A 288,358-nucleotide genomic window follows, 5' to 3' on the forward strand; every position below is an offset into this window, starting at 1 on the left:
CTTGTAGTTGAGCCCTCTAGGGAAAAGACTAGTCTGGATTGGGTGTTGTGTAATGAACCTGATTTGATTAAGGAGTTTAAGGTAAAGGAACCCTTAAGAGACAGTGATCATAAGATGATAGACTTCACCCTGCAGTTAGAGAGGGAAAAACTAAAGTCAGATGTATCAATATTACAGTGGAGTAAAGGGAATTACAGAGGCATGAGAGAGGGGCTGGCTAAAGTTGATTGGAAGGAGACACTAGCAGTGATGATGACAGAACAGCAATGGCTGGAGTTTCAGGGAGCAATTTGGAAGATGTGAGATAGATACATACCAAAGAAAAGAAAGTATCCAAAAGGGATAATGAAGCATCCATGGCTGACAAAGGAAGTAGAAAACAACATAAAAGCAAAAGAGAGGGCATATATATATATATAGCAAAAATGAGAGAGAAGTTAGAGGATTGAGAAGCTTTTAAAAACCAACAAAAGGCAACAAAAAGCCATAAGGGGAGAAAAGATGAAATATGAAGGTAAGCTAGTCAATAATATGAAATATTTTTCAAATATATAAACGAGGTAGGGTTCTGAAAGCAGTACATAGCTGAAGAGATTGTGGAGGCACTTTTAGTGATCTTTCAAGAATCACTAGATTGGTTCTGGAAACTTGGAACATTATAAATGTCATTCCACTCTTCAATAAGGGAGGGAGACAGGAGAAAGTATATTATAGGCCAGTTAGCTTGACCACTGGTTGAAAAGATGTTGAAATGTTGAAAGGCCTAGACAGAGCAGATTTGGAAAGGATTTTTCCAATGGTGGGGGAGTCTAGGACAAAAGGGCATAGCCTCAGGATAGAGCGACGTCCATTTAAAACAGAGATACAGAGAAATTTCTTCAATCAAAGGCTGGTGAATTTGTGGAATTTGCTGCCATGGGCAGCTGTGGAGGCCAGGTCGTTGGGAGTATAAAAGGCAGAGATTGAGAGGTTCTTGACTGGTCATGGCATCAAAGGTTATGGGGAGAAGGCTGGGGAGTGGGGCTGAGGAGGGGGAAAGGATCAGACTCAATGAGCCAAACAGCCTAATTCTGCTCCTATGCCTTATGGTCTTATTATTAAAGATGAGGTTTTAAGGTACTTCGAGGTACATGATAAAATAGGCCGAAGTCAGCATGGTTTCCTTAAGGGGAAATTTTGCCTGACAAATCTTTTGGAATTTTTTGAGAAAATAACAAGCAGGATAGACAAAGAAGAGTCAGTGGATGTTGTTTACTTGGATTTTTAGAAGACCTTTGACATGATGCTGCTAAACAAGATAAGAGCTCATGGTATTTGAGGAAAGATACTAACATGTATAGAGCAATGGCTGATTTGCAGGAGGCAAAGCATGGGAATAAAGGGAGCTTTTTCTGGTTGGCTGCCAGTGACTAGTGGTTTTCCACAGGGGTCTGTGTTGGGACTGCTTCTTATCACATTATATGTCAATGATTTGGATGATGGAATTGATGGCTTTGTGGCCAAATTTGTGAATGAAACAAAGAAAGGTGGAGGGGCAGGGAGCATTGAGGAAGCAGGGAGTCTGCAGAAGGACTTAGACAGGTTGGGAGAATTAGCAAAAAAGTGGCAAATGGAACATAATGTAGGAAAGTTTATGGTCATGCACTTTGGTAAAGGAATAAAGGTGTAAACTATTTTCCAAATGGGAAGAAAATTCAAAAAACCAAGGTGCAAAGAGAGTGGGGAGTCCTGGTGCAGGATTCCTGAAAAGTTAACTTGCAGGTTGGGTCAGTAGTGAGAAAGACAAATGCAATGTTAGCATTCATTTTAAGAGGATTAGAATACAAGCTGGGTGGTGGGGTGGATACCAGAGGAGGTGTAAGGCGCTCCTTCCCTCTGCTAGCCTGCAGGTCACCCTTGGGCAAGGTGTAGCACCTGCTTAGCTCCCCGTTCAGGGTCATGTGGAGCCATGAGAACAGGTGTATGAGCAGTTGGTCGTATGAGCAGCTGGTGCATATCACAAGTAATGATTCTGTGACCACTGGTGCAAGGCAGGCAATCTCTGAAGAGTATTGATAATGGTTGGAGTCACCAATCTTGTAAAGCTACTGCCCAGAAGAAGGCAATAGCAAACCATTTCTGTAGAAAAATTTGCCAATAACAACTGTGGTCATAGAACCATAATCATCCATGTCTTATGACACGGAACATAATGATGATGATGATAATAATATAAAAGTAAGGATGTAATGCTGAGAATTTATAAAGCATTGGTCAGACCACACTTGGAGTATTGTGAGCAGTTTTGGGCCCCTTATCTAATAAAAGATGTTCTGACATTAGAGAGAGTCTGGAGTAGGTTCATGAGAATGATCTGGGAATGAATGAAAAGGACAACACAAGTTGTTTTGATGGCTCTGGGCCTATACTCATTGAACTTTAGAAGAATGAGGGGTGATCTCATTGAAATATATTGAATATTGAAAGGCCTAGATAGAGTAGATATGGAGAGAATATTTCCAATAATGGAGGAGCCTAGGACCAGAGGGCACAGACTCAGAATAGAGAGATGTCCATTTAGTACAGAGATGAGGAGGGATTTCTTTAACCACAGAGTGGTGAATCTGTGGAATTCATTGCCACAGATGGCTGTGGAGGCCAAGTCACTGGATATACTTAAAGCAGAGGTTGACCAGTTCTTGGTTAGTCATGGCATCAAAGGTTATGGGGAGAAGTCAGGAGACTGGGTTTGAGAGGGAAAATAAATCAGCCATGACAGAATGGCGGGGGGGGACACAATGGTTTGAATGGCTTAATTATTCTCCTATGCCTTATGGTTGTATGGTCTTAAAAGGCATATGGTCTTGTGGTCTTAAAGTTCATGCTATTGGAAACTGTAGGTTTGTACTGGCTGACCCTCTTTCCATGTAGTTTGACTGATTCTGTGAATAAGAGTGCCAAATCTAGAAAAGGTGCTTAAAATAACCATCAGCAGTGCTGTGGAACACACAGTAACAAACATGATGAAAAAAAATCAATATTAATTTTAAAGCTTTATCTGCTATAAAAGGTTTTTTTTCCATTAGAGATTCACTGCTTGTTAGAAAAAAGATCATTCTTATAGGTCATGATTTGTCACCAGATTAACAGCAGGATAAATGCCACTTTGTGAAAATCTGAAACTACAGATGTTGAAAATCTGAAATCGAAACAGAAACTGTTGGAGAGACAGAATCGGTATTTCTGGTTGAAGGCTCTTTATCAGAACAAAAATATTGAGAAAACAAGTTAGTTCAAAGTCGCAGAGTGTGTGAGGGAGGAATGGAAGGGACATAGGGAATATCTCTGATAGGCTGAGGCCAAGGTTGCCATGGCGACATGTTGTTTAGGAAACAGTATGGTTGATAGAATAATGAGGATTGTATGAGAGAAAAAAAACACAAAGGGGCATGTAAGAGCTCTGAAATGCAGGCCAGATCATTGCACAAAACAGAAAAAAAAATCCAAGTGTTGGAAATGCTCTGAGGATCAGGCTGCATCTCTGAAAACACAAGGAACTAAGTTAGTTGGGAAGATTTAAACTTCTTCAGGGTAGCATCCCTGGAAGAGACTTAAATCTGCAGATGCTGGAAATCCGAGCAATGCATAAAATCTCGGCCCGAAACGTCGACTGTACACTTTTCCATAGATGCTGCCCGGTCTGCTGAGTTCCTCAGCATTTTGTGTGTGTTGCTTGGATTTCCAGCATCTGTAGATTTTCTCTTGTTTCTGATTGGAAACTAAGTTACTTAGAGATTAATAACTTTACAGCCAAATTGGTCAATTCTAATAGAAACAGAGAAAGTAGGTTGCTATAATAGATGCTGCCTGATCTGCTGAGTTCCTCCAGCATTTTGTGTCTGTTGCTCAGGATTTCCAGCATCTGCAGGATCTCTTTTGTTTGTGGGTTGCTGTAATAGTTTAATTTGATATTGAATCAGAATCAGAAGCATTATTGCTGACTTATAAAATGTGAAATTTGTTGTTTTGTGCCTGCCATTCAGTGCAAAGACCTAAAATTACTATAAATTACTAAAAATTACAAAAAAAAAAATAAATAGTGCAAAAGAAAAGGAATAACAAGGTAGTGTTCATGGACCTTCTTGAAGACTTCACGTACTGGATGGAAGATGAGATGCTGTTCCTGAAATATTAGAGGCCACAGACAGTTAAGTCAGAGTGGGAGTGGGATGGAGAATTAGTGACAGAAAATCAGAAACCCAGGGTTGTTCCTATTGATTGGGTGAAGGTACTCCACAATATGGGCACCAAATCTGTCTTTGGTTTCCCCAACATAGAGGAGTTCACATCATGAGCACCAAATGCAACACACAAGATTGGAAGAAGGACAGATGAACTGAAGAGCAGCTGGATGGTGGGAAGGGAAGAGATAAAAGGAAATGAGTTTTCGTGGGAAACTTCCATGAAGTAGGGAGTTCTTGGGGCAAACAAAAAGCAGTATTGGGAATCAGGATGGAACCAAACCCTTTGGAATGTTGAATAAGAGGCAAGGGGAAGATGTGACTGGTACTGGAATCTGTTATGCTAGTGGAAGTTGAGAAGGATGGTTTATTGAATATAGAGGCTAGTGAGATGGAAAGTGAGAAGCAGGGTAGCTCTGTTCTTGCTCTGACCAGGTGGAGAGTGGACAACAGCAATGGTATGGAAAATACATGAAATGCTGTCAAGGGCTCTATTTCTTATGTAAAATTGGAATCCGTGGGGTTCAGGAGGAAGGAGATCCTCTGACGACGATGGAGGAACTGGGAGAATGGAATGACATCTCTACAGGAGGCAAGTGTAGTTTCATGTAAACAACTTGCCTGTGTAGACATAGCACAGAAAGTTCCAGTAAGAACAGGTGGACAGGTAACCTTGGCTGTCCAAAGGTCGCTGTCCAAACTGTACCACCTTCCATCTGTGTAAAACTGGCATCTTACTACTCTTTTATATTGCAAATTTGTTTCTATATTTACTTTCTCTTTCTCACTTCCTGCAATCAAACCTTTCAAAGTTCTTTCAAAGTCAAAGTTCTTTATATGGGATAAACGTAGACAGTCCAGAAAATTGCTTAGTTTATTTCAGTCCATATCCATTTTAAATACCGCCTGCCAGCTCCCTGGCATTCAAATTAATTGTTATGCCACTTCAGTCACACCCCTCAAGAACATAATTATTGTTAGATATTTTTAAAAAATGTTAACTTTAAAATGTTTCTTTTTAACTTAACTTTTCTGTCTGCTTTCTTTTTCTCTCTTAATCCACACTCTTCATTTATTTTTTCTTGATGTATCTCTTTTAACATTGAATTCACTTGCTCTATTTCAGACTTCTTTTCCAATCCTTACAATGTTAATTTCGCAATGCCAGTGGCTAAGGAACTAGTAGCTTGTCTTGTCCATACAATTCAGATATTCTGATTCACCTACTGTGCTGTTACCCATATACACTTAGTGGTGACTTTATTAAGTACCTCCTATACCTGATAAAGTGGCCACTGAGTGTATGTTCCTGGTCTTCTGCTGCTGTAGGCCATCAACGTCAAAGTTCAACATGTTGTGCATTCAGAGATGCTCTTCTGCACATCACTGTTGTAACACATGGTTATTTGAGTTACTGTCACCTTCCTGTCAGCTTGAACCAGTCTGGCCATTCTCCTCTGACCTCTCTGGCTCTCAAGATGTTTTCACTCACCGAATTGTTGCTTACTGGATGTATTTTTACATTTTTCACACCATTCTCTATAAACTCTAGAGACTGTTGTGCATGAAAATTCTAGGAGATCAGCAGCTTCTGAGATACTCAAACCACCCCATTTGGCACCAACAATCATTCCTCGGTCAAAGTTACTTAGATCATATTTCTTCCCCTTTTTGATATTTGGTTTAATCAACAACTGAACCTCCTGACCATGTCTGCATGCTTTTAGACATTGAGTATCCTCCATGTGATTGGCTGAATAGATTTTTGCATTAATGAGCTGGTGTATAGGTGTACATAATAAAGTGGCCACTGAGAATATATCCATTCAAAGGATGTGGACTTTGCCCGGTGAGCCAGAATTCAGATGCCTAACCCTTGTTGCCCTTGAGAGGTTGTCGGGAATTGCTTTCTTGAACTGCTGCATTCCCTGAGGGGTGGGTATACCCACAATGCTGTTAGGGAAAGAGTTCCAGGATTTTGACCCAGTGAAGGTGAAGGAATGTCGATTTCCAAGTCAGGATGGTGTGTGACTTGTACAACAGCCTCTATATGGTGGTGTTCCCATGCTTTTGCTTTTGCTGGCCTTGACCCTCTAACTTGTATGTAAAGAGTCACATAAAACCTGTAAAAACTGAAATGTGCAAGTCTAACTAGATAGATAGATAGATAGATAGATACTTTATTCATCCCCATGGGGAAATTCAACTTTTTTCCAATGTCCCATACACTTGTTGTAGCAAAACTAATTACATACAATACTTAACTCAGTAAAAAATATGATATGCATCTAAATCACTATCTCAAAAAGCATTAATAATAGCTTTTAAAAAGTTCTTAAGTCCTGGCGGTAGAATTGTAAAGCCTAATGGCATTGGGGAGTATTGACCTCTTCATCCTGTCTGAGGAGCATTGCATCGATAGTAACCTGTCGCTGAAACTGCTTCTCTGTCTCTGGATGGTGCTATGTAGAGGATGTTCAGAGTTATCCATAATTGACCGTAGCCTACTCAGCGCCCTTCGCTCAGCTACCGATGTTAAACTCTCCAGTACTTTGCCCCCGACAGAGCCCGCCTTCCTTACCAGCTTATTAAGACGTGAGGCGTCCCTCTTCTTAATGCTTCCTCCCCAACACGCCACCACAAAGAAGAGGGCGCTCTCCACAACTGACCTATAGAACATCTTCAGCATCTCACTACAGACATTGAATGACGCCAACCTTCTAAGGAAGTACAGTCGACTCTGTGCCTTCCTGCACAAGGCATCTGTGTTGGCAGTCCAGTCTAGCTTCTCGTCTAACTGTATAGGCAGATGCCATCAGATCTCCTGCTGGAAGTAAAATATGCTCAGATCTTCTGTAATGTTGCTAAAATCTTAACTGAATTCTTGATTATTTCATTCATTTATACTTTCTGTTTATTGTTGCAAGAGATTCTGCAGATGCTGGAAATCTTGAGCACCTACGCAAAATGCTGGAGGAACTCAGCAAGTCAGGCAACACCTATAGAGGGGAATGAACAGTCACTGTTTCGGGCCAAGACCCTTCATCAGGACTCAGAAGAAAAGGGGCAAAAGTCAATGTAAAAAAAGAGGCCATCCATATCAATTCCCACATCCATGGTCTGCTGCCACGATGAGGCCAAATGCACACCTCATATTCCATCTGAGTAGTCTCCAACCTGATGATATGAACATTGATTTATCTAACTTCTGGTAACCACTCCCATGTTCCCTGACCCCCTTTTTGTTGCCTCCATTCTGGTTGTCCTCTCAACCCTTCTCTTCTCTTCCCTTGCACTTGTGACCTGTCCACCATCTCCCTCAGGTTCCTACCTCCTTCCCTTTATTTCTAACTCTCTTATCAGACTTGTTCTTATTTCGCTTTTCCACCTATCACCTTACTTCACCCACCCCTTCCAAACCCACCCACCTTGCCCCTCACCTGGTCTCACCTATCACCTGCCAGCTTACCCCCACCTTCTTATTCTTGCTTCTGCCCCCTTCCTTTCCAGACGTGATGAAAGATCTCTCAGCTTGAAACATCAACTGTTTTTCCACCTCGCCATAGATGCTCCCTGTTTTGCCGAGTTCCTCCAGCACTTCGTGTGGATAGATTAGATTTATTTGTCAGGTGTGTATCAAAATATCGAAACATTGAAACATACAGTGAAATGTGTCATTGGCGTCAATGGCAAACACAGTGTGAGGATGTGCTGAGGGCACACTGAAGATGTTGCTGTGCTTCAGGTGCCAACGTAGTATGTCCACAACTTACTAATCCTTATTAACCCATAAATCTTTGGAATATAGGAGGAAACTGGAGCACCCAGAGGAAACCCACGTAGTCACGGGGAGATTGTCCAGTGGTGGGAATTGAACCCCAATTTCTGGCGCTGTAAATTGATACACTAGCTGCTACGCTACTATGCTGCTAAACTGTGGTGACTGGAGCTTTGCTAGTTGGGTCAAGTACCGTATGGTTGAAGGAAAGTAGTTGTTCTTGAACCTGGTGGTGTGGGGCTCTCCCAGATAAAACTAGGAATGGTAATAATTGAAGAGCATAAAAAACTTCAGAAGCTGAAAATGTGAAAGAGAAGCAGAAAATGCTGTAAATACTCAGCAAGTCAGGCAGCATCTGTGCAGGGAGAAGCAAGTTAAAATTTCATGTCAGTGCTGCAATTGTAAGATGCAAAACAGAACAGTTGCTAGAAATTTGAAGAAAATATAATGTTGGAAATACACACACAGCAGACTCTTTTTGCATTTGTAGAGAAGGAGAAGTGGATTTAACATTACAGATTGTTAGGTTAGCACCATACAGTACTTCACCTGTTTCCATGACAACTAGAGCTTCAAGAAGCAGAGGCAAAGGTGTGCAGTTGGTAACTTGAGCGTATAGAAGGGAAATGAGAGGAAGTTCCAAAGGACAATACTGGCAGAAGTCAACCAAGGAGATAAGCTCAACACAAGAAGGGGAAGCAGGGTCCAGGGAATGTACCCAGCAGACACATTATTTGCAGAATATAATAAATTTGTCAAACATAGGCATTTGGAAGACAGTGAGTTTCTTGGTGACAGTGTGCTGACTGTCAGGGATAAAGTAATATCTTTAGCCTGAACTTTATAGTCATTGGGAGAAGTCAGTCAGAAGCTCATGCACAGAAGATCTGTAAGATTGGGCTCTCTTCCTGGGAGCTCTGGTTTTAGACCCAAATACCTTTGCAGGGGCATGTATTCAGCAACATAAGACCATAAGCCCATTAAACATAGGAACAGAATTAGGCCTTTCAGCCCGCCAAGTCTCATCTGCCATTCCTTTATGGCTGATCCCAGATCCCATTCAATCCCATACACCTGCCTTCTCGATGTGGAGATTGATGACCTTTCATCAGAAGTATCCAATTTTGACTCAGATTGGAATTAAATACCCAATGAATGTGAAGTACCTGGAGCCTACATTGGATTTCACTTCAATTTCACAGAAATCCAAGTGGCATGGGATGGAGAATTAAAATGTTAGACACCTGGAAGCATGGAATCAGATAAGCCATTCATCACTGACAGCAAACTCATCCAAAGATTCTGATGAAGGGTCTTCAACCTGAAACATTTCCACAGCTGCTGCTTGATGGGCTGAGTTCTTCCAGCATTTTTCTTTTTGTTTCAAAGATTTCACTGATCCTCTAGAAATATGAGAGCATCATTTAGACTGACAATTAAGAGGAATTCTGATGGAGTTATATGGTGATGGAAGTGCATTTTTCAAATCCAATATTAAACTGCAGCACTGCCTTCTCTCTCAGAAGGGGAAAAAAACAGTGCAAAGCGAGTAATATGTCCATTAGACCATAAGATATAAGACATAGGAGCAGAATTACCCCATTCTCCAGCCTTCTCCCCAAAGCCTTCAACAACCTTACTAATCAAGAACCTACCAACCTCTACCTTAAATATACCCAATGATTTACCCTCCTCAGCTGCCTGTGGCAATGAATTCCAGAGATTCACTGCCGTCTGGCTAAATAAATTCTTCATTTCTGTTCTAAAGGGAGTTCCTTCTATTCTGAAGCTGTGCCCTCTGTTCCTAGATTCTCCCACTGTTAGAAACATTATGGTAAACACAAGAGATTCTACAGATGCTGGAAATCCAGAGTAACACACACACAATGCTGGAGGAACTCAGCAGATCAGGCAGCATCTATGATGGAAAGAAATAAACAGTCAACAGGTTTTGGGCCGGAAATGTTCATGTCATTTATGGCATTGCTAAATGTGGAAGCTTGGTATGCATGAAATTGGCTGTTTTTTCTGGATTTGTTACATTCTAATATCTCTTGCAGTTGCTGGTAAATGTTTCCTGACTCCTCTCTTCCTTCCATTCTCCACTCACCCCTATTTCCCCACAAGCCGAACAAGTAAGAAACCGTCTCATTCAAGGCAGAAAGAATTATGCCATCCGTCCCGTTTGAATGATTGCTCTGGGATTGCAGCAGCTGGCTACAGCTTGGATATTGACTGTTCATGACAGGAATTCGCCCTAGTTTGCTACCAAATATCACCGAACAAGCCGTGGTTCGTTGCTATTCTTGTTTCTCAATCCTTCTTCAGACATCGATACTGCCGGTGCGGCTCTGACTGATCAGAACATAGAACATTACAGCACAGTAGTCCTTTCGGCCCACGATGTTGTACCGACCTTTTAACATACTCTAAGATCAATCTAATCGTTCCCTCTTACATAACCCTCCAATTTCTGTCATCCTTGAGCCTATCTAAGAGTTTCTTAAATGTCCCTAATGTATCTACCTCACCAGCACACCAGGCAGGGCAATTCTATTTTGAAATCAAATTTCCAACATTTCCCCCTTCTTTTCTTCTTTACCGTCCATTTTAAAGCTCCGGTTTTGAAATTATGTCAAACAACAGGTGTTTAAACTACAAATTCCTAAACACGAAAAGCACACGCGCCGGTAAACTCACAGCTCCTGTCGTCGTGAATGGAACTACTCTAATAATCTGCTGTGAGCGAAGAGGGAAGGTACTTGGAACGACGAATCTTTCTCAGTGCAGTGAGGTCAATCAAACACCACAACACGTTTAAAATGTATTTATTTTAACCGACAGAGAAGTATTTCAAAAATATACCAATTCTCCCACTCGAATTTTCGTTAACACTGCGGTAAAAAACCCAAAACAAAATGAACAGACGATTTTTCTAAATGAACTGCTTTTTTAAAAAAACATCCCAACAGTGACAATGCCTCTCGTTGTTTTTTAAAGGGCCACGGTCCTTGCCGACAAAGTGATGAGCTGCATTTTTTTTGGCAAGTGGACAAAGATTAATTTTCTGACGATAAAATATGCAAAGAACCCATAATATATTAACAGTTTTGACAAGCGACCTAAATCCGTACATGAATGTGGTTTTAATGCTCTACTCTTTATTTAACAGTAATTGGTTCAGGAAAATTATGATTTAAAATAAATTCTTTAAATCGGAAATGCTTCTTTAAAAGAGGGATTGCTATCCAGAACAGTCTTGGAAATCCCTGATGTAAACAAACCGCCCACTTGTAATCAGGATGCCGAAGATGGCAGCGCGCTGCCCAAATGATCTGTACAAAGCAGAGCTTTTGCCAGAACACTGGTGTTCAAGCAACTCGCTGAGTTAATATTTCACCTGCCGATCTGAGTAGCCACTGGGACTGTCATCATCAGCGAGGTACATTTTAAAGGTAAATTACTATCAGGAGAAAATAATGTTGCCAGTGTGGAACTGGGATGGAAAGGATACAAAGAGAACCTCTTGGTAACATGTCATGAATTGATACTGTAGTGTAGAGGTTTGCGCCACCACGTGGTGCTTCTGCGGGGAGTGAAATTGCAACATTGTTCAGTTTGGTGTAAGTTACAAAGAGAACAGCCTGGGTAGAAGTGAGACAACCACAACCAGATGGGGTCCCAGGATCGACCAACAACACGTGAGTGCAACCTTTCGCACACACACCCACACAGACACGAACAGCGGGTTAGAACAACAATCAATCTCTCTTTCTATCTTTCGTCCTTCACACTTATGGCACAAACACTCAGCCATATTTTTTTCGTCTCCCTCTCCCGTTTGGACCCCGATTTAATTATTGCTCCGGCTGCTTAAACGGTGCTTTCTGACATTTACTTTGCTAGTCATTACGTTTACTTGACAATCGTGTTTTAAAAATCAGCAACATTTTTTCTTGCCTTGTCTTACTGTTCGAAGCGAGATGCTGGGCTGGACGGGGACAAGTGCGCAGGCGTTTACATACGCCGAGAAAATCAGGCTGATTCCGTGCAGTGGCGAGCAGCCAGCTTTAATATTTTCTCAAGTCTGGTTTAGTATAGATTACTCTGCGGGATTTCTCGATTTGGAAATCCAAATATTTAAAGGAGCAATTTAGTGTTTTTAAAGATCGGTTGTTAATGTAAGTCATTTCTTTTCAACAATTAAGAAACTTTAGATAGATTCGAGCTTTACGGTTTTTTTATTTTTAACGTCGCAATGATAAAAAAAATTGGCAAACAGTGCGGCTTTATATAAATGTACTTTGTAAAAGTTCCAAGATCATAAACATGCATGCTTTAATAATGAGCTCCCCACACTATTGTAATCCTGAAGAAAATGTTTACATTTTAAATTTGAAGAACATACCCTATTGATCTTGCATCTAATGGCTGAAATGATCGATAGAACGCAGAGCGCAATTGATGTCAATAAATGCCATAAACACTAGTCGGCCCCGCGGGGTTTATCCTGGAGTTGTTTTCTTGACTTGCATCCAATTCCACATTCAATATCGTTATGAGTATGAATTTACTACCTTATCTGATTATTAAAGAATGTTCCAGATTTGAGCTCTGATCTACTGTGTTGAAGAAAGATTTACATTTAGCTAGCACCTTCAATGCACCTCTCAGGATTGAAGCAAGTTTACACCCATGAGTAAGGTTATTAATACAAAGAGCACACCAGTCAATTTATGAACAACAGGTTCTCATAGATTATAATGTTATAATGATAAAAATAATCTATCTTTCAGTAATGTCTAATGACAGATCACTGCCTCCCTTCTGTGTTCTCTTGTGTGAACAGTGAAATAACACTGCTCTTTTGAACTAATGCAATAGGGTTGCTTACTACATTCAAACTGAGAGTAAATCTGACCTTGATCTTGCATCTTGTCCAGAAGGCATTACCTCAGTCCTGCATGAATGATGGCCTAGAACTTTGTGCTTGGGCCTCCAAGGTGGGGCTGCATTTTAGAACTCTGATTCTCATGGAGCCTCAGCTAATAATGGATCTCCTTGAGGGTTAGGAGTGCTGTCATTTGCCTTGGTACCATGGTGTGTAGTATTTCCGAGTTCTGATTGCTGTCAAAGTTCAAAGTTAAAAATAAATTTTATTATCAAAGTACATATATGTCACCATATGCAACCCTGAGATCCATTTTCCTGTGGGCATACTCAGCAAATCTATAGAAGAGTACAGGATCAATGAAAGATCAACCAGAGTGCAGAAGACAACAAACTGTGCAAATGGAAACATAAATAAATAATGAGATAATGAGATAAAGAGTCCTCAAAGTGAGATAATTGGTTGTGGGAATATCTCAACAGATGGGCAAGTGAGTGTAGTTAACCCCTTTTATTCAGGAGCCTGATGGTTGAAGGGTAGTAACTGTTCTCGAACCTGGTGGTGTGAGTTCTGGGGCTCTTATACCTTTTACCTGATGACAGCAGCGAGAAAAGGGCATGGCCTGGGTGGTGAGGATCTCTGATGCTGCTTTCTTATGGCAGTGTTTCATATAGATGTGCTCAATAGTTGGGAGGCGCTCTGCCCTGCTAACTGTGCTTGTGAGCGTATATGTTCAACTCTCCACACTCTTCACTTAGGCTCAATATTCACTGTGATGACCCCTCTGTAAGGTGGGCAGCTGCTGGTAGGAAGCTACCCATTCAGCTATGTCTCACTATAGGTCAGCCACGAAGGAATGGAGAGGGAGAAATGGCTTGTTTTCCATTGTTTAGTTGGTATGTTGTTGTTTCTTGTGTTGTTCTGCTAAACATTGTGGAATGTTATGTTGGTGCCGGAATTTCCTTAGCACATCCTTTGTGTTGGTTGTTAAGTCAAATGACACATTTCACTCTATGTTTCAATGTACTGTACATGTGATAAATTAATGAATCTAAACCTGAAAAAAATTGCAAGAGTGTATTGAGATTTTAAAAAAGAGCTGAGCTTTTGTGATGTAAGCTTCACTGGGAAAACAAGCACTTGTCTTTAATTGCTCCTGAGAAAGTGTTGGTGAGCTGCCCTCTTGGACCGTTATGATGTATGACACAAGAGATTCTGTAACTGCTGGAAATCTTGAAAGCACACACACAAAATGCTGGAGGAACTCAGCAGGTCAGGCAGCATCAATGGACGGATAGAAGCAGTTGATGTTTTGGGCCAAGACCCCTCTTCAGTGCTTTATCTTGGCTCGAAATGTTGACAGTTTATTCCTCTCCATAGATGCTGGTGACCTGCTGAGTTCCTCCAGCATTTTGTGTGTTCTGCTGTAATCTATATAGTGAGGGGACTTGTACTGTGCTGTTGGGGATGGAGTTCTGTGATTTAGACCTACCTGTGAAAAAGTTTACCTATATTTTCCAATTAGGATGGTGTGTAGCTTGGACATATCACTGGTTGTTGGTGAGATTTCCAGCTGTCTATTCTCCTCTTCCTTCTGGGAGATAATTTCAAAGAAATCTTATTGAGTTCCATTTTGTAGATGGTTTACATGTTGCTATTGGTGCAGAAGATGTGCAACTTTAGAATAGACTGGGTACTAAACTGCTTTGTCCCAGATGGTGATGCGTTTTGCTTTAGAGTTTTTGGAGCTGCACTCCATTCTTATCTTGTTTCTTTTAGCTATTGGAAAGACTTTGTAGAGTCAGGAAGTGAGTCATTCATTGCAGGACTCTCAGTGCTTGTCCTGCTGTCATAGCTGCATTATTTATGTAACGTCCAATTAAGTTTCTAGTCAGTGATGAACATACATTGGAAAATAAACCCTTTGTCTCCAATCCTGCAACCAGAGACCAGCTGCCAATCCAGCAGTATATGCTCTAGAGTTGTAGAAACGGGCTCTTTGACCCATTTAGTTGACACCAACCATCAACCACTGATTTGCACTAATCCTACATCTTTTTTTTGGCTTCTCTCTGTATTTGCATAAACACTCCCCCCCTTATTCTACCACCCAACTACACACCAGGGACAATTTACAGTGGCCAAATGTCTTGCACCTTTGGGATTTTGGAGAGATCTATGCCACAGGGAGAAGGTGCAAACCCCAAACAGACAGCGCATCAAGTCAGGATTGAACCTGAATCTCCAAAGCTGAGAAGCAGTGGCTCTATTATCTGTGCCTTGGATGGGGATTGGCAGTTAAGCACCTTAAGTTTACTTAATAATATACATTTAATGGCTACTTGATTAGTTACTTCCTGTACCTAACAAAGCAGCCGCTGAGTGCATGTTCGTTGTCTTCTGCTGCTGTAGTCCATCCACTTCAAGGTTCAATGTGTTGTGCATTCAGATGCTCTTCTACGCACCACTGAGGTAACGCGGGGTTATTTGAGTTACTGTCACCTTCCCGTCAGCTGGAACCAGTCTGACCATTCTCCTCCAACCTCTCTCATTAACAAGGCATTTTCACCCACAGAACTGCAGCTCACTGGATGTTTATTGTTTCTCGCATCCTTCTCTGTAAACTCGTGCATGAAAATCCCAGGAGATCAACAGTTTCTGAGATACTCAAACCCACCCTGTCTGGCACCAACAATTATTCCTCGGTCAAAGTCACTTCGATCACATTTCTTCCCCATGCTGATGTTTGGTGTGAACAACAACTGAACCTCTATATATAAAAAAACAACTGAGCCTCTTGTCCATTCTATATGCTTTTATGCATTGAGTTGCTGTCACATGATTGGCTGATTAGATATTTACAGGTGTACCTGATAACGTGGTCACTGAATGTAATTTGTAACTTATAATTTGCAGAGTTCGTATGGCTAATGTGCAACTGAGAATGAGACGAGTATCATAACTACACTTAGAGCAGTAAATTTACCAATTAATATTCACTACAAAGGAGACTAATTGATTCAGCCACTGAGTAGTGAGGAACTTTTGCATTGTCAGAGTTGCTGTTGTCTTTTGCGTGAAGCTCTAAATGGAGGGCTCTGTCTCCCCTCTCAGATATATATTAAAGGATAATTCTGCTGGTGTCCTAGATGATATTCCTCGATCAGTGCCATGAAAATGGATGATCTGGTCATTTATCTCAGTTATGTTCTGTCTCTTTAATGGGCTGATAATGTGCCTGCAGAGCATAGAGTGCACTTCAGAAAGATCTACCTGTCTGTGACAACTTGGCATGTTGTAGAACATGAACAATCTGTAAAAAAAAAATAATAATAGTTCATTAGATCTCTTATAGCAGTGCCTGCTAGCTCAGTTTTTTTTGTGCGTATGTCTTTGAATAATTCTTGTCTTAGGTGAATAAGACCATAATACCATAAATCATAGGAGCAGAATTAGACCATTTGGCCTGACAAGTCTGTTCTGTCTTCCGATCATGGCTGGTTTATTATCCCTCTCAACCCCATTCTCCTGCCGTCTCCCCATAACCTTTGACACCCTGACTAATCAAGAACCTATCAAACTCTGCTTTAAATATACCCATTGACTTGGTGTCCACAGCTACCTATGGCAATGAATTCCACAGATTCATCACCCTCTGGCTAAAGAAATTTCTCCTCATCTCTGTTCTAAAGGTACTCTGAGGCTATGCCCTCTGGTCTTAAACTCCCCCACTATCGGAAACATTCTCTCCACATCCATGCTATCTAGACCTTTCATTATTTAAATAAGGAAGTGTTGAATGATTCTCATCTTCGGCAAAAAGGGACATGTTGAATAATTTTCATCAGATCAATGGGGAAGTGTAGAAAAATTCTAAGGTTATCTCGAAGTATAATTTATATTTCTCTTGAACTTGCACGAGAATTGCTTATCTTGTTTACTTTGCACACATGTATATTATATTTAATTTATGTTTATGTGAACTTATGTTTGTCCTTGCCTTGTAACGTATTGTGATGCTGCTGCAAAGAGCTTATTTTTATGGTGTTTATACTCTGTGCATGTATCTTTAATGAGAATATTTAACCCGAACTTAGAATAATTCTGATATTAGGCAAAAGGTGGAGGTTTCAGTGGTCGATTGCAGCACATTCCATGCACGGTAATTGCATTCCATAAGCAATTAATTAGCTGTAAGGTGTTTTGAGAATGAACTGAAGCCGTCTAAAACCTTCCTCATTCACCTAACATGAAATTACATTCAGTGGCCACTTTATTAGGTACCTCCTGTAACCAATAACCCCACTCACCTCAACACTGAACTGATTTTACAAGCTACTGTATGTACTCACTTCCAAGGGCTCTACAACTAATGCTCTCAGTATTATTTATTTGAAAGTGAGTCTGTAGGATGTGGAATCAGTTCAGATTTGAGTTGAGTGAGGTTATCCCTGTATGCTTCCTGACTGCTGAGTTCCTCCAGCATTTTGTGTGTGTTGCTAAAGAAAGTTCAATACTGGTTTATTTACAATGCCTTTTATGGTTGAAGGTGTCATTCAGCACAAGAGATTCTGCGGAGTCCTGGAAATCCAGAGCAGCACAAACAAAATGCTGGAGAAACTTAGTAGCTCAGGCAGCACCTATGGAGGGGAATAAACAGGTGATGTTTTGGGCTGAGACCCTTCATCAAGCCGTGCACTCAGTGGCCACTTTATTAGGTATACCTGTACACCTGCCCGTTTATGCAAATAAGACCATAAGATATAGGAGCAAAAGTAGGCCATTGGCCCATCAAGTCTGCTCCGCCGTTCAATCATGGGCTGATCCAATTCTTCCAGTCATCTGCACTCCCCTGCCTTCTTCCCATACCCTTTGATGCTCCGACTAATCAAGAACCTATCTATCTCTGCCTTAAATACACCAAATGACTTGGCCCCCGCAGCCGCTCGTGGCAACAAATTCCACAGATTTATCACCCTCTGATTAAAGTAATTTCTCCACATCTCTGTTCTAAATGGACATCTTTCAATCCTGAAGTCGTGCCCTCTTGTCCTAGACTCCCCTACCGTGGGAAATAACTTTGCCATATCTAATCTGTTCAGGCCTTTTAACATTCGGAATGTTTCTAAGAGATTCCCCCTCATTCTCCTGAACTCCAGGGAATACAGCCCAAGAGCTGCCAGACGTTCCTCATATGGTAACCCTTTCATTCCTGGAATCATTCTTGTGAATCTTCTTTGAACCCTCTCCAATGTCAGTATATCCTTTCTAAAATAAGGAGCCCAAAACTGCACACAAGTGTGATCTCCCAATCATGTGGCAGCAACTCAATGCATAAAAGCATGCAGACATTGTCAAGAGGTTCAATGTTGTTCAGACCAAATATCAAAATGAGGAAGAAATGTGATCTAGGTACTTTCACCATAGAATGATTGATGGTGCCAGACAGGTTGGTTTGAGTATCTCAGAAACTGCTGATCTCCTGGGATTTTCATACACAACAGTCTCTAGAGTTCACAGAGAATGGTGCAAAAAACAACAAAAAAGAAAAAAATCGAGTGAACGGCAGCTCTGTGGGTTGAAATGCCTTGTTAATGAGAGAGGTCAGAGGAGAATGGCCAGACTGGTTCAAGCTGACAGGAAGGCGACAGTAACTCAAATAGCCATGCATTACAGCAGTGGTGTGCAAAAGAACATCTCTAAACGCACAACACATCGAACCTTGAAGTGGATGGGCTACAGTAGCTAAAAGCCATAAGCATGCATTCTATTAGGTACAAGAGGAGCCATTTGTTCAGGTTCCTGATGGTTGAAGGGTAATAACTGTTCCAGAAGTTTAAGGCACTTGTACCTCCTTCCCAGTGGCAGCAGCGAGATGAGAGAATGGCCTGGATGGTGGGGGTTCTTGAAGATGGATGCTGCTTTCCTGTGGCAGTGTTCTTTGTAGATGTGCTCAGTTATGGAGAGGGCTTTTCCTGTGATGGACTGGGTTGTGTTCACCACTTTTTGTAGTCTTTTCCATTCTTGGGCATGGAGTTTCCATACTAGGCCATGATGCAACCAGTCAAGATACTTTTCTCTATGCATCTATAGCAGTTTGGGAGAATTTTAGATGACATGCCAAATCTGCACACGCTTCTGAGAAAGTAAAGGTGTTGCTGTGACTTCTTTGCGGTGACACTTACATGCCTGATCCCAGGACAGATCCTCTGATATGATAACGCCAAGGAATTTAAAGTTACTGACCCTCTCCACTTCCAATTCCCTAATGAGGACTGGCTCATGGGCCTCTAGTTTCTTCCTTCTGTAGTCAGTAAGCAATTCTTTACACGTGTACCACACCACTGCCCTTCCTCCCTCACACTATCTTCCATCATTAACTCCAAAAGATATTGTAGGTTAGTTACAGTGTAACTTGTTGGGCAGCAATCCCACTAGATAGGGTAAAACATCAGCTTTTAATTTCACCTATGCAGAATATGATTGGACAAAGTAGCAAATTAGCTGTTAAACCAATGCTGTTGAATTATCAATGTGCAGGCTGGGTTAAATTGCTTGAAGGTGTGAATGTAACTCTTCAGCTGTGACTTTGCATACCTCTTCAGTTGCTTGTTCCATGCAGTGAGCTCTATTTTTATACAGTAGTTAGTCCTGGATAGATGCCCTAATCCTGATATTGTTGGTTAAAGGCATATAACATTTTTATTATTGCTCTTTATATTTGGCAGATTTCAACTATAACTCTATTTGAAATTCATAGGGCTTTTGAGCAAATCATCTAATCCACTAGGACCATTTAGTAGTCACTGGTGCAAACTGGTGTCCAGGGATTATGATTCTGAATTTATTTACATTAAAACTTTGATTAAATAATTCAGCTTTTTAATGAAGTTTTTAGGCAGTTTTTTCCAGTTGTGTTATACATCTTGGGGTGTAGTGTCCCAGTAAGCACTCTTGACTGGGATGTAATGCTGAGGCTTTAGAAGGCATTGGTCAAACCACACTTGCCTTTGGGAGCAGTTTTGGGCCCTTGGAGAGGGTCCAGGGGAGATCCATGAGAATGATTTCAGGAACAAAAGGGTTGAATGCATGAGGAATGTTTGATGGTTCTTGGCCTCAAGAAGAATAATGGTGGATCTCATTGAAACCTTTTGAATATCGAAAAGCCTAGTGGCCTTGGAGGGAATGTTTCCTATAGTGCGGGAGTCTTGAACCAGACAGCTCAGCCTCAGAATGCAGGGACATCCCTTAAGAACAGAGATCATGAGGAATTTCTTTAGCCAGATGGTGGTGAATTTGTGGAATTCATTGCCACAGATGATTATGGAGGCCAAATCATTAGGTATATTTAAAGCGGAGGTTGATAGGTTCTTTAAAGCGGAGGTTGATAGGTTCTTGATTTTTAAAGGTTACAAGGAGAAGGCAGGAGAATGAGGTTGAGAAGGATAATAATCAGCCGTGATGGAATGGTGGAGCAGACTCGATGGGCTGAATGGCCTAATTCTGCTCTTGTGTTTTATGGTCTTGTGGTCTTGACAAATTTCACACCAGTGAAAACAGTCTTTACTTCTGCAGTCGGATTTATCATCAGCAAGTATTTGCTGCACACTTCATTAAAATCGAAGACTGATATCGAGTTTAAAGACATGTGAAGGAAAAGATGAGAATTCAGGCTAGTAGGGATTCATATGGGATGGGAAGGTTTGAGGGTCAGCATGACACAGGAAAAGGGAAATGTTAATCTTGTTTGCAGTTCAGTCACCAGATGGGCAGCTGAGGAGAAGAAAAGGGTGAAAGTGTAACCAAAGTGTTGGAGAACTGTGATCTGGAAATGAATATCCCTCAGCTGGTTGTTCACCTGCCCTATCCCTCTCTCCCCACCTGTCAATCATCCTCTCCACGACAGGTTCCACCTAACACTGACAGTGACAGTCCGATAATCTCTGCTTGAATCTCTGCATGGTCTGCACCTGGCTACATTCTGACAGGCTGCATCTCTGTCTGGTGTGTGGGGTGGGGGGTGGGGGGCTACTGCACAGGATTGAAAAAAGCTGCAGAAACTTGTAGCTTCTGCAAGTTGGCTCCATCTTGGGTACCAGCCCCTGTAGTATCCAAGACATCTTCAAGGAGCGGTGCCTCAGAAAGGCAGCATCCATTATTAAGGACCTCCAGCACCCAGGACATGCCCTTTTCTCACTGTTACCATCAGGTAGGAGGTACAGAAGCCTGAAGGCACACACTCAGCGATTCAGGAACAGCTTCTTCCCCTCTGCCATCCAATTCCAAAATGGACATTGGACCCGTGAACACTACCTCACTTATTTTATTATTTCTGGTTTTGCAATATTTGAATATAACTTTAATGTATATACTTACTGTAATTCATTTTTTCTATATTTACCATGTATTGCATTGTACTGCTGCTGCTAAGTTAACAAATTTCACAATATATGCTGGCGATATTAACCTGATTCTGAAATATTGACTTACACTATTTGACCCAGTGTTCTGTATTTGGTTTCAGTGTCTAGCATCTGCAGTCTCTTTGGTCTTCCCTCAAATAGTGATTTCTACTTCAGACGGCTAGTGAGGCAAAGAGTGGAGAGAAACAGACAAAGTGCATTCAACAAAGCAATAGGATGTCTTTGACGATGCTGAATTTTACTTTCAAACATATTGGCTGAACGTGGGGCAGGAGGAGACCATTTGGCCCCTCAAGTCTGTGCAGTTAATCAATTAGATTACAGACAATCCTGTGCTTAGCTTCGTCTGAAAGTTTTGGTTCTTCACCTAACAACACACACAAAATGCTGAAGGAACTCAGCAGGTCATTCAGCATCTATGGAGAAGAATAAAGAGTCAATGTTTCAGGCTGAGGCCCTTCATCAGGGCAGTAAAGGAAGGGGGCAGAAGAAAGTTGGGGGGAGGGGAAGGAGTACAAGCTGGCAGGTGATAGGTGAGGCCAGCTGAGGGGGGAGGTGGGTTGGGATGGAACAGGAAGAAGTATAAAGCTAGAAGGGGATAGATAGAAGAGCTAAAGGACCAGAGAAGAAGGAATCTGACCGGAGAAGGCATGGGATAAAGGGAAGGAGGAGGGGCACCAAAGGGAGGAGATGGATAGCTGAGGAGGTGAGAGGGTAACCAGCATGGGGAATGGTAAAAGAGAGAAGAGAGGAGTTGGGGTAGGAAGTACGGGGGAGACATTACGGAAGTTTGAGAAATCGATGTTCATGCCATCAAGTTGGAGGCAATCCAGGTGGAATGTGAAGTGTTACTCCTCCAGCCTGAGTTTGGCCTCAGTGTGGCAGTAGAGGAGGCCATGGACAGATATGTTGTTACAGGAAGAGGAAGTCAAATTGAAATGAGTGGGCACCAGGAGATCCTGGCTGTTGTGAAGTTCTTTACCTCGCCTTGTTGTTAACTGACAGTAACTTAGTAGCCTATAATTACAATTGTTCTTCAGAACTGTACTGCAATAACCAGTTTTTGGAGGCATCCCACAGACAGTCATTGGTTCTACTACACTGCAAACCATATGAAGGAAATATGGTTTATTAGAATAAAACCACAAATTTAATGGGGTGACATTGTCTTAAGTCACCGGGCAGTGTGCCAATGGTATCTTGTCAAGCAATGGTCTGCCTTTGAGTGATCGGTTTACAGTAAAACTGAACGAGCTATAAAACAACATTTTTTAAAAATCCAGTCAGACAGGCAGGTTGAGTTAAAAATTCTTGGAATTATTATCTATGATTCAGTATGTGACTTTATAACTTTGGGTACTTTTTGCTTGACGTTCCTGCACCCTGTTTATAGAATAACCCCACACTAACAGATGTGGAGAGTTCTTTGTATAGCATTTGGTTCAGTGTCTTTTTTTATTCAGACATGGAATATGGATGTTGGGAATGCTGGCATTTATTTGTCCATCCCTTATTGACCCTGAAGTTAAAAGTCAACCGCTACTCTCTCTCGTAGGCCTGACTGGCACGGTCTCAAGAAGGTAATGTTGATCATCAAAAGATCCCCACCATCCAGGCAGCTATCATCAGGCAGGAGATACCGAAGCCTAAAGTCCAACACCAGCAAGTTTAAGGACAGCAACATCCACTCAGTTTTTGAACTGACTGGCATAAACCTAATCATAGGTTTAGCTACACTATGGCCACTTTGATCACCTTGCACTAAAATGGGCTTTTACTGAATTATGTTTTTCTCTTGTAAAGATTGTGCATGATTTTGGGAGATGGCGCTCAACGCAGGTAAGTGTGAAGTGGTTCATTTTGGTAGATCAAATTTGAAAACAGAATATAATATAAATGGTAAGACTCTTGGCAGTGTGGAGGATCTGAGAGATCTCGGGGTCCGTGTCCATAGGACACTCAAAGCTGCTGTGCAGGTTGACAGTGTTGTTAAGAAGGCGTATGGTGTGTTGGCATTCATCAACTGGGGAATTGAGTTGAAGAGCTGTGAGGTAATGTTACAGTTATATAAAACCTTGGTTGGACCCCACTTGGAGTACTGTGCTCAGTTCTGGTCACCTCATTACAGAAAGGATGTGGATACTATAGAGAGAGTGCAGAGGAGATTTACAAGGATGTTGCCTGGATTGGAGGGCGTACCTTATGAGAATATGATGAGTGAACTTGGCCTTTTCTCCTTGGAGTTTCGGAGGATGAGAGGTGGCCTGATAGAGGTGTATAAGATGATGAGAGGCATTGATCGTGTGGATAGCCAGAGGCTTTTTCCCAGGGCTGAAATGGCTAACACAAGGGGGCACAGTTTTAAGGTGCTTAGAAATGGGTACTGAGGGGACGTCAGGGGTAAGTTTTTTTACACAGAAAGTGGTGGGTGCATGGAATGGACTGTCAGCGGCAGTGGTGGAAGTGGGTACAATAGGGTCTTTTAAGAGCCTCTTAGATTGGTACATGGAGCTTAGAAAAATAGAGGGCTATGCAGTAGGCAAATTCTAGAGTTGTTTACATTGTCAGCACAACATTGTGGGCTGAAGGGCCTGCAATGTGCTGTAAATTTCTATTGGGGTCTATGTTAATGTATGTTTTTCTTGTTTATATGATGCTTGTATGATTCTATGTGCCTGTGATGAAGCTGCTGTCAGTTTTTCATTGCACCTGTGCAAACATGAACTTGTGCATCCGACAGTGAACTCAACTTTGACTTTGACTGGGTAAGAACAGACTTCCTCCAGGAGGAAGTAAACCAGATGGGTTTTTATGACAATTATGTAGATTCATGAGTATTGATATCGAGGTGAGGTTTAGGGAGCTGTTGCTCCAGTAAACTGTAGATCAAAGTCAAAAGTAAATTTATTATCAAAGTACATATATGTCACCATATGCTACATTGCAACTCATTTATGAAAAACTATCCACAACAAAAACTGGCAAGCAGCCAATAAGCAAAATAAGAAAAATTGTGCAATTAACAAAAAAAGTTAAAGTGAGAGCATGTGTTGTAGAGTCCTTGAAAGTGACTCTATAGGTTATGGAGTCAGTTCAGCGTTGAGGTGAGCGGAATTGTTCACGTTCGTTCAGGAGCTTGATGGTTGTCGGGTAATAACTGTTCCTGAATCTGGTGGTGTGGGACCCAAGGCTTCTTTCTCTACATCCTGCCCAATTATTATACTGAATGAGAGCATGGCCTGGATGACTGGGGTCCTTGATAATGGGTGCAGCACTTTTTGTAACTGTGCTCAGTGACTGGGAGGGCTTTGCACGTGATAGACTGTGCTGTAGCCACTGTATGCCAGTGGGGGTGGGAAGGAAGGCTTGGGTGGTTGACAGGCTGTCAGATTTGCCTGGAAGTCTTGACGACTGGTGGCTTTGCACTTGTCTTACTTTAGCAGTGAATCACCTCTTGCACTACCATGGACTTGTCTTTTTTTGGCACAGATGTCTATTTGTACACTTTTTTCCACTTCACTTTCTGATACAGGGCCTTGTAAAAGTATTTAGCCCCCAACCCTTTGTTCGCACAAATGTGTATTACAACCAGGGATTTTGATCAACTTAACTGAGAATTTTTATTTGTGAATCACATGCACTTTATTTCATAGGAGAGCCCCCCCAAAAACAGGGAAAATTGGAAAGCATGAAAAAAGATTAAAAACTGTACTGTCAGCAGACTTCCAGTCCCTGCTTGTAATACTCATTTATATGAACAAAGGGTTGTGGGCCGAATACTGTTTCAAGGCATTGGATAAATGATATATATTTAAGCTCCGTGTGTTGTCTGGAAGCAAATTTTTTGTTGTATCTGCATCTCACTGTACTTGTGCGCATGACAATTGATCCAGGCAAGTGGAGAATTCTCCACTGTGCTCTTGATTCCACTGCAGGCTCAGGATACTCGATCTCTGACCTGTGTTGCTATTGATGTAGTCCCCACCATTTATACTGGGATATTAATGGTGGGGACTTAGTGATGATGGTGCCATTGCTGAGGTAAGGTATAAATAGTTAGAAACTCTGTTGCTGGAGATAATCATTACCTGGCACTTTAATGGAGCTAAAAGAACATAAACATTACAGTACAGTCCAGGCCCTGTGGCCCACAGTGCACCGATCTTAATAACCTACTCTAGATCAATCTAACCCTTCCCTCCTACATAGCAATCCATTTTTCATCATCCATGTGTCCCTTAAATGCCCCTAATGTATCTGCCTCTGCAACGTTACTTGTCACTTACCAGTCTGTGCCTGACTTTGGTCCAGGTCTTGCTATGTGCAGGCACGGGCTACCTCATTTGCTGGGAAGCTGTTAGTTTAATTAGTTATTGTGCGATAATCAGTGAACATCCCTACTTCATTAGTCGGGGGATTCAGTTCTTAAGCTGCAAGGTAATGTTATAGCTCTGTAAGGCTCTGGTGAGACCACACTTGGAGTATTGTGTTCAGTTCTGGTCACCTCATTATAGGAAAGATGTGGAAGCTTCAGAGATAGCACCAAGGAGATTTACCAGGACGTACAACACGCTGGAGGAACTCAGCAGGTCAGGCAGCATCCGTGGATTTACCAGGATGGTGCCTGGATTAGAGAGCATATCTTATGAGGACAGGTTGAATGAGCTAGGACTTTTCTTTTTAGAGCAAAGGAGGATGAGTGGTGACTTGATAGAGATGTACAAGATAAGAAGGAATAGATTGAGTGGACAGCCATAGATTTCCCCCCAGGGCAGAAATAGTTAATACAAGGGGGCATAACTAAGGTGTTGGAGGAAAGTATGGGGGGGATCTCAAGTAGGTTTGTTATAAGCAGGGGTGTCAAACTCATTTTAGGTCACGGGCCGGATTGAGCAAAATGCAGCTTCATGCGGGCCGGATCAGTCGGACGCGTGCGAACGCAGCTTTCGTTGCCTCCGTTTTTTCAGCCTGCTCTCATGTGTCTCAGTCTCTGCTATAACTACAAAGTGTTTCACTTTACAAATTCCGTTTCTTATGAAGAAGACTGCCGAATAAACACTAAAAACCCTGAAAACCTGGTACCTGAATAAACTCAGCATTAGCCATATCATACGCCATAGGCGCTTCGATTACTGGGGCCAGCTTTAATAGTAATTAGATATTATCTCGCGGGCCAAAGATAATTCCACCACGGGCCGGATTTGGCCCGCGGGCCTCGAGTTTGACATATATGTTATACAGAGTGATTGGTGCGTGGAATCATTAAACTCTTAGATTGGCACATAGATGAAAGAAAAATGGAGGGCTATGCGGGAGGAAAGGGTTAGATTGATCTTGGAGCAGGTTAAAAGGTCGGCACAACATCATGGGCCCAAGGGCCTGTGCTGTGTTATACTGTACAATGTTCTGTGTTCTGACTTTGTGATAGAAGAAAGGTCATTCAGCTGCTGCTTCTCCTCAGCACCTGAAGATGGCTGTGCCTAGGACACTGTCTTAAGTAATTTCTGTAGAGATGTTCTGGCTTTGAACTGACAAACTTCTGACAATAACAACTGTCAATGCCATTTACAGTCCAAACACTCAAAGCCCCACCTTACTGAGCAGCAAGAACTCAAAGGCAGCAGGGCTTTCAGAGCCCGCTGAAGGACACCGCGAATCCTTGTATGATAACAGTGAGCTGGCTGTAATTTGGAAGAGTCACAAAGGCACTAAACCAGAGATCTTTAATATTCTGACTAAATGGAAGGTGGCGGTTTGCAGATGTTTGATAATCTGCATACAATCTAGTTGCTGGGAAGGCAAGTAGTTTCTGGTGCTCAATCTGTGCTACTCCAATTTGCAAATGGAAATGTTTCAAAGAGAAGAAATAACTTGGCTCATCATAGCTCTGCCCAGTCTTTGAACTATGTATCCAATTAGTCACACACCCTGCCGTTTCTCCTCAGTGTTCCAATGTTTTCCTTTTCAAGTTTAACAACTAACCTTGACATCTCAGTCGTGATGAGCAGATGAATTCCTAAACTGTACACTGGAAAGAGAAAGAACAAGCATCTCTCACTTCCAGTCCTTCAGGGCTTTGAAATTTTAAATTAAATGCAATTAATTTGCCACTTCTGAGCACTGCAGAATTCTGTCATTTGCTGATCAATAAAATAATTATTTATAATTTACTATTGAAAAACCCTAAATCAACAATAGGTAGATAATAGCACTGGAAAAAAATGTGGGTGTTTTTCCTTTCTCTACAACTCAGACGCCTGGGAACCCAATTATTGCCCCATTTAAGGGCAAGTAACAAGGTTAAGTTCTCTTTCTGAATCTGAGTCTCATTTGTTCTTGTATTATCTATTAGCCCATCAATGGTAAGAGCATAGAAACTATTCAACTTCTCAGGCCTCATATCAGATCAGGGATTGGGAGAACTGTTCATTGTACAGTAGACATCCTTTAAATAGTTCAAATTCTCTGTGAATTGGCTGCTTTAGAAAAGAATCTGGTCAACATTCTACAGAAGAGACTGAGAGAAAAAGAGACAAAGACAAGCACTCCACTCGAATTCAATCCCAATAGGAATACGTAAATATTCTCACTGCATTGGGTTCGAGTAGGACAGGTTAATAGCGACCATAGGTGACTGCAAGACCCTGTTGGACATAGGTAATATAACATTCTGCAAGTCTGGTGCATCGGTTCATTGGCAAGACTGATGGTGGGGGGAGCTGCCTGGACCAGGCCCCCATGCCACGGCGTCGCCTGTTACAGCCACCCAGGGGAGGAGATGCAGGAGGCGGTGTGGGAGAGGTCAGAGGTGTGGTGGGAGTGCTGGGATCCGTGCTGGTCCCTGCAGGCTGCTCTCCTGTTGGTGCTGCTCTGCAGTGTTCACTCCCTGGAAGACAAGCAGGATTGCCTTCATCCGTGACTGACCCGGCAAGAGATGAGGAACTGCTACGCGCATGTTCTTGCAGAAACATGGCTCCAGGCCAACATCCCATCCACCATCAATCTTCAGTCCATGTCACTCAGGGACTTGTGCGAATATTATATGTGTGACTGCATGTGCTATCATAACTATACGTGCTGTGTGTGACTGAATGTACTGTATTTTGCACCTTAGATCCAGAGGAACATTGTTTCATTTGACTGTATTTTTGTGTATGGTTAAATGGCAATTAAACTTGAACTTGAGCAGTTTGATTATGGGGTCAGTGCAAGCTCCTATTTCCTTTCTACCACCCCCCCCCCCCCCCCCCCCACCGGCCATCACCGCCACTACAACACTTCCATCAGATTCAATGCATTGGCACCCTTATCTTTGCTTTTATTACATGTAGGCCTGTTTAAATTAATACAAAATGCTGGAAGAATGTCATGAGGGTGTAGATGGATTGATGTTCACAGTCTTTTACCCAGGGTTGGGGAATCAAGAACTAGAGGGCATAAGTTTAAGGTGAGAAGGAAGAGGTTTTATCAGAATGTATGGGGCAATGTTTTTTTTTGCCCGTGGGGTGGTCTATGAATGGAATGAGCTGCCAGAGAAAGTGGTATTTAAAAGGCACCAGGATGGGTATATGGCCTCCAAGAGGCCCACAATCTTGTTGTAGGGTTTGGAGGCTTGTGTGTCTCAATGACTCGGAGGGCTATGTTGGCTGGAGTCAGGGATTTATGCTTTGGCTCTTGGTAGGGTTGCTTGTGCAAAACAGGTCAAAGGGTAGAGGCCAGACTAAGAGTGGTCCACCAAGCCTCCAGGTTTGGAGGTTCAACTCGGGGCTAACAACCCTGACTGGTCAAACAGAATTGCTACGGAAACGGCAGTGAAGAATCCTGAGTGCGACGGTATTCCTGAGTCTCCACCCGGGACTCGCACAATTGACAGTAAGCCAAAAGGAGGCTACCGACACGATGAAGGAAGCCGTGAACGTCACCAGAGATGGAGGACCTTCATTGCTGCCCTAAACAGGCAAAAGAAGAAGACAAATATATGGATAGGAAAGGTTCAGAGGGATTTGGACCAAATAAGGGCAAACAAGACTAGCTAAGATGTGAACCCTGGTCAGCCTGCAGCACTTTAGGGTGAGTTTATTTCAATGCTGCATGAGTCTGAATCTATAACTAATGCATTATCTGTGGAAAGCAAAAGCAGTTAATATTTAGTGTCCAAAGACTGGACTATCTGCATTACTTTATCTTCAGTTTTATTATTTCCCATTGTTTAAATGAATAGCAGGCTTTGATATATAAGCTACGAGAAACTGATTTCATTGGCAGAAGGGTTGGTAATCAGAGGGTAGAATTTAAGACAACAGAATCAATGTGCTGAATTACTATGATCTAGAATATGAAGAAAGGTGGAAGATTTAATGGAGATCAGAAACTACAGATGCCAGAGATCAAAAAGTAATAACTGAAAATGCTGGAAACACTCAGCAGGTCAGGGAACATCGGTGGAAAGAGAAACTGAGTTAATGTTTCAGGTTGAGGAAGACCAATCATATCTGGGTAACAGAGAAAATGTTAGGTTAAAATTGCAGAGAGGGTGGGGGAGGGCTGGTTTGTGAAAAGGGAACATCTAAATCTAATGAGCACTTGTATGTTCCTTTGTTGATTTTTGTTCTTTCTCCCTCTCTCTCATCAACACCTTATCACCATGGCAACTCCAGACTCATGCTACCAGGGATGGATCCTTTTTGATGGATGTGCTAATCTTATTCAAACATATAAGATCCTAGAGGTCCACAGCAGTGTAGATTTTGAGAGGTTTCGACACGTAGGAGTGTCTCGAACAAGGGGCACAACTGCAAGATGGGGGACAGAGATGGTTATTTAAAACTGTGGTGTGTAGAAATTTCTTCCTGCAAAGGACGGTGAATCTCTGGAGCTTTCTATGCTGGCTGGTTGTGGTGGCTTGATCTGTGGAAGGATTTAAAGAGGAGGTGGATACATTTTTGGAAGATCAGTGATTCCACTGGTGGACCAGGCTAGAGGGACCAAGTGGCCTACTCCTGCTCCAGGTTAGTTGTGTTCTTATGATATTGAACTACATTTGTATGGGGTGCCACTGTAGCGTAGGGGTTACAGTGCCAGCGTCTCTGGTTCAATTCCCGCTGCTGCCTGTAGAAGTTTGTACGTTCTCCCTGTGACTGCATGGGTTTCAACTGGCTTCTCCAGTTTTCTCCCAGATCCCAAAGATGAATTGGTTCCATGGTGTAATTGGATGGCACAGGCTCATTGAGCCAGAAGAGCCTGATATCATGCTGTATCTCTAAATTTAAAAAAAATTAAAAACTGGCTAGTTCTGACACAGAAAAAAAGTTACCTGAAAATATTGAATTTATTATTGTATCTGGAAGGCTACAAAGTGCTCAGATGGAAAATGAGATGCTGTTCTATATTTACATTGGGTCTTGTTATATAAGGGGAACACAAGAGATTTTGGAAATCTTGAGCTCCCTTTTCCATTCATCCCTCCCAACTGATCTTCCTCCTGGTGCTTATCCTTGCAAGCATCTGCATCTGCCCCTGCACCTCCTCCCTCACCACCATTCAGAGTCCTAAACAGTCCTTCCAGGCGAGGTGACACTCCACCTCCTCCATTGGGGTTGTCTATGGTATCTGGTGCTCCTGGTGCAGCATCTTCTACATCAGTGAGACCTGGTGCAGATTGGGGCACTGTTTTGTCGAGTACCCTCACTCTGTCCGCCACAAAAGAGAGGATCTCCAGTGGCTACCCATTTCAATTAAAATTTCTATTCCATCCTGACATATTCTCCAAGCTGATGGCGCGAACAGCGATTTCTCTAACTTCTGATAGTTTCTCCCCCTCCCCCTTTCTCCCTTTTTCCATTCCCCATTCTGGTTACCTTCTCAGCCCTTCTCTTTTCCTCACCTACCCATCACCTCCTTCCCTTTCTTCCATGGTCCACCATCCTCTCCTATTAGATTCCTTTTTCTTCAGCCTTTTATCTTTTTCGTTTATTCTTTCCCAGCTTCCCATATCATCCCTCCTCCCCCACACAGCCACCTTTTCCCCTCTCACCTGATCACATCTATCACCTGGGAGCCTGTATCCTCCAACCCCACCCCCACCTAGCTTCCGCCTCCTCGCTTTCTAGTCCAGCCTGAAACGCCACATGTTTATTCCCCTCCTTAGATTCTGCCTGACATGCTGAGTTCCTTCAGTATTTTGTGTTGTATGAGGGGAGCTGTTGATTTATTGGAAGAGCTAGGGAGTTGCAAAGGAAATGTTCCCTTTAGAAGGCTGAAAGGGGAAGGGAGGGGAGGATGGGATGTGCCCATTCTAACAATGACTTCCTTTCTTGTTTAATCCTTCACAAACTCTCAAGCGCAGCTGGTTACATTGACTCTGCCACCCTCTTCCCACTCCTTCCTTATGATAGCAGAGAATTCGATTCCCGTCTCTGACACTCCCTCGTAGCTTCACTTCCTTATCCTTGTCTCCTTCAGCATCCGATTTCTCAGGCTCTACTTGGCTCTCTTCCATCTAGATCAGTGTATGTGTAAAATTACTAACTATGTGCAGTCACTTCAGTGTTCTGGAGTTTCAGTGTGCGAGGAATGACTCATTTTAAATTTCTAACTGGGAAGTGAAAGTGCAGTAGGAATGTATTCATAGCGACTGAAACCACAGTCAATATCAAAGCCTGAGCCAGGCCTTCTGCCGTGAATAACATTTGCTTATTTTTATACTAAAGCACACAAAATGTCTGAAAATCTTGAACATAAACATTCCACAGTTTTTGTACAGATTGATCACCAAGTTAAGGTTAACTACAAATAGTTTGAGTTCTAGGATTAGGTCTTAATGTCAGAATGGGAAATTAGTAGAAAGGTTCGTTTTTAATCATCACAAAGAGAAAGGGAAACTGTCAGCGAGGTCAAACAAAAGTTGAATCTCTGCCGGTCATGGTTAACCCTTTTATTACCAAAGGATTTTACTTTTAGCTTCAGAAACCTCGATCTTGTGCAAAATTTTGGTTATGCAGAGTAAGGGAGTAAATCAGACAAGGTAATGTATGGTTAATAAGTAAGCCGAATTGTAAAGGATCTTGTTCTGATTAGTAATTGTTCATAGAAGTAAGGGAGGTGTGGAGGTAGGTTGGAGAGTAGGAGGAAGAAAAGAGGAATCAATTAGAACATACAGTACGGCATAGTACAGGCCCTTTGATCCATGATGTTGTGCCAACCTTCTAACCTACTCTAAGATCAATCTAACTCTTCCATCCTACAGAGCCCTCCATTTGTCTATCATCCATGTGCCTATCTAAGAGTTTCTTAAAAGTCCCCTGCCTCTACCTCAACCCCTGGCAGGGCTCATCCACACACTCAGTACTCTCTGTGTTTAAAAACTTAACCTTTGACATCCCCTTCTATATTTTCCTCCAATCGCCTTAAAATTGTGCCCCTCACATTATCCATTTCCACCCTGGGGGAAAAAGTCTCTGGCTGTCTACTCTATTCCTCTTATCATCTTGTACACCTTTATCAAGTCACCTCTCATCATCCTCTGCTCCAAAGAGAAAAGGTCTAGCTCACTCAACCTATTAAGACATGCTCTCTAATCCAGGCAGCATCCTGGTAAAACTCCCCTGCATCTCCTCTAAAGCTTCCGCGTCCTTCCTATAATGAAGCAGCAGGGTAAACTCCACCAGGATAACATCATAGGCTCATTGGGAGGATATTTAATATGTCCCTTCTCTCATTTGAAGATAGATATATGAAGATGTTGAAATGCTTCCTGGAGCACATCGCTAGGTTGTGGAAGGATAGGATGAGAGTGAACCAAATAAAGCAGATGTACACTTTTCACCCTGGAAAGGAAAGAGTTAAAAGCAGCAGGCTGCTTTATGAGCCTTGCTTTCAATTTGAATCCAGAGAGAATAGCACATTAATGAGGGGAAGCTCCACCATTAGGTCTCCCAGTCTTAAAATGGGATGCTGCTGTCCCATAGCTCACGTGACTCTGGTCCGATCCTGTCTCTTTTTCCCTGTGGCTGCGTGCATTTCCCTTGGCTGATCCGGTTTTCACCCACATCCCAAAGACACGCGGACTGGTAGGTTAATTGGCCACTGTCATTTGCCTCTAGTGTCTGGGTGAGCGGTAGAGTCTGGAGAAGTTGGTGGGAAATGTGGGGAAAATAAAATGGGATTAATGCGCTTGATAATCAGGATTGACTCAATGTGCTGAAGAGCCTGCTTCCATCTCATAGGACTTTATACCCCTAAAATGAGCCTCCATCTCCCTATCTGGCACAAGGGGAAGATCTGAAGCCACAAGCGAGTGCAGATGCTGGAATCTGGAAAAAGCTCCAACAGATTTTTTGTTGCTAAGGGAAGATCTCATTGTCTAGGTTTGTAGCAGGGAAGGACAAAGAGAAGTATCCTGGTCAACATACTTCCCTCAATGAGCCACATCCTAAGTTTGAAAGTAGTTCATTCTAGTTATGGAAGCTTGCTGTGTATAAATATGGTGCTGTATTTCCATTGAGGATAGGTTGGACAGACTAGCCTTGTATCCATGGAGTTTAGAAGGTTGAATACTGAACTGTATAAAATTTTGAGGGGTCTTGATAGACTTCATGTAGACAAGATATTTCTTGTAGGGGAGTCTAAGATTAGCTTTATTTGTTACATGGACATTGAAGCATGCAATGAAATGCGTCTAGAGTTAGAGGTCACTTTCAAAATGAAGATTTGTCGATTTAAGGCGGTGGTGGCCTTCTCAGTCAATAGACTGTGAGGCTTTGGAAGTCTGTCCTTAAATGGAAGCAAGGTATTTGAATATATATAAGGTGGTGGCAATTAGATTCTTGATAAACAATGAATGAAACATCACTGGGTTTGAGCGTTGAGATCACAGTTGGATCAGCCAAGAACATTAATTTGCGGAGGATCCCAGAGGAGGGAGGGGGTAATCTGGGAGGAGGGGAAGGAGGTTCTGTGGCTCGTATAACAACTGCAACGATGCTTCAAAGTCACATCATTGAGTGACTCTCAATGTCAGCATGAACATTGATTGCTAACTTCTGATAATTTCTCCCTCCTCCCCTTCTCTTTTTTTTCTATTCCCCATTCTGGCTCCCTTCTCACCCCTTCTCCACACTGCCCATCAATTTCCTCTGGTGCCCCTCTTCCTTCCCTTTCTCCAGCGGTCCACGGTCCTCTCCTTTAGCCCTTTACGTCATCCACCTGTCACCTTCCAGCTTCTCACTTCATCACCCCTCCCTCAGCCACCCTTTTTCCCTCTCATCTGGTCTCACCTATCACCTGCCAGCCCTGTACTCCTTCCCATCCCCTTCCCTCACTTTATTATTTTGGCTTCTTCCCCATTCCTTTTCTGTCCTGATGAAGGGCTTCAGTCCAAAATGTTAACTGTTTTATTCCCCTCCAAGACCTGCCGAGTTCCTTCAGCATTTTGTGTGTGTTACTCTGAATTTCCAGCACCTGCAGACTCTCTTGTGTACATCAATGAGTGAGACACTAATTGTGTGAAGTTTGTGTGAATGTCCTCTGTTATATATGATACTTACTTTCTGCTTGAATAAATGGGCACTGATACATTTTTATCTCACTTGTAACAGTTTCCCAATGACTGCCTACTATGGATTCCTACAACTTCGAAGAAGATATCAGTATACTGACACAAGAAGGGCTGCATGATGAGGAGGACTGGGTTGACACCCCCAATACAGACCTGACCGGAGAGGAGCACTCCGCCTCCCACTTTGCCCTGATCACGGCCTACAACGATATCAAACAGAGGTTGATTGGGATGGAAAGGGACAACTCCACTTTGAAGAGGAAACTCAGGCAGTATGATCTCAAGGTAAAACTTGGCATCAAATTTCATTCCTGGTAAAGCTGCGATGTGCCCTAGTCCTACCTTGGAAAGTGACTCTGACTGGAAATATCTCTGTGGAGTGGATGTTTCATACAGTGGGGGAGTCTAGGACCAGAGGACACAGCCTCAGAATAGAAGGACGTCCCTTTAGAGCAGAGATGAGGAGGAATTTCTTTAGCCAGAGGGTGGTGAAACTGTGGAATTCATTGTCACAGACGGCTGTGGAGGCCAGGTCATTGGGTATATTTAAAGTGGAGGTTGATTGGTTCTTGATTAGTCAGGGCGTCAAGGAGAAGGCAGGAGAATGGGGTTGAGAGGGATAATAAATCAGCCACGATTGAATGGCGGGGCAGACTCAATGGACCAAATGCCCTAATTCTATTCCTATGTATTATGGTCAAAATAAAGTATGGCGTTCCCCTATGGTTCTGTGTGAGGCTGCAGGGTGGTGATGCCCTAAGATGCTAGGTGTGTAGAGAAGTGTTAAATGGACGAATTGCATATCCCAGCAGCCGAGAGTTGTGATATCCCTCCAGAGGAGGAGAACTTAAAGTGGCTGTGCTGCTTCAAGTAGTGAAACCGGCTTGGGCAGGTTTGTTCCTGAGTAAAGGATGCGAATGGGTTCCACATGTGCCTTCCAGTCACTGGGAAATGGTTAGGAGTCCCCTAGCAATAAAGAGCAAAGAATCCACCCTTTAAAGAGGCGATACCGGGCTGTGCAGCCTGCTTCTGTGCTGTAGTGCTCTCTGCAGTGTGCGGTGATGATGTTACAGGGCCAGCAGTCAGAGTTCAGCTCGCTGATTCAATTACTAGTGAAATTAAGTCCAAATAACAATAAATAAAGGACAACAAATAGCAGCAACCACAAATGGACTGATTAAAGAACAAATGCCACTGATCCAAATAAAGAAGGAATGCCATTACGGGATGTAACAACCTCAAAGACATGAAATTGATGAATTACTGATTTCTGTGCAAGTACAAAAATGGTTTGTTTTGAGCTGTAAGATTGAAGCTCCTTACCAGCAACTTAACATATGGAGGCAGACTTTCCCTTGCAAGTAATAAATATGCATATAATTTGATCCACCCTGAACTGGTTGTAGTTTGTTACTGTTAGAAGATCTAGCTGAATGGTAGATTACAGGTAAACTGGTTTATTATCGTTGGGTGTAACTGAGATGTAGTGAAAAACTTTTGCATGCCAACCATATCTTGATGCATGTGCAAATACATGGTTTTAACCCAGAATATTGACAAATAATCTCCTCACTCAGATGCTGCTTGACCTGCTGAGTTCCTCCTTCTGATTGTCAGTAGATTGGATGGGCATCGTGATCAGCATGAACAAGATGAGCCGAAGGGCTGTTTCCATGCGGTATTACTAGTAGGATCTTGACGATTGTAGGGATGACTTACAGCAGACTGAAAAGCTTGAGCTTGTAGGTATTAAGATAGAGGATGTGCTGGAGCTTTTGGAAAGCATCAAGTTGGATAAGTTGCCAGGACCGGATAAGATGTACCCCAGGCTACTGTGGGAAGCGAGGGAGGAGATTGCTGAGCCTCTGGCGATGATCTTTGCATCATCAGTGAGGACAGGAGAGGTTCCAGAGGATTGGAAGGTTGCGGATGTTGTTCCTGTATTCAAAAAAGGGAGTAGTGATAGCCCAGAAAATTATAGACCAGTGAGTCTTACTTCAGTGGTTGGTAAGCTGATGGAGAAGATCCTGAGAGTCAGGATTTATGAACATTTGGTGAGGCATAATATAATTAGGAATAGTCAGCATGGCTTTGTCAAAGGCAAATCGTGCCTTATGAGCCTGATTGAATTTTTTTGAGGATGTTACTAAACACATTGATGAAGGTAGAGCAGTAGACATAGTGTTTATGGATTTTAGTAAGGCATTTGATAAGGTACCCCATGCAAGACTTATTGAGAAAGTAAGGAGGCATGGGATCCAAGGGGTCATTGCTTTGTGGATCCAGAATTGACTTGCCCACAGAAGACAAAGAGTGGTTGTAGACAATTCATATTCTGCATGGAGATCGGTCACCAGTGGAGTGCCTCAGGGATCTGTTCTGGGACCCCTACTCTTCATGATTTTTATAAATGACCTGGATGAGGAAGTGGAGGGATGGGTTAGTAAATTTGCTGATGGCACAAAGATTGTGGGTGTTGTGGATAGTGTGGAGGGCTGTCAGAGGTTATAGCACGACATCGATAGGATGCAAAACTGGGCTGAGAAGTGGCAGATGGAGTTCAACCCAGATAAGTGCGAGGTGGCTCATTTTGGTAGGTCAAATATGATGGCAGAATATAATATAAATGGTAAGACTCTTGGCAGTGTGGAGCATCAGAGGGATCTTGGGGTCTGAGTCCATAGGACACTCAAATCTCCTACGCAGGTTGACTGTGTGGTTAAGAAGGCATATGGTGCATTGGCCTTCATCAATCGTGGGATTGAGTTTAAGAGCCAAGAGGTAATGTTGCAGCTATATAGGACCCTGGTCAGACCCCACTTGGAGTACTGTGCTCAGATCTGGTTGCCTCACTATAGGAAGGATGTGGAAACCATAGAAAGGGTGCAGAGGAGATTTACAAGGATGTTGCCTGGATTGGGGAGCATGCCTGATGAGGATAGGTTGAGTGAACTTGGCCTTTTCTCCTTGGAGTGACGGAGGATGAGAGGTGACCTGATAGAGGTGTACAAGATGATGAGAGGCATTGATCATGTGGATAGTCAGAGGCTTTTCCCAGGGCTGAAATGGCTAACACAAGAGGGCAAAGTTTTAAGGTGCTTGGAAGTGGGTACAGAGGAGATGTCAGGGGTAAGTTTTTTACTCAGAGAGTGGTGAGTGCATGGAATGGGCTTCCGGTGGTGGTGGTGGAGGCGGAAATGATAGGGTCTTTTAAGAGACTCTTGGATGGATACATGAAGCTTGGAAGAATAGAGGGCTATGGATAAGCCTAGGTAGTTCTAAGGTAAGGACATGTTCGGCACAGCTTTGTGGGCCGAAGGGCCTGTATTGTGCTGTAGGTTTTCTATGTTTCTATGACTCTATCTTCACTCTCCTTTCCTCTCAGTTCCATAGCAGTTAATAAATAAGGGGGTACAAGATACGATAAATTTGATGGAAAGATGCATTGCTTTTAAGAGAAAATATTTTAAAGTCCATTGTGCACGTTGATTTATATTGAATTGATTTGATCTGGTTTCAAGGTTTAAACGTCTGGGAAAAATTGGTAATAGGACAGTAAAATTAATGGAGTGAATCAGCAGCTCCACTTAGTGCATGTGTGGTGTATTCACACGTCTGTCTTCCATGTGGTGCTGCTTAACACAAGAACAACCTTCCTGCTTCATCAAAAAGTTCCTTTAATAAAATTGGAATCCACTGAGCTACAACTGAAGCAGTGAGCAAGCAGGGGAGTTCATCTAAATATAGCACAGTGTGAGAGAATAGGTTACGGTGAGAGCGTGTGAAAGTGGGTCAGTTCTTGTACTCTTCAATCATCTCAGACATGAGGGAAGCCCAGTAAATGTGGGCAGTCAGCCAAACTGGGAAATTTAGGTTGAAGTAGGTAAGGTAAGAAAGAATTAGCAAAGAGGTTTTTGAGACTGGGATAACAATAAAACCACCCAAACAAAAATATTTTAATTTACAGGTATCTTCTTGTGTGAACAGCCAAAATGCTGGTGCACATGGTGCTTATGGCTACCTGTTAATGTTGCTTCAGATTATAACATTAAAATTGTCAAAGTCTATTTTCAAACTGTGTCTGCTTATTAATCAATAACAAACTTTGCAGCGGAATCACCAATACCTGCCTTATCTTCTTATCTCCTAATTGATATCCATATCTCTCATTAAATAGGGCTTTTGGTATCTCTGTATCCTCCTTCAGCTCGCTAGCCTTTCCAAATGCTCTCCGTTTCTCAATCCTGGACTTTTGTATGACCCTACTCATTTGTCTGAACGTTGCTGTCTGTTCCTTCATCTGTCCAGGACTTAAACTCACGAATTGCAACTTTAAAGCATTCATACGGTATCTGTCAGATTGTACTTGGAGTATTGTGAACAGTTTGGGTCTTTCTTTTTAAGAAAAGGTGTGCTGGCATTGGAGAGGGTCCAGAGAAGGTTCATGAGAATGATCCCAGGAATGAAAGGGTTAATGTGTGAGGAATGGTTGACTGCTCTGGGCTTGTACTTGCTGGAGTTTAGGAGAATTAGAGGGATCTCACTGAAACAATCAAGATGGCGCTGGCGATGCGGTGATGTTGTGTGGACAGCTAACAAAACTAACAATTCTACTAAATATACTTTTTCTGGACTCTGGTCACTATAATCTACAAGCTGTAATTTCCCTTTGGGGTTTGTGCTTTTAAACTCTGTATAGCCCCGGCGGTTTTTTTTGTGGTAACCTGAAGGATTTGGCGAACTGGTCTCTCAAGAATGCAGGTACCACTGTGGCACCCATTGCTGGAGCGTCCTTGGAGCTGGATTGAAGCTTTGGGCTAGATTGATGCAGTGGGGCCCAGACCTGAGAGTGAAAATGAACTGATTTTTAGCCAATTTAAGCACTAAGACAGAATAAGAGACTTAAGGCATGAAGGCCGAGGGTGAAGGACGAGCCAGAATTCACCTCACTACTCTGTGGCCTCAGCATTGAACTGGTTCCGTGGCTGGGGGCTCACTTTCGCCAACTCTGTGATTCATGTTCTGTGTATTATTTGTTTACTTTTTTATTGTTTGCACGATTTGTTCTTTCTTTGTTCGCACATTAGATGTTTGACAGTAATGTTATGTGGGAACTTTCATGAATTCTATTGGGTCTCTTTGTTTTGCGGCTGCTGTAAAAGGAGATGAATCTCAAGGTTGTAAAAGGTAAAAGGTTGTACTTTGAACTTTGAACTATAAAATATTGAAAGGCCTAGATAGAGTGGATGTGGAGAGGATGTTTCTATAGTGGAGGAGTCTAGGATGTGAGGCCCTTTAGAACTGAGGTGCTCTTTAGAACCCTTACAAATGCCAGCACCTCTTTTCTTAGTTAAGGGGGCCAAAACTGCTCATAATAAACCAGATGCAGTCTGATCAATGCCTTATAAAGCCTCAGTATTATATCCTTGCTTTTATAGTCCAGTCTCTCAAAATGCATGATAACTTTGTATTTGCCTTCCTTATCACTGACTCAACCTGCAAGTTACCCTTTAGGGAATCCTGCATTGGGACTCCCAAGGTCCCTTTGCACCTCTGATTTCTCCCCATTTATAAAATAGTCTACACTATTCCTTTTACCAAAGTGAATGACAATATACTATATTCCATCTGCCACTTCTTTGTCCATTCTCTTAAGTCCCTCTGCAGACTCTCTGCTTCCTCAACCGTACCTGCCCCTCCACCTATCTGTAGACACGGCCACAAAGCCATCAATTCCATCATCCAAATTATTGACATATAACGTGAAAAGGAGCGGTCTCTGCACCAAACCCTGCGGGACACCACTAGCCATGGCAGCCAATCAGAAAAAGCCTCCTTTATTCCCACTGTGCGCCTCCTGCCAGTCAGCTGATCTTTTATCGACACTGATACCTTTTCTGTAAAACCATGGGCTCTTAACGTGTTAAGCAGCATCATGTGTGGGACCTTGTCAAAGGCCTTCTGACAATCCAAATAAACAACATCCACTGACTCTCCCTTGTCTATCCTGCCTTTTGTTTCCTCAAAGAATTCCAACAGATTTGTCAGGCAGGATTTCCCCTTTAGACAACCATGCTGAATTTGGCCTCCAAGTACCCGAAACTTCATCACTAATAACAGATCTCCAACACCTTCCCAACCCCTGAAGTCAGGCTAGCTGGCCTATAATTTCCTTTCTTCTGCCTCCCTTCCTTTTTAAAGAGTGGAGTGACATTTGTGATTTTCCAGTCCTTCCAGAACGATTCCAGAATCTAGTGATTCTTGAAAGGTCATTACTAATGCCTCCACAATCTCTTCAGCACCTCTTTCAGAACCCTGGGGTGTGCACCATCTGATCCGGGTGACTTATCTTCATTCCGACCTTTCAGTTTCCCAAGCACCTTCTCCCTCGTCATAGCAAAAGTAATAGCAACTTCTGCCCCCTGACACTGTGGAATTTCTGGCAAACTGCTAGTGTCTTCCACAGGGGAGACTAATGCAAAATACACTTTGTACTTAAGTTTGTCTGCCATTTCTTTTTCTCCCATTACTACCTTTCCAGCATTGCTTTCCAGAAGTTCTATATCCACTTTCACCTTTCTTTTTCTCTCTCTCTCTCTATATCATCCCACTGACTGCAATTTTGCCCTGTCATCTATCTGTCCTTTCTCACTATCTCACTACACACTGCATATCCTCATGTACCAACTGCCCCATCCTCAGCCTATCACTCTGGTTCCTACTCCCCTGCCAAATTAGTTTAAACACTTCCTAGCAGCTCTAGCAAACCTGCCCGCGAGGATATTGGTCCCCCTGAAGTTTAGGTGTAACCCATCCTTTTTGTACAAGTCGTATCTTCCCCAGAAGAGATCCCAATGATCCAGAAAGCTGAAGCCCTGCCCCCTGCACCAATTCCTCAGCCACACACTCATCCTATTCTTCACTGGAACGTGGCACAGGCAGTAACCCAGAGATTACTGCTCTTGAACTCCTGCTTTTCAGCTTTCTACCTATAATCTCTCTTCAGGACCTAATTTCTCTACCTATATCATTGGTATCAAATGTACCGCAATTTCTGGCTGTTCACTTTCCCCAATGCCATGGACCCGATCTGAGACCTCCCTGACCCTGGCACCTGGGAAGCAACATACCATCTGGGTGTCTCTTACATCTACAACATCTCCTGTCTGCTTTTCTAACTATGGAATTATAGCAATGTGCTACACACAGCGCTGAAATAACGACACGCAGTCGGTAAGTCGTTTCGAGACTAGTTTATTCAAACTTCGCGGTGCTGGTATTTAATCCCTAGCGCCCGCCCTCTCCAGGCGGGAATGACGTCAGAGGTGCATTACCAAAGTCTCTCCCCGCGCGCTGGCTGTTTGTGAGCCGGTTCGCCTGCGCAGAAAGTGGGTCGCCACATAACCCCCCCCCCCCCAAGAACCGGTGATACACCCCCCAATGTCCACAGTCTGGATCAGCCTCTGTTTGGGAGGTCTGCCTCTGCGCCGTGGTGCCTGAACCTCGACCGGCTGCGCCAAGTCCACATGGGCTGGTTTGAGTCGGTCCACCGTGAAAACCTCCTCTCTTCCACCCAATGTCCAGCACGAATGTGGACCCGTTGTTGTTGATCACCTTGAACGGCCGCTGTAGCGGTGCCCGGTGTCCGCCCCTTTGTACAAACACAAACTTACAGTCCTGCAGGTCTTTGGGTACATGGGTCGGAGTCCGTCCGTGCTGTGAAGCTGGTACGGGGGCCAGGTTGCCGAGTCTATCGCGTAGCCTGTCCAGGACTGCTGCGGGTTCTTCCTCTTGCCCCCTTGGGGCTGATATGAACTCTCCCGGGACGGCCAGGGGCGCGCCGTATACCAACTGGGCCGATGAGGCGTGCAGATCCTCCTTGGGCACTGTGCAAATTCCAAGCAGGACCCAGGGAAGCTCGTCCACCCAGTTAGGTTCTCTCAGGCGGGCCATGAGAGCCGACTTCAAGTGACGGTGGAAGCGTTCCACTAGTCCGTTCGACTGTGGGTGGTAGGCAGTTGTGTGGTGCAGCTGTGTCCCCAACAGGCTGGCCACAGCCGACCACAGGCTGGAGGTGAACTGGGCACCTCTGTCGGAGGTAATGTGGGCCGGTACCCCGAAGCGTGCTACCCAGGTTGCAATCACTGCTCGGGCGCAGGAATCCGCAGATGTGTCGGTGAGCGGGACCGCCTCTGGCCACCTTGTGAACCGGTCTACCATAGTTAGGAGGTACCGCGCTCCTCGGGACACTGGTAGGGGGCCCACGATATCCACATGAATGTGGTTGAACCTCCGGTGGGTGGGTTCGAACTGCTGCAGCAGGGCTTTAGTGTGCCACTGCACCTTGGCTGTTTGGCACTGTGCGCACGTTCTGGCCCATTCACTGACCTGCTTGCGAAGTCCGTGACACGCGAACTTGCTGGAGACCAGCCGGACGGTTGTCCTGATAGATGGGTGCGCCAAACCGTGTATGGAGTCGAAAACTCGCCGCCTCCAGGCTGCCGGGACGATGGGGCGAGGTTGGCCGGTAGCCACGTCGCACAGGAGGGTCCTCTCACCTGGGCCTACGAGAAAGTCCTGCAGCTGCAAACCCGAGACTGCGGTCCTTTAGCTGGGCATCTCGTCGTCTGCCTGCTGCGCCTCTGCCAGTGCTGCATAGTCCACCCCCAGGGACAGGGCCTGGACAGCTGGTCTGGAGAATGCGTCCGCCACGACGTTGTCCTTTCCCGAGACATGCTGGATGTCCTTCGTGTACTCGGAGATGCAGAACAGATGTCACTGCTGGCGAGCTGACCAGGGATCGGACACCTTCGTGAACGTGAAGGTCAACGGTTTGTGGTCCGTGAACGCGGTGAACGGCCTGCCTTCTAAGAAGTACCTGAAATGCCGGATTACCAGATACAGTGCCAACAGCTCCCGGTCGGAAACACTGTACTTGAGTTCGGGTGGTCGTAGGTGCTTGCTGAAGAACGTCAGGGGTTGCCAGCGCCCCTCGATGAGCTGCTCCAGCACCCCACCGACTGCTGTGTCGGATGCGTCCACCGTAAGGGCGGTCGGAACGTCCGATCTGGGGTGCACCAGCATCGCGGCATCTGCCAAGGCTTCCTTGGCTTTAACGAAAGCGGCTGCGACCTCCTCGTCCCAAGTAATGTCCTTGCCTTTACCCGACATCAGGGTGTACAAAGGGCGCATGATACGGGCTGCTGAGGGGAGGAAACGGTGGTAGAAGTTCTCCATGCCAACGAACTCCTGTAGGCCTTTGACCGTGTTGGGCCGGGCAAAGTGGCGGATCGCGTCTACCTTGGCGGGCAGAGGTGTTGCCCCGTCTTTGGTAATCCTGTGGCCCTGGAAGTCGATGGTATTGAGACCGAACTGGCATTTGGCCGGGTTGATCGTGAGGCCGAAATCACTCAGGCGGGAGTAGAGCTGGCGGAGGTGGGACAGATGCTCCTGACGACTACTGCTGGCTGTAAGGATGTCGTCCAAATAGATGAATGCAAAGTCCAGGTCGCCTCCCACCGCATCTATTAGCCACTAGAACGTCTGTGCGGCATTCTTCAGGCCGAACGGCATTCGGAGGAACTCGAACAGGCCGAACGGGGTGATGAATGCTGTTTTGGGGATGTCTTCAGGGTGCATCGGGATTTGATGATATCCCTGGATGAGGTCTACTTTGGAAAACATTCTTGCCCTGTGCAGGTTTGCTGCAAAGTCCTGAACGTGCGGCACGGGGTAGTGGTCTGGAGTTGTAGCCTCGTTCAGTCTGCGGTAGTCGCCGCATGGTCTCCAACCCCCGGCTGCTTTGGGCACCATGTGCAGGGGGGAGGCCCATGGGCTGTCGGACCGCCGTATGATCCCCAATTCCTCCATCCTCTCGAACTCCTCCTTCGCCAGGCGGAGCTTTTCCGGGGGGAGCCTTCGTGCGCGGGCATGGAGGGGTGGTCCCTGGGTCGGAATGTGGTGCTGAACCCCATGTCTAGGCATGGCTGCCGTGAACTGCGGTGCCAGAATCGATGGAAAGTCTGCCAGGATTCTGGTGAATTCGTTGTCCGACAGTGTGATGGAGTCCAGGTGTGGGGCCGGCAACCTGGCCTCAGCTGCACTGTGCGGGTGCCATAGGTCCTTATCGTGCTGCCGTTTGCGGCCCTCGGGGTGGGTCCTGGCTTCCTGTTGCGGGTGTCGTACCCCGTCGGGGGCAAGATGCTGATTTCTGCTCCGGTGTCGACAGAAGCGGCATCCCGACTGTTTGTCCCAGACGTACAAGAGGCTGTCCTGGTGACCAGCTGCCATAGTCATTAGCGGCAGCTGGCCCTGGCCCTGGCCCTTGCAGGGCGGGCGACAACGGCAGGCTTTTGTGCCCCACTGCTGGTGGTAGAAACACCACTGTTCACTGGCCTCCTCACTCCTGCCTCTGTGTTGTGTGCACCCCACTGCTGGGCCTGGTCTGGTCTGCTGTTGGGCGCGTGGCCTGGTAATCTGACGGACGGACGCCACGCTCTCCCTCTTGGCTTTCCACAGCACGTCTGCCCGGGCCGCCACCTTCTGGGGGTCGCTGAAATCTGCATCGGCCAGCAGCAGATGTATGTCCTCGGGCAGCTGCTCTAGGAACGCTTGCTTGAACATGAGGCAGGGCTTGTGTCCGTCAGCCAGGGCCAGCATCTCGTTCATCAATGCTGATGGCAGTCTGTCTCCCAAACCGTCCAGGTGAAGCAGGCGGGCACCCCGCTCACGCCGTGAGAGGCCAAAGGTCTCAATGAGCAGCACTTTGAATGCTTCATATTTGCCTTCTTCCGGGGGCGACTGTATGAAATCCGCAACCTGGGCGACCATCTCCTGGTCAAGGGCGCTCACCACGTGGTAGTAACGCGTGGAATCAGAGGATATCTGCCGAAACTGGAACTGGGCTTCTGCTTGGCTAAACCACACGCATGGTCGCAGCGTCCAGAAAGTCGGCAGTTTTAGCGAAACTGCGTGAACAGATGAAGAGTCGGTCATCTTTGGTCCAAATCCCGTTTGGACCGTCGGGGTCACCAATGTAGCGATGTACTACATACAGCGCTGAAATAACGACACGCAGTTGGTAAGTCGTTTCGAGACTAGTTTATTCAAACTTCGCGGCGCTGGCATTTAATCCCTAGCGCCCGCCCTCTCCAGCCGGAAATGACATCAGAGATGCATTACCAATGTCTCCCCCCGCGCGCTGGCTATTTGTGAGCCGGTTCGCCTGTGGAGAAAGTGGGTCGCTACAGTATCCCCTATTACTACTGCACACCTCTTCTCCCCCACTTCCCTTTGGGTGGCTGACTACCAGAGACCTAGTCGCATGTAGGTTGACACCCTCCCCCCAACAGTATCCAAAGTGGTATACAGTGGACTCCGGTTAATTGGGACACATCAGGACCAGTACATTTTGGCCCAATTAAACAGTTGCCCAATTAGCTAAAGTTCATGAAGACAGTTAAAAAGGACGAATTACTTTACTTTTATTGTCACCAAACAATTGATACCAGAGTGTACAATCATCACAGCGATATTTGATTCTGCGCTTCGCGCTTCCTGAAGTACAAATCGAAGTAAATATAATAAAAATATAAATTATAAATCATAACTAGAAAATAGAAAAGGGAAAGTAAGGTAATGCAAGTCAGGTCCGGATATTTGGAAGGTACGGCCCAGATCCGGGTCAGGATCTGTTCAGCAGTCTTATCACAGTTGGAAAGAAGCTGTTCCCAAATCGAGCCGTACAAATCTTCATGCTCCTGAACCTTCTTCCGGAGGGAAGTGGGACAAAAGGTGTGTTGGCTGGGTGGGTCGTGTCCTTGATTATCCTGGCAGCACTGCTCCGACAGCGTGTGGTGTAAAGTGAGTCCAAGGACGGAAGATTGGTTTGTGTGATGTGCTGGGCTGTGTTCACAATCTTCTGCAGCTTCTTCCGGTCTTGGACAGGACAACTTCCATACCAGGTTGTGATGCACCCTAGAAGAATGCTTTCTCTAGTGCACCTATAAAAATTAGTGAGGGTTTTAGGGGACAGGCCAAATTTCTTCAGGTTTCTCAGGAAGTAAAGGCGCTGATGGGCCTTCTTGGCAGTGGACTCTGCTTGGATAGACCAAGTCAGGTCATTCCACATACAGCTGTGAAGGCCCAATCATTGAGGGTGTTTAAGGAGGCGATTGATAGGTATCTGATTAGTCAGGGTATCAAGGGATATGGGAAAAAAAGCTGGAAATTGGAACTAGACAGAAGAATAGTTTAGCTCATTGGTGGAGTGGCGGAGCAGACTCGATGGGCTGAATGGCCTACTTCTGCTCCCTTGTCTTGTGATCTTGTGATATTCACCCCGAGGAACTTAAAGCTTTTGACCTGTTCCACCTGCGCACCACCGATGTAGATGGGGTCGTGCAGTCCGCTGCTCCTTCTGAAGTCAACAACCAATTCCTTCGTCTTGCTGACATTGAGGGATGTCATTGAGGGGTGTCTTCGCACCATGCCACCAGGTTCTTAATTTCCTCTCTGTACTCAGACTCATCATTACCCAAGATACGGCCTACAATTGTGGTGTCATCAGCAAACTTATATATTGAGTTTGATGGAAACTTGGCTATACAATCATGGGAGTTTACTGTTTAACTGAGCAACATATTACATATTTAAATGAAATACAGAATAAGTTAGAACACTACCAATACCACTACAGTACTATAAAACTGTGCATTAGTTCTTAATAATTATTGACGGAGGAATTCATACAGTGTACACTAGAGCATTCTTTAGATTGACTGTTCTTCTTCTTCATGTGCCTCGTGCATTACACGCTTGGACAATCATGGCTTTCCATATCGAGCGATCCCACGCAGCGTCAATGATATCTCGCACACTTAGATCTGTTAGTACTTTCACAGTGTCCATATATTTTCTTCTTTGGCTTCCTCTTCCGCGTATCCCAGGCATAAGGCCTTGTAATGTAAGGCATTCTATTTCTCCCTTTCTGATGACATGGTCCAGAAATTTAAGTTTCCTCTCATTTAATATTCTCATTAAAGATCTTTTTGTTTGGGCACGTTGGAGTACTGTCTCATTAGTTACCTTATCTCTATATGATATTTTCAGCATTCTTCTAAGAAACCACATTTCTGTTGCTTCTAAGTTTTCTTTGGAGTTCTGGTGTTATAGTCCATGTTTCAGAAGCATGCAGCAAGATTGACCAGATGTAACATTTTAGTAGCCTAAGCCTTGTTGTCATAGAAATGTGTCTGTTGGTAAAAATGGGTTTCATTTTTTGGAAGTTGGTTTTGGCAATGGCAATTCTTCTTTTTATTTCTACTTCTAGCATCTTGTGATATAAAGCTACCAAGGTAATTAAAGCTGGTCTTTTGTTCAATCTCTTGGTTACCGATGTACAGTTGGCATTTGGGAGTATCCTGCTGTTTTGATATTACCATACATTTGGGGTTTTTTTTGCAGTTGATTGTTAGACCAAAATCTGCACTTGTTTGTACTACTTTGTCCAGGAGGATTTGTAGGTCTTCTGCAGCACTTGCTATTAGGGTGCTATCGTCTGCATATCTTATATTGTTGATGTTAACACCTCCAATTTTTATCCCATCTAGGTCTTCTATTTCTCTGAAAATCATTACACTATAGATATTAAATAATTCCGGTGAGGCAACGCATCCCTGTCTAACTCCTGTTTGAATTTTAGTCCAACTGCTTATATTATCATCAATTTTCACCGCCACTGTTTGGTTCCAATATAAATTTTGAAGCAGTTGTTGGCCCCTTCCGTCAATGTTTAGTTTAGCGAGAATTTGAAATAGTTTTTCATGTTGCATTTCGTTGAATGCTTCAGTGAAATCAATAAAACATAAAAAGACATCATTTTGATATTCAATTGCCCTTTCTGAAATCATTCATAGTATGAAAATTGCGTTCCTAGTTCCTCTGTCTTCAATAAACCCATACTGCAGTTTAGAAGTTTCTGGCCTTAACTTGTTTTTAATTTGACTCAGAACAATTCTCAACAAAATCTTTATTATGTGACTTATAAGCCTGATTGTTCTATAATATTCGCAGTCAATAGTTCCAGGAATTTTCGGCAGAGTTATAAATGATGATTTCAAGAGATTGCCAGGCAATAACACCAGACTCATATATGCCATTAAACAAGAATTTCTATGCCCAAATCTTCTAGGGCTTGTATCATTTCGAACTGAAAATTTCATCAGGTCCAGTGGCTTTACCGTGTTTCATGCTTTTCATTGCTTTAGTTATTTCTTCTTTGGTAATACGTGGGCCAGAATTAGGGTGTTTAATATCTGGGGATTGCCTCTATTATCTTCAAAAAGCTGCTCTATATCTCACACATACTTTTATCTGGATCTGTAGAATGGATCTGTCTGCTGATTTTATGCATCCTGTAGAGAGGTTTTCTTAATTCCAGTAATTTCCTTAATTTTCTTGTGAGTTTCTTTGCTGTTGTTAATGTGACCTTCTGCTTCATTGCATTTTTGATTCAGCCATTCCTCCTTTGCAAAATTGCACAATTGTCTGGTCTGTCTGTCTAGCTCTCTGTATTGCACTTCATTATTCTTCATTAACCTTCTTTGTTCCATCAGATCTAGAATTTATTGGGTTATCCACCCCTTGTTGGTGTGTTGGATTTCTTGTACTGGGATTATCTCCTCTGCTGATTGCTGTACAGCATATTAAATCTGTCCCAAATGGGTGTTGTTTGGTTTTCGTTGAGGTGTTCTTCTACAGCTGTTTTGAATTGTTGCTTAAGTATGCTATCTTTTTTAAGTTCTCCCAACATATACTTCTTTCTCTTTTTTCCACGTTTCAGTTTCTTTAATTTTGTTTTAATGGTAGCTATTACTGGATGGTGATCTGAACCACAGTCTGCTCCTGGGCAGGCTTTAGAATTTGTGAAATTATTTCTAAAGTGTTCATTGATGGTAATGAAATCTATTTGATTCATTGTTCTCTCTCCAGGGCTAATCTAAGTACACAATCTACGTGGATGGCTTTTATACCAAGTATTGGTGATCACTTGGTTATTTCTGACACACCAATCCCTAAACCTTTCTCCGTTTTCATTTTTCTCCCCTAATCTAGAAGGTCCTGCGATGTTATCAACCCTTTCCTGTCCAACTTTGGAGTTAAAATCTCCCATGACTAGTTTTATATCTTGAGATTTACATTGCTCATAAGCACTGTCGAGATCTTCATAAAATTGTTGATATCCTCTTTATCCGCATCGTTTGTTGGCACATAGGCTTGGATTATGCTAATGTTAAAACGGTTACCCCTTAATTTAACTAAAAGCAGCCAGTCGGATATCGCCCAATATCCCATAAGACATTTTGATACTTGTTTGTTTAAAATAATTCCAACTCCATACATGTGCTGTTAACCTCCAGAATACATTATCAGAGAACTATTCTTAGTGAATTTGCCACTGTCGGTCCATCTAATTTCTGACAGGCCTAAGATATCAACTCCCAACCTTGACTGTAAATGAACAAAATCAGCGCAGACACCTAATGCAGATAATTGACTGCCTTCGTACAATGCTATCAACAACTGCATCCTCCAAATCTTCATTTTCATTGTAATATTCAAGATGTTTGTCAATGTCTTCCAATTCTTCATAATTCCTAACTTGCTGAAGTAGTGAAATTGCTTTATTTTTACTCTCAGTCATTTCCGGCCTCTCTAAACCTGAATGCTTGAAACCCCAGTGAGCGGAACATTTCTGAGATGTCTTATCGCTTATTTCTTTCCAACATATCAGTGGTAAAAATCACTGCTTTTTGAACACAAACACACGCAAGTAATGCTATTTAAAAACAGTTTGCTCTAAGCACAGTCTGACGCTGGTTAGAAACTGTTTGTCACCAGTCTCCTGCTTCAATTAAGCGGCATAGAGTCCTAAATAAACTAAGAGAATCCCGGCTATTTTCTCAATTTGTTTTTGTTCTTAAAGAGTTGTCCCAAATAGGCGGCTTATCCAATTAGCCAATGGCTTAATTTGCCGGCATTCACTGTACTTATTATTGAGGGGAATTGCCTCAGGGGTAATCTGCATTGGCTGCCTATTCCCTTTCCCTTGTCTGAAAGTCACCCAGCTACCTGCCCCCGAAACTTAGGGATGCCTACCTCCTGTACCTCCTATCTATCACCTGCTCATTTTCCCACATGAGCCGAAGGTTATTGAGCTACAGCTCCAGTTCCTTTATCTGGTGTCCAAAGAACTCCAGCCTGATGCACCTCATGCAGCTGTAATTATCAGGGAGACCAGAGGTCTCCCAGTGTTCCCACAGCTGACGTGAAGTACATACTACTAACCCTGGACCCATTCTTCCTGCACTACCTATGCACTAATACACAAAGCAAAAAAAAATTTACTAGAAACTTACAGCTTTCATCCTCTTCTCACCCAAGCCTCTTGAGGTAAAGTCTGACCGCTCTAACACTGGCCCACTCCAACAATAGCTATTCCAGCAATGGCTGTTCCTCTTATACCTAACGTTTTTTTAAAGTTGGCCTGAAAAGTCCCGAGAGGCCCTGAGCTCTTTTTAAACCTCGTGCTGTCTCTCCCACAAGTGAGTGCTCATGATGATTGAAGGCCGCCGAAAAAGAGAACAGAGTTGAGGAGGAACTTCCTTAGCCTGAGGATGGTGACCTGTGGAATCCATTGCCACCCAGGGAGTCCGGGTCACTGGGTATATTTAGAGTGGAGTTTGATCAGTTGCTGATTAGTAAAGGTGTCAAGGGTCACGGGGAGAAGGCAGGAGAATGGGGCTGAGAGGGATAATAAATCAGCTATGATAGTATGGTGGAGAAGGCTCGATGGGCTGAATGGCCTTATTATGCTCCCTTGTCTTATAGTTTATGGCTTTATGACCCCACCTGTGTCTTATCATCTGGGATCCTTGAAACTTAAGAGAATCTAATCATCTGTCCTAAGAAGATCAGGGATGTTGGCCTCAATGTTCTGCTCAGCAGTTGTTCCTCAAATCGCATTTCCACACAGGTGGTTATTGCATTGCTTCTTGTGTGAGCGTGATATGTGTAAATTGGCATTTCATACATTATAATAATGACTACCTTTCAAATGGCCATGAAACAATTTGACATGTTCTGAAAAAGGGGTCAGAATGGCATGTAAATGTAGTTCTTAACATGTTCTTGTGTCAGACCTTGATTGAAAGGGGTGGGTTTTAGAGGGGAGTGTAAAATTTGGAAGAGAAGGTGAAGAGGTGGAGAAGTTGGGGGATGGGTTCCTCAGCTGATGGTGGGATGAATGATGTGTAAGGGAATTAGATGGTGGAGGAGGAGTTTTGTAGGCCTGACAGAGCAGCTTACTTTAGTAGAAGGAATACTAATATAGGACTGAACTGCATGGCTTAGGAAGGAAGTGACTAGATCTTCTATCTTTGCCTGATTGTTGGGCAAAATGTGACACTGGGCGATAGTTGAGATGTTTTTGCTGAAGTTTCCTGAGTGTGATTTTAAACCTACAACTCCCCCCTACAGGCATAGAACTGTTCCTAGCTAAGCCACACTTTAGTAACGCAGCTCAGCTAAATCTGGGTGACAGAGGGGAACAAAGAAGGAGGGTGGACAGTGTGTGAAGAATTCTCTTTCAGAGGTTTGTGAATGTTCAATAAACCAACCAAAAGTATTTTGGACAACAAGACATTGGGGTTGAGCACTATAGCAACCAAGATCTTATTGAATAATGGATCTAGCCTGAGGACCTGATTGGCTGATGGACTCTATTCCTTTATTTCATTTATTTCCCAGTTCTCCTTCTCCAATGAGTGTGGGGATGATCGGAAATCGCCCCAAGGCCTACTTGACATCATTCTGCTGCGCAATGAGAACAGACGTCTGAGGGAACAGCTGGACCATCTCAGGAATCAGGTTTGTGCTTTATTTCTGCTTTCTTTTCTCTTCAACCAAATGGCGCAGGTTTAAGTTGAGGAGGAAGAGGTGTGGAGGGGATCTAAGGAAGAATATTTACACCAAGAGAATGGTTGGAATCACTGCAGGTTTATGCAAAGACTGGTGGAGGTGCAGGTAGTGTTCCGTTTTCTCTGTAGCACGTACAAAATGCTAGAGGAGCTCAGTAGGTCAGTCAGCATTTATGGAGAGAAATAAACAGTTGACATTTTGGGCTGGGACTGCTTCCTTCTATAGATTGTATCTAACCTGATGAGTTCCTCTAGCGTTTTGTGTGTGTGTGTTGCTTTTCTTTCAGGAGCTTGTATTTTATGTGGAACCCTGCAATTAAATTGACCTCTGCTGCTGTTTCTCCTGGAGGGGCAGTCCAGATCCTGACCAAAAACTCTGCCGCGAATATTTTCCTCAATGCGCTGTTCAACCAGAATCGCAGAGCCATAGGTGTACCTTTCGCACTCGAGCTGCTGCGGTTGATGATGCTGGCTCACTGCTGTTTCAGTGATGGGCAAAAAATGTTGGCCACATCCAGAGGAATACACACAAACTGCTGCAGGAACTCAGTAGGTCAGCCAGCATCTATGGAGAGGGATAAATAGTTGATGTTTTGGGCTGAGAGCCTTCGTTGGGACTGGAAAGGAAGGGGGAAGAAACCAGAATAAGAAGGTGGGGGGAGGGGAATGAGCAGATAGGTGAGGAAGAAGAGAGTGGTTTGGGGAGGGAGGATGAAGTGAGAAGCTGGGAGGTGATAGGTAGAAGGGCTGAAGAAAAAGGAATCTGATAGGAGAGGACAGAGGAACATGGAAGGAGGAGGGGCATCAGGGAGAGGTGGTGAGCAGGTGAGAAGAAGAGAAAGGGTGTGAGGGTAATCAGAATGCGGACCAGAAAAAGACTGAAGGGGGTAGGAAGGAGAGATTGCCAGAAGTTGGAGAAATTAATGTTCATGCCATCAGGTTGGAGGCTACCCAGATGGAATGTGAGGTGTTGCCACACCAGCCTGAGTTTGGCCTCATCAGAGTCGTAGACCATTTATCATGAGTGCTGATGAAAGGTCTCAGTCTGAATCATCGACTGTTTATTCCTCTTCATAGATGCTGCCTGACCTGCTGAGTTACTCCAGCATTTTGTGTGTTACTCTAAAATAGTGTGGCACGGTAGCATAGTAGTTAGCACAATGCTTTACAGTACAGGCGAGCCGGGTTCAGTTACTGCCGCTGCCTGAAAGGTTCTCCCTGTGACCACGTGGGTTTCCTCTGGGTGCTTGAGTTTCTGCCCACGGTCCAAAGACGCACCAGTTGCTAGGTTAATTGATCATCGTAAAATGTCATGTGATTAGGCTAGGGTTAAATGGGGGGTTGCTGGGCCGTGCAGCTCGAAGGGCTGGAAGGGCCTACTCTGCGCTGAATCTCAATAAATAAATAAAAATCAATAAATAAATCTTGTGCTTCAATATTATAATAATAAGGGAAATATTAGATTCAGTACTGTACTAGGTAACTGGCCCACTCCTCTTGTGTAGGTAGATTCCCTTGTGTATTTCATCAATTACACAATGACTTTTAATGAATTTTCAGCTTCAAGACAGCAAAGAGAGGGAGGGTCACCTGGACGAGGTCATTCAAGCCTATGAAAAGATACGTTTGGAGAAAGAAGACCTGAATCACCAGCTGGAAGAAATGGTACATCAAACCCTCTGTAATTCAATGTAGCGACTGATTCATGACTTTGCATCTCAGTGAGTTACTTTCTGATTGGGTCAATTGGCAGCAGGCCTCCAGAGAGCTGCCACTGTCTACTTAAGTAACAATTATCCGTTGCTATCGAAATAAAGGATAACTGGTGTGGCATTATATTACTGTACAGTGAGTCCAATCGACTTGTTGGAGTTATTTTGAAGTAACTTAGAGGAACACAGAACTGATTCCACAACCAATGGACTCACTTTCAAGGACTCTACAACTCATGTTCTCCATTTATTTCTCATTCATTTAATTTTATTTATTATTATTAATTTTTTTTGTATTTGCACTGTTTGTCTTTTGCATATTGGTTCTTTATTTGTCTTTGTGTGTAGTTTTTCATTGAGCCTATTGTTTTTCTTTGTATCTACTGTGAATGCCCACAAGAAAATGAATCTCAGGGCTGGATATGGTGGTATATAGGTATTTGATAATAAATTTACTTTGAATGGGGTCATGCACTATAATTAGAGGCTGCATAAAAGATTATACGGGAAAATAAAAGTTCTTCTAGGAGGTGGAAAATTGGCTGGCTAATACTAAGCACATTTGGCATAAATGATTTTTTTTCTCTGGTTGGCAAGATGTAACGAGTGGTGTACCCCAGGGATTAGTGCTTGGACCTCAACTATTACTGGTTCCTTCATTATGTGCCGTGTTATTATGTGGGTGATCATGGTCTTTCCATGACCATGATTGTTCTTGGAAAATTTTTCAACAGAAGTGGTTTGCCATTGCCTTCTTCTGGGGCAGTGACTTTCCAAGACGGGTGACCCCAGCCATTATCAATGCTCTTCAAAGCTTGTGTGCCTGGTGTCAGTGTTTGCATAACCAGTACTTGTGATATGCGTCAGCTGCTCATTTGACCATCACCACCTGGTCCCATGGCTTCACATGATCCTGATCGGGGTGGGGGGGACCTAAGCCAGTGTTACACCTTTCCCAAAGGTGACCTGCAGGCTAGCAGCAATTTTTATTATTAATATCAATAACTCAGATGAAGGTGCCAAAAGTTGTTGAATTTGCTGATGGTACAAAGCTAGCTAGGAAAATAAATCGTGAAGAAATGGGAGGCTACAGAGGGATAATGATAGGTTAAATGACTTGATAAAGCTCTGACAAGTGTAAACGAAATGTGCAAAAAGCAAAATTGTTCATTTTGGCACACAAAATTGAGAAAAAGAATATATAAAAGATTGAGAGACTGAAGAGCTCCAAGATACTGAGCAATCTGGGTAACCAAGAGTATGGTTCTAAAAAAGCAATAAATAATTAGCACCAAAATCCAAAGTTCAAAGTAAATTTATTATCAAAATATATCACCATATACAACTCTGAGATTCATTTTCGTTCGGGCATACTCAATAAATCCATAGAGTAATAACCATAACAGAATCAATGGAAGATCACACCAACTTGGGTGTTTAACCAGTGTGCAAAAGACAACAAACTGTGCAAATACAAAAAGAAAGAAATAATATAATAAATAAATAAGCAGTAAATATTGAGAACACTAGTGACCCAGATTAAATTCTGCAACTGTCTGTCAGGAGTTTGTAAGTTCTCTCTGTGACCGTGTGGGTTTCCTCTGGGTGCTCTGGTTTCCTCCCACATGCCAAAGATGTACGGGTTAGGGTTAGTAAGCTGTGGGCATGCTATATTGCGGGCTGCCTCCAGCACAGCCTCGGACTGTGTTCCAAAGATGCAGGTGTTAGTAGGTTAATTGGTCCCATTGGTGTAACTGGACGGTGTGGGCGCATTGGTTCTGAACGGCCTGTTACTGTGCTGTACCTCTAAATAAATAAAATAAGTACTCAACAGAACGTCATTTATTGCTGAAGGAAATGAATGCAAAGGCTAAGAGGTTCCGCTTCCGTTATCGAACACATTGATGAAACCACATCTGGAGTACTGTCATCATCTCGTTTAAGGAATGCTATGAATGTCTTGGAAGTAATCCGGAGGAGCTGCACTAGACTCGTACCTAGAATGGCTGGGTTGTCTGACAGGCTGGTTTTGTATCATCAGAAGATTTGAATTACAGAACAGTGCAGAAATATTATCTTGCTGACATGATGTCTATCTATGTTAATCACATTTACCCACATAGGCCTCTTCTATCCAAGTACCTGTCAAATACCTTTGAACTGTTGTAGTTGAATCTGCCTCCACTGCTTCCTTCCGTAGCTCTTCCCAACTATTCACCTTCCTCTGTGTGGAAAAACCTACTCTACAGATCTTCTTTAAACTTCTACCCTCTCACTTTAACCCTGTGCCTTCTAGTTCTAGACTTCCTTGCCCTGAACAAAGATTCCACCAATCTAGGCCCCTTATAAATTTATAAACGCCGACATGGTCACTCCATAGCCTCCTGCATCTGATTGAGAATAAACCCAGCCAATCCAATTTTGCCTTGTAACTACATCCCTCCATTCCAGACAGCTTTCTGGTGAAACTCTTCTGCATTCTCTTTACTGCTAACACATTCTTTCTATAGTGCGATGACCAGAACTATACACAATACTCCAGTGGTCTAATCGATGTTTTTTATACAGTGACTGCAACATGAATTTTTTTATTAGCTCTTCGTCGCATGTACATCAAAACAGAGTGAAATGTATTGGGTTTTTTTTCAACGACTGACACAATGTGCTGGGGGCAGTCCACAAGTATTGCAATGCTTCTGGCAGCAACACAACCTAACCCATACGTTTTCAGAGTGTGGAGGAAACCGAGCACCCAGATACGGGGAGACTGTACAAACTCCTTTCAGACAGTGGCCGGAATTAAAACCTGATTGCTGGTGCTGTACATTATTACACTAACTGCTGTGTCCCAAGCCTTGTACTAAATGCCTCATTTTATGAAGGCAAGCGCATTGAAAGCCTTCTTTACTACCGTGCCCACCTGTGTGGCCACATTCATGGACTTGCACGCCAATGCCTCTCTGTATATCAATGCACCTACAGTGCCTGCCATTTGCTTTGCGCATCCTAGCGGAATGGGGAGGGGCATTAGATGAATGTGAAGGGTCGTTGCTGAAACGTGCCTGATGCTAAGCAGTCTTAACAGGCCAGTGTAAAAGAACATGTTTTCTTTGTAGAAGAATCTAGAACCAGGAACTGTTTATAAATAAATCCTGGTCCATTTAAGACGATGATGACACAATACCTTGGAGGGTGTGAGACTTTGGGAATTCCTCTCCTCAAAAGACAGTTGTCGGACGTAGAGTCTTTGAATACTTTTAAGGCAGACGAGATAGACTTATAATATGTGTTATCTTACAGAGGTGTATAAAATCACGAGGGGCATAAATAAAGTGAAGTCACACTGCCTTTTTCCCCCAGAGGTGGGAATGAGAAATAAAGGGCTTAGATTTAAGGTGTGAAGGGAATGATTTAATAGGAACCTGAGGGGCAAACTTTTCACCCAGAAGGTGATCAGTATATGGAATAAGCTGCTCAAATAAAGTGACTGAGGCAGGTACATTAACATTCAAAAGGCACCGGGTCACGGGTCAGGTACGTGGATAGGAAAAGTCCAGAGGGACGTAGGCAAGTGGGATTAGCTTAGATGGGAATGTTGTTTGTCATGGACCAGCTGGGCTGAAGAGTATGTTTCTGTGCTGTATGACTCTGTGATTTTATAAGCAAGAGAATGAAAAACACTGTGGGTGGATGGAAATGCAGAATAAAATCAGATCAGCCACAATCTTATTGAATGGCTCAACAATCTGAATGGTCATGTGGTCTACTCTTGACTTCGTTTGTCTCTAGTCAGTGTCCCTCTTTTTTTATATAGTCACTACAGCACAGAACTAGGCTCTGTGGCCTATCTACTCTGTGCTGACCTGATCTTCTGCCTAGTCCCATCTACCTGCACCCAGAACATAGCCTTCCATACCTCTCTCATCCATGTACCTATCCAAACTTCTCTTCAATGTTGAAATCGGACCCACATGCACCACTTAAGCTGGCAGCTCGTTCCACACTCACACCATCCTCTGAGTGAAGAAGTTCACCCTCAGGTTCCCCTTAAATATTTCACCTTTCACCCTTAACCTCTAACCTCTACTTCTAGTCTCACCCAACTTCAGTGGAAAAGCCTACTTGTATTTACCCTATCTATAATTTTGTGTACTTCTATCAAATTTCCCTATTCTCCAGGGAATACAGTCCCAACCTATTCAACCTTCCTCTGTAACTCAAGTCCTCGAGTCCTGGCAACATCCTTGAAAATTTTCTCTACACACTTTCGATCTTGGTGATATCTTTCCTGTAGATAGGTGACCAGAACTGCAAATGGTATTCCAAATTAGGCCTCACCAATGTCTTGTATAACTTCAACATAACATCCTAACTCCTGTACTCAATACTTTGAATTATTTCAGTCACAATACATAGGTATTGCTAGCAAGGTCTAATTTATTGCCCAGTCCTCGTTGTTCTGGACCTATAGAGCCAGATGACCATTTTAAAGTTCTGTATACAGCCAGACTTGGTAAGAACAGCAGATTTTCTTTCCAGAATGATATTAGTGATGTGGGTTGAGTTTTCTCAGGAGCCTGGTAATTTCATTATTATTATTATTTTAATAATAAAACGTAACTATCATTGCCAAGTTGTTATTTCAGAAGTTATTTGAATAATTCAGATTACATGTAAATTTTGAATTGCATTGCCTGCTAATCTAATGTCATCTCAATGCCACCATATCCCACGAAGGAGATGGTTAACACGTTGAGATAAAGATCTTGAGCAGCTGGCACTCTTTCCTCTATTTTTAATTTATTTGCGGTATTCATAGTTTATCAAGGATCAACTACAACTCATGTTTTCAATATTATTATTATTATTACTGTTATTTTTTTCTCAGCTCAAGCTGGTAAAACCGGAGGTACGGGCATAGCCAAGCACATTCATTTGTTAATTGATAAGAACTTTCGGACTATTCTAGTAGTGTTTAGTATTGTGGCTCTCTGAAGATTTGCATAAATATTACTGTGTAGGCCTAATTGTTTAATGCTATTGTGTAGTGACATTGGGATGATACCAGTTGTAGATATTAGTATTGGAGCAATGTATACTCTGTTCATATTCCAAAGTCTTTCAATTTCCTCCTTTAAAATTCAGCATATTTCTGGTGTTTTTCACTTATTGATTTCTGTATCTTGTGTGTGTTTGGAATGGCTATATCGGTTAAATAAGCTGTTCTTGCTTGTTTATCCTGCATTATTATATCTGGATGGTTATTATGGAGTAATAACAAATCGGTCGTTATATATTTGTGGGACTCTGACTCTAAAACTGGATCAGGCTTGTATTTACAGTAAAGTGTGGTTCCTTTTATGAGTTTGTATTTTAAAGCAAGATTCTGGTGAATGATGTTTGCCACTCGATTGTGCCTGTGTTAAATCGTCAGACTGAGTTAAACTGCTGCAGGATCCTGTAATGTGGTGGATTTCTTCTGGTTTCTCTCGGCATTTCCTGCCTTTATCGTCTTGAATTTGTTGGCCTTTTATTATGTAGCTTTGATAATTTTTTGTGATAATACAAATATTATTTATTTTTGTACTTGCGCAGTTTATCTTGCGCACATTGGTTGGTTGTGTATGGTTTTTCATTAATTCTATTGTGTTTCTTTGTTCTACTGTGAATGCCTGCAAGAAAATGAATTTCTGGGTTGTATATGGTGACATATATGTACTTTCATCTTTATTCGGCACATTTAATAGGAAATTGACGTGGTGTGTTGGCGCTGCACGCACCCAAAAACAACAGCCTTCAACAATTACACAGAATGAAGGATTACATAAAAATAAAGTTAGGAGTACAGACATGGAATAAAATGTGCATAAATACATTAATACCAGCGTGCATTTACAATGTCACCAGCATTATAAAAAGTGGTTTAATGTACATAGTGTTATCATGTGTTTATAATGCAGTACAGTGATGGGAGGGGTGTAAATTTATTATCAAAGTAAATAAATGTCACCATAGCTTCATTTTGTTGCTGACGTACACAATAGAAAAAAGAAATACAATAGAATCAACGAAAAACCATACACAAAGATGGAAAACAACTAATGTGTAAAAGAAGACAAATGGTGCAAGTGCAACAACGATAATAAAAATCATAAATAAGTAATAAATAATACTGAGAGCATGAGTCCTTGAAAGTGAGTAGACTGAGGGGGGGTGTTATATTGTTGATTCCAATCCCTGACACCAGTGCATGTGAAAAACTGTTTTCTCTTTTCTCTGGGTCTATTTTTAGTATTCGATGCCCAGAGGGTGTTTCTGAGCAATAGTTTCAAAGTATAACACATGCTTCCTGTGATCACAGGGCACGCTGGGATTTTAAATTAACCTGCTTCAACGGTTCAGCCCATGAGCCTGTCAGAGCTATTGTGCTGAATCTAGCTGACCCTGAGGCAACAGAGGATGTGAAAATAATGCATCTGCTGTCAAGCCGAAGTCAGTTTCTCTGCTTACCGGCCTGTAATTTCCATTTAGACCTTTTCAACTGACTGTGTTAAGGGGTCTGTACAACACTCTGATTGTTGATTTCTTTTGAGATGACACAGTTTAAGGGTACAGTGGAAGTTATTCTTGAAATCCTAAGGGATGTTTAAAAAGGTTCCAGTCTCCAACATATCCTCTGCTAAGAGACAAAGTTTACTTTAATATGAAGCTTTTCCTTAGAGAAGAAGACATAGTTTTTTGACACTAGTCTATACTGTGTGAAATGCTGACTGTATTTTTTTTGTGTGTGACACAGTTTGACTTCCCCTGACAGCTTAGTGAGTACGCAGAAGGTATGTGTTTCTCCTTTGCCTCTGTGGCTTCTCAAATAGTGGATGAGTCCACCGCGGGCCAGGTAGAACTCACAGGATGGGCGTGGGGGTCATTTATGCACACCTGCTAGAGTATTAAAATATTCAGTGTCTTCTTTGCTGGGGTAGTGGTGGAGGCAGATACGACAGAGGCATTACAGAAAGTGAGAATGAGGCAGAAGGGATTAGTTTAAATAAGCATTTAATTATTGCTTTCATTCATTTGACAGAACATCGTGGAGGGGAGGGACCTGTTCCTCTGCTCTGTTCTATGTTCTATTTTTGTATTTGTTTAGAGCACAGTAACAGGCCCTTCGTGTCCATTTAACTTGTGCCACCCAATTTCACCCTTGTGACCAATTAACCTACTAACCTGTATGTTTTTGGAAAGTGGGAGGAAACTAGAGCCTGACAGACAGCGGCGGGAATTCAACCTGGGTCAATAGCACTGTAAAAGCATTACACTAACTGGTGTGCTACCATACCACCTCTATGTTCTCAGGTGCTTCTTGGGCTGCCCTTTGCTGGTATTTTAATGAGTCAGGAAGGATGTTATGTCCTTTCTGAGGACTTTCTCAAACCCTCTGAACTTTTTCTTTCTTGCCAAAATGGAACTTGGAGTAGAGTGCTTTCTTCAGAGATCTAGTGTCTAGTGTGCAGGCAATGCGGCCTGTCTGTTGGAACAGATTGAGGGTGATCAGAGCTTCAGTGTTGTGGTTGTTGGTCTGAGAGTAGGTGCTGGCTTTGGTTTGCCTACACTATTTAAAGACATTTCCAGAGCAACTTTTGTGGAATTCTACCAGTCAGTTGTAAAACATCTTATAGTGATAGAATTGTACTGCATTGAGACAGGTCCTTTGGCCAACTGGTCCTTGCCAACCATGATGTCCCATTTAATTTACACCCAGTGGCCATTTTTTGAGGTACTTCCTATACCTAGTAAAGTGGCCACTGAGTGTATGTTTGTGGTCTGCTACTGCTGCAGCCCTTCCACTTCAAAGTTCAACATGTTGAGCATTCAGAGATGTTCTTCTGCACACCACTGTTGTAACGTGTGATTACTGTCGCCTTCCTGTCAGCTTGAACCGGTCTGGTCATTCTCCTCTGACCTCTCTCATTATCAAGGCATTTTCGCCCAGAGAACTGTTGTTCACTGGATTTTTATTTTTGTTTTTCTTAACCATTCTCTGTAAACTCTAGGGGTTGATGTGTGTGGAAATTCCAGGAGATCAGCAGTTTCTGAGATACTCAAACCACAGTGTACCCAGAGTGGTTGGTCCCACCGAAGTGCAGCACCTCACACTTGTCTGCACTAAATTCCATCTGCCATTTTTCCAGCTGGTCCAGATCCCGCTGCAAGCCGTGATAGCCTTCCTCGCTGTCCACTACGCCCCAAACTTGATGTCAACTATAAATTTACTGAGCCAGTTAACCACATTATCATCTAGATCGTTGATAGAGATGACAAACAACAATGGACCCAGCACCGATCCCTGTGGCACTCCACTAGTCACAGGCCTCCAGTCAGAGAGGCAACCATCTACTACCTCGCTCTGGCTTCTCCCACAAAGCCAATGTTTAATCAAATTTACTATTTCATCTTGACTGCCGAGTGACTGAACCTTCTTGACCAACCTCCCAAGCGAAACCTTGTCAAATGCCTTTCTAAATCCATGTAGACATCCACTGTCTTACCTTCATCAACTTTCTTAATAACTTCCTCAAAAAACTCTACAGGATTGGTTAGACATGACCTACCACGTACAAAGCCACGCTATCTTTAATCAGTCCATGTCTATCCAAGTACTCATATACCTTCAAACTCATACCTTCCAATAACTTTCCCCACTACTGATGTCAGGCTCAGTGGCCAACAATTCCCTGGCTTATTTTTAGAGCCTTCCTTGAACAACATTGGCTATCCTCCAATTGTCTGGTACCTCACCTGTCACTAATGATGATCTAAATATCTCTGCTAAGGGCCCAGCAATTTTTGCATTTGCATTTTGCAAGGTCCAAGGGAACACCTTGTTAGGCCCTGGGGATTATCTGCTCTAATCTGTACAGGGTCCATGAAGTTGCTGTCACTTTGCCTCACTTCTATAGACTCTGAGTCCATCTCTTGAGTAAATACTGATGTAAAAAAAAAGTACAAGATCTTCCCCCATCTTTCTTGGCTCTGCGTATGGATTACCATTCTGGTCTTCCAGAGGACCAATTTTGTCCTTGCAATCTTTTGCTCTCAACATACAGTATCTGTAGAATCTCTTAGGATTCTCCTTCACCTTGACTGCTCGGCAACCTCTTTCCACCTTTTAGCCCTCCAGATTTCTTTCTAAAGTGTTCTCTTGCATTTCTTAGACAGCTCAAGCACCTGATTTGTTCTTAGCTGCCTATACCTGCTATGCACCTCTTTTTTTCTTAACCAGGGCCTCAATATCTCTTGTAAAACAAAGTTCCCTACAGCTGTTATCTTTACCTTTTTATTCTGACAGGCACATGCAAGTTTTGTACTCTCAAAATTTCACTTTTGAAGGCCTCCCACTTACCAAGTGCACTTTTGCCAGATCCTTTCTGATATTATCAAAATTGACCTTTCTCCGATTTAGATTCTCAACCCACTGACCAGACCTTTCTTTTTGCATATTTACTTTGAAACTAATGGCATTGTGGTCACTGGATGCAGAGTGTTCCCCTACACAAGCTTCTGTCACCTGCCCCGTCTCATTCCCTGATAGTAGATCCAGTATCGCACTTTCTCTCATTGGGACTTCTACATACTGATGAAGGAAATTTTCCTGATCACATTTGACAAACTCTGTTTCATCTAGTCCTTTTAAGTATGGGATTACTAGTCAATATTTGGAAAGTTAAAATTACCTGCTATAACAACTGTATGTTTCATGCAACGGTTTGTGATCTCTCTGCAAATTTGTTCCTCTAAATCCCTGGGACTGTTGGGTGGTCTGTAATACAGCCCCATTAATGTGGTCATACCTTTCTTATTTTTCAGTTCCACCCATAATGCCTCACTGGATGGGATCTCCAGTCTGTCCTGACTGAGGACTGCTGTGACATTTTCCCTGACTAGTATCACTGCCCTTCTTCCTTTAATCCCTCTCTCTCTGTTGCATCCAAAACAACTGAAACCCGGAATATTGAGCTGCCAGTCCTGCCCCTCTTGCAACTAAGTCTCACTAGTAGTTACAATATCATAATTCCATGTGTTGACCCATGCCCTGAGCTCATCTGCCTTTCCTACAGTACTCCTTGCATTGAAATATATGCAACTCAGGGCATTAGTCCCACCACACTATACCATTTGATTCCTGTTTTTGTCCAAGGTCTTAACAACATCTGTCTCCACAACCTCTCCACTGTCTGTTCTGCTGCTGTGGTCCCCAGTCCCCTGCAGCTCTAGTTTAAAGCCCACCGTGCAGCATTAGCAAACTTTCCTGCTAGGATATTTGACACCCTCCAGTTCAGGTGCAAGCTGTCTCTTCTGTGCAGGTCCCACCTTCCCTGGAGGAGAGCCCAATGATCCAAAAATCTTGTGCCCTCCCTCCAACACGAACTCCTCAGCCATGTGTTAAACTGTGTAATCTTCCTAGTTCTGGCCTCACTAGCACGTGGCACGGGTAGCAATCCTGGGATCACAACCCTTGTGGTCCTGAACTTTAACTTAGCACCTAACGCCCTGAACTCACTTTGGAAGACCTCATCACCTTTCTGACCCATGTCATTGGTACCAACGTGGACCACAACCTCTGGCTGTTCATCCCCACCCCCCCCCCCCCACTTGAGAATGCTGAAGACTTGATCTGAGATGTCCCGGACCCTGGCACCCAGAGGCAACATATTATCTGGGAGTCTTGTGCTCATCCACAAAACCTCCTTTCCCTGTCCCTTACCACCACAACTTGCCTCTTCTCCCCCCTTTCCTTCTGAGTCGCAGAGTCAGACTCGGTGCTAGAGGCTTTCCTCTGTTAGGCCAAACCCCCCCTCCCCCTAACAGTATCCAAAGTAGTATACCTGTTGTTGATGGGGGTGACCACAGGGGTACTCTGCACTGGGGCTTCAACCCCGTTCTCCTGCCTGACTGTCACCCAGTCTCTTGTGTCCTGCACCTCTCTGTATGTTCTGTCTATCACCTGCTCAGCCTCCTGAATGATCCGGAGTTCATCCAGTTCCAGCTCCAACTCCTTAGTGTTAGGAGCTGTAGCTGATCGTCAGGGGCATTGGAGGCCTCCCTGCTTTCCCACATCCCGCAAAAAGAGTATTCCACCATCTTGCCCGACATTCTCACTGTTCTAACTGAGCAACTATAAAGAAGGAAAAACAATAAACTGTGGGAGGGGAAAAACTCTACCTACTGCTTTTTTGCCTTCCCTCACTGAAGCCTCTCCTTGCTGAAGCCTCAAAGAGCTCAAGCCTAAAAACTCCTCACTCTAACTCTGGCCGCTCTGTTTGCTCCTGCCTTATTTTAATCTGTTCTTGCCAATCAATCCTGAAAGCTGATTGGCTGCTGCTGAAAGCTCCAAGCTGCCTTTACTACTCGATTGGCGAACCCGGGTGAGCTATGTTTCCTCAGGCTTCCCATCTCCGATTGGCCAGCTGCTCAAAGCTCCAAACTGCCGCAAGTCACTGCTTTTTCTACTCAATCGGCGAACCTGAGTGAGTTACATCTTCTCAGGTTTCTGATCTCCAATTTGCTGCTGCTCAAAGCTCCAAACTGCCGTGGGTCGCTGCCTTTTCTACGCAATCAGTGAACCTGAGTGAATTACGTTCTCTTGGGCTTCTGGTCTCTCCAATGGGCGCTGCTCAAGTGATTATTTTACTATCATTATTATTATTATCATTTGATGGTGGTGGGGTGGAGATACATCTCTAACAAAGGAGGTGTAAGGCGCTCCTTCCCTCCACTAGCCCACAGATCGCCCTTGGGCAAGGTGTAGCTCCTGCTTGGCTCCCAGATCAAGGTCACGTGAAGCCATGGGAGAAGGTGGTGGAAGGTTGTCTAAGCAACTGGTGCACATCACTGACACCAGGTAGACAATGTCTGAAGAGTGTTGATAACGACTGGGGTCCCCCATCTTGTAAAGACGCTGCCCAAAAGAAGGCAATAGAAAACCACTTATGTCAAAACTTTCACCAAGAGCAATCTATCATACAGATGGAAGACCATAATCACCCACATCATACGACATGGCACATAATGAAATTATTGTTTGATTTTTTTTGTATTTGCAGTTTTGTATTTTGCTTGTCCATCTTTGCTTGGAGTTTTTCATTGATTCTGTTGTAGTTCTTTGGTTTACTGTGAATGCCCACAAGAATATAAATCTCGGGGTCGGTATATATGATGATATATACATACTTTGATCATAAATTTAGAGTCCTGATGAAAGGTCCCAGCCCAAAACGTCGACTGTTTACACTTTTCCATAGATGCTGCCTGACCTACTGAGCTCCTCCAGCATTTTCTGTGCGTTGTTTGGATTTCCAGCATCTGCAGATTTTCTTGTGTTTATAATAAATTTTTTTGAACTTTGAAATTTGGACAATATTGTAAATAAACAAGGGTGTTATGCAACCAAGATGCAGCATCATTTTCCTGATGGTTTTCTCCCCCCACAGTCAGTCCTGGTGGAAGATCACGTCTCGACAATTCGGAGGCTGGAACAGGCTCTGAGACTGAGGGACAGTTCCGTCCAGATCCTCAGCGACCAGCTCCAGGAGAAGGACGAGCAGATTATACAGCTGAGCCCACTGCCTGGTGGCCCTCATGGTGAGCGCCATCGTCTGTCCATTTATGGAGACACAGGGATCCAGCTCCAAGGTCTATCGGGAAGAACAGTCAGCAGTTGTGAGGGGTGATGAGCACTGACTGACAGCTGGGGTTCTAAGGGAGTCAGTACCCACTTGGAACTTGCTCTTTGTTTAGAGAATGCGTAGACTGAGAGTTGGCTTAATAACTGTGAATTTTAAGTTTCTACTTGTAAGAGGAGTCATTCAAAAATCCATTGGGGAATTCAGAACTCACCTCCACAGGCAGTGCATGGTGTGAATAAGGGGAAAGCTGAACAATATATGAGTAAAACATAATGCAATTAGATGGGGAAGGATGGGAGAAGGCTAGAGCAGAGTATGTATGGACTGCTTCAACACTTTCTGTGCAATATTTTCCATTTAATTCATTACCAGACCATCACTTGGAACAAACGTCAGGGATAAGTGATAAGACAGAGGAGCAGAATTAGGCCATTCAACCCAATGAATCTGCTCGGCCATTTCATCATGGCTGATTTATCATCGCTCTCAACTCTTTTCTCCTGCATTCTCCCCGTAACCTTTGACACCCTGACTAATCAAGAACCTATCAAAGTCTGCTTTAAATATACTCAGCGATTTGGCCTCTACAACCATCATGGCAATAAATTCCACAGATTCACCAGCCTTTAGCTAAAGAAATTCTTCCTCACCTCTGTTCTAAATGGGCATCCTTCTATTCTGAATCTGTGCTCCCTGGTCCTAGACTCACCCACCATAGGTGAGTCTAGGCCTTTCCACGTCCACTCTGTCTAGGCCTTTCAGTATTTGATAGCTTTCGAAGAGATCTCCCCTCATTCCTCTAAACTCCAGTGAGTACAGGCCCAGAGCCATCAAATATTCCTCATACGTTAACCCACTCCTCATACGTTAACCCTTTCATTCCTGAACTAATTTTCACAAGCCTCCTCTTGATCCTCTCCAATGCCAGCATATCCTCTTTTAGATAAGGAGCCCAAAACCCCAAGTGTGGTCTGACCAATACCTTATAAAGCCTCAGCATCACATCCTTGCTCTTGTATTCTAGACCTTTTGAAATGAATGCCAACATTGCATTTGCCTTCCTCACCACCGACTCAACCTGCAAATTAACCTTTAGGGAATCCTGCACAAGGGCTCCCAAGTCCCTTTGCATCTCTGATATTTGAACTTTCTCCCTGTTTAGAAAATAATCTAAGCCTTTATTCCTTCCACCAAAGTACAGGATCATAAACTTATACTGTATTCCATCTGCCGCTTTGCCCATTCTCCCAGTCAGTCTAAGTCCTTCTGCAGACTTGCAGCTTTGCAAACACTACCTGCCCCTCCACCTAACTTTGTATCATCTGCAAAGTTGGCCACAAAGCTGTCAGTTCCATCATCCAAATCATTGGCTGTTTGTGTCTTCCACAGTGAAGATAGATGCAAAATACTCATTATATTCATTTGCTATTTCTTTGTCCCTCATTACTACCTCTCCAGCGTCATTTTCCAACAGTCCAATATCCACTCTCTCCTTTTTTAATTCTTGATATATCTGAAGAAGCTTTTGGTATCCTCTTTTATATTATTAGTTAGCATACCTTCATATTTCATCTTTTCTCTCCATGTGGTTTTTAGTTGCCTTCTGTTGATTTTTGCTTTTTCACTCTCTTTGACTTCCCTTGTCAGCCATGGTTGCCCTGTCCTCCTTTTAAAATACTTTTTCATCTTTGGGATGTACAGTGTCTACCCTACATCTTCCAAATTGCCCCCTGAAACTCCAGCCATCGCTGTTCTGCCATCATCCCTGATAGTGTTCCCTTCAAGTCAGTTTTGGCCAGCTTCTCTCTCGTGCCTCTGTAATTCCCTTTACTCTACTGTGATACTAATACATCTGACTTTAGTTTCTCCCTCTCAAATTGCAGGGTGAATTCTATCATATTATGATCACTGTCTCCTAAGGCTTCCTTTACCTTAAGTTCTCTAATCAAATCTAATTCATTACACAACACCCAATCTAGAATTGCCTTTCTCCTGGTGGGCACAACCACAAGTTGCTCTAAAAAGCCATCTTATAAGCATTGTACAAATTTCCTCTCTTGGGATCCAGCACCAACCTGATTTTCTCCATGTACCTGTAAACTGAAATCCCCCATGACTATTACAATATTACCATATTGCATGCCTCTTCTATCTCCCATTGTAATTTATGTCCCACATCCTGGCGACTGTTCAGAGGCCTGTATATAACACCCATCGTCGTCTTCTTACCCTTTCAGTTTCTCAACTCTACCCAAAGGTTTCTTCGTCTTCTGATCCTATGTCACCTCTTTCTAAGGATTTGATTTCATTTTTTTATCAACAGAACCACACCAACCCCTCTGTCCTTTCGATATAATGTTTATCCTTAGATGTTAAGCTCCCAACTACGATGTTCTTTCAGCCACGACTCACTGATGCCCACAATATTATTCCTGCTGATCTCTAACTGTGCTACAAGATCATCAACCTTATTCTGTACACTGTGTACATTCAAATATAACACCTTCAGTCCTATATTCATCACCCTTTCCAATTTTGTCCTCATGTTACACTTCAACTCATCCCACTGACGGCAATTTTGCCCTATCATCCGCCTGTCCTTCCTCACAGTCTCACTACACATAGCGTCTATTTGTATATCAACTGCCCCTTCCTCAGCCCAATCACTGTGGTTCCCATCCCGCTACCAAATTACTTTAAACCCTCCCCAACAGCTCTAACAAATTTGCCTGCAAGTATATTGGTCCCTCTTGGGTTCAGCTGTAACCCATCCTTTTAGTACAGGGCATACCTTCCCCAGAAGAGATCTGTGTTTGCTCCATATTGTTCATTTTCCAGGATTGGGGTGGGGAGCATATTAGTTGCCTGCGATGTGAACAATTTGCATGAGTAGAACTAACCGCTGCCATGCAGTGGTTGAGCTCCGTTCGTGTTTTTTAATAGTATCTGGCTCACTCCGATACTCCCCATATAGTTATGTTCCAGCACATACAGTCACAAAGTAATATTAGCGCAAATCCCTGAGTGGCCTGGCCTGAGGATGGATGGTGCGCGGAATGTTGTCCTAGAGCCATGTTTCTGCAAGAACAAGCATGCAGCAGTTCTTCATCTCACTCTTCTCCCCTCTGACCTTAAACTTGTCTCCTCTATATCTAGAGTCCCAGGTCCTGGGAAACAGATTCTGTCTATTTGTCCTACCTCTGCCTCCTATGCTCTTTTAAGAATACAGCAAGTTTGTTCAATCTCTCCTCATAACTACAGCCCATATTCAAGGAAACATCCTGATGAATCTTTTCTGCAGTCTTTCTATTGCTGCCCTATGACTTCCTTTCTGTAGTATGGTGACTGGTACAAGGCTCTATAGTGTGTTCAACTGCCGTGCTTCTGGCGCCAACATAGCATGCGCACAACTTACTAACCTTAACCGTACATCTTTGGAATTTGGGAGGAAACCGAAGCACGTGGAGGAAACCCACACCGTCACGTACAAACTCCTTATGGACTGCACCGGGAATTGAACCCGGATCGCTTGCGCTAATCGCTATGTTACTGTGCCGAACGGTACTTGTCAAGATGTTTAATTGTTGTTACCATTCCTGCCTCCATCACCTCCTCTCGTGGCTCTTTATGCACCAACAACTCCTTAACACTAAGTGGCCACTTTATGAGTTACCTCCTGTGCCTAATAAAGTGGCCACTGAGTGTACGTTTGTAGTCTTCTGCTGCTGTAGCCCTTCCACTTCAAGGTTCAATATATTGTGTGTTCAGAGATACTCTTCTGTACCCCACTGTTGTAACACGTGATTATTTGAGTTACTGTCGCCTTCCTGTCAGCTTGAACCAGACTGGCCATTATCCTCTAACCTCTCTCATTAACAAGGCATTTTGGCCCATTCACCAGATATGTTATTGTTTTTCACACCATTCTCTGTAAACTCTAGAGATTGTTGTGCATGAAAATCCCAGGAGATCAGCAGTTTCTGAGATACTCAAACCACCCCCATCTGGCACCAACAATCATTCCACGGTCAAAGTCACTTAGATCACATTTCTTCCCCATGCTGATGTCTGGTCTGAACAACTGAACCTCTTGACCATGCCTGCGTGCTTTTTTGCATTGAGGTGCTGCCATATGATTGGTTAATTAGCTACTGTATTTGCATTAACGAGCTGGTGTGCAGGTGTACCCAGTAATATGGCCACTGAGTGTAGATTCCATTTGTAACTAGCTTCACCAGCTGTGTGTGGTGTTTAGGAACTGGGTTGTTTTGGACACTAAAGGTCTGCCTTTGCACTGCAGTACTGGAGAGCCCACGGCGTCAGCAGAGCTTGCGGGACCCAGGCCGACAGCTGGATGAGCAGCAGGTTCAGCTTCTGCAGGACGAGCTGGACGAGCTGCAGAGGAAGCTGCGTAATTGCCAGTGGAGGGAGGGGCAGTACAAGGAGGAATGTGACCGTCTCCAGTCGCAGCTGAGCCAGCGCAGTCTGCAGGAGAGCTGTGCACAGGTCAGTAGATCCTTTCACAGAGCCGAGTAGTACGTAACGGGACGGCAGCGGTTTCAGCCCAGTCCCTGTTGCGTTAACCTTCTCCCGTGAAAGACCTTCACCAGCATCTGGGGCTTTCAGATCAGAGAACGAGTCCACAGGTTAAACGGCTTCCGAGCAGGAATGTGGTTGCTGATTCTTTTCTCTAATGGGTCCAGTACTGAATCCGAATCAGAATCAGATTTATTATCACTGATAAAAACTAAAATAGTGAAGTAATGTTCATGGGTTCATGGGCCGTTCAGAAATCTGATGGCAGAGGGGGAAGAAGCTGTTCCTAAAACATTGAGTGTTTGTCTTCAGGATCCTGTATCTCCTCTCCAATGGTAGTAATAATAAGAGAGCACGTCCTGGTTGTGGGGATCCCTAATGATGGATGCCACCTTTTTGAGGCATCGCCTTTTGATCCTACCACCAAACATATCTTTACCTTCATCCTCTCTCCGCTTTCTGCAGGGATCTCTCCCTTCATGTTTCCTTTGTCCGGTCATCCCTCCTTACTAACCTCCCTTCTGGCTCTTATCCCTGTACATAGAACATAGAATAGTACAGCACATTACAGGCCCTTCAGCCCACAATGTTGTGCCGACCCTCAAACCCTGCCTCCCATATAACCCCCCACCTTAAATTCCTCCATATACCTGTCTAGTAGTCTCTTAAACTTCACTAGTGTATCTGCCTCCACCACTGACTCAGGCAGTGCATTCCACGCACCAGCCACTCTCTGAGTAAAAAACCTTCCTCTAATATCCCCCTTGAACTTCCCTCCCCTTATCTTAAAGCCATGTCCTCTTGTACTGAGCAGTGGTGCCCTGGGGAAGAGGCGCTGGCTGTCCACTCTGTCTATTCCTCTTAATATCTTGTACACCTCTATCATGTCTCCTCTCATCCTCCTTCTCTCCAAAGAGTAAAGCCCTAGCTCCCATAATCTCTGATCATAATGCATACTCTCTAAACCAGGCAGCATCCTGGTAAATCTCCTCTGTACCCTTTCCAATGCTTCCACATCCTTCCTATAGTGAGGCGACCAGAACTGGACACAGTACTCCAAATGTGGCCTAATTAGAGTTTTATAGAGCTGCATCATTACATCGCGTCTCTTAAACTCTATCCCTCGACTTATGAAAGCTAACACCCCATAAGCTTTCTTAACTACCCTATCTACCTGTGAGGCAACTTTCAGGGATCTGTGGACATGTACCCCCAGATTCCTCTGCTCCTCCACACTACCAAATATCCTGCCATTTACCTTGTACTCTGCCTTGGAGTTTGTCCTTCCAAAGTGTACCACTGATGCACCATCAATAACTCACGCCGAGACTTAGGAAGTGAGATATCGGCTTTTATTGACTGAAGGACAACACTACATCCTGGGGAAAATGAGGGAGAGCAGCAGGCCACAGTCGCCTTTATACAGGGGTCTGTGGGAGGAGCCACAGGGGTAGTCAGCAGGGTCTTGGGAGGAGCCACAGGAGCAGTCAGACAGGTATATCTAGTTCACCACAACCACCTCACACTTCTCCGGGTTGAACTCCATCTGCCACTTCTCAGCCCACTTCTGCATCCTATCAATGTCTCTCTGCAATCTTCGACAATCCTCTACACTATCTACAACACCACCAACCTTTGTGTCTGCAAACTTGCCAACCCACCCTTCTACCCCCACATCCAGGTCGTTAATAAAAATCACGAAAAGTAGGGGTCCCAGAACCGATCCTTGTGGAACACCACTAATCACAACCGTCCAATCTGAATGTACTCCCTCCACCACGACCCTCTGCCTTCTGCAGGCAAGCCAATTCTGAATCCACCTGGCCAAACATCCCTGGATCCCATGCTTTCTGACTTTCTGAATAAGCCTACTGTGTGGAACCTTATCAAATGCCTTACTAAAATCCATGGAGATCACATCCACTACACTACCCTCATCTATATGCCTGGTCACCTCCTCAAAGAACTCTATCAGGCTTGTTAGACACAATCTGCTCTTCACAAAGCCATGCTGACTGTCCCTGATCAGACCATGATTCTGTAAATGCCCATAGATCCTATCTCTAAGAATCTTTTCCAACAGCTTTCCCACCACAGACGTAAGGCTCACTGGTCTATAATTACCTGGACTATCCCTACTACCTTTTTTGAACAAGGGGACAATATTCGCCTCCCTCCAATCCTCCAGTACCATTCCCGTGGACAACGAGGACATAAAGATCCTAGCCAGAGGTTCAGCAATCTCTTCCCTCACCTCGTGGAGCAGCCTAGGGAATATTCCATCAAGCCAAAGTGCTACACCTGCCCATCCACCTCCTCCCTCATCTTCATTCAGGGTCCAGTGCTTCCGATGCGTCCTCCTCTACATTGGTGAGACCCGTTGTAAACTGGGGGACCATTTTGTCGAGCATCTCCGCTCCATCTGAACTTCCTGGTGGCCAAACACTTTAATTCCCATTCCCATTCCCATTCCGAAATGTTGGTCAATGGCCTTGTCTTGTGCCACGATGAGGTCACTCTCAGTGTGCAGGAGCAATACTTCATGTTCTGTCTGGGGAGCCTCCAAACTGATGGCATGAATATCGATTTCACCTTCCAGTAAAAAAAATTCCTTCCCCCACCTCTCTTCTTGTCTTGCTCACCTGCACCCCCTCCCCGGTCCCCTCCTCCTTTCCTTCCTTCCATGGTCCATTCTCCTCCCCTCCCATTCTGTCCTCTCCAGTCCTGTACCTTTCGTACCCACCTGGCTTCACCATCACTTCCTAGCTATCCTCCTCCCCTCCCCCACCTTTTTATTCTGTCATGTTCCCCCTTCCTTTCCTGTCCTGAGGAAGGGTCTCGGCCCAAAACCTCAATTGTTTTTCATTTCCATAGATGCTGGCTGACCCACTGAGTTCCTCCAGTATTTTGTGTGTTTGACCTTTTAAAGATGTCCCCAGTGGCGAGGAGGCAGGTGCCCATGAAGCAGCGGGCTTAGTCTATGACCCTCTGTGGCTTTTTCCGATCATGAGAAGTGGCCCCTCCATACCAGATGGAGGTGCAACCAGTTAGAAATTTGCTAGAGACTTTGGTGACAAGCCAAATCTTCTCAAACTCCTAATTGAATATAGCTGCTGGCATGCCTTCATTGTAATTACATCAAAATGTTGGACACAGAAACCAGCCTCAGTCCCTGTTGCATTAAGCTTTTTCCGTGAGAGACTTTCACCGACATTTGGGGTTGTTAGTTGAGAGAGCAAGTCTACAGACTGGGCAGCTCCTGTAAGCAGTTCCCAGCAGGAACCTGGAGATTGGTCCTTTTCACTCATTGATTCAGTACTGGTTAAATTATTGGACAGAAATTCAAAGGTCTGCCCCACTAATCTGTAGATACGAGTTTGATTCCTAATGTAGAAGCTGAGGAGATTATATTGAAATGATAATCTGGAATGAAATAATAAATTATGGTGACCCCCGTACCTGTTGAATTGTTATTAAAATCCATCCCTACTTTCCTTCCGGAAAAGAAATCTGCCTTAACGGTATATGAGTTCAGAGCCCTGGTCATGCCTTGACACGGACATGTACGGGACCTAAACAGCCACTTGGGTTTAGGAGCAATCAGAAATGGATTACAATATTAGTCATCGAAGTGACAATTACATTTAATGAATAAGTAAAGATACAGCTTGCATATTGTAGATGTAACCACACCTCTGGATGTTGCTTTTTCTATGTGTTGAAATCTTTAGTAAATCTCTAAGAGACTGAGATATTTTGTTGTCTCCCAGAATATACGCCCGTGGCTGAATCTCGGGTCAAAGGAACAGAAGTGGGCTAAAATGTGCAGGCTTTTGATGCTGTTGCAAGGGAGCAGGAATAAATTTCTACCCTGGGATAATCAGCGCAATAATGGGAGATGAGTATCGCAGTTCAGCTACAGCGAAAGTTGTGGACCTCGTGAGCAGCCTTCAAAACAGGGTGGTGCTGATCTGTCCCAAGAACTGCCTGTCGTAATTGTCACACCCAGAAATTGGAAAGAGGAATCAGACTGACCAAACAGGGATCGGTTGTTTTATGAAGAATTGTCTTTCCATCAGTTTGTTTAAAAAAAATGATGGTCCTCCTTCTCCCCTGCAGGAGCTGAACTGTGACCTCAATGACACAGAATGGATAAACGGTACAGAAGAAGAGCAGTAAGTATTCCGTCAGACAGCCTGCGTGAATTCCTGTTTTACCACACGTTGAGTTTTTTAGTTCCTCTCTGTAGTGTCCTGCAGTTCAATGTCTAGAAGCTAAAGCGAGCCTTGGTTTTAAGTTTAATTTTTCTTTTAAAATCCCTCCACTGACATCCCCCTTCCCTTAATCCATCAGCATACGATCTGCTCATCTGTTCTGGTCCATTGACCACCCTTGGGTTTGGTCACTCCACCACCAGTAACTGTATCTCCAGCTACCGCAGCGATTTCAAAGTTCAAAGAAAATTTATTCTCAAAGTGTACATACGTTCCCATATGCTACCCTGAGATTCATTTTCTTGCAGACATTTGCAGGAACAAAATACAACAGGATTTACAGAAAGCTACACGTGAACAAAGACTGACAAACAACCAACGTGCAAAATAAGACAACCTGCAAATAATTTTTTAAAACGTTTGGGAGCACAGTACTGTAACGGTTAGCGCAATGCTATTACAGCACCAGTAATCCAGATTCAATTATCGCCACCGTCTGTTAAGAGCTTGTATGTTCTTCCCTGACCATGTGGGTTTCTTCCCATATTCCAAAGATGTACGGGTTAGTAAGTTAATTGGTCACATGGGTGCAATCGGGCAGCACAGGTTTGATGGGCTGAAGGGGCCTATTACCATATGTGTCTCTAATTAAACTTGAAAGTGAGTCTGTTGGTCCTTGAAGTTGCCCAGGCCAGTTTAGGAACACTGGTTTTCTGGATACTGAGTAGAGACAAAACCCTAATAGCCTCCTGCTTCCTCCTGAACCTCTCCAGGCCTTGTCTCATGGTCCTCCAGCAACATCAGCTATCTCCTGTTGCTATGGTGGTGCAGTGGAGCCTCCATGTTGACCTGTGAGGTACTACAGAGCACCCTCAGACTGAGCAAGACCCTGAGCCTCACCTTCAGGATGCCACTGGGTTTGCCACTTCTCCCCTGCTGGTTTGTCGGCTGTGGTATCAGTGCTGAGCAGCTGTGGTTGGAGAGCCCACTGGAGCAAGGTGCTAGGGAAGTGTTGGGTAGCCAGTGTCTCACAGGATCGATCCCACAAATGAGGCAGCTGCCAAAAATACCCATCAGTGCAGACTCCTTTATAGTGCATGAGTTGTCTGTGATAATGAACAGAGCAAATTCTCCTGCAAGAGGAAGGAATGGAAACCTTTGTTGTGGTTGGAAAAGTACCAGTTGTTAACTGGAACCTCTCTGAACATAGAACATGACAGCACAGTACAGGCCCTTTGGTCCATGACGCTGTGCCAACCTTTTAACCTACTATAAGATCAATTTAACCCTTCCCTCCCACATAGTTCTTCATTTCTCTTTCATCCATGTGCTCATCTAAGTGTCTTAAATGTATCTGCCTCTACCACCACCTCCAGCGGCACATTTGGCACTTCCTGTGTAAAAGAACCTACCTTTGTCATCCCCCCCCCCCCCCCCACCATACTTTCCTCCAAACACCTTAAAATTCTGCCAACACGAGGAAATCTGCAGATGCTGGAAATTCAAGCAACACACACACAAAATGCCGGTGGAACACAGCAGGCCGGGCAGCATCTATAAGGAGAAGTACTGTCGACGTTTCGGGCCGAGACCCTTCGTCAGGACGAAGTGTGTCCTGTGTCCCGATGAAGGGTCTCGGCCTGAAACGTCGACAGTGCTTCTCCTTCTCGATGCTGCCTGGCCTGCTGTGTTCCACCAGCATTTTGTGTGTGTTACCTTAAAATTATGCCCTCTTTTTTCAGCCATCTCTGCTCGGGGGAAAAGGTGCTGGCTATCTACTATATCAATGCCCCTTATTGCCTTATACACCTCTGTCATGTCACTTTTCATCCTCCTTCACTCCAAAGAGAAAGGCTTGCTCAACCTTTCCTCCAGATCACTCCTTATTTTTCTTCCTTTAGGCTGCTTGCTTTATTCTGCTTTCTAGTGGATGCAGGACTTTGATATAGCTGTGTTATTTGGTGTGAAATGCCTTGGGATGTTTTGCTGTCAGTGAATTCAGAATCTGCTTTTTTGTCACTGACATGTGTTATGAAATGCGCTGTATTGTGGCAGCAGTACGGTGCAGTACATAAAAAATTACTGTAAGTTACAATAAGAAATACATAAATGTAAACTAAAAGAGATCAAAAAAGTGGATGATGTTCATGGTACAATCTCGATCACTACAGTTTAGCAACATCTTGACTACTTTGAACAGCCTGCACTAAAATGGATACTTCTTTTCTAGTTGTGTTTGTTCTTGTGAAAATTGTGTATAATTTATGGTTAACCTGTTTTTCTTGTGAATGTTTTCAATTGCATAAGCAGGGCAGCACTGTGAGAATCATGTTTTTTGATTTCTCAAGTGCCTTCAATACCATACAGGCCTCATTGCTGGGGGAAAAGCTCCGTTCAACGCAGGTTGGCACTTCCATTGTATCCTGGATAATGGACTACCTGACTGTCAGACCACAGTTTGTGCAGCTTCAGAGCTGTGTGTCAGACTTGGCTATAAGCAGCACTGGGGCCCCACAGGGGACTGTACTGGTTCCCTTCCTGTTTACCCTGTATACCTCAGACTTTAGATACAACACTGAGTCATGTCATCTGCAGAAATTCTCTGATGACTCAGCAATCGTTGGGTGTATAAAGGGAGGACGGGAGGATGAATACAGGGTCTGGTGGAGGACTTTGTCAAATGGTGCAAACTGAATCATCTGCAGCTCAATGTCAGTAAGACAAAGGAGATGGTGATGGACTTTAGGAAGACTTAGCCTGCACTGCTCCCTGTTACTATTGATGGTGAGGACACAGGTGTGATGAGGACCTACAAGTACCTGGGGGTGCACCTGGACAACAGACTTGGGTGAAGCACCAACACAGAGGCTGTGTACAAGAAGGGCCTGAGTCGCCTCTACTTCCTGAGGAGACTGAGGTCCTTTGGAGTGTGCAGGCCTCTCCTTCACATGTTCTACCAGTCTGTTGTTGCCAGTACAGTCTCCTATGTGGTGGTGTGCTGGGGCAATGACATCAACATGGGTGATGCCAACAGGATCAATAAACTGATTAGAAAGGCTGGCTCTGTCACAGGAGTCAAACACTGGACACACTGGAGGCTGTAGTAGAACAAAGGACCCTACGGAAAATCCTGGCAGTTCTGGACAATGTTTCTCACCCTCTGCATGCCACCCTGGCTGAACAGAGGAGCACGTTCAGTAATAGACTAAGACAACCGCGCTGCTCCAAAGAGCATTATATGAGGTCATTCTTACCCTCGGCCATTAGACTCTATAGTGAGTCAACCTATAGCTGGGGAAGTGATGACCCCCTCCGGTTAGACTGTTTGAGGTAACATATTTTTATTCTTTCTTCTCTAATATTTGTATATCTATGTGTTTGTAATGCTACTGTGGCACTGTAATTTCCTTTGGGATCAAAGAAGTGTCTATCTATCTATCTATTTGTATGATGTCATGTGTCTGTGATGCTGCTGTAAATAAGTTTTTCATTGCACTTGTGCATGTCAGAATTCGATTTAATATCACTGGCATATGTCATGAAATTTGTCATTTTGCTGCAGCAGTACAATGCAATGCATAGTAAAGCTAACTATAAATTACAATCAGAAACGTATAGCGCAAATAGAGAGCAAAGGTAGTGTTCATAGGTTCATTGTCCATTTAGAAATCTGATGACGGAGGCAAAGAAGCTGTTCCTAAAATATTGAGTGTGTGTCTTCAGGCTCCTGAACCTCCTCTCTGATGGTAGCATTGAGAAGGAATGTCCTGAACAGTGAGGGTCTTTAATGATGGATAAATCCAAGTTGTTGGATCTGTTGCTTGAGATTCCAGCATGTGCAGTATTGTGGTGTCTCCTTTAATTTGTTGCTTGAGGGTGTGATTGGCAGTTTGTGGCGCCAGGGCACACCGGGAGGTGCAGTGGGTCTCTGGGCACAGAGAGAGGCACACGCACTGCCAACACCAGTGAGGGAGAGGGCATAACACTGAGCGGAGCAGCAAGTGTGGCTGTGGCAGGGTGCAGAGGAGATTGACCAGGATCAGAGAGCTACTGATTTTATGAAGGCAGGCTGAGCGAGCTACGGATTTCCTCCTTGGAGCATTATAGGATGAGAGATGATTTGATGGAGGTGTACAATATGATAAGGGTAATAGATCAAATGAACAGCCAAAGACTTTTTCCCAGGGTGGAAATAGGCAGTATGAGGGGGCATATTTTAAGATGATTGGAAGAAAGCATAGGGGGGAATGTCAGATGTAAGTGTTTTGTTTTACACAGAGAGTGGTGAGTGCATGTCATGGGGAGGTGGTAGAGGCAGATATGTGAGGGACGTTTAAGGCACTCTTAGATAGGCACATGGGTGAAAGAAAAATGGAAGGGAATAATTAGATTGATCTTAGAGTAGGTTAAAAGATCACCACAACGTTGTGGGCCAAAAGGCCTGCTCTGTATTCTACTGTTCTGTTTCTATGAGTGATCTGTTCATCAGTGTCTAGTGCCCCCTTGTGACGACATTGTTTTACTGCAGCCCATCCCAATATTATTTTCTTCTTTATTTAGAGATACAGTAGTCACAGGACCTTCCGACCCAACAAGCCTGCGCTGTCCTATTGCCACATGTGACCCACTAACCCATATGACTTTGGATTGCGGGAGGAAACCGGAGCACCTGGTGGAAACCCACGCAGTCACGGGGAGAATGTACAAACTCCTTACAGACACGGGCAGAAATGAGCCCAGGTCACTGGCATTGAAATGGCGTTACGCTAACTGCTATGCTATGGTGCCGCCCTGAATGATGTAATCAATTCTCTGAGGCGGGTTAAATAATACAATATTAACACCACAGTGCGCAAATTCAGCGCTACTGAGTTATCTGATAGCTTCAATCAGACAATTCAAAATTAAGAACCTTTGTGAATACTTGGCACTAAATTGCTGCAATTTATGCATTATCTTGCTGATACTAGGATCCTAGAGAGATTTTGTTTAAAGACTGATTGGGACTTCCATGTAAAGAAGTCAGACAGTTTTTTTCTGAGTGCGGCCCTGTAAATTATAAAGCAGATGTGGTCCTGTCTTAAATAGTGGTTCTGAATTTAAAGCTGGTATTAAAATTAGTCCCACTACAGAGATTTGATAACAAAAGGTCGGGTTGATACTGAGGGACCTTTCAGATTCTATGATAGGTTGAGGACACAGTGAGTATAAAAGGTGGTACTATTTTGAGGTAGAGCTTCCCATTTTTAAGAGCTTCCCAATTTTAAGAGACCTTCCCATTATTTGGGCCAGTGTTATTCCTCAGTCTGATATCACTGATAAACAGGTGACTTAAAGATTAAAGATTAGCTTTATTTGTCACAAGTACATCAAAATATCAAACCATGCAGTGAACTGTGTCGTTTGCGTCAATGACCAACAGTCTGAGCATGTGCAACTGTGTCCTCGTGTGTCTGGCGCCAACATGTGAGAGGAAACAAAACCACACGGTCACAGGGAGAGCGTGCAAACTCTTCACAGACAGTGGCGGGAAGATATTGTTACGCTAACCACTACGCCAGCATGCTACCTTGTTCACTGCCCCTTAGGAGCCTGCAGTGTGGAAACTGCTTGCCCTTTTGACTCATTACTCTCTCGTGGATGGTCATCAGGCAAGGAGTTATGGGGGTGAAGTTGGCAGCCAAGGCCAGTGCCGACCTCCGACTGTCCACACAAGCCAGCAACATCCCAGAATGAGAGAGGCACACTGAGTGTACCTGGAAGCTAGCCACACCTGCTGACTGCTCCTGGCACACCAGGGAGGGAGAGAGCACATGGTGAATGTGGTCATGCGTTAATGAAGGAGTAATTGTACCCAAGATGTACAGTGTCAATTGAGTGATAAGTAGTGGCCCAGACACTGAAGTGACTTCTAGTACTGTTTCTCACAAAAGTGCCATCAAAGCTTTGAAACCCAACTAAATTGTGTGCCCTTAGCTTAACATCCCATCGAAAAGTCACCCCCAATGCTACTCAGCATCAACAGAAGTTTTTGTGATCAGAGCTCATTATAATACCAACTTTAAATTCAGAATTGCGAGTTGTCCATTATGGGTGCAGCATTATAGTTGGGTTAACAGACCCTGGCTGGTGAGCCCACACACATATCATCACCGATCTGTCACTGGGGAACTGCCCAGCACTGCCAACGCCCAGGCTGCACCAGTCCAAGATGGCAGCTCCCTGCCACCTTCTCCAGGCTGAGTTCACAGGCTGTAAATGCTGGCAATGCTGATGACAATTTTTTTTAAAATTCCTTCCCCCCCCCCACCGCTCCCGTTTGCTCCGCACAGTCCTTGTCAACTAAATATTTAGAGTAACACGCACAAAACGCTGAAGGAACTCAACGGGTCAGGTAGAGTCGATGGAAAGGAATAAACAGTCAATATTTCGGCTGCCTGACCTGTTGAGTTCCTCCAGCATTTTGTGTTCATCTGAAGTTCCAGCATCTGTAGAACCTTTTGTATTTTTGAATGAAATATTTGGTTGTTCAACCCCTGGTTGCCTTTGAGAAAGCAATGATGAGTCTCCTTAAATCATTTCAGTTCTTTTTTAATATATAAAGGTTTATTCAAAGGATTACAATGTCAATCAGAATCAGGTTTATTATCACTGACATACCGTATGTTATGAAATGTGTTGTTTTATGGCAGCAGTACAGTGCCGTACATAAAAAATGACTATAAGATACAATATGAAATATAAAACAAATCAGTAGTGCAAAAGAAGAGCAAAATAGTGAGGTAGTGTTTATCAGTTCATGGAGCATTCAGAAATTTGAATGGAAGAAGCAGTTCCTAAAGCATTGAGTGAGTGTCTTCAGGCTCCTGTACCTCCTCCCTGATGGTAGCAACGAGGCGGGCATATACTGGATAGTGAGGGCCCTTAATGATGAATGCCACCTTTTTAATGCATAGTAACACTAAATGCTGCAAGTCAGTCAGCATCTATGGAGAGGAATAAACAGTCAACATATCGAGCCACGATCCTGCATCAGGACTGGAAAAGGAGCGGGAAGAAACCAGAATAAGGAGGTGGGGGAGGGGAGGAGTACAAGCTGGAAGGTGATAGGCAGAAAAGGTAAAAGACAGAAAAAGAAGGAATCTGATAGGAGAGGAGAGTGAACCACAAATTAAAATGTGGTTATCACTGTTCACAAAACACTTGAGCCCTGAGGGGCCATCACTTCCCAGTTCTTTAGCTGAAAGTTCTCTGACCAGGCTGTAGCAGAGGGAGCTCTACGTTTTATACTACATAAACGCAGGGCAGGCATTCCCAAGGCACTGTTGGATCTGGAGATCTTAATTCAAAGGTTCTTCGCAAATCGAGAATGAGGATTAAAACTGGGTGGTTACAGTCATTTTGTTAAGGTTACAAGAACAAAGAACAAATAAAGAAAAGGCACAAAAGTCATGGTTGTCTCATACTTAGTCTAGAGATAAAAGCACATTCCATGTAACCTATGAAATAGCCAGGTTCAAGTGGCGTGACACTTGCTGTAGAAACACTGAGAAGCTTCTAGAAATTACAGAGGCAGCTATACTACGATTACGAGGGTGCATAATTTTAAGGTGATTGGAGGAAATTATAGGAGGATGCTAGAGGTTTTTTACACCGAGAGGGGTGGGTGCATGGAACGTGCTGCCAGGAGAGGCAGATACATTAGGGACTTTTAAGAAACACTCATTGAGGCACATGAATCGTGGAAAAATAGAGGGCTTTATCGGAGGGAAGGGTTAGGTTGATCTTAGAGAAGGTTAATTGGTTGGCGTAACATCCTGTGCTGAAGGGCCTACACTGAGCATTAATGTTCTATTTGTTAGAAAATGTACTGAACAAATGTGTGTGTGTGTGTGTATATATAGGTGATTACATTATAAACAAGTATAGGAAAGTTGAACTACAAGAAAAATATTAGAAAAATAATAACAATTGCACATTCTAATCTACAATTGCGCACTTAAAAGGGGAACTCGCAAGTGATGGTTTTCCCATGTGCCTCTGTTGTTGGTCTTGGTGGAGCCTGTGACCAAGTTGGAAATAACCACTGTTGTGATGACTGGACATTGCGGGCAAGAAGTGATAGACTGGAGGTGTTGGGATTGTGCTTTTTCTACTTCTTCTGAGACTGGTGGGTGGCTGAGAGATTTTTGAAATGAAATGGCTTGTGGGGAGAGGGGGTTCAGGAGAGGGAGCTTTGCACTCTAACAAGTCTGTGATCTTTCAGTTCTCTACTCACTCATACTCTTCCTCTTGTGGTGAAAGTTGCTGTAAGGGTTTTAAGATGACAGATGAAAACCTTGTGGCTGTTTTCAGGATTAGTGATTGCTCCCCCAATAAACTCGGCAAAAATTTTGTTTTGGGCAACCCAGGAGGAGCAGTCTGTGATATTAGTGTTGAAAAGTGGAGGGGCAGTGGGAGAGAAAGACCAATACCTTTAACAAACTTTTAAAAAAAACAAACCCTTCCAGTGGTGTGAGGAAGAAGGGAGGAGCTGTGATTGTAGAGAGCTTGTGCTAAATTTGTAAAGCTCTGCCCTGCTCTTTTCTGATTCTGACCCAGTCCAGGCGGCAACGGGCTCAGGTAGGTCAGTGCTGTCATTCAGGGCATTTTAGGGACGGGGCAAGAGTCAGGATCCGCCCTGAAATGGGGGAGGGTGTATTAAATGGGAGAAACCACAAAGAAAGGTGGCAGCTTGCCAGACTGAGGTTGACTGGAGCAGCCAATGATGTTGCTGTTAATGAGCATCCGCTGTGGCCATCTAGTACAGTGTCAAGTTTGATCCATTCTCTGCCGGAGTTGTGGAAGGCAGAGATCGAGATGCACTGATTCCAAGTGGGAATGAGTGGATAAACTGCTGCTGGTGCATCTCATCTGTGAAGTGAAAATTGAGCTTTTGATCATTGGTTTTGACTGGTGGTTTGACTTATCTGTGATATTAGTGATGAACAATGATTCTTTGAAAGATGTGTCAGGCTTTCCCACTCTCACTACAGACCCTCACTCACTTTCCTCTAGATCTTTGCTTGCATTCCTGCCAAACTCTCCCACACATTTTCTTCAGGCTCTCTTCCATTCCCAAGACAGGTCCTTCCTGTCCCCCTCTCTCTCCAGATCTACCTAGCCAATACAAACCCTATGCCAGCCCACTCCAGACCCCTACCCACATCTTTGCCCTTGAACATCATTGCACTTCCCCTGCAGATCAACCTCACCCTCTCTCCAGACCCTTCCACCCCTCTTTCAGATCCCTCGCCCACGACCAACTGACTGTCCTTTAAAACCCTCCCCCACTGTTTCTATAGATTCTTACCCTCACTCTCACTCTCTCACACTCCTTCAAATTGTCCCTTGTACTTTTCACACATCTCAATCTCCTTCAGTGATTGGATGCTTTCCCTCAATGACTGGATGCTCCTCAGTGATTGGCTACTTTCCCTCAGTGATTAGATGTTCCTCAGTGGTTGGATGCTCCTCAGTGATTGGATGCTGTCCCTCAGTGACTGGATGTTCCTCAGTGATTGGCTACTTTCCCTCAGTGATTGGATGTTCTTCAGTGGTTGTCATGAGATGCCTTCATGTATGAATGTGCTTCTGTGGACCAGAAGCCTTATTCTGATTGGTTGAATTGCTGGATATTTCGGGAAATCTGATCACTTGGCTGCCCTTCTCCTACTTGTATACAGGCAGAGGCTAAAGAGCAAGGCTCTAGAGATAAGGACAATGAAGAGGTGGTTGTGGGAGGCAGAGGAGTGGATAAGGGATTGCTTCAAATTGGTGGACTGGGCTGTGTTCGGGAATCATCAGTTGTACAAACGTAGATGAGTGTGTCCCCACAAAATCATTCCGAGTCTTCCCCAACCAGAATCCCTGGATGAACCAGGAGATCCGTAGTCTGCTGAGAACCAGATCAGCAGTGTTCAAGTCTTGTGACCAAATAAGACAAAAGAGGTCCTGGTACGATCACAGGAAAGCCGTCTCACAGGTGAAATGGCAATCTTCCTCTCCAATTTGCCTACTGGCACAACAGGCCCATAGTTGATGACATCTCATTGGCTCTTCACTCAACCCTGGAGCATCTGGACAGCAAAGATTTATACATCAGGATGTTCTTTATTGACTACAGACTCTTCAATACTATCATCCCTTAAAACCAATCAATAAACTTCAAGACTACAGTTCAGGATTCAATACTAGCATCCCCTAAAAACTAATCAATAAGCTCCAAGACCTTGGCCTCAATACCTCCTTGTGCAACTGGATCCTGGATTTCCTCACTTGGAGACCCCAGTCAGTTCAGATTGGCAACAACATTTCCTCCTCAATCTCGATCTGCACAGGTACACCACAGGGCTGTGTGCTTAGCCCCCTGCCCTACTCACTTTACACTTATGACTGTGTGGCTAAGCACAGCTCCAGTGCCATATTTAAGTTTGCTGATGACATCAGTCATTGGCTGAATCTAAGGTGGTGACGAATCAGCATATAGGAGGGAGATTGAAAATCTGGCTGAGTGGTGCCACAACAACAACCTCTCACTCAAAGTCAGCAAAACCAAGGAGTTGATTGTTGACTACTGGAGGAGGACATCGGAGCTCCACGAGCCAGTTCTCATCAATGGAACAAAGGTGGAGGGGGTCAGCAACTTTAAATTCCTCAGCATTGTGATTTCAGAGGACCTGTCCTGGGCCCAGCACGTAAGTGCCATTATGGAAGAAGCACAGCAGCGCCTCTACTTCCTTAGGAGTTTGCGAAGACTTGGCATGCCATCTAAAACTTTGACAAAAATCTCTATATTGACTGGCTGCATGCCCTTGAATGGAAAACCCTACAAAAAGTAGTGGACATGGCCCAGTTCAACACAGGTGAGGCCCTCCCCACCATTGAGCACATCTACATGGAGCGCTGTCGCAGGAAAGCTGCATCCATCATCAGGGACCCCCACCACCCAGTCCATGCTCTCTTCTTGCTGCTGCCATCAGGAAGAAGGTACAGGGGCCTCAGGGCTCACACCACCAGGTTCAGTACTGGTTAGGCACAGGAGTACATTCAGCCAGAGACTCATTCCACCGAGATGTAACACTGAGCGTCATAGAAAGTCATTCCTACCTGTGGCCATCAAACTTTACAACTCCTCCCTCGAAGTGTCAGACACCCTGAGCCAATAGGCTGATCCTGGACTTATTTCCACTGGGCATGATTAGCTTAATATTATTTAATTACTTATGGTTTTATATTGCTATATTTCTTCACTATTCTTGGTTGGTGTGACTGTAACGAAACCCAATTTCCCTCGGGATTAATAAAGTATGTCTGTCTGTCAGGAACAGTTACTACCCCTCAACCATCAGGCTCTTGAGCCAGTAGATATAATCTCACTCAACTTCACTCGCCCCATCACTGAACTGTTCCCACAACCAATGCACTCACTTGCAAGGACTCTTCATCTCATGTTCTCAATATTTATTGCTTATTTATTTACTATTAGTATTTTCTCTTTTGTATTTGCACAGCTTGTTGTCACTTGCACATTAGGTGTCTTGAAGAAGGTTCTCGTTTTGAAATGTTGACTGTTTATTCATTTCCATAAATGCTGCAGGAGTTCCTCCAGTGTTTTGTGTGTGTTACTCTGGTTGTTTGTCTGCTTTGTTGGTGCGGTCTTTCATTGATTCGATTATGGCTCTTGTATTCACTGTGTATGCGCACAAGAAAACGGAATCTCAGTTGTATATGTACTTTGATAATAAATTTACTTCGAACTTTCAACATCTCTTACACTGTCCCAGGTACCTTCCACATTGTGATTTGACTTAGTCACTCAGAGCTTTATAATTAATTAGCAGACAAAATAAAAAAAATAGGGAGGGATGCCAGAGGTAGGTGTTTTACACAGAGAGAGTAGAATGCACTGCCGGGGGTGTTGGAGGCAGATGCATTAGGGACATTTATGTGACTCTTATTTAGGCATATGGATGAAAGAAAAATGGAGGGCCATGCAGGAGAGAAGAGTTAAATTGATCTTGGAGAGGGTTAAAGGTTTGGCCATTATCATGAGCCGAAGGGCCGGTACTGTTCTATGTTCTAAAGCATGGACAACAGCAAATCCTGTTGTAACATCAGAGTCAGGTTTATTATCACTAAGGTTTGTCATGAAATTTGTGGCAGCAGTACAGTCAAACACATAAAGTATGCTATAAATTATAAAAGAAATATATAAAAATAGCAAAAAGTGAGCAAAAATAGTGAGGTAGTGTTTATGGGTTCATTGTTCTTTCAGAAATCTGATGGTGGAGGGAAAGAAGCCCTTTGTGTGTGTTTCTTCAGGCTCCTGTACCTCCTCCCTGATGGTAGCAATGAGAAGAGGGCATGTCCTGGGTGGTGGTGGCAACAGCAAATCAGAGAGAAGTCCTGAGAAAGGTCTCAGTTCACAACATTGACTATTTATTCATTTCCATAGATGCTGCCTGACCTGCTGAGTTCCTCCAGCGTTTTGTGTGTGTTGCTCTGGATTTCCAGCATCTGCAGAACCTCTTGTGTTTATGACAACAGCAAACTCCTGCATACTCTGCTTTGTGCCTACCTTCTGCAAGGTTCACTTGTTTATGCCAAATATCTGACACAAAGGAAGTTATGACCGATGATAATGCGTGGAGTGTAATATCTATTAACAGAGCATTTCAATTTGAGTCATTACGGCTGAAAAACATGAATTTCTCAAAGAACTGCAGAAGCTGGAAATTTAAGTTATAAGTAGAAAATGCCAGAAACAATATGCAGGTTGGGCCACATCTGTAGAAAGTGAAACAAAGTTAGTGCTTCAGGATAAAGACTCCTCGTCAGAACTGGGATGGAGACAGAAAAATCCTGTTACGTTGCATGAAAGGTGGGAGAAGAAATGATGTCTCTGATGGGGTAAAAGCTGGGGTGACCGTGAAGGTAAAGTGTAAGCAAGGTTATCTGGTCAGCCAATGTGTGTGAGCAGTTATAGAGTGTGAGCGTAGACAAAAGAATGTAAGAGCTGTGAAATGCAGAGCAGGAAGACATGCCCAGCAGGTCAGTGGAATCTTTTTGAAGGTGGCACAAAGTGAAGAGAGTGATCCGTTGGCACATTCTTCCCTCCCTTCCTCTTTCAGCGTTTTGCAGGTTGAGCTCCCTCCGCAATTCCCTGCTCCATTCCCACCAGCCACTTCCTTCCTACAGCACCTTCGCTTGCAGTCGCAGGTAATGCAACATTTGCCCCTTTACCTCTTCCCTTCTCACCATTAGGTTATCCACGATCTATTTGGTGGGCCAGGCCTGAGAAGCTTTGTGTTTGACTTCTCCTTCTTGCATTCTTAGGCATGCGTGGCAAGTTGGTAACCCAAAGTTGATTTGATCTGTTCAATCAGTTGTCTTCTATTTTAAGAGTATGTACCTGTTTTTTCTGACCTTGTGCTATATTAATGCACGATACCACGGATTTAACTGCCACAGTTTGCATTTATTGTCCAACCCTAGTTCCCTTTGAATAGAGAAGCTTGATGGTCTATTTTCAAGATAAAACTCAACCACACCAGTTAGATCGGACTCGGAATGAATTGGGTATTTCCCTCTGAGGTCAACTTTGTTCCAGCAAACTGGATTCGACCCTGACTTTGGACGCTGTGTGTGTGTGGTGTATGCAATGGGCGGCATGGTAACGCCACCAATTGAGGTTTGGTTCCCGCTGGAATTTGTGAGGTGTTTTTACGTTCTCCCCGTGACCACATGGGTTTCCACCGGATGCTCTGGTTTCCTCCCACAAGTACAAGTTAGAGTTAGTAAGTTATGGTCATAGTATGCTGGCACCAACGTTGGCTATGTTTCTGAATTTTGTTGTTTACTTTTATGTTTACTGTAGGCTGTGGTGAGGTGTATAATTTAAAATTGTTTCTCTGTTTATTGCAATTGCATCCTAATAACACTTGAAGGAGCCAATGAGCTTGAATTACATACAGCAGGAAGCTTCAACATCCTGTAATCGCTGATCGAGTCAGAATGCACTCAGAAAGAGGTCGCAGCTTTCTGTTCCTACAGTTAATAGTGACCATCCTTAACGACTCAGAACATGTACAGGAATAACAGAGCACAAAACAGGCCATTTGGCCCAGCCTCTTCATGCCAGCCTTTTTACTCCAGTTAGGGGCATTACAGTAGTGTAGTAGTTAGCAGAACGCTTTACAGCGCTAGCAATCGGGATTCAATTCCTGCCACTCACTGTAAGGAATTGTACGTTGCCTCCATGACTATGTGGGTTTCCTCTTGGTTCTCCAGCTTCCTTCCAGATCCCAAAGAGGTACGGGTTAGGGTTAATGAGTTGTGGGCATGCTATGTTGGGCGCTGGAAGTGTGGCGACACTTGTGCACCCCCCCCCCCCCCCGCAGAACATTCTTGAACTGTGTTGGTATTTGAAACAAGTAACACATTTCACTGTATGTTTTGATGTTTTGATATATATATAAAACAAATAAAGTTAATCTTTATCTTCAGTTTCCCAGCTTTCCTCATTTAAATGGCCCTCCATTCCCAGCTCCCTTATATTCTTATCCAGTGTCCCATAATATACCTCTACAGTCAGTGGCCACTTTATTGAGTACACCCATTCATCATTAATGCAAATATCTAGTCAGCCAATCATGTGGCAGCATCTCAGTGCATAAGAACATACAGGCATGGTCAAGAGGTTCAATTGCAGTTCAGATCAAACATCAGAATGAGGGAGAAATGTGATCTAAGTGACTTCCACCGCGGAATGATTGTTGGTGCCAGACGGGGTGGTTTGAGTATCTCAGAAACTGCTGATCTCCTGGGATTTTCACACACAACAGTCTCTAGAGTTTACAGAGAATAGGTGTGATAAACTTAAAAACAACATCCAGTAGGGGGCAGTTCTGTGGGTAAAAATGCCTTGTTAATGAAGGAGGTCAGAGGAGAATGGCCCGACAGTAGGTGACAGTAACATTACTTAGTGATGTGCAGAAGGGCATCTCTGAATGCACAACACGTCAAATCTTGAAGTGGATGGGCTACAGCAGCAGAAGACCATGAAAATACACTCAGTGGCCACTGTATTTGGTATAAGAGGTAAAGTGGCCACTGAGTGTATATTAAATACTTCACCCACTTCCTGTAACAGTTGGTTCCACATAGAAGAGGCATGGAGTCAGTGAAAAGTGCAGCACAGAAACAAACCCTTTGGCCCATCTAGAACCATTTAAACTGCCTACTCCCATCAACCTGCACTGGGACCATAGCCCTCTTTTCCCTTACCATCCATGTACCTATCCCAACTTCTCTTAAACCACTTGTGCGGGCAGCTTGTTCTACACTCTCACGGCCCTCTGAGTGAGGAAGCTTCCCCTCATGTTCCCCTTAAACATTTCACCTTTCACCCTTAACCCATGATGTCTAGTTGTAGTCCCACCCAACCTCAGTGGAAGAAGCCTGCTTGCATTGACCTGTCTATACCCCTCAATTTACTATACCGCTATCAAATCTCCTCTCAATCTTCTACGTTCTAAAGAATACAGTCTTAACCTATTCATTCTTTCTGCATAACTCAGGTCGTCCAGACCTGGTAACATTCTTGTAAATTTTCTTTGTACTCTTTCAACCTTATTTACATCTTTCTTGAAGGTAGGTGACCAAAACTGCACACAATACTCCAAATTAGGCCTCATTGGTGTCTTATAAACTTCAACATGACCTCTCCCAATGTGCCAGAAGCTCTCTTTCAACCCTATCTCCCTGTGATGCCACTTTCAATGAATTAAGAACTGGTATTCCCAGATCCCTTTCTTCTCCAGCACTCTTCGGTGCCCTACCATTCATTGTGTAAGACATATCCTGGTTGGTCCTATTGAAGAGCAACACCTTGCACTTGTCTGCATTAAATTCCATCTTCCAGCTTTCATCCCATGTTTCCAGCTGGTCCAGATGCCACTGCAAACCGTGATAGCCTTCCTCGCTGTCCAATACACCCCCCAATCTTGGCGTCATCCACAACTTTGCGCATCCTCCTAACTCTTTGGTTGGCAAAGATTCTTCTGATTTCTACAGATTTCTTGGTGAATATTTTATAATGAGACAGTCCATTTGTGCTTTTCCCTACAAGTGGAAACATTCCTTTGGTTTCCACTTGTATCAAAATCTTTAGTAGTTTCAATAAACACTCAACTTTCTATTACCTGAAGAAAGGAGGACCCTGCTGTTGCACTTAAGATGAGAAGATCTAGTTTCTTTAACAAGCCTGTGATGTGCAATGTTCACTTGATCCACATTTATTTTACTCACACCCTTGATGAAATGTACAGACTGGGGAAGTGCCTCTGCCTTCAGTTACCCTGATCCTGAGCTCTGGAGTTCCTTCGAGAGCCTCTCCACCTCACTAAATTGTCTATTTTCCCTCTTTGACCACTCTTTAGGTTATCTTTCTTCTGTTGCCTGAATATCAAGTATTATTTATGATAACTTGAAGCATTTTGTCATTAATATGTTAAGTGTTTCATGTACTGTAAATCTTGGTTACTGTTGCATGTGCAATGTGCAGGCAAAAGGAAACATCGAGTGTTTACTTCCCTCCATAGGTGCTGCCTGACCTGCTGAGTTCCTCTAGCATTTTGTGTGTGTAGCTCAAGATTTGAAGCATATGCAGAATCTCTTGTGTCTAAGATTTCCTTTAATTGTTATTCAGATTCCAGTGGGAAGTCTGGGGAACCTGCGTGGAACTTTAAATTCCTGTTTGCCTAAAATTAAGAGTTTGACATTGAGTCTTGAGGTAATTTTTTCTTGTTGGCAACTCCCTGTTCATGGGCTTTGGTATGCAGAGAGGCAGTGGTGGACATTAAGCAACTTAGCCAATGTTACAACCCTTTCATTGATATTAAAAGATGCAAGTGGTCTGACTTACCAATATACATTCCATGCTGAAAACGTTCAGTGCATATAATCATTCATCATTTCTAGTATATTGTAATTTTTTGCATAGTTAGAGACTGCTACACTTTTGACAAGGGTCAGAGTGCTCATCCAGTGACTAGTAATGATATATCTTTCTTAATGTTTCAGATCTTTTTAATATACTATGGGGAGGCACATTAAGGTGTCAGTTGGCATTCTGCCAGCTGCACCATCTGGGTTTGATTCCCGTTGCTGTCTGTAAGGAGATAGTATGTTCTTCTCGCTACCACATGGGTTTCCTCTGGGTGCTCTGGTTTCCTCCCACGGTCCAAAGAAGTACGATTAGGGTGAGTTGTGGGCATGCTATGTTGGCGTGGTGACATTTGCAAGCATCCCAGCATAATCCTCACTGATTTGATTTGATGCAAGTGATGCATCCCACTGTATGTTTTGATGTGCATGGGCAAATAAAGCTAATCTTTAATTGTTGTTGCTGTGTAACTGGGGGAAAGTCAGTAGCCAAACTACCACAACAATATGATAGGGAACAGTTAGTCTCTTTGTGCAATATTGATTGAAATCTTTGCCCGAGATGCTGATGAGAATGACACTCGGCTTTCAAAGGGTTCCCAAGGAGCATCTGAAAGAGTGGAGAGTGACTGAGTTTGACATCTCAGCTGAAGCCTGGTGTATCTCTCAGTGCAGCAGTGATATGGTAGCATGGAGGATAAAGATTAAAGGTGAGTTTTGTTTCTCTCATGTGCATCAGAACATGGAAACATGCAGTTTGTGTCAACAACCAGTACACTCCATGGGTGTGCTGAGGGAAGCTGCAAATGTCGCCACACTTCTAGCGCCAACGTAGCTTACTATGTGCTTGGAATGTGGGAGGAACCCACGCGTTCGTGGGAAGAATGTACGAGCTTGTACAAATGTACAGCAGCAGGAATTAGTTTTACTTGCCACGTGTATTGAAGACTCGAAACAATCCTAGGCTGGCACTGCAGTGTAACGGTTAGCATAACGCTATTGTTTCTGCCTGGTTTTGAACCAGAGATTTTCACATGTTAGGTGAATTGCTAACCACTACTCTATAGAAATGCTGAGGAAAAGAGGGTTTGAGGATCAATACATCAAACCAAGCCCAAAATGTATGGTCAATCATCTGTTCCTATGCTGCTTAGGGTGATAAGGTATCCCTATCTCTGTCTGTCTCCATAAAATCTGTTGAATTTATTAGTAAGATAAACAAACCATTTTCACCAACATAAACCTTCACACTCACCTCCCACCATCTTGCTCCATCTGCCTCTCATTTTAAATGTTTTATTTTCACTGTCTGCCTCGATCTCTCATCCAGCTGCCGCTGTCTACCAACATTCCCCGACCTAGCGTGGCCTGCCTGTCATCTTTCACCCCCTCATCAGTCCACCAATCTCCTGGAAGCCCAGCGTGAACTGGAAAAGAAGCACACTAGTCCCAAGCTATCCACCTCCTGCCCCCACTGTCAGCAGATCCCACATTTGGTCGATCAGCTACTTCAGACAGAACTGGAGGGAAAGTAAATCTTCCTTGTATTAAGAGCCACCTCTCAATGAAAGCAGGTGTTACTGAAAGGTCGACCAAAGAAACTGTTACTGGAGTAATATCAAAGGAGTGGGTTTGTGATGGTTGTTTAAACTCTCTCAGGTTTGGTAGAATCAGAATCATGTCTATTATCACTGAGGTATGTGATGAAGTTTTGTGGCTGCAGTACAATGCAAGACATACAAACTGCTGTAAACAACAATAAGAAAGTATAAAATATTGCAAATAGAGAGCAAAACAGTGAAGTAGTGTTTATGGGTTTGTGGACCGTTCAGAAATCTGATGGCGGAGGGGAAGAAGCTGTTACTAAAATGTTGTGTCTGTGTCTTCAGGCTCCTGTAGCCCCTCCCTAGTGGCAGTAATGAGAAGAGGGTAGTGATGAGAAGTAATGAGAGGGTAGTAATGAGAAGAGGGTAGTGATGAGAAGAGGGTAGTGATGAGAAGAGGGTAGTGATGAGAAGTAATGAGAGGGTAGTAATGAGAAGAGGGTAGTGATGAGAAGTAATGAGAGGGTAGTGATGAGAAGAGGGTAGTGATGAGAGGGTAGTAATGAGAGGGTAGTAATGAGAAGAGGGTAGTGATGAGAGGGTAGTAATGAGAGGGTAGTGATGAGAAGAGGGTAGTGATGAGAGGGTAGTAATGAGAGGGTAGTGATGAGAAGAGGGTAGTGATGAGAGGGTAGTAATGAGAGGGTAGTGATGAGAAGAGGGTAGTGATGAGAGGGTAGTAATGAGAGGGTAGTGATGAGAAGAGGGTAGTGATGAGAGGGTAGTAATGAGAGGGTAGTGATGAGAAGAGGGTAGTGATGAGAGGGTAGTAATGAGAGGGTAGTGATGAGAAGAGGGTAGTGATGAGAGGGTAGTAATGAGAGGGTAGTGATGAGAAGAGGGTAGTGATGAGAAGAGGGTAGTGATGAGAAGAGGGTAGTGATGAGAGGGTAGTAATGAGAGGGTAGTGATGAGAAGAGGGTAGTGATGAGAAGTAATGAGAGGGTAGTGATGAGAAGAGGGTAGTGATGAGAAGAGGGTAGTAATGAGAAGAGGGTAGTGATGAGAAGAGGGTAGTGATGAGAAGAGGGTAGTGATGAGAATGTGACGATACTATGTGGTGCGGAAAGAAATGCACCACCTTTATTTGATTTGTCCCATAGTGATGGCGACAAGGCACTTGATGCAAGGCCATCAAAGATGGACAACATATGTCAGGGGCACTTTTCCCTCTGAGCAAATAATCGTTGTGCTCAAGACTGTGCTGTTGGGGCCCCAAGTGTGCTTGGAGTCGAAGACACCATAGACTAAACCAGGGCTGATGCAGGTGGAAGGCTGTGTTACGCAAGGCAGCTCTGATCACACACTGCAGGTCATTGCCAGTTTTCATGGCTGGCTGTGTACGGAGAGTTGCTTCATGTGGTAATCAGGCCGCTGGCCACGTCCTTTGCTCTCCACACCCAACTCAGCGGGGCAAGTAACTTGTGGCACCGGTCTGTGGTCAGTCGCTGTGTGTGTTGCAGCATGGGTCAGGGTACACTCAGTGAGCAGCTGTAGCTCGAGAGCGAGGATTTGAGAAGCGATGAAGAAAGTTCAGTGAAAACACCAGCTTTAGTTTGACCACAAATGCAATGAAACCTTCTGGCGGAAGAGCACACAGCAAGGTAGACTGGAAGCAAATGCAATGTATTGCCTGCTGTGGTATGTGTCAAACTGATTTACTTTCTTCTCAGCTACATTTTAAAGAGACAGTAAATAGTCAATTACTGGTGCCAAAGCTCAGTGGGTAACAATGTCTCCTCTCGTAGTGAGAGGGTTGAAGAGTGGTTTAAGTCCTTTGCAAAGAATCCAGGCAAATAACACTGGACAACAAATTTTTTCAAAAGTGTGGCTTCCTCAGAATTTTTTATTTGTTTATGATAGACCACTTGAAGCTGAACACAAATATTAATTTCAGACTACTAGTATCACGTAGGAATTTGGAGAAACAAGAAATTAACTTTATTGAATATAATGTGTTTAATTTCATAACAGTGCTGATGCTTTGCAATAGCTTAACTAAGCTAAAACATTTTGTTGATGATTTTCATTTGTACTCAGTGTCTGAGGCTTCTTACTTTAGTGTCCAACAATAATCAGCCAGCATTGATGGATTCCAGTTGCCCTAGTACCATTTCTCCATGACCGCAATGTCCTGCTGAAACCTTTCACCATGTTCGTCACTGACAGCGCCAAGATTTACAGGGAAGAAGTCTAAATCGGAGTGCAGAGAACAAATCTTTAGTGACATGTTGCACTTCATGGTTTTGTATGCTTGAAGCATGTTGTCAACCAGCTGCATGTAGTTTGGTGCTCTGTAGTTGCCGAGGAAATTTTCAACAACATCTTGAATGCCTTCCATGTGATTTTCTCCAGTCCCACTAGAAGTTCTTCAAATGGCCTGACATTGATGACCTGTTTGATTTGTGGGCCAACAACAATGCTTTCCTTAATCTTGGCATCAGTTATTCTGACTTGAATTATGAATTGAAACAAAAACTATAGGCATTTTTTAAAAAGGTGTATGATACAGAAATTTCATGGTGATTTTTATGATCAGCAGCCCAAAATCTATAAGGTACACCCAAAAGTATTCAGGAAGCAAAATCTTTGTTGTCCAGAGTAGTTAGACGCTTGCTTCTTGTTCTCAACCAAGGTGCTGCCTGCCTTCTTAGAAAGAAAGATTAGCTTTATTTATCACACGCACATCAAAACATACAGTGAAATGCATTGTTTGCGTCAAGTCAAATCAGCGAGGATTGTGCTGCGGGCAGCCCGCAAGTGGCACCATGCTCCCAGCACCAACAGAACATGATCACAACTCACCCGACGTCTTTGGAATGTGGGAGGAAACCAGAGCACCTAGAGGAAACCCACATGGTCACGGGGAATAACGTATAAACACTTTACAGAGTGGTGGGAATCTTATAGCTGGCACTGTAAAGTGATAGGTAGCTGTAAATAAAAATTAAAATTCTCAAGTGGTAGCTTGAAGATTGCCAAGGGTGTTCTCTGCGGCCTGACCAGAAGTGGGAGCTGACATCGCTAAAGCAAGGTATTTGTCACTATCATCACTGCTCATGGTGTCTTGCTGTGTAAAAAATTCCTATGTTAAATACATCTGGCTATGGAACCCTTTGGTATGTGCTGAGGCGGTAAACAGACAAGGGCAAGTCCTTCTTGACGACCTGGTACGGTGTGAGTGCCTCGCGCAGCTGCAGTTGTGCACACCACTTCCGTTGGTGCCCTCAATGCCACTGCAAGTGTTTGGATGAAGTCAGTGGGCTTCAGTCCACCCAACATAGGGCATATCACTTAGAAAGTTAATGGTGGGGGAGTCACGTGGATCGAGTGAGTTCAGATCTAAAGCTGCGAAAGGTCCAAGAGATAATGATCTTTGTGTGGGTTTATTTACTCTCTCCTCCAGCTAAGTACGTGTTTGGAATGAGCTGGCTCCCAGGCAGCACTGGGTGAGCTACAGTTACTCACCGGAGCACACCACAGGCCAATCCCGCCCGCTGCTTGCGGGGTAGATTTGAGTGCAGAGAGCAAATGTCAAAGCTTCAGCTTTTGTTCCCTTCTCGCTGACTCCATCCCACACCCCAGTGCTACCATTGAAAACAGATTTTCCCACAGCTGTGATATCATCATGTTCCACCCATTATCTGGTGAAAACCCCACTGACACTTTGACACCTCTACACTTGTCTACCCCCACATACCCAGCCTCTTTTGCTTGGCTCTCTATAACCTTGCCAGCCAAAATTCTGCTACCTGTATCTTATAAGCTCCATCTCCTCTTGCTGTGGTGTCCACTCACCTTCTTTGGCTTCTGGTTAAGCAGCAGCTTTCTTCTTTATTTTCAAATTTGTCCACAATCTTACCTCCTCCATGATCTCTAATCTCCTCTGGATCTGTAACACTCTAAGGCATCTGTGTTTTTCCTACTTCTGGCCTCTTGATTATCCAACCTTAAGCTCCAGGATTCATAGAACATAGAACAGTGCAGCACAGTATGGGTTCCTTGGCCCACAATGTTGTTCGAAGTTCAAAGTAAAATTTATTATCAGAGCACATACATGTCACCACATACAACCCTGAGATTCTTTTTCTGCGGGCATACTCAACAAATCTATAGAACGGTAACTGTAAACAGGATCAATGAACAACAAACAACAAATAAATAGCAATAAATAACAAGATAAAGAATCCTTAAAGTGAGACTATCGGTTGTGGGAACACCGGAAGTAGAATGAATGTAGTTATCCACTCTTGTTCAAGAGCTTGATGGTTGAGGGGCAGTAGCTGTTCTTGAACCTGATGGTGCGAGTCCTGAGGCTCTTGTACCTTCTACCTGATGGCAGCAACGAGAAAAGAGCATGGCCTGGGTGGTGAGGATCTCTGATGATGGATGCTGCTTTTCTACGGCAATGCTTCATGTAGATGTGCTCAATGGTTGGGAGGGTTTTACCCTTGATGTACTGGGCCGAATCCACTACCTTTTCCACTCAAAGGCATTGGTGATCCCGGACCAGGCTGTGATGCAACCAGTCAATACATCTATAGAAACTTGCCAAGGTTTTTGATGACATGTAGCAACCTATATCAACCTACTCCACTTCCTTCTTTGTCTCTCCACCTTTCTATTGTCCTTTGTTATCATCCATCCTAGCATCTCCTAGTGTGGCTTGTTTAACGATGCTCTTCTGAAGGGTTTTGGAACTGCAATGATATATTGTGTGTGTTTCTATTGGCCTCCTTGATGTTTAGGAGTGATTCAGTGAAGGAGAGTCTTTCTGTGTGGTATGCCTCACAAAATTCCAAGCACAGGAAGTAAGGGAGGAATAACCTCTTAAAGTACATTCCCCACAACATATTCACATCTGTTTCAACAAGAGGCGATGAAAATATATTGAAGTGAAAGCTCACTTTATCAGTGATGGATGTGAAACTTCAGAGCGTCTGATAATAGATGTGAACAAAAAAAAACCAATTCATTTATGAAGATTTGCACTGTGATCATTCAGCAGTAGATATGCTGCTCAGAAGTATCAGTTTAGCAGAAGCAAAATGCCAAGTAAGTGTTCCAATGCCCCATTTACAGAGGTGTGACATTCATGTCCTGATTGTGTAATGTTTTAATGGCGCTTTATATTCTTGCCATGTTTAGAGAGCAAGGAACTGCATTTCAAACCAATTCATTGCACATGAAGTCGTTTGGAGCAATTGTAAGGAACATACATTTTTTTTAAAAATCTACAGAATTGAATATTTAAAAAGTGCTCCTTTTTCCTGACTCTGAGGTGTAATCAGCTGGTGTTTAATGTAGTTAGTTCATCTAAAAAGTCAGAATGCTGGGCAAGACAAAAATTGGCTTATAGTCTCTCAGGCACTGACCAGCGTATGCACAAGTTCAGTCAACTGCAGGGGCTCAAGACCACACCCCGAGCAAAGCAGGGGCACATTTCCTCATCTCAGCTCAGCCTGCAGGGTCCGTTCCACACTCATCTTTATTCACTTCGATTCAAATACCTTCTGTTTACCAAGTCCCTGTAGAACTGAGCACTTATTTATTTTAAGTTGCGCTGCGGTATTCATATTGAAAGAAGAAAAAAAACTTGTACTTTCAATAACCTTCAGGGGCTTGAGCAAAGACTGCTTGTGAAGAGGTACTTTAAACATGCAAGTATGTGGTCTTTAATGTGCTTAATGGCAGTAGTTGGATCTGAGGCCAGAACTCTGTTAATAGCCATAAACACAAGAGATTCTGCAGAGGTTGGAAATCCAAAGCAACACATAAGCAAAATGCTGGAGGAGCTCAGCAGGTCAGGCAGCATCTACGGAGAGGAATAAACTGTTGACGTTTTAGGTTGAGACCCTTCTCAGCCTGAAACATCAACTATTTATTCTTCTCCATAGATGCTGCCTTGACCGGCTGAGTTCCTGCAGCATTTTGTGTGTGCTACTCTGTCGATAGCTACATCTCCATTCTGCACAGCCCTGCCATCTGCAGAGTGTGTTTTATACCAGGGATGTTTTGCACTGTAAATGCTTTCTGACAGTACATTTTGCGAAATGAGTTTGTCTTTCTACTTGCTAAGTTTACACTTACAAAACATATATTTATTTACAAAATAAAAATGTTAAAAAATATGGCAGGTGTATTTGCATAGCAAGCTCCAGAAAGCAAAGCTATTTGCTGATAGCCAAGCAACACACACAAAATGCTGGAGGAACTCAGCAGGCCAGGCAACAGTAAACAGTTGATGTTTCAGCTTGAGACCTCGCATCAGGTCTTTTCCATAGATGCTGCCTGGCCTGCTGAGGTTCTCCAGCATTTTGTGTGTGTTGCTTGGATTTCCAGCACCTGCAGATTTTCTCTTGCTGCTGATCGCCATGTAATCAGTTTTTACTGACTTTTATCAGGAATAAATATTGACCGGAATTCTTCTGCCTGTCTTTGAATGAATGCCACAATAACCCAAAGGCCATTTGGTCTAACAGCTCCTTCAGAAATGCCAAATAGGACACTCCCAATGTAACGGCGCAGGCTGGATCTGGTTCCTGAGGCCCATCTCTTCACAGCTGTGAAGGTCCAGAGGGCATTGATCCTGCAAGACCTGCTGAGCTCCTCCAGAATTTCTTGTGTTGCCCTGGATTTCCAGCCTCTGCAGAATCTCTTGTGTAAGTATTGATAGGCCTAGATAGAGTGGACTTGGAGAGGAAGTTACCACTAGTGAGAGAGTCTAGGACCAGAGGCATGGCCTCAGAATGCAAGGACATCCCTTTGGAAAAGAAACAAGGAGAGCAGACTCGATGGGCTGAATGGTCTCTCCTGCTCCTGTGTCTTATGGTTATATGGCAACTGGCAAAGGGTGTGCCTTGCTGGAGCTTACTACAGGGCCACTGCTGGGGACGTGGGCATTAAATCACAGAATCTTGGGGACTGACAGCACAGATGGGAACCATTGTGCTTCACCCAATCCCTCTCTGCAGCTTCTGGTCTGAAGCTTTGTAACTCCACTCCAGAAAGCAGCCCCAAGGCAGAGGCAGTCAGGTGAGCTTTCACACGTCTGTCAATCACTTTCAACTCTCACTGCTGAGACTTATCACCTTCCATGAGTGTGAATATCAACAACACCTGCAGTTGTCTAGAAAGCATCCCATTCTGTTGCTTAAACCGCCTCTGTGCTTTTCTATTGTGATGAACTTTTATCTTGGATAAAACACCGCAAGAACTTCGGAATACATCAAACCTTCATCAACAAGGACTGGATGGCTTTGTGATTGGTCTGTACACTACATCCTTGGCAATTTTCCTTTCTGTCGCCTTTATCAGAGACAGTCTTGTGTTAATTATGTGACAGTTATCCATTTTGGGTATGTGGTCTCATTAGTAAGAAGCAGCATTTACTTCACACTGCTAGTCGTGCCCGCGGAGATGGTGTTAATCTGTTAATGTGGGCACCATGGTTTGCATTCCAGAGATTGGTGTTCAATTGCGGTGCGGTCTGTAAGAAGCTTGTACATTCTCCCGTGAGTCACATGGGTCCAAAGTAGGTTAATTGGTCATTATAAATTGTCCTGTCATTAGGCTGTTGTTAAATAGGTGGGCTGCTGGGGCCTATTCTGTGCTGCATCTCGAAATAAATAAATTGTACTGGCTAGCTCCTGCCTGTGTCATGTGATATTAAAGAGTGCTTTTTAAAAAATGCAACTCAATCCAAAAAATGAAAGGAGCAAAAAATTACAGAAGCAGATCTTTCACTTCAACAGAGTCTGGAAATCCAGTCTTCTCTGTGACCCTGACCTATCCTGCACCACTGTGCTCGCTTCTTAACTGCCTCCTCAGTTCTGTTAAGGGTGGGCAATAAATGCCAGCTGCACCTCATGCACGAGCAATAAAAATTAATTCAGGTTATTCTGCAATTTACTTCTTTTGTTGCAAGATGAACCGATCTCTTTCTGGCTCAAATTAAGAAGCGACAGGTTTATTTCATTTGCTCGTACAGATTAGTGGCCATGTTGAGAGCAGGGTGAGGGTGTGGAGAGAGAGGGGTTCCACAAGCCCAGCACTGATCTAGGTAAAGCAGAATGAGCCTGTGACAGAGGAAGTTTCCATTTTGCAGCCTTTCACACAATCTGCTCACAATTCATGCAATCTAATCGTCAGAAGCACAGCAACAGCCTGTGGATCTAGAATAATCTTTTTTATCGATAAATAGTGACGGGAAAATTGCTCTGCAAGACGCAGTTACATGCCCAAGAGAAGATTTTACCAGCTTTGCAAAGAGAGGGGGGAGGGAAGAAGAATTAAAAATGCATTTGTCTCTAAAACGGCATCCCCCCCTCCTCCTCCCCCCCCCATGAAATTTCATATTGCGCTTTAGATGGTGTTACTGACAAGGGCAAGTCAAGTCATACGGTGCTTGCCTTCATAGATATACTGTAACATTCTTCTAACTAAAACCTATCCTTTTACGCAACATCCAGCACCAGTATTTTAGAAAGAATGAAATCGGCCTGAATGAACACTTCAGCGAGAGTCTTTTCAAGGCGTTCTAAAGCACTGAATGCTTAAGGCTTAATCAGGATTCAAGATCCTCTCTAAATAAATAAAAATTCTTCAGTGCATGACTGTAAAGGAGAACAAGGTGATTGTTACTCTGCATCCGATTCAGTATAAGAAAACACAATAAGCATCAAACGCGAAATAAGTATAACTACAACATCAATCCTATAAAACACAAGTAAAGTGGCAGTGCATAGGAGGGGGAGATGAAGCTGCTGAAGAGGAGTGGCTGATGTATATGTAGTGGTGATGGGGTGGGTTAATGGAGGGATTGATAAGCCTGACGGCAACTGTTTTTTGAGTCTGGTGGTCCTGGTGAGGATGGTGCATAGCTTCTTCCTCGATGGGAGTGGGACAAACAGTCCGTGAGCAGGGTGGGTGTAGTCCTTCATGATATTGCTGGCATGCTTACAATGGCCTACTAACCTGCTAACTTGCATGCCTTTGGGATGAGGGAGAAGCAGGAGCATCCAGAGGAAGCCTGCGTAGTCACAGAGTGAGCTGCGCACAGACCAGGTTTGAACCTGGATCTCTGACACTGTGAGGAAGCACCAGCCATTCTGAGCTGACTACAGTAGCACTATGAGAGGTTGTAAATCGTGCTCCAAGTGCACAAACTTGCAATTTTAAACATTAATGGCTCTCAGGCTATGCATCAAAACTAGTTGAAAGAAAGATTTGGATCAACACCATGGCACACTGCCACGTCTGGTAAATTTGCTGCCTCACGGTTGTCAGGGAACTGGGGTCAATCCTGACCTTGGGTGCTCTCTCCTTGTAACCATGTGGGTTTCCCCTGGGTGCTCCACTTCCCTCCCACATGCCCAAAGATATGCAGGTTGAAGGGTTAATTGGCCACTGTAAACTCTGTCTTGTGTGTAGCCCCGTAGGTAAGTGGCAGAATCTGGGGACCGAAGGGAACGTGCAGAGAATAAAATGGGTTCAGTGTAGGATTAATATCTAAGTCAAAAGTCAAAGAAATTTTATTATCAGAGTGTGTATATGTTACCATATACAATCCTGAGATTCACTTTCTTTCAGGCATTTACAGGGGGAAACGAAATTTATGAAAACTAGACATAAAGAAAGTCTGACAAATGATCAATGTGCAGGCAAAAACAAATCGTGCAAGTAGAACCAAATAGAACATGGAAGAGTACAGCACAGGACAGGCCCAATAGCCCTCAATATTGTGCCAAACCAATTAAATTAGGAACTAAACAGCCCAGTAAACTAATCTCTGCCAACAGTGTCCATATCCTTCCATGTGCCTATCTAAACGTCTCTTAAAAGACCCTAAAGAGTCTCTTAAAAATTAAAAAAAATGTATAGTACCGAGAACATGAGTTGCAGAGCCCTTTTAAGTGAGTCTGTAGGTTGTGGAATCAGTTCAGAGTTGTGGTGCTTGAAGTTATCCACGTGGTTCAGGAGCCCAATGGTTGTAGGGTAATAACTGTTCCTGAGCCTGGTGATGTGGGATCTAAGGCTTTTATACTTCCTGCCTGATGGTAGTAGACAGACATTGCTTTCCTGTCACATTTTTCCCAAAAAGTGGAAACTCCCAACAGTCCCTCATTGGAAGAATTAGCCCGAATTTTACACTGACTTCTGGGCTCGCTCACGTTTTTGTGCCTGATGAACCAGATTCAATTTCTGATTTCAAGAATCTGGTGTTTAAAATTTGAAAGGTGCCTGCAGCTATCCTAGAAAACCTTAGACTGCATCACAATGAAATTTACAGTAATGCCTTGTAAGTCAATGGTTATTATGAGTTTGAGAGGGAGGTGAGAAAGTTAAAATTCAAAGAAAAATTCTTACAAATATTACCTTATAAAGTCCTGGTCATTATTAAAAGTTATTTGTTTTGGTAGTTATTGACTAAGCCAATTGAATAATTTTATTAACCTAACTTTGGGAGAATGGTCCTGTGCTTTTCAAGCTACTGCACTTTGAGATGTTGGGTTTGCAACAATATGCACTGACGGTGCATTCTGTCCCATTAAACCGAGGATGTTAATTTCCTCAGAGGGCGTATTTTGTGCAATGTGAGAAACTCCTAATACCCACTATTGCACGGCCTTTGAAGATTCAACACTTCACAAAGTAGCCACCATTTTTTGTGCTTGTAGAAAAATGTACATAAGCGATTTGTATTAAAAACACAATCCTGCCCATTCAACTTGTATTAAAAACACAAACCTGCACACGTCAGCCATAGCTTCAGTCGGAACGCCATCAGCTGTCAGTTAAGAGTTTCTGGGTTTGAGTGCCTCCGCAAAAGGCTGAGAACAAAAAAAAAGTCAAGAAGTAGTATCTTAGTGCTCCAGTGTCTTGCCTGCTGTTCTTCACTTGTTAAGCCAAAGTTCTGACATCTCATGCAAATGTAAAAAATTCCAAATGGATTTCAAAGAAAGCACGAGACCCCTTTCTCAACTTTACAGTAAAGGAGAATATCACAATGCCGTTGGTCGAAATTTGGCGCATTTTCTACATTACAGCCGCTCTTAGGTAGTACTTCACAAGCTGTGAAGTCCTTTGTAATGATGCTAAAGTTGCTATTTAAATGCAAGATGTAGCCTGTAGAAATTCACTTCTTTGAAAATACAAACCCACCTTTCTGTAGCTGTGAGAATGAAATAGGTGTGAATTACAATCCACATACACATCTTGCTTGAAAACTTTATGAACATTAAAATATTATTTAAACATTAAAAACTGCTAGGCTTAGTTTAAAGCTTCATTACCTAATTACTAAAATCTCAGTTTCATGAATCCAAGACACAATATAAAACACTAAATGGCTTATTTATTGCTCTATTATTCTATGGTTTTAACCAATTTAGTGTGGGAGTATTTTTTTTAAATAAAATGTTCTCGCTTTTATTTTTGCAACGAGTATGCAAGCTGCCCCGCTTTAGGTGTTAGTTGGCTCTTCCTGTATCACTGTGTTGGTCTTTGTGGTTATCAAGACCATCTCAAATAATGAGATAGATATCAGAAACATTTCCCTTAATTTACACCTTTTAATATAGGATTAGACCGAGGCGCCGTCCCTGTTATGAGAATTCATCATAAAATATTTTATCTTTTCAAGTCCCACTTTCAGTGCTTTCTGCATGTGTGAGGGAGTCTGTGTGTGAATGAATTTATATGCCAACACTTTTTACGCTTAACATGCTTACATCGTCTTCAGCATAAACTCTAGGAAGATGCATCTTCAGTGTTGACTCTCTGCAGATGAGACACTTAACCAGAACTTTACCTGCCCTCTCAAGTGTATGTAAAAAGATCCCAAAATTCTATTCACAGGAGGGCAGATTTATCCATTTTTTAAAAAATAATCAGCGTATCTGGCCAATAACTTTAGATAGACACATGAATGTGAGGGAAATCGAAGGATAAGGACATTGTGTAGGTAGAAGGGATTAGTTTAGTTAGCTATTTGATTACTAATTTAATTGGTTTAACACAACATTATGGGCTGAAGGGCCTGTTCCTGTGCTGTATTGCTCTCTGTTCTATAACTTGTAGCTATTGTTAGACTTTGGATGATTAAAAAAAAAACAGCCCATAGTATAATCCATAATCATAAATCCATACAACTCCATAAGCTTGGTCATCTGATCAATAAAACCATGTCCACTTCTATACCCAATCCCCATATTTCCTTATTGTCTAAACATCCATAGTTTTCAGCTATGAATATACCCAACGCTTCTCTGTGGATTGTCACCTTGTCATGGTGGAGAAGCTCGTGTGGTCCTGAGATCCCGAGAGCAATGCCGTCTGGAGCTATGCTCCTGGTAGGGTCACCCATGGCGGTAAGGTCGAGGGTGAGGTCCCTGACAAAGAACAATCCAACCAAGACCTCAGCGGTGGAACAGGCGGACGAAGTTACTTCGAACTCAACGGCTGTGAAGGCGAGTGAAGGCTGCAACAAATCCATCAGCTCCAATCGTCGTGGTTTCCATGCCATTGGAATCACTTGGTTGATTTGCGAAGTGTCGTGTGCTTCTTGGAGTGCAACATCAGGTACATGTTAAACCAATACATGCACAGGCATCTTCGCTCTATGGCAGGGGTGTCAAACTCATTTTAGGTCACGGGCCGGATTGAGCAAAATGCAGCTTCATGCGGGCCGGATCAGTCGGACGCGTGCGAACACAGCTTTCGTTGCCTCCGTTTTTTCAGCCTGCTCTCATGTGTCTCAGTCTCTGCTATAACTACAAAGTGTTTCACTTTACAAATTCCGTTTCTTATGAAGAAGACTGCCGAATAAACACTAAAAACCCTGAAAACCTGGTACCTGAATAAACTCAGCATTAGCCATATCATACGCCATAGGCGCTTCGATTACTGGGGCCAGCTTTAATAGTAATTAGATATTATCTCGCGGGCCAAAGATAATTCCACCGCGGGCCGGATTTGGCCCGCGGGCCTTGAGTTTGACATATATGCTCTATGGAAACGGAACGAAGACCATCATCCTTGACCTCGAGAGATAGCCACGACAGTGCCCAACTTCTCTTAGAGACAGGGAATTTCACAGATTCATCACATTCTGTTTCCTCATGCATGAATCTCCAGCCAGTGGAAGTTACTTAGCGTGTACACGCTCAATCCTCATAGGAATCTTGTATGTTCTAATCAAGTTACTTCTTATTCTTCTAAATCCTGTGAAAGTTGATCAATTTTACTCTGTCTTGTTCAGCATTGGACTTGGGTCTCACACCAAGAATCAGCCTTGTGAACGTAACTGCCTTTCAAGCTGGAGCAAGACTCCTGCATCTTCTGAGAATCTGAATCAATATGTTTAATGTCACTTTCTGTACACACGAGGAAAGGAGAACAAAATGATTATTACTCTGGATCTGGTGCAGCAGAGAAAAACACAAGAGATAAAGAACATGATAATATTATTTAAAAATGCAACAAATATAATTACATAAGATAACTTATATACACAGATTGATTGTCTGTCCATAAAGTGACGGTAGGCACAGGAGTGTCTGTACACAAGGTGACTCTGACAAGAAATGATAAAGTAGTGGTGGTGGCGGTGTGAAGGGTGGTTACTGGGTGGAGGTGTTGATCAGCCTCACTGCTTGGGGAAAATAACTGTTTTTGAGTCTGGTGGTCCTGGTGTGGATACTATGTAGCCGCCTCCCTGACGGGAGTGGGACAGACAGTCCGTGAGCAGGGTGAGTGGGATCCTTCATGATGTTACTGCCCTTTTCCGGCACCTTTCTGTGTATACGTCCTTGATGGCGGGTAGGCTGGTACCGGTGATGCGTTGGGCAGTTTTGGCTACCCGTTGTAGAGGCTTCCTGTCTGCCGCAGAGCAGTTTCCATACTATGCAGTGATGCAGCTTGTCAGGATGCTCTCCACTGCACATCTGGAGAATGACGTGAGTATGGACAGTTTGCATATCTTTGGGCACGTGGGAGGAAAGTGGAGCACCCAGGGGAAACCCACATGGTTACAAGGAGAGAGCACCCAAGGTCAGGATTGACCCCAGTTCCCTGACAACCGTGAGGCAGCAAATTTACCAGACGTGGCAGTGTGCCATGGTGTTGATCCAAATCTTTCTTTCAACTAGTTTTGATGCATAGCCTGAGAGCCATTAATGGAAATCCTCAGGAAGCAGAGGTGTTGGTGAGCTTTCCTGACTCAGTGGGCTGATTTCTGGGACCATGTTGTGTGTGATGTGCACTCGCAGGTGTTTGAAACTGCTGGCAGCTCCCACTGCTTTGCCACCTATTTAAAGAGAGTGGTAGGAGTTCCGAAGTCGATAACCATCTCCCTTGTCTTCACAATCACAATCGAGTTTATTAGCACTTACATATGTTGTGAAATTACATATTTTGTGGCAGCAGTACAGTGCAAGACATAAAATAATACTGTGAGCTACCATTAAAAAATAAATGAACAATGCAAAAGAGGAATAGTATTCTGGGTAACTTGAATTGCTGCTGATTGAATTTCCTGCTTTTCAAGAACCAGCCCACTAAGACTCCACTATGTATTAACATTTGCTAGTTTCTTCCCACCAACGTGGATAACCTCACCGTTTCCCTCTAACCTTTCTTAACGTACTTTGCACGGTCTTGTACGGGCAGTAATCATGGATAATTATAGACTGTGCTTTCATCTGAGCTGACAACATTGGAATTGGTTTATTATTGTTACATGTACTGAGATACAGTGAAAAGCTTGTATACTGGTCATACAGATCAGATCATTACACTGTGTATTGAAGTGGAACAAGGTAGAACAATGACAACGCAGAATAAAGTGCAACAGCTACAAAGAAAGTGCAGTGCAGGATAAGTGCAAGGTCATAACAAGGTAGATTGTGAGGTCAAGAGTCCATCTTATTTCAATAATGGACTGTTCAGTAGTCTTATAACAGCGGGGTAGAAGGTGTCCTTGAGCCTGGGGCTTTCAGGCTTTTGTATCTTCTGCCCGATAGGAAAGGGGAGAAGAGGGAGTGTACAGGGTGGACGTGGTTTTTCATTATGCTGGCTACTTTACCGAGGCAGTGAGAGGTATAGGCAGTCCATGGAGGGGAGGCTGGTTTCTATGATGTGCTGAGCTGTGACCACAACTCTCTGTAGTTTCTAGCGGTCACGGGCGGAGCGGTTGCCGTACCAATCTGTGGTGCATCTGGATTGGCTGTTTTTTTTGTGGTACATTGATACGTGTTACATGTTATTTGGAGCATAGAAGGTTGAGGGGGGGACTTGATAGAGGTATTTAAAATTATGAGGGGGATAGATAGAGTTGACGTGGATAGGCTTTTTCCATTGAGAGTAGGAGAGATTCAAACAAGAGGACATGAGTTGAGAGTTAGGGGGCAAAAGTTTAAGGGTAACACGAGGGGGAACTTCTTTACTCAGAGAGTGGTAGCTGTGTGGAACAAACTTCCAGTAGAAGTGGTAGAGGCAGGTTCGATATTGTCACTTAAAGTAAAATTGGATAGGTATGTGGACAGGAAAGGAATGGAGGGTTATGGGCTGAGTGCAGGTCAGTGGGACTAGGTGAGAGTAAGCGTTCGGCACGGACTAGAAGGGCCGAGATGGCCTGTTTCCGTGCTGTAATTGTTATTTGGTTATATGGTTATACATTGATTACAAAGAAATTGGTAAGGGTCAAAGGGGACATGTCAAATTTCTTTAGCCTCATGAGGAAGCGGCGGCGTTGTGAGCTTTCTCGACCATGGCATCTATATCGTTGAACATTATTAGTGATGTTCACTCCTGGGAACTTGAAACTCTCAAGCCTCTCAATCTCAGCACCACTGACATAGACAGGAACATGTGCACTGCCCCCCTTCCTGAAGTCAATGACCAGCTCTCTTGTTTTGCTGACATTGATGGAAAGATGCCACTAATCTATCGCCTTTATAATCCAACTCATCAATATTTATGGCTCACTTACGTGGCGTCATCTGCAAATTTTTAGATGGAGCTGGAGCAGAATCCGGTGACACCATCAGAGAATAGAATGGGGGGGGGGGGTTGAGGACACGACCTTGCAGAGCACCAGAATAATTGTGATGGAGCTGTTGCTGCCTTTCCTTACTGATTGCAGTAGGTTAGTCAGTAAGTCCAGAAACCAGCTGCAGGAACTATGGTATTGAAGGTGGAGCAGTAGTCAATAAAAAATTGTAGTCAAGAAGCATTGATTGTTTCTAGGTTCTTAAACAGATATTGTGAGCTGATTGACTGCTACACTACCTATAGTGTAACATTGATTACACTTCAAAATGCACTTCAGTGAAAAGATTCTTAGGGTGTGCTAATACTGTGAAGGACGCTTGATTCATGTAAGTCTTTGATGGTCTCAGCTAGAGTAGTGCTGTCCCCAGATCCTCATGTGTTCCAGGTTTGGAGTTGGGTGCTGAATCCACAAAAGCAAGGGTGCTACTATTGACTTAAAGCTGCATGCGCGTTGTAGAACAACTCATACGGAAAGGCTTAAGCAGCATTCATGGAGGTAAAGGAATATTGCAGGTCATCGACTTGAAATTAGGAGAATTCCTTTCCCACCGCAGATGTTCCGAGGCCGCTGACTCCGCCAACGGATTCCAGCACCTTCAGTTACTTGCATCAACAATTCAGACATGTTTAATTCGTTGCAATCAAGTAACCCCTTAGAATCATAGAGCGTGGAGACAGGCCTTTGTCCCTTCAAGTTAATGTTTACCATCAACTGCCCATTTGCACTAACTTGACATTGGTCCATAAGACCATAAAATTTAGGAGCAGAAGTAGGCCATTCAGCCCATCAAGTCCGCTCTGCCATTCAATCATAGACTGATCCAATTCTTCCAGACATCCCCATTTCCCTGCTTTCACCCCATACCCTTTGATGCCCTGGCTAATCAAGAACCTATCTACTTCTGCCTTAAATGTACCCAATGACTTGGCCTCCACAGCCACTCGTGGCAACAAATTCCACAGATTTACCACCCTCTGACTAAAGTAATTTCTCCGCATCTCAGTTCTAAAAGGACGTCTTTCAATCCTGAAGTCGCGCCCTCTTGTCTTAGAATCCCCTACCATGGGAAATAACTTTGCCATATCTAATCTGTTCAGGCTTTTAACATTTGGAATGTTTCTATGAGATCCCCCATTTCATGCTCTCCATGTTCCCATTTACTCCCAGATTCTACCACTCACCCAGAGGCAACTTAAAGTGCCCAGTTGAATTTACCAACTTGATAATCATTGGGATTTGGGAGGAATCCCACACAGTAACAGGGAGAATGTGCAAAATCAGCAGTGGAGGTCAGGATTGAACCTAGGTTACTTGAGTTATTAGAAGGCAGTTCTACTAACCAAGCCATGGTTCTGTTATTTCTGACATTCAAAAGGCCTTGGAAGGCCTTGCCTTAAGAGGGATTAAAGAGACATTTCCTCTATATATTTGCTATTCCTTGGTGCCATCCAGTATTCCCAGAATTGAAGCAGCCAGGTTTGGGTGAGGGCATGAACTGGGTGAACAGGGAATGCCTCTACAACTGCCCTAATGTCAGACCGACACACACAGGAGAACACATAGGGGTCAGTGGTGGAAAGAGTGAGCGGTATTAAATTCCGGAGCATCAACATCTCAGAGGATCTATGGTGGGCCCAACATGTTGATACGATCATGAAGAAGGCACGCCAATGGCTATACTTCATCAGGAGTTGAGGAGACTTGGCATGTCACCAAAGACGCTAACACATTTTTACAGATGTACCGTGGAGAGCATTCGGACTGGTTGCATCACACCTGGTATGAAGGCTCCACTGCACGGCATCGAAAGAAGCTGCAGAGGGTTGTAGACTCAGCCAACTCAATTTTTGGCATAGCCTCTCAAACATCAAGGACATATTCAGAAAGGCACCATTAAGGCTCACCATCTGGGACTTGCCTTCTTTTCATTACTAAAGGCTGATTTATACTTGTGCGTACGGGCTACGCCGTAGCCCTGATTTTCACTTCTGCGTCGGTTCTACGCCGCAGCGAGCATGCGTTGGTGTGCGCCAAAACGCTAGTGGCGGTGGGGTTTCTATGCCACTGTGTTGAGATTCTTCGTGAGAGACATGGGCGAGGAAATGCATTTCAAACATTTTCACATGTCGGCAGGTAGATTTCACGATTTGTTTCATCTATTTCGCGACATGGCGGACAAGAAGCAACCGGAAAAGTGTAGGAGGAAATGCGATGCTACCAAGTGGACCAATCACTGTTGTTGCGATCTGCGTCGCGTGAGTTACTTTTTTCGGGAGGTGCATGTCACCCTACGGCGTAGGGTACGCGGTACCTACGGCGTAGATGCGGCACACAAGTATAAATCAGCCTTAAAGAGCTACAGAGGCCTGAAGACGCACACTCAGCACTTTAGGAACAGCTTCTTTCCCTCTGTCATCAGATTTCTGAATGCTCCATAAACTCATGAGCACGACCTCACTATCCTTCTTCTGCACTATTTAATTTTTATTGTATCATAGTAATTTTCATGTTTTGCACTGTACTGCTGCCACAAAATAACAAATTTCAAGACGTACCGTATACCAATGATAATAAACCTGATTCTGACTGGCTGGCTTGTCAATGGAGAGCTCCAGCTTTCTGAAATATCTAAGTGTAGCTGTAGCTGGTGGACCTGTCATCAGGAAATACTGAAAATGTTCAGCAGATCAGGCAGCATCTGTGAAAAATGAAATAGGGTTAATATTTCAGTCATTTCATTGTTTCTATCATCAGTCCTGATGAAAGGTCATTAGATAGATAGATAGATAGATAGATAGATAGATACTTTATTCATCGTGAAACATCAACCCTGCTTCTCTCTGCACAGATGTTGCCAAAAATGCTGAGTATTTCTAGCATTTTCAGTTTTTATTTCAGATTTTCAGTCTCTACAGGATTTTGATTTTGGATAAAAATTGTTGTTTGTCTCAGCTAAAAGTTCAATATAAGCCTGCCGATGGTGTAGTATCATCCACACCAGACTTTGAGGCGAGTGGTCCCTGGTTCGAATCCAGCCAGTCCCATGCACGCTTTCCATCCATGCTAGGTTGAACGTTGAGCTAGCAACTCAGCCTTGTAAAATACAGACAAAAGTACAACGAAAAGGCAAAATTGCCACCCAAGGCGTGGAAAGGAACAAACAACAACAAAAGTTCAATATGGTGCTTTATCAAAATCTGTTCCACTGATTTCAATTTCAGAAGTGGAGTACAATATGCATTTGATATTCAATGCAGGCAGTTGAAGATGAATTTAAATTGTAATGCTCTCGAGAAAGATTTGACCAAAATGAGAAATGAAATAAATGCTTTTGATGCCCATGGGAACAAATCAGTTTGCAGGACCTAGTGACCCAGCAATGAGAGAAAATCAGGTATTTATCAGCCGAAATACAGTTGTTAACAGCAATCATAATCCAAGTGGTCCTTTGGGTTCAAGTCAAAAACATCCAATAAAATAACATGTTGGTATTTTTTATTATCATATGTTCCAAGATACAGTGAAAAGCTTGTCTTGCATACTGTTCATTCAGATCAAATCATTACACCGTACGTTCATCTAGAATAAGATAAAACACTAACAATGCAGGATAAAATTATCGAAAAGTTCAGTGCAAGATCATAACGTAGATCGTGAGGCCAAGAGTCCATCTTGTGGTATTATGAGGTTGGTTCAAGATAACTAGCATAGCAGCTGCTGGTACGTGCTTTCAGGCGTTTGTATCTTCTGCCTAATGGAGGAGGAGACAAGAGAGAACGTCTTGAGTGGCTGGGGTCTGTGATTCTGCTGGCTGCTTTTCCAAGGCAGTGAGAACTATCAACAGAGTCCACAGAGGGGAGGCTGGTTCCTGTGATGGCCTATATGCACCTGTATGTTTAAGATAACAGTTCAAAGTATGTATATATTACCATATACTACCTTGAGATTAATTTTTTGTAGGAATTGATAGGAAATTAAAGAAATACAATAGAATTATATAAAAAACTATACATAAACAGACAAGTCAAGTCAAGTCACTTTTTATTGTCATTTCGACCATAACTGCTGGTACAGTACATAGTAGAAATGAGACAACATTTTTTCAGGACCATGGTGTTACGTGACACAGTACAAAAACTCGACTGAACTATGTAAAAAACAACACAGAAAAAAACTACACTAGACCACAGACCAACCCAGGACTGGATAAAGTGCACAAAACAGTGCAGGCATTACAATAAATAATAAACAAGACAATAGGACAGTAAGTTGGTGTCAGTCCAGGCTTCGGGTATTGAGGAGTCTGATAGCTTGGGGGAAGAAACTGTTACATAGTCTGGTCGTGAGAGCCCAAATGCTTCGAAGCCTTTTTCCCAGACGGCAGGAGGGAGAAGAGTTTGTATGAGGGGTGCGTGGGGTCCTTCATAACGCTGTTTGCTTTGCAGATGCAGCGTGTAGTGTAAACGTCCTTAATGGCGGGAAGAGAGACCCCGATGATCTTCTCAGCTGAACTCACTATCCGCTGCAGGGTCTTGCGATCCGAGATGGTGCAATTTCCGAACCAGGCAGTGATGCAGCTGCTCAGGATGCTCTCAATACAATCCCTGTAGAATGTGATGAGGATGGGGGGTGGGAGATGGACTTTCCTCAGCCTTCGCAGAAAGTAGAGACGCTGCTGGGCTTTCTTTGCTATGGGGCTGGTGTTGAGGGACCAGGTGAGATTCTCTGTCAGGTGAACACCAAGAAATTTGGTGTTCTTAATGATCTCTACCGAGAAGCCGTCAATGTTCAGCGGGGAGCGGTCGCTCCGCGCCCTCCTGAAGTCAACAACCATCTCTTTTGTTTTGTTCACATTCAGAGACAGGTTGTTGGCTCTGCACCAGTCCGTTAGCCGCTGCACCTCCTCTCTGTAAGCTGACTCGTCGTTCTTGCTGATGAGACCAATGTGCAAAAGAAGACAAACTGCAAATAAAACTAATGCTGAGAGCATGAAAAGAACCCTTGTAAATGAGTCTGTAGATCATGGAATCAGTTCACAGTAGTGGTGATTGCTTTTATTCATGTTGGTTTAGGCACCTGATGGTTGTAGGTTAATAACTGTTCCTGAATGTGGTGGTTTGGGACCTAAGGATTCTCTACAGAAGATTATCTCTGGATGTACAGCATGTCAAATCTGGATGTAGATGGGCTATGGCAACAGAAAACCACATCGGGTTCTTCTGTACCTAATAAAGTGGCCACTGAGTGTATATTGCTGCAGTCAGCATGAGTAGAAAGCAGTGTGTAAGTCAGAAGCCTTTTTTTGCATTAAGCTTCAATGGTTATGATGTACTTATGGGCTTCATTTGTCAATTCATATAGAATCATAGAACAACATATAGCACAAAAATGGGCTATTTCAGCCCACATCATCTTTGCGAACCATGATGCTAATCCCATTTACAACCAGTAAGCCAATTTTCACAAGAAACATTGTCACAAGAAAGCAGCATCTATCATCGAGGACCCATACTATCCAGACCATGCCCTCTTCTCGCTATTACCATTGGGTAGGAGGTACAGGACCCATTGGTCCCACACCACCAGTTTCACAAATAGTAACAACCTTACAACCATCAGTCTCCTGAAACAGTGTAGATAACGTCCCTCACCTCAATACTGAACTGATTCCCCAACCTATGGACTCACTTTCAAGGATTCTACAACTCATGTTCTCACTATTATTTATTTATTTATTTTAATTTGTTTATGGAATCACAGTGTCATGGAACACTAGAGCGTTGAAACAGGCCTTTCAGCATATCTAGTCCATGCTGAACTATTATTCTGCCTCGTCCCATCGACTTGTAGCTGGACCATAGCCCTCCATGCTCTTCCCATCCAAGCTCCTCTTAAATTTTGCAGTCGGATCCACATCTGCTGGCAACTCATTCGACATTCTTGCCACCCTCCAGTTGAGGAAGTCCCTCCTCAGGTTCCCCTCAAATATTTTACCTTTCACTCTTTGCCCATGACCTCCAGTTGTAGACTCGCCCAACCTCAGTGAGAAAAGCCTGCTTGCATTAACCCTACCTATAGCTCTCATTAATTTTAGTTTTTCATAAATTCTATTGTGTTTCTTTATTTTCCTGTAATTGCCTGCAAGAAAATGAATCTCAGGGTTGTATATGAAGACATATACATACTATGATAGTAAGTTTACCCTGGCTTTTGACGTTGATTTGCCTGCACTAAGCATGTATCCAAGTACCTGTCTAAATACTTCTTGAACATTGCAATTCTACCTGCCCTTATCACGTCCTCTGGCAACTCATTGCTGATAACCAGCACCTGTTGGGTGAAAAACTTACTCAGCAGGTTATTTGTGAACTTTTCTGAGTATGCTTGAACACTAAAGTTAGTAACTCAGACAGTTAGTAAATAGGGGAACTGAGGAAAATATGCCCTCATTTAATAACACAGAACTATCTACTGGATTGGTGACTTTCCTTAAGCATGATAATGCAAGTCCGATTCATTGGTGAGACCAGTGGCAGGAGAGTCGTGTGGACAAGGCCCACATGACGCAGCATTGACTGTTACAGCCACCCAGGGGAGGAGATGCAGGAGGCGGTGTGGGAGAGGTCAGAGGTGTGGTGGGAGTGCTGGGATCCGTGCTGGTCCCTGCAGGCTGCTCTCCTGTTGGTGCTGCTCTGCAGTGTTCACTCCCTGGAAGACAAGCAGGATTGCCTTCATCCGTGACTGACCCGGCGAGAGATGAGGAACTGCTACCCGCATGTTCTTGCAGAAACGTGGCTCCAGGCCAACATCCCATCCACCATCAATCTTCAGTCCATGTCACTCAGGGACTTGTGCGAATATTATATGTATGACTGCATGTGCTATCATAACTATACGTGCTGTGTGTGACTGTGTATGTACAGTGTCTTGTACCTTGACCCTAGAGGAACAATGTTCTGTTTAGCTGTGTAGATATGTATGGTTGAATGGCAATTAAACTTAACCTTGAACTAGTTAGAGGACTTCCGGGTAAGCCATGAAATAGAGGGGCTTTCTGTCAGTTCAGGTTGATGTTCTTCCAGTGGAACTTAAGAAATCTTTTAAAATCTTTTAAAATCTGTAGGTCTTCCTGTGGAGAAAGAATGACATTATTTTCTACTTCACCCAGAATGTTTGAGTTATTTCTGAACAGATGCACTAATCTTCTGACAGATATTTCCTTGCTATCCTGTGTAGCATGCAATGAAAGTGTGAGTTTGTCGGTCTTCTTCCTTCCTTCTTTCTTATCAGATGCTCTACAAAAGGCAACTCTTTCTGTCATGAATGTTTCTTCTGTGCAGTGTTTCCAAAAAGAAACATGGACATTTTCACTCTTAATCAAAGCAGTGAACAGGGAGATCCTTGTAAACAGATTTAAAATGTGAGGATTTCTGTTTGGTTACTACATCTCTTTGGCTGGGCTTCACCAAATGGTCCTGCATTTGTGTAACATTTCTAGTTTTCATACAACACTTGGTGGGGTTACTAATTTTGTGCCAATTTATAACATACTACATGTATAGGAGCAACCACTTGAAAGTTAACAGACACGTTCTTTGTTCCTTCACTGTAAGATTTAATTTCACACCTAGTTTTTTTTAGTGTGAAATACACTTTCCTAGCCGTGCTATTGAACTTCCTGTCTACTTTGGCTATTCTAGAGATTAATGGGGGAAATCTACTGGAAAATACCCAATGTGACAATGAGATGTACAATTGCATTATCTAGAATGTTTGTCTGGGCAACTCCCAGAGAAGTCGCAGGCCATTATTTCTATAGACAAGATGGAAATAAGAAGACTTCTGAGATATATCAACAAAGATTTGAAAAAGGAGCTAACATCGGTAAAATCTGTTGAAATTGAAATCAAATTTACTTGATAGAAGCCTTTGTTGGGACTTCATGCCGGAATGAATGAAAAGCAACTTTACATGTGTACAACTTGTGCTGTAGGTGATTAGAAAGTGTTGGGACTTTGTGTGGGTAACTTTACATTCTGGATAACTTTATCTGATTCATGAACCATTATTGTTAACACATTGAGGCATTATTTTGAACACATTTGCTTGCAGCAAATCAATCAGCTCTGTGTTTGTTCTTCTTTGCTCCAGAAATTCAACTACCGGCCATCAATTGCAATAGGAATGAATTTCTGAAGTGGATTGCAGCATTCACCTGCATTCTGATATTCTTTTACTTGGGACAATCAAAGAAGAACTTTTACATGTTACTATGTAGCAGTTTCTTCCCCCAAGCTATCAGACTCCTCAATACCCAGAGCCTGGACTGGCACCAACTTACTGCCCTATTGTCTTGTTTATTATTTATTGTAATGCCTGCACTGTCTTGTGCACTTTATGCAGTCCTGGGTAGGTTTGTAGTCTAGTGTAGTTTTCCTCTGTGTTGTTTTTAACGTAGTTCAGTCTAGTTTTTTGTACTGTGTCATGTAACACCATGGTCCTGAAAAACGTTGTCTCGTTTTTACCGTGTACTGTACCAGCAGTTATGGTCGAAATGGCAATAAAAAGTGACTTGACTTGACATTGGCTTTATTTGCTTGGATAATGCCAGTTCCAATGAATCATTTCCTCGCCAGCCTAGAGGCTGGACTGGTGGAAGTTCCAGCATTAATGAAACATCAAAAGTCACAAAAGAAATTTCAAACATGGGACATCCTTTCTTTAAGAAATCATGACTGTGGTTTTCTTCTCATTCAGGGTGTTAACACTGGTTCACAGATGCAGCTGCTCATTCGGCAGGCGGCTGCCACGTCACTGAGCACTACCCATGAGCTGGCATGGAGATGAGGGAGGTGGTGGGGGCCACTATCACAGTAAGTGGGGCCTGGTGGGCTACAGGGGGCACTGGAACATTTAAGTGACTTAACGTGCATGGAAAATTTATTGGAATACATCCAATGTGCAGACAGGCAGTTGAGCAAGTCAGTCTGATCGTACCAGCACTAAGAAGTCTTCCTCACTTTAATAGAGATCTTCATCTCTACCAAGCATGCCATTAGATTGGAGTTAATGGACAGTATGTAAATACTGGTTCACAGAAGCCTTGATCTTTGCACTGGTTACCTGCAAGAATTGATTTTCCCAATAATAATTTCATGGCCAGATTTTTTTTACGTATTTCAGGGGCAGACACTTCCACCTCTTCTAACTGTGAGTTAATTAAGAAGGTCATGACCTTTTGATTTCGGTAACTTGCACACCGTTTTTCAGTTGTTGGTTTTGAATACCCCTTTGCTCAGTTGGGCAAAGGCTGTGGTAGCACACTGTCAGGGCTGAGAACTTTGTGCTAGTGTTAATTATCACGAGTTGACTCTTGAGCTGTGGAAAGCAATCCACGTTTTCCCAAGTCTTCTTGTGCATATGGTGTTGTGAAGCCAAGGCAGGTCGCTAGATCGTTTATCTTTTGGATATTTAATGTCAGGCCCATCCTTGCTTGTCGTTCACTGAAGGAGTTAACGATGATTTGAAATTGAGCCTACAAAGGTGCACAGATACAGACTGTAAGCCAGTGACTGAGGTTGTTCGTTGAGTAGAGTCAATGACATTTGAACATAATTTGAATCTAATGCTTGTTAAAATGTTAAGCTACGATAAGATAAAACTTTATTTATCCCAAAGGAAATTATTGTTGCAAGGTTGCTCAGTCAGAAATATATATGTACTTTGAAATACAAAATGTAAGCATTGAGGTATGAAAGTAAAATACAAAATGTGCATTAAAAAGTAAAAGTGCAAAATACAGATGTGCAATGAAACCGTGTACTTGAGGAGGAGGAGTTGTAGAGTTTTGTAGCCACAGGGAGAAAGGATCTCTGTGCTGTTCAGTGGAATCAGTCTGTTACGAAAGCTGCTCCTCTGTTTGTCCAGAAGGTCATGGAGGGGGTGAGAGGGATTGTCCATAATGCTCTGTACTTCTGCAGCATCCTCCTCCCAGACACAACCACAGATTCAGATTCATTTATTTATCATTTGTACATCAAAACATGCACTGAAATGTGTCTTTTGCATTTTCAATCAACACAGCGAAAGAAGTGCTGACGGCAGCTTATCTTGAAGACTGACAGCATTTTAGAAATGACCAGGAAAGTAAATTTAAGAAAAATTTAAAAAATAGATTTTGGTAATATAAAACACAAATAGAAAACACTGGAAGTACGCAGCAAGGCTGGCAACATCTGTGGACAGAGAAGCAAGGAGTCAAGGACTTACTTATCCAACCTAGGGACTTACAGAACTTTATATTTTACCATTGCTAACTTTCCTTGTTCAGCTAATCTTCCCTTCTAACTGCTGCAGTCCTGGCATCATCCTTGCAAAGCTCCTCTGTATCTACTCGGAGGACAGTTCCTTAACATTTTGGGCAGCATTCCTGCTATGGCCTTACAAGATAAGATTAGCTTTACTTGTCACATGTACAAGGTGTGAAGTGCATCGTTTGTGTCAAATCAAATCAATGAGGATGTGCTGGAGGCAGCCCACAAGTGTCGCTGAGCTTCTGGCCACAATTTTACTAACCCTAATCTGTACATTCTTGGAATGTGGGGGGACATGGGAACATCCGGTAGAAATCCTATTATTTGCTTTAAATCCCCAGATAGGTTAATTCACCTAAAATACAAGTTGCTATGTGATGACTTAGGCTGATTAGGAACATGGGAGTATTTTTTCTTCAAAATGGTCAGTATTGCACTCTTCAACATATCACATTGGTTCGTGATTATTCAGGGTGTCAGTGGTTACGGGGGGAAGGCAAGAGAATGGGGTTGAGAGGCATAATATATCAGCCATGATGGAATGGTGGAGCAGACTCGATGGGCCAAATGGCCTAATTCTGCTCCTCTGTCATGGTCTTATAGCCTTTTGATCTTATGATCTTTAGAAAACTCACAAAAACAGGTAGGAAATAAATCACGTGTTATAGATGAAAATTATTGTAGCATGGATCTGCCTTTATAAATATCTGCAAGCACAAATGGTTGAGCTTTCAGGTCACCATGATCTTTTGCAAAATCACCAATACTATTATCTTACATTGTGCTGACAGCATGTGAAATTCTATTTGCCGTCTTAACCAATGAAAAATAACTTATGCAAAGAATGTAATATACAAATTAATGTTATTCCTCACTGTCAACATCCTGCAAGACCTCTACTTGCTTCATTGTACTAAGTATGGCCAGGTTAAACATGATTTATTTTCACAACTTGTTTCTGTGTAACAGCTGTCAGTAATGGCTGTGGTTTCAAAAGAATGTACTCAGCAATTTTGCTTGCAAATTGCAATTGTGTTTGATTTCTGAAGGAAATAACCTGACCGGTATCCGGTTATGTTTCAAGCCATTTCTTCCCTTGAAGAGCACCTATACATAAAAATCTATTTGTTTTCTTCTCCCCATCCCATCCTTGTTTAAGATGACGGTGAGGGCAGGGATTGAGATTGGAAAATATTCATTCACAGATTAGCTGAGCTTTAAGAGCAGGGAAGATTAGGGAGTCAAGTAGGATGGGGGTTTAACAACGACTTCTTACATTTACATAGCGCCATTATGAAACATTCCAAGAGGATTCACAAAAGAGATGTTTAGTAAAGGACTTTAAGACTATAAGAAATGGGAGCAGAATTAGGCCATTTGGCCCGTATAGTCTGCTCCACCATTCCATCATGGCTGATGTATTATCCCTCTCAACCCGATTCTCCTGCCTTCTCCCCGTAACCTTTGATGCCCTGACTAATCAAGGACCTATCAACCTCTGCTTTGAATATTCCCAACGATTTGACCTCCACAGACATCTGTGGCAATGAATTCCACAGATTAACCTCCCTCTAGCTAAATGAATTCCTCCTTTTCTCTGTTCTAAAGTCACGTTCTTCTATTCTGAGACTGTGTCCTCTGGTCCTAGACTCCCCCACTATAGAAAATTAGATGGTGAGTCAGAGATGCAGATATTTGGATTGATATCCTAAACTTGAATGACAGGAATAAATTTTTTGAGAAGCCAGCAGCTGGTGGGAGAGAGAGGTGGGGAGAAGGTAGGGAAGTACAACCTAACCACCAAAGATGGGTGGAAAGAGTATAAAAGAGGTATGGTCGTGTGTTGTGTCACACGGGTGTGCAATCTGTGTGATGTCGGATGTGCTGGATTATTTTTTCGGTTTAGTGCATTATTAAGAACTTGCAGGCTGGACAGTTACCAATTCCTAGATATTCATTCCAGGTTGCTGGGTCTGGATCCCTATACTCTGAAATCTAATGGCATCAAAAGTTAATAAAACCATTCAGAATACTCACCACCACTTGCAGAAATAGAAGTGTATACCACAGCAACAAACGGTGATATCCAGCTGATCTGTGCCATTGAGTTACTGCACACACAGTCTTTGCCCTTTCCGCTTCTTCCTTCTGCATCAATCTGGTTTCCTCTTAAATACATCCATGTCCCTGCTACCAGTGCAGCGAGTTCTTAGTGCTCTCTGGTTGAAGAGATTTAATCTGAATTCTTTCATGGCTTCATTGGGGATTATCTTCTTAATTTTGGATTTACTCACATCTCGATGAAAACTGTGGCTTGTGGGTTTGAGGTAGTGCTGAGCGAGTGTTGCTTTGGCAGAAGTGCCATGTTACAGATGAGATGGTAAACCAAGCCTGATGTTTCAACTTGAGGTTTTAAGATTCTATTACAGTATGCAAAATGGAGCGGAATTGTCTGGTGCGTGACCGATTGTTCTTCATTGACAATCATCATTAAAGATGTTAACTGCATTCAATATTAGGTACATCACTCTGGTTTGTGTGCAAAAGCACCTTGGGAACCCTGCTCTTCGAGGAGAATGCAACCGAGATTTTAGATTGTTGTGTTTTAGTTAATGGAGTAATGAGGCAGCACGGTGATGTAGCAGTTGGTGTAACGCTTCACAGCGCCAGCAACATGGGTTCAATTCCCACTGCTGTCTTACTTACTGCCTATTACACCACTGGCGTTTAGGGCAGCAATGAAGTTCCTCCATCCCTGGCGGTGTTCAGGGCTTCCTTCATCGTGTCAGTAGCTTCCTCTTGGTTTTGACTACTATCAGTCATGCAGGTCCCAGGTGGAGACCCAGGAATACCGTCACACTCAGACGCAGAAGGATTCTTCATTGCTGTTTCCATAATAATTTTGTTTTACCAATCGAGGCCGTTAGCCCTGAGCTGAGCCCCCGAATCCGGAGAACCGGTTAGTCTGGCCTCTGATCTGTTTGGGCATGGGTGGCCCTACCAAGAGCCAATGCATAAAGTCCTGCCAACGTTGCCCTCCAGGTCATAGAGGCACGCAAGCCTCCAAACCCAATGACAGGGTTGTGGTCCTCTTGGAAGCGACTGCTGTCTGTATGTTCTTCCCATGACTGCGTGGGTTTCCTCCAAGTGCTCCGGTTTCCTCCCACTTTCCAAAGGTGTACGGGTTAGTAGGTTAGTTGGCCACACGGGTGTAATTGGACGGTGTTGTCTTGTTGGGCTGGACAAGCCTGTTGCCATGCTGTATCTCTAAATAAAAAAACTTAAAATCATGACTTCTTGAGAATTCAGTGAGAGGTTTGAGTGTAAACCCAGTTTGAAAATTATTTGTTTCTTCGTCTAAGGCACCCCCTCAGGGATGAGGATGGCTTGCTGCCATTCCACGTCTGCGGGCTCTAATACAGCTAGGGAGTCTGATGTGCAATCTATTGACTCTTCTACAGGTGACTTTTGATGGGATGGAAGGTTTGATCCATCCGCTCTTCGTGTATCACAGAGACTCGAGATGCTCAATGTCCTCAGAGACAATCCTCTTCCATTTTGATTTATTGGTAATTGCTTTATTATTGTCACATGCAGTGAAAAAGCTTTGTTTTACACGCCAACATACAGGCCATTCCAGAACATTAGTACATTGAGATAGCGCGAAGGGAGGAGCATTAACAGAATATTGAATAGAATGTTAGGGTTACAGAGAAACTGAAGTGCAGGTAGATGACGAAGTGCAAAGGCCAAGCCAAGCTAGGCTGTGAGGCCTAGAGTTTGTGTTTATCATACACGAGGTCCATGCAATAGCTTGTAATAGCAGTATAGGAGCTAGCTTTGAGCTTGTTGGTGCACATTTTCAGGTTTTTGTATCTTTTGCCCGATGAGAGAGGGGAGAGGAGAGAATCACCAGTGTGAGGGGTCTTTGATTATGTTGGCTGCTTTCCTGAGACAGCAAGAAGTGTAAACAGACTCCATGGATGCTAGCTGGCCCTTGACCAAGGGTTCCCACAAGCTGATGATGTCACAATTTTCCTGGAACATCTGCTGCTCAAGTATTGCCGGGCAGTAGCCATCTCCATCTACTGAGGGAGTTTTCTGCCATTATCCCGGTCGCAGTGCACATTCCAACCCAGCAGAAGTCAGTCTGGCACTGGAGGTTCTGAGCACTGTGATCAACAGTCACAAGACAGCACAACCTGATCATCAGAGGCGATTTCGACCAGGCTAACTTGAAGGAGGTCTCTGTCCGAGCTACTACCAACGTAACACCAGAGGAGTTTGATCACTGTAACATCACCATCAAGAATGCTTACTATACCATTCCACAAATGCAGAGACTGAGGGCCCCAGTGAGTTGGCGAAGGGATGGTCAAGGGAGGCAGAGGAGCACTTACAGGACAGCGTTGAATCATGGACTGACCGTATTCAGCAATTAATCTTTGGATCCAGATGAATAAGCCATGACCATTGTCATCTTCACCAAGACCTGCATGGATGAATGTGTGCCTTTGAGAACATGTGGAAGATACTGGAAGCCCTGGGTGAACCAGGAGACTGGCATTCAAAACCAGGGAATCCAGAATCTCACAGTAGGTCCAGGTATGACTGAAAGAAGGCCATCCTGAGAGCAAAGAGCAATTCTGAATGAAGCTAGCAGCATAATCAGATGCACAACAGCTGTGGCAGGTTTTGCATGCCAGTATGTCCCACAAAATGAAACCTAACAGCATTAATGGCAATGGTGCTTCACTCGCCGATGAGCTCAGTGGCTCTTATGCATACTTTGAAAGTGAGAATAAAATGACATCTGTGCAAATTCTGGCAAGTCTGTGGTCTGTGTCTCGGAGACTGATGTCAGAACGCCCTTCAAGAGGGCGAACGCTCACAAGGGCCAGGTCCTGATTGTGTACCTGGCTGGCTACTGGAAACCTGTGCTAGCCATCTCATGGAAGTGTTCAAAGACATCTTCAACCTCACACTGCTACAGATGGAGGAAGAAGTGACATTCATCACTGAGGACCTTCACCATCTGCGGCATACTCTCCTCTCATTACTGCCGTTTAGTAGGAGGTAGAGGAGTCTCAAGACTCACGCACAATGATTCAGGAACGGCCTCTTCCAGTTCACAATCAGATTTCTGAATAGTCCATAGACTACCTTGCTATTGCTTTTTTTGCACTATTTATTAATTGTAGTTTATAGTAACTGTATGTCTTGCACTGTAGTGCTACTGCAAAACAACACTTTTCATGAGATATCAGTCAGTGATAGTAAATTTGATTCTGATTCTGAGATATTGAGAACTCAGTTGAAGGATATTCTGTGGTTACTGGAGATCTGTTGTTGTTCTACTGCCTCCAGATGAGCAACAGGACTTTTCCATAGTGTTCAAAGGCCCAAGACTCAAATCCAGCACTGAAGCTCATGGTCTCCCAGACTGCAAAGATCCCAAGTGTCCTAGATGAGGATAGCTTACAGCAGGCTCCTCAAAACTCTGCAGTGGTGCTTCTAATGATTCTGATTTAGATTCAGATTAATTTATTTATCATGTGTACATCAAAATACGCATCATTTACATTCACAAGCAACACAGCCTAAGGATGCAAATGTCACCACATGTTCTGATGCTCACAAAGCCCAGCAGAACAACATCAGCAAAAAAACCACAACTCCTTTCCCACCCACCCACTCATTCACACACCAGGTCAGGCCCCATCCAGAGTCCTTGGCTCCAAACTTTCAGACTCACGGACTTCGGGCCCCCAACTTCCGGTCACTGGCCCAGACTCGGAGCCACTGAGTTCTGGAAATGCCGACCCAGGGGCTTCGATATTTGGGATTTGACCTCCGCACTCATTGATCATGGGACTTTGGATTCCGGGTCTTGACCTCCAGACTCGCAAGGAAAATCGAACACGGACCCGGAGCATAATAAATCATAATTACTGCACTTTTATCAATTCCGAGCAGAATCAAATCTTCCAAATCCTCCAAACCCAAAAACCACAAGACCATAAGACATAGGAGCAGAATTAGGCCATTTAGCCCAGCAAGTCTGTTGTGCATTACATCGTGGCTGATTTATTACCCCTCTCTCATTTTCATTCTCCTGCTTTCTCTCTGTGACCTTTGACACCCTTACAGATGAAGAACCTGTCAACCTCCATTTTTAATTTACCCAGTGACTTGTCCTCTACAGCCGTCTGTTGCAATGAACCCCACAGATTCACCAACTTCTGGCTAAAGAAGCGGCAGGATAGATGAACTAATGTCGGTGTGGTTTCCCGCCATGCCTAAGATTGAGGCTCTTATTGTATTCATCCAGCTCTGAAGGACGGTCTACGCCAGGGGTGTCAAACTCATTTTAGGTCACGGGCCGGATTGAGCAAAATGCAGCTTCATGCGGGCCGGATCAGTCGGACGCGTGCGAACGCAGCTTTCGTTGCCTCCATTTTTTCAGCCTGCTCTCATGTGTCTCAGTCTCTGCTATAACTACAAAGTGTTTCACTTTACAAATTCCGTTTCTTATGAAGAAGACTGCCGAGCAAGACTGCCGAATAAACACTAAAAACCCTGAAAACCTGGTACCTGAATAAACTCAGCATTAGCCATATCATACGACATAGGCGCTTCGATTACTGGGGCCAGCTTTAATAGTAATTAGATATTATCTCGCGGGCCAAAGATAATTCCACCGCGGGCCGGATTTGGCCCGCGGGCCTTGAGTTTGATGTATATGGTCTACGCTATCTGCTTGCTTGGTGAATTAATGAACAACAGAGCAATACTTGGCTTCAACTGTACGCCTAGTGAAATTTTGAACTTGATTGTTTTCCTTAAGAAGTCAAACTAACAAAGGTTTCTGCCCTCAACAAATTATTCATAAAACATCATTATTTTCCCTTCATATGGTGCAATAAAATAATGTATTTGTGTAGAACTTCTAATACGCAAATTTCTTCACAAGAATATTGATCAAAGAAAATTTGAGACCACCCACTTTAGATATTAGAGCATGCAAACAGTAACTAGGTCAAGGAGCAGATATTAAAATGACTTAAAAGAGATCCAAAAACAGAGGGCAGAGCATCATAGAATTGTGCAGCACAATTTTGCTCCTTTTCACACTTTTTAAATATTTCTTATTGTAACTTAGAGTAATTTTTTATCTATTGCACTGTACTGCTATCGTAAAACAGCAAGTTTCACACCATATGTCAGTGATTTTAAACCTGATTTAGAAAGGAGCCTTTTCAGTCCACTTGTCCATGCAGACTGTGGCGCCTGTCAGCACTAATCCCATTTGCCTGTATGAGGTCCATATCCCTGCCTTATCTAAGTCGCTTCCCAGATACCTTTTCAATGTACCTGTCTCCACTTCCTTCAATATTCACTACCCTCTGTGCAAAAAACATGCTACTTAGGTCTCCTCTGATTTTCTCCCCTCTCTCCTTAAACATGTATTCTTAAGGTATGGACACTCCTACCTGGGAAAAAGATTCCATTGATAATATCTAAGCCTCTCATAGAATCATCGAACACTACAGCACAGAAACAGGCCCTTTGGGCCATCTAGTCATGGCCGGACTATTAATTTGCTAGTTCCATCGACCTGTATCCTGGGCCAAAGCCCTCCATGCATGCCCCTCCCATCCATGTACCTGTCTAAACTTTTTTTAAAGGTTGAAATCGAACCTGGATCCACCATTTCTGCTGACCTCTAGTTCTAGTCTCACCCAACCTCATGGACTCCTCCCTCATTGATGTGGCATCAAACATACCTTTACCCTCCCCCCTCTCTCCACTTTCCGCAGGGGATACTCCTTCCATGATTCCCTTGTCCATTCATCCCTCCCCATTAATCTCTCTCCCTGCACTTATCCCTGCAAGTGGCCAAAGTGCTACACCTACCCACACACCTTCTCCCTCATCTCCATTCAGGGCCCCAAACACTCTTTGCAGGTGAGACAACACTTCACCTGTGAATATTCTGTGTTCGTCTATTGTGTCTGTCCTCTACGTTGGTGAGACCTGTTGTAAATTGAGGGTCCACTTGGTTGAGCACCTCCACTCCATCTGCCAATAGTGGAATTCCTCGGTGGCCAAACTTTTTAATTCTGATCCCAATTCCCATTCCAACATGTTAGTCCATGGCCTCCTCTTGTGCCACGATGAGGCCACCCTCAGGGTGCAGGAGCAACATCTTATATTCCATCTGGGCAGCCTCTAGCCTAATGGCATGAATATCAATTTCTCCTTCTGGCATTTTTTCCCTACCCCTCCCCTCTTTTTCCATTCCCTACTCTTTCCATTCTTACCTCTTCTCACCTGCTCATCACCCTTCCCATGTTCCTTCCTTCTATGGTCCACTCTTCTCCCCTATCAGACTCCACCCTCTCCAGCCCTGTACCTTTCCCACCTACCTAATCACCTATCACCTGCTAGCTATCCTCCTTCCCCTCCCCCCCACCTTTTTTATTCTGTCATCTTCCCCCTTCCTTTCCAATTCTGAAGAAAGGACTTGGCCTGAAGCGTTGGCTGTTTCATTTCCATAGATGCTGCCTGACCTACTGAGTTCCTCCAGCATTTTGTGTGTGTTGCTCAGTAGAAGAAGCCTGATTGCATTTGCCCTATCTGTACCCCTCAGAATTTTGTATACTTCTATCAAAGAGTCAATGATTTAAAATAAATTTATTATCAAAGTACATATATGTCATCATGTACGACCCTGAGATTTGTTTTCTTGTGGGCATACACAGTGAATACAAGAAACAATACAATCAATGAAAGACCGCACCCAACAGAATGGACAGACATACAACCAATGTGTAAAAGATAACAAACTGTGCAAATATATATAGAAAGCAAAATAATAATAATAATAATAATAATAATAAATAAGTAATAAATATCGAGAACATGAGATGAAGAGTCTTTGAAAGTGAGTCCCTAGGTTGGGGTGAGTGAAGTTGAGTGAAGTTATCCCCTCCGGTTCAAGAGCCTGATGGTTGAGGGGTAATAACTGTTCCTGAACCTGGTGGTATAGGTCCTGAGGCTCCTGTACCTTCTTCCTGATGGCAGGCGTGAGAAGAGAGCATGGCCTGGGTAGGGGGTCCTTGAAAATGGATGCTACTTTCCTGTGACAGCGCTCTGTGTAGATGTGCTCAGTGATGGACTGGGCTGTATCCACTACTTTTTGTTTCAAGGGTATTGGTGTTTCCATACCAGGCTGTGATGCAGCCAGTCAATATACTCTCCACCACACATCTATAGAAGTTTGTCGAAGTTTTAGATGGCATGCTGAATCTTCACAAACTTCTATGAAAGTAGAGGCACCGCTGTGCTTTCTTCACAATGGCACTTGTGTGCTGGGCCCAGAACTGATTCTCTGAAATTATAAATTAGAGGAATTTAAAGTTGCCTACCCTCTCCACTTTTGATCCCTTGATGAAGACTTGTTCATGGACTTCCGGTTTCCTCCTCCTGAAGTCAATAATCATCTTCCTGGTCTTGCTGACATTGAGTAAGAGGTTGTTGTTGTGGCATCACTCAGCCAGATTTTCAATCTCTCTCCTATATGCTGATCATCACCACCTTTGATTCAGCCATCGACAGTGGTATCATCAGCAAACTTGAATATGGCTTTGGAGCTGTGCTTACCCGTAGTCGTGAGCGTAAAGTGAGTAGGGCAGGGGGCTAAGCTCACAGCTGTGTGGTGCACCTGTGCAGATCGAGATTGAGGAGGAAATGTTGTTGCCAATCTGAACTGACTGGGGTCTCCAAGTGAGGAAATCCAGGATCCAGTTGCACAAAGAGGTATTGAGGCCAAGGTCTTGGAGCTTATTGATGAGTTTTTAGGGGATGATAGTATTGAGTGCTGAACTGTAGTGAATGAAGAGCACCCTGACTTTTGCATCCTTGCCGTCCAGATGTTTCAGGGTTGAGAAATGACATCTGCTGTGGACCTGTTGTCTGGTAGGCAAACTGGAGTGGATCCAAGTTGCTTCTTAGGCAGGAGTTGATATGTTTCATCACCAGCCTCTCAAAGCACTTCATCACAGTGAACAATAGTCATTGAGGCAGTTTACCATGTTCTTCTTAGGCACCGGTGTAATTGAAGCCTGTTTGAAGCAAGTGGGTATCTCAGACTGCTGAAGTGAGAGGTTGAAGATCTCAGTGAACACTCCAGCCAGTTGATCAGCACAGGTCTTTAGTACTCGGACAGGTACCCTGTCTGGGCCGGATGCTTTCGGTGGGTTCACCCTCCTGAAAGGTGCTCTCATGTTTGCCTCAGACTGAAATCACAGGGTCATCAGGGGCTGTGAGAGTTTGTGAGGGTGCCTCCATGTTTTGATGATCAAAGCGAACATAAAACGTGTTGAGCTGCTCAGGAAGTGAAGAGGTGGCCGCAAGAGAAAGAGGGTTGCTTTGAGTCAGTGGTCCGGACCTGAGGGCTCAGCAGAGTATCCGAACGAATATGCAGTGGTTGTCATCGACTTGATAAGAACAGTCGTAGACGAGTCTGTCCCCACAAAATCTCCCCGCATTCTCCTCCGCTCCAGGGAATAAAGTCCTAATCTATTCAACCATCCCCTACCACTCAGATCCTCAGGTCCCTGCAGTTTTCTTTGTTCTCTGTAAACCTTATTGAGCTCAGAATTTTATAACCTCTATAATGTCAATTTACATTCCTGTGAGGATAAACCCAGCCTATTTGATCTCCAGAAGTTTACAAGGGGAATGCCAGAGCAGCTGACGATAAATCTATCCGTGGTGGCCTGCTGAGAATGGGAGCAGTTCAGAGGAGCTTGAACTGCTGGAGGAAGTTACAGAGGAAGGGAGGAGGCTGAGAAGAGGTTTCAAAAACAATGTGAAAAATTTAGCTGTGTCTGGTATTACCATTTCTAAACACTAAAGACGTGGAGGAAACTTACTGAAATGTATCGTGCACTATCTTCGAAATGTAGATGAAATTGAGATGACCATACAACAGCATCTCTTGCATTTACATCAACTGTTGTTATTGTCTTGATTTCATATTAATAGACTCAGTGGCCACTTCATTAGGTACAGGAGGCATCTTCTAAAGTGGCCTCTGAGTGTACATTTGTCATTAAACTTCAAAACTTGCTTGTGTGTTCATACCTAAGCAAGTGCCAGTCTTGGAAGGGCGAGTTGAAATGGTTGGTAACTAGGAGCTCAGGGTGACTATTGCAGACTGACCATAGGTGTATTGTGAAGCGGTTACTCGGTCTTGCCAATATAGAGCATTCACAGGCATCCCTTCCAACCTTGTCTACTGCATTTGGTTCTCCCAGTGTGGCCTCCTCTACAAGAGGAACATTGGGATGCTGCATAATTTATGTGGGATATTTATGTAAATGCACAGGAAGTGAAAATAATGAATTAATTAGATTATTAATTTTGAATTAATTGAAATTGGATTACTTATTAACTAATAAGATGGAGGGCTGTGTGGGAGGGAAGGGTTAGAATGATCTTGGAGTAGGTTAAAGGGTCAGCACAGCATTGTGGGCCAGAGGGCCTGTACTGTGCTGTAATGTTGTTTGGTCTATGTTTAATCTGTTCAATTAAATAGAATGACACTTAAGTAGAAGTTTTTCAAGCACCTTGTTCTTTGAGGCAACACTTCTGATTACTGGAAATAGCAATGTCTAATATACACATACAATATCTAATACCCATCCTTCAGAAGAGCTAATGGCTGCCCTGTAGCACTGAGGGAGGGAGCAAAACATTCTTAGCTTTCCTCACAGTGATCATCCGTCTTAAACCGGCTGAAGAGATGTTGAATTTTCACAGGTGCATGTGAAAGATCCCATGAACTTTCAGAAGAGCGATGAGATTCTCCCCAAATTTCTGGTTTTTAATTATCTCTCAGTCAACATTTCCCAGCCATTATTCAGCCACTGTTTGTGAGAGGTTGCTGTGTTTCTTGTATTGCAATGCTGAGAGAATGTAAGAATTAGAAGCAGGAGTAGGAGTAGACAATTTCATCCCTTATGCCCGCTCTTCAATACGGTAGTGTAGCGGTTAGCGCGACGCCATTACAGCTTGGGGTGTCGAAGTTCAGAGTTCAATCCCGGCATCCTCTGCAAGGTCTCTGTATTTCCTCCCTTCGGAATACGGGGGGGGGGGGGGGGGGGTTTCCTCTGGGTGCTCTGGTTTCCTCCCACAGTCCAATGACCTACTGGGTAGGTTAATTGGTCATTGTAAATTGTCCTGTGATTAAGTTAGGGTTAAATTGGAGTTGCTGGGGGTTGCTGGGCAGTGAAGTTCAAAGGGCAAGAAGGGCCTAATCCACGCTGTGTCTTTAAATAAATAAAAATAAAAGTCAATACGATTATACCTGATTTCTTACTTCACCACCACTTTCCTGCAATGCTCCCATATCCAGTGACTACCTAAATATCAAATATCCAGCAATTTTTGTTTTGGGTTTTACAACAAAGGAGACCAATCAGCCCATTGAGTCAACACAAGCTCGCAGAGCAATATCATTAATTCCATTCCAGTAAACTACTCTCTGTTGTGTATCCATCGCTGCCCCAACCCCCCAATTACATGAGGGGAAAGTTACAACAGCCAAAGAAACTCCTTGGGATGTGGGAGGAAGCTGGAGCACACGTGGTCATAAGGAGAACGTGAAAGCTCCACATGGACAGTCAGGACGGAACCTGGTCAGCAGGGTTACCAGCTTGTAATTGGGCACCACCAAGGCATAGCTCGTTCAGTGCCAGAGTCCCAGGTTCAGTCATGACCTTCGTTGCTGTCTGTGTGGAGTTTGCATGTTTTTTCTTGTGACCAAACTGGCTTCCTTTGTAAGGTCTGGTTTTAGACCACAAGACCATAAGATATAGGAGCAGAATTAGGCCATTTGGCCCTTTGAATCTTCTCCACCATTTCATTACAGCTGATTTATTACCCCTCTCAACCCCATTCTCCAGCCTTCTCCCCATAATCTTTGACACCCTTACTAATCAAGAACCTATCAACCTCCACTTTCACCGCCCTCCTCATCTCTGTTCTAAAGGGAACATAGTATCCTAAGGCTGTACCCGCTGGTCCTAGACTTCTCCACTATAGGAAACTCTCAGCCTTTCCATATTCAGTAGGTTTCAATGAGATCCTCCTTCATTCTTCTAAGCTCTAGTGAGTACAGGCCTAGATCCATCAGATGCTCCTCATACATTAACCCTTTCGTTCTCAGGATCATTCTCTTGAGCCTCCCCAGGACCCTAGTCTTTCTTAGATAAGGAGCCTAAAACTGCTCACAATACTCCAAGTACAGTCTGACCAATGCCTTATGGAGCCTCAGTGTTACAATCTTGCTTTTATATTCTAGTTCTCTGAAATGAATGCTAGCATTGCATTTTCCTTCCTTAAGCTTTAGGGAATCCTGCACAAATGCCCAAGCTGTGTGGATTGCAAGATGCGATGGCCATTCTAAATTGCCCTTGGTGGTAGGTATGTGGTAGAATCTACAGGGGAGTGATAGGAATGTAGGGATTACTGTGTGGACGGTTGATAACTGGTACAGGCTTGATGGATCAAAGGGCTTGTTGCCGTGCTGTATCTCTAAGGCTTCATTGCACTGTGCCATTTCAGTGACCGAGTTTTCACAACCCACTTGGGGAGAGAATTCCAAAGATTCCCTGTCCTCACTGTACTCTATGTGAAGAACTCTCTTTTGTCCTCAGTCCTAAACAGCAGACCCCTTTGATTTGAGGCTGTGATCCCTGTTTCTAGACACCCTAGCAACACCATTCCTGCAACTATGCTGACAGACCCCTTAACAATTTTGCTACTTTTTATGAGATTGTCACTCATGCTTCTCAACTCAGTAGAGTTTATTTTGAAACACACATTAACCAATTTTCTGAGAATCGAGTTGATTCAGAAATCAGCACGGATGCAAAGTCTCCTTACCAGTAGCCACAAAACAAAGAAACCCAATAGAACCCATTTTAAAAAAGACCGTCAAACATCCTATGTGCAGAAAAAAATACAAGTCGTGCAAACAATTAAAGTAGGCAAAAAACATTCAGAACTGAAGTTCATGAAAGTGAGTCTACAGCAGCAAAGCCAGTCATCACTGCAGACCATTTAGGCCAGATTAGTTGCAGGCCAGGGCCTCAGTTCAGCACAGAGATGAGTAAACTTCATGGAGCAGCCAGCTGAACACTGGCCTGTCCCTTGCCTCCGGCCCTGATACCCTAACGTTTTCAATTTGGCCCGGTGTTTATATTGGTCAAACCTTGGGTCTATCCTTGCTCTTGGGCCTGGGCCTGGGCCCCACCATCTTGACTCTGCTTCGCCTTGGTATTGCCGCATCAAATCGCCTCCAAGTCCACTTCAGCAATGGCCTAATGTTGACCCACCCCTGCCCGGGCCCTGCCGCCACGATTTGGCCTGTACCCGCCACACTGCAACCGTCCTGCACCTTCAAGACTTCAGTTCACACTGCAAAAATACTAGGTTGCACAGGCAGTTCAAAAGCTCAACTCTGAAAGGAAAGCTAAAGGCTACTAATTCCGGTGATCGTATCTGAGAAAAAGTGTGATTAATACAGTAATTTACAGTTTTGCTTGTTTTGTTTGCTACCGGCAAATCATTGCTGTGCTTCACCAGTGCCATCTTAAGCCAGAAGTCTGTTTATCTGGTAGACAGGCCTATTTGTGTAATCATGTCACATTTGAGAGACTTCCCCATCAAAGGGATCAGTTCTTGAACCTTTGAGTTGTGAGGTCTTGAAGTTCATGGCATAAATGCAAGTATGAAATCACTGCCCAGAAATTTGGCATAAATCAATGAATTCAAAGCCTGTACAGTAGCTGAAAACTGAAAGTATTTCAATATCTATTTTCTGGAATGATTTGCATTTCACAAAAGTAAAACAATATATAGTGAGGCGTGGCTAAATATTTTCCTTGACATGTGTCAACATTCTCAAGCCCTGTCAGGTATGTCACCTAAAACTTTGATAAACTTCTATAGATGCACAGGGTCGAGTATCCAAACTGGTTGCATCATGGCCTGGTATAGAAGCACCAATGTTCAGGAATGGAAATGACAGCAAGAAGTGATGAATACAGCCCAGTCCATCACAGGCAAAACCCTCCTGCCATTGAGCATATTTACAAGGAGCACTACCACAAGAAAGCAGCATCCATCATCAAGGACTCCCCACCATCCAGGCCATGCTCTCTTCTCACTGCTGCCATCAGGAAGGAGGTACAAGAGCTTTAGGTCCCACACCACAAGGTTCAGGAAGAGTAATTACCCCTCAACCATCAGGCTTCTGAACTGGTGTGGATAGCTTCACTCGCGACAACTTTAAACTGTTTCCACAACCTGTGGACTCACTTTCATGGTCTCTACAACTCATGTTCTCAATATTATTTATTTATTTGCGTAATCTGTCTTCTTTCATTTCATCAAGATGGCTCTGGTGATATAGAGTGACATATATCCAAGCACCTGCAAGATCGCGTTGGCGATATACGGCGATGTTTTGCGAGCAGCTTTCAAAACTACTAACTATTCTACTAAATATACTTTTTCTGAACTACAATCACTGCAATCTGCAGCCTGCATTTTCCCTTTGAGAGTTGTGCTTTTGAACCGTCTGAGCAATCTGGCATTTTTGCCGTACCCGTTCAGCAAACTGGACTCCCGAAAGTGCAGGTACAGCCGCGTCAGCCATTACTGGAACAGACTTCGGGCTGGATTGATGCGGCAGGGCCCAGGCCTGAGGGTGAAAAATGAACCGATGTTCAGCCAACGTAAGTGCCAAGCTAGATTTAACAAAATTAAGGTGTCAAGGTGTTCAGCTCACTACTTTGTGTCATCTAGGATCCCCCCCCACCTGAGTCCGTCCTGTCCGACTCGTCTCCCTGTCTTCTCGCTACTACCATCCGGTGCAAGGTAAACGAGTCTTGACCGGTTGCACTCGCCTCAGTGCTGAACTGTCTCTGTGGCTGTGGGCTCACTGTTGGGAACTCTACAGTTCATATTCTCTGAGCTATTTGCACGATTTGTTCTATTTTTGCACGTTGGATGTTTGGCGACCTTTGTGGATTCTATTGTGTTTCTTTGTTTTGTGGGTACGTGCAAGAAGATGAATCTCAGGGTTGTGTATGGTAACACATATGTACTTTGATAATAAATTTCCATTGACTTTAACTTTGACTTTTAGTGAAATGTGCAGAATCCACTCTGTCAGCAATGAAAATTAGCACTGGAGTGCAAATGTAGTAGATGTGGATTGGGCTGAGCTTGATTTGGAATGGAAAACAAGAATTCGTCCTCGTTCCACTTTGAATCGAAATCAAGTCAGGCTCTGATTACTGCATTTATCCTGAAGTTGTTATCATTGGTGTAAGTCCATGAATAATGGAACAAAAATAAAATTGCAAACGTATTGGAGAAATGAGTGTATATTTTGGTGGGTAGATCAAGAAATCTGAAGGGATGTTGCAAGCCACACTAATTGTTCATGTCACGGCGAGAACGCACAAACTCCTCTCAGATGGCTGTTAATTATCATTTTACCAAAAATGTTTAAAATGGGGGCATCAAGTAGCCATTCTGAGTGTTCCTGGCAAAAGGTTTATAGACAAGCTTCATGCCACATACACTAGAAATGTCCTTGTGAAGACCATCGCCAGTTTAGAGAAATTGACCAAACATTGATAAGGAATTGTATCCAGGAACACAGTTTTCCAGCAGTGTAGGGCACCAGCTCACAGTGGAAAGGATTAATTTGATAAATTCCAAAAAAAAAGTCCATGTTGAATTTTTGTCAAAGGCTGCAGAGTCTGGAAGTTTGAAATGAAAGCAAAAAATCCTGGAAACACCAGTATCCATGGAAAGTGAAAGAGTTTAAGTTTCAGTTCTAAAGCCCCTCATCAGAACTGGAAAAGAAAGAAAGCTGAAGCAAAGGGCAATATTTCAGAGAAAAGTCAGTTTGATAGAGTGAGAAAATTAGTCATCAAACCAAACCAGTGAGCAAATACAATACTTAGAGGTTGAAGCAGTCCAAGTGTGTGTTCCAGAAAGGCACTTGGTTCGTATCAGAAATATTCATATAAATCAATAGATCACAGCAAGAAACACTTCTGAAGATACTGAAGGAACGTATGGTGATGAATTTATTCCTAGCATAAACACAGAATCAACAGTTCTTCAAGCACTACAAAATAATTCTGAATCTAATTGGCGACTGAGAAAGTTAAACAGTCTATGTAATCCATTCGGTACGCTGAATTTTTAATGACTGCGCATCACCCTGAAAAGTATTGACACACCATTTCTTCAATGAGGGAAAGTAGTGTAGTGTATAACTTTGTGTATCATTGTGCAAACAAGATGTGATCAGGGTGTAAGAATGTAATCTTGTATTCAGTAGCAGTGTAGTACCATTTGAAGTGTAGTAACACACACAAAGTGCTGGAGGAACTCAGAAGATCGGGCAGCATCAATGGAAAAGAGTAAATGGTTGACATTTTGGGCTGAAAGCCTCCATCAGGATCGTTTGAAGTGGGTTTCTTGCCATTAGAGCATAATAAGTAACCTAATTTGAATCGCTGAAACCTAGCACTGCCAGTGGTCTAGCTTAGTACACATTGTAGCTGTTGTATGAAGGAAAGTAGCAGGGAACAGTAAGGAACATCCAATGCCTGAAAGGTAAAGGTTAGTTATATTTGTCATGTGTAGATTGAAACATACAGTGAAATGTGTTGCTTTGCGTCAATGACCAACACGGTCCGGGGATTGTGCTGGGCGGGCAGCCTGCAAATGCAGCATAGCAGAGTGTGGGAGGAAACTGGAGCACCTGGCGGAAACGTACTCGGTCACGGGAAGAACATACAAACTGCAGCGGGAATCGAGCCCCAATTGCCAATCGCTGGTACTGTAAAGCAATTGTGCTAACCATTACGGCATCGTGTTGTGCATCCGAATCTGAGTCCAACACTGAGCCACGACTAGGAGACAATCTCAAATATACCTGACTGAATCTAGGTTCCTTCTACATCTCTCCTCCCCCCCCACCCCCTGCAGAATGTGAATGAAAATTTGAGGCAATGCAATATTAATCTAGGTCTGCAAAGTTACTGTTTGCTTTGGACTTGTAATTCTTAAATCCATGCAGTGTTAACGAGTGGGAAAGACTAGCAAGCTCAGTGGATAGCATAGACAGAGACATGAGTATCAGAAGTGGCTAAGGAAATTAGATCTGATTTTGTTGGAGTTTAGATCAATGAGTGATGCTTATATGGAGACATACAGTATAAGATCCTGAAGGAGCAAGACAGAATAGATGTTGAGATGTTTCCACTGGTGGGAGAATCTGTAATGAGGGGACTTTATTACAAGGTTAGAGGGGGATAATTTGAAGAGGAAGAAGAGCCACGGTAACGTGGCGGTTAGCGCAACGCCATTACAGCTCAGGGTGTTCTGGAGTTCAGAGTTCAATTCCAGTGTCATTCTGTAAGGAGTCTCTGTACATCCTCTCCATGGGGAATGTGTGGGTTTTCCCCAGGTGCTTCGGTTTCCTTCCACAGTCCAAGACGTACCGGGCAGGTTAATTGGTCATTGTGAATTGTCCCGTGATTAGGTTAGGGTTAATCGGGGTTGTGGGGTTGCTGGGCAAGTGTGGCTCAGAGGGCCAGAAAGGCCTACTCTGTGCTGTATCGCAAAATAAAATAACTGAAGAAAAATTCTGATAGATCAGGGTATTGAGGACTATGGAGAGCGAGCATAAAAGAGAAGGTGGGTCAGGGGCATGTCAGCCACGATCATGTTATTTACTCCTGCTCCCTTTTCTTTATATTCTTCAGCAATAACACAGATGTGGACGGTGATCTTCTCAAGTAATTCAAAACATAGGAAGGTCCTTTCCCCTATCCCTGTATGGAATAAAAATATGAACAGCATAATAAGATAGAGGCAAGTAAATAGTTTCCACTGGTAGGCGAGACAAGACCGGGGGACATTGCCTCAGGATTTGATTTAGGACAGAGCTGAGGAGAAACTGCTTTTCCCAGAAAGTGGAATTCTCTGCCAGGGAAGCAACCTCATTAGATTTATCTAAGACACAGTTAGATAGATTTTTGCATAGTAAGGGAATTAAGGGCTATGGGAAAAGGCAGGCAGGTGGAGCTGAGTCCATGGTGAGATCAGCCATGATTGCAATGAATGGCAGAGCAGGCTCCATGGGCCTGATGGCCTACAGTACTTCTGCTCCTATTTCTTATGTTCAGATGTTCTTACGAATCAAGTGCGTTCTGGATGCTTTCTAGATGGAGATATTTATGATACTCATCAGAAATGAGAATTTTGGCATTCATTGTTGAAAAAGAAATTAGTAAATTGGTTTACTATTGTCATTTATACCATGAAAAGCTTTACTTTGCATGCCATCTACACAAACATTTAATCGCATCAATAGGTTGAGATAGTGAAAGAGGAAACTATATCACAGAATACAGAGTAAAGTGTTACAATTACAAAGCAAGTGCAGCTAAGCAGACAATAAGGTGCAAGGTCATGGTGAGGTGGAAAGTCAGGTCTGCTGTCTGTCTTATTACACAAAGGGACCATTCAGCAGTCTTACTGCGGTGGGATAGAAGCTGTTGACTGGTGGCGTGTGCTTTTGTATCTTCTGCCCAATGGGAGAGGAGAGAAGAGGGAATGTCTGGGGATTGGGGGTCTTTGATGATGTTGGCTGCTTTACTGAGGCAGGGACAGAGTCCATGGAGGGGAGGCTGATCTTTGTGATGTGCTGAGCTGTGTCCACAACTCTCTGCGACTTCTTTGCTGTCTTAGCCTGAGTAGTTGCTATACGAAGCCATGATGCATCAGATAGAATTCTTCCTATGGAGCATCTATAAAAATTGTGAGGATCGAAGGGGACTTGCCAAATTTCTTTAGCCTCCTGAGGAAATAATGGTGCTGGTGCACTTTTTTTGCCCATGGTATTTAGATGACTGGACCAAGACAGGCTATTGAAAATATTTGCGTTTCTACAGAGTTAGTTGCAACCTCAAGAATACAACACCTATGAAATCTTGTTACTGTTACAGGACTAGCTTATGCACAGTAAGCTCCCATAAACAGCAATTAAATATTAACAGAAATTGTTGAAGGTTAGGCAACAAATGTGAACAGATTAACAAAGCTAATAGCAGTTTCTCCCTCCACAAATGCTGCCTGACCCATTGAGTGTTTTCAGTAATTTCTGTTTTATTTCAGGTTTCCAACATCTGCCATGTTTTGGTTTTAAATTAAATGAATGATCTGGCTTTACGATGTAGGTGGCTGCTAGGGAGATAATGCTCTAAAATAGCGCGTGTCAACTTTCATGTTCACTTGCGAGGACACCTCAGAGGTGCTCAATGGCTGGCACAGACTTGATAGGCTGAAGGGTCTGTTTTATTGCGTTATCTTACTGTGAATCTATGTCTGAGGAGATGGCACCTCCAGCAATGCGGAACTCAGGAGAGTCAGTGTCCATATGAATATCTGCCCCAGGAACTCAGCAGGTCAAGCAGCATCTGTGGAGGGAAATGGACAGTGGACGTTTCGGGCCGAGACCCTTCATCTGGACTGAGAGATAGGAGGGAGAATCCCTTCAGTTCAGATTCAACCCAAAATATCAACAGTCCATTTCATCCTCTAGATGTTGCCCAACCCGCTGTGTTCATCCAGCAGCACGATTTTGTTTTGCTCCCGATTCCACCATCTGCATTCTCATGTTTCCAATGATGCCAAACGTAGGGTGAAAGTAGGACTGAGCTTGGGAGAGTCGGGTTTATTGTCACTGACATTTATTGTGATCGTTGTTAGTTTGTGGCAGCAGTACAGTGCAATACATAAAATATGCTTTAAGAAATATGAAAAAATATATACAGGTAAAGAAATAGTGCAGAAGGAGAGTACAATAGGAATAATGAGGTATGGTCCATGGGCTCATGGAGCATCCAGTAATCTGATTGCTGGGGGAGTAAGCTGTTCCTAAAACATTGGGTGTTGTCTTTAGCATCTGCACCTTTTCCCTGACGGTAGCAATAAAATGAGGGCATGGTTGGCGAGGATTCTTAATGACAGATGTCACCTTCTTGCAGCATCGCCTTTTCAAGATGTCCTCGATGGAGGGGAGGCTAATGCCCATGATGGAGCTGGCAGAGTCTACAACCCTCTGCAGCTTTTTCCGATCCCGTGCAGTGGCCCCTCCTCACCAGACAGGGATGTAACCAGTCGGATCGCTCTCCACGGTACACCTGTAGAAATTTGCTAGAGCCTTCGGTGACATACCAAATCTCATCAAGCTCCTTATAAGCCAAGAATAGATCCTTTGAGATGCTGACGCCCAGGAACCTGAGGCTGCTCACCCTTTCCACACCTTTGGCCCACAATGTTGTGCCAAACTAATTTAGCTAATGACACCTCATCTTGGGTGAAGGAAGGGGCGGCTTTTTAAAATGATTCATAGGATGTGGTCAGTGCTGTCTATGCCAAAACATATTGCCTGTCCCTAACTGTCCTTGAGTAGGTATAGGTGAAATGCCTTCTTGAACCGCTAGGATATTTTTATATTTCAAAAGTAAAATTTATTCATAATAAAAACTATACGCAGAAAGAAGATATAGTGCAGAACTTTTATATTCACGGCCATCACATTCAGTAGCATTAACTTATTTTTTGAAGGAAACATATCACCATTGCCATTCATGTGATTCCCTGGGGTGATGCACCCTTTCAGTGTTGAGGGGCTTCCCCACTCTGACTCAGCCGCTTCATGTGCGGTTGTGAAAGGAGCCTCGACTGTCGTCCTTCCCCACAGAGCCTTTGTATTGGCTGCACCGAGCTTCAGCGTCCCCCAGCACGATCCCTGCAGCCTGGAATGCGCCAGTCGGCAGCATTCCCTCACGGTCATCTTGCTGTGCCCAAAGTTCAAAGTAGGTTTATTATCTGTGTTACCATACACTACCTTGAGGTTTATTTCCTTGCAGGCATTTACAGGAAAAAATGAATTACAATAGAAATTATGAGAAACTATACATAAACAGACAAAGACTGACGAACAACCGACGTGCAAAACTAGGCAAACTGTGCAAACACAAAAACAATATTGAGAGCATGACACGAGGAAATCTGCAGGTGCTGGAAATTGAGAGCATGAAAAGTCCTTGAAAGGTAGACCAGCAAGTTGCGGGCAAACCAAAGGGTGTCTTTAACTGAGTTGATGTCCTTCCAGCAGCACGTGGATGTCTGAATTGGTGGTCCCAAACAATGAGGATCCATGGAGTGAAAGTACTCCCTCAGTGTTGTTAGACGGAGTTCCAGCATTTAGGTCCCGCGGCGATAGAGGAGTGGTGACACATTTCCAAGTCAGGATGATATGGGAGTTTCTTTTTCTTTCCATGTAGTGGAAGTGTGGGTTTGGGAGGAGCTGTTCAAGAAAACCTGGTGAGTCTATAGACTATAAACACTGTGGTGTGGTGACTACACTTTTTAGATGATGTTTCAGTTGGTGCCAGTCCGGTGACCTACCAGTCCAGTGAAATCTATCTGGTTTCAAGCTTCTAATTAGTACAATAATCTCACTTTGAAAGTAGATTGTTCAAATTCAGATTTCAGATTCAAATTTAGATTTATTTATCATTAGTACATCGAAACATACAGTGAAACAGTAACAGCCAATGGTTCCCTGGACTCTTAGACGTAAGGTCTCCAACCTCCAGCCCTGGTCTGCACTCACACACATTGTGCCTCTGCCCTCCAGACAAGCCGACCTAGGGGCTTTGACCTCTGGACTTTGCTGACTTCTGGGTATTGACCCCAGGGTTCTCCAGGTGTGGGTTTGACCATGGGTTGAGATCCTGCCACAGTCAAAGTCAAAGTAAATTTATTTTCAAAGTGCATATATGTTATCATATTCAACTCTGAGAATCATTTTCTTGTGATCATTTACAGGAAAATAAAGAAATACAGTAGACTGTATTAAAATCTATACATAAACAAAGACAGACAGACAGACAACCAATGTTCAAAAGACAAATTGTTCAAATTATAAAAAATAAATAATACTGAGAAGCTGAGTTGTAGAGTCCTTGAAAGTGAGGGAGATCTGTGCTCTCAACTGAGCATTAACCCATCCAGTGACATGACTTCAAAGAAGAGCAGGGATTTCTCTCTGATGTTTCAGTCATCATTTATCCATCAATCAATTCCACTACAACAGTCACTACATTATTATTAGTAGTAGTGCGACCACTCGAATTGAGTATGATATTCTCTTAAAGGGATGTCTGTTCGTGATTCCCTTAATGGAGAACACCTGTGCATGACTTAACACGGGGAAGCTGATGCATGGGCAGCCACGTGGTCCTTGACAGATCGGGGGCGTTGGATGCAAGATGACTGGGGACCCTTCACTGTTACAGCCTTCCTCCTCCTTCACTGTCATTGCAATTTCTCATCATCTTCTACCAGCTCCACCGTTGAGGTCTTGGTTGGATCGCTCTTTGTCTGGAACCTCTTCCTTGATCTTCCCACCTTGAGTGACCCTCCCAGGAGCTAAGCACCAGATGGTTAAACTATATACAGCATCATTCTTGGGATCTCAGAATTTACAAGCCTGTCCACTACAATAAGGTGATGATCCTTGCAGAAGCCTACATAACTATATGTGCAAGATCTTTAGTTTCTGTTACTTTAAGAATGCTTAGGATGGTGTGATATTGTGAGAGGCACTGTATGAATTATCCTCAGGTGGCATTATGTTGAAGGGAGAGGACTAATGCAGTATCTTCCAGATCTGTTTATTTTATTTAGAGATGCAGTATGGAACGGCCCCTTCCAGCCCTTTGAGCCGTGCTGCCCAGCAATCCACCGATTAATCCCGGCGTAATCACAGGACAATTTACAATGACCAATAAATTTACTAACCAGTACATCTTTGGACTGTGGGAGGAAACCGGAGCACCCGCGCGCGCACACGGGTAGGAACGTACGAACTTGCCTACAGATGGTGCTGGAACTGAACTCTGATCTCCAACACACTGAGCTGTAATAGCGTTGCCGTGGCGCCCCTAGCAAATTTCTACAGGTGTATTGTGGAGAGCATTCTGAACTAGTTGCATCACCATCTGGAATGGACCAGTGCTCAGGATCGGAGAAAGATGCAGAGGGTTGTAGACTTAGCCAGATGAATCATAGCACTGGCCTCCCCACCATCGATAAAGCTGATAATAAACTTGATTCACATTCTGATATGATTGTTTAAAGAGGTAGAGGGTTTAAATTTGCATGGGTACGCTTTTAATCTAGGTGAAGGTATTTTGTTTTCCACATCTGAAGGCTGAGGAGTCAAATCTGACCCACAACAGAAACCCACTGTCTGGGGCATGATTAGTAACAGAGACAATGATAAGTAACAGCGTGTTAGAGACAGCCATGAGCGAATGACTCATTCTTGATTTCTTCTAAACATGTTGGATTCTTTGAAACATTTTCAGAAGCTTGGCACCTACTGTTCCTTCCAGTACTGATTTGTTTTTTTCATCACAGTGTTTAAATTAACGCAAGGACCTTACAAATTTAACCTCAACCAGCCACAGTGATGTTCCTGCTTGCAGGAACCAATAGAGAGAGGCAGAAATGGAAACAAGATGAGATTAGAGTCAAAATTGCTCTTAGATCCATTTGTTAAAATGCATACCTTAAAACCAATAATGTCATTTTAAAAACCAAAAATCAACTTTATTTGCCATATACATTTACATGTATTTGCTACAGTGGGTTGGTCAGGGCACAACAAGCAACAAAAAACAAAGTTAATTAATTATAAACAATAAAGAATTATATAAAAATAAAGTTGGAGATTTAAGTACAGACATGGAATAAAATATACATAAATACATAAATACCAGCATGTATTTATAATGTAAAGAGCAGTATAAAAAGTGGTTTATCGTGCTTGTAGTGCAGTGATGCGGGTAATAGAGGGGGTGGGGGTGGGGGGCTAACTAGAATGGTTAATCAGAAAAACTGCCTAATAACTACTCTTAAGATGGTGTGAATAGTGGAAATGGCATCTAAAATTTAGATCCTGAAATCTGCCAATCAGATAGCCAGATAAAATGAAATAACTGCAATCTGACTTCCTTGCAGTTGTAGTTTATATCAATGATTAAGATCATATACTCTTAACCGAGACACGGTTTTCAGTAATCGTCTATTTTTAAACCAGGATTTAAGGCTTTAGTAGATTTGCACCCGTTATGCATAACCATAGGTGAAATACCAACTGTTTATGGAATCACATTTGTACAAGAGCACAGTGCTTAGGTTACCAGGCTAGTGTGATATTTTAGATAAAAGGTATACACAAACGGTTGAGCAAAGAAGACAAACTAAATGCTTCAAAAATGTGCTCAGTCGCTTTGATAAAATGTTACTGTTAGGGAAATGAATTTGCTAAGGGAATTCAATAAGAGTTGGTCACTAATAAATTGGACACGGACTTTGAAGTGACTAGAGAATACTATTATTCATGAATAAGAGAAGAATGACTCACCAGTGGTGTGATTGTCAAGTCTTACAAAGATCAATAGTCACAACCTTTTTTATACTTGCTGACAGAAAGTCAATTACATCAGTCAGAGTTAAAATATATTCATTTCTGTGTATTTTAGCAATTCCCACAAAAATGCCAGAGAGTGTATCTTTTCTGCAATTGGTTGTTAAACATCCTTGAAACTATGGTAGATTATTGCAAGTGTGCTGAGAACCCAGGCTGAATGGTGACTCTTTATTTATGATATATAGAAGGTTCATTAAATCCTAAGATCCAGTAAGTCATTAAAGAACAAAGTATAATTTGTTTTATATGTTAGTACCTGACAGGTGAAGGAAAAACCAGTATACTTTTTTAATTGTCAGAAACTTGACAGTCCACAAGGTCCTCCCTACAATTTACGACTATCACTGCCTTCATCTTGTTTACGCAGCTGGGCTGTGCACTAAGGCCAGCACTAGGCATATTGTTAATTAAAGGAAGACAGAGTGTTAACAACACAGATATTTTAACCCTTTATTCAGAGTTTTCTTCCCTCATTACCTTCCCAATAACTCCTGGAATCCATACCTGCTCAAAATGGAGAAGGAGCATTTTTTCAAAGGCATTGAGCACATCAAGTCTTGAAACGATGAAAAAGTCAAAGTCGAGTTTATTGTCATTTGCACAAGCACTCGTAGGAACAATTTAATTGCAGCAGCTTTACGGGTACATAGCATCACAAAAGATATATATATATACTTCATTGGGTATATTTAAAGCAGAGACTGATAGGTTCTTGATTAGTCAGGGTGTCAAAGGAGAAGGCTGGAGAATGTGGTTGAGTTGAGATAACAAATCAGCCATAATGGAATGGTGGAGCAGACCCGATGGGCCGGATGGTCTAATTCTGCTCCTATCTCTTATGCACCCTTCTATCAGCATGCACAAGAAAAACATAAATTATACGCGATTTTTACATGAAAGAACACAATTTGAACAAGCAAAAATGCGAAATTCATTTTCGTACAAAGTGATCACAGTGTTGATAAGCTATATGATTAGGTTTGTACCAGTTAGATCATGAATTGAATGACTGAAGGTAAGTAACTGTTGTTGAACCTGGTGTTTTGGAACTTCAGGTTCCCATACCTCCTGCCCGGAGGTACAGAGGTACACCCACCCCATCAAGGACCTTTTACTCGACCAAGAGCAGGTTATGTGAATCCCACATAGATCTGCTGAGCTACCTTGGAACAGAACCAGTGCAAATATCTTATCACTAATCCCAACTGATTGCCAAGAAGTAGCCAGATCAGTGTAGTTGTAACTCATTTGAAATTATCTCTCCTTTTGCCAGATTTGCACACTACTTTACAAGTCGTTTTTGTAAAGGACCTTTCTGGTGATTTATATTTCCATGTCGTTCAGTATTAAAGGTGAAGATCAAGAGAAACCATTTTGTTTTCCTATTTGGCCAAACCTTTGGAAGCATGTTTATTTCAGGAGGTAGGGATGTACAGGAGCCTTAGATCCTACACCACCAGATTCAGGAACAGTTATTACCCTTCACCATCAAGCTTCTGAACCAACATAAATAACCTCATTCACATCAAAACAGAGCTGAATTTCACAATCTATGGACTCACTTTCAAGGACTCTGCAACTCATATTTCTATATTATTTATTTATTTTTGTTATTTTGTTTTTCTTTTTGTATTTGCAGAATTTGTTGCCTTTGGCACATTGGTTGTTTGTCCATCTTTGTTTGTGTATAGTTTTTCATTGATTCTGTTGTGCTCCTTTGTATTTACTGTGAATGCCCACAAGAAAATGAATCTCAGGGTTGTACATGGTGACATATATGTGTACTTTGATAATAAATTTACTATGAACTTTAAACTTTAGAAAATGAACCTTCCTTATTCTTAGTTAAATTGAATTAAATACAGACTTGCATTTATGCAAACTTAAATGCAGACTTACATTATGACTATAAATGCAGATTTGACTATAAGTTGTATTTATGTAGCACCTTTCATGACTTCAAAGTATGTCAGAGTTAACAAATTACTGGTGAAGTGAAGTAGCTATTATAAGAATCATGGCAGCCATTTTGCACATAGCAAATGGACAATGAGAAAATAATGTACTGATTTGCAATGGGTGAAGCATAAATATTGGGATAACATACCTGTTCTTTTAATATCTGCTCAAGGGCACCAATGGAGCCATGGTTTGATGCATTAGCCAAAAAAACAATGCAGTACCCCCTTGGTAATCCCTAGTAATCTGTAGTACACAGTAATCTCTAGGACCAGAATAGAAGGATGTCTTTTAAAACAGAGATGAGGAGGAATTTCTTTAGGCAGAGGGTGGTGAATCAGTGAATTCATCGCCACAGATGGCTACGGAGGCCAAATCACTTGGGTATACTTAAAGTGGAGTTTGATAGGTTCTTGATTAGTCAGGGTGTCAAAGGTTATGGGGAGAAAGGAGAAGAATGGGGTTTGAGAGGATTAATAAATCAGCCATGATGAATTGGTGGAGCAGGCTCGATGGGCTGAATGGCCTAATGCTGCTCCTATGTCTTATGGTCTAGTTCTTCTCTGCACTGAGTCTCCAGAGTAATATTTTGATTACACCAATAAAATGTCATAAAATCAGTAAATGAATTAATTTTTCACCTATAATTATATTGTTGGAGAATTAAGTTTGTTTAAAAATAGAACCAAGACACATTTACTGTTTAAATTGTACCTTGAAAAAATGTATTGGCAGAGATATAAATAGTACTCAATCTTCTTCTAAATGATTCTAGCAAACGACTATAGAATTCACATGGGTTGCAGTGCCAACAAATGTGTGAATACAAATGATAGAGATTTAGTTACAGAATAAAACTGAAAATAAAACTAAAAAGGTGAACCAGTTAAAATTGTACTGAGTGTATTACTCTCTGTATGATTGAGAATGTGGCCAGCTCAAAAACAAGCCTCTCAATTTGAGTAGATTTATTCTTAAGCATTTCTGCATAGTCCTCAATCTCAGTCACAAGTCTCTGCTTCTTAACACCCATAGGGTATGGGAGGACTTTGGCCTGTCAGAAGTTCTGGAATGTTGAATAGACCATTTGTTCTTGCTTAATGTAAATTAAAGAAGAATATTGTTCTATCTCTGTTGAAACTAACTTCTTTCCATTTAGGCACTTAGTAAAAACCAACTATATTTGGCTATGGTGAGGAAGGAAACCACATGCAAAACTTTAAAAAATATATTGAGGATATACACTTAGTGGCCACTTTGGTAGGTCGCTCTTGTGCCTAATAAAGTGGCCACTGTGTGTATGTTCATGGTCCTCTGTTGCTGTCGCCCATCCATTTCAAGGTTTGACATGTTGTGCATCCAGAGATGCTCTTCTGCACATCACTGTTGTAACACATGGTTATTTGAGTTACTGTCACCTTCCTGACAGCTTGAACCAGTCTGGCCATTCTCCTCTGACATCTATCATTAATAAGGCATTTTCGCCCACAGAACTGCCGCTTACTGGATGTTTTCACCCCATTCTCTGTAAACTTTAGAGACTGTTGTGTATGAAAATCCCAGGAGGTCAGCAGTTTCTGAGATACTCAAACCACCCCATCTGGCACCAACAATCATTCCACGGTCAAAGTCACTTAGATCACATTTCTTCCGCATTCTGATGTCTGGTCTGAACAACAACTGAACCTCTTGACCATGTCTGACTGCTTTTATGCACTGAGCTGCTGTCACATGATTGGCTGAGTAGATACTTGCATTAACCCGAGCAGGGGTACAGGTGTACCTAATAAAGTGGCCGCTGAGCGTATTTACACTGAATTTTATTTCTGTTAAAATAATCTTTTTTCCATCCAGGCGCTTAGTAGAAACCAAATGCATTTGTCTCTGGTGAGGAAAGAAAAATACTAAGGGTATAGAATTAGTGCAGGAAAGTGGTGCTGAGATAAAGGATCTCACTAAATGGTGGAACAGGTAAGAGGGGCTGAATGGTCTCCACCTACTTCTGTTACTTATAGAACATAGAATGTTGCAGGTTGTTCCAACACTTTTAACCGACTCTCAGATAAATGTAACCCTTCCCTTGGCATTATGTCTCTGGTTGCATAAATTCTTCAGCCACAATGAGTTTTTCTGATATTATAATTGATTGTTCTATTTAGTCAAGAGCTCCATTAACTACCAGGATGGTAGAACGGGGATTGAGGTGGACTATTATTAGTAGTTCTGTGTTTATGTTAGTAACTCCACACTACCACATATGAGGTCACGATTATGGTAGATTAAGGTCTATGGTACTGTGAGGCAATGGCTCTACCAGCTGCATCACCGCGGGAAGCGCACAATGGTAACTAGTAATTGGTTTATTATTGTCACAGGTACTGAGTGCGATGAAAAACTTTGTTTTGTATACCATCCGCACAGATCATTTCAAGCTACAAGCACATTGAGGTAGAACAAAGGAAAGCAATAACAGAATGCAGAATAGAGTGTTCGAGTACAGAGAAAGTACAGGTCGGGTAGACAATATGGTGCAAGGACCACAATGGGGTAGACTGTGAGGCCAAAGAATTCATCTTTATCATACAAAATGCCCATACAATAGCTTTAGAACAGCAGGATAGAAGCAGTTGGTGTGTATTTTCTAGCTTTTGTGACTTCAGCTTGATGGAAGGGGTAGATGGGGTCTTTAATTAAGTTTCCTGCTTTAGAACATAGAACAGTACAGTACAGACCACTCAGCCCATGATGTTGTACCAACCATTTAACATATTCTAAGTTCAATCTAATCCTTCTCTCCTATGCAACCCTCCATTTTTCTGTCATCCATGTGCCTATCTAAGAGTCTCTTTAATGCCCCTCTTTCTATTAGAGTTTATGGAGGGAAGGCTGGTTTTTGTGATGAACTGTGTAGGGTCCACATGGCTTTGTATTTTCTTGCAGTATTGGGCAGAGCAGTTGCCATACCAAGCTCTGATATATCTGGATAGAATGCTTTCTATGGTACTCCTATAAAAAATGGTGAGGGTCAACCGCATCATGCCGAATGTAGCATGCCGAGTGTGATTTATAAAATGTTGATGAATCAAAGAAGAAAGTAAAGGAAACAATCAGAAGCCTTGTTCTTCTCCAAAATGTTGGAGGAACTCAGAAGGTCAGGCAGCATCTATGGAGAACAATAAAGGGCTGATGCTTCAGGCCAAGAGAAGGGTCAAGGTACAAAATATCAGCTCTTTATTCCTCTCCATAGATGCTGCCTGACCTGCTGAGTTCCTCCTGCATTTTGTGTGTGTTTCTCAAAATTTCCAGTACCTACAGAATCTCGTGTTTATGATTTGTCCATGTTCTCCTACAGCACCTTTTGCATCCATTTCAGGACATCTTAGCACTCTGGAGCCAATGACATCACTTTGAACTGTCGTCAAAGATACGTGTGGGGCACCAGCTTACTTGCATCAGGCTTCCACAGGCACCAGTGTGATAGCGCCCACATTATCTGCATTAGAGAGGTTGGGTTTGGGAGAATAATTGTTGACCATGACTGGGGAGTTTAAAGAGTACTACAATCTGAAACTCCTGAGAATTAATCATTTCAAAGAGGACGTCGGCAAAAGTCGTGACTTAGACAGAAGATCGAAGGAGCTTATAGGCTCCAATTTCAGGAGTTTGCCACAGAGGGTTTCTACAGTATTATGACCCGGCAGAGAGGGGAATCTACAGATGAGAGTATATGGATTGTTCATTGAGGACGGAACATAGGGCCAAGCATCCTCCTGGAGAACAGGGGAAGAAAATGGAAAAACACAATCCAACCAACAGACACAAAATTAAATAAAAATCTGCATGTGTGAAAGTTTCCCATCAGAAGAACACCTGCTGCCAAACAGCTGCTCAGAGTCTGGCATGTGAATTAATTTGGAGAATAATGAAGGTGAGAAAATGCAAATTGTCACTGTTTTCTTCTTTATGAGCTCGATGGAGCAGACTTGTACTTACTGAATATCCCTATATCCTTCTCAACAGCACTTTCCCACAGTGTAGCAGTGCCCCATGACCCAAACCTTCTCCCTCTCCTACCCTCCATGAGCTCTTCTTAGGTGAACTATTACAAGGCACAAGACATTTGTGGGGGAGAATCACAAAATGGTACTTTGATCATTTGGATCTAAGTCTTTTCTGACTCACCGTTACTTTTGACATTTCGGCATTCCTTCATTGCATCATCTGCCCTAACCTCCTTGGCAGCCTTTGTCTCCAAACTGAGAACAGGGGCTCAGAATCTGCACCCAGAAACTTGAGCACATTGTGCATCAAAAGCAAAAATGGAATGATAATCCCTGTGCTGTTCTGAGGGAGTGCTACAGTGTCAGAGGTGCAGATTTTCTCGTGAGATGTCAGACAGAGACCCTGTCTTCCTTTTCAGGTGGACTTAAGGTTTCTTAATCCAGAAATGAGGAGCAGGATAGCAGAAGAAGGCCATTCATTCCACTGAATCTGCTCAACCATTCAAAGAGATCATGGCTGGTCATCCAAAGTCCGTTTCCTCTATCTGGCCTATCTCCATGTCCCTTGATCTCCTTGGCCATCAATACTAGATCAGCTTATTATTGAATGAGCTCCCCTCTTACCCCTTCTCTTGTCCTCACCTGCCCACCACCTCCCTTTGATGGCCGTCCTCCTTCCCATTCTCCCATGATCCACTCACCTCTCAGATTCTTTCTTTTTCAGCCTTTTACCTCTTCCACCTATCACCTCCAACCTTTTCATTTCATCCCTCCCTCCCTCCACCTATTCTGTCTTCTTCCCTCTTCCTTTCCAGTTTTGATGAAGGGTATTGGCTTGAAATGTAGACTTTTTCCCCCTCCATAGATGCTGCCTGACCTGCTGAATTCCTCCACTATTTTGTATGTGTTGCTATTGATTTCCAGCATCTTCAAAGTTCAAAGTAAAATTTATTAGCAAAGTAAGTATATGTCACCATATACAACCCTGAGATTCAATTCCCTGTGGGCATAATCAGCAAATCTGTAGAATAGTAACTATAACAAGGTCAATGAATGATCATCCCGAGAGATCTACGGAATCTCTTGAGTTTATTGAATGAGCTGGCATCAATTACATGTTGTGATGCAGCACCCTGAAGAACCGGGGTGTCTGTGCCAATGCGTCTTATGAGGAAAGGCTCAATGAGCTGGAGCTTTTCTCTTTGGAGCGAAGGAGGATGAGAGGAAACTTGATAGAGGCATGTAAGGTTATGAAAGGCATGGATGGACTGGAGAGCCAGTGCCTTTTTCCCAGGGCGGTGATAGCTGCTACTAGAGGACATCATTTAAGGTGAGTTGAGGAAAATTTAGGGGAAATTTCAGAGGTATGTTTGTTACAAAGTGTGGTAGGTGCATGGAACGCACTGTCAGGGGGTGGTGGTAGAGTCTGAAGCACTGGGGACATTTAAAAGACTCTTAGATAGGCATTATGGGCACTAGAAAAATTGTGGTTTATCGAATGTGTAGGAAGGAAGAGTTAGATTGGTCATGTAGTATGTTTATATAAGGGCCTGTACTGCATTGTTCTGTTCAATGTTCTATATCTATTTTATTATGTGTCCTGCCCTGTTCCCTGCATTCCAAAAATGAGCATCTGAAACATAAAGGCGATTCTCACGTCAAGTTTATTGTCACATGCACAAGCATGGTAAGGTACAGGTTGCTTGCAGCAACATCACAGGAATACAAGAACAGACCGCACACAGAATATATATTATACATAACTTACACAAAGCAGTGAAGAGAGAGTGAAACAGGACCTTAGTGCCAAAGAAGACAAAATCAAAGACAAGTCCATGGTTATGCAAGAAGTAGGGCTAGTGTTGGGCAGTTCAAGGACTGATGGTTGTAGGAGAGTAGTTGTTCCTGAACCTGTGGTGTGGGACTTCCTGCCTGATAGTGGCAGAGAGATTCAAAGCAGGGGTCCATAGGCAAAGGGTTAGGGTTGACAATCCAAGAGTGAGATGAAGGGAACATTTTTCACTCTGAATGTGTAAGACCTTTGGAACTTTCAGTTGTTGGTTAATTTGAGGCCGAGACTGATTAGATGTTTGGATTCTTAGAGAAATCAAGACGGTCAGGAGATATGAGACAAAGTGGACTGGAGGTAGAAGATCTCCAAGGCTGAATAATAGAGGGAGATTTTTAAGATGAGCATTAAAGGGAAGAAAGAAGGATAGGCCAAGCAGGGAGATTTAAAGTGAAATTAGCAGAAGGGCTTGCCAAATGCTAATGTAAGTTCAAAATGTCCTTTTCTAAGGCACAAACTAACAGAATTCAGACTGACATTAGAAACTCTCCTCTTTGTGAGAACACTGTGCATTCTACAGTGGTAGCTGTTAAAGACAAAACAGAACTAAAAATTGTGACAGAAGGAATTTTGTAGACAGGACTGCAGAAGTAAATATTTAACCATACTTTTAATAGACAGCAAGAGCCATTGCCCATATTGATGTCAAGTAAGCGACAGTTTAAAAGTATGAATAACTTCATTATTAAAAAAGAAGTCTTGAGGTTATTGGAATATTATGCATCCACCAGGCAGCTTTTGCTGTCTCGTCATTCAGTCTCTATCTCTAGTTTGGGTCTATGTTCATTGAAAGATGAATTCTGTATTAGCACGCCTGCGCCCGCGCGCGCGCGCACACACACACACACACCAATTAACTAGCTGAATACAGGAACAGAGGTCAAACAGGGTCTTCTCTTGTTAAATCCAACAAATCACAAGAGGCAATTAATTAACTGTAATTTGTAAACATCAAGCTTCTGTAAAGATATTGCAGCTCCTTACTGAAGTCAAGTCCTTTGCCAGCTCTCAATAGAGAAATCCCATCAGTCCCATTCCCCCTCTTATTTAGCTGTAACCAAACCCCTCACTCCCTTTTTGAATCCTTGTCACATGTATGAGGGTCAATTTACACTGGCCAGCTAACCTTCCATCATGGGAAATGGGACCAAAGAGATTGCTCTGATGGGCTGAATAGCCTCTTCTGGATCACAGTAGGTAAGAAGGATTTCTGATCAAAAGACTCAGTCCTCTGTTAAATATTGTAGGATCTATACTGAAATGAGACATAGCAAACTGAGAAGGAACTTTGAGCTTGTCTCATCAACCTAGCCCACCCATTTGCCCCCTCACCTGGGCTCATCCATCACCCGCCAGCTTGCACTCCGCCCTCACTCCCCCACCCACCTTTTTATTCTGTCTTCCAGTCTCGATGAAGGGTCTTACCCTGAACATCGACTGTTTATTCCCTTCTATAGATGCTGGTTTCCATCAGCACTTTGCTCAAGATCTGCAGAATCTCTTGTGTCAACAGACCTGGCTGATCTGTAATTTAGCTGAACCTACATGCTTTTGTTACAGAGCTTTAATATACTTACAATTATCAATTTCAGTTATAAAATATTCAGTTGTTCTCCCAACCTCAATAATTTAGTCTTGACACGAGAATTTCTGATGATCTCCAATGCTTGTGTGAGAAGTGCTCACTGTTACGACCCAAACCTATTGTACATGGACTTACTTTCCCAGACACGAATAAAGTTGGACTTTGATGTTCTCATCAGACAAGACCCATTTGAAAGTTAAGTTCTAAAGTTTACGCGCAGCACATTTAGACCAGAATATAAAACTTAGATTACAAATTGCTGTCACGGTTAGTGTAGAAAAGGTCAAATTATGACCACAGGTATTTTGATTTAAATCAGCGGTGTTGGTGGTTGAGGGAGGGAGGTAGGAACATCCTACTGATCTATCTGAGGAAACAACTGCAAATTTCCATGACTCGCCAGTGAGAGCCATTGTTTTTTTATAATTTCAAAAATAACTTATGAACCCAGCAATGTCTTTCACTAATACAGGCACCTGCGTGAAATTATTAAGAGGAAAAGTTGTGTGAGGGGTAGTTTCATTTTTATCCATTCTACAGTTAGGAAAGATGCCTGTTTCTGAAAAGGCTATCTGAATTAGAAAGGGCCTGTGCTTCGGTAGCAAATCCACAGGCAGATGGTTTAACACTGTGGCAGCCTTTCACTAATTTTGTAATTCAAGATATTTTCTGCATTATCTTTCTTTATTTCTCCTTTTGTACTTACTATCATGATGTACTTAATTTTGGAAATATCTGTCTGAATGGTAAGCAAACAACAGCTTCTCACTATATCTCGGTAGATGTGATAGAATAAACCAATTACTAAAAGAGGGCTCCAAAATGTTAATGTGCTCTATCTGTGAATTAGTGTTCTGCCTTTGAACTTCAGCAGAAGCTCAGAGCCTTGTGAAATGTATTGAATATTTAGATTCTTACCTCAATCACCTCAGCGAACGCACAGTCAAAAGGACAATACAGCAAGTATTAATACTGCCCTTGAAGTCGAAGAAAGGAAAAAATGCTTATTTATAGTTTGTCAGGTTGTGCTGGATTTGATCTTTCTGCATGCAGAGGCCCAAATATGCTGTCCTTCTGAAATTGAGAGGTGGCATATGAGGCAGAGAGGACTCTGAGCAGTGATTTGGCCTAAACTATTGTATCCTGAGGTCAAAACCCCTGACAAGCTCTACTCAGGTAGATTTCAATAATAGAACTAAGTAATAAATTTTTTAAAAATAACTACAAATGAAATACAAGCAAATAAAAAAACATTGCAATATAGTAATTACAATGCAAAAATTACAATAGTACAATAAAATTTATATATTACAATATAATATAAAATTGATTATATAAAATTATTACATGTGCAATTAATATTAACATAAAATTACTATGAAATTATTGTGCATACATTTATACAAAATAATACATTGTAAATTGGTAAATTGGTTTATTATTGTCACATGTACCGAGATATGATGATATACTTATCTCGCATATTGTTCATACAAATCGTTTCATTACAACAGCGCATTCAGGCAGTACAAGGGGAGAACAATAACAATGCAGAATAAAGTCTTACAGTTACAAAGAAAGTGCACTGCAGGCAGAAAATACGGTCCTAACAAGGTCGATTGTAAGGCCAAGTCTCCATCTTCTCATAGTAGGGAGCCATGCAAGAGTCTTATAACAGTGAGACAGAGGTTGTCTATGAGTTGTGTGGTGTGTGCATTCAGGCATTTGTATCTTCTGCCCAATATATATTTGTATATTGTGATTAAATTTAAGTAAAATAAAATTACAATGCATTGCAATGGAAGTATTACAATCAGCATGACAAAAATAATCAAATAAATAATGTTACTTTTAAAAATTTCAGAAATGTAATTTATTCATGATACAAAGCAAGAAACATTGCCAAAAAAACCCCTTTGTATTCATGGTCAGTACACTCAGTAGTGTAAATTTTATCACAAGATCTGACCAACAAGCACCATGACTCACTAGGCTGCTTGTGAGAGGTGCCCTCCCCTGAGCGTTCCCCTAAAGACAACAGACACTGCCTTGGGACGGTTGAAGTGGGGAATAAAACATAACCCAGCTCTTTGCAGATTGTGGTTTTGCTAAGAGGGTGTGGAGCTGGATGCAAGGGTCCATGTCCTTGTTCATGCCCAGCAGCTGTGTTACAGGTTGTTCCTGGGGGCACACACCGAGGCAGACATCAAGTGCTGCCGGAAAGTCGAAGGACACCCTTTGGTCTGCTCGAGACTTGTTGGTCTTCCAGCACGGCGAAATATCAGTAAGGGAATGCTGCCAATTGGCTCATTCCAGGCTGCTGGTGTACATGCTGGGGGGTGCACTCAAGCTCGGTGTAGCCAATGCTAAGGCTTTGGAGGAAGGAGCACAGTTTAACCTGCTTCCACTACAGGACATGGAGGAGCAGAGATCGCTGGGGAAGGCCGTTCAAACAATCATGTGCCTCCTTTTTATTTTAAAAATAGACTTCATTTATGATGAATAAAAAATATAAAAGGAAGAACAGTTCAAGAGCCTTTAAGTTTTTCATCAGTATATTATATTAGTATAAACTTTAAAGGGAGAGAGAGAAAAAGCACAAACAGGCATATAGCACCATTGCCGTGATGTGACTCCCGAAATGATACCCATTGTTTAAGGGGCAACCCCACACAACTCCTGCCCTTAGTGAAAGGGCACTAAGGGCACTAAACTCCTCCTCCTTAGTGAAAGGAGCCTAGACTGTGGTCCTTCCCCACAGGACATTAGCATTGAGGGGAAGGACCACAGCACATCCCTCACTCTTGGCTTAGCAGTGTTTAGCATGGGCTGGGAAGTCTGATTTGCCGGTCGGCAGCATTCCCTTACAGACATCTCACAGTGCCGGAAGACCATTCGAACGATAAAGTGAATTGCTGCCCCACTCTCTTCCACAAGATCAGTTAAAAAAAATAGAGTTATTGGTTGGATGCTGGCCTTCTTTACTGTAAGGCTGAGGGTCAGCAGTGAAGTGCACCTTGACCCTCCTCAGCCTGATGGTGTCCTGGTAGTGTCCTGGCTTAGCAGTGTTTAGCATGGGCAGGAGGGTCAGATGTGCCAGTGTCTGTTAGTTGGTATGTTTGGCTGAGCACGCAGGGAAGACCAAGACAAGCTGAGGTTTGAGCAATTATTCCTTAACGATTATTCAGTCATCTTGATATCATATTTCCTTTTTTTTTTGCAGTATATATTTATTTTATAATTTATTGTAATGTTATGCCTTTGCGTTGTACTCCTGTCACAAAACAACCAATTTCACGTCATATAAAACAGTGACAAGCCTGATATAAGCCTGACTCTGATTCTGATTTGTCCCGACATTATGATTTAAACATATGTAAATCGCTGTTAAATTCTGCTTAATGTCACTTCTTCACAGTGCCTTTGGGAACTTTACTGTGTTAAAGGTGCTACATAAATGAAAGTTTTTTTAATTTAACGGCTTGCACGATTGCAATACGACTCATTGCCTTGTATAGCCAATGTAGGAGTCCATCTGGTCAGCTCGTTGCAGTAAAGGGGAGGTGCAAATCCACATGTCAATCACTCTTAGGTTGGTGAAGTCACTAGGCTAATTTATCAAAGTGGATTTCAAAGCCATGCCTAACCTTTTTCATCATATAACCCCCTCCTTCCCTCTCACCCGAATCCCTCCTCACATGATTCAATTTCTCTTGCTGTGGGAACCCTTCCTCTCAAAGACCCAGGACTTCTGCCACCAACTCCATCCAAGTACTAATTTCCTGAGACTTGTTAAGGATGATAGGAATTGGATCTTCCTGGTAGTTGCTAATAGAAAGGCATTATGACTCTCACCCACATAATTCCACCTGCTGGATAAGTAAGAAATAACGGGAAAGGCCAAGTGTTTTAGCTGGAATAAAAGGTTTCCATTACGGCAGAGATCCTGCAAGGATAATCTAGCCTGTTCCTGTCGACATAAGCTATGGCTCAGCCTCCCAAGTTGGAAAGTAATTAGTGTTGGTTTGTAAATTCAAGCTTTCCTCAGAAAGAATACATAATTCAGTACTGAGTGGGTGCTGCATGGTCAGAGCGTCAGTCATTTGGATGAAACATTAAGTATCCAATTCCTTGACCAAAGGCAAAAGGTCCCTTAGTACAGAAAAGGAGGGGTGTTATCCCCAATATGGTGAATGGTATTTATCTCTTAACCAATGTCATGATCTTGTTTTTATCACATTTTTGTTTATGAGACTTCTAGCTTGCTTACTGTCCATTACGCCTCTGGCGTCTAAGGCAGCAACGAAGGTCCTCCATCTCTGGCAGTGTTCAGGGCTCGGTTTCACTGCTGTCAGTCATGCAAGTTCCACATGGAGACTCAGGAATATCACCGTACTCAGATGTAGGAGGATTCTTCATTGTTGTTTCCGTAATGATTTTGTTTGACCGTTCAGGGTTGTTAGCCCTGAGCTGAACCCCTGAACCTGGAGGACCGGTAGACCACTCTTAGTTTGGCCTCTACCCTTTCACTTGTTTGGTGAAGGTGACCTACCAAGGGCCAAAGCACAAATCCCTGTCTTCATTTCTCCAACCTGATGACATGAACATTGATTTCTCTAACTTCTAGTAACTACTCCCCTCTTTCCCCCTCTTTTTCCCTTATCCCACGAGCTCCATCTCTTTCCTCTCCTCTGCATCTTGGTCTGGCAAACATTCACATTCCTCCCTCGAGTTTCCCTCCTCCACCTTCTTCTCCTATCAGATTTAACCTTCCAGTCCTGATGAAGGGCTTTGAATTGAAATGTCAACTGTCCACTTTCCCCTATAGATGCTGCAAAGTTGCTCCAGCATTTTGTGTGTTGTTCCAGATATCTGCAGTCTCTCTGGTCTATTCAGTGTCATGTAGAGCTTCTGGGCTAATGTAAACCCATGAAGAGCATTACATAAATGAAGATCTCTTCTCCTATTTTATGCCAATTGGCTTGTATTTGTTTCTATTCCTTCACTGTGGCTTTCCAGTATTGGCTACAAATTGATATTTAATTAAGAGGTTAAGTTGTGATGGTCCTCACATTGCTGTGGGTGTCACGTGCTATAGTTAGGTTAACCACCTCTCTCGATGACAAATGTTATGACTGTGAGTTGTACTCCCCAATGTTTCACCCTGTACATGGGTCTCAGGATAAGCACCCACCTGGTTCATGAACAATTTCAGCCTTAAGCTTTAGATTTCAATTTTTTTGGTGAAATAATATGAAGTAGTTTTCCAAAGTCTTGATTTATAACTAATAAAGTCTATTTCACACAAAAAAATTCACTCTGTCCATCACAAAAGGCTCCCCCCCCCCCCCAGTGGCCACCCATTTCAATTTGACTTCCCATTCCCATTCTGACATGTTGGTCCATGGTCAGGTTGGAGGAGCAGCACCTCAAATTCTGTCAGAGTAGCCTCCAACCTGATGGCATGAGCATCAACATCTCTAACTTCTGGTAATTTCTCCCCCCAGCTTTTCTCTCTTTTTTCCATTTCCCATTCTGGTTCCCCTCTCATCCTTTCTCTGCGACCTACCTGCCTATCACTGCCCTCTGGTTTTCCTCCTCCTTCCCTTTCTTTCATGGTCCACCATCCTCTTCTATCAAATTTTTTCTTCTTCAGCTCTTACCTCTTTGACCAAATACCTCCGAGCTTCTTACCTCCCCCTCCCCTCCTCCCCACCATCCCCCTCACCTGGTCTCACCCATCACCTGCCAGTTTGTACTCCTTCCTCTTCTCCCACCTTCTTATTCTAGCTTCTGCCCATTTCCTTTCCAGTCTTGATGAAGGGTCTTGGCTTAAATGGTGACCATTTATTTCCATCGATAGATGCTGCCTGACTTGCTGAGTTCCTCCACCATTTTGTGTGTGGAAACCCAGCATCTTCAGAATATCACACAAAATGCTGGTGGAACACAGCAGGCCAGGCAGCATCTATAGGGAGAAGCACTGTCGACGTTTTGGGCCGAGACCCTTCGTCAGGACTAACTGAAAGATGGAGGGTCTCGGCCCAAAATGTCGACAGTGCTTCTCCCTATAGATGTTGCCTGGCCTGCTGCGTTCCACCAGCATTTTGTGTGTGTTGCTTGAATTTCCAGCATCTGCAGATTTCCTCGTGTTTGCTTTTTATTTTCAGAATATCTTGTGATTACGAAATACATTTTTCTAGTTTACTTGGTTTTTCATTCCCTTTTCACAAGAAAGTCAAGAATTGTACACTTTGTCCTATTTGCAAAGTGAAAAGCACTCCCTGGGAATGCTATAATGTAGTGAAGGTCTTGTATGTACTTGCACTTCATGTAAGTATCAAACTTGGCTATGTCAGCTATGGTTCTTCTGGTCTGAAACCAAAACAGAGGAGGTTAGAGACACCCAGCAGGTTAGGCAGCATCTGTGTAGAAAGAAGCGGAGTTGCAGTTTCAGGTCAAAGATCTTTCATCAGAACTGGAGAATTGAGCAAACAAGCAATTTTTAAGTTTTTGAGAGGAGGCACAGTGGAGAGACCAAGTGATATTTGAGATAGGATGGATATCAAAGCAGTTCTAATGCAAAATCATTGACCTGAAACATTGACTTCACTTGTTTCTCCCCAAATACTGCCCAACCCGTTGAGTACTCTTTTCCATAGATGCTGCCTGGCTTGCTGATCTCCCCTAGCTCTTTGTGTATGTTGCATGGATTTCCAACATCTGCAGATTTTCTCTTGTTTGACTATTCTGGCTTGTTGTTTTTGTTCCTATATCAAACATGTATTTTTTCTGAGATAATATGTTAACTAAGGCTTTGTCCCCTCCCTTAAGTCCATAAGACCATATGACATAGGAGCAGAATTAGGCCCAACAAGTCTACTCTGCCATTCGATCATGGGTGATTTATTTTCCTTCTCAACCCCATTCTCCTGCCTTCGCCCCGTAACCTTTGACACTCTAACTCATCAGGAACCTCTCAACTTCTGCTTTAAGTACATCTGACGATTTAGCCTCCACTGCTATCTGTGGCAATGAATTCCTTAGATTCACCACTCACTAGCTGAAGAAATTTTTCATCTCTGTTTTTACAGGGTGTCCGTCTGGTTTGAGGCTTCCTTCTCTGGTTCTAGAATCTCCCACAGTTGGAAACATGCTCTCTACCTCTACTCTACCTAGGTCTTGTAATATTCAGTACATTCCATTGAAATTGCCCCCTCATTCTTCTAAACTCCGGTGAGTACAGGCCCAGAGCCATCAAACTCACCTTATATGTTAACTGGTTCATTCCTGAGATCATTCTTGTGAACTCCTCTGGACCCCTCCAATGTCAACACATCCTGCTCACAATACTCCAAATGCGATCTCACCAATGCCTTATAAAGCCTCAGCATTACATCCTTGCTTTTATATTCTAGTCCTTTGGAAATGAATGCTAACATTCTATTTGCCTTCCTCACAACCAACTCAACATGCAAGTTAACTTTTGGGGAATCATGCTCTGGGACTCCAAAGTCTCTTTGCACCCCCAATCCCTTGGTGATATTTTGATGAAGAGCATTGGTGTTATCCCTTGCATCCTGGCCAAAATACAGCCCTCATTTTACAGAGCCAAGATAAGATTACCTCTGTATGGTATGTACTAGCTACATGCCAGTTGACTGCTGGGTTTACTACTCGGTAGAAGCAATCATACCCTTTATTGTGAACTGCTTAGGGCCATCATTATAATCAGAATACAACTATGACTCATGCCAACAGTGGTTCTGGAAACCTGCCAACCCTCCTGTTTACCTGCACGAGTCACGCATCTCACACATAATCTCGATACTCCAGAAGTCATCTGCTGGATGTGGTATTTTAACTTGAAGTGCAAAAGTAATTGCTAATTGAGAAGATGTGCAGTAATTTATTGACCACTTCCCCTCCATCCCTCCTTCAATTACCCTACCTTCCTCAAGAGGTTGGAATAAGAATCATTGAAGTCCAGTTTCACTAAAGATCCAAAATCCTTTACGTGCGCAATCAGATTTTTCTTTATTCATTTACAGGGTAAATCATCCTGAATTTCATTTGCAGTAGTTTGATGAGTATTTTCAAAGAGAATGTTAAAAGCTTGTGGAATTGGAGAAGGTGCAAGCTACAACTATCTGGCTGGAGGTAAAGGGAGCCTTGGATCTCACACCATCAGGTTCCGATTATTACCCTTGCGGGAGGGTTTGCGGGAGCTGTTGTGGAGGGTTTGAACTAATTTGGTAGGGGGATGGGAACCAGAGTGACAGGGCTGAGGATAGGGATGTTGGTTTACAAACAGATGCAGTGTGTAGTGAGACTGTGAGGAAGGACAGGCAGGTAGGCAGAGGAGGAGTGGTTGTGCTGGTAAAAAATGATATCAAATCCCTAGAAAGAGGTGACATAGGATCAGAAGATTTAGAATCCTTGTGGGTAGAGTTAAGAAACTGAAAGGATAAGAAGACCCTGATGGGAGTTATATACAGGCCTCTGAACAGTAGCCAGGATGTAGGCTCCAAATTACCGCGCAAGAGAGAACAAGCATGTCAAAAAGGCAATGTTATGTTAGTCGTGGGGGATTTCAGTGTGCAGATGGATTGGGTAAATCAAGTTGCTGCTGGATCCCAAGAGAGAGAATTTGTGCAACGCCTCCATGATGGCTTTTTGGAACAGCTATTCTGGATTGGCAATTGTATAATGAACTGGATATGATCAGGGAGCTGAAGGTAATGAAACCCTTAGGTAAGAGTGATCATAATATGATAGAATTCATCCTGCAATTTGAGAGGGAGAATCTAAAGTTGGATATATCAGTACTACAGTGGAATAAAGGGAATTACAGAGGCACGAGAGAGGAGCTGGTTAAAGTTGATTGGAAGGGGACACTAGCAGGGATGATGGCAGAACAGCAATGGCGGGAGTTTCTGGGAGCAATTCAGAAGGCACAGGATAGATACATCCCAAAGAAGAAGTAATCTAAAGGGAGGATGAGGCACGTGGCTGACAAGTGAAGTCAAAGACAGCATTAAAGCAAAAGAGAGAGCATATAATATAACAAAAATTAATGGGAAGTTAGAGGACTGGGAAATTTTTTTAAAACAATAGAAGGCAACTAAGAAAACCACATGGAGAGAAAAGATTAAATATGAATGTAGGCTAGCCAATAATATCAAAAATGATGCCAAAAGTATTTTCAGATATATAAAGAATAAAAGAGAGGTGAGAGTAGATATTAGACCACTGAAAATGATGCTGGAGAGATAATAATGTGGGACAAGGAAATGGCAGATGAATTGAATAAGTATTTGACATCAGTCTTCACTGTGGAAGACACTGATAGTATGCCGGAATCTGAGAGTGTCAAGGGGCAGAAGTAAGTGAAGTTGCAAGTAATGGGTGAAGTCACCCATTACTAGGGTACTTGGGAAACTGAGGGTAGTTAAGTCACCTGGAGCAGATGGACTACACCCCAAGTTTCTGAAAGAGGTAGCTGAAGAGATTGTGGAGGCATTAATAATGGTCTTTCAAGAATTACTAGAATCTAGAATGGTTCTGGAAGACTGAAAAATTGCAAATGTCACTCCACTCTTCAAGAAGGGAGGGAGGCAGAAGAAAGGAAACTATAGGCCAGTTAGCCTAACATCAGTGGTTGGAAAGGTGTTGAAGCCTGACAAATCTGTTGGAATTATTTGATGAAATAGGATAGACAAATACGAATTGATGGATGTTGTATACTTGGATTTTCAGAAGTCCTTTGTCAAAGTGCTGCACATGAGGCTGCTACACAAGCTAGGAGCCCATAGTATTACAGAAAAGATACTAGCATGTATAGAGCATTGGCTGATTGACAGGAGGCAAAGAATGGGAATAAAGGGATCCTTTTCGGATTTCTGCCGGTGACTAGTGGTGTTCCACAGTGGTCTGTGTTGAGACTAGAAGGAATAAAAGTATAGACTATTTTCTAAATGGGGAGAATTTTTTTTTTTTTGAAAAGGGATTTAGTAGTCCTTGTACTACTAAAGGTTAATTTGCAGGTTGAATCTGTGGTGAGGACGACAAATGCAATGTTAGCATTCATTTCAAGAGGTCTAGAATATAAAAGCAGGGATGTAATGTTGGGGCTTTCTAAGGCACTGATGAGGCCTCACTTGGAGTATTGTGAGCAGTTTTGGGCCCCTTATGTAAGAAAGGATGTGCTGACATTGGAGAAGGTCCAGAAGAGATTCACGAGAATTATTCCAGGAATGAAAGGGTTATCATATGAGCAGCAATTGATGGCTCTGGACATCACAGGAATTTAGAAGAATCGGGGGCGGGGGGGAGCTCATTGACACCCATTGAATACTGAAAGGCCTAGAAAGAATGGTTGTGAAGGGGATGGTTCCTATGGTGGGGGAGGCTAGGACCAGAGGGCACAGCCTCAAAATAGAGGGATGTCCATTTAGAATGGAGATGAGGAGGAATTTCTTTAGCCAGAGGGTGGTGAATCTATGGAACTCATTGCCATAGACAGCTGTGGAGGCCAGGTCACTGGGTGCATTTATGGCAGAGGTTGATAGGTTCTTGATTAGTCAGTGCATGAGAAGTTATGGGGAGAAGGCAGGAGAATGGGGCTGAGAGGGAAATGGATCAGTCATGATGAAATGGCAGAGCAGACTCAATGGGCCAAATGGCCTAATACTGCTCCTGTGTCTTATGGTCTTCAACCATCAGCTCCTGCACTGCCATGGATAACTTCACTCACCTCAACACTAAACTGATTCCACAACCTACAGACTCACTTTCAAGGAATTTAGGTAATAGATATTTAGATTACAAGTGCACAGATATAAATCTTAAAAGAGAAGTAAAGGAATAAAAAATAGTAAAAAAAAATCAAAAATAAGTTACCACAAACAGTTTAATGGGGGGGGGGGGGGTCATCATTTCGATGTAATAACTTGTATGGTTGGCATGCAACCAAAAGCTTTTCACAGCATTTTGGTACATAAACCATTGCCAATGCCTGGGATGGCAAGCCAGAGTTTCTTAGTTCATTCATTCATGAAATGAATATTAAATTATGGGAATATTAAATCCCCATGGGGATGAATAAAGTATCTATCTATCTATCTATCTATCTAAATTCCATATCTACCAAGCTGTGGTTTGTTTCAAAGTCACTACTCTGATGACATTTCCACCGCTATGACGTTCTCTTTGCCAATTTTACTATTAAATATTGTTGTAAAGTAATAATCGCAAATAGCAACAGTGGGAAGTTAGATCAGCGATGATTACATGTCTGTATTTATTATAAATGCAAGAGGTGCTGCAGATGCTGGAAATCTTGAGCAACACTCAAAAGTGCTGGGGGATCTTGGCAAGTTAGGCAGCGTCTATGAAGGGGAATAAGCAGTTGACGTTTCGGGTTGAGGTCCTCATGAAGTGTCTTGACCCAAAATGCTGGCTGTTAATTTTTTAATATATGCAGTATTTTATTAATCTGTGAAAAGAGAAAGATGTTGTGAAGTCTTTAGATTGGACTGAGAAAAGAACAAGAAGACTTGGAATTAAGCTTGCTATGCTTAAGTACCTGTTTATTTTCCGGAAGTCCTGAGGATACTATGGCTCGATGTTTAAAATTATTTCTGTTTTTGCACAACTATTCTTAATTTAACTAGTTAATATGCATATATACTTACTGTAATCCTTCTATTTACTTATTCATCTGTATTTGTCATGTATTGCATTGTACTGCTGCCACAAAGTTAACAAATTACATGACATATGCCGGTGATATTAAACCTGATTCTGATTCTCATTTTAGCCAATTCCAAGGATATCAAAGTCAGTGTTATGTTGTAAGTACTGCAGGTGTCCCTGGAGCTCTGAAATAAACCCATATTATATTCATTTTTACAATGAGTGTCATAGGATCTCAGGCTCAGCTGATTGCTAAGTTACCCAGCCATCAGAAGACAAGGTTTGCTTTCAGAACTGTACAGTGAAGCAGTCACACCGATCAAACCCACTGTGCTTTGAGCCTCCTCCCTCCCACCAGCATCTTCCAACATCACAGCTCTGCAGCCACTGAGGTGGGTGTTGAGCTGTTGTTTACAGTCTATTACTTGCAACGCTTTAAATAAAGCATTTAGGTAACCAGAAAACATAATGCGCACTTACTAAATTTCCAAAGCCCACAAACTTCCCCTCCTCAATGGGATGAGCGGGCAGTTTAACCAACAGGAAATACCTGTGTTAAAACAATGGAGAGACAGAAAGTATATCAACACGATAAACATCTACCTTCAAACATCACCAAGTGGATTATGAAAGCTCAAATACGTGCTGTGGTTTAGCATTCTGGAGCAACCCAGGGCAGGAGTCAAGAAGACAGTGTTTTATGTTGATTAAGTATGATAGTCTTGGTACACTAGCTTTCCAGACAGCAGGGAAGATAAAGTAGAGCAAGAGTAGTCCACTTAGTCCATCGGGCCTGTCTCACCTTTCATTCCTATCATGGCTGATCTCATCCAGAGCCCACATTTCCCTCATCTTACAAAAATTTATCTACTTCCTCTTTCAATACTCCTAATGATCCATAGTCCACAATATTCCATTAGACATAGGAACAGAATAAGGTCTGCTCTGCCATTCCACCTCGGCTGATATAGTATTCCTCTCGACCCCATTTTCCTGCCTTCTCCCTGTAACTTTTGATTCCCTTACTCATCAATAACCTGTCAACCTCCACTATGAATATACTCAATGACTTGGACTCCACAACTGTCCATGGCAATGAATTCCACAGATTCACCACCCTCTAGCTAAAGAAATTCCTCCTCATCTCTGTTCCAAAGGGATGACCTTCTATTCTGAGGCTGGTCCTCTGGTCCTTGATTCATCCACTATAGGAAACATTTTTTCCACATCCACATTACCTAGGCCTTTCAATATTTGATAGGTTTCAATGAGATCCCCCCCCCCCCCCGTTCTTTCAGGATAGAGAATTTCAGAGATCTGTCACCCTTAGTGAGAAGAAGTTTTAACCCACCTCAGTTTTAACTGACTACCCCCTAAACTATCACAACTAGGAACACCTCAACATTTCAAAGTTCAAAATAAATTTATTATTAATGTATACATCACCATATCCAACCCTGAAATTCATTTTCTTGCACCTAACAGGGCAGACAAACAACCAATATGCAAAAGACAACAAATTGTGCAAATACAAAAGAGATTTAAAAAATAACTAAACAATAAATATCAAGAATATGAGATGAAGATTCTTTGAAAGTGAGTCCATTGGTTGTGGGAACAGTTCACTAATGGGGCAAGTGAGGTTGAATGGAGTTACCTCCACTGGTTCAAGAGCATTATGGTTGAGAGGTAGTAATTATTCCTGAACCTGATGGTGTGAGTCCTGAGGCTCCTGTTCCTTCTTCCTGATGGTGGCAGCAAGAAAAGAGCATGGCCTGGGAGGTGGTGGTCCCTGATGATGGATGCTGCTTAGCTTTGACGGCACTTCATGTAGATTTGCTGAATGGAGGAGAGGGCTTTACCCATGATAGACTGGGCCTTATCCACTGCTTTTTGCAGGATTTTCCATTCGAGGCATTGATGTTTCCATACCATACTGTGATGCAACCAGTCAATATACACTCCCACCACACATCTATAAATATTTGTCAAAGCGTTAGATGACATGTTGAAACCTTGCAATCTTCTAAGGAAGTAGAGGTGCTGCCGTGCTTTCTTCGTAATTGCACTTACGTACTTGGCCCAGGACAGGTCCTCTGAAATGATAACTCCGAGGAACTTAAAGTTGCTGACCTTCTCCAACTTTGATCCCCTCAATGAGGATTGGCTCTTGGACCTCCGGTTTCCTTCTGCTGAAGTCAATATTCAGTTCCTTGGTTTTGCTGACTTTGAATGAGAGGAGGTTGTTGTGGCACCACTCAGCCAGATTTTCAATCTCCTTCCTATATGCTGATTTGTCACCACTTTTGATTCGGCCAATGTCAGTGGTGTTGTCAGCAAACTTAAATATGGCATTGGAGCTGTGCTTAGTCTCACAGTCATAAGTGTAAAGCTAGTAGAGCAGGGGTTAAGCTTACAGCCTCGTGCTGGTGGAGATTGTCGAGAAGATGATGTTGCCAATCCAAACTCACTGGGGTCTGCAAGCGAGGAAATTGAGGATCCAATTGCACATCATGAATCCAATCCAATTACCCTCTCATTTCTCCCTTAGGATCTTGGATGTTTCAGTAAAATCACCCCAAGGTTAGGTTATGTACTGACAAAAGCAAAGTTCCTCTATTAGCAGATAATAATGTGCTAAATGTCCAAGCTTCAAATAGCACCAGCTAAAGTGTTAAGCAATGTTATTTTTTTAAAAAGCCTCACTCTACCATGCATTCTAATTCTCTCATGGGGTATGAGTGTGACTGGCAAGGACCAGAAGTTAACATCTGGGGCCTAATTGTCCCCGAGGAGATGGATCTGAGTTACTCTCTTGAAATGCTGCAGTTTTGGCACCTTGAGATTAAAGGAGATGGCATCAATCATCAAGGACTCTCACCATCTGAGACGTGCCCTTTCTCATTACAACCATCAGGGAGATGGTACAGGAGCCAGAAGACACTCACTCAACATTTCAGGAACAACTTCTTCCCCTCTGCCATCAGGTTTTTGAATGGTCCATGAGCCATGAACACTACCTCACTATTCTGCTGTCCTTGTGCACTAATTTTTTATTTGTATATTTCTTATTGTAACTTAATAGTAATTTTTATGTATTACACTGAAAAGCAACATGTTTCACAGCAGGTGAAACCTGATTCTGATTCTGCTGATGAAGACATTCCCACAGTGCTCTGAGGTCCCATTAAAAAAAATTATTATGTTTAGCCTCACTTCATCTGGCGCAGGGTGCCATGAGGTGTAGTCACAAGGGGCCATTGTGGGATCCCTGAACTGCACATGCCACACTTCAAATCAGGTAACTCATTCACCCGGAGGTTAAAAAAGATGCAATGTTTTTATTAAGTCAGACCTGCAAACAAATCCAATCTTTCAATACGTTTGGTCTAGAAATAGATTTTTTTAGAAATATAATTTATATTATAATTAATGTTATAGGCACATAGGGAGAAAGCCTATTTATTTATTTTATTTCTTATTATAACTTAAGGCACTATTTCATATCTTACACTGTACTGCTGCCTCAAAACAACGAATTTCACAACGTGTCAGTGATAATAAAATTGATTCTGATTTTGATGCTGAGACACAAGTTCAGCAATTATTGTATTACTTGTAAAGTAGGTTTGAGGGGCTATTTGTTTTGCTCTCGCTCCTATTTTCCTTAATATTGAATTTACTGCCATTTATTGTCATTCATACATACTGTATGTGCCTGGGGAAAGGGGTTGGAATGTGTTGATATTAGATTAGGTGAATTTTATTCCATAACTAAACAAGCTCACAGTCTTACTAAAGCCTGTGGATTCATGCATTGGCTTATTCTCAGCTTTCTGATGTTATTGACGCAATATAGGACTGCAGAGCTATTCTCAATATATTAACACAATATTGGACTACAGGGTCCATGGTATATGGACTACAGAGCATGTCTAGTGATACAGGTTTTTGTAGATGACACCATGGAGTTTCAGCACCGGTCTCTTCACTCTGACTGCCCATTCCCACTTTTTAACTTTCTCGATCTATTTTCAATCAGGGAGTAGAAAATGTATAGACTCACCTTAACACATCTGATACTGGTATATGGAAACAAGATGCATTAACTTTGACTAAGAATCAAAAAGCCAGCTTAGGTCTGCTCAACATGTTATTGTGGAGTCTGACTTTAAGTTAATTTTCTTTTCAGAATTAATATTGTTTTTCCAATCATGTAGGTTTCCATTATTTTCTCTGAAATCCTGAGTTGTTTCACTCATCCCAGATAGTACCAGTCCTGTATCAGAAGTCTGAATCTATCCTGCCGCTGCTGTGTATTACAGAGAGGATGTTACAGTGTTGGAGCAGCTTAAACCAACCGGCAAGACCCTAATCACTACAATTTAGCAACACTATGACCACATTAATCACTCTGCAAAAAAAGGACTTTTTGTTCTAATTATGCTTTTCCGTGTAAAAATTGCAAATTATTTATGTTGGTGGTTTTTCTTGAACCATGCTATGTGCTTGTGATACACCTACAAGTAACTTTTCATTACACCTGTACACACATGTAATTGTGCACGTAACAGTAAACTTGACTTTGATATTTGGGAAAGCACTGTGACACAGCTAATGGAGCTCCAGGGTCCTGTGTTCAATCCTGATGTTTAGTTCTGTCTGTGTGAAATTTGAACATTCACCCTGTGGCCGGATGGTTTTCCGTTGGGTACTGCAGTTTCTTCCCAGCTGCCAGAAATGTATGGATTGGTTAAATGGCTACAATGAATTGCCCATAGTGTAGATAGGTAGTAGAATTGATGGGAAAAGGTTCCAAGGAAAGTCAATGGGGGAATGGGATTCCTCTGTGTGTTGGCATTGACTGAATGGGCTGAAGGTCCTCTTCCATGTCCTTAGGAAATAAGTGGACGTGATTGTAAGCCCATCTGTCTACTTATGGTTCAAGCAGTTTTTTAAAAAAAATCTTCTGTGTGAATCACCCAAGGCAGTAATTTTTCACTGTTCTGAGCAATGTTATGTCTAAACCAACAGAGTAACTGGACATTTATCTCATGTTCTTTTCTGGATTCTTTCTTTGTGCAAAGTGAGTTGGTGATGCTCCCAATATAATATTTGCAACTCAGAAGTAAATCACAGTAGGTGATGTCATAGGTTTGGTGGTACTACGTTCTTTTCTAAGTCAAAAGATCACAGGTGTGCCACTAAGGATGGTATTTCAGTACTGTGGAAGCGAAGTCATGCTTGCCTAATTTACTTGGGTTGCTTGAAGAAGTTACAGGTGCTGTGATTAAAGATATATGGCTGAGCCTGCATGCCAATGATGCTGCTCCAAGCAAATTTTTCATTATTCCTCACCATACTTGTCGATACAGTAGTAAGCTCAACTCGGCTTAAGGGGAAGTGGTAGATATACCATTCTTAGATTTGCAGAAAGTACACCCTGTTGAGAATACAAACTCACTGTGGGAAATATCTTTTTCCAAGATAAAAGATGATCTGGCTAAAATGAATCAAGGAATAGGCATTTAAATAGACTTGTTCTGATTGACAAGATGTGCTCCAGGGATTAGTAGTAGGACACCAACATTTTACAATGTATTTTAATGATTTGGATGAAAGCGACAAGTGACTGCTTGCTAAATTTGCTGATGCCATCATTTGAGACAGAAAAGTAAATTGTGAAGAGGACATTTGGATGTTAGAAAGGGACATTGATAGGTTATGTGAACTGACACAGATTAACAAATGGAATGTAAGTGTGAAATGTCCTACCTTGAGAAGAAGAATATGAAAGAAATATATAACAAGAGAAAGCCTTCAGATATACATTGCACATTTAGATGGAGATGTAACGTAAGGATTTTTACTTCTCATGTATATGAAGGGTGTAAATAATAAAGTCAATTCAATTCAGTTCAATTCAATTCAATAGAGATCTCTGTATGTTCTGGTGCATGATTCTAGAAAGGCTGGAATGGGGATAAGAAAGCTAATAGAATCTTCTTTATTGCTGTGGAATTGTATACAATTATGTTTCAGTTATACAAAGCATCAGTGAGAGGTTATCTGGAGTGCTGTGTACAGTACTAGCTTTCTTATTTAAGGAAGGATGTTAATGTGATACAAGCTATTAGGCCTTGCTACTGCCATTAGGCCTTAGGTCCCACACTACCAGGTTCAGGAACAGTTATTGACCTTCAACCATCAGGCTCCAAAACCAGCATGAATAACTTCATTCACCACAACTCTGAGCTGACTCTACAACCTCCAGACTCACTTTCAAAGGCTCCACAAATCAATATTATTTAATTCCTTTTTTAAATTATTTGCATGATTTGTCTTTTGTGCATTGGTTGTTGTGAGTCTCTGTTATTTATATTTCTTTATTTTCCTGTAACTAGCTACAAGAAAATGAACTTCAAGGAAGTATATAATGACATATACATATTTTGTTAATAAATTAACTTTGAACTTGGCAGTTCAGGGGAAGTTTACATGATGCTGAGATATATCCTAGGATGCTCTGGGACACATCTTCAGTGATGTAACCTGGGGTCGTCGAGCGTTTCGGGTCTTTCAACATCAGACACTGTCGCCCAGGTGACCCAGCCAGGGCTGATCAGGCCCCAGTTTGTCTCCCAACAGCATAGGTCCACTGGTCACACCTCTTGATCCATAGGCATCCAGAGGCTCGCTCAGCAACCTCTGTGACAGACCTGATGGCTCTTGCAGCCAAGGAGAGAGTGGGTTCTGCAAAGAAAATTATCCTCTGCAATGGTGAAGTTTTATTAAGAAGAAATAATAAAACCCCAGGTTAGGCTTGTATCTCCTGGAATTTAGTCAAGGGGAATGGAATGAAAAGTATAGGTCCTGAGAGATCTTGACAGGGTGTCTGTGGAGAGGGTGTTCTTGTGAGAGAATCTAAGACAAGGGGTCACCCATTTCAAGCAGAAAAGAGGCAAAATTATTTTCTCTCAGTGAGACATGAGAAAGAGGTCTCTTTCTGAAAGGATAGTGGAAGCAGAATCCTTGAACTTTTTTAAGGGAGGGATAAACAGATGTTTAATACACAAAGGGATGAAAGGTTACCAGAGGTAGACAGAAAAGCAAATTGAAGTTTCTGTCAGATGGTGCCCAAAGTTTGAAAGGCCTACTCCTGCACATAAGTCGTGTGCCTCTCTGTAATTTTGAATGAAATAGTAAATCAAAGCCCTCTCATGCAATGTCAAAGTTCAAAAAAATCAAAGTCAATTTATTATCAAAGTACATATATGTCACCATATACTACCCTGAGATCCATTTTTCTTCAGGCATTCGCAGTAGAACAAAGAAATACAACAGAATCAATCAAACACTGCACACACATGAAGACAAACAACCAATGTGCAAAAGACGGCAACCTGTGCAAATACGAGAAAAACCCAATGTAATAAATAAATAAATAAATAATACTGAGAACATGAGCTGTAAAGTCCTTGAAAGTGAGTCCATAGGTTGTGGAATCAGTTCAGTGTTGAGGTGAGGGAAGTTATCCACACTGGTTCAGGAGCCTGATGGTTGAAGGGTAATAACTGTTCCTGAACTTGATGGTGTGGGACACAAGGCTCCTGTACATCCTTCCCAATAGCAGCACCGAGAAGAAAGCATGGCCTAGATACCTGGGCACCATTTAAAGAATGACTCACAGGGCTCTAGGAAGATTCATCTCGGGAGCAATTACAGTGGAGCATGGTTATTTCTCATTTATATCATTGTCATTTGTGGGACCTTGCTATGCATAAAGTGGACAAAGTATTCCCCTACCTTTCCATGCAGCTCAGAATTGTTTAATTGACTGAAATGTGCTTTGAGCTGTTATCAAAGACTAAAGAAATACAAGTACTTTCTTTCAAGGCATTTGGCAAACATTTTAGATTTGTTTGCCAAAAATACGCAACACAATGATCTAGCTGGCAACAAAGCATTTCATTACAGGATAGAAATTACCAACTCTGTCACTCTCAATATGAACATTTAACGTCTCTCACACCAAAAGCCCGTCTGTGCGATTTTGACACAGGCTCTTGCATTTTAAGCCTGTGTCTAAATAGTGAGCAACAGCTAAATCTTGTCTAAATACACTGGCAGATGCAATATTGATCATTGCATCAAACAAATTTAAGCTGTAAGTTAAAATTAATTATGTTAAAATAATACTTATCAAGTTCAAATTTATTGTCATTCAATTGTACACATGTATAAAACTAAACTAAACAAAGTTCCTCTGGGCGAAGGTGCGGAATGCAGTACATATTTCACATACAGCACATAAAATAATATTAACATACTAATATTAACAGATAATAAAAAAAGTCTGTAGATGTACAAGGGAGGCACAATAGTGTAGTGGTTAGCACAACGCTTTACAGTACCAGTGACCCGGGTTCAATTCCCACTGCTGCCTGTAAGGAGTTTGTACGCTCTCCCCGTTACTGTGTGGGTTTCCTCCCACAGTCTGAAGAAGTACCGGTTGGTAGGTTCATTGGTCATTGTAAATTGTCCCGTGATTAGGCTGGGGTTAAATCGGTGGTTGCTGGGCACCGCAGCTCGAAGGGCCAGTGCCTCAATGAGTAAATAATTGAATAAAGTTGCTGTATATACAGTTAAATACACAAGTGTAATGCTACTGGTTTTATTACATAAGTAATATGTACTGGGTGGGAGCAAGGCGTTCAGCAGTCTCACAGCCTGGGGAAGAAGTCGTTCTTATATAGTGGTACCTTCTGCTTGATGGTAGAAGGTTAAAGAGATTGTGAGACAGATTCTCTTCTCTGCTTCTCTGAAGGAGACAGCAAGCCATTTATCTGAACTGGCATGCCATTAAATTAATGGGATAAGACCAGAGATGTGTTGAGCATTTTCATCTGAGCACTTTTTCCCCTCTTTCAACAGAGGAGCACAAACATTTGAAGATATAGTCCCCGTGAGCCTCTTTAATAACTGGATTTGACAAATTATTCACTCTAAGCATGTTCAAAGCTGAATAAATGGTAGAGTTTTATTGTAATAACCATTCATGATTATTGGAAGTGGTAGAGATAGAGATCAGAAAAAACGGAAAACAGTTGAAATAAAAATAATCTGTGGGTGTGTTGTGAGTGGTTTATTGAGGCCTGTTTAAACTAAAGTAAGAAAAGCATCCAGCTTTCTTATAAATCTCACCACAAGAGCTTTTATCATTTGTAATCTCTCTCTCCAATTTCATTTCCTTGAGGTACTGACTAGTGATGGAGTTTGTTTCCATACGCCCCCTCTGGCAAACTCACCACATCCACCATCCCCCAGTGTTATTTCAGTTTCAGAGGCAAAGGATGATGCATTACACTATTAACCTGGAAATTCCTAACAGGTTTCCTCCATCCTGCCAGCCAACTTATCCAAGAAGGATATTTTACCTGAGCTCCATCCAATTCTCAATCCAAATATGCACACAGTTGGTAGAATCTCAGGAATTCACTGCCACAGTTGCTTGGGGAGGCTGGAGCATTAAAGAGTTTAAGGTGGAGGTAGATAAAGTTTTGGAAGATCGAGGAATTGATTGCTATGAGATATGACACAGAGGAGTGAAAGCCTGCAAGAAAATTAATCTCAGGATCGTGTATGGTGACATATAGAGTGCATACTTTGATAATAAATTGACTTTGGACTTTTGAGTTGTGACTGGTATTGATCAGCCAGGTAGCCTACTTCTGCTCCTTTTTCTCTGTGTTCTTGGGCTCCTACCAGAGTTCCATTGACGGGGGTCGGGAGAGGAGCCTGGATGAAGTCCTCCTCCCACTCAGGCCCCACGTCATCTAAGTTTATCTTGTTCAGCGGAGACTGCATACCAGAGCTGAGGCCATCTGGAGTCATTCAGTAACTTTACCCACTAAGTGGCAACACACTTGTCCTTGAGGTAGTTGGTTCAAATTCCACTCCAGATCTATGAAATCAAAGATTAGATGGATCCAGCCAGTACGATACCAAGAGAGTGTTGCACCATTTTTAAACCAGGGACACTTTTGCCCATCACATGGACATTAAAGATAGAATAGGAATTCTGAAGGTTAGGAAGTTTCCTGGATAATATCCGACTTATAAATAATTTCCTTCCGCACTCCCTCCAAGGATTCAACTTCAAAAGAGCTTCATTGGCTGGAAACTGTTTCAGCACATCCAGAGATTAATGAAAATTGTTTCTTAATTAAGGAAATGTTGAGGCTTTCTCTTTAAAGTGTTGCTATTTTTTATGAAGTGTGGTTAACAGATATGATGGCTTTTTTGTTGGTCATGGAAGCCATGTAGCTTAAAATGATTTTTCTCAAAATGACACTATCTGCAAAAACAAAAGTGATAATATTTGAGATAACTTTCTGCGTCAGGCTTTATTTCTTGCTTGAAGGGGGAAGTTCTTTTACATGTTTCTCCTAGGGACTTTCCACAAACAAGGCTCCAATAACATAACCAGCCAGTGGTTGGCAGTGTTACCAGTCGTTTCGTTGACCTTTGTAAAACAGTCTAGCCTGATCACCATTTAATCTATGTCCTGCTGGCTCATCCTTGAATGGGTTTAATAGTAGCCATTCAGAGCACCTGATTGCATTTCTTCCCATGCTTTGTGGGGCCTTAACTCTATTCCTGTGGTGTAGTCTCTCATCTGTGTGGACTTGGGCAATGAGGGCTTTTAGCCTTGGGTTGTTATGGCGAGGCCTAGCCCTGTGCTCACTGACCCTTCTTCACTTTCTCCTTTCAGGGAAAGGCTGCTGATGGCCTACAGTGAGCTAGCCCAGGAGTTCTGCCATCTGCGCCGTCTGACTGAGGCCCAGACCGAGATCCTAACAAGGCTCTCCGAGGAACAAGCAACGAATAACGGTAAATAGCAAATGTGCACAAATGGGGGTTTGGGGGCTGGAGGGGGTGTGGGTAGGATACAGAAAGCAACTTGTTTGTAGAAGCATTCAGCTCTGCTGTTCAATTGGATTATGGCTGACCTTGTATCTCAAATTCATATTCTCACATTCCCCTCACATCACTCTATGCCTTTTGTATCTAAAAATCTATTGATCATTCTCCTTAAATATATTCAGTGACTTGGCCACCACAGCCTTCTATAATAGAGCATTAGATCTATTATTCCTGTTGAATTTGCTAAACTGGAATCCAATCACTGATTATTTTTGTCCCGTGTATTCTTTATGTCATTGCCTCCTGCACTTTGCTAATTGCCACCTTGCACCCAACCGCACCCAACCTCCTCTTACCCTACCCAACATCCCACCTCGTCTGGTCCCATAGGTGTAAGTGTCTTGGCTACCATTCCTGAATGTTATATTGAACCCACAGAACTGCCGCTTTCTGGATGAATTTTAGCTTTCGCACCACTCTCTGTAAACACTAGAGATTGTTCTGTGTGAAAATTCCAGGTGATCAGCAGATTCTGAGATAATCAATCCGTCCCTGGTCAGGCACCAACAATCATTCCGGGGTCAAAGTCACTTAGATCACATAACTTCCCCATTCTGATGTTTGGTCTGAACAACAACTGAACCTCTTGACCATGTCTTCCTGCTTTTATGCATTGAGTTGCTGCCACATGATTGGTTGATTGACGTGGGCTGGGGCGCTTTGGCGAAGAATGGTTATGTGGCCTGCAGTCGGCTAGCAGCACAGCACTAAACTGAATGAAACAGACTCCTGGTTTGATCTTTCTTGTTCACTCGCTTTTTGCTATTTCTGAGATTTGCTCTTTTATCGTGCATTGGGTTTTTGATGTTTTCTTGAACGGGTTCCATGATGTTTCTTTGTTTTGTAGCTGCCTGCAGGAGGATGCATATCAGTATTCTGTATACATACTTTGGTAATAAATATACTTTGAGTTTTTGATTTGATATTTGCATTAATACGCAGGTGTATGGGTTATGATGTATTCCTTTCTTCTCTTTCTCTTGCTCACCTGCCTGAGAATCTTCAAATTTTGAATTTCCTCACCCAGGGTTTTTCCTTTAGTTGTTAAAGAGTGAAAATACAACAACCATGAATGTTGGGTTATACCAGCAATCGATGAAAGAACAGAAGCAAAGCAGACACGAGAGACTGCAAATGCTGGAATCTGGAACAACAAGCAGCCTGCTGCAGGAATTCAGGTCCTGATGCAGGTTCTGACCTGAAAAATTGACAATTCTTTTCCCGCTACAGTTGCTGAAGAAGACAAGTTATCTTTAATGTAATGGAAACACCCCATTTCCGAATGAACAAGATGTGAAGTTTTTTTTAATAGAATTACATTTAATCTATAAGTCAAAAGCAATTAAAAAAAATGTTGTTGGTTTTATATTCTGCCTGGTGATCCTTCAGCGAATCATTTCTCGAGCTGGAACTAAAGCCTGCAAATCAATGGGGAAAAAACTCAGACGCTGGAAATCTAAAATAAAAACACAAAATGCTGGCTATCATATGAAACACTAATCACTGAATTTTAGCAACTTTCACTCAAGGACTCTACATGCTTTCAATATTATTTATTATTATTACTTGTGTTTTTATATAATTGCGCCATTTTTCTTCTTATGCACATAGGTGTTTGTCCTCCATTGTGTGTCGTTTTTTCACTGTGTTTCTTTCTATCTCCTCTGAATACCTGCAGGAAAATAAATCTCGAGGTAGTATATGGTGACATACATATATATATACACACACGCACACACATACTTTGATAAAAAAATTTACTTTGAACTTTGACCACTTTGATCAGTTTGCACTAAAAAGGACTTTTTAAAAATATTTCTAATTGCATTCTTTCTTGTAAAGTTGATGTATAATTTATGTTATGTTTGCTTATCTAATGCCATGTGCCTGTGATGCTGCTCCCTGTGAGTTTTTTATTGCACCTGTGCATAAATGTACTTGTGCATATAAACTCAATCCTACAAGCTCCTCACGAGGCTCTCTGAGGAACAATGGCAAATAGCACATGTGCACAAATGGGGGGGGGGGGGGGTTAGAGATTGATGGGGGTTGAGGAAGGCAATAAACTCAATTTGACTTTGGCTTTGAATACTCAGCAGGCCAGGCCACATCTGTGGGATACGGACCAACAGATGAAGTCCTGATGTAGGATCTGGGCCCGAAGTGTCATCTGTTTATTATTCTCCATAGATCCTGCTGAGTTCCTCCAGCATTTTGTGTGTGTTACTCTTGCTGCTGCTCTTTCCATCGACTTTCTGAGTATTTCCAGTTGTTGTTATATTAGACAGAAGGTTTGGTTAGGATGTCCTTATCAGAATACTATTTGTCAATCTGTCAATTCCCTTCTGATAAGTGCCTTTGTTGTCTAGAATTGAAATTTTCCATCAGCCATTTCTCAGTTGATGAAATTTTTCTGCCCACTTTAACTGGCTACCCTGCCATTGATGGTTCACGTTCCCCATTCTGTTTCTTTCTCATGTTCCTCAGTGAATATGTGAGGCTTAAGCTGAGCTTCAATGACTAATGACTGGCCTCTAACTTACAAGGTAGCAGGTCCAAAGCTGAAGTGTAAGTTAAGTTCATTATCAAAGTACATATGTATATGTTACCATAACTACCTTATTCATTTTCTTGCAGACATTTACAAGAAAAATAAAGAAATGCAGTAAAATTTATTTAAAAAACTATACATAAATAAAGACTCACAAGCAGCCAATGTGCCAAAGAAGACAATTTGTGCAAATAAAGAAGTAAATAAGACCATTCGGCACATCTAAGTCTGCTCATCATGGCGGATTTATTATCCTTCTCAACCCCATCCTCCTTCATTCTCCCCATTAATCTTTGTATTGCTGCCCGCGCCACACACCACTGAAGGTAAGAGTAGAATGATTTGGCAGCTGAATAAATGGCTGAGGAACTGGTGCAGGGGGCAGGGGTTCAGGTTTCTGGATCATTGGGATCTCTTCTGGGGAAGGTACGACCTGTACAAAAGGTACTGGTTAAAGCTCAGTCTGAGGAGGACTTATATCCTTGCAGGCAGGTTTGCCAGAGCTGCTTGGGAGGGTTTAAATCAGTTTGGCAGGGGGATGGAAACCAGAGTGATAGGGTTTAAGATGGGCCATTTGGTTCACAAACAAAGTCAGTGTGTAGTGAGACTGCTAGCAAGGACAGGCTAACGATAGGACGACGTTGCAGTCAGCGGGATGAGTTGCAATGTAAAAGGGGGATCAAATTGAAAAGGGTGATGGATACAGGACTAAAGTGTTACATTTTAATGCACGCAGTATACGGAATAAGTAGATGAACTTGTAGGACAATTGGAGATTGGCAGGTATGACGTTGTCGGCATCACTGAGTCGTGGCTGAAAGAAGATTATAGCTGGGAGCTTAACACCCAAGGATACACATTGTATTGAAAGGACAGGCAGGTAGGCGGGGGGGGGGGGGGGTGGCTCTGTTGGTATAAAACGAAATCAAATCCTGAGAAAGAGGAGACATAGGATCGGAAGATGTAGAATCCTTATGGGTAGAGTTAAGAAACTGCAAGGCTAAAAAGACCCTGATGGGAGTTATATACAGTAGCAAAGATGTGGGCTACAAATTACAATGGGAAATAGAAAATGCACGTCAGAAAGTCAATGTTACAGTAGTCATGGGGATATTCAATATGCAGGTAGATTGGGAAAATCGCGTTGGTGCTGGATCCCAAGAAGGGAATTTCTAGAATGTCCACAAGATGGCTTTTTAGAGCAGATCGTGACTGAGCCCACTAGGGGATCAGCTGTTCTGGATTGGGCGTTGTGTAATGAACCAGAATTGATTAGGGAGCTTAGGTAACAGTGATAATCATATGATAGAATTCACCCTGCAATTTGAGAGGGAGAAGATAAAGTCAAATGTATCAGTATTACAGTGGAGTAAAGGGAGTTACAGAGGCATGAGAGAGGAGCGGGCCAAAGTTGATTGGAAGGGGACACCAATGGGGATGACAACAGAACAGCAATGGCTGAAATTTCTGGGAACAATTCGAAAGGTGCAGGGTAGATACATCCCGAAGAAGAAGAAGTATTCTAAAGGCAGGATAGGATGACACAACTGTGACTGATAAGGGAACATATGAACATAAGAAAACAGGAGCAGGATTCGGCCATCTGGCCCATCAAGCCTGCTCTGTCATTCAATAAGATCATGGCTGATCTGGCCAGGGACTGATCTCCACCTACCCGCCTTTAACCCATGTAACCCTCAGGTTTGGCCAGCATGCGTTTGTCTAGGGGAGGACAGACTCTGGCCCAGTCAAACTGAGAGATCTCGTTTGTGTGGATGCTGCATGATGTGTTGCCCGGTTACAAATCCGCACTGCAAAATTTCAGACAGTATACCATATGCAATTAAACGATTGAACTTTATAAATCTTAATCTTACTATAGGGTTAGTGAAGAAAATAAAAAGAAAGAGGGCCTAATTTAATGAAACAGTCTAATGCAGATGTTGGAGCTCACGGATTTGTCCATTTGTTCTCCATCGACCTCCTCCGAGCGTCGCTGACCGTCAGACCCTCGGACCGAGTCCGCTCCGTCCGGCAGTCTACCAACTCTTTCCATTCGCGTCTTCGCTCTTCATCTCTCGCCGACCAAAAGACCGCAGAATCCCTGCTCCCAGCACCAGAAGAAAGAACAGCAACCTCTCATTGGACGGTGCACATTCCAAAGCCCCCGTTATCTCTGGTCATAACCCAAACACTGCTGCTACGGAGAAACAATTACCTTAGCAGTGAAACGTTACGGAGAGGCCATTACATTAGCAGTGAAACCTGCAGACCCAATGGGCCGAAAGGCCTAATTTTGCTCCTATGTTTTATTGTCGAATGGACTGTACAGAAATTTGGGGCAGAGGGGAAGGAGCGGTTCGCGAAGCATTGAGACTGTGATCTCAGGCTCCTGTACCTCCTCCCTGATGGTAGTAATGAGAAGAGAACATGTCCCGGATGGTGAGGGTCCTTAATGATGGATGCCACGTTCTTGAGGCATCGCCTTTTGAAGATGTCCTCGATGGTGGGGAGGATAGTGCCTGTGATGGAGCAGGCTCCTTTTTCTGTGCATCGGAGCGTCCACACCAGACAGTGATGCTCTCCACAGTGCATGGAGATGTGGAAGGGCTTCTGAGCCTAAAACTTAAAAGTCATCAGTTGTTTTCCAAAATGCCGACAGATTCTGTTTACACTGTAAATTCATTTATTCAAATTTTATTCCATATCTGTACTTTATTTTTATCTAATTCTTCGTTCTTTATAATTGCTGAATGTTGTTGTTTTTTGTTGCATGTCACACCAACACACCACAGCAAATTTCCAATACGTATAAATTTCTATGGTGAATAAAGTTGATCCTTGATCCTTTCCTCTGATGGTGATGGTTCCCTCAGATGTTTTTTATTCCTAACGATCCTTTACTGAATATGTGGCGTTTTTCTGGGGAGCTTTCTTGAAGACACGTGCACATTCTTCCCTGTTTCTGAATGGCTTTAACACCTTCAGTTTGTTGTTTTATCCTCCCAGTCCTCCTGCAGTCCTCAGTTTACATGAAGCCCGATGCCTTCTCCAGCTACCCCAGGAGCACAAGGCATCCTCTCCAAGCCAGCTTCCAAAGCCGCCGCAGTTACTCCGAAGTCAGCGACACCAAGGTGTACCACCACACAATGCCATCTCGACTGGAGGATGAACAGACCTTGTCCAGGCACAGGCAGTACCTCCCCAGCGACTACCTGAAGATGCCCGACAACGCAGACGATGGCCCATATGACGGACAGCTGGAGTCCGATAATGAGGATTGGATGACCCATAGTCCACCCGGCACGTTAGACAAGGGAATGAGGAGCACTTCCTCCTGCACAGCGCTTCCCATCCCAGACAACCCCACGGGCAGGAATTCTACTGAGTATTCCAGATCTGAGCATGCTCAGTCCTGGCCGTCGATCAACGTAAGTCCACACTTTGATTATCCATGTCAACCTCGATGTAACATTGCACAATTTTCACTGGGTTTTAGTTATGGATGTGGCCACTCACTTCTCCAGTCTTCATTCGTTTTCAGTCTGGCTTAAATTCAGAGAGTTAGCTGCAAATTGTAGGAACAAACACAAAATGCAGGAGGAACTCAACAGGTCAGGCAGAATCTATGGAGAGGAATAAAGACTTCATGTTTTGGGCCGAAACCCTTCATCAGGACAGAAAGGAAGGAGGAAACATCCAGAATGAAAAAGGTGGGGGCAGGGGAAGGAGCACAAGCTAGCAGGTGATAGGTGAAGCCATGTGAGAGGAAGGTAGGTGGAGGAGGGGAGATGAAGAGAGAAGCCTGGAGGTGATAGGTGGAAGAGGTAAAGGGCTAAAGAAGAAGGAATCTGACAGGAGAGGAGAGTGGACCATGGGAGAAAGGGAAGGAGAGGCGCCAAAGGGAGGTGATGGGCAGGTGAGGAGAAGAGAAGAGGTGAGGGGGGAGAGAGGGTATAAGGGAAATTGTAAATATTTCTTTAATTGAGTCAAACAAAAAAAAGTAAAGTGAGCATCTGATGGAAGTTTTCAAAGTTATGAAAGATGTGGACAGGATAAGTACTGAAAGGTTGAATCCACTCATTAGTGTATTGATAATACACTGAAGATTGAAGAATATCACTGGTCAAATGAATTGCAAGATCAAAGTGGAAGGAATGAAGATTCAACAGAGTTTCGCTATTTTCTTGACACAATTCAGCCAATGTTTACGTGTTACAACTGATTGAGGAATTTTGGGATGCAAATTACATTCATGCAAAATAGTGTTTTAAATCCAGTGCATGGAAGTGTTGTAACTTCAACAGCACATTTCCCCACTTAATATTAATTTGCATAGCACCACAGAAACTATAAAATCTAAGTAATTCTTTTGAGTCCACAGTAAAACGTGGAAAGTAATTTGGAAAAACTATTGGGAATAGGGAGGAGGATAGGTGGGATGGGACTTTTCCTGAAGAAAATCCAGCACCTCTATGGTGGGCTGAATGAATGTGAGTTTGTTCCAACAGCCTCTGTAAGCCAAAGTCTACTGGTAAAACTAACCTGGAAAATGGTCAGACAGCTTCAATGAGGGAAAGTTGTTCTGACCTCAAGGTTTAAGCAGAGTAGAAGTATTAAGATTTGTACTATGAGCTTGGGGAGGTGGTTAGGTGTGAGCAGGAGGAACTGAGTTGGTGAGAAGGAGATGGAAAAGTGACAGAGGGTTAGATAATTTAGTGTTCATGCCATTGAATTGTGGACCACCCATGTGGAATATGAGGTGCATTTCTTCTTATCTGCTAAGCATCTGCTTAGATCAAGGACAGGCAGGTTGGTGTGGGGTCATTCCATCCACCATTGCTGCCTCTCATAGGGTTACTGTATGAGGAACGTCTGGCAGCTCTTGGGCTGTATTCCCTGGAGCTCAGGGGAATGAGGGGGGATCTCATAGAAACATTCTGAATGTTAAAAGGCCTAAACAGATTAGATATGGCAAAGTATTCCCCATGGTAAGGGAGACTAGGACAAGAGGGCATGACTTCAGGGTTGAACAGAGATGTGGAGAAATTACTTCTTGTCTTGTCTTATCCATACTGCACCAACTGCCGCCACTGGGCTATAAGTGTGCAGGAGCAGTGTGTGGTTGTGCCTTACTCAAGGACATACACGCTGCCTCAGCTGAGGCTCGAACTAATGACCTTCAGATCACCAGCCCAAAGCCCTAACCACTTGGCCACGCGCCAACTTTAGTCAGAGGGCAGTAAATCTGTGGAATTTTTTGCTTCGAGCGGCTGTGGAGGCCAAGTCATTGGGTGCATTTAAGGCAGAGACAGATAGGTTCTTGATTAGCCAGGGCATCAAAGTGTAAGGGGAGAAGGCAGAGGAGTGGGGATGTCTGGAAGAATTGGATCAGCCCGTGATTGAATGGTGGAGCAGACTTGATGGGCTGAATAGCCTAATTCTGTTCCTATATCTTATAGTCTTATGGTCTTATTTTAGCTCCCTCTCCATTCCTACACAGATCATTCTCACCCTGTTTCTTTCCCCTTCTCCACCCACTCCATCTGCCCATCATCACCCACATACTCCTGCTGCATCCCCATCTCCCACTGTTCCCATCTACCCATCCCAATCTTTGGTTCCATGCTCCACCTTCCTTTCCTATCATATTCCATCACCTGCAGCCCTTTGTCACCTCCCTGCTTCTGTCACTGTCTCACTCTTCTTTTCCTCACCTGACTCTGACCACCAATCACCCCTCCTCAACTGCATCCACCTATGTTTACCAGCTCCTGCCTCCTCCACCCCACCTCCTTATACAGGCTATCACCCTCTTACTCTATCAGTCCAGCTGAAGAGTCTCAACCCAAAATGTTGACTAACCATTTCTATCTACAAATGCCGTTTGGCCTGCTCAGTTCTCCCAGCAGTTTGTTTTCTCGCTCTGCTCTTTGGGCGAAAATGGATAACACAACGAGGCTAAAACTAAGGTGATTGGAGAAAAGTACAGGGGATGTCAGAGGTGGGTTTTTACACAGGAAGTGGTAGTGGTGTGGTTCCTTAAGGTTGTTATAGCCAGGGATGGTAATGGGGACAAGCTCCCACTACATATTAAATGCTCCCAATGGTGACCGCCTCAAATAGCCTCTAACAACCAAGTCCAGCTCCTGGCCTTCACGTGTGGCTTAGCTACTGAGCCTGGCGAAACCATTTCTACTGACAGGATAAGGGGCAAAGGCAGGCTACTGGCACCTTAAAACCAGTCACTTCGGGCAGACGGGGCTCGTCAGCCTTAGTTGGCAGCTCACCTAGGAGAAGGAAAACTCTGATCTCAAACCTCCGCTGCCTTGCGGCTGTCTCCGCTCATGGGGAAGGCTTCGGAGGAAAACCCTGAGGGAAAATCCAGAGCTGGAGTCCCCGAGGCAGTCCTACATTGAGCTCAGCACTGACTGGCAACTCCTGTGACACCACTGGTACCAAACTGTATCGGTCTCTGCTGTTCCTTTCCAATCATCAGATGCGTGGAGAGGGGGAACTTGCTACGTGGGCAACAGCTTGCTCTCCATTTCGTACTGCCCAGCCTCAGGAGTCACATAGACAGCTATGTCTATGGAGGGCCTCAAAAAAAGTCGGGGTGTGGAACATGCTGCCAGGGTAGAGGCAGATTCATTAGGAACATTTAAAAGACTCCTAGATAGGCACATGGATGAAAGAAAAATGGAGGGCTATGTGGGAGGGAAGGGTTAGATTGACCTTAGAGTAGGTGAGACAGTCAGAATCAGGTTTAATATCACTGACACATTGTGTGTCATGAAATGCATTGTGTTGCGGTAGCAACACAGTGCAATACGTAAAAATTACTATGTTACAATAAAACATATAAAACTTCTAACTTAAATAAGTAAAGCAAAAAGAGAGCAAAAATAATGAGGTAGTGTTCATGGGTTAGTTAATTGTCTGATCAGAAATTTGAAGGTGGAAGGGAAGAAGCTGTTCCTAAAATGTTGAGTGTGTGTCTTCAGACTCCTTTACTTCTTCCCTGATGGTATCAATGAGAAGAAAGTATGTCCTGGGTGATGGGGGCCATTAAGGCCGCCATTTTGAGGTATTGCCTTTTGAAGAAGCCCTCGATGTTGGGAAGGCTAGTGCCCACAATGGAGCTGTCTGTGTTTGCAACCCTCCACAGCTTTTTCCTCTTCTGTGCAGTGGCCCCTCCATACCAGGCAGTGTTGCAACCAGCTGGCACAACATTATGGGCTGAAGAGCCTGTATTGTTCTTTGGTCTATGATAATATATATCGTTGCATGCTTCACATAAATGCAATTTCAATCCTTTTTTGTGATATGATGGCTAGAAACCTATATAAAGTATAACAACTGAACCACTAAACTCTTTACTGACTTGTTGCTTTTCTCTGCCCAGCTCTGGATGGAAACAGGAGACTCAGATATGAGGAACTGTCCACTGTGTCAATTGGCCTTCCCCATCAATTACCCTGACGACGCTCTCATAAAACACATCGATACCCATCTGGAAAACAGCAAGATCTGACCAATAGGCTCTGTGCTGAATCACAGAAGGACTGAAGCAAGCTAAGAAGTGAAACAAATGCTCTTGAAAGCTGGTCAAGATAATGAAGAGTGATCACATTTTCTACTTGCTGATTTCATTTGTTACAGTTGGGGTTGGGTGCAGTGTTGGATGAGGTGATAGAGCAAGGGACAGAGGAACGAGGATTAATATTGAATAGATGTAATACTGAGTGAAGACCATTCCCAAGCCGAGGGAGGAAGCTTGAAAATTTTTGATTAGCAAGTGTTAAGCAGGCCAATTGATATGTCTTCCAGTACAATCAGTTTACTTCCAAAAGCTAAATACTTGAACATTGATCATTAGGAACTTAGTTGTGCAAAAAGCGATAACTAAAGATTACACATTGGGGAGAGTAGGGAATGGACCTTAAATTGTCAACCCATTCTTCAACAGGACAAACTGAGTTAGCATAACACACCACAGGATCAGCATTCCTGTGGAGAAAATCACACCGTATGGCTATCTTCTAGTTACCAAAGTATAACTAGAAAATAACTATCAGTGAGTCAGGAAATACAGAAGCTGATCCGTAGCATGGTATTCAGAAGGTGCAGGATGTGTGTGGGCTTTCTACTAATGTACATTTATAGCCCATTGATCATCAAAATGCAAATTATATTTATGATATTACACATCTTAATGTAGCACAGTAGAAAAATAAAACTAATTTCACATTAATATTGGCATTTACATGATATAAAGTCATATAATGTCATCGCACGCATGCCTTTCATTCACATCTCTTCGTACTTAAACATTTATGCTGGCCAGTGTACCTTCAGTGTTGTGAGTACCTCAACCCTACTCAATGTAGTGGAAATTTTAAATATCCCGGGTTTACACTAACACACGGCCGCATACACACACACACACACACACACACACACACACACACACACACACACACACACACACACACACACACACACACACACACACACACACACACACACACACACACACACACACACACACACACACACACGTTCTAACAAGTCATCACTTGCAGCAGACTGAATCTCCATTGTTCCAAAGATCCTAGTGACTGACAGCAGGGAGTGATATTCTAATACTGGGATTTGTACTGGGCACGATCTCAACGAGATCATGAAATTTTATATTCTCTGTGTATGTGTGTATATAAAATAAAAATCTTACATCTGCTATTTTTTCCATCACTGTTTTTTTAATGCACACATTTAGAATAGGAAATATTTTTATGAAGCTGTCATCCCATGTTGGTCCAAACCTCTATTTCAATCTCTATTTCAACCACCATGGTAACGTGATGCATTTATAGCTTAACAACTTTAACACAGGAAATTATATTAAAAATGTGGTCTAAGGAATATATATTAGAAAGTATCATGTGTATTAACTTTTGTATGTGTGCCTAGGTATAGATATTAGGCGTGTGTGTATATATAAATCAGGACTAAGTTAGAAGCTACCTCTCATTTCCATTTGGCTAGAAGAGTTTCACCAATTGTTAAACTGATCAAGAAAGCTGAGAAAACACACTCAGTGGTCACTTTATTAGGTACACCTGTACAACTGCATATGAATGCAAATATCTATTCAGCCAATCATGTGGCAGCAACTCAATGCATAAAAGCATGCAGACATGGCTGTTGCTCAGACCAAACATCAGAATGGGGAGGAAATGTGATCTAAGTAACTTAGACCATGGAATGATTGTTGGTGCCAGATGGGGTGGTTTGAGTATCTCAGAAACTGCTGATCTCCTGGGATTTTCACGCAGAACAGTCTCCAGAGTTTAGAAAAAAACGGTGTGAGAAACAAAAAAACATCCATTGAGCGACAGTTCTGTGGGTGAAAACACCTTGTTAATGAGAGAGATCAGAGGAGAATGGCCAGATTGGTTCAAGCTGACAGGAAGGCGACAGTAACTGAAATAACCACGTGTTACAACAGTGATGTGCAGAAGAGCATCTCTGAATGCACAACACGTCGAACCTTGAAATGGATGGGCGACAGAAGCAGTAGACAGGAGGTACCTAATAAGGTGGCCTCTGAGTGTAAATCTTGCAGCTTTCCGAAACACTTACTTCCAAGGCAGTATTAATCTTGAAGAACTGTGTATGGCCCAAACAGGCTCCTGACAGGAAACCAGCCAGGAAGAACTGGTAAGATTCACAGCAGGGCAATGAAATGGAATGCTGCAAGAAAGTGAGCAAGAACTACACCCGGGAAAAATGGCAAGTGAGGGTGTGTTGGCTGGCAGAAAGCCGGAAGACCTAAAGCCAAATCAAGAGGCTCCAACATTATCATTGAACATGTGATAGCTAGGTTCCTGAGATTACATTGCAGTCAATAGCATCCACCCAGCCAACTGTTGTTTCCTATAATATATGCGAAAGTGTGAGAGGCTTAAAATTTGAACAGTTGGCTGCCTTCGCAATTCTCATCTTCCGCTCAACCACCAAATGTTGCTGTTAGGGTTTCTGTCTTCCGTGCCCCCTGGGGAATTTTACCATTCACTTTGCATCTTGCACTCTGCAAGCTAAATTTTTTACTGTCCACTTTGTTACCTCCGCTACTTGCATCTTAATTTTCTGCTGTCGAGTGGATTGGCGTCACTTGTTGAGAAAATCGGCATGATGCATGATTTGGGTGCAACGTGAGAAGATAGTGTCTAGTGATAGAGAGCATTTTGACCACACATGATGCAGCTGTTTATGTTTAGTGCATGTGAGATTGCTATGTTTGTTGAATTGAAATGACAGTGTGGCTATGACCAGGACGAGAAACCAAGTGATACCTTATCAGCTGACGTAGACAGCCAGTTATTTTATTTTATTTTATTTAGCGATACAGAGCCAAACAGCCCCATCTGGCCAACCACCTCCACTGCCTGGCAACCCACCTATTTAAGCCTAGCTTAATTACAGGACAATTTACAATGACCAATTAAACTACTACCTGGTATGTCCTGGGACCGTGGGAGGAAACTGGAGCACATAACTGAACAGAACAGTGGCATGGAATGGCACAGCACCACACAGACCAAATTGCTGAATTGAGAATCTAATATCCTTGTAAAATGACATGAAGAACACGTGCTGTGCATTTTGTTAACTTTAGCCATCAGTTTTTTTGACAATTTGCCCCTGTGTTATCAATTATCTTCAAGTAAGGTTCTGTGATTATTTTTCCAAAATTATGTCTGTGATATGCTATTATTAAAACAGGTGGGTGGCAATGGAGAGTTCCAGTGTAGATTTAGCAAGTTCTATCACTTTTGCTAAATGAATTCTATTGATTCCTCACAATGTTCTTCATTGATTTTTGGATAGTGAGGAATGGAAATTGGATTCACTCATTCTTGAAAGGATTTGTGCTGATGAGTTTCAGTTGGTTTGTTTTGTCATTTTAATGATAATTATTACTTTTTAATCAATACCATTGATTTGATGTGGGAAATGTAGAACAGAGGGAGTTGAAGAATCCACTCACTGCTTAATGTTCTATGTACTCTTCAGCATTCAGCAGAGAAATGGCTTAAACCTCAACCAGTATATTCAATGTCATTTTCCTCCTGCTTGATCCTCACCTGACAAAGATATTATCATTGCCATAATGAATCTATTTATGTGCATTACACTGCTTGTTTTTTGAAATGGAGGTCTATGTAGGAGAGAAGGGTTAGATTGATCTTAGAGTAGGTTAAAAGGCCAGCACAATCTCGTGGGCTGAAGGGCCTGTGCTGTTCTCTGTTCTATGAAAAGAGGAAAAGGAACATTACATTCATATTAATATTTAATACAGAGGACACAGTCCGCCGGAGATGCAAACCCATGGTCCCCGGGATCGACGGCTGCCTACTACTAACATTTAGTATAAAGACCAATACTTAATCATTCTTCTCCTAACTCTTTCGAGGTCTCTGTGATGTTAGGATGCTATGTGTTGTTCTTGAGTTATACTAGTGTGATCCCATTTGGATTGTCACTCTCTGTCAGTTTCCTCTTTTAGTGCATCTTCCCTCCCACAACACTGTTCGCCACCAGCGACAAACGAGATGCTGGAGGAACTCAGTGGATCAGGCAGCATCTATGGAGGGAAATGGTCAGTCGATGTTTTGGGTCAAGACCCTTCATCTTGACCTGAGATGCTGACTATCCATTTCGCTTCACAGATGCTACCTGGCCTGCACCTTGTTTGCTGCTCCAGATTCCAGCACGTGTAATCCCTTGTGCCGCTGGTCATTACTAATCTGTACATCATGGGAATTGTATGCCAGTAATGGGAGATCCATATGGACCTTCTGGAAATACCCATCTGCTTTTACTAGCTAGTTCTTAACACCATACAGTTCAATAATTCCATAAGTCTTATCATCACCAGTGCTAAGCCTGGTCCCCAGTGATATTTATTTTTTTATTTATAAATACTGCACGGTACAGGCCCTTCTGGTAAAATGAGACATACTGCCAACAACCCACCTATTTAACACTAGCTTAATCACAGGACGATTTGACAATGACCAATTAACCTACTAACCGGTACATCTTTGGACTATAGGAAAAACCAGAGTACATGGAGAAAACCCACATGGGAGAACGTACAAAATCTTTAGAGGTTGCACCGGAATTGAACTCCGACCTCCAGTGCCCTGAGCTCCAATCGTGTTGCTACCATGCCACCCTGAGAATATGGTTTGTTAAGTAAACCAGAACTCAGGAACTTAAACAAGGTGGAGTAGTTATTTTGATGTCTCCTTCCAAGTACTTGTGCAGTTGGTACAGGCCTTGTGATCTCATTAATGACATCATCAACATATTTATTTAACCAACGCCTACGACTTCCAGTTTCCATTTCCTCTGACCGACTGTGTACCTGCCCTTTTATGATACACAGTATCGCTGTTAGTCTGCTGAGAAGAAGATGGATGCAGGATTGACTTGACTAAAATATCACACTTGCTGAGTGACAACACAATCTCAAAAATAAAAATTTGCAACCGTGCGTGCCAAGCCAAGTTTTCACCCCCCCCTGTTGGGATGGGAAATAAGAAGTGGTGTTTCAATGAGACTTTCTCCTGGCTTTTACAATAGGCTTCCACGAATCACTATAGAAGCATGCAGGATCACTTGTATTCTTTAATCAATATTGCTGCTTCCGGGAACATTTCCAATGTAAAGCATAATTTTTAATAGGTAAATAATAATTGTTTCATTATTGCCAGATGCATCAAGATATACTGAAAAATGTTGTTTTGCATGCTATCTATATTGGTCCTTTCACCACATCAATACAGTGACATACTACAAAGGGGAACAGAATGCAGAATACAGTGTTACAATTACAGAGGAAGTGCAGTGCAGGAAGATAGGTTAGGTGCAGAAGCCATAACAAGGAGGACAGAGATCAAGAGTTCATTTTTTTATTTTTATTTAGAGATACAGCATGGGAACAGGCCCACCCAGCCCAACGAGCTCGCACCACCTTATAATATCTATATGACAAATGAACCTAGTGACACACACAGAAAATGCTGGAGGAACTCAGCAGGCCAGGCAGCATCTATGGAAAAGAATTAACAGTCAATGTTTTGCGCCGAGACCCTTCATCAGGACTCATGGGACTCAGCTCCTGACGAAGGGTCTTGGCCTGAAATGTCGACTGTTTACTCTTTTCCATAGATGCTGCCTGGCCTGCTGAGTTCCTCCAGCATTTTCTGTGTATTACTTTGATTTCCAGCATCTGCAGATTTTCTCTTGTTTCTGATTTGACAAATGAACCTACTAATTTTTGGAAAGCTGGAGGAAATGACCAGCTGGAGAATGTACAAACTCACCCTTCCCTTGGGACAGCACGGTAGCGTACATTTAGCACAATCACTTTATAGAGCCAGTGATCACCGATCAGGGTTCGATTCCCGGCACTGTCTGTAGGGAGTTTGTATATTCAACCCGTGACCACATGGGTTTACATGTGACAAGTAAAGCCAATCTTCTAAAAATCTTTAACTCTTTACAGACAGGAGCAGATTTGAACCCAGCTCTCTGGTGCTGTAATAGTGTTACATTAACCATCTTTATTGTATAACCAAGAATCTGGTAACAGCAAGTTAGGAGTTGTCCTTGAGTCTGGTGAAATGAGTTTTCAAGCATTGAGTCATTGGGGGAGAGGCTGGTTTATGTCATAGGCTAGGCTGTGTTCACAACAATTTGCAATATCTTAGGGTTCTGGACAGAGCTGTTGTCATACAAAGCCTTGCCTAAAGCTCAAAGTAAGTTTATGCATATGACCATATACTGCCCTGAGATTCATTCTCTTGTGGGCATTCATTGAAGATACAAAGAAACACAATAGAATCAATGAAAAACTACACTCACAAAAGCTGCTTTTCCAAGTGTGAGAAATTCTTTAGACATGGATTTGTATAACAAAGATGGAGGTCATTCTGCCTCTCGAGACACGTTCCACCATTCAATTAGATTATATCAGAACCATGCCTGACCTTTACATGTAGAATTCCTTGGTTGCTAACAAAAATCTTCTAATTTCACTCTTACTACCTTTTGTGGGTGAGAGTTCATATTGCAACTGCTCTATGTATAGGCATACACAAATATGCTCAGTATTATCAAAACTCGCCTGCTGAGTAAAAGCTTATTACAAAATGATCTGCTTTGGTTTCTAAAATGTAGAGGAGACCACATCGTTAACACTGAACGTGCACAAAACTGGAAGAAATATAAGTGGAGTGCGATTGGTTTCAACATGATCTCCAGAGTGTTGACTATAAGGGACTGGTAGCAGAATGCTATTGAATGCTAAAGGCCAGGTGGTTAGAGTCACTCCTGTTGGGGATGGCTATTGCCTGGCACTCTTGTGGTCTGAATGTTATTTGTAAAAGATATCCTTTCATATGTGGAACAAAGTCCATTTATCAATAGGTTTAGAAATATTTAATTTATAAAATTTCAATTATTTTATAAAGGTAGCATAAATATTTTAACACCTGTCATAGACTTTATTTCTCAAAGCAAAAATACTAATATAATCTAAGGATAATAATTTTTAAAGATACATCCTTTAATAACTGGTTTCCTCAAGCAATATAGTTACAGACAGGTTTATGAGGGTGATTGATAAGTTTGTGGCCTAAGGTAGAAGGAGATGAGTTATTAACTTCAAACTTTCTGCATAATCACTCAAAGAGTTGAGCTGCATGTGCATGTAACGAGAGCTGTATAACCCATCTCCTTCTACCTTAGGCCACAAACTTATCAATCACCCCTGCTGTGGACACTTTCTGGAGGTCCAAGATCCGTATGCTCCACGACCGCTGGACTAAGTGTGTAAATGTAGGAGGGGACTATGTTGAAAAATAAATGTGCTAGGTTTTCTAAAATTGACTCCTTCTCCCTTAGGCCATGAACATATCAATCACCCCTCGTATACAGCACATTACTTATGAGTTGCATTCAGGGGTTGCATTATTTTTTGTTGACACTTATGGAATATTCCAAAGACACTGTCTGTACAAGTGAAAGGAAAGCAATGCACAGCAACAAAAGTTAATGTATAACTAGGTATATATTAAATGTATATTGCAAGAATAATTAGGAACAGGAATTATTCAAAACACCCCACAAGCCTTACACAATTTGTTTTTCCCTTCCCAATCTTCAATTTGCTTGTGAAACCCCTTTTTATCACAGAGTAACATTCTATATTGTCTTTTACCCTTTGGGTGAAAATTTTCAGTCTGATATTCTGTCTAAATTCCAGTGCTTTGGGATCAGCCTGAAAACATCAAATCCCCTAGCCCCATCCGTCTTGAAAGCCAACGTCTTGTCAGAAGTTGAGCTACACGGGAGGACTGGGACTTCCAACACTTTGCTTCACTCTCAGCAAGAGATTGATGAGCTACAGTGCCTGGGACTCCTCAGCCTAGTTCACACATCATAGCGTCATCATGTTTTGTTACATTTGTGACAGGATCCTGACTCAGAACAACAAGCGAAGGAACAAAAACTTTCTAACACACTTCTTCCACTCAAGTCATGCCCCAGGACGGAGAGAAAAGTCTTTTAAGTGAAGTCCACTTCCTGGTTGCTCTTTGCATTGTTCTTAAGAAGAAGAAGACAATACTGTATATATCATGGAGAAACAGAGTACTGTGACTGCTACTGAATACACATGAGAATGCTTATTGAAATATGTAAGAATCTTAGAGCACAGGACAGGGTAGATGCCAGATATTTCCACAGCTGGAAAGAACCTTGAACATGGGGTAATTAGTAATTGGCTCATGCACCAAGAAAGAGTGAAAAGCTTCTGTGTGAATGCCATGCACGCAGATCGCTCTGCTTAAATACAGGAATAATTTTTTTCTGTTCCTGTGATTGCAGTATAAGGCTACTTTCAAAAAGTGTGATGTTTGCACAAAGTTCGTTGCCATTCACAAACTAAACAGTCCGTATCTGTATGCATTGAGCTACAGGTAACAATCAGACCTGGGGTAATTTGTAGCAAATAACATTCAGACCACAAGAGTGCCAGGCAATAGCCATCCCCAACAGGAGTGACTCTAACCACCTGGCCTTTAGCATTCAATAGCATTCTGCTACCAGTCCCTTATAGTCAACACTCTGGAGATCATGTTGAAACCAATCGCACTCCACTTATCTTTCTTCCAGTCTCTACATTTTAGAAACCAAAGCAGATCATTTTGTAAATTATGTGTTTTAACTCTGCGAGCGTTACGCTGATTCTCATTGCCTGCCTTTTTAATTCTCCATCCCACTCTGTAAGCTCCTGCATTCTTATAATGAGGCCCAAAGCAAGCCTGAGGAACAGCACCTCATTTTCTGTTTGAGCACATTGAATTTCAGGGGTACTGGTATTCCCCACCTGCATTATATCTGGCCACTTCTGCTGTAAGCTACCCATCTGTGAAACTGGTCACTTTTTCTCTCTTCGATAGTATAGTCCAGTGTGCCCTATACATTGTTTTAGATTCTTGCTCCCTAACTATCCCTCAATAACCCATCAACTGGGCGTTCTCTGCAACTTATCCTTGATGTCATAGATTTAAGAAGAAGAAGAAGAAGAAGAAGAAAGCCCTTAACTCTGAGTGGAGTCATCGGGATGCCGTCATGACTGTTTTTTAGCAGGCTTTCTTATTTTTACGAGGCGAGTTGCTAGCTCGACACTCAACCCAGCACAGATGGAAAGCATGCAAGGGGGCCGGCTGGATTTGAACACGGGAACCTTCACTCCGAAGTCCGGTGCTGATGCCACTACGCCACCAGCTGGCTATTTAAGGTGAGAGGGAAAAGACTTAATAGGAACTAGAGCATCAAAATTTTTTACATAAAGATTGTTATCTATGTGGAATGAGCTGCCAGAGGAAGTGATTGAGACAGGTACAAAAATAACTTTTAAAAGACAGTTGGACAGATACATGGATTGAAAAGGTTATGGGCTAAATGCTGGCAAATTCATCTAGCTCAGACGGGGTACCTTGGTCAGCATGAACCTGTTGCAAATGGGCATGTTTCCATGCTATATAACTCTATGACTCTAGGACTCTATATTTCTTTTGTCCTGTTCACTCCTTTCTCACATTCTCTGCAACTTAAAACTCACCACCAAATTCTCAAGGGCAACAAGAGACAGATAGTGAAGATAAAGATAGCTTGAGATAAAGATGAATATAAAGATTGGCCTTATTTGTCACTTGAAACATACAGTGAAAAGTATTGCTTTGTGTCAATGCCCAACACACCCCAAGCATCAAGAATCACCATGCTTCCTATTATGTTTTGTAACTCCCAAAAAATGAAACTAATTGGAAGAAGAACAAGGAGCTGGGAGATAAATGTGCGTCTTTGTTTTTTTTACTTCAGAAGATGCGTGCTTATGACTTGGTAGTGTGATAACGTATGGCATTCACATACTTTTACATATAACCTGTAATGAATTACTTAAATGAACAAGAATACTTAAACTATATATCTACAATATTATTCAAATATTACTGCAATATTAAATACACAACACTCCTCTCTGCTTAGCTATAGACTCCAACTCAATATAGAATGCATCTCAACACACACACACACACACACACACACACACACACACACACACACACACACACACACACACACACACACACACACACACACACACACACACACACACACACACACACACACACACACACACACACACACTTCCCCCCCCAAAAAAAGTATTCAGCCCCCAACACTTTGATAATATATGAGTACGACAACCAGGGGTTTTGTCAATTTAACTGAGAATTTTTATTTGTGAATCACATGCTCCTTTTTTCACATTACAGCCCAAAACATAGGGAAAATCATTAAGCATGAAAAACTAAAAATTCAAAAACTGAAATGTCAACAGTTCAAAAGTATTCATCCCCCCCCCCCGCTTTTGCTCAGTACTTAGTTAAACCACTTCTCACAGCTATTACCGACAGTAGTCTTTTTGGATAAGTCTCTATTAGCTTTACACAACATGATGGAGCAAGATGTGCCCATTCCTAAAAAGGTCTGCAAATATGACACATCCTTTGGCTTTGAGGCATCCAATACTGCTGGAATTTTCTCAGCACACTTGTGTAATACTTGTGTGTTGATGGTAAGTAATTGTTTTAAAGAATTCACACTTGTTGCATTATGCTCTAAACCCATAATAAATCCTTTTAACTGTCTTGAGATTGTGGAGATATTCAGAATCAGAATCAGAATCAGGGTTAATTTCACCGACATATGTCATGAAATTTGTTGTCTTTGCGGCAGCATTACAAGGTAATGCATAATAATAGAGAAAAAATCGGATGGCAGAGGGGAAGAAGCTGTTCCTGAATTGTTGATTGTGTGCCTTCAGGCTCCATACCTCCTTCCTGATGGTAGCAATAAGAACAGGGCATATCCTGGGTGTTGAGAGTCCTTAATAATGGATGCTGCCTATCTGGGTTCTATGGAGGCTAGTGCCCATGATGGAGCTGACTAAGTTCCTAGCCATCCTTACCAGTAACAATGAAGGTAACACCAAGTTCCTGGACAGCCTTGCAGCACCTGGTCCGTAGCTTTCTGCCAGAGTGCAGGTGCAGATGCTACTCCAAAAATAAGCTCATTAAAGTGATAAAGCCTTTTGTGAGTGTTTATGGTGAGAAACACTTTGGACTTTTCTTCCATTTCCATCTGTAGGTAGGCCTCAGCTAAATCTACTTTGCTGAAGTGTTTTCCTCCTGAAAGGTTTGCAAAAATATACCCTCTATCCTTGGCAGAGGTTATTGATCTACTTTCAGTACTGGGTTGTTGGTGACTTTTAAAATCACCACAAATCCTGACAGAGCCATTCTTCTTGGCTACTGGGGCCACTGGCGTTGCCCATGGGCTCCACTCAAACTTAGAAAGAATTCCTTCAGCCTCCCTGTGATCTAGCTCACTGGCTAATTTATCATGGATGGTATAAGGAATCAGATGGGCTTTGTGAAACTTAGGTGTGGAATTTTCATTTAACACTATTTTACCCTTGGTATGTTTGAGTTTTCCAATGCCATCCTTGAGCACTGCTGTGGCATCATCTGGTATCTTTCTTAATTCACTTTCAATTGACTCTTTTGCAGGGGATGTGGCATGCAAGTTGTGGATGGATCTCCAATCAAGTGGTAGTTGTCTCAGCCAATCACATCCCCACGATGCTGGTCCTCCTGTTTTTACCACATACAAGCCCAATGTGGCCTGTTTGTTGTTGTATTCCACTGTTATGAATGTCATTCCCACAGGAGTTCTCTTTTCTCCAGTATAAGTTCTTAGTTGGATAACAGCAGGCTTCAGTTCAGTATCTCTGGGATGCTGCTCAGTGGAATAACTGAAACAGCCGAGCCAATGTCTAATTGCCATTCACCTCGGATATAAACCATATTGTTTGTCTGTTGTTAGTTTTCACATTGTAAATCTGAAGACTACCAAATCTTGTGTCATTCTCATCATTATCAGAGTTTTCATCAACAGCATGCAGATTAATGTTCTTTTTGAAACTGTAACTTGACTTTTTAGTTTTTTTTCTGCCCTGTGCAGCTTATTTATTTCTGTCTGCCAGTCATACTCTTTGTATGTGTCCTACTTTGTTGCATTTTCTGCAAGTTTCCCCTTTAAACCTGCACTGGTCTGGTGTATGTGGGACCCTGCCACAACAGTAACTCAGTTTGTTTGGCCAGGCTGCTTTCTGATTGGACATTGGAATTTTGTTCCTACTCACCTTTCATTCCTGACTGCATCTCAATGCATCTGTCTGTTGCTTTCATTGATACAGCAACTTCAACTGCTCTTTTAAATGTAAGTTGAGCTTCAGCCAGGAGCTGGTTTTGAATGCTTTCTTGTAAGATTCCACAAACTAAACCGTCTGTCAGTGCATCATTTAGCCCATCACTGAACAGACCACTTCTTCAATTCAGCCACATACACTGAGTTGGACTCCCATTCATTTTGATTCCACTTATGAAACCTAAAGCATTCTGCAATCTGGGTTTTGGTTCTAAGTGTTCCTGCATTACTTTCATGATATCAGCAAAGCTCATTTTGGCTAGTTTGGTTGGAGCAGTTAAACTTCTTAGCAAACTGCATACCTTTAAACCCAATGCACTTAGCATCATTGGCTATTTCACTTGCTTCAAAATACAGCTCAATTCACTTCATCTCCTCTTATGAAGAGAGCATGCTGCACTTAAAAATTAAAATACAAATGTCTCACTGCTATCTTTTTTAAAACTCAAACATCCTGCTGCCCTTCAACAGGTATGTAATTGTTTTGGGTTCATTTTAAACTTCCTCATCGCCACTATTATGTTCTGTAACTCCAAAACATAAAACTAATTGGAAGAGAAACAAGAAGCCAGGAGATAAATTGTGTACTTCATTTTTCACTTTTGCAAGATGCACACTTATGATGGGGTGGCATGATGCCATTCATATATTTTACATATAACCCGTAATTCATTATTTAAACAAACAAGAATGCTTAATAAAACAATATATTCACAACGTTACTGAAATATTAAATACACAACACTTCTGGGAGTAAACTGAAGCACCCAGAGGAATTCCATGTGCACATCAAGTCAAGTCAAGTCGTTTTTATTGTCATTTTAACCATAACTGCTGGTACAATACACAGTAAAAACGAAACAACGTTCCCCCAGGACCATGGTGCTACATGAAACAACACAAAACTACATTAGACTTCAGACCTACACGGGACTACATAAAGTGCAGAAAACAGTGCAAGACAGTACAATAATTAATAAACAAGACAATAGGCACAGTAAAGGGCAAATTACAATATAATATTAAATGATATAAATGTAAATGTAAACAATGTTTTAGCAGGAATTGAGAAAGAAATGAGCAAAAATTGCAAAGGGAGTGGAGTGGTGTGTGTGTGTGTGTGTGTGTGTGTGTGTGTGTGTGTGTGTGTGTGTGTGTGTGTGTGTGTGTGTGTGTGTGTGTGTGTGTGTGTGTGTGTGTGTGTGTGTGTGTGTGTGTGTGTGTGTGTGTGTGTGTGTGTGTGCGGTCATGAGAGCCCGAATGCTTCGGTACCTTTTGCCAGATGGCAGGAGGGAGAAGAGTTTGTATGGGGAGAAGGTACAAATTCCTAACAGACAACAGCAGAATTGAATCCGGGTTGCTGGCGTTGTAATGATGTTATGCTAACCGCTATACTAACACACCACTTTGTAATGTGTTTTGTCAATAAAGTCAATCTCAAAAAAAATTAACAAAATACAATCTCAGAAGAAACCACCTCCAAAATGTGTGCCGAAGAAATTGAAGATCTTAATCTTATTTCCAAAGAGTTGATGAAAAAGGAAATTTAATAAGTAAGGTGCATTATATTACAGCCACTGAAATGCTAAAGCACATCTGGGTACCACGTATGATCTGTGATTGTTTTGACAATTGTGTTAATGTTATGCTAACAAAAGACTCAACAACTCAGCCACGTTACTATGAACATTTTCTCACTACAGAAAGTAACAACCTGCTGATACATTTTAGAGATCACATCACAATATTATGAGGGGTTTAACCTATCAGACTTGCGGGTTCTGTCTCTGAGTGAATATCACGGGGCAGTCACTGGAAGTGAGCAGTGGGTCCTATGATGGAACACCTGACTTCTTTCCAATTTTTTAAATTGAGGATTGATAATTAGGTAAATCTTTATCTAATTGTGTTTTTCATCTGCATTTGTTTCATCTGTTTTCTAGTCTGATGAAGAGTAAGATCAGAATATGGATTTTCCCTCAATAACAAGAAGGGCTGTAGATAGATAGATAGATAGATAGATAGATACTTTATTCATCCCCATGGGGAAATTCAACTTTTTTTCCAATGTCCCATACACTTGTTGTAGCAAAACTAATTACATACAATACTTAACTCAGTAAAAAATATGATATGCATCTAAATCACTATCTCAAAAAGCATTAATAATAGCTTTTAAAAAGTTCTTAAGTCCTGGCGGTAGAATTGTAAAGCCTAATGGCATTGGGGAGTATTGACCTCTTCATCCTGTCTGAGGAGCATTGCATCGATAGTAACCTGTCGCTGAAACTGCTTCTCTGTCTCTGGATGGTGCTATGTAGAGGATGTTCAGAGTTATCCATAATTGACCGTAGCCTACTCAGCGCCCTTCGCTCAGCTACCGATGTTAAACTCTCCAGTACTTTGCCCACGACAGAGCCCGCCTTCCTTACCAGCTTATTAAGACGTGAGGCGTCCCTCTTCTTAATGCTTCCTCCCCAACACGCCACCACAAAGAAGAGGGCGTTCTCCACAACTGACCTATAGAACATCTTCAGCATCTCACTACAGACATTGAATGACGCCAACCTTCTTAGGAAGTACAGTCGACTCTGTGCCTTCCTGCACAAGGCATCTGTGTTGGCAGTCCAGTCTAGCTTCTCGTCTAACTGTACTCCCAGATACTTGTAGGTCTTAACCTGCTCCACACATTCTCCATTAATGATCACTGGCTCCATATGAGGCCTAGATCTCCTAAAGTCCACCACCATCTCCTTGGTCTTGGTGATATTGAGACGCAGGTAGTTTGAGTTGCACCATATCACAAAGTCCTGTATCAGTTTCCTATACTCCTCCTCCTGTCCATTCCTGACACACCCCACTATGGCCGTGTCATCAGCGAACTTCTGCACATGGCAGGACTCCGAGTTATATTGGAAGTCTGATGTGTACAGGGTGAACAGGACCAGAGAGAGTACGGTTCCCTGCGGCGCCCCTGTGCTGCTGACCACCGTGTCAGACCTACAGTCTCCCAACCGCACATACTGAAGTCTATCTGTCAAGTAGTCCACTATCCAATCCACCATGTGAGAGTCTACTCCCATCTCCGTTAGTTTGTGCCTTAAGATCTTGGGCTGGATGGTGTTAAAGGCACTAGAGAAGTCAAGGAATGTAATCCTCACAGCACAACTGACCCCCTCTAGGTGAGAGAGTGATTTGTGCAGCAAATACGTGATAGCATCCTCCACTCCCACCTTCTCCTTATACGCAAACTGAAGAGGATCCTGGGCGTGCCTCAAACTAAAATGTCCTTGATTTTATTTTGTCCTGTCCGTTGACTATAATTGGGAAGTTATTACATTTTACACAAAGTAATTTGGAATGTTGATCAGTGGTTGAAAGTGTGCGTGTGTCCTGACGGGAGCGGCCCACAAGTGTTACCAAACACTCCGGTGCCAACATCGCATGTCGGCAATGTTCATGACAGCATGAGCAACAAGAGAACGATAGCAACAATTTACAGCAGAACAAGCTCCCTTTAAGCTCACTCCTCAGCCTCCTACATTCCAGTGAGAATAAATCCAGCTTCTGCAACGTCTCCTTATATGTAACGCCTTTCATTCCAGATGACATCCTGGTGAATCGTTTCTGATGCTACTACATCCTTCTTGTAAATTGGTGATTGGAATGAAACACAGTATTCCAAGTGCAACCTGGCCAATATTTCGCATGGCGGCAGCATAACATCCTTTCCTCCTTGGAGCGACGGAGGATGAGAGGTGACCTGATAGAGGTGTATAAGATGATGAGAGGCATTGATCGTGTGGATAGTCAGAGGCTTTTTCCCAGGGCTGAAATGTCTAACACGCGAGGACACAGTTTTAAGGTGCTTGGAAGCAGGTACAGAGGAGATGTCAGGGGTAAGTTTTTTACTCAGAGAGTGGCGAGTGTGTGGAATGGGCTGCCGGCAACGGTGGTAGAGGCGGATACAATAGGGTCTTTTAAGAGACTCCTGGATAGGTACATGGAGCTTAGAAAAATAGAGGGGTATGGGTGACCCTAGGTAATTTCTAAAGTAAGTACATGTTCAGCACAGCACTGTGGGCCAAAGGGCCGGTATTGTGCTACAGGTTTTCTATGTTTCTATCCCAACTCTTATACTTAATGACTCAGCTGACAGTTGCAAGCATATTGAGTGCCTGTTTGGCCACAATATCCGGGGATCTATGAACATGCACCCTAAGGTCTTTCTGTACATCAATGCTTCCGAGGTCCCTGCCATTTGCTGCATTTGTTCTGTTAGTACGTGATGTCTAAAACACATTTTTTAGCATTGTCAGCATAGCCACTGCTCTACCTAACTTTCGAAATGATTTACATCCCTCTGTATTTTTTTACACTCTTCTATATAATTTACTACCGTACCAAGCTTTGTGGTGTCAGCAAACTTGCTTAATCAGTCCAACCGCATTCTGACCTAGACTCAGCCCGCTGTATCACAGGTGTAACCCACCGCCCTTCACCAGCTGGGAGACCTTCATGAGGCCGTGCCTCAAGAAGGCAGCATTCATCACTAAGCACCCTGATCATTTGAGACAAACACAAAATGCTCCAGCATTTCATGTGTGAATCAGAATCAGCGTTATTGTCACTGACATATGTTATACGAGGGGTGATTGATAGGTTCGTGGCCTAAGGTAAAAGGAGTCAATTTTAGAAAACCTAGCACATTTATTTTTCAACATAGTCCCCTCCTACATTTACACACTTAGTCCAGTGGTCGTGGAGCATACGGATCTTGGACCTCCAGAAAGTGTCCACAGATGGGCTCGTGGCCTAAGGTCGAAGGAGATGAGTTATACAGCTCTCGTTACATGCACATGCAGCTCAACTCTGAGTGATTATGCAGAAACTACCTTAGGCCACCAACTTATCAATCACCCTTGATGAGTTATTAGCTTCAAACTTTCTGCATCATCACTCAAAGAGTTGAACTGCATGTGCATGTAATGAGAGCTGTATAACTCATCTCCTTCTATCTAGGCCACAAACTTATCAATCACCCCTGCTGTGGACACTTTCTGGAGGTCCAAGATCCATATACTCCACGACCGCTGGACTAAGTGTGTAAATGTAGGAGGGGACTATTTTGAAAAATAAATGTGCTAGGTTTTCTAAAATTGACTCCTTCTTCCTTAGGCCATGAACTTATCAATCACCCCTCGTAGAAATTGCTGTTTTGTGGCAGCAGTAGAGTGCAATACATAAAAAATACTATAAATTACAATAATAAATATACAAAATACATAAATAGTGCAAAAAGAGTGCCAAATAGTGAGGTGTTTGTGGGTTCCTGGACTGTTCATAAACTTGATGGCAGAGGGAAAGAAGCTGTTCCTAAACATTGAGTATGTGTCTTTAGATGCCTGTACCTCCTCATTGATGATAGTAATGAAAAGAAGGCATGTCCTGGATGGCAAAGGTCCTTCATGATGGACACAATCTTCTTGAGACATCACCTCTTGAAGATGTTCTCAATGAAGGGGGAGACTAGTGCCCATCATGGAGCTGGCTGAGTCTATAATGCCTCTGCAGCTTTTTCCTGATCCTGTGTATTGGCGCCTCCATCCCAGGTGGTAATGCAACCAGTCGGAATGCTCTCCATGGTGTATCTGCAGAAATTTGCTAGTCTTGCTGACATACCAATTCTCCTCAGTGACTGTAAACCTGATTTGGAATCTGATCCATGGCGTTCATGGGTGTGGCAGATAGCCTTGGTGCCAGCACCGAACCCTGCTCTACGTCTCTGGTTACAGACTTGCACTCAGCGAAACACTCCTTGACCACTACTCTCGGTCTCCTGTCAACAAGCCAATTTTGGATCCAGTTTGCAACGCAATTGTAACAGCTCCTTGGTAACCTACAAGACAAGATAAAATTGCGTAAAAGCTGTGGAGCTTCCAGTGTAGATTGAATAGTTATTGTCTCAGTGTTTTACAAACAGCTTCTTCCCTTCCACCATCAGATTTACAAGTGGTCCATAAACCCATAGATATTACCTCATTACTCATCTTTAGGACTATTTAGTTATTCAGTAATTATAATAATTTTTATGTCTTGCACTCTACTGCTGCTGCAAACAACACATTTCATAATGTGTCATTGATGATAAACCTGATTCTGATTTTGTTAACTTTGTAATGTGTAAATTCCTTTGATCAGAGTTTCATCAGATGTGTAGTTGAAAGATCATTTTTCTGTGGAGACAAGATAATCTTGACACTGCTAGTTCCTACTGCTCTTGCTCTGCTACTGATTACCCTGCTTTCATACAACACATCCAACACCTCCCCCCACCTTCCTTCACTCTTCTGAACTCCCTCCCTTCTTCACACCATCTCACCTTCAGCCAAGCTCTCCACCCCACTGCCCTCTTCTGAAAGGGTCTTCACCTGATATCTTAGCTGTCTGTTTCCCTCCACTGACACTGCCTGGCCCACTGAGTTCCTTTCATCATTTTGTCTGCTGCTTTTCTAGACTCACTTTCAGAATATCAAAAAGTGTTTTACAGTCAGTGAGGTAGTTGGATGGATAGTCACTGTGGTATGGGAGGAAATACACCAGCCTTATATAAGCACAATCACATCTCATTAACATCCACCTGACAATAAGTGGACAATCCAAAATACTTTCTGTGATGTTGGTTGAGATGTGAAAGTTGGCCAGGACACTCCAGGTGAGTGATCACAGTTCTCCTTTGTTCAAATTCAAGTTTATTGTCATCTAATTATACAACCAAATGAAACAATGTCCCTCCAGACCACCGTGCGCCCACAAAACATCCATCACATACAGCACATAAAACAAAATATTACCATAAATAAATTAACAAAATAGTTTTTAAAACTCTGGTGCTTAATATAATTCAAAATTCACACTGCACAGGTAAACAGTAGATCAGCTCCAGTTTGAAGGAGAACACAAATCTCTTACATTTACCCAAGAGGGTGACAGGGCCCAGAGGGCACAGTCACATACAAATAAGGTAGTGCCAATCCCCAAGAAAATCTCCAGTTCATTTTTCACTCACCTCTTCTGCTTTTTAACTTTAGTGGTATTGTGCACTTGAAGCCACTGTCTTTTCTAAGATTTAAGAAATGTTTGGAAAGATACAAGGATGAGGGGGGGATGATAGACTATGGTCTGAGTACAAAGAGATGGAATTAGTCAGAAGAAAAGGGGATAACTACACTCATTCTCTTACTGGTGCTCCCACAATCAATGGTCTCACTTTAAGGACTCTATTTCATGCTCTTTCATTTCATGTTATTTCATACTTGTTATTTATTGCTTTTTTTAATATTTGCATTTGCACAGTTTGTTGTCCATTGATACTGTTTACAGTTACTGTTCTATAGATTTGTTAATTATGCCTGCAGAAGAAGAATCTCAGGGTTGTATGTGGTGACATGTAGGTACTCTGATGATAAATTTTACTTTGAACATTGGAGACCAGCATGGCATGGAGTAGATAGGCTGAAGGGCTGGTTTCAGTTCTGTAGTACTCTATTACTCTATGATTATGCCTTAGTTTAATAACTAATATTCAGCTCACCTTTCATAATATTATTGCCTTCTTCAAAGTTCAATGTGTGAAGTTCAAAATAAATATATTAACAAAGAATGTATATGTTATCGTATATTACTTAGGGATGCATTTCCGAGTAGGCATTTATAAGAAAAATAAATAAATACAATAGAATTTTATTAAAAACTATACATAAACAGACCAAGACTGACAAACAACCAGTGTGCTAAAGAAGACAAACTGTCCAAATAAAATTATTCCCAAGTGTGAGTTGTGAAGAGCCCTTGAAAGTGAGTCCGTGGGTTCTAGAATCAGTTCAGAGTTGTGGTGAGTGAAGCTATTCACACTCGTTCAGGAGCCTGATAGCTATAGGATAATAACTATTCCTGAACTTGGTGGTGTGGGAGTTGAGGTGTACAGCCTGCCCAATGGTGGTTGCGAGAAGAGAGCGTGGCCTGGATGGTGGGGATTCTTGATTACAAACGAGAAAATCTGCAGATTCTCCCCTTCCTTTCCATTCCTGAAGAAGGGTCTCAGCCCGAAATGTTGACTGTTTACTCTTTTCCTTAGATGCTGCTTGGCCTGCTGAGTTCCTCCAGCATTTTGTGCGTGTTACTTCGAGCATTCTTGATGATGTATGCTTCTTTCCTGTGGCAGCGCTCCATGTAAATTGAGATTGAAAGGAGTGGAGCAAACATTCATCTCCAAGAACTTGTTTTGAAGTCACAAGGAGCCATCTGTACCTGCAAACAACTGAGATGATTCATTAAACTGAGGGATTATGCATTGACGCCTTTGTGTAATCTTTGGAGTCGGGATGTGGTTTATGCATAGATTTAGTATCTTGTAGGGCTGTCCATTTTACCGCAGAATATTTAAGCATACTCAGTGATTCAAAAGCAACCAAATTCACAACTGAAACAATAGCAAACTCTCGCAGTAAGTGCATGATTACATTGCCAGCTAAATGCAATGAGTCATGTAAAATTATAATTAAAAACAACTCTAGTTGTTGGTTCAATCATTGGTGTGATTACCAGATGATTGAACCAATCAGCTCCATTCCATGGTGTTTATGGTGTCACTATATCCAATCAAGTACACCACAAGGATTACTTCAGGAAGTTTGTCCCAACACGCCTGATGCAATTAGGCCACATTTTCCAGTGGCCAAATGACACTTGATGCATTGTGGGTGACCAGCACAGATATGGCAATTGGCTCATTAATAAGAGTCATTGAGTCATACAACATAGAATCAGTTTCTTCAGCCTGACTGGTCCAAGCCAACCAAAAGCTAAACCTAGTTATCCACAACTGGCCCATATTCCCTTAAAATTTCAGTCCAATTGTATATATTGCCATAGTTATAGAGTAGGGGTTCCCAGCCTGGGGTCCATGGACCCCTTGCTTAATGGTATTGGTCCATGGCATAAGACAGGTTGGGAACCCCTGTTAGAGTTATAGAGCAATACAGCACAGAAACAGGCCCTTCAGCCCATCTTTCCCATGCCAATCTGTTATTCTGCCCAGTCCCATCGATTCACACCTGCACCATAGCCCTCCATACCGTATCCTCCTGCCCATGCACTTGCCCAAATGTCCTTTCCTTGTCCTTTCGATCAAACCCACATCCGCCACTTTCAGTTGTATTTTTATTATCATCATCTCCAGTTCTGGAATATCCTAATCATTATCCAATGTGCAAAAACTCTAGGAACAACATTCAAACAGGCTGTAATGCGAAAGATCAGTCAAAGTAATTACAGAGCAGCCATGATATAACTGAAAGGCAAAGTATACTGCCTGGCTCACTGGAATCCCTACATTCCACAAAGCCGTTGGAATTTTCTTGCTTTCCTGCTTGTTTTTTGGCAGACACTTGTGCCTGCGCGTTTGGGTCTGTATACACACTGCCGCTTGCGTAGGAGCCCGTGCATCTTTTCTCTGCTTCCATGTGCCCATTCAACTTATGTTATTATACTTCCTGATGATTTAACACAAACTTCATCCCAGCTGGTGCCGAATTCTCACATCACTGGGTGTGACTGCTATTACAACAGTACCTTTGAGGGGGTAGATGCAGGCGGTGTCAGATGGGGTGCTAATGGGAATCATTTCAATAGGATCATTATCACAAACAAGTGTCACATTCCTTGTTGGTGCTCGGCTGCAGAGCTGACTGTTCCATATGGAACACCTGACTGCCCTCATTTTCAGAGATCTAAAGATGCCTAATGAAAGCAGATTAATTAACCATGTGAAGCGGTATCCTTTTCATAATCTTAAGTGGGAAATTATGGATCTCAGAGTGTTTCTTTACATGTATAAATGGAATTGATGGGCTTGACAATCTCTACACATTTGCCACTAACCTTGCTCTCGGAGGTTGGTTTTGAAGTGATCTATCGCAATGAATCATAGAGTCTTAGAACACAGAAACAGGCTCTTCGGCCCAGCTAGACCACGCCGAACTGTTATTCTGCCTAGTCCTATTGACCCGTGCCTGGACCAGAACCCTCCATACCCCTCCCATCCATGTACTTATCCAAACTCCTCTTAAATGTTGAAACCGAACCTGTGTCCACCACTTCAGTTGGCAGCTCGTTTCACACTCAAACCACCCTCCAAGTGAAGAACTTCCTTCTCAGGAGCCCATTAAATATTTCACCTTTCACCTCTAACCTATGATCTCTAGTTCTATGTTTCACCCAATCTGAGTGGAGGTAAACCTGCTTACATTAACTCTACCTATTGCCCTTATAATTTTGTAATCCCCTATCAAATCACCCCTTATTCTCCTATGCTCCAGGGAAAGAGAACTATTCAACCTTTCCCCATAACTCATGTCGTCAAGTCCCAGTAATATCCTTTGTATTCCTTAGTACTACCTTAAAGCTGAAGAAATTAGATCTATACTTTTTGGAGTTTAGAAGAATGAAGAATGATCTTATTATAATACATAAGCCATTTAAATGTTTAGATGTTCCTACAGTGGAGAGTCTCCAATGAGACAGTGAATTAATACTGAGCAGGAATTTCTTCTCTGAGCCTGGTGAATCTGGAATGATCTACCCAGGAATGCTAGCCACAATGCTACAGTATTTGATGATATTTCAAATTATTGAGGTGGCACAGTAGTGTAGCAGGTAGCATAACGCTTCTCAGAACCAGCAGTCAGGTTCAGTGACTGCACTCACTGTCTGTAAGGAGTTTGTACGTTTGCCCATAACCACTTGGCTTTCCTCCAGGTGCTCTGGTTCCCTCCTCCATTTTAAAGACATATGGGTTCGGGTTAGTAAGTTGTGGGCGTGCTGTGTCGGCGCTGGAAGCGTGGCAACGCTTGCGGTCTGCCCCCAGTACAATCCATGGACTGTGCTGGTCATTGAAGTAAGTGACGTTTTTCACTGTGTGTTTCAATGTATTGAAGAACAAGTGACAAGTAAAGCTAATCGTACTTTATTTCTGAAACAGCTCCTACACCGAGATAATATGCTTTACAGGTGGTTTCAACCTTCAAGGCCTCCAACCACCTACTTTATTCAGTACCTCCTGTACCTAATAAAGTGGCCACTGAGTGTATGTTTGTGGTCTTCTGCTGCTGTAGCCCTTCCACTTCAAGGTTCAACGCGTTGTGAGTTTAGAGATGCTTTTCTGCACACCACTGTTGTGACACGTGGTTACTTGAGTTACAGTCGCCTTGAACCAGGCTGGCCATTCTCCTCTGACTTCTCTCATTAAAGCAGGCATTTCAGTCCTCAGAACTGCCACTCACTGGATGTTTTTTGTGTTTTGCACCATTCTCTGTAAACTTTAGAAAATCCCGTAAAAATCCCAGGAGATCAGCAGTTTCTGAGATACTCAAGCCACCCCATCTGGCACCAACAACTATTCTACAGACACAGCCACTTAGATCGAATTTAGACCATAAGATATAGGAGTAGAATTAGGCCATTTGGCCCATCAAGTCTGTTCTGCCATTCAATCATAGCTGATTGTTTCTTCCCCTGCTCAACCTCACTCACCAGCCTTCTCCCTGTAACCTTTGATATCATTTCCAATCAAGAACTTATCAAGCTCTGTCTTAAATACACCAAATGACCTGGTCTCCACAGCTGCCTGTGGTAATAAATTCCACAAATTCTCCACTCTCTGGCTAAAGAAATTTCTCCACATCCCTGTTTAAAATGGATGCCCCTTTATCCTGAGGCTGTGCGGGAAACATCCTTTCCACATCTACTCTGTCTAGGCCTTTCAACATTTGAAAGGTTTCAATGAGATCCCCCCGCCCCCTCATCCTTCTGAATTCCAGCGAGTACAGACCCAGAGCCATCAAACGTTCCTCGTATGATAACCCTTTCATTCCTGGAATCATCCTTGTGAACCTCCTCTGGACCCTCTCCAATGTCAGCACAACTTTTCTAAGATGAGGGACCCAATACTGTTCACAATACTCAAGGTGAGGCCTCAACATCACATCCCTGCTCTTGTGTTCTAGACCTCTTGAAATGAATGCTGACATTGTATTTGCCTTCCTCACGACTGACTCTACCTGCAAGTTAACCTTTAGGGTGTTTTGCACAAGGACTCCAAAGTCCCTTTGCATCTCCGATTTTTGGATGTTCTCCCCATTTAGAAAATAGTCTGCATATTTATTTCTATTACCAAAGTGCATGACCGTGCATTTTCCAACTATGCATTTCATTTGCCACTTTCTTGCCCATTCTCCTAATCTGTCTAAGTCCTTCTGCAGCCTACCTGTTTCCTCAACGCTATTGCCCATCCACCATTCTTCATATCATCCGCAAACTTAGCAACAAAGCCATCTATTCCATCATTGATATACAGTATAAGAAGAAGTGGTCCCTACACCAAACCCTGCAACATCCCTGTGGAATATCTTCCTCATTCTGATGTCTGGTCTGATCCAGAACTGAACCAACCTCCTGAGCATGTCTGCATGCTTTTATGCATTGAGATACTGCCCATGATCAGCTGGTTAGATATTTGCATTATTGAGCAGGTATACCTAATAAAGTGGCCACTGAGTGTTTGCATCAATATTACGTAGAACATAAAGATCATTGTTCTTTAAATGTTCTCACCCCTTTAGGTTGACTTACTGTGGTGGTGTTGCACCTATTTTTGGTGAGGAAAGTTCCAGAAAAATCAAAGTTGAGTTTATTGTCTTCTGCACGAGTACGTGTATGCACTAGTGCAATGATAAGTGGACCTGCAGCATCATAAGCACAGACACAGGCACATAGCCTTAGAGACACAGCATTCACAAGAATAACGTGAATTAATCATAAACGACCACAATTTTACAAGAAGGAACACAACTAGAGCAAAGAAAAACAAAGTTCATTGGAGTGCAGGTGGTCAAAGTGGACATTATGTTGTTATACTGAGGGTTCTCCAACCAATCTGCAAACCCTAAACACAAGGGGCTCTGCAGATGCTGGGAATCTTGAACAACACACATAAAATGCTGGAGGAACTCAGCAAGTCGAGCAGCATCTATGGAGGGGAATAAACAGCCGATGTTTCGGGTCAATATCTTTCATTACCTGTAATGTCTACTTTTTAGCTTCTGTATGCCAAGGCCTTGTTTTGTAGCCCTGATGAAGGATCTCGGCCTGAAACGTTGACAGTGCTTCTCCCTATAGATGCTGCCTGGCCTGCTGTGTTCCACCAGCATTTTGTGTGCCTTGTTTTCAAACTCTGCCGAGGTCTTGTCGTTCCCTGTGTCTGCAAAGTCACCTGAAATTTGTAAATGTCAGGAACACTGAATTCCTCCCAGTGGCGTTGCGGATACTCGTCAAAAGTCATTGAGTCTGTGTTGACCATCGAGTTCAAGTTGAAGTTGAAGTTTACTGTCATTCAACCATACACGGTGAAACAAAACAACATTCCAAGGTGCAAAACACAATACAAATATCACATACAGCACATAAGATAATGTTAACACAATAATATTAACAGATAATAAATATATTTTGGCGAGGTACGTGTTAACATGAAATGCATACAGTATGTGACATATAGTTAAATATACAACTGGTACTGTCATGAATAATGTGTACTGGGTGGTAGCAGGATGCCCAGAACTCTCACAGCCTGGGGGAAGAAGCTGTTACCCAGATGAACCGTTCTTGTTAGGACAGTCTAAAGTGCCTGATGAAAGTAGATTAATCAACCACCTGTTTACAGTAATCCTAAATTAATCCAATTCTATTCTCCCCATCTCCCATCAGCTCCTCTCCCCTTACCAAATTCAAATACTCATCTCCACACTAGGATCAATTTACAGTGGCCAATTCACCTGCCACTTTTTCCAATAAGAAAGATAAAAATATCCAAATGTCTTAGCAAATGGACCGTCTTTCCAGATCTGGTGTTAAGTGGCTGCACTTCACCTGGGTTCTTGTTGAGCTAAGGCGTGCTCGTCCTACAGTGTCAGTTGCTTGTGTTGAGTATGATGTTCTCCTAAGGGGTTGTCTATTAATGGTCCTCAGGTGGCTATGGAGGCCGATCCAGGATCCACATATCCAGGATGTTAGGGTGGATTCTCCACGAACGTCAATGCCTGACTTCGCTTAATGTAGGGAGGCTGATGCACGGGCAACTACCACATGATCCTCGACAGAGGAAATTTCTTCAGCTAGATGGTGGTGAACCTGTGGAATTCATTGCCACACATGGCTGTGGAGGCCAAGTCATTGGGTATGTTTCAGGCAGAGTTAGATAGATTCTTGATTAATCAGGGCATGAAGGGTTATTCAACTCTACACCATTCCATCATGGCTGATCCCAGATCTCACTCAACCCCATACACCTGACTTCTCGCCATAACTTTTGATGCCCTGACCAATCAGGAAACTATCAATTTTCACTTTAAGTATACCCACGGTCTTAGCCTCCACAGCTGTCTGTGACAGAGCATTCCACAGATTCAGTACTCTCTGGTTAAAAAAAAAATTCCTCCTTACTTCTAACAGGTCACCCTCAATTTTGAGGCTATGCCCTCTAGTTCTAGATAACCCCACCATAGGAAACTTCCTCCATATCCACTTTATCTAGTTCTTTCAACATTCTGTAGGTTTCAATGACATTTCCCCCACATTCTTCTAAATTCCAGTGAGTACAGGCCCAAAGCTGCCAAATGATCCTCATATGTTAACCCATTCATTCCCGGAATCATCCTTATGAACCTCCTCTGGACATTCTCCAATAACAACACATCCTTTCTGAGATACAGAGCCCAAAACTGCTGACAATACTCCAAGTGTGGCCTGACTAGTGTCTTATAAAGCCTCATCATTATCTCCTTGTTTTTATGTTTTATTCCCCTTGAAATGAATGCCAACATTGCATTTCCCTTCTTTACCACAGACTCGACCTGTAAATTAAGCTTCTGGGAGTCTTCCATAAGGACTCCTAAGTCCCCTTGCACCACTGATGATTAAATTTTCTCCCCATTTAGATAATAGCCTGGACTTTTGTTCCTTTTACCAAAATGCATTATCATACATTTCCCAACACTGAATTCCATCTGCCACTTTTTTTGCCCATTCTTCCAATTTGTCTAACTCCTCCTGCAATCACATTGCTTCCTCAGCACTATCTACCCCTCCACCTATCTTCGTATCATCTGCAAACTTGTCCATAAAGCCATCAATTCCATTATCTAACTCATTGACAAACAATGTGAAAAGTAGCATTCCCAATACTGACCCCTGAGGAACACCACTAATCACTGGCAGCCAACCAGAAAAGGTTCCTTTATTCCCAATCGCTACCTCCTGCCTGCCTGTCAGCCATTCCTCTATCCATGCCAGTATCTTTCCTGTAATGCCATGTTTATCTTGTTAAGTAGCTTCATGTATGGCACCTTATTAAACGCCTTCTGAAAACCCAAGTAAATGACATCCACTGCCTCTCCTTTGTCCACCCTGCTTGTTACTTACTCGAAGAACTCTAACAAATTTGTCAGGCAAGATTTCCCTTCACAGAAACCATGCTGACTTTGACTTATTTTGTCATTAGTCTCCAAGAACCCCGAAACCTCATCTTTAATAACGCACTGCAGCACTTTCCCAGCCACTGGGGTTTGACTAACTGGCCTGTAATTTCCTTTCTTTTGCCTTCCTCCCTTCTTAAAGAGAGGAGTGACATTTGCAATTTTCCAGTCCTCTGGGACCATGCCAGAATCAAGTGATTCTTAAAAGATCATGACCAATGTATCTGCTATCTCTTCAGCAACCTCTCTCAGAACTCTGGGATGTAGTCCACCTGGCCCAGGTGCCTTATCCACCTTAAGATCTTTGAGTTTGCCTGGCACTTTTTCCTTTGTAATAGCAATGGCACTCACGGACCTCTGGCACACTGCTAGTGTCTCCACAGTGAAGACAGATGCAAAGTACTCATTAAGTTCATCTGCCATTTCTTTGTCCCCCCATTACTACCTCACCAGCATCATTTCCAGTGGTCCAATAACAACTCTTACCTTCCTTTTACTCTTCATGTAACTGAAAAAACTTTTATTATCCTGCTTTATATTATTGGCTAGTTTGCCCTCATATTTCATCTTTTCCCTTCTTATAGCTTTTGTAGTTGCCTTTTGTTGGATTTTAAAAGCTTCCCAATCATCTAACTTCCCACTCAGTTTTACTACCTTAAATGCCCTTTAACGCAGTCCTTACCTTCCCTTGTCAGCCACAGTTGTTTACTCCTGCCATTTGAGAACAACTTCTTCTGTGGGACATATCTATCCTGTCCCTTGTGAGCCTCACATCTTGGCTACTATTTGAAAGCCTATATATGACTTCCATAAAGTTTTTATTTACCCTTGCAGATTCTTAACTACACCCACAAAGATTCGACACTGTCTGACCCTATGTCAGCTCTTTCTAAAGATGTATTTCCATCTCTTCCCAACAGAGCCACGCCACTGCCTGTGCCTTCCTGCTTGTCCTTTTGATACAAAGTACTGTATATCCTTCGATATTAAGCTCCCAACTATGGGCTTATTTCAGCCACGACTCAGTGATGCCCACAACGTCATACTGACCAACCTCTAATTACACCATGAGTTCGTCCACCTTATTCCAAATACTACGTGCATTTAAATACAGCACTTTCAGTCCTGCATTCTTCGCCCTTTTGAATTTTGCTCCTGTGGTACAATTTAATTCTTTTGCTCTGTCTGCATTTGTACCCAATCTTTAGCTTGTCCTTCCTTACGTTCATATTACACCCATCATCTACTTGTAGACCTGCTGGCTCATCCTCAGCTCGATCATACTGGCTCCCATCCCCCTGCCTTAAAAGAGAAGTACCACCTAGCCACTCCCAACAGCTCTAGTAAACCTGCCCACAAGAATATTGGTCCCTCTCAGATTCAGGTACAATCCGTCCCTTTTGTACAGGTCACACCTGCCCCAGAAGAGGTCCCAATTATCCAGAAATCTGAATCCCTGCCCCCTGCTCCAATTCTTCAGCGACACATTTATCTGCCACCTCATTCTATTCCTATCCTCACCATTGCGTGGCACAGGCAGTAATTCCGAGATTACTACCCTTGAGGTCCTGCTTCTCAACTTCCTTCCTAACTCCCTGTGTTCTGTTTTCAGAATCAGGTTTATTAGCATCGGCATGTGTCGTGAAATTTGTTAACGAGCAGCAGCGGTTCAATGCAATACATTATACAGAAGAGAAAAAATAAATAAATGGATAAGTAAGTAAATCAATTACATACAGTATATGAATATTGACTAGATTAAAAATCATGCAAAAACAGAAATAATATATATTAAAAAGTGGGGTAGTGTTCACGGGTTCAATGTACATTTAGGAATCAGATGGCAGAGGGGAAGAAGCTGTTCCTGAATCGCTGAGTGTGTGCCTTCAGGCTTCTGTACCTCCTACCTGATGGTAACAGTGAGAAAAGGGCATGCCCTGGGTCGTTAATAATGGACACTGCCTTTCTGAGACACTGCTCATTTGAAGATGTCCTGGGCACTTTGTAAGCTAGTACCCAAGATGGAGCCGACTAAATTTACAACCCTCTGCAGCTTCTTTCGATCCTTTTGTAGCCTCCCCCCCCCCCCCCCATACCAGACAGTGATGCAGCCTGTCAGAATGCTTTCCACAATACATCTATAGAAGTTTTTTAGTGTATTTGTTGACATACCAAATCTCTTCAAACTCCTAATGAATTATAGTCGCTGTCTTGCCTTCTTTATAACTACATCGATATATTGGGACCAGGGCAACAAGTACAACAAGCTGGAGGAACTCAGCAGGTTGGGCAGCATCCGTGGAAATAATCAGTCAACCTTTCAGGCTGAGACCCATCGTCAGGACTGAAGGGGGAGGGGGCAGGGGCCCCATAAAGAAGGTGGGAAGGAGAAGGCTGGTAGGTGCCAGGTGAAAAACCAGTAAGAGGAAAGCTCAAGGGGTGGGGAGGGGAAGCAGGGAGGGGATAGGCCGGAGAGGTGAAGAAGGAATGTAAGGGGAAAGCACTATGTGTAGTAGAAGAAGGCAGAATCGTGAGAGAGGTGATAGCAGCTGGAGGAGGAGGCAGAGTGAAACTGGGATGGAGGAAGGGAGAGGGAGGGAATTACCAGAAGTTGGAGAATTCAATGTTCATGCCAATTCATGTTTGTGTTGCTTTGACCCCAGCATCTGCAGTGTACTTTGTGGTTATATTGGCACCAGGTTAGCTCCTCAGAGATCTTGACACCCAGGAGATTGAAACTGCTCACTCTCTCCACTTCTGATCCCTCGATGAGGATTGGTATGTGTTCCTTCGTCTTACCCTTCCTGAAGTCCACAATTAGCTCTTTTGTCTTACTTATGTTGAGTGCCAAGTTGTTGCTACGGCACCACTCCACTAGTTGGCATATCTCACTCCTGTATGCCTTTTTGTCACCACCTGAGATTCTACCAACAATGGTTGTATCATCAGCAAATTTATAGTTGGTATTTGAGCTATGCCTAGCCACACAGTCATGAGTATATAGAGAGTAGAGCAGTGGGCTAACCACACACCCCTGAGGTGCACCAGTGTTGATCATCAATGAGGAGGAGATGTTATCAACAATCCGCACAGATTGTGGTCTTCTGGTTAGAAAGTCGAGGATCCAAATGCAGAGGGAGGTACAGAGACCCAGGTTCTGTATCTTCTCAATCAGGATTGTGGGAATGATGGTGTTAAATGCTGAGCTACAGTCAATGAACAGCATCCTGACATGGTGTTTGCGTTGGCAGGACCTCCTCCCTTTTTCTGCCTATGTCATTGGTACCAATATGTACTTCTGGCTGCTCACCCTCCCCTTTCAGGATATCATGGACATGTTCAAAGACATTGCGGACCCTGGCACCGGGAGGCAAACTGCCATTCATGTTTCATTATTGCCTATCTGTCCCCCTGACTATAGAGTCCCCTTTACTGCTGCCATCCTCTTCAGTTCCCTACCCTTCTGAGCCACAGGGCCACTCGGTGCCAGAGGCACGGTCACTGTTGCTACCCCCAGATAGTACTTATTGTTAAGGGGGATGGCCACAGGGCTGCTCTCCACTTCCTGACATTTTCCCTGCCCTCTCTTGACAGTCACCCATTTACCTGTCTCCTATAGCCTTGGGGTGACCACCTCCCAGTAGCTCCTGTCTATCAGCTCCTCTTTTTCCCTAACAAGCCAAAGGTCATCGAGCTGCAGCTCCAGTTCCCTAAGGAGCTGCAACTGAATACACCGGGAAGGATGGAATTCTCCTGGAAAAGCTACATCTGACACCCAGAACAGGATACTGGCCCTGCAGACATACCCCCTAATCCTACAAGAGTTAAATAAGAAAAAGAAATAAATAATAAACTTACCTACTTACCTTGTCTCTGCCTGTTCTCACTAAAGTTTGTTGAGCCAAAGCCTTACTACTCTGACTCAGACCATTCCAATCATGACCGCTCCGCTAATGGAGACTGGGTTTTCAAGCTCCACTCTGGACCTGCGTGGGAATGCCTCTACTGTGGCTGTACCGCTGTCCAATCAAAAAAATGTTTCGATGTACATGTGATAAGTAAATGAATCTGAACCTGATTATAACGTAGATGTGCTGTTTATTGAGTCACTTTTGCCTCCTGTATGTCTGATGTGTCTTCAGTTTCTAGTGATGGCATGTCTTCTTTTTCTGCCTGCTGATAGCTTTTGGCATCACTGGTTTCAGCAGCTCACAATTCCCACTCTTGTCACTTATACAAATTAGCTAGATTGTCAGCAATAATAATATATTCATACAATAAGGGAATAGGCCTTTCAGGCTCCGAGTCTATGATAATTAACATTATCAGCTACGCATTAACAGTAGGGGTTTGTACATTCTCACCATGACCCCATGGGTTTCCTCCAGGTGCTCTGATTTCCTCCCACAGTCCAAAGATGTACTGCTTGTTAGGTTAATTGGTCATTGTAAATTGTCCCTTGGTTAGGCTAGGATTAAACCGGGGTTGCTGGGTGGCATGGCTTGAAGGGTTGGAAGGCCCTTTTCCACGCTGTATTTCAATGTAATCCTACATTGATCCCATTACATGGAATATAGAGTGTAAAACATACAGCGCAGGAACAGCGGCTCACAACACTGTGCTGAACCAGCTAAATTGTTAATCAAAAGTCCAACTAAACTAATCCCTATACTTACCCAAAGCCCATATCCTTCTATTTCCTGTTTAAGAACCTATTGAATGCTCGTATCATATTTGTCACCGGCAGCACTCCAGGCACCCACCATTCTGTATAAACAATCTGCCCCCACAATCGCCTTTGAATTCACCCCTCTCGCCTCAAATGCATGCCCTCTGTTATTAGACTTTTCAACCCTGGGGAAAACGATACTGGCGGTCTACTCTATCTATGCTTCTCATAATCTTAGGAGCCTCTAACAGATCTCTCCTCAGCCTCCAAGACTCCAGAGAAAGATTATCCAAACTTTCCTTATGCTCTCTAAACCGGGCAGCATCCTGGTAAATCTCTTCTGCACCCTCTCCAAAGCCTCAACATCCTTCTAATAATGGGCAACCAGAACTGAATGCTGTAGTGTACTCCAATTCAAAGTCAAAGGCAAAGTAAAATTTGTTATCAAATTACACATTGAGATTCATTTTCTTGCAGGCATTTACAGGAAAATAAAGAAATAGAATAGAATTTATGAAAAACTGTACATAACTAAAGATTGATAAACAACCAATGTGCAAAAGACAAATTGTACAAATAAAAAATACTGATGAGAATATGAGTTGTAAAGAGCCCTTGAAAGTAAGTTTGTCGGTTGTGGAATCAATTCAGTATTGTGGTGAGGGAAGTCATCCACACCAGTTCATTAGCGGGATGGTTTTAGGGTAATAAATGTTTCTGAACCTGGTGGTGTAGGACTTAAGGCTTCTGTACTTCTTGACAGACAGACATACTTTACTTTATTGATTCCGAGGGAAACTGGGTTTTGTTACAGTCACACCAATAGTGTAGACAATATAGCAATATAAAACCATAAATAATTAAATAATAATGTTAATAATGCCAAGTGGAAATTAGTCCAGGACCAGCCTATTGGCTCAGGGTGTCTGACACTCTGAGGGAGGAGTTGTAAAGTTTGATGGCCACAGGCAGGATTGACTTCCTATGACACTCAGTGTTACATCTCGGTGGAATGAGTCTCTGGCTGAATGTACTCCTGTGCCTAACCAGTACATTATGGAGTGGATGGGAGTCTTTGTCCAAGATGGCATGCGACTTGGACAGCATCCTCTTTTCAGACACCACCATCAGAGAGTCCAGTTCCACCCCCACAATATCACTGGCCTTACGAATGAGTTTGTTGATTCTGAGGGTCTGCTACCCTCAGCCTACTGCCCCAGCACACAACAGCAAACATGATAGCACCGGCCACCACAGATTCGTAGAACATTCTCAGCATTGTCTGGCAGATGTTAAAGGACCTCAGTCTCCTTAGGAAATAGAGACGACTCTGACCCTTCTTGTAGACAGCCTCAGTGTTCCTGCTTGATGGTAGTAGCGAGAAGACGGTATGGTCTGAATCGTGTGCGTCCTTGATGGAAGATGCTGCTTTCCTGTGACAGTGCTCCATGTAAATGGGCTCAATGATGGGGAGGGCTTTGCCTGTGATGGACTGGGCTATATCCACTAGTTTCTGTAGAAGAATTCTGTACTCTCATGAACTCCTCTCAAATGCTGCCACTCTACCGATGTACCGATATACGAGTATCTGTCCCCCTCTTTTCCTTTGCTACATCGACGACTGCATCGGCGCTGCCTCCTGCACACATGCTGAGCTTGTTGACTTCATTAACTTTGCCTCCAACTTTCACCCTGCCCTCAAATTTACCTGGTCCATTTCCGACACCTCCTTCCCCTTTCTTGATCTTTCTGTCTCCATCTCTGGAGATGGCCTATCTACTGATATCTACTATAAGCCTTCAGACTCTCACAGCTACCTGGACTATTCCTCTTCCCACCCTGTCTCTTTCAAAAATGCTATCCCCTTCTCACAATTCTTCCGTCTCCGCCGCATCTGCTCTCAGGATGAGGCTTTTCATTCCAGGACGAAGGAGATGTCTTCCTTTTTTAAACAAAGGGGCTTCCCTTCGTCCACCATCAACTCTGCTCTCAAACGCAATGCTCCCATTTCCCGCACATCTGCCCTCACCCCATCCGCCCGCTACCCCACTCGGGAGAGGGTTCCCCTTGTCCTCACCTACCACTCCACCAGCCTCCAGGTCCAACGTATAATTCTCCGTAACTTCCGCCACCTCCAACGGGATCCCACTACCAAGCACATCTTTCCCTCCCCCCCCTTTCTGCTTTCCGCAGGGATCGCTCCCTACGCGACTCCCTTGTCCAGTCGTCGTCGTCCCCCGCCATCCCTTCCCACCCATCTCCCTCCTGGCACATCCTTGTAAATGGAACAAGTGCTACACCTGCCCTTACACTTCCTCCCTCACCACCATTCAGGGCCCCAGACAGTCCTTCCAGGTGAGGCGACACTTCACCTGTGAGTCGGCTGGTGTGGTATACTGCGTCCGGTGCTCCCGGTGTGGCCTTTTATATATTGGTGAGACCCGACACAGACTGGGAGACCGTTTCGCTGAACACCTATGCTCTGTCCGCCAGAGAAAGCAGGATCTCCCAGTGGCCGCACATTTTAATTCCACGTCCCATTCCCATTCTGATATGTCTATCCATGGCCTCCTTTACTGTCAAGATGAAGCCACACTCAGGTTGGAGGAACAACACCTTATATACTGGCTGGGTAGCCTCCAACCTGATGACATGAACATTGACTTCTCTATCTTCCGTTAATGCCCCTCCTCCCCTTCTTACCCCATCCCTGACATATTTAGTTGTTTGTTTTTTTCTCTCTCTGCCCATCACCCTGCCTGTTCTCTATCTCCCTCTGAAGCTCCCCTCACCCTTTCTTTCTCCCTAGGCCTCCCGTCCCATGATCCTTTCTCTTCTCCAGCTCTGTATCCCTTTTGCCAATCACCTTTCCAGCTCTTAGCTTCACCCCACCCCCTCTGGTCTTCTCCTATCATTTTGCATTTCCCCCTCCCCTTCCTACTTTCAAATCTCTTACTATCTCTCCTTTCAATTAGTCCTGACGAAGGGTCTCGGCCCGAAACATCGACAGTGCTTCTCCTTATAGATGCTGCCTGGCCTGCTGTGTTCCACCAGCATTTTGTGTGTGTTGCTTGAATTTCCAGCATCTGCAGATTTCCTCGTGTTTGCTCTACCGATGCACTTGGCCGGTTAGGCTGACCAATAACCTACCAACCTTCATGTCTTTGGGATGAGGGCACACAGTCACAGGGAGACACGCAAACTTTACACAGAGTGTTCCCAGTGTCAGGACTGAACCCGGGACCCTGGCGCAGAGGGGCAGCAGCATCATTAACTGTGCCAGAGTGCTGATGTACTTTCTGTATCTTTTAGATTAGATTTTAAAGTTTTTCTACTTGATTTCAAAGCTACTAATGTTCTGGGAATGGAGCACATCACAGAATCGTTTTCATTTTATAATCTTGCTCAAGGTGTCAGGTGTTCTTCTGCCAGTCTCTTAAATTTAAACAATCTCCCTCAAAAGATAATTGACAGGTCAGCTTTATTGAACTACACTCCTAAACTGTGGAACATAATATCTATAACTATAAATGATATAGACTCAGTTGATACTTCTTAATGCCAACTCAAAACCTATTTAACTTTGCTTTTAACTGACATCTTTTTTGTCTTTTACTTTCATGTACAGCACTGTAAAGCACTTTGAACTGCAGTACATTGTTTGTATGAAAAGTGCTCTATAAATAAGTTTTTCTTATTATTCTTACTGATGTACTGTAAATCTAACTGCAAAATCAAGGCTCTATACAGAACAACATTCCTTAAATTAGAATAACTAAGGCTTGTATAGTTTTACATAAAGCATAGAACAATACAGCACAATACAGGCCCTTTGGCCCACAATGTTGTGCTGACCCTTTAACCTACTCATGCAGCCCTCCATTTTGCTTTCATTCGGTGCCTATCTAGGAGTTTCTTAAGTGTTCCAAATTGTATCTACCTTCACATCTAAACTAGTGCTAAATTTGAATTTTTCTGTGTTCACAGGTGTCATAGGAAACGGAACATTTTATTTACAGTATTAAGCCTGCATCGGCTTCTGGAAAGCAGCTGTGAGTGGATTTTGAGTCAATTACTCCTGATTTATTCAATTATCTGAATGTGAATACAAGGGCTGTCACAGTGAGAATCTGAACTCATGCCAGTGCATTAACTGTGCTGACATCTGGATTATGAGGTCAGTAATATAACCACAGTGTCACCAGCTGGATTTTCTTTCAATGGGAGGTTTCCTCTCCTCTGTAACAGTGCAGACGACAAGCTGTAGAGGCCAGGAACCCACTCATTATTGTTACTTTGTTAGTGGCGTGTTTGTGCCTGGCTTTTGTGCTGCTTATTTCGATCTTCAGCGGACAGCAATAAGCTCAGCTTGGCACGTCATTCTAGTTCTTCACGAGCAGAATTTCACCAAATGTTGCCAAAGGAGCAAAGGTTGGTATAATTGCTGCATTCTTAAGATCTGAGGGCAATATCCTTATCTTGCATGACCTGCTGGAAGGATATGATTCTCCATCTTCTTTACCAGGTGCAAGTCACCACTTCACAAACCAGAGGCAAGCAAGCAGGAGGCATGCTGACAAGTGAGCCCCCACCACCCCACAACCCGTCAGTTTAGGAGTAAGTGACCTCCTTTTGTGCAGTGACGCCTACAATATTGTACCACTCCCAGCCAGCCACCAGGAGGCATGCAAGGGCAACCTGCTGATCGCGTGGAACAATGGAGGCTCAAGGCAGTACCGCATCATTCCCGATATCTCCGAGGACTGGAATTTTTGGAGGACCGATAACACAGTCCTAACCGTCCCACTTTATTAACCGGCTCACTTTTCTTCTGCATTAGTGGACCAGGGTATAACATGGAAGGTGTGGGTATGATCGGACAGATGGGTGGAGCGATTCACACATCCATCTCAGTTTGACAGTACCTTCAGGTTTTATGTAGCAAGTCATAGTGTCACCTCATTTCAAAACCAAACAGTGAGATAAATGTCCTTGAAACTCAGTGGCCCGTGGAAACCCCCCAACCCCACACACCCCTCATCCCAAGAAGGCTCCTTGACTTCAACCACAAGTAATCAAGAGGTGGAGCCCATTACAGAATAAACCTTCCAAATGTTGCCTTTCTGTACCCTACGTTTAGCGTGTCCTTGAAGCGCAGTTCTTTTGCCACACAGTCCAACATTGTGAGGCTTTTCACTGAATTACTTCTCTTTCTTTACAATGACAAATAATTCCCACTGAAGCAATGAACAATCAGCTCAAGGCATCTTCAAAAGGCGATGCCTCAAGAAGGCAACATTTATCATCAAGGACCCTTACCATCCAGGACATGCCCTCTTCTCATTGCTACTATCAGGGAGGTGGTGGCACACACTCAACATTTTAAGAACAACTTCTTCCCCTCTGCCATTATATATCAAACCAGACCACGAACCCATGATCACCTCAGGGTTTGCTCTCTTTTTGCACTGTTTATTTATTTTTATATTTCTTATTGTAACTTATAGTATTTTTAATATATCACACTATAGGACTGCCGCAAAACAACACATTTCATGGCATAAGTCAGTGATAATAAACCTGAAACGGCCTGCAACATACTTTTTTCTCTCGATGCTGTCTGGTGCTGAGTTCCCCCTGCATTTTGTGTGTGTTACCCGGATTTCCAGCATCTGCAGATTTTCTCTTGTTTGTGATAGTAAACCTGATTCTGATTCTGGTTCTGCATTCAGTGGGTTGATCGTTCGTTGTTCCAGACTGCAGCATTTGCAGTCTCTTGTGTCACTATACCCACTGAAAGATGTATATGCAGAGTAAAAGCAACCAAGGTTTATTAGTGTAATCCCTGGGATGGTGTCAGAGTCCTGTGAGGAGAAATTATGAAGTGTGCCTTCCGTCTTCAGAGTTTAAAGAATGAGAGGTGATCTAATGGAAATATGCAGAATTCATCGAGGCTCAACTGTGTATATGCAGAAATAATGTTTCTGCCAACTAGAAATTATTAAAGTTATTCAGAAGCAAGGATCAGAGTCCCAGGATAAAGGGTCATCCAAGTCAAGGCTGAAATGAGAAGAAATTTCTTCATCTGGAGGGTGGTGAGTCCTCACAATTTCCTACCCAATTGGTTGTCAGGCTTAAGAGCTAAGGACAGAAATCAATAGATTTTTGGATCGTAATAATATAAAAGGATATGAAGTTAGGTGAAGAAAACAGTTGTGGGGTAAATTATCAGTGACAATCTCCTTCAGTGGCGGACCAGGCCTGTGAGACTGAATAGCAATGTTGTATTCTACTTCTAGTATTCTTATGTAGTTAAAAAGACAAGAGATACTGCAGATCCACAGTAACACAAATGAAATGCTGGAGGAACTCAGCAGCATCTATGGAGAGGAATAAGCAGTCAACATTTCAATCAAGGGTCTCAACCCAAAATGTCAACTGTTCATTCCTCTCTATAAATGCTGCCTGACCTGCCGAGTTCCTTCAGCAGTTTGTGTGCGTTATTCTTACATAGTTATACTTTTTTCTTACAAGAACTGTGGCTTCATAAGTTCTTGGCAATGACCTGAACATCTGGGCTACCAGCAACTTGTACGACTTGGCCACTGGAGGCCGTGCTGAAGGATGAGCTGGCTATTTTGAGGCTTCAGGGTCTTTCATATTGAACTGAGCGGCTCTGAGAAGTAAAACACGAGTGCAAGCAGCATATTGTTGACGGAATTAATTGATGTTACAATTAACAGATCAGACTGATGCTTTCTAGACCTCCTACATCCTGTGGAGGACCTGATGGGTGGGGAGGAGGCTGCTTGAATAACCCTTTCTCTTATGAGCTTTGAGTCCAGCATATGAATGCAAAAGGTCAGGCTTATTTTTGTACCCTCCTTCAATAGCAAAGGTCAAGTGGATGATTCATCATGGCCTCCCCCCAATCTCTGGCCAATTTGATTCACACCATATATCATCAAGGAAACAAAAACTTCAGAGTGCACAGGACCCTGCAGTGGTTGCAGTGCTGAAGCCAAGGTGTAGGTTTATTATTGTCACATGTACCAAGATACAGTGAAAAGCTTGTCTTCAATACTGTTCATACAGATCAGTTCACTTCACAGTGTATTGGGGAAGAACAAGGTAAAGCAATAACAATCCAGAAGAAAGTGTAAAATACCATAACACCATACGACCATAAAATATAGGAGCAGAATTAGGCCATTTGGCCCGTTGAGTCTGGTCCACCATTTCATCATGGCTGATCCATTTCCCCTCTCAGTCCCAATCTGCCTTCTCCCCGTATCCCTTCATGCCCTGACCAGTCAAGAACCTATCAACCTCTGCCTTAAACATACATAAAGACTTGGCCTCCACAGCTGCCTGTGGCCACAAATTCCACAGATTCACCACGTAAAAAAGTGCAGCGCAGTAAACAATAAAGTGCAAGATCGTAACGAGGTCAAGATTGTTAGGCTAAGAGTCCATTTTATCGTACAAGAGGTCCATTTAAGAGTCTGATAACAGTGGGATAGAAGGTGTTCTTGAACCGGGTGGTGCGTGCTTTCTGGCTTTTGCCTGATGTGAGAGGAGAAAAAGAGAATGTACGGGATGGGTGGGATTTTTGATTATGCTAGCTGCCTTACTGAGGCAGCGAGATGTATAGACAGAGACCATAAAGTGTAGGCTGGTTCCCATGATGTCTTGAGTAGTGACCACAACTCTACAGCTTCATGCGGTTACATGCAGAGCAATTGCCACATCGAGCCATCATGAATCCAGACAGAGTGCTTTCTCTGCTGCATTACTAAGGGTTGACGGGGACATGCCAAATGCCTTTAGCATCCTGAGGAAGTAGAGGCACGGGTGAGCTTTCTTGGCTGCTGAATTGGCTCTGTGTAAAAAGTCAGAGTATTCACTTTGTTGCATGTCTCACTCACTGATGATCTTGCAATGAACCTGGAGTCCACCAGTTCCTGGGTGTTCTACTGATCCTTTTACCAAGTTATTGGGTTCCTAGTGTTCTACTAGAATAGACCTTTTACTAAGTTATCAGGTGCTCAGTGTTTTACCAATACCTTCTACCAGGTAAATGTGAGCAGAGTGAAAAGTCACTGGTCTCTTTCAAGAAGGCAGCGTCCACATTTAAAGACCATTACGAGACGGGACATGCCCTCTTCTCGTTACTCATATCAGGGAGGAGGTACAGGAATCTGAAGACACACACTCGGGCATTTTTGGAACAGCTTCCATCCCTCCGATATCAGTGTGTGAACCATGAACACTACCTCATGCATTACCTTCTTTACCTTCAATACCTTCTTTGCATTTATTTTTGCAACTTATGGTAATTTTTATGTCGTGTTACACTGCTGCCACAAAACAACAAATTTCATCATATATGTCAGTGATAATAAACCTGATTCTGATTCTGAAGAGCAAAGAACAAGTCAGTGGTTAAAACCAAAGGCTGTGATCATGTGAAAATAATTTGAGGTGATGACTTCGCTTCAACCGCCTTCTATAAACGTAGAAAGGAGACGCTGAAGGCTGGAATCTTGAGCAAGAATCTGCTGCACAAACTCAGCATTTGTAGGAGGAAGGAACTGACAATTCCTTTCCGCTTACAGATTCTGCTCAACCCACTGAGTTCCTCCAGCAGATTATTTGAGGTTTAAGAGCATGGGAACAAAGGAACTAGGAGCCGCAGTAGGCCAGTTTGCTCCTCCTTATATTATTGAGCTGAATTAAGATCAGAAACCAGACCACAAATATTGCTTCCTCTGGTTTACAAGCAAATTAAAACCAATATGAATGCAGGACTTGGTTACAATGAGAATGCTAAATGTGTTACATGCAATCTGAACTTATAAGCAGCCTCCCACTTCCATCTAACACTCCGATCTATCAATGCCTCATTCAACTAGTAATGTAAATTTTGCCTGTTGCAGCTAGAAGGTGATGTTGTCTCTTGAATTCTCTGGGGGGGGGGGGGGGGGGGCTTTACAGCATGGAGGTGTCACACACCTGCCAAGGATTTCCTGAGTGCCCACAACATATTTATTCTCAACAAGTTTAGCTGCACTGATCAGGAAACTGACAAACTTGTCTGCTTGGAGACTCAAGACACTGCAGATGCTGGGGCCTGGAGCAACACACAAGATGCATCATTGGGTCGGGCAGTAGCGGTAGAGAGAAATGGACAGTCAACATTTCCGATCGAGACCTTCATCTGGATTCTGGTTTGTCATCCTCACCAAATCCGTCACCTTGGACATAACGTGTCCCACAGACCAGGATGCTTTAAGGTTCAACTAAATGAGTGCAATAAATCAGTGTTTGAGTGAAAGAAGCCACTGTTAGTTCCATTCTCCAGAACCAGGAAGGCTTAGCTTCACAAATAGTGCAACTACCTACTTTTTCACTTCAATTTGTGGGCATCTGTGGGAAGGCTAGTATTTATTTTCCACCCATAATTGCCCCAAGAAACTAGTGTTTGAGCCATTCTGCTTAAACTGCTATATTGCAGTGTGATCTATAATGTGAGAACTACCAGCTGAAAAATGTGGCAAACATTACGCATTTGGGACAGTTGCAAACATTGATGTCATGTGTTCTGAGAGATATGATCATGGAAGCTCCTCCTATGACTATCTCAACCCACACTCCATTAGGTTTGTAAATGGCAGGTCTTGTGAGAAACGAGGGAAGGAAAGGATAGATGTAGACTATTTTTATTACATGATTTCTTCTTGCTGCTGTCATTGGGAAGGAGATACAGGAGCCTTAGATCCCAGACCACCAGGTTCAGGAACAGTTATTACCCTACAGCCCTCAGGCTCCTGAACCAGCCAGTACAACTTCACTCACCTCAATACTGAACTGATTCCATAACCTCTGGACTCACTTTCAAGGACTCGAGAACACCTGTTCTCAATATTTATTTATCTATCTATGTATTAATTAATTAATTATTACTTGTGTTTTTTTGTATTTACATAGTTTGCTTTTTTGCCATTGGTTGATTGTCCATCTTTCCTTGTGTGTGCTTTTTCATTGATTCTATTGTGTTTCTTTGTATCTACTGTGAATGCCTGCAAGAAAATGAATCTCAGGGTAGTATATGGTGACATATATGTACTTTAATAATAAACTTACTTTGAACTTTGAATTTTGAGCTATTTAGCCCCCATGAACTATTTGCACCACTCAATTAAATACATCCCAATTCACTTTATTAGTTCAGTGCCTTGATGCTTTTACCTCGCATAGATCAACTGATTGCAATCCTGAGGTGTCCAATTGTCCCAGCACCTAAAGAAAGCCCACTGGGGCAGAGAACTGTAGATTTCTGCCAAGCTTGGTTTCCTCCTTACTGTCCTAAGTGAACAAAACGAAGTTTCAGAATACAAAAATACAACTGCAGATGCTGTGGATCAAAGAATATGTAGAACAACGCTAGAAGAACTCAGCAGGCCAGGCAGCATCCGTGAGAAAAGAGTAGACAACGTTTTGGGCCAAGACCCTTCATCAGGAATGGGGGGGGGGGGGGAAGAGAGGGCCAAAGCCCAGTAATAGAGATAGGGGAGGGGGGTAGGGCCTAGAGGCGCCAGGTGGAAAACCAATCAGAGGAAAGATAAAGGGGGGAGGGGGAGGGGAAGGGGATAAGCATGAAAGAACTGTAGAGATAAAGAAGCAGAAAGTTGAAAGGGGAGAGAGGCAGAGAGGGACCTGGGATAGGGGAAGGGGGAGGGGGAGGGAATTAACGGAATTTGGAGAATTCAATGTTCATACCACCAGGCTGGAGGCTACCCAGACGGTAGATGAGGTGTTTCTCCTCCAACCTGAGTTTGGCCTCATCATGGCAGTAAAGGAGGCCATGTATGGACATATCTAGCTGGGAATGAGAGGCAGAGTTGAAGTGGGTGGCAACCGGGAGGTCCTGTCTATTGTGACGGATGGAGCATAGGTGCTCGACGAAGTTTCAGAATGTTGTCCACTCTTTCCTCCTGCTCTCATCAGAGAACTATCTCTTTCACCCCTTTGTTTTCCATTTACAGGATAATAGTGAAAATTCTCCCACTGTGCCCTGCGGGGAGGGAATTCCATTGTTTAAAAACTCTGTGGTAATGAAGGAACGTTTATTCATTTTCAAGTCAAGAGGGGTCCCACGGGGTGGAAGTGATCCCAAAGATCTGCTGCTCTTCTCTCACCATCTGGAAGAAGTTGTGGGGTTGGAAGGTGCTGACAGAGAAGCCTATGTGAATAGTTGTTATCTATTTTGCAGTTGCTTCTGGTGGAGGAGGCAGAGAATGTTTAGACTGATGGCTGCTTTGTTCTGGATGATGTCAGTCACAACAACATGAAAACGGGCCCTTTGGCTACTGACTTCCCACTGACCGTCACCAATCCCTTCTAGTTCTCCACAAATTCCCCTTCAACTGGCCATCCACACACCAGGGGCAAGTTATAGTAAACACGAGTGAATCTGCAGATGCTGGAAATAAATAAAAAACACAAAATGCTGGCAGAACTCAGCAGGCCAGACAGCATCTATGGGAGGAGGTAGTGACGATGTTTCAGGCCGAAACCCTTCATCGGGAGTATAGTAGCCAGTTATAGTTATAGAAACATAGAAAATAGGTGCAGGAGTAGGCCATTCGGCCCTTTGAACCTGCACCACCATTCAGTATGATCATGGCTGATCATCCAACTCAGAACCCTGTACCTGCTTTCTCTCCATACCCCCTGATCCCTTTAGCCACAAGGGCCATATCTAACTTCCTCTTAAATATAGCCAATGAACCGGCCTCAACTGTTTCCTGTGGCAGAGAATTCCACAGATACACCACTCTCTGTGTGAAGAAGTTTTTCCTCATCTCGGTCCTAAAAGGCGGAACCTTTATCCTTAAACTGTGACCCCTCGTTCTGGACTTCCCCAACATCCGAAACAATCTTCCTGCATCTAGCCCAGGCATGGGCAAACTACGGCCCGCGGGCCATATGCGGCCCGTTAAGCTTTTTAATCCGGCCCGCAGAACTTGATGAAATTATATTAATAAACCTTGTTAACACCTCAGATCCATCCTGAGAATCGCCACAACAAAACTAAATCCAGACTTTGATGCGCTGGCTAAAAAGGGAGACCAACAACACTGTTCCCACTGAAATTAAAAATAAGTTTCTTCGTTGTGTTATGTAAAAAATGCATTTGAAAATATTTTTTTCAATAAGCCTTACATGTTACATGTCATTTCTGTTAAGTGATGGACATGAGTAGTGCGCAGGTGCACGTACGTTCTCAAAATAAAAAATGCGCTCCAGATCAAATAACGCGCTCCGCATACTGGTGCGCTGTCACTGTTCTGTCCTTCTGCTGGTCGTTGTTGAGTTTTGGCACAGGGGACAATTGAATAAGAAGGAGCAGGACAAGTAGACCTGCATCTCCTACTGTTTTTGAAATAAAGACAGTCAGGAGGAGAGTGATGATGATAATATCTTGAAGGATAACAGAATTTTCAGTGCTTTAAAATAATAACTGTTACTATTTAAAAAAGCTGTATTTTATTCATTTAATTTTCAGTGTTTTAAAAGTCATTTCAATAAATAGCTAAATACCATGGGACTTCAAAGACAGATATTTTGTTGTAATGCATTTGTTCATTTTCAGTTGAAATTAAAGCACATGTTTTCTACATATCCCATGATATTTTATTTTCTCTTATGAGGTGTATTACCAAAACACTCCGTCCATCTGCTCCTGGTCCGGCCCCCCTGTCAAATTTTAGAACCCTTTGTGGCCCACAAGTCAAAAAGTTTGCCCACCCCTGATCTAGCCTGTCCAATCCCTTTAGAATTTTATACGTTTCAATAAGATCCCCCCTCAATCTTCTAAATTCCAGTGAGTATAAGCCTAGTCGATCCAGTCTTTCTTCATATGAAAGTCCTGCCATCCCAGGAATCAATCTGGTGAACCTTCTCTGTACTCCCTCTATGGCAAGATTGTCTTTCCTCAGATTAGGGGACCAAAACTGCACACAATATTCTAGGTGCAGTCTCACCAAGGCCTTGTACAACTGCAGTAGAACCTCCCTGCTCCTGTACTCAAATCCTTTTGCTATGAATGCCAACATACCATTTGCCTTTTTCACCGCCTGCTGTACCTGCATGCCCGCCTTCAATGACTGGTGTACAATGACACCCAGGTCTCGTTGCACCTCCCCTTTTCCTACTCGGCCACCGTTCAGATAATAATCTGTTTTCCTGATAACTCGCTACTATAAGTTATAAGTTATAGTAGCCAGTTTATCTATCAATCTGCACATCTTAGCGATGTGGTAGGAAACCCGTCCACTTGGAGGAAGTCAATGACATTACTAGCAGAGCGTGCAAACTCATGCAGATAGTGTTGGAGGTTGGGATTGAACCTGGATCTATTACAAGCACCACTGTACTGTCCTGATGATGAAATTAAATCATAGATACAAACGTATTGAGGTATGCTTAAGAGTGCTTGAGTAAGAGTAAACTTCCTTTATACTGCGTATAGCGTTTAGTAAGGTGTGCTATTCTGCAAAAGTGGTAAAATTGAAATATATTTACATAACTAGACTTGAAACTAACAGTCTACAGCAAAGACCAGATAATGATCTCAGTAACAGGGTCAATCAATACCATGATCAAAAGGAACAAACAATCTTATCAGCCTGAGTCGACATTGCACAAGATGGGTGGGGGCTTTCAAATTTCATAACATAATGTACTTTATGAAATTAAGTCAAGCAATCTTATCAGCTGTCAAATGTGCTACAAGCTGTATCAGCAACATTGTTAGACTTGACAGGAACTAAGAATCTGTCAACCATCAGCCCACAACAGAAATGGCTTTAATTCAGGAGGTGTGGTAGTGCCGTGGTTAGGTCAGTAGAGTTGAAACCCAAACAGCTGGAGGCATGAGTTCAAATCCCAGCATGGGGGACAGGGCACTTATGTTTGGATAATTATTTAAAAGGAATGACATCCTCAATAATAAGAACAGTCTGAGGGACAGGCGGAAAGAGAAGCAGTTAACATTTCAAACCTGGTACCGTTTGCAGTAAAGGTTCAAAGGACGTTGAGGTTAGATATCCATTGGCCTATATAAAAAACCCTCAACACAATGGCAGAGGTGAACAGCTGTGAAATAGAGAGGAGATGGTCTACACAGCTGGATTCCAGAAATGGTCACCATTGGCTTCATCTTCGCTCTCCTCTCATGTCAGATTCCTTCTTCTCCAGCCCTTTGCCTTTCCCCCATCACTTTCCAGTCTCTTACTTCATCTCCCCCTCCCCCACCCACCTGGCTTCACCTGTCTCCTTCTAGCTTGTCCTCCTTCTCCTCCCCCTCCCTTCTTCTTCTGGAATCTTTCCCCTTTCCTTCCAGTCCTGGTAAAGGGTTTTAGCCTGAAATGCTGACTGCTTATTCATTTCCATCTATGCTACCTGAGCTGCAGGGTTCCTACAGCATTTTGTTGCTGTGAATTTCCGCAGCCACAGAATCTCTTATATTTTACAGCACCAGAAATTCAAATACTGTCACTGTCTGTATGAAGTTTGTACATTCTTACCATGGCTGCATGGGCTTCCTCTGGGTGCTCTGGTTTCCTCCCACGTTCCAAAGATGTTGTTCCATTATTCCAGAAGGGATCAAGTGGTGATCCTAGAAAGTATAAGGGGTAGGGAAATTACTGGAGAGAATTGTTAGGGATAGGATTTATGAGCATTTGCAAAACCTTGGCCTAATTAGGGAGAGCCAGCATTACTTTGTGCTGGGCAAGTCAGGTTTTACTAACTTGGTTGAGTTTTTTAGTGAGGTGACGAGAGAGATTGATGAAGGTAGAGCTGTGAATGTTGTCTGCATGGATTTTACACAGCAATATAATCATCTTTGTGTTTAACAGAAGTGTGGAAAACAGGGTATGAATCTGAATATTTTATCTACGAAGAGATGTTCTGGCATTGGAGAGGGTCCAGGGAGGTTCATGAGAATGAAAGGGTTGTATGAGGAGCGTTTGATGAGTGTGGGCCTGTACTCACTGGAGTTCAGAAGAAGGAGGGGGAATCTTATAGATACCTATTGAATATTGAAAGGTCTAGAGAGAGTGGATGTGGAAAGGATGTTTCCTGTCATGGGAGAGTCTTGGACCAGAGACACAGCCTCAGAATAGAGCAGTGCTTCCCAACCTGGGGTCCACCAACCCCTCGGTAAATGGCAAGGTTCCATGACATAAAATTGGCTGGGAGCCCCTGGAATAGAGGATGTCCATTTAGTATAGAGATGAGGAGTAATTTCTTTAGCCAGAGGGTGGTAAACCTGTGGAATTCATTGCCACAGATGACTATGGAGGCCAAGTCATTGGGTATATTTAGTGCAGAGGTTGATAGGTTTCTTGATCATTAAAGGCATTAAAGGTTATTGGGAGAAGACAGGTGAATGAGATTGAGAGGGATAACAAATCAGCTGTGATGGAATTGTGGAGCAGTCTTGATGGGCTGAATGGCCTAATTCTGCTCCTATGTCTTATGGCCATATGCTCTATGTTTCAAGGAGTGTGGGAATGGGTCTCCAATGAGTGCAGGAAATATCACCTCTTGAGCCATGTAGTGAACCAAATAAATTGTATAGCAGATTATTGGACTTCCACTTTAGTCACAAGGAAGTGATGAGTAAATGGCTTAGAAGGTAATTCAGGAAATATTTTTACATCCAAAAAGGAGCGTGGAGGCTGGAACTCTCAATCTTGTTCGATAAGAAAGGCAGAAGGCATCTTATCATCTGTGATGGTGATGCCTTGATGTGGCCAAGGTAGTGCAGTGGATGTAGTGTATATGGATTTCAGTAAGGCACTTGATAAGGTTCCCCATGCGAGGCTCTTTCACAAAATAAGGAAGCATGGGATCCAAGGGGACATTGCTTTGTGGATCTAGAATTGACTTGCCCACAGAAGGCAAAGGTGGTTGTAGATGGTTGGTGTTCTTCATGGAGGTCAGTGACCAGTGGTGGTCCACAGGGATCTGTTCTGGGACCCCTGCTCTTTGTGATTTTTATAAATGACCTGGATAAGGAAGAAGAAGTGTGGGTTAGTAAGTTTGCGGATGACACAAAAGTTGTGGGAGCTGTGGATAGTCTGAAGGGTTGTCAGAGGTTGCAGTGCGACATCGATAGGATGCAGAACTGGACTGAGAAGTGGCAGATGGAGTTCAACCCAGATACGAGGGGTGATTGATAAGTTTGTGGCCTAGGGTAGGAGTCAATTTTAGAAGACCTAGCACATTTATTTTTCAACATGGTCCCCTCCTACATTTACACACTTAGTCCAGCGATCGTGGAGCATACGGATCCCTTCTTTGTAGAAGTCGGCGTCTTGGACCTCCAGAAGTGGTCAACAGCAGGGGTGATTGATAAGTTCATGGCCTAAGGTAGAAGGAGATGAGTTAAACTTTCTGCATAATCACTCAAAGAGTTGAACTGCACGTGTATGTAATGAGAGCTGTATAACTTTTCTCCTTGGAGTGATGGAGGATGAGAGGTAACCTCATAGAGCTGTATAAGATGATGAGGGGCATTGATCGTGTGGATAGCCAAAGGCTTTTTCCCAGGGCTGAAACGGCGAACACGAGGGGGCATAGTTTTAAGGTGCTTGGATGTAGGTACAGGGGTGATGTCAGGGGTAAGATTCTCACACAGAGAGTGGTGGGTGCGTGGAATGTACTGCTGGCGAAGGTGGTGGAAGCGGATACAATGGGGTCTTTTAAGAGACTCTTAGATAGGTACATGGAGCTTAGAAAAATAGAGAGCTATGTGCTAGGGAAATTGTAGGCAGTCTCTAAAGCAGGTTACATGGTCGGCACAACATTATGGGCAGAAGAACGTGCTGTAGATTTCTATGTTCATTGGTGGATATTGGCGTGACTGACTCTCTGATCCTTAATCCATCTGAGGCCTCCAGATGAGAGAGGGGCTCGATGGCCAGTGTTTCCTTTCTTTTCTACCTGTGCTCTGATTAGCTTTGAAGACTGAGTGGTTTTCCTCAAATTATGCTTCTGCTTGATGGAATGGCAGAGCAGACTTGATGGGCCAAATGACCTAACTCTGTTCCACTGGAGATTCCGTTTAAAATGATGTTGGCAAGTTTCACATTCATAAGGGAGAGAAGGGATGATAAGCTGGACTGTGGTACCATTCTGAGACTCCCCTTTGCTGAAAACATATGGTGATATTTCTCAAAGCAGGCCACATCACACAGCCCACCAGACCCTGTGCTGAGCCTCATCACACAAGAGATAAGGGACTTTCCCTGTCCCTCGATGGAGAGTTGTGGAGAGTGCTTTGTAAGACCTTGGGTAGGTTGATAAAACTAGTATTGAGTGACAGGCACAATCTTCAATATTGAACTTGCTCCTGGCCTTGGCTGCTGTCTGTGTGGAGTCTGCGCTTTCTCCTTATGACTGTGTAGGTTTCCCCCAGGTGCACCGCATCCCAAAGAGGTGCATGTAGGGAACTGGAGTGCTCCCTATAAATTACTCCTTAAAGAGAATCTAATGGAGCTGACGGCAAAAAAGAATCAGAGAGAGTTGATCGCAAGGTGTGAGAGAGAATTAGTAATAAGGAGAGCTGTAAGGGTAATAATGAGATTGCTCCTCCTGTGAGTCAGCACAGACTCAATGCTTGAAATGACCTTCTTCTCTGTGTGGGATTAGGGTGTAGAATTGTTAATTTTCTTTCAGTATTTTCCTTGTAGTTTAACTTTTCTATGCTTGCTTACAATCACCAATATATATGTAATTATTCAGTAAAGTCTCTAGTTATCATAGTATAGATGATTCTGTGTTTTTCTGGAAGCTTCTCCATTTTTCTGCAGCAGGTGTCACACCTGAAGAAAAATAACCCATTCATTATGCAGGGATGGCCTGTAAATTTTGCCTGCAGACCTTGACTGCTTTGATGTTACATTCCATAGCTTTATGTTCATAAAATATATCTTCAACTTGAGGTTGTGGTGGATTGAAACTTCTCACACTCGTCATAGACTGTTCTGGTTGCTTCTAGTTAATGGTATATTGTAAGAATTGTGTATTATTTTGATCTCCTTACCTAAGAAAGCACATAGCAAAGCATTGCTGGTCTGGATCAAGGATGGCAGATTTGCTGTTTCAGGAGAAGTTGTTCAGTACAGCAGCCTTAGGCCTCACATCACCAGGCTCAGGACCAGTTATTACCCTAAGACCATCAGGCTCCTGAACCAGTGTGGATAACTTCACTCACCTCAACACTGAACTGATTCCACAACCTACAAACTCACTTTCAAAGACTCTACAACTCATGTTCTTGGTATTTTTGATTATTTGCATGATTTGTCTTCTTTTGCACATTAGTTGTTAGCTCTAAGAAAGATGCTTCCTCTGGCTGCAGAGTCTGGGACCAAGGGGAACGGTTCCAGATTTCTAGCTAGGTTGTTTAGAACTGAAATAAGAAAAGAAACTTCATTCATGGGATGGTGAATATTTGTAATACTCCACCTCAAGCAGCCGTGGAAGCCCAGTCATTGTGTTATTTCAAAGCACAGACTGATAGATTTCCAGATATTAAGTCAATCAAAGATATGAAGCTGGGCTAGATGATCAACCATGATCTTTAATAAATGGTAGAGTAGACTTGAAGGGGCAGATGCTCTCACTCCCATTTCTTATGTTCTTATGGTGACCCCCAGGACATTGATTATGAGGGACTCAGGAGTAGGAGGTTATTTATTTTTATTTAGAGGTACAGCATGGTAACAGGCCCTTCCAGCCCAATGAGCCCATGCTGCCTAATTACTATAAGACCATAAAATATAGGAGCAGGATTAGGCCATTTGGTCCATCGAGTTTGCTCCACCATTGCCCTTCTCCCTTCATGCCCTGCATAATCAATAATCTATCAACCTCTGCCTTAAATATACCCAATGACTCCACAGCTGCCTGTGTCAAAAGATTCTACAGATTCACCACTCTCTGGCTAAAGAAATTCCTTCCCATCTCCATTCTAAATGGACGTCTCTCTATTCTGAGGCTGTGTCCTCTGATCTTAGACTCCCACACCATAGGAAGTGTCCTCTCCACATCCACTCTATCAAGGCCTTTCAACATTCAATAGGTTTCAATGAGATCTCCCCTCATTCTTCTGAGTTCCAGTGAGTACAGGCCCAGATCCATCATAAAACTCCTCATAAAACAAGCCTTTCAATCCTGGAATCACTTTTGTGAACCTCCTTACACCCATTTGGCCAATTAACTTACTAACTTGTACACCTTTGGAAGGTGGGAGGAAACCAGTACACCCAGAGGAAACCCACAATGTCACATGGAGAATGTACAAACTCCTTATGGGCTGTGGCAGGAATTGAACCTGGGTTGCTGGAGCTGTAACAGTGTTACGCTAACCGCTACTCTACCACACCACCTATAATAACAGCAGGTTATTAAACGCTCTGTTATTGATAATGGTCAATACATGGCCATACTGCAAGTTGTTGGCCACTCAATCAAATCAAAATGTAAAACCCTCTTCAATGTCATAAGTTGATGAAATGAATAAAAAAGAAATTTAAGAAACTTTGGGGTTAAGCTGAGTAGGACTGGATAAAATGCTGGGATTCTGATACCCAATTAACATGAGGTGACAGTGAGCTGGCTGCTTGATTCATTACCAAGAGACGCAATGGCTCAGCTAATAGAATCACTGCCTCAGGTCGCTGGTGACCTCAACTACTGTCTGGGTGACGTTTGCAGATTCTCAGCTCCTCACACATCCCAAAGAGGTGCAGATTAATTGCTTATTTGGCCACAGATATTGGTCCTGGTGTACAGATCAGTGGTAAAATATGGAGTTAACCGATGACAACATGGGGAGCATAAAAAAATGGGATTAGATTACAAGAGCCAGTCCTTATTAGGGGGTCGGAGTTGGAGAGGGTCAGTAACTCTAGATTTCTTGGTGTTACCATATCAGAGAATCTGTCCTGGGACCAACATATAATTGCCAACACAAAGAAGGCACTGAAGCACACCTACTTTCTTCAAAGTCTGCATAGATTCGGCAAGTCATCTAAAACTATAGATGCACAGTGGTAAGTATCCTGACTGGTTGCATCATGGCCTAGTATGGAAACACCAAAGCCCAGCAATGGAAAAGCTAACAAAAAGTGGTGGATACAGCCCAGTCCATCATTGAGCGCATTTACAAGAAGCGCTAGCTCAAGAAAATGACATCCGTCACCAAGGCCATGCTCTCCTCTCACCATTACCATCAGAATGGATGTACTGGATTTTAGGTCCCACACCACCAGGTTCGCTAACGGTTATTACCCTACAGCCATCAGTCACCTGAACCAGCATGGATGACTTCACTCACCTCAATGCTGAACTGATTCCATATCCTACAGACTCATTTTCATGGCCTACAACTCAGTATCATTTACTTTTTTATTATTTGCACAGTTTTCTCTTCCTTTACATGTTTGTTGTTGGCTAGTCTTTGTTATTTATAGCCTTTCATAAATTCTATTGTATTTCTTTATTTTTCTGAGAATGCCTGCAAGAAAACAAATCTCAAAGTAGTAAATGGTGGTTTTTACGTACTTTGATAATAAATTTACTTTGAAGTTTTAATTTTCAACTCGGATTATGTGAAGGTTAGTTGGTGGTCAGTGCAGATTTGCTGGGCTGAAGGGCCTGTTCGCATGCTGTATCCCTCTGTAACTCTATTCCTTCTGAGGAAAGAATTCACTCAATACTACTGTGTAGGAGACTCCAGAACTTAGACCCAATGGTGAATGAAGCAGTAATGATGTATTTCCAAGGCATGGTGGCATGCTACTTTGAGGGGAGCCTGGAAGTGGTGATGTTTCCAGGATTCTCCTGCTTTTATCCTTCTATGTATAGCGGTCATGGATTTAAAAGACTTTGTCAAAGAGGCATGAGTTGAGCTGTTGAAAAAACTAACACTGCAATTGTGGATAAGACTGCAATTTTGCCTAAATCCAGATGGGACCAGTTTAAAACAGGACTAATGTGGCAGCTATCTTTGATAAGTGCCTTACAAAGAGAGGAAGCATGATAAATAACCAACTCTCACAGAATTGCCTAAGAATCATCCGTGCCCAGGCCCCTAAGGGAAACTGTTTTCAAACCTCTCCATGGGATATTTAAAAGACCATCTGTGAATCTGGCCAGATACACAAGATATCAGTTTAAAGTCACACACAAAAAACACATTCCCTTAGCACTGCAGTGACATGTCCAGCTTTGTCTTTGTCTGGGTCTGTCTCAATCCCTGTCTACACTTCTCACTGCCTCACAGCATAATCAAAAATCTCACCCACCCCAGACATTCTATTTTTACCCCCCTCCCATTGGACAGAAGATACAAATGTCTGAAAGCTTGTACCACCTGGCTCAAGGACAGCTTCTACCCCACTCTTGGATGGATCCTCGTACAATAAGACAGACTCCTGCCCTCACAATCTACCACACAGGACCTTGCACTGCAATTTCTCTGTGACGTAGCACTTCATTCTGCACTCTGTTACTGTTTTACCTTGTACTTGCTCTATGCATCATTGTAATGAATTGGTATGGACTGTATGCAAGGCAAATTTTTCATTGCACCTTAGTACATAAGACAATAATAAATCTATTTACACGTGTTCCTGCCTTTAAATTGAGAATTAAGCTTTCAACCTCCAAGTGAGAAAGTGAGAAAGTGAAGTAGGGAGTGTTGTGTATTTAATATTTCAGTAACATTTAAGCAATATTTTAAATATATTGTTTGATAAATAATTCTTTGTTGTTTACAGAATTCATTGCATACTATATGTAAAAGTATGTCTTACGTCATTACAACATCATGTCATAAGTGCACAGCTCACTAAAAGTAAAAACTAAAAGTACACAAGTTATCCCTGGCTCCATGTTTTTCTTTCAAGTAGTTTTATGTTTTGGAATTAGAAAACATAACAGGGAGGACATTGGGAGGGAATGACAGGCGCTCACATGCAATTCTGTCATGGTTGAAGCAGTAATCCATCGACATCTTTAGTTGAGATTGGGACCTGAATTGAATGGAACTGCATCCCTTAGGCATCAAAACCCATGGAATTAAAAATAAAACAAACTCTTGCTTAACAGCAAAATTACTTCTTAATTAAAAGAAAAGTAATTAACAAGTTTTACATAAATAGAATATGTAATGGGGACGTGTGAAATACAAGTCCCTCATGACAAGTGAGCTAATCTTCACCTGTGTAATATAAATAGATGGTTCCACTATTTCTTTGCCTAGTTTCATGTCAAATTTTATACAGTAATTGCCTGCACATTTCCATCCATAAAATATACACACAGTGGCCACTTTATTAGGTATCTCCTTTACCTAATAAAGTACCCACTGAGTGTTCATTCATGATCTACTGCTGTTGTAGCCCATTCACTTCAAGGTGTGACATGTTGTGCATTCAGAGATGCTCGTCTGCACACCACTGTTGTAACGTGTGGTTATTTGAGTTACTGTCACCTTCCTAACAGCTGAAACCAGTCTGGCCATTCTCCTCTGACCTCTTTCATTAACAAGGCATTTTCACCCACAGAACTGCTGCTCACTGGACATTTATTGTTTTTTGCACCATCCTCTTTAAAATCTAGAGACTGATGTGTGTGAAAATCCCAGGAGATCAGCAGTTTCTGAGATACTCAAACCACCCCATCTGGCACCAACAATCATTCAATGGTCAAGGTCAGCTAGATCACATTTCTTCCCCATTCTGATGTTTGCTCTGAACGACAACTGAACCTCTTGACCATGTCTGCATGCTTTTATGTATTGAGTTGATGCCACATGATTGGCCGATTAGATATTCGTATTAATAAGCAGGTATACAACTGTACCTAATAAAGTGGCCACGGAGTTTAAATCCCTTCATTATAAAAGGCAGGAGCAGCTAGCCAAATGAGTGTTTATATATCTGAAGGTTGCCGTCAAGGTTCACAATTATGTTACCCCGTTCCTGGGTAACCACAGAAAGATGCAAGGGGCCTGTGTCCCGGTTCATCCCAAGCAGCTGCGTGGCAGAGGATTCTCTGATCTCCGAGCTGTTCGCTGGGGGACACACAGAGAGATGGGTATCGAGTGCCACTGGTGGATCATCAACTGGGTTTATGGTGCCTTTTGGTCGGCCCGAAACTCGTTGGTCTGTCAGCACATCGAGATAGAGGACCATAGAGGACCGCTGCCAGCTGGCACATTCCAAGCTGCTGGAGTACCTGCTGCCACCACAAGGGTTTGTGGGGGATGCCCACAATATAGGATGCCTCAGCTACTGGATAGTGAGGGTCTGGGTTGGGTGCCCCTCAATCACTGACGTAGTGTATGACCCCATGAGTGGCAACAGTACTAGATAACACATTGCAGAGTTTGTTGCTGTAAATAATTTTTATGAAGTTTATTTTGATAATTAAAAAGCACAGAAATTCAGGAATACCCATTTATTTGGATCTAATGTCAGCACTAACGATTCTTTTGTTGGCAGGTAGGACACTTCCAGTTGCCACGACACTACAGAAGCAGGAAAAACAATAGTGGAACTATCTACTTATGTTGCATGGATGAAGTTTAGCTCACAAGTCACCCATGTTGAGGCAGGTACAATGGCAATATTTAAAAGACGTATGGATTAATCAGAATCAGATTTAATATCATCGGCATATGTTGTGAAATTTGTTAACTTTACAGCAGCACTACAATGAAATACATGATAAATAAATATAGAGAAAAAAACTGAGTTACATTAAATATATATGTCTATTAAATAGTTAAGTTTAAAAAAAAGCTGTGTAAAATAACAGAAATAAAAAAGTAGTGAGGTAGAGTTCATGGGTTCTATGTCCGTTTAGAAATCTGATGGCAGACGGAAAGAAGCTGTTCCTGAATCACTGAGTGTTTGCCTTCAGGCTTCTGTACCTCCTTCCCGATGGTAACGGTGTGAAGAGGGCATGTCCTGGGTGATGGGAATCCTTAATGATGGACTCTGCCTTCCTAACACACTGCAACTTGAAGATGTCTTGGATACTATGGAAGCTGGCACCCATGACAGAGCTGACTAATTTTACAAGTTTCTGTTGCTTCTTTTGGTCTTGTGCAGTAGCCCCCCACCCCCACCCCTCCCCATACCAGACAGTGATACAGCACGTCAGAATGCTCTCCATGGTATATTTGTAGAAGTTTTTGAGTGTTTTAGTTGACAAACCAAATCTCCTCAAACTCCTAATGAAGTATAACCACTGTCTTGCCTTCTTTATAACTACATCGATATGTTGGGACCAGGTTAGATCCTCAGAGATCTTGACACCCAGAACTTGAAGCTGCTCACTCTCTCCACTTCTGATCCCTCTATGAGGATTGGTTTGTGTTCCCTCATCTTAACCTTCCGGAAGTCCACAATCAGCTCTTTGGTCTTGCTGACGATGAGCGCCAGGTTGCTGTGACACCACTCAACTAACTGGTATATCTCTCGCTCCTTTACGCCCTCTCATCACCATCTGAAATTCTGCCGACAATGGTTGTATCAGCAAATTTATAGATGGTACTTGAGCTGTGCCTAACCACACAGTTGTGGGTGTGGAGAGAGTAGAGCAGTGGGCTAAGCACGCATTTCCGAGGTATGCCAGTGTTAATTGTCAGCGAGGTGGAGATGTTATTTCCAATCTGCACAGATTGTGTTCTACTGGTTAGAAAGTCAAGGATCCAGTTGCAGAGGGAGGTACAGAGGCCCAGGTTCTGTTGCTTTTCGATCAGGACTGTAGGAATGACGGTGCTAAATGCTGAGTTATAGTCAGCGAACAGCATCCCGACATAAGTAATCCAAGGCTGTATGGAGAGCCATTGAGATAGTGTCTGCTGTGGACCTATTGTGGCGATAAGCAAATTGCAGTGGCTCCAGGTCCCTTCTGAGACGAGCATTGATTCTAGCCATGACCAGCCTTTCAAAGCATTTCATCACCATAGATGTGAGCATACTGGATGACAGTCATTGAGGCAGCTCACACTACCCTTCTTGGGCACTGGTATAATTGTTGCCCTTTCGAAGCAGGCGGGAACTTCTGACTGTAACAGTGAGAGATTGAAAATATCTTTGAATACTCCAGCCAGCTGGTTGGCACACATTTTTAGAGCCTTACCAGGTACTCCAATGGGCCCTGTTGCCTTGCGAGAGTTCACCCTCTTGAAAGACAGCCTGATGTCAGCTTCCAAGACAGAGGTCACAGGGTCATCAGATGCTGCAGGGATCCTCATAGCTGTGATTTTATTCTCCCTTGTGTTGATAACAGGAGGAATGTATGGATTACAGGGGTTTGGAGAGATAAGGGCCAAACATAGACAAATTCTCTGTTGTAATGAACTGGTACGTATCAACAGTAAAAAAATACATGGTTTTCTCTGTTCCTTGGTACAAATGAAAAATCAACCAATTTACCAAGTTCTTTTAAAAACTATTTATAAAATGGAACTATTTTGGTGGGCACCATGGTCGGCTTGGAAGAGTTGGATCTAAGGGCCTGTTTCCAAACTGTGTTATTCTATGACTCTTTTAGACTTAATATTCAATATAAGTTGCCAGGTTGTATTGTTTGATGGCTTATGTCTACTCTGCCATTAGTTTATATTTCTCAACAAGTTGGCATCCATCATTAAAGTAAATCCTTCTAAAGTAAGCACATGTTCAGCACGGCACTGTGGGCCAAAGGGCCTGTATTGTGATGTAGGTTTTATATGTTTCCTTGTTTCTATTAAGGACCCTCACACTCCAGGGCAAGCCCTCTTCTCATTGCTACCATCAGGGAGGAGGTACAGAGGCTTGAAAATACACACTCAATGTTTTTGCAACAGCTTCTTCCTCTCATTCATCAGATTCTTGAATGGTCCGTGAAAGCTACCTCACTGTTTTGCTCTCTTTTTGCATTCTTTATTTATTTTTAATATAGTAATAGTAATTTTTATGTGTTCCACTGGACTGCTGCCACAAAGCAATAAATGTCCCAACATATATCAGTGATAATAAACCTGATTCTGATTTATGTTAATGATAATTGGTACAGTAATCCAGTGAAGTCATCAGTCCAGATCCTGTGTGCAAAAGATATAAATCTGATTTCTATAAGAATTTACTTTACAAAAGCCTGACTATTAACACTACCAAATTATTCTACGAAGCTCAAATAGATCATAGGACATAGGGACAGAATTAGGCCATTCAGCCCATCGAGCTTGCTCTGGCTTTCCTTTTGGCTGATTTATTATCCCCCTCAACCCTACTCTCCTGTCTTCGCCCCACAACCTTTGACACCCTGACTAATCCAGAAACTATCAACCTCCACTTTAAATGACTTGGCTTGAACAGTCATCATTGGCAATGAATTCCACAGACTCACTTCTCTCTGGCTAAACAAATTCCTCTTCATTTCTGGTCTAAGAGGTTATATTTCTATTCTGAAACTGTGCTCTCTGGTCCTAGACTCCCCCAATAGCTGCACTCTGCACCATATGGACCTGCACCTTTCCTGACCTTTCAATGTTTCAAAAGTGCCTGATAGACAATGGAATAGGCATTCTGAAGTTCATCAATATGTGTGCTAAAGTAACAAAGGGCAGGAGACCTATACCTTTCACTGGGGTCACAATAGTGACAAGTAAACTTTTTGCAAACTAGGGATAGTCTTGCAGATGCTGGAAATCTGGGCAACACACACAAAATGCTCAGCAGGCCAGGTAGCATCTATGGAAAAGAGTAAAGTCGACTTTTTGGGCTGAGACCCTACCTTTTGTTTTAGAGATTCAGTGCGGTAACTGGCACATCTGGCCCAATGAGCTCGTGCCGCCAATGATCCTATTTACCCTTTTGAATGTGGGAAGAAGGTGAAGCACCAGGAGGAAACCTACGTGGTCATGGGGAGAAGGTGCAAACGCCTTACAGAGAGCGGTGGAATTGAATGCGGGTCGCTGGTGCTGTAGAACGCTATGCTGGCTGTGTTGCCCTCTTTTACTTGGGGTTTTTATTCCCAAGGTAAATCTATCAATTACAAGAGAACATGCATCTAAGATAAGATGGGGAAGGTTGAAAGGGAATGTGCTTGGCAAATGTTTTACACAGAGAGTGGTACATGACTACATTGCATTTCCTTTTTCCCTATGAATGCCTGCAAGAAAATGTATCTCGAGGTAAGATATATGTACTTTGACAGTAAACTTACTTTGAACGTTGAACTATTTAACTGTCTGAACCCAGAAAAACAGTAATAAAAGAGAAAAGACAATGAAAATGTTGCCATTTATTTTGGTGTTTTTCTCTAGTGTACCACCTCATGCACAAGTATTAGAATTATAAAAGCAGATTACAGGACACCAATGAGAACAGAGACCTCGCTATGATTCCTTTCTCTAGTCTGGGGATATTCAAGTCAATTGCCATTCCCCTATTTACCTTCCTGGCTGAGATCATTAACTCAGCACCAACCAGGGGTCGAGCATCCAACATATGGTACAGTGTCACATCACGCAGTATGATTTATCCACTCAGCCATTGCATGACTTACTTAACCTTTCAGAGAAGCTGTAATGTATTTATTCTCTTTCTCTCAAGGCTTCCGCAGGCATTCGAATCACCAGTTTCTCATGCTGGGCCTGCCTTGTTTTGTTAAATGCTACCTGATTCACACCTGATATCGAGGTGTCAATTTCTAAATTATTCATATAAAGAATGATGCACACATTCTTGCAGGCTTTGAGTTGTCACAAGGAGGATTTGCACTGGTTTGCACTTCCTTTCTGAAAAATTATCTTGACAATCATGATAGAGGAACAGAGCTATCATAAATAGTAAAATGCAAAGCAACGTCTCAGTCAAAAATGATTTGCTTTAAACAATAAGATTTTACTTGCTCTTCTTTGCAGAGTGATGAGAGGCTCATTAATCTACTTGAGGGGCTGAAGGATTTATTGAACATAAACACCAGTCTCTTGTCAGTGCATGAGCAAGTTAGACTAGTACGATTAGGCTCTGTGACTCCATATTACTCTTACCCCAGAGACACAAGAGACTGCAGATAACGGAATCTAGAGCAACACAAAAAAAACCCACTGGAGGAACTCAGTGTGCCAAGCAGCATATGTAGAAAGAAATGGAAGTTTTGGTTGATGTCCATCACCTACATTGATGAAGGATCTTGTGCTTATCAACCATCCATATCACTCCTTAGATGCTGCCTGACCTGTGGAGTTCCTCTTGTGTGAAAGTGTAATTGGAGTTTTGGAATAAAGGTTGATGGCTGAATTTATTTCTACTTGATTAGTGAGTGTTTTCAAAAATGAAATTGTTTGTTATTTGGGATTTCATGTCAATACATAGATTTTCATGGATACTAAAATATCACCTCACTGTATCCATCAGCACCAAAGGAAATAAACACACTGATTCTTTGCATTGTTTCCCCATTCTTTAATCTTATCATGTGAGTAAAACATTACATGACCAACAGTTCTCCAACACCAATCCATGTACTCAAGAGAAAACACACTCAATGGCCACATTATTAAGTACTTCCTATACCCAATAAAGTGGCCACTGAGTGTATCTTTGTGGTCTACTGCTGCAGTAACTCATCCACTCCGAGGTTCAACATGTTGTGCATTCAGAGATGCCCTTCTGTACACCACTGTTGTAACATGTGGTTATTTGAATTACTGTCACCTTCCTGTCAGCTTGAACCAGCCTAGTCATTCTCCTCTGACCTCTCTCATTAACAAGATGTTTCCACCCAAAGAACTGGAAGTTTTTTGTCTTTTTTGCACCATTCTCTGTAAACTCTAGAGACTGTTGTGCATGAAAATCCCAGGAGATCAGCAGTTTCTGAGATACTCAAACCACCCCGTCTGGCACCAACAATCATTCCACAAAGTCCCTTAGATCACATTTCCTTCCCATTCTGATGTCTAGTCTGAACAACAATTAAACCTCTTGACCATGTCTGCATGCTCTTATGCATTAAGTTGCTGTCATATGATTGGATGATTAGATATCTGCATTAATGAGCTGTGCAGGTGTACCTAATAAAGTGGCCACCGAGTGTATATATTGAATGGCTAGGGCTTTCTGTCTTCTGAGAATAACATTTGAACACATCAAAAATCATCTGAAACATTTGCAATGCTAAAGGAGGTGTTATCCTGTTTAAAATGAGGTGATACATCTGTGAAAGGAAACAAAGGGATGTCTGTACAAATGTGCTGAGGATTTAAAGCAAAAATCGAGCTGCTGGAGGTTCTCGGCAGGCCAGGCACCATCTGTAGAGGGACATGGACAGTCAACATTTTGGATCAAGACCCTTCACACTAATTCACCAGCATTCCTTTCTAAGCTCCAGGAATAATGGTTACTTAATTTAAGATGAAAGTTGGAATTAAAACAGAATTGCTATATTTGACTGCTTATAAACTATAAACAGTCAAATATAGCAATCCTGTTTTCATAATTTGAGAGGGTTCATTGAGAGCGTTAATGGAAGGTCACGAGAATGATTCCAGGAATGAAAGGGGTATCATATGAGGAGCTTTGATAGATCTGGGCCTGTACTCACTGGAATTCACAAGAATGAGGGGGGATTTCATGGAAACCTATCAAATGTTGAAAGGACTCGACAGAGTGGATGTGAAGAAGATGTTTCGTATAGTGGGGGAGTCTAGGACCAGAGGGTACAGCCTCAAAATAGAGGGATGCCTATTTAGAACAGAGGTGAGGAGGAATTTCTTTAGCCAGAAGGTGGAGAATCTGTGGAATTCATTGCCACAGACAGCTGTGGAGGCCAGGTCATTGGGTATATTTAAGGCAGAGGCTTGAAGGTTCTTGATTAGTAAGCGTCCGAAAGGGGAGAAGGCAGGAGAATGGGGTTGAGAGGCTTTCTTCATTTAAAGTCATAAATTAGTGAACAGAATGCCATTAGTTTCAAGACAATAGATAGATGGATAGATAGATTCTTTATTGATCCCAAAGGAAATTATAGTGTCACAGTAACATTAGAAGTGCACAGGTACACAAATATACAAATGTAAGTTTGAAAGAGAAGTAAGGAAAAATAAAAAAAATAAGTTACCTCAAACAGTCCAACAGGAGGGGTTTATCAGTTCCCTGGCTATAGGTTGACACATTATAGAGCCTCATATAGCACTCTTTGGAGTGGCGCGGTTGTCTTAGTCTCTTACTAAAAGTGCTCCTCTGTTCAGCCAAGGGGGCATGCAGAGGGTGAGAGGCATTGTCCAGAATTGCCAGGATTTTCTATAGGGTCTTTTGTTCTACCACAGCCTCCAGTGTGTCCAGTTTGACTCCTATAACAGAGCCAGCCTTTCTAATCATCTTATTGAGCCTGTAGGCATTACTCACATTGATGCCATTGCCCCAGTACACCACTGTGTAGAAGATTGTACTGGTGACAACAGACTGGTAGAACATGTGAAGGAGAGGCCTGCACACTCCAAAGGATCTCAGTCTCCTCAGGAAGTAGAGGCGACTCTGGCTCTTCTTGTACACTGCCTCTGTGTTGGTGCTCCACTCAAGTCTGTCATCCAGGTGCACCCCCAGGTACTTGTAGGTCCTCACCACAATCATGTCCTCACCAATAATAGTAACAGAGAGCAGTACAGGCTTAGTCTTCCTAGAGTCCATCACCATCTCCTTTGTCTTTCTGATGTTGAGCTGCAGATGATTCAACTTGCACCATTTGACGAAGTCCTCCACCAGGGCCCTGTATTCATTCTCCAGTCCTCCCTTTGTACACCCAACGATTGCTGAGTCATCAGAGAATTTCTACAGATGACATGACGCAGTATTGTATCTAAATTCCGAGGTATACAAGGAATTATGGAGAAGGATTGGAATGGTCCTCAGGTTGAGATTCTATATTGGAGAAATATTTGATGGTATCAGAAAGAATCTGGTGAGTGTGGATTGGAAGATGTCGTTTTCTGAGAAAGGTGTACTTGGCAAGCGGGAGGTCTTCAAAAGTGACATTTTGAGAGTACAGAGTTTGTATGGTCCTGTTTGAATAAAAGAAAAAGAAAACAGATTTAGGGAACTTTGGTTTTTGTGAGATATTGAGGCCCTGGTGTATAATAAGAAGGTACATAACAGGTATAGGCAGAAAGGAACAAATGAGACAAAAGAGTATAAGAAATTCAAGAGAACACCAAAGAAGGAAACCCAGAAGGCTAAAAGAGGGCATGATATTTTAAAAGCAAAAGTATTGCAAGGGACATAATTGGCCCTGTTAAAGATCAGAGTAGTCATCAATGCATGGAGCCGAAAGAGATGGAGAAGATCTTAAATGGATTTTTTGCACCTGTATTTACTCAGGAGATGGACACAAAGTCTATGGAAACAAGGCAAAGTAAAAGTGATTACAGAGGAGGAGGTGCTTTTTTGAGGCAAATTAGGGTAGATAAATCCCAGGCTCTGACAGCGAGTTGCTTGTTATGTCTCCCCTCTCGCTGTGAAATGGAGACATCTCTTTCTCCCTTATTAGTGAGAGAGAGAGAGAGAGAGAGAGAGAGAGAGAGAGAGCCTGTGGTATGTCGAATACCGGGTGAACGAGTAGTCTTTGGGGTAACTGCAAGTCTGTGTCTTCGCTGTTGCTTTGCTGCACGCTTGAATGCTCGGTGGTGGTGCTGATGCTTTATTTTGCCGGTGGGGGAGGGGGGCGAATGTTGCTTGCTGCCGCTTATGTGCGGAAGGGAGGGGGAGCGGGGGGGTTGAATCTGGGGTTCTAACATTTAAATGTCGTTCATTCTTTGGGGCATTCTGTTTTCATGGATGGTTGTGAAGAAAGAATTTCAGGATGTATATTGTATACACTTCTCTGACATTAAATGTACCTTTGAAACATTGAAAGATGTTCCCTTGGATCCTGTAGTTTTTAGTCTAATTGCGTTCTTTCTTGCAAACATTTTGTTTAATTTATTAACATGAGAAAGTCTGCAAATACTGGAAATCCAAAGCAACCTACACAAAATGCTGGAGGAACTCAGCAGGCCAGGCAGCGTTTATGGAAATGAATAAACAGCCAATGTTTCAGCCCAAGACCCTTCATCAGGACTGAGAAGAAAGGGGGAAGATGCCAGAATAAAAAGGTGAGGAGAGAGGAAGGAGGATAGCTGGAAGGTGATAGGTGAAGCCAGGTGGATGGGTAAGGGCTGGAGAAGGAATCTGATAGGAGAGGAGAGTGGACCATGGGAGAAAGGGGAGGAGAGGGGAAGATGATAGACAGGTGGGAAGCAGTAAGAGGCCAGAGTGGGGAATAGAAGAATAGGGGAGGAAAGAGGAATTTTTTATACCGGAAGGAGACATCAATATTCATGCCATCAGGTTGGAGGCTATAAGGTGTTGCTCTTTTACCCTGAGGGTGGCCTCTTCATGGCATATGATGAGGCCATGGACCAGCATGTCGGAATGGGAATGGGAATCAAAATTAAAATGCTTGGCCACCAGGAAGTTCCGATTTTGGCAGTGTAGGTGCTCGATAAAATAGTCCCACAATTTAAGACATCTCATTTGTCTAATTTATGATTTTCTTCTGAATATTCCTTATATGATGTTATATGCATGTGATGCTGCTGCAAGCAAGTTTTTCAACCTGTGCTTGTGCATATGACTCCATTGATATATTTGTGATGTGAATATTCTGAAAATCATTTATTGATCAGTAAGCTAGTCCTGTTCCAATCTCCATTCACCAGTTCTGATCACCATTCATTAATCAATAATGTGAATATAGACCAATCAGCAGTCTGGCTCGATTCCAGTTAGCATTCATATATCTAGAACTATTCCTATAATGATTCACCAATCAGCAGTCTTATATCAAACAAGAAATCAAAATATTATTCTTCCTTTCTCAACTGAGTTTGATTCAGGGAAGGATGCTGTCAACCACATAAATCTGATGGAAAACCTCCTAAGCTAATGAGTTCAGAATGGGATTGAAGCCAGCATCATGATGACTTGTGATCTTCCCATTCAGACGCAGAATGTGAATTGTTAGAGCCTGTTATTTTGTTCCAAGTAGGTTTGTTTGAAATTGGATGTAAGTTGCGTGTTTCAGTTTCTAAATATGATTTAATTTCCTCTTTCAGTTAGATAAACAGAATCAGATGTTGTTTCTGACTTAATTGTGAAGCATTTCATGGTTATATTCATTGGGCATATTTAAATCGGCAGTTGATAGGTTCTTGATTAGTAAGAGAGTTAAAGGTTATGGGGAGAAGGCAGGAGAATGGGGTTGAGAGGGAAAGTAAATCAGCCATGATGCAGACTTGATGGGCTGAATTGCCTGATTCTGTTTCTATGTCTTATGGTCATTAAAGTCTTTGCAGGTCCACATTTACATTTTGAGAATTTATTTCCCTATCTGTTATGTTGACTAGAAATGGTTTAAGAAGATGGCACAGCAAAGAACCCGAAAAAAAAATAAAGCAAAACAATACCTTGACACCTTCTGACAGAAGATTCCTTTAAAAGAGTCGAAGATGTTTAACCAGACCATGTGTGCTAAATTGTATAGCATCACAATCAACAAATTTCAGCAGAAACCAAGCCAAATTTTGGAAATGTTGAGAAAACACTCCATTTCAATTGTCAATTTTCAATTGCACAATTTCCAGACACATTTATTTTTTGTGCGTTGCCTGTTTTCAGTGTATTCTGAATGCATACAGCCTTGTGTGTGCTTCCCCTCTCACAACCCCGGCTTTCTCAGATGACTCAGTGTGTGGACAAGCATGGCCTAATGTGCAGCGGGCTACAGATTAAATCTCTGCCCTGACCATGCTGATGTAAAACTGTACAACTGTGGTTTTACTTCACTTGTGAATGAAGGGCCTGGCAACTGGTCAAGGATCCTCCTGTTGGAAGTAGTCCAGATACTGGTGAGAACAGAAATTATCTTCAAAGCAATGTCCCTCTTGAAGGAGCATTCTGACCACACTCACACTCTGGGTTTGCTCTTTGACACTAGAAGACCGAAGGCAAATCATTGGGTATATTTAAAGTGGAGGGTGATGGGTTCTTGCGGATGCTCTCAGTGGTAGGGAGATCTGTACCCATGATGGAACTGGCCAAATGCACCACTCTCTGTACTCAGTAGCAGCAGAATTAGATAAATCAGCCCATCAAGTCTGCTCCATCATTTGATCACGACTGATTTATTTTCGCTCCCAAACCCATTTTCCTGCCTTCTCCCTATAACCCTTGGTGCCCTTACAACCGCCGCTTTGAATATATCCAATGACTTGGCCTCCCCAGCTGCCTGCTGCAATGAATTGCACAGTTTTTCCACCCTTTAACTGAAAAAAATTCCTTGTCACCTCCATTCTAAAGAGACGTCCTTCTGTTCCAAGGCAGACTCTCCCACAATTGGGAACATCCTCTGCAAGCCCACTCAATCTAGGCCTTTCAATATTTGGGAGGTTTCAATTGAGATTACAGGTCTAGAGCCATCAACCATCCCTCATATGTTAACCCTTTCATTTCCAGGATTATTCTTACAAACCTCCTCTGAATCCTCACAGATGCCATCACTTTCATTCTAAGATATGGGGCCCAAAACTGCTCACAATACTCCAAGTGAGGTCTGATCAATGTCTTATAAAGCCTCAGCGTTACATCCTTGCTTTTATATTCCAGCCTTCTTGAAATAAATGCTAAGTCAAATGAACTGAAGCCCACTGGTTCAGGCAAAGGTGAGCAGATACTACTGGCTGGCACCATCAGTGGCAGTGTCCATCATGTTGTTGATGATTGAGGACACTTTTATTGGACTGTGATTTACCTCACTGGATTTGTCCTACTTTTTATGAACAGAGCAACCTCATAAATTCTTCATGTGGTTGGATGGATTCCTTTGTTGTAGTTGTACTGGAGCTGCTGGATTGGGTTTCAGGAGCACTGGTCTTCAGCACTATACCTGAGATTTTTTCTGGCTCTAAAGGCCTTATTGCATCCAATAATCTCAACCATGGCTTGCTGCTACTCAGAATCAATTGAAATGGCTGGAGACCAGCTTCTGTGATGGTAGCTATCTCAAGAAGAAGCCAAGGTGGATAATTAGTCGTCATCTCTGGCTGAATATGATTACGAGTGCTTCAGTTTTTCCTGATGCTGTCATATAATGGAGCCTCCTCCTCCCAATAGCTGCTTAATTGTCCATCGCCATTCATAACCAGATGTTGCAGGACTGAGTGAATGAGGCCTCCGTTGGTCAGAGTTGACCATGGAGGTTGTGTCCTAGTTGTCTAGATACACAAGCCTGGGCAATACGAAATGGAGAGCAAGCTGTTGCCCACGTAGCAAGTTCCCCCTCTCCACGCATCTGATGATTGGAAAGGAACAGCAGAGACCGATACAGTTTGGTACCAGTGGTGTCACAGGAGTTGCCAGTCAGTGCTGAGCTCAATGTAGGACTGCCTCAGGGACTCCAGCTCCGGATTTTCCCTCAGGGTTTTCCTCCGAAGCCTTCCCCATGAGCGGAGACAGCTGCAAGGCAGCGGAGGTTTGAGATCAGAGTTTTCCTTCTCCTAGGTGAGCTGCCAACCACGGCTGACGAGCCCCGTCTGCCTAAAGTGACAAGTTCTAAGGCACCAGTAACCTACCTTCACCCCTTCTCCTGTCAGTAGAAACAGTTGCACCGGCCTTAGTAGCTAAGCCACACGAGAAGGCCAGGAGCTGGGTCTGGTTATCAGAGGCTATTTGAGTCGCATGCCATTAGGAGCATTTAATAAATAGTGGGAACTTGTCCTCATTCCCACCCCTGGTTGTAACGACCTTAAGGAACCAAGACTACAGAGCTCTAAACTGATCAATTAGTAATGAAGTTGCTTATCTTTACCATAATTGCTGGTTAGCACACATCACCCTGTGGTCTCAGTTCTAAATATCCAATCGCTTTACCTGAGTCCATGCCCCTGTTTCAGGACTTACCAGTTTGAGAGAACAGCCTTCAAGCATCGACCCTTCCAACCTGTCTCAGAGCCTTTCAAGTTCCATTGACATCAATTTCCATTCTTTGAAGCTCTTGTTGATAATAGACTGGTCCATTTTGCTCCCCACACACCCGCCACCTGCTTTCTATCCCTGCATTGACTGAAGTGAACACTGGATTCAGGTTGACGCTGGAGACGACGTCCAGAGGACAGCCGCATTTGGAAGGTACTTTCTGCTCCTTCCTGATGCATTGAGTTCAAAGCTTTAGTAAGGTTGAAAAAATCATTTCTAATGAATGGTCCTGCACCTTGCTTTTTTCTTGAAGTTTTCATGCAGTGAACATCTTGTTCATTGTTCCTCTGGATGGACATCTGTTCCCTGTTGTGAATTGGGGAAATATTTTCCCAAATGTAGACATTAGAAATCATAGACAACTTTTATGCTTCCTAATTACTAATTAAGTCACTATTTAAATTTACTTTGTCTCTATTTAAGACCATAAGATAAAAGACCATCAGTTATAGGAACCAAATTAGGCCATTCGGCCCATTGAGTCTGTTCACCATTCAATCAGGGCTGATTTTTCAAAAACTCTTCCTCTTGCCTTCTCCCTATGACCTTTAACACATCCTCCTGTCCCTTACCAATCAAGAACCTATCAATCTCTGCCATAAATACACCCAATGGCTTGGTCTCAACAGCCCTCTGTGGCAATTAATTCCACAGATTCACCACCATCCGGCTGAAAAAATTCCTCCTCACCTCGGTTTTAAAGGGATGCCATGTCACTTTGAGGCTGGGCAGTCAGACCCTAGACTCTTCTACTAATGGAATTTTTCTCTCCATGTGCAATCTATTTTGACCTTCTAAAAATCCTGTAGGTTGCAATGAGATCCCCCATCATTCTTCTGAACTCCATCGAGCACAGACCCAGCGATATCAAATGCTCCTCATATCTAAAGCCATTCATTCCTGGTATCATTCTTATGACCATTCTCTGGACCCTCTCCAGGACCAGCATATCCTTTCTTCGATATGTAACCCCAAACTGGCTCACAATATTCCAAATACTGTCTGACCAAAGCCTGATAAACCCTCAGCAGTATATCGTTGCTTAAATATTTTGGTCCTCTCAAAATGAACTCCAGCGTTGCGTTTGGCTTCTTTACTACCGACTCAACCTGCAACCTGCAAAGAAGTTGTGGTTTATTTATTCAAGTGATGTGACTAAGCCAGAATTTGTTGCCTGTGCTTGACTGTTCTTGAACTGAATGCCTTGGTGAGCTATTTAAGGAAGCAGTTTACTATGGGCCTGCGGTTACTTCTTCCTTGGTTCCAAAGCCAACTGACTTTCACTCCAGCATTGTGAGCCCCGAGATGCCCACAGATGGGGCAGGGTTCAGATTTACATTTAGTGGCCATTTTATTAGCTACCTTCTGTTCCTAATAAAGATGCTCTTCTGCACACCACTGTTGAGTTACTGTCACCTTGAACCAGTCTGGCCATTCTCCTCTGACCACTGTCCTTAACATTTTCTAGTACTCTCTTCCAGCATTTTCGCCCACAGAAGTGCCACTCACTGGACTCTTTTTTTTGTTTTTCAAACTATTCTCTGTTGTACGGTAATGCAATGAATGACAGATGACCCATAGTGTTTATAATAGAAACTGTTTGACATAATTCACAAATACCATTATTAAGTTGTTGTGTTCACTTTAAGAGGTGTTGTCTGACGTAATGATGTCAGTGTAAGGGAACTAATTTTGGTTTGTTGGTAATAGAAGTAAAGAGCTGCAGCTTTTGTTAAGCACATAAAGTGATTCTTGCGTGTTTCATTCACAAAATCTTACATTGGTGCCCTTGACGCTCTTGGGCGGTTCCAGAGTTACTCAACGACGTGTCAACCAATGCAGTTGCTTTGAAGCTGCCGGAGTTTTGGGAGCAGCACACTGCTACGTGGTTTACACGGACAGAAGCCCAGATGGTGCTGTGAGAAATCACTGTGGACAATACCAAATTTAACCACCTCGTAGCATCGCTAAGTATTTGCACCACAGCCAGAGTGGTGAGTCTACTAGAAGACCGAGGTGAACACGTCTCTCTGAAAACTCACTGGTTACAGGGTTTTGGACTGTCCGACTCTGATCATGCTAGACAGTTGCTCTCCTTGCCTGGTCTGGGTGAACGAATGGTCCACATGCTCTCTCTCCTGGAAACCACTATCCGTGTCTTGTGTCTAAAGAACTTTTTACGCAACAAATGTCTGAACAAGTTCACACAGCACTCTCTAATAGACCCATGAAGGACTATAGGGAGCTTGCTAAAATGGCCAATAGTTTATGCCCAGCCAGGCAGAGGTGCATTGTTTCTCCTCCTGACAACAGAGCCTCAAGCAGACTCACGCCCACGTACAACGGCGAGTCTCTGTTTTTACCACGCACATTTCGGCATGAATGCCAAGAATGCCAACCGCCACGCAGTTTCGACAGTGCCAGCATATCGGGGACATCGGTGGGTTCCAGCTGCCAGGGTCGCCTACTGTTCATTACAGACACCCTTTGAGGGCGACACTTCCTGCTCGAGTGAGTGTGCTGCCAGCATTGCCCAATGGACCCCAGCTGGAGGCCGCCAGTGACACTGGAAGCTGGATCCAGACTTATGTGACACTGTGCCTCAGTGGGCGACACTACACACGGGACTTCGTCTTCACTAAAGCTGCTAGACCTTGGCTCGGCGCAGATTTCCTGTTCACCAAAGGACTGTTAGTGAATCGTAAGAAGAACTGCCGGCTTGTGGACGTAAAGAACCTTGGGCCGTTACCCTGTACCCTCAGTAGGTCCCCAACAATGGCTCTGTCTCATGCATACACCACCACGTGGGAATTCACTCGCCTACTGGGCAAATTCCCAAACCTCACCAAGCCCACATTTTCCACTATGGTCACAGAACACGGGCTCAAGCACCACATTTCCACAACTGGCTCACTAGTCCATGCCCTTGCACGTAGACTAGACTCAGCAAAGCTGGCCAGCACTGAGTTTGCCAACATGGAAAGACGGCATTGTATGCAGGTTGAGTAGCCTCTGGGCTTCACCCTTCTACTTGGTCCCTAAACCCAATGGTGGTTGCCATCTATATGGTGATTACCACCTCCTTAATGAGGCTGCCACCCTGATTGTTACCCATTCACACACATTCAAGGCTTTTAAGCATGTTCAGCTGGAGAGAGAATTTTTTCTCAAGTGGACTTGGTCAGGGGCTACAATCAGGTGCCTGTGTGCACTGAGCGCGTACCCAAAACTGCTGTCATAACCCCGTTCGGCCTATTTGAGTTTCTGTGTGTTTCGTTTTGACTGAAAAATGCAGCACAGATCTTCCAGTGACTAATGGGATCTGTGTTAAGAGACTTAAGGTTTTCATTGTTTACCTCGATGACATACTTGTTGCCAGGGCATCCAAAACCGGACACTCATCATATCTCCACACACTTTTCAAGTGCCTAAGCCAACATGGGCTGATTATTAACCCCGTGAAATGCCAGTTCAGGCTGTCTACTATTGACTTTCCTGGCCACCACATCTCCACAGAAAGCGCGACACCCCTACCATCAAAAGTCATCGTTGTTATGGACTTTGCAAAGCACAAGAGTTTTTGGGTATGGTGAAGCCTGTCATGTTCTTATTCCATGAGCAGCTGAACTTATGCTCCTCTTGTATAGTGTCCTTAAAGGCAGCGCCCCTAATCACATGCTCGAGTGGTCAGTGGACATGACCCGCCAAACAAGCTCTTTCAAACATGACCCTACTGGTACACCCGCTCCCCAGACGATGCTGTGGGTGCTGTACACGAACAGTGGGTCAGAGGCACGTGGCAACTGCTCGCTTTCTTCAGTCGGCTGCTCCGCATGACCCCCTCAACCCCAGATGGGAAGTGCAGCAACGACTTGACCGCGAGCTTCTCGGTCTCTGTCTGGCCATCCACCATTTTTGTTTTCTACTGGAGGGTCGGCATTTCACAGCGTTCATTGGCCACAAACCCCTCGTGCATGTGATGGCCAAAGTGTCAGACCTTTGGCCTGCACGGCAGCAACGCCACCTAGAATTCATTACAGACCTACGGCACATTGAAGAGAAAAGTAATACTGTGGCTGATCGCCTCTCACAGCCCGCCATCGATGTCATACACATAGGGGTTGGCTGACCAGTCAACCAACCCAGAGGTCCAAGCTTACATGAGAGCATCCGTGGGCCTGCCGTAGGCTGATGTCAAGTTCAGTGTCGCAGGAATTTCTCTCCTGTGCGGTGTCTCATCCGGTCGCCTGCAAACCAGAGGCATAGTGTTTTTGACTCCATTCACGGCCTCTCGCACCCGGACTGGAAGGCTTCACTGAAACTGGTTGCTTTATCTGGAGGATTTTGTGTATGTATAGTGTTAAGTAGCATTTCTACATCGCCTTGACATGAGTTATAAAGGATGACACCATCAGCTGGAGCAAATGGAGACAAGTAGCTGTGGGCAGAATTGAGGAGGCTCCTGACTGGAGGAGGGATTCACTTTAGTAAGGTTAAGAAAGGCTGGTGCTGCCTTCTGCAATTTTCTTGGCATTGTCCCACAGTGAAGGTCATGTTCACTGTGTCTCTGGATGGATGGAATCAACACTGTGATCTGGGGAATGTCTCTTTGATCAGTGGACTGACTCAATGAGGACAGCAATTTTCCATCCGTTCAGCGACACAAACCCATGAATCTAAAAAGAAATAGGCAGGGGTTCTCATATCCACCAGTAGGAGACAGTGGCATCAGGAAGGGGCAGGGGTGGCAGCATCTGCTTCATGATAAACTATTGTGGTGCTCAGACATAGCGGTTTTGTTTTACTCTTGTTTTTCCAACCTGGGACATCTAATGATTAAGTGCCGTCTGTGAGAGTTCTCCATACCTCCTGATTACATGCCGCCAAAGGCAGATGTCAAGCTAGCACTCGATGTATTGAGTGCCCTGATTAATAAGCTAGAAATGTCCTGATAAACCAGGTAACCTCATTTAAAGAGGGTTTAGTCACCAAGGAAGGAAAAAGTGACAAGCTGTCCATGACTGGGATTGTGCATCTGGTACATCGGCCTCTGATTCAATTGATACAACAGATACTTACCTGCAAACTTTTCCTTTCACCATGTTACACAGTTGTGGTGAACTACATATACCTGTCTGGACTGCTCCTGTGGCTCCTCCCACAGACCCCTGTATAAAGGCGATTGAGGCTTGATGCCCGGCCTCATTCTCCAGGATGTAGTGTTGTTCATTCTTCCAGTCAATAAAAGCCGATATCTCGCTTCTTGCGTCTCAGAGTGAGTTATTGATGGTGCATCAACAGTAGAAAACCTTCTCCTCCTTCTCTTCAGCTTTAAAATATGTGGTTCACATGTGCTGGTATTGGGTCCAAAAAGCCCTATCCAATATAGTTATCTATTGGTATCCCTCTAACTGGGAGGTTATATTGTATCCACCTATACATCAAGGACTTACCTACTTCCCTGTCTAGCCTCTATGGTGAGGTTCAGCTGACAATACCCATTGTTTGAGTGGTGGGTCCCACTCTCCTACCAAGAAGGAGATACTTCCAGTTAATGAACTGAAATACATCCAACTTCAAAGTGACTGGAGACTGGTTATTGTTTAAAACAAAAAGCTGAGCAAAGAATATTCGTTAAAATTTTAGCTTTATTACCAACAACTCTGATCCTTCAGAAAAGTCATACTGCTGTACTAGAAAATTAAGTTCAGCAATAAGCCTCACGAGCTTTGGAAAGATCTATCACACACGTAAGGAGTTTCAGCAACTTCAAGAGAGGTAGTCAGAAGTTTGGTCAATGACTCTCTAGGAAGGCTTTACTTCAGTTCAATGATGGATAACAATATTGATCAGGAATTTAATGATCTTAGGATAAAGTCATGAATCTTTTATAATACAGAAATAGTAACTGATGAAAATGATCAGCAGGTCTGGCAGTATCTGTTATTAGAGACACACAGTAAAGACAGAAAAGCATAATCTCCTTTTAACTTCTGCATTCATTCACTTAGTCTCACCCTATCAGAGATGCTCCATTTGTACTACCAATCACCCCTCCATCCCCCCCCACTCCTCTTTCCTGGCAACTGAAAACTAACTTGTTTTCTCTCTTTCCCAGGTTTCAACATTAACTCTCTTTTTCTTTCCACAGTTGGACCAAGAAATTGCATCTGCAGTCTTCTTGATTTTCTTTTATTGAAGTCAACCACAACTTGTTTGTAAAATCAGCTAAAATATTTAATGTCATTAACCCATCACCAGGTTTTGAAGAGTCCAGTGGGCACATTAGTATAAAAATCATCTATTTCACATGATCTGGGTGTCAGGAGCAATGGCAAGAACAAATCATAAATACAAATGTTCCCTGCCCCCTTTGTGCTATACAGCATGTGATTTATGCTATATAACTAATACCCACAATTACATAACTATGGATAGAATCTAAGTTGCCATATGAGGTGAGAACAAAATACAATGCAACATCAGATTAGCAAACCACTTCTAGAAGCATCTCTGAAATGTAAGAAAGGCATAACAATCAACATCTTGCCAGGAGTGGTTTCATACGCTGGTCGATGAACTGTGCTTTTAGATAATTCTGCTTTGGACCTAGTTTGTCTTCACCAACAAACTGTGTAACCTGAATGGAAGAGCAATTACTCTTAGATGTGTTTGCCACATTGTTAAATATTAGAATGTAGATAGAGCACAGAACAGTCCACTGCAGGGGCAGGTCCTCCAACCTACAAAGTTGTGCCAAGCTAACGATTAAAGATCTAACTAAACTCATCCCTTCTGCCTGTAGCATGTCTATATCCTTCCATTCTGTGCACATTCATGTCAAAGTCAAAGTAAATTTATTTTCAAAATATGTATATTAAGGCTCCTGAACCAGAGTGGATAACTTCACTCACCACAGCAATAAGGTCCCAATGGATTCCACAAACTATGGACTCACTTTCAAGGACTGTACAACTCATGTTCTCAGTATTATTTATCACTTATTTATCTATGATTATTATCATGTTTTTCTTTATGTGTTTGCACAATCTGTTGTCTTTTGCACATTGGATATTTGTCTTTGTTTATTCAATGGCTCAGAGAATTTAATATCAGAGAATGTATACAGTATACAACCTGAAATTCTTAGTCTTCACAGACATCCATGAAGCAGAAAAAAACCCAAAGAACGAATGACAGAAACATCAGAACCCCAAATCCTCCTTCCCCTTCCATGCGCAAGCTGCAGCATCAACCATCCCTTCCCCTCCCTTCGTGTGTAGTTTCTCATTGATTATTTTCTTTGTATTTTTGTGGATGCCCACAAGAAAACGAATCTCTGCATTAGTATATGATGACATGTACGTACTTTGATAGTATATTTACTTTGAACTTTATGTGACACCATGTACTACCTTGAGAATCATTTTCTTGTAGGCATTTACAGGAAAATCTAACAGCCTATCTAGGAGCATATAAATCCTTCTATCATTGTTTGCCTCCACCACCACCTCTGGGAGTGTGTTCTCTGTAAAAAACAAACTTGCCCTATGCATCTCCTTCAAACTTACTCTCTTGCCTTAGCTGCATGCATCTAGTATTAGATATTTTTACCCTGAGATGACCTATGATGTCAAAATTACAACAAAGAAGCAGGACTTTCAGCCCTCTTGGACCATACTGATGTTTCTGCATCGAATAAACCTATGCCCTACAATGTACTGGTAGTATTGTTGTCTGTCCTTTAAATTTTGTATGTTTACGCAAGTTTCCTAAACTTAGATTATTTACTTCAAATATACATGATGATAGTTTCCATACAGTCCAGGTAATGAAGTTTCTAATTTTTTTTAAAAAATGGGATTTATAACAGATTGTCTTCTGCACTCTGGACTGAATTTCCCCAACTGTGTCCCTTTGACGAGTTCTATGTCAACTATTGACGCTGAATGTAGTAGATTCATAACTGGCTTTCTTTTTATTCAATGTGTTGTTCACACCCAGCTAGCTGGCAAGATTTTGGTTATGACTAATTTAAAAAAAGAAATTGGAAATCTGAAATAAAAACTGAAAATATATAGTTCAACACCTTAACCTATATTTTCCCTTTAGTGGTGATGACAGATCCTCTGTGTCTTTTGTGTACTCTCCACTTTGCTCAGCTCATAGCTTCTAAAGCAGTGTCAGCATAGAAATGTCATTGCACATTGAAATAGCCAACTAAAACAGAACAGAAATGTACCTCTACACTTGATTCTTATCACATCGGGGGGAATATGGTAGCATAGTGGTTTACACAGCAGTTCATAGTTCAGGCTGTAAGATCGGGGTTTGATTCCCACCACTGTCTATAAGCAGTACATTTTCCTTGTGACCCCATTCCAAAGACGTATGGTTAGGGCTAGTGAATTGCGGGCATGCTATGTTGATGTTGGTCCTCATTGACTTGATTTGACACAAATGATACATTTCACTGTATGTTTTGATGTGACAAATAAAGCTAATCTTTAAATCTTTATGAATCTTATGGAGTCAAACTGATAAAGGCACCCAAAAGTTAGCCTCGGTGAAATCTCACTTAATTACATTTTGATTTCCATGCCTTGCAAGAACGGTCTTCCCACTGGGTGCAGTCACATGCAAAACACAAACTTACAAGCATAATCTTCTCAATGGGGACCTCTGTATCAGTTAGTGGGCAGTTGCTTGTATTTATAGTGTCTTCCTTGACCATAGGATATCACAGCCATTGAACTGTTTACAAGCAGAAAATGTTGTAAAACCATGGACAGAAAAATGTAGTTAATGTTTCAGGTTCTTTCCTTAGAAGTGTAACCATTCCTGTGAAGTGGGAACAACGTGCCTGGCAACCTCTCGCCAAAGGAAATATGATAAATTGCTGCATCATAAACACAAACATAGAACTCTCTAATATCCAGTAATTTTACCCCCTTCCTTCCCCTCTTTTATTCCCCACTTTGGCTCCCCTCTTACATCTTCTCTTCTCCTCACCTGCCTATCACCTCCCCCTGGCTCTCTTCCTCCTTCCATTTCTCCTGTGGTCCACTCTCTCCTATCAGATTCCTTCTTTAGCCCTTTACCTTTTCCACCTATCACCTCCCAGCTTTTTGCTTCATTCCCCCCTCTCCCACCCCACCTTTAAGCTTGTACTCCTTCCCCTCCCCCCACCTTCCTATTCTGGCATCTTCCCCTTTCCTTTCCAGTCCTAATGAAGGATGTCGATACGAAACTTTGACTGCTTATTCCTTTCTACCAGCATTTTATATGTGTTGCTATGAATTACTGCATCATTTTTTGACTGATGTTGGTTGAGTGTTAGAAATTGGTTCAATCGATGTCCCAACAGTTTCCTTGACTTGTCACTTTCAATTGTTGACAAGAAATGTGCATCACTGATAACGTTAGCTTTTATAGAGTGTCCACTGGAGGCTTAACCACATGTTAAATTTGGTGTCATATATAGGCCAGTGCAGGTTGCAACAGGTGAAAATCTGAAATAAAAATAGAAAAATCCATCATTTATTTCACAGAACATTAAACATAGAACACAATAGAACAGTACAGGCCCTTTAGCCCACAATGTTGTGGTGATGTTATAACCTACTCAATGATCAATATAACCCCTCCCTCCCACTTAGCCCTCCATTTTTCTCTCATCCATGTGCCTATCCTAGAGTTTCTTAAAAGTCCCTAATGTATCTGCCTCTACCACCACCCAAGGAACTCGCCACTCTCTGTGTAAAACCTACATCTGGCATTCCCCCTATACTTCCATCTAATGCCCCCTTGTATGAGCCATTTCTGCCCTGGGAATAAAATTTCTAGCTATCCACTTGATCTATGCCTCTTATCATCTTGCACACCTCTATCAAGTCACCTCTCATCCTCCTTCACTCCAAACAGAAAAGCCCGAACTTACTCAACCTGCTGTCTAATCAAGGCATTTCAGAGTCATATCATCCGTAACTTTTTTTGATCTTCCTTTATTTTCATTTATTGTTGAACTCTCTGCCACTTCTCTTCCAAGAATGCCAACCCTGAAGATGTTCTCTGGTGGGATTCACACTAACTTGATTTACCTTGTTCACATTTAATAGTTTTTCTTTCCCTCTTGCCTTTGCTAAGTAAAATTTGCTTCCACAGCCACACCTCTTTCCTCAGCAAATGTCTCCAGCTTGGACTCATCCCATGTGGATTTCAACTGAAACTCTACCCTTCACAATTTGAGCCACTGGAATAATAGGTATGTTAAAATTCAGGCTCTCTGACAAAGGATTTCAAATCTGAAATGCTAACACTACCGTCAAGGAGGCAGTACAGGAGCCTGAAGACACATGCTCGACATTTTAGGAACAGCTTCTTTTTTGCACTATCTTTTTATTATATAAATTTTATCGTAACCTATAGTATATTTTAGATTTTGCACTATACTGCTCCTGCAAAACAACAAATTTCAGTGATAGTAATCTTGATTCTGATTCTGTTTCCACAGATGCTGCCTGAACTGCAAGTTTTCTGCAGTTCCTGCTTTTATTTCGGATCACAATAAACTTCCTTCCCTGGTGGATAAACTAAGTCGCTTTTTACAACAATCTGTGCATTTTAATGAAGACTGCCACTGAAATTAGCATTATTGGTTAACTTGAATAAAATGCCCCCAATGTAATGGTGTGACTTCAATGGATGTCTTTATTAATGGCCACCACTGTTCTCCCATGCCCTAATTACAGATCATTCATCAAATTCCTCAGAATGTTTTATGAAGACAGTGTTTATTCTATCTGCAACAGCTGATGTAAAATCCGCCAATGAACATTGCTGAATAGATATACTTGGTCTAATATGGAGGAAACTTTACATTTATTGCATACGAAACACTCAACTCATGTTCAAACCCACCCTCCCTGTTCTTCTCTTTTTAGGAGCCATTGCATTATGTTTTTATTATTTATCTATTTAGAGATACAGCATGATAATAGACTCTTTATGCCTAATGAGCTCATGCTGCCAAATTAGACCAAAAGACCACAAGACATACGAGCAGAATTAGGACATTCAGCCCATCGAATCTGCTCTGACATTCCATCATAACCGATTTATTATCCCTCTCAACCCAGTTCTCCTGCTTTCACCCAAAGCCTTTGACACCCTTACTAATTAAGTACCTATCAACCTTCACTTTAAACATACCCAATGACTTGGCCTCCACAGCTGTCTGTGGCAATGAATTCCACAGACTCACCACCTCTGGCTAAAGAAATTCCTCCTTACCTCTTTCCTAAAGGGCTGTCCTTCTATTCGGAGGCTGTACTGTCTGGTCCTAAGCACCCCCACTAGAGGAAACACATCCACTCTACCTAGGCCTTTCACTATTCGATAGTTTTCAATGAGATGCTCCTCATTCTTCTAAGCTCCAGTGAGTAGAGGCCCAGAACTATCAAATGCTCTTCATACGTTAACCTTGTAATTCCTGGGATTATTCTTGTAAACCTCCTCGGGACCTTCTCCAATGTCAGCATATCCTTTCCTAGAAAGGGGCCCAAAACTTTCTTTTGCCTCCCTCCCTTCTCACAATACTCCAAGTCTAGTCTGATTAATGCCTTATAAAGGCTCAGCATTAACATCCTTGCTTTTCTGTTCTTGTCTTCTCAAAATGAATGCTAACATTTCACTTGCTTTCCCTACCACCAACTCAACCTGCAAATTAACTATTAAGGCAATCCTGCATGAGGACTCCCAAGTCCCTTTGCACCTCAGATTTCTGAATTTTATCTCCCTTTAGAAAATAGTCTATGTCTTTATTCCTTCTTCAAAAGTGCATTGCCATAATCTTACATACACTATATTCCATCTGCCACTTCTATGCCCATTCTCCCAATTTGTCCAAGTCCTTCTGCAGTCTCCCTGTTTTCTTAATGCAACCTGCCCCTCTACGTATCTTTGTATCATCTGCAAATTTGGCCACAAAGCCATCAATTCCTTCATCCAAATCACTGACTTATAATGTGAAAGGAAGTGGTCCCAGCACTGACCCCTGTGGCACATCACTAGTCACCAGCAGCCAATCAGAGAAGTCCCCCTTTTCCTGCTCTCTGCCTCCTGACAGTCAGCTAGTCTTCTATTCATGCTAGTATCTTTTTTGTAATACCATGGGCTCTTATCTTGTTAAGCAGTCTCATGTTTGGCACCTTGTCAAAGGCCTTCTGAAAATCCAAGTAAGTAACATCCACGGACTCTCCTTTGCCTATCCTGCCTGTTATTTCACAGAGACTTCCAGCAGATTTGTCAGACAAGATTTCCCCTTAAGAAAACCATGCTGACTTTGGCCTATTTTATCATATGCCTCCAAATTCCCTAAAATCTCAACCTTACCAATGGACTTCAACATCTTCCCAACCACTGAGGTCAGGCTAACTGGCCTATAATTTACTTTCTTTTGGCTCCCTCCCTTCTTAAAGAGTGGGGTGACATTTGCAATTTTCCAGTCCTCTGGAACCGTTCCAGAACCTAGTGATTCCTGAAAGATCACTACTAATGCCCCCACAATCTCTTCAGCTACCTCTTTCAGAACACTGGGGTGAGCACATCTGGTCCAGGTGACTTATCTACCTTCAGACCTTTCAGATTCCCAAGCACCTTCTCCTTTAGTAATAGCAACTCCACTCCCTTCTGCCCCCGTCACTTGTATTACCTTCCACAGTGAAGAATGATGCAAAATACTTATTAAGTTCGTATGCAATTTCTTTGTCCTCCATTACTACCTCTCCACTGTCATTTTCCTGCAGTCTACTATTCACTCTTGCCTCTTTTTTACTTTTTATATATCTGAAAAAAAACTCTTGGTATCTTCTTTGATATTATTGGCCAGCTTACCTTCATCTTTCATCTCTTTATTGCTTTTTTTAATTGCCCTCTGTCATTTTTTTTTAAAAAGCTTTACAATCCTCTCTTTTGCTTTTATGCTGTCTTTGGCTTCCCTTATTAGCTACAGTTGCTTCATCCTTCTTTTAGGATACCACTTCTTCTTTGGAATGCGTCTATCCGACACCTTCTGAATTGCTCCCAGAAACTCCAACCATTGCTGCTCTGCCGTCATTCCTGATAGTGTTCCCTTCCAATCAACTTTGGCCAGCTCCTCTCTCATGTCACGGTAGTTGCCTTTACTCCACTGTAATACTGATAATTATAATTTTAGCTTCAAAATGCAATAGACAAGTTCTCATGATGATTCAGTTTGCAATTTCACATCACATTGTGAAAATTAACCATTGCCAAGTTGAAAGGTGTGAGTTGTTTGAAACATAGAAACATAGAAAATAGGTGCAGGAGTAGGCCATTCGGCCCTTCGAGCCTGCACCGCCATTCAGTATGATCATGGCTGATCATCCAACTCAGAACCCTGTACCGGCTTTCTCTCCATACCCCCTGATCCCTTTAGCAACAAGGGCCATATCTAACTTTAAAAAAAAAAAATTTCTAACCATATTCCAGTGAGAAAGAATGCATTATTCAGTAACATTTGAACAGCCTATACTGTTTGGTGCAGTGTTTGTTGGAGTGCTTCATAAAACTGAAGCAGCACTAATGGTCATTCACAGTGAATTCTACAACATATTTAAATACTCACTGGAACCAAGATAAAATATTTAATTAAACAATTGGCAGCCTCATTGTTTCTGGGGCCACTTCTGATTTCTGTTAACAATTTTGATTATGGTCCAAAGTTCAGGTCAAAACACCCTGCAGCTACAGCCACCTCGTAGGATAGATCTGTCTACCTCATGGCCTCACTTCTTCTGTGTGGAGATATGTGAATAAAATTGGTAAAGTTGTTTATTATTGTCACATGTACAGAGGTACGGTGAAAAACTTCAATTCATTACAACCCTGTGTTGAGGTGGTAAAAATTAAAACAATAACAGAGTATAGGATTAAATTATATTACAGAGGAAGTGCAGTGCAAATAGACAATAAGGTGCAAAAACAGAACAAGGTAGATTGTGAGGTGAAGAGCCTGTCTTAGACCATAAGACCATAAGACAAAGGAGCAGAAGTTGGCCATTCGGCCCATCAAGTCTGCTCCGCCATTTCATCATGAGCTGATCCAATTTCCCCTTTAGTTCCATTCCCCCGCCTTCTCAACATAACCTTTGATGCCCTGACTACTCAGATACCTATCAATCTCTGCCTTAAATACACCCAATGACCCGGCCTCCACTGCTGCCCGTGGCAACAAATTCCACAGATTCTCCAGCCTCTGGATAAAAATTTTTTTTCGCATTTCCATTCTGAATGGGCGCCCTGCAATCCTCAAGTCACGTCCTCTCGTACTAGACTCCTCCACCATGGGAAACAACTTTGCCACATCCACTCTGTCCATGCCTTTCAACATTCGAAATGTTTCTATGAGGTCCCCCCTCATTCTTCTAAACTCCAAGGAGTACAGTCCAAGAGCAGTCAAATGTTCCTCATATGCTAACCCTCTCATTCCCAGAATCATTCTAGTGAATCTTCCCTGAACCCTCTCCAATGTTAGCACATCCTTTCTTAAATAAGGAGTCCAAAACTGCACACAGTATTCCAAGTGAGGTCTTACCAGTGCCTTATAGAGCCTCAACATCACATCCCTGCTCCTATACTCTATTCCTCTAGAAATGAATACCAACATTGCATTCGCCTTCTTCACCACCGACTCAACCTGGAGGTTAACCTAAAGGGTATCCTGCACGAGGACTCCCAAGTCCCGTTGCATCTCAGAACTTTGAATTCTCTCTCCATTTAAATAATAGTCTGCCCGTTTATTTCTTCTACCAAAGTGCATGACCATACACTTTCCGACATTGTAATTCATTTGCCACTTCTTTCCCATTCCCCCCAATCTATCCAAGTCTCTCTGCAGACTCCCTGTTTCCTCAGCACTACTGGCCCCTCCACCTATCTTTGTATCATCAGCAAACTTAGCCACCAAGCTATACTATCTTATACTAGGGAAACACTCAATAGTCTTATAACAGCAGGATATCAGAATCAGAATCAGTTATATTATCACGGTCTTACATGACATTTTTTTATTTGTGGCTGGAGTGCAGTGCAAAGATATAAAAGTGGTAAAAAGGAATAATGAGGTAGTGTTCATGGACCATTCAGAAGTCTGATGGCAGAGGAAAAGGAGCTGTTCCTAGTTCATTGAGACTAAGTCTAGAGCAGGGGTTCCCAACCTGGAGTCTACAGGCCCTTGGTTAATTGAAGGGGCCCATGGCATAAAAAAAAGGTTTGCAACCCTTGGTCTAAAGGCTACTGTACCTTCTCCCTGATGGTGGTAATGAAAAGAGGGTGTGACCCAGATGGTAAGGGTCCTTAATGATGAATGCTGCCTTCTTGAGGCACCTCCTATTGAAGATGTCCTTAATGTTGGCAAGGGTTGTGCCTGTGATAGAGCTGGCTGATCTACAACACCATGTAGCCTCTTTTGACTCTGTGTGTTGGAACCTCCAGTGATGCAATTAATCAGAATGTTCTCCATTGTGCATCTATAGAAATTTGCTGAGATAGCAAATCTTTTCAAACTCATAACAAAGTACAGCCATCGGAGTGCCTTCTTCATGATTGCATCGATGTGTTGGGCCCAGGCAAGATCCTCAATGATGTTGACATCCAGGAACTTAAAACTGGATGAATTTAAAACTTAAACCTTTCCTCTGCTGACCAGTCAATGTGACCAGAGACTGGTGTGTGCTCTCCTAACTTCCCCTCCCTGAAGTCCACAACCAATTCCTTGGTCTTGCTGATGTTGAGTGCAAGGCTGTTGTGACACCACTCAACCAGACAATCTAGCTTATTCTTGTATGCCTCAAGTTTGTTCCTTGGAAACAATGGAAGCAGAGTTTTTGAATATTTTTAAGGCAGAAAGAATTTTAAGTAGTAAGGATATGAAAGGTTTTTTCGGGTGTAAGTAAGAAAATAGAGTTGAAGGTAAAATTGGATCAACCATGGTTTGTTGAATGGTTCAGCAGGACTGCTGCTAGGTTATATGTTCATATCTTAGTATGAACTTACCAGCAAGGTTTACATACAGGCAGCTTCCAAACACTCAACAATTGGCAACAACGAGAGCACTGACTCATTCCATACAAGGAGCATGGTTAAAATACTCTGGAGCATTCAAAGTCAAAGTAATATATTATTAAAGTACATACATGTTACCGTGTGCTACCTTGAAATTCATTTTCTTGCAGGCATTTATGGGAAAATAAAGAAATACAATAGAATTTATGAAAAAAAAAACTATATATAAACCAACACTGACAAACAATCAAATAAAAACACAAGATGCTGGCAGAACTCAGCAGGCCAGACAGCAACTGTGGGAGGAGGTAGTGACGACGTTTCGGCTCGAAACCCTTCGCGTTACTACCTCCTCCCATAGATGCTGTCTGGCCTACTGAGTTCTGCCAGTGTTTTTATTTATTTCCAGCATCTGCAGATTCACTTGTGTTGCCTGACAAACAACCAATGTGCAAAAGACAAACTGTGCAAATAAATAAATAACTGAGAACACGAGTTGTCGAGTCCTTGAAAGTGAGTCCATTGGTTGTGGAATCAGTTCAGTGTTGAGGTGAGTGAAGTTATTCACGTTGGTTCAAGAGCCTGATGGTTGTAGGGTAGTAACTGTTCCTGAAACAGGGACACCTCTTTTTTCCCTAGGGAGAGCCTGTGGTATGTCGAATTAATGGGTGAATGAGTAGCCCTTGGGGTACTGCAAGTCTGTGTCTTTACGAGTGCTCGGTGGGAGGCGCTGATGCTTTTTGCTGGTGGGGGAGGGGGGTCGTTGCTTTGCGCTGCTTGTGCATGGAGGGGGGGCTTTGGGGTTCTAATGTGTAACTGTCATTTATTCTCCAGAGCACAATGTTTTCGTGGATGTTCTTCGAAGAAAAAGCATTTCAGGATGTATATTGTATATATCTCTCTGACATTAAATGTACCCATTGAAACCTACTGAACCTGGTGGTGTGGGACCTTAAGGCTCTTGTACCTCATGCCTGATGGTAGCAGAGAGAAGTAGTGAAAATATTGGTCACCAAAAAACTCGTGGTGAGAAATGGACAAACATTCCCGAGTACACAATGAAATGGCGAATTTGTTTGTGCATCGTCAAGTCAGAAAGAAACGGAGGAGCATAGCAGGCAGGGAGTGTAATCTGCCGCATTTTAAAAAACGCTCAGTTCAAAAGAGTTCCGCACTCTGGTCACATTGTTGTAGCAACACTGCTTAGGTGGAAGATAGGACAAAATGGAAGCTCATGCAGACAGCTTCATATGCAGTTTTACACGCACAATTTAGCATGCGATTCAGTTTCAATCTGCATGCCAATTTTCATTCGGGGCTAACAATGTTCAAGGAGGCGTAAAATCAACCTGAAAGAAGACAAACAGTGAACATTGCAAAGGGAGAGTGAAAGAAAGCAACTTTATTGGTGAGGATTGCCTTTGAAACATATCACATATTTACTAATCTGCTAACTGAGCAAAAAGCCAAAAGGTGTTCCTTTCGCAGAAGTACTACGGATGTCGGAACAGTACATTAACCCACAGCCTTGTGAGATAACAGAGATCTGTAAATGTGGCACATGCAGTAAGAAATTAGGAGAAAAGGTGAGAGATTATATTGTTACATTGAAACACCAATTAAGTAGCATTTTCAAATTTTGGGTTGTGGCATAGATGCTTAAGTGTGTGCCTTAAACGACAAGCACATCTAGTTATGGGTTTTGGAAATGAGGAGTATCAAATCTGATCTCAAACTCAAAAAAGAAAACTGTAGACTCTAGAAATCCTAACTAAAAGCAGAATATGCTAGGGATACTCAACAGGTCAGGCAGCATCTGTGGAAAGAGACAGAGTTAATGTTTCATTTCTGAGACCCTTCATTAGGATTGGGAACTAGTCTACAGGAGTTACTCGAAGTCATCTGCTTCTTTAAATTAACCAACCCACTCCAATCTATCTGTTATGGTCTCCCATATTATATTGAGGTCCAATGCAAGTTTGAAGAATAATAGTTAATCTTCCAGACTTTGTATCAAATTCTAGAACTTTAGCTAACTCACTCAGAGTCATACAGCTTGGAAACAGGCCCTTTGGCCCAACTGACCCATACTGACCATAACATCTTTCCTGCTAGGTAGATTGGATAGGTTTGCCTGTGTTTGGCCCATAAACCTCCATGCCCCAATCCAAAAACCTCTTAATTACTGCAATTGCACCATTTTCTCTGGCAACTCACTCCCAGTACTCACAACACTCTGTGTAAAGAAGTTTCTCACATTTCTTTTCAATAACTCCCCTCTTTATCTTGTATCTGTGTCCCCAGTCTATGATGATCCACCTTAGCCATACACCTATGATTTTGTAAACTTCTGAGGTCACCTTTCATGCTCCAACACTCCAAGGAATAAAGATCCAGTGTAGCCAACTTCTCCTTATAACTGAGACCCTCTCGTCCCGGAGAAATCCTTGTAAATCTCTTCTGCACCCTCTCCAGCTTGACAATGTCTCCTATAACAGGATGAACAACGCTATACACAATAATCCGAGTGCGGCCTCAACGGCAGCTTGTATAACTGCAATATAATGCCCCTGGCTGATGAAGGGTGGAATGCTAAATGCCTTCTTCACCACTCTGTCTGCTGACTCAGTCACTTTCAGTGAACTGGGAACTTGTACTATTTATGTTTACTATTTACTTTTTAGGGTAGATTGGATAGGTTGTGCTGATGCTCAGTGGAACGCAGGGATAACCTTGTAAAGATTCACAAAATTTACTTTGAACTTAAACCTGTGCCCTCTACTTTTAGACCCCGACACTGGGAGTAAGATTCCTACCATCAGTACTATACATGTCCCTCAAAATTTTGTGAATCTTTATAAGGTTATCCCTGCGTTCTACTGAGCATCAGCACAACCTATCCAATCTACCCTAAAAAGTAAAGCCCTCCATTCAAGTTAACATCCTGGTGAATTTCTTCATGTTGTGGGCATCACATTACCACATCCTTCTTGTAGCCTGACAACCAGGAGGTTATACAACACTCTAACCAATGGCTTACATAGTATACACTGTAACACAATGCCCCAATCCTTACACTCAATGAATCGACCTATGAAGGCGAGCATACCAAATTCCTTTTCCATTGCCCTATCTGCCACTTTCATAGAGCACCATAAGGTCCCTTTGTACATGACTTCTTCTAAGATCTCTGCTGTTTATATTATAACAGACTAATTGCTACACATATTAGAAAATGCCTCACACCTTGAAATCAAAAAAGTGTGGTAAAATGGGAGTGTAAATGTGCAAATGAGCTTGGTGCATACTTAATCTAAAGATGTCATTTTAATGACATCAGAATAAGTGTCGGTGGTTGTTAGTTTGTAGTAAAACACACATTTTCTTTCTAGACATTGCTATAGTTTACCAACAACACAGGTCTAGCTCGTAGACCAATGTCTCCTTCAGGCGACATCCTATACATGCGATGAGTGAGTTGTTCTCAATCAAACTTACTCTGCTGAATGACTGTGGACTTGACCAATATTAATTTGGGTGCCCTCCACTTATTGACCATTTTCCCCAGCTGGGCTACGTGGCAAAGGTTCTGGAGGTAGCAACAGCATGCAGAAATTCTAGAATCAAAAAAGCCAGTATCAACAGGGGCATAAGTAGCAATGAGATTAACTGGGGAACTATCTGCCCACATTGGCAATGTTATTTAAACTCTTCCTTAGGTGTCAGCCATTACTTATTGGATGCCAGTCTGTGACAGGAGATAGTCGGTTCAAGTTCTGTTCTTGGCTGGCTTCTCTAGACTAGCGCTCAAGAGTTGGATGCACAGGCACACCTGCTATCATTTCGAAGAGAAGTTAAACTGAGGGTTTCTTAATGTGCTCTTACTTCTGAAGAGGAAGTGTTGAAGTTTTCTCCCTGTGCCCAATTCAACATTTATTTCTCTACCGAGACCCAAACCAACCTGCTGATTGCTGTTTGTGGGAGTTTGCCGTGCACAAATGAGTTATAGGGAAAGGCTGAATACCTTAGGACTTTATTCCATGGAATATAGGAGAATGAGATGGACAGATAGATACTTTATTGATCCCAAAGGAAATCACAGTGTCACAGAAGCATTACAAGTGCCAGATATACAAATATATAAATATTAGAAGAGAAGTAAGAAAGAATAAAATAAGTTACCACAAACAGTCTAACAGGAGGGGGGGTCATCACTTCCCCAGCTATAGGTTGACTCACTATAGAGTCTAATGGCCGAGGGTAAGAATGACCTCATATAACGCTCTTTGGAGCAGCACAGTTGTCTTAGTCTATTACTAAAAGTGCTCCACTGTTCAGCCAGGGTGGCATGCAGAGGGTGAGAAACATTGCCCAGAACTGCCAGGATTTTCCGTAGGGTCCTTTTTTTCTACCACAGCCTCCAGTGTGTCCAGTTTGACTCCTATAACAGAGACAGCCTCTCTAATCAGTTTATTGAGCCTGTTGGCATCACCCGTGTTGATGCCATTGCCCCAGCACACCACCACATAGAGGACTGTACTGGCAACAATAGACTGGTAGAACATGTGAAGGAGAGGCCTGCACACTCCAAAGGACCTCAGACTCCTCAGGAAGTAGAGGTGACTCTGGTCCTTCTTGTACACAGCCTCTGTGTTGATGCTCCACTCAAGTCTGTTGTCCAGGTGCAGCCCCAGGTACTTGTAGGTCCTCATCACACCTGTGTCCTCACCATCAATAGTAGCAGGGAGCAGTGCAGGCTAAGTCTTCCTAAAGTCCATCACCATCTCCTTTGTCTTACTGATGTTGAGCTGCAGATGATTCAGTTTGCACCATGTGACAAAGTCCTCCACCAGGCCCTGTATTCATCCTCCTATCCTCCCTTTATACACCCAACTATTGCTGAGTCATCAGAGAATTTCTGCAGATGACATGACTCAGTGTTGTATCTAAAGTCTGAGGTATACAGGGTAAACAGGAAGGGAGCCAATACAGTCCCCTGTGGGGCCCCAGTGCTGCTTATAGCCGAAGGGTCATGTCCCGAAACATCGATTGTACTCTTTTCCATAGATACTGCCTGGCCTGCCGAGTTCCTCCAGCATTTTATGTCTGTTGCTTAGATTTCCAGCATCTACAGATGTTCTCTTGTTTCTGCTAATAGCCATGTCTGACACACAGCTCTGAAGCTGCACAAACTGTGGTCTGACAGTCAGGTAGTCCATTATCCAGGATACAATGGAAATGCCAACCTGCGTTGAATGGAGCCTTACTCCCAGCAATGACGGCTGAATGGTATTGAAGACACTTGAGAAATGAAAAACCATGATCCTCACAGTGCTGCCCTGCTGATCCAAATGGGAGCAGGCTCTGTTCAGCAGGTAGATGACAGCATTGTCGACTCCAATGTGCTCCTGGTAGGCAAACTGCTGCTGATCTGACCAGGGGTCGGAGGTGAATCAGGACCAGCCTCTCTGGGGTCTTCATGATGAGTGAGGTCAGAGCCACTGGACGGTAGTCATTCAAGACTTTTGGTTGGCCCCTTCTTGGGTACTGGGACCACATGATGCAAGCAAGCCTTTTCCACTGAGTTTGGTTGAGACTAGAATAAAAGGTTATGGGTTAACAGTGAAAGGTGAAGCGTCTAAGGAAACATAAGGGACAACTTCTTTCCTCAGGGGGTGGTGAGAGTGTGGAACAAGCTGCCAGCAAAAGTGTTGGATGCAGGTTTGATTTCACCATTTAAGAGAAATTTGGATAGGTACATAGAAGGGGAACGGAGTCCAGGTGCAATTTGATGGGACTAGGCAGAATTATAGGTCAGCATGGACTTGATGTCAAACGTGCATCATTGGATGTGAAGTTTTTTGGACATCCTATGGAGCAGAAAGTTGTTGTGGGATTGCAAATTTTCTCTTCCTCTTACTTGTCTTGTAGTTTTGCCCATAACAGGTGCAGTGGGGCAATTGACAGTGGAAGACAAATAGCGAGTACATTAGTCCAGAGAAAATACAGTAAAGTACAAACAAGAGAAAATCTGCAAATGCTGTGTTACTTAGTAAATACAAGTTTTTTGAAAAAAGTATATAGTCAAGGAAATGTCTTTCTTCTTGTTGGGTTGATAGATTGATGCAATTACCAATAGGGCATGGCAGCAGCTGATTTCATTAGGAGTTTGAGGAGATTTGGTATGTCACTAAATTTCTACAGATGTACCGTGGAGAGCATTCTAAATGATTACATCACAATCTGGTATGGAGGGGCCACTGCACAGGTTTGGAAAAAGCTGCAGAGGCTTGCAAACTCAGCTGGCTCTATCATGGAAACTAGCCACCCCAGCATCGAGGTCTGTTTTTTTTAAAGAAAGGTAACGCCTCAAAAAAGTCAGCATCCATTATCAAGTCCCCCCACCACCCAGGACATGCCCTCTTCTCATCACTGCCATCAGACAGAAGGTATGGGAGACTGAACATACATTCAACATTTTAGGAACAGCTTCTTTCTCTCTGCCATCAGATTTCTGAATGAATAGCGAACCCATAACACTACCTCACTATTTTTGCTCTCTTTTATATATTTCTTATTATAATTTATGGTACATTTTAAAATTTCATGACATATACAGTATCAGTGATAATAAACCTGGTTCTGATTCTGGGTATAGTTTTCATTGATTTTATAGTATTTCTTTGCTTTACCCTGAATGCCTGTAAGAAAATGAATCTCAAGGTAGTATATGGTGACATATACTTATTTTGATAATAAATTTACTTTGAACTTTTCACTTTGATTTGGATTTGATCAAAATAGAAAATGCTGTCGATACTCAGTTAAAAAGTCACTTCCGGTTTTGGGTTCCTGGTAAAATGTTACCCTGTCCTCTTTCAGCCGTACTTTTCCAGCATGGTATGCCCACTCCCAAATCCCACATTTCCTGCACATTTAATATGCCAGTAGCGCATCAAAACCAGCACTCTCCATAAAGTTCCACTCTTCCCAAACCATTGAGGTGTCCCTCAGGGTGTAGATTCAAAACAAATATTTTGGATTTTTATATCTGCAGGCACAAAATGGATTTGTTGCAGAATCAATTTGCTGCTTGCATGACAAAAATTTAATGGAGGGAGAAGGCGTATCTAAAGATAATTTATCTGGGAGGGGGTGAGAGGAGGGGCTGGAGCGGGGTGAACAAAAAGATGATTAACAAGATGTCGACAGGGTGATTGAGTTTGCAAAAAAAAAATCACTGATATCAGTTTTAACAAAGCGTCATTTCTCCTCAGTTAGATTTCAGGCTTTACTAAAATTTGCACTTTAACTTCTGAGATTTTTCTCAATTCTAATATTAGATTTACTAACAAAAAAACACTTTGTGCAAAGGTGTTGAAGATTTGTACACCAGTTGTTACTGTTTCTCACCACGAGACTGTTCCACTTTTGGAGATTCACACCTGATAGTTACAGATTCTAAATTATTCACAGAAAGATTGAGGTGAGCAGATTACACACACTGCTTGCTGAAGATATGCATTGATTGGAGATGGCTTTCCTGGAAAACATTCTGCTTAATTATAAATTCTGTTTCTTTTTGAATAAATACCATGGGTACTGATTACCACCTCCTTTTGAGTGGTCTGGAGAATGGAAGATCTGTAGCTCACTATTTGCCACCACGCACACCCAAAAAAACCAGAAAAAATTACAATACATTTCCATTGGTTGCAAAGACCACTGTATAAATGAATCTTTTTTTTTCCGTAAAAATCTGCTTACGTCAATTTTCAGCCCTCTGACTTAGACCCAGGAGATTTTTTACAGGAACACCATTGAGAGTGTCCTGACCAGCTGCATCACCGCCTGGTACAGGAATTGCAAAGCATCTGAGCACAAGTCCCTACAAAGGATTGCGAAGACTGCTGGGACGACCATCATGGTCCCTCTTTCACCCATCCAAGATACTTTTCTGGAGCAGGGCCCTAAGCATTGTCAGTGATCCCTCCCATCCGTCCAACTATCTCTTTGACCCCCTACTATCAAACAGGAGGTACCATAGCATTAGGACGGGAACTGTTAGGATAGGAAACAGCTTCGTCCCCCAGGCCGTAAGACTCCCTGCCATCACCCAGGTCTCATCATGCATGAAGCGCCAATAGCATATACTGTATACTTTGACTTGTGTTGTAAATCCACCTTATTATTTGTTAATTTATTTGTGGTAATATTACTCTATGTGTTTGCTATGTGTGAGAGTTATATTTATTGTGTTGGGCACCTTGTTCCGCAAGAACGTTGTTTCGTTTGGTGGTCCACATGGTTGAACGACAGTGAACTGAACTTGGACTTGAACTTGAATTCATGCAGGTGTGATTGACAGTGAGAAAGATAGACTTTAAGAGGACGTTCACAGCAAGCAGAACGGCCAGATGAATGGCAAGTGCAATTCGATCAGAATCAGATTTCTTATCACCGACATACGTCGTGAAATTAGTCATTTTGCAGTACAGTGTAATACATAAAATATACTATAAATTATAATAAGAAATATATCTTATAAAAGAAATAAGTAGTGCAAAAAGAGAAGTAAAAAATTGTGAGGTATTGTTCATGGGTTCATTGTCCGTTCAGAAATCTGCTGGCAATGAATCCAGGGAAGTGTCAACTGATATACTTTGACAGAATGAATGACCTGAGGAAATATAGGTTAACTGATACAGTTCTAAAGATTACGGAGAAACAGAGAGATCTGAGTATATCAGTGTCTATGTCTTTGAAATTGGCAGGTCATGTTCAGAGAGCAAATAGAATCCTGGGCTTCATATGGTACAAAAACAGGGAGATCATGTTAAGCCTGTGTCGAACATTGTTCAGGCCATGGGTGAGTTATTGCATTTAATTCTGGTCAGCACAGTTTTGGAAGGATGGAAAGGGATTGGAAAGTGTGCAGAATTCCAGGGATGTGGAGTTTTGGCCAAATGGTTCACCCACAGATGCTGGATTGGACAAAGACTGAGAGGTAGAGTACAAGATTGTGGCGCCTTCAGAGAGGAAGGAAGTGTTTCTCACTCTGGAGACTTCAAGGTTCATGGACACAGAATTGACTTTATTATTTATGTCCTTTATGTTCATGAGGAGTAAAAATCTTTACATTACATCTCTGTCTAAATGTGCAATTTATAGTAATTTATAATAAATAGTATGTACAACAGGACAGTCAATATAACATAGAAATACAATTGTATCAGCGTGAATTAATCAGTCTGATGGCCTGGTGGAAGAAGCTGTCCCGGAGCCTGTTGGTCCTGGCTTTTATTCTGCAGTACCGTTTCCCGGATGGTAGCAGCTGGAACAGTTTGTGGTTGGGGTGACTCGGGTCCCCAATGATCCTACGGGCCCTTTTTGCATACCTGTCTTTGTAAATGTCCTGAATAGTGGGAAGTTCACAACTACAGATGTGCTGGGCTGTCCACACCACTCTCTGCAGAGTCCTGAGATTGAGGGAAGTACAGTTCTCATACCAGGCAGTGATGTAGCCAGTCAGGATGATCTCAATTGTCCCCCTGTAGAAAGTTCTTAGGATTTGGGGGCTCATACCAAACTTCTTCAAGCATCTGAGGTGAAAGAGGCGCTGTTGTGCTTTTTTCACCACACAGCTGGTGTGTACAGACCACGTGAGGTCCTCGGTGATGTGAATGCCGAGGAACATAAAGCTGTTCACCCTCTCAAAGGATACTGCTGTAAAAGGGAGGCTTTATGGGTGGAACTGAGGAATAAGAAAGGTATGAAATTATGAAAAGCTTTTTTTTAAACACGGAGAGTGGTAATGATCTGGAACTTAATGCTTGCAAGGGAGTTAAAACATTATTTCCATTTTTGTCAGTTGCCAAAGGCAGTGCTGGCTCATTGAGGGCGGTGGTGAATTTCGTCATTGTTGGGAGGTGGCTCTTGAGAAATGGGAAGGGTCTATGTTTATCAAGGCCTTGTCATGAAGCATTATCAGGGACAGTGTGACGATGAGGGAGGACCTTGCTGGTGTTGAGTGTGAGGATTACCTTTCCTTCTACTTTGGTGAACAAGTTAACATTTGCTTAGTTCTCAACTTCCAAGCATGCACGGATTCAATTGTCATCCACGTTCATTAGCTCACAAGATATAGGAGCAGAATTAGGCCATTCAGCCCATTGAGTCTGCAGCACCATTCGATCATGGCTGATTTGTCTTTATTCAATCTTATTCTCCCACTTTCTGCTTAATAACCCTTAACTCCATTTACCAGTCAAGAACCTATGAATCTCTGCCTTAAAGACAAAGAATGACTTGGCCTTCCCAGTCCTTTGTGGAAACAAATTCCACAGATTCACCACACTCTAGCTGAAGAAAGACCTCTGCATATCAGATATTATTGCACGGACCAGGCCCACTTGCCACGAGGGCCTTCCAGTGAAGGAGGCGCTGGAGTCGTTGTGGGAGAGAGCTCGAGTCTGTGCTGGGTTATGGGCTGGCCCCTCCTCTCGATGCAGCCCTCCAATGTCCTCTCAGTGGAAGGAAGGTTGGACTCTGTTTGTCTGTGGCTGCACTAACGCTTGATGAGGATTGCTGTGTCATTAATCTACTGGCCATAGCACTCAGGGACTTGGGATATTGTATACATAGTTTTGATTTTGTAACTGTGGTGAACTACATTTACCTGTCTGGACACGCCCCTCTGCTGACTGCTCCTGTGGCTCCTCCCACAGACCCCTGTATAAAGGCGATTGGAGGCACTGCTCCCCCCTCAGTCTCCAGGATGTTGTGTGTTGGTCTCTTGCTGCTAATCGTGGTCTCTTGCAGCTAATAAAAGCCTATCGTTCGCCTCCTGTCTCCGAGAGTTATTGATGGTGCATCAGCAACTTACGTTTTCCTCTATCATAACTACAGTAAATGTGCTATATTTTTTGTGTGCTGTGTATATTGTGTTTTGCACCTTGACCCCAGAGGAACACTGTTTCATTTGGCTGTATTCAATGTATGGTTGAATGACAATTAAACTTGAACTTGAAGGATGTCCTTTATTTTGAGGCTTTTCCCTCGGATCCTAGACTCTTCTATTAATGGAAACATCCACTCCACTCTATCCAAGTCTTTCATTATCCAGTAGGTTTCAATACAATCACCCCTTATTCTTCTGAACTCTGTCAAGTACAGGCCCAGAGTCATCAAATGCTCCTTTTATGTTCAGCCTTTCATTCTCAGGATCATTCTTGTGGACCTCCTCTGGATCTTCTCTAGGGCGAGCACATCCTTTGATACTGGGCCCAAATCTGCCCACGATATTCTAAACATGGTCTGACCAAAGCTGTAAAAAGCCTCATTCTGAAGATGTGTTCCACGCCACTCCCAGAGACAGCTATTTGGGCCAGTCTTCAGAACATAAGGGAAATTGATCAACCAATGGTGATGACATCTGAAATGCAACAGATGAGCTGAGGTGCTCAGGTGACGCTTGCACTTGTGCATGTTTGAACTACCTCAGACCGGGTCTACTGTAAGAAGCTGTAAGAGTGGTGGACTCAGCCCAATAAGTCATGAACACATCCCTCCCTACCATTGACGTTGCCTCAAGAAGGCAACATCCATCAGAGGTCCCCACCACTAGGGCCATTCCATCTTCTCGCAGCTACCATTGGGTAGGGGGTACAGAAGCCTGAAGTCCTACACCACCAATTTCAAGCACAGCTACTGCAGCCTTCACTTCTAAAACCAGCCCACACAATCCTAATCACTCCCTCAGAATAGCAACACTATGACCACGTTGCCATACAATGGATTTATTTTTTGTTCTACTTGTATTCTTTCTGGTAAAAATTATGTACAATTTAAGTTTATCTTGGAATTTTGTGACTCTAATACCATGCCCCTATAATACTGCTGCAGATAAGTTTCTCATTACACCTGTGCATACATGTACTGGTGCACATCACAATAAACTTGACTTTGACTTTGATCCTTGCCCTCCTAAATGCTTCTGAGAACTGGACTACCTGCAGCACAGAACAACAAAACTGCCACCAACTTTGTCTCCTCAAAATCCTTCGGGTTCACTGGAAGGACAACCAAACTGATGTCAGTGTCCTTTCCCACGCCAATACCCAACTAATGAGACCCTGGTTACAATCAGCTGGACCACATCCTCCACGAGACTCCCAAAACAGCCACTGGATCCTGGAAGCATCCCCACTGCCTCCTGCGAAGTTTTGACCCATGATTGTTCAGTGTGGAGGTGCTTTTGGGATGACATTCAAAGCCATGGAGTGCATTTGTAAGGGGCAGAAATGCAAACCACCTCACAATTCCCTGGTCACACTCTCCTCTGATTGGTTTTGGTTTATTATTGTCACAGGTACCGACATACAACAAAAAGCTTGTCTTGCAAACTTTCATACAGATCAGATCATTACACAACGTGTTGAGGTAGAACAAGGTAAAACAATAACAAAATGCAGAATAAAGTGTCACAGTTACAGAGAAATTACAGTGCAGATACAAGATGAAATGCAAGATCATAACCAGAGAGATTGTGAGGTCAAGAACCATGAGGAAGATACTGCATTTCACAAAACCAGAGTGGAAGAGAGTCACCCTCTCTCCTGCGGGACTGCCTAAGAGAAGGCAAAGAGAGAAACTATCGGGTTTAAGAAGAAAAGTGTGTGAACAGCTCAGGAAATGCAACGGAGAGAGGAAACTGGGTTCCTCTGTGGAGGTCTGGTATAGCCTCATTGAGCTGAATGGCCTCTTCCTGTGGCATAATGGTTCTATTCTATGAATGCAATAATCTAGGACAACCCTTCCACCACTGAGTTAACGAGTATGGGACTGTGGAGGCGGAGTGCTCATGAAAGCAATGATGAGTTTGGATTGCTCAGAATTCTCACCTTTCCCTCCTGTGAATGTTGCTAACTAGTGTGCTAATGGACAAACAGAACAAAACCATGCTGACCATGGATGCCAGTTCCACTTCCCAGCACTCGGACTGCAGCTATCCATGTCTTGTTCATTCAAGTGATTGTCCAGGCTCTTCCTCAATATCACGAGCATCCCTGTCTCCATCACCACCTTCCAGAGTTTGATCCAGGTTCCTTACATCCTCTGGATGATAAAAAAAAACCTCCTCTGATCCCTTCTAAATTTCTTACCCTTTTTAAGTCCATGTTCTCTAGTTTTATGTATTTCTGCTATGGGGTAATGCTTCCCAATTCAGAACCTATCTTTGCCCCTCATAATTTTTTTGTGCTTTTATCAAGTTGTTTCTCAGCCTCCTTAGCCCAAGTCACACCAGATGATGCCTATCCAAACACTCCATATCAGGCAACATAAAGACAAGAGATTCCACTGATGCTGCAAATCTGGACACACACACACACACACACACACACACACACACACACACACACACACACACACACACACACACACACACACACACACACACACACACACACACACACACACACACACACACACACACACACACACACACACACACACCTGGAAGAAAGAACTTGGCAGGTCAGGCAGCATCTATGCAGAGGAATAAAGAGCTGATGATTCAGGCTGAGACCCTTCGTCGGGAGTGGAAGGGAAGGGGAAATAAGGTGGTGTGGGTGAGGGGGAGGGTAAGGGAAGGAGTACAACCTAGAAGGTATAAAGTAAGGGGGAAGGGGGGGGGGATGAAGTGAGAAAGGTAAGGGGCTGAAGAAGGAGGAATCTGATAGAAGAGGAGAATGGACCATGGGAGAAAGGAAAGGAAGAGGGGTACCGGGGGGTGGGGGGTGATAGGCAGGTGAGGAGAAGAAAGGTGAAAGAGGGGAGTCAGAACGGGGAATGGAAGAAGAGGAGAGAGGAAAACTTATTGGAAGTTAGAGAAATTGATGTTTATTCCTCTCCATTGATGCTGCCTGACTTGAGTGTGTGTATATCAGGCAACATCCTAATGAATCTCCTGTGTGCTCTCCTCTGTGTAATCATGTCTTTCTAATAGTGTGGTGACCAGAACTGTATAGGGTTATCCAACTTAAGTCAAACTCCATCCTTATTTGGCTTATTTATACAAGAAGTATCGTAGCATTAGGACAAGAGCTTTTAGGATGGGAAACAGCTTCTTCTCTCAGAGCTCGGAGCCACTGAACTCCCTGTCACCGCCCAAAGTCTCATCACTTATGCAGCGCCTATAGTCCTATACTGTTTACTTTTTAATTTGTGTCACAAGTGTACCTTATTCTAAATGTCAATCTTCTGGAATATATTTTATCATTTGTGGTAATATTACTTAATTAGTTATGTTCATGTGTTATATGTGCTGTGGTGTGCAACTTGGTCTGGAAGAACACTGTTTCGTTTGGTGGTATACATATGGTTGAGCAACAATAAACTTGCACTTGAATCAATATCTTAAGATTAGGAGCGAATTAGGTCAACCAGCCACACTTGTTAATGACTTAGAGCAAGACAACTGCATTTATTAGCCCTCCTCGGACCACTGTTCTGAAATGACTCAGTAAAAGGAAGAGCATCGACATTTACTAATGCACCCGACCGTGCATTCAATTGCACACTCAGTGGCCACTTTATTAGGTATGCCTGTATGCCTGCACATTAATACCAATATCTAATCAGCCAATCATGTGGCAGCAACTCAATACATGAAAGCATGTGGACATGGTC

At 42.8% G+C, this 288,358-nt stretch overlaps 1 protein-coding gene across 3 annotated transcripts; it reads left to right on the forward strand.

Annotated features, from left to right (window-relative positions):
• The first annotated feature begins 11,310 nt into the window (after positions 1-11,310).
• Positions 11,311-189,814, forward strand: LOC140741323 (TANK-binding kinase 1-binding protein 1-like). 3 transcript variants are annotated; one of them, XM_073071406.1, is made up of 11 exons: positions 11,581-11,699; positions 29,970-30,320; positions 34,908-35,152; positions 52,676-52,795; positions 54,406-54,510; positions 67,046-67,196; positions 71,541-71,746; positions 75,896-75,951; positions 178,491-178,609; positions 184,263-184,684; positions 188,659-189,814. In XM_073071406.1, exons 3-11 carry the CDS (start codon positions 34,928-34,930, stop codon positions 188,785-188,787), a joined length of 1,533 nt encoding a protein of 510 aa, XP_072927507.1. In that variant the 5' UTR covers positions 11,581-11,699; positions 29,970-30,320; positions 34,908-34,927; the 3' UTR covers positions 188,788-189,814. The 3 variants fall into 3 exon arrangements, with proteins under 3 accessions (XP_072927508.1, XP_072927507.1, XP_072927506.1); XM_073071407.1 differs by lacking the exons at positions 11,581-11,699; positions 29,970-30,320 and adding an exon at positions 11,311-11,453; XM_073071405.1 differs by lacking the exon at positions 29,970-30,320.
• Positions 189,815-288,358: the final 98,544 nt, after the last annotated feature.

This window comes from Hemitrygon akajei, chromosome 18, assembly GCF_048418815.1.
Source record: "Hemitrygon akajei chromosome 18, sHemAka1.3, whole genome shotgun sequence".
NCBI classification, from domain to species: domain Eukaryota; kingdom Metazoa; phylum Chordata; class Chondrichthyes; order Myliobatiformes; family Dasyatidae; genus Hemitrygon; species Hemitrygon akajei.

What these genes read in the sequence shown, in the direction of transcription:
- LOC140741323 (XM_073071407.1), top strand. Translation starts at nt 34,928, where the DNA reads ATGGATTCCTACAACTTCGAAGAAGATATCAGTATACTGACACAAGAA. An exon ending in TCAGGCAGTATGATCTCAAG is followed by an intron (nt 35,153 to 52,675) that starts GTAAAACTTGGC and finishes TTTATTTCCCAG; the next exon opens with TTCTCCTTCTCCAATGAGTG. An exon ending in AGTCCTGGCCGTCGATCAAC is followed by an intron (nt 184,685 to 188,658) that starts GTAAGTCCACAC and finishes TTCTCTGCCCAG; the next exon opens with CTCTGGATGGAAACAGGAGA.